This window comes from Diabrotica virgifera, chromosome 4, assembly GCF_917563875.1.
Source record: "Diabrotica virgifera virgifera chromosome 4, PGI_DIABVI_V3a".
In the NCBI taxonomy this organism is placed as follows: domain Eukaryota; kingdom Metazoa; phylum Arthropoda; class Insecta; order Coleoptera; family Chrysomelidae; genus Diabrotica; species Diabrotica virgifera.
Window position 1 is genome coordinate 98,408,097 of NC_065446.1, and position 288,358 is coordinate 98,696,454.

Sequence of the window (288,358 nt, forward strand, 5' to 3'; positions counted from 1 at the left end):
TATATTTTTTAATTGTAAGAAGTACACACATCAGTCGGACATTCTTACAAAAAATTCAAGAAGTTTAAACGTTTACGGTCCCTATAATGTTATGTATCTTTTGGCACTGAGTGATAAACGTATTTTTGATTTTATTTTGATTTTCCTATATGACTGTAAAATTAAGTTATAGAATGACTAGATTAGGCTTGTAACCTTAAATGTCTTTCCTTTTGATTGCCTACATGCCTGCCTTACCGTGTGGGGTGGGTATATAGGTAATCAATAATTATTAAGAAAAAAGAAAAACCCTTGAATGAGAAAAGTGTGACCCTTGTCCTTATCCCATAATTTTTATTAAGATTAATTTAGCAAAAATTCACTTTGAAAATAAAATGTTTATTATATATATTCTTAACAAAAAGGTCGGTCAGACTTAGATAACCTTAACTTAGATTAGTAATTAGATAGTTTAGATAAGATATATATTATGTTTATGTATGTACTATTTACTTTGTTTCTGGCCGCATGGTCTAATCCTAAAGCCAATAAAAAAAAAGTTGGATATAGTGTCAAAAATTAAAAAAAAATCGTCAACGACACTCATCCATGTTTAATTGCACGCACACAGTAATAGGTAAGTAACCATTGTAACCATTCCAAAAAGTGGTGACAAGGCCTACTAATATCCACAGCATGATCAACAGAACTTCCACGCCTTCGCCTTTCAAAATTTTCAGACACGAGCCGTTTCCGACCGACCGACCGATAGCCGATGGACCATCATAGTGTGGTGCACATTTAAAAGTGGTAACAACGTAACCTGCAACCGAGTCGCATAAATTCGCCAATATTTTCGTGCGTCTAGTTGATTTTTTAGTGAATTACTATTAATACTCATATTTCTATTGGAAAAAAAAATAAAATGGAATTATTTCACAGTAGTCATAAAATATTTATTTGCAAGATTTTTAACTGTTACCAACGGTAACAGTGGTTACATGGAAGCTTCGCCAGTGAATATTATGAGTAGGTACTTACTTAGAACTATCATTGATTTTGATCGTACATCCTCTGATTTAAAGGTTGACACCAGACACGTATAATTTCCTGAAAGCTCGGAAGTGGGATTAAGAATAAAAAGAGCTCTGTGGTGTTTATTTGGATCCGCAGAGTCAGCCTTGTAGTTGAGATTTAAACGTCTCTTCAGAATACCTAAAACAAATTCATTCTGAGATTCTTTGTGAGAAAATATCAGGCAAGAAAATAAAACAACTTTCTCTCTCTCTCTCTCTCTTTCTCTCTCTCTCTCTCTCTCTCTCTCTTTCTCTGTCTCTCTCTCTCTCTCTTCTCTCTCTCTCTCTCTCTCTCTCTCTCTCTATCTGTTTTGAAGATACCTATCTTCATAGATTCATCACAGACGCAGTCAAGTGACATTCTTGTGCAGTCAAGGTTTTGTTTGGGTGGCTCTAATGGGCACATAATGGTAGGATGTTATCGAGATGAGAGACGAAATAAACTTGGCTGTTGGACGTCACACAGCAAGACATCCAAGTAGTATGGCATGGGGTAGTACTAATGTTTGGAAAGTAGATCACCTCTAGTTCTTATTAACGTCACTTTGACGGATGGACGATATATTGGTGACGGATACTGCAACCGGTTTTACGTCCCTACCTACAAACCATTCCAAATGCGATCTTTCAACAGGAAAACGCAAGGCTTCATATTTGCCCGTGAAACCATGGAGTTCATGAATCTGGTATAGACACTTTGGACCGGCCATCAAGATCATCTGATTTCTCACTCATCGAACATGTGTGGGATATGGTAGGTCATAACCTAAATCAATTGCCACGTCCTCCAGAAAACTTAGAAGACCTGTTGCATGCCTTGAGATGAATCTGGATAAGTATTTCATAATAGGATATAGACCAGCGGTTCACAATCTTTGTGAGTCATGTATCACCAAATATTTTTTTATTATTTTTGGTACCACTTAACTGAAATGCCTATCTAGCAAGGTGATCTAATCAACTATATTATTTGTGCTGATTTTGGCTATTTTTGCTTTTTGTGTACCACCTCAAATAATGATATGTACCACCAGAGCTATCCATTATTTGATATCTCTTCAAGATTCGAAGATTTGCCGCCCCTGGGCTATCCACAATTTGCCGCCCTGGGATATATACAGCCCATTCAGCCCATATGTAAATCCAGCCCTATGTACCACAGATCGAGAACCGCTGATAAAGAGCACTTAATTAGATCAATGCCCGCCCCACAGAGTAACTGAGTCTATAGGAAATCAAAGAGGAGCTCCTCATTATTAATTTTTTGACGTATACAGGGTGTTTGGTAAAGAATGGGCCATAGCTTAACCTTATATTCCTGAGGTAAAAATAGGTCGATATAAGCTAACTTACCTTAGTACGAAAAATGATAATAACCGAAATACAGGGTGTCAAAGTTAAACTTTTATTTTATTTATTCTTGAATATTTCCCAACAGGCATGGGATAATAACACGAAATTTGGTAATCGAGGGTTTTTTGGACGAGAAATCTAAATTCGCCACCAAAAATGATGTATTACCCATACGCCTTTCAGCGCTCATTTAATATGTTCAATTTTCTTTATTACCCACTCTACATACTTTTTGAATCATAACTTTTATTCTCTTAATATTTTTACTTAAAAAAGGTATACTACATTCATCTCACTAAACGTTTTCGAGATAAACGCATTTTAACCCGGCGAGGCAACATAATTTTTTGCATAATATCATTGTAGTGACACCCGAAAAATAACTTAAAACCATAAAAATTTACAAAAATGTATCTCGAATTTTAAACGAGCGGCACACCCCCAAAAAACGCTTATTTCTCGAGATACTCACCACGAAGAGGTGAATGGCCAATTTTAGTCACACTGTATGTTTTTGATGGTGCTGAAAACGAAAATGAGGTTTATTTTAAATTCTATGTAGGGGAACATTGTCAAAATCGCAATTTTAGCCTAAAAATAAAAAAAGAATAAAATCACGTTTTTTTTCTTTTACCTAGCTACAAGTCAGTTCAATTTTAATATTTTTTGCTGAAATTTTTACAGTAAATAGTTCTAATATTTCTGAAGACAACGGTACCTGCTTTAAGCTTTCAGTCTTATTCTGATAAAGGTTATGATTTTTTTTAAAGTAAAAGGTGCAGTCTTGTGCATTGCAAAGTTTAATAGCAAAAGTTGAGTTAGGAAATTTGAAGTTTAGCTTTTAAATCACGTTTATGTTAAAAATATAGAGTACAAAGAAGTTTTCTGGTAAGTTTTAGATCAACATGTTTTATAGAAAAATAATAGTGCAACTTATAATATCGATACTAGGAATCCCCAAAATAACCCTTATTTTTCGAGATACGGACCATGGGTGGTAAATGGCTAATTTTGGTCTTACATTATGTTTTTGACGGTGTTGAAAATGAAAATGAAATTTATTTTAAATTTTAGGTGGGGTAATATTGTCAAAATTGCAATTTTACCTTAAAAATAAAAAAAATGAAATCACGTTTTTGCGTTTAACTCACTACAACTCTGGTCCATTTTAATATATTTTTTCTAAAGTTTGTACAGTATATAGACAACGATACCCGTTTCAAGCTTTTTGTCTTATTCTAGTAAAAGTTATGAATTTTTTAAAGTACAAGGTGCAGATTCGTGAATTGCAAAGTTTAGTCGCAAAAGTTGAGTGACGTAATTTGAAATTTATCTTATTAATCACGTTTATGTTAAAAAATAGAGTACAAAGAAGTTTTAATTTTAGATTTTAGACAATTTTAGATTTAGTATTAATTTTAAATTTTAGACAATTTTAGATACCGTAGGAAAAATGAAAGAATACCCATGAACAAACATATCAAACACGCTGTATTTTCCTGTCACCGTGTCATACAAAAAATTGGCCAGCGCAAGTACATGTAATAATTATTATTACATGTACTTGCGCTGGGAAATTTTCTTTGTGACACGGTGACAGGAAAATACAGCGTGTTTTATATGTTCGTTCATGGGTATTCTTTAATTTTTCCGACTGTGCAAATGTTTTATAGAAAAAAAAAATAGTGGAACTTTTAACATCGACGTATAAATTCCAAAATAACGCTTCTTTTTCGAGAAATTGATCATGGGTGGTTGATAAGTAATTTTCATCTTACTTTATGTTTTTGATAGTGCTTAAAAGGAAAATGAAATTTATTTTGAATTTTAGATGGGGGAACATTGTCAACATCGTAATTTTACACTAAAAATAAAAAACAAATAAACCACGTTTTTCTTAAAATTAAAAATTGCACCATTTTTTTTTCAATAACACATCTAGGTCCAAAACCCCCCATAAAACTTTTATGGACTCTTCAGTTTGACATATATGTGATCAAAAAGATTCTGATAATTTTTGAATTTTGTCACTTAAGTTTTGGGTTTTAACTTTGATTTGCAATTTACGAATCTGCACCTTTTATTTTAAAAAATTCATAGCCTTTATGAGAAAATCACTGAAAGTGTACAACAGTTTTCATAGTCGTCACAAAGGTGAGAAATATATGCTGTAAAAATTTCAGAAAATATTAATATGGAACAGAGTTGTAGTGAGTTAACCGTAAAAACGTGATTTCATTTTTTTTTCATATTTAGGTAAAAATTGCGATTTTAATAATGTTTCCTCACATAAAATTCAAAATAAATCTCATTTTCATTTTCAGCACCATCCAAAACATAAAGTAAGACCAAAACCAGTGTCAAAATCAGTGTAAGACCAGTGTCTCGAAAAATGAGCGTTATTTTTAGGATGTATAACATCTATATGAAAAGTTGCACTCTTTTTTTTATAAAACATATGTATCTACAACTTTCCAGAAAACTTCTTTGTACTCTATGTTTTAACATAAACGTGATTAATAAGATAAATTTTAAATTTCGTTACTCAACTTTTGCGATTAAACGTTACAATTCACGAATCTGCACCTCGTACTTTAAAAAATTCATAACTTTTATCAGAATAAGACTAAAAGCTTGAAACAGATACTGTTTTCTTCAGAAAAGTGAGCAAAAAATATTAAAATGGACCAGAGTTGTAGCGAGTTAAACGAAAAAAACGTGATGTCATTTTTTTTATTTTCAGGGTGAAATTTCGATTTTGACAATATTCCCCCAACTAAAAGTTAAAATGAATTTGATTTTTGTTTTCAACACCATCAAAAACATAACGTAAGACCAAAATTAGCCATTCACCACCCATGTCAGTATCTCGAAAAATAAGCGTTATTTTGGGGATTTCTAATGTCGATATTAAAAGTTGCACAATTTTTTTTCTATAAAACATTTTGACCTAAAACTTTCCAGAAAACTTCTTTGTACACTATATTTTAACATAAATGTGATTAAAAAATTAAATTTCAAATTTCGTCACTCAACTTTTGCGATTAAACTTTACAATGCACAAATCTACACCTTTTACTTTAAAAAATTCATAACCTTTATTAGAATAAGACTGAAAACTTGAGATAGGTACCGTTGCCTTCAGAAATGTTAGGTATATAGGGTGAGGCAGATAAAGGGCCTATTAGAAATATCTCGAGAACTAAAGGTAACTGAATTATGAAAATTGGAATAATGGGGTTTTGAAGACTGATCTATTTAATGAAAATATTTTCATCTACTTGGTACTTCCGGTTATACCGGAAGTTGCTTATAACTTCGTTTTTTTAAATGGGACACCCTGTATATTTTGACATTTTTGGATTCTCCTCGATTTCTACTTTCTTAAAATATAATGCCTTGTAACATTATACAGGGTAGGTTAAAAGATAATTACGTTTTCTTATTAATTTCGTAGCAATATTCACACCCTGTAGGATTGTAGTAGTTTGGCATAATAAACTCTATTTATGTTCAAATGATTTTTAATAGATTCTACTATTGTTAACAATTATTAGTATAGCTAAATTTTTAATTTTAGTATACAGGGTGGGTCTAAACTCGGAATGAGTATTTTCTGAGTTTTCTTAAATGGAACACCCTATATTTTAGTATTGTAATGAAATGATATTTCATGGTACTTTTTTATTTCTTAAGCATTCCCTATACCTAACTGCTTTAATTTGTGCTTAATTGTTAATCGCACCAACAATCTTAACTTCGATGGTATTTTGACAGTTCAGCCATTATTGGCAATTTTAAGTATCAGTCTAGATTAATATATATTTATTTCCAAAAAATTATTTGTGATTGAATATTTTCACGGCCAACCTAATACAATTTCACATATTTTGTGTTGAAATTAATGTTTTGCTTGAATCACCAATACCTCACAAATTAAAGCAGTTAGGTATAGGGAGTGCTTAAGTAATTAAAATGTATAAAACAAAATTTCATTACAATACTAAAATACAGGGTGTTCCATTTAAGAAAACTCAGAAAATACTCATTCCGAGTTTCGACCAACCCTGTATACTAAAACGAAAAATTTAATTATACCAATAATTCCTAACAATAGTATACTATATTAAAAAACATTTGAACATAAATAGAGTTTATTATGTCAAACTAGTACAAGCCTACAGGGTGTGAATATTGCTACGAAATTAATAAGAAAACGTAATTATCTTTTAACCTACCCTGTATAATATTACAAAACCTTATATTTAAAGAAAGAAGAAATCGAGGACAATCCAAAAATGTAAAAATATACAGGGTGTCCCATTTAAAAAAACGAAGATACAATCAACTTCCGGTATAACCGGAAGTAGCAAAGAGACCAAAATATTTTCATTAAATAGTTCACACCTCAAAACCCCTGTATAACAATTTTCATGATTTTCTTACATTTAGTTCTCGAGATATTTCTAATAGGCCCTTTATCTGCCTCACCCTGTATACACTGTAAAAATTTCAGAAAAATAATATTAAAACAGAACAGAGTTGTAACGAGGCTAACGCAAAATAACGTGATTTCATTTTTTTTATTTTTTGGTAAAATTGCGATTTTAACAATGTTCCCCCACATAAAATTCAAAATAAACCTCATATTCGTTTTCAGCACAATCAGAAACATACAGTATGAGTAAAATTGGCCATTCACCCCTCTGTGGTCAGTACGTGGTCATTTTGGGGGTGCCTGCCGCTCGCCTATTTCTTCAAATGAAATTTGCGATGCAATGACAAATATGAGAACTGGCACAATTATTATGGTTTTAAGTTATTTTTCGGGTGTAACTACATACAATGATATCCAAAAAATTATGTTGTATCTCAGACTTAAGAGGATGGGTACGTATTTTCGGCTGCAATGCTATTCAAATGAGGATTCATTTTTTCGAATCCTGAGAAAACTAATAAGTATTTTTGAAAAATTTAAACGCAAAATGAAAGATTACGTTATTGGCGAGGGCCGAAAGTCCCTGAGAACTTCTATAATGTTTATTTTAATAAGTTACAGGGGTGAAAAACTAAGAGAAATTTAGTGTCATATTTAATTTAAAATATCTCATTCAAAATAAAATTTTTATTTATTTTAAGGGACTTTCGGCCCTCGGTAATAATACAGTATTTCATTCTGCGTTTAAATTTTTCAAAAATATTTATTGGTTTTTTCAGGATTCGAAAAAAATGAACGCAATGTCCGTGATAATATTTCCAAATCTATCTTTGTCATACAACGCACTGAGTCGAATAGAATATTGTCAGCATACTGTCAGTCAGACAGTGACAATCAGTGACAATTTTAAATATTTGACATGGCATCGGAAATATTTTGAGTTGTTGATTAAATAATATTGATATATAGTGTATTTGATAAAAATAATTTATTTAAGACGTGAACTTAATAAAAAGTGATTTATTGTGTATTATTTGTGGAAGATCCAAGCAAATAATACATCAGGATAATATATATTCTGTGATCCAAGTATTTTGTTGTAAAAGATGTTCAAAATTGTAAGCATTCCATAGTAACAATATATTATTAAAAAATCACTTTAACACTTTTTCTCTTTTCTCGATTGAGTATTAGTTGTTGTACATATAAATTATTACAATCACTGAATACATAGTTAGTGAAAAAATTATCACATTTATTAACTGAATTAATAATTTGCAATTACAAAAATAACAGTTATCCAAGAACATTCAAAAGCTATCTCTTGAAATTAATGATGACATTTTCAGGTAGAATGACATTCTAGTAATGTTTACATATCCATACCAGTGTGAATTTTACTAGACGTAATTTGCTGTGTAAAGACAGAAAAAGTAGGGATACCCGTCAAATATTTGCGAATAATGTACCGAATTATATGTACCGATGGCCTTAAAATGCGTTTATCTCGAAAACAGTTGAGTTTAGCGAGATGAATGTAATATATCTTTTTTAAGTAAAAATATTAGGAGAATAAAAGTTTTGATTCAAAAAATATGTAGAGTGGGGGATAAAAAAAATTTAACGTATTAAATGAGCGCTGAAATACGTATGTGGCGCCCTCTGGGTAATACATCATTTTTGGTGGAGAATCTAGATTTCTCGTCCCAAAAAACCCCCCTTACCAAATTTCGTGTTGTTATCCCATGCCTGTCAGGAAATATTCAAGAATAAATAAAATAAAAAGTTTAACTTTGACACCCTGTATTTCGGTTATTATCAACTTTCGTACTATGGTAAGTTAGCTTAAATCGAACTATTTTAAGCTCAGGAATCTAAGGTTAAGCTATGGCCCATTCTTTACCAAACACCCTGTATAACGTTAAAAATTTGTTTAACCAGAATCTTATAATATATACTTCAATAAATAAATATTTAAAGAAATGTTATTTTTTGTCCTTCTAGGTTATGCATTTTTTTGTCATCAGAATATATAATAGTAGATAATTCATAAATAACTTACCGATGGCCGTTGGAGGGTGTCCTGAGATCCACTGATAAACCAGATTCCCGTCGTTAAAGTACCATTTCACTACCAATGCACCATCATCAGCATCTAATGTATAATCGCAATCTAGTACTACAGGTCGATTGGCGTCTGTTACTGATGGAACTACGACATTGGTGATTTTTACGGCCGCCCCGGTATCAAAAAGACCTTAAATAAAAAATAAAGTTGTGTTTATGGTCAATGTTTATTGAACTTAATACGAGTATAGGAACCAAAGATAAAATAATAGAATAAAATTATTTATTAGATCTTTTATATTTTTTTGACTATATTTTTACCGTTTGGTATTTTCGTACCTGGGTAAAGAGATTAGTTGGATCGTGTCGACACTCGTTTCGTCATCGCGGCCGTCATCGCGGCCATCATCGCGACCGTCACCGCTTCGGTAAAATAAATCTTGTACATAATACATAGGGTGTCCCGAAAAGATTGGTCATAAATTATACCACATTCTATTGGTGAAAAATAGTTCGGTTGAACCTAACTTACCTTAGTACAAATGTGCTCGTAAAAAAATTTACAGCCCTTTGAAGTTACAAAATGAACAGATCTTTTTCAATATATCGAAAACTATTAGAGATTTTTTATTGAAAATGGACATGTATCATTCGTATGTGGCAGGAACATCTTAAAACAAAATTATAGTAAAATTTGTCCACCCCATAAAATTTAATGGGGGGTTTTGTTCCCTTAAACCCCCCCCCCCAAACTTTTGTGTACCTTCCAATTATTTCATTATTGTGGTACCATTAGTTAACCACAACGTTTTTAAAACTTGTTTGCCTCTTAGTATTTTTCGATAAGCCAGTTTTTATCGAGATGCGGCTTCTTCTTTTATAATATTTACATAAAAATTTTATGGGGGTTTTGTTCCTTTAAACCCCCCAAATGTTTGTGTACGTTTCAATTAAACTATTATTGTGGTACCATTAGTTAAACACAGTGCTTTTAAAACTTTTTGCCTCCTAGTCTTTTTTTGATAAGTCACCTTTTATCGAGATGTGGCTTCTTTTTCCAAATATACCTAAAAATGTAAGTTATAAATAAAGGACATCGCACACATCTTATGGAAAATATAATGTCACTCAAAATAATGTCACATTTTTGGAGTCCATAAAATGTTAGTTTACAATCATTATTGCTGAGTGCTATTCATAACAGCTTAAATCCCGCTGGGCCTAAGCGGATTAGTGAAACTAATCCGCTGATTTATGGAGTACCGAAAATCTGGGTATTTTAAAATATTTTTTCTCTCTCTAACTTATGTACCTACCCATTTGATTTCAGATTTATTTATATCAATTTCTGCTCTTATTTTTGAAAATAGAGAGTTGGCGCAATGATAAGATTTGATCGTTAAATTAAAACGAATCTATTGGTATAAATTTTATTGAATTTGAGTGACATTATATTTTCCATAAGATGTGTGCGATGTCCTTTCCAGATTATTAACAGGTGTCTATAATTATACATTCGACAAATATTCAAAATATCTCGATAAACACTGGCTTATCAAAAAAGTACTAAGAGGCAAAAAAGTTTTAAAAACATTGTGTTTAACTAATGGTGCCACAATAATAATTTAATTGGAACGAACACAAAAGTTTGGGGGGGGGGGTAATAAAGTAATAAAAATACTACTTTGCAGTAGTACTGAAGAAAGGGGGATGAAAGGGATAGAAGTGAAAGTATGAAGAGGCAGAGGCAACTGAATGGAGTTGGCTAGCAAGAGATGCAAGAGAACAACTTGACACTCAAGGATGGATACGGCTCATTTGCATGTCTGTCGAAGAACAGTAGCTCATAGTAGACAATGATGACTAAAAAAGGTAAATATTAAGATGAGAATAATGTTTTGAAAATGTATAAAGATGAATAAGTGCTAAAGAAGAACAAATTAAATAAACCTATCAAATCATGAGCGCCAAGAAAATGATCTTCGATCACTCTCTCATGTATCTTACACTGCTGTCAAATATTAAATATATTAAATCAGTAACATGAACATAAAGGAATAATAAAAATAAATTATATACAAAATAAATAAATATTTATTAAAAATAACTACCTAGATTTTTGACAATTTTAGACTCAATTTTAGATTTTAGACTCAAAAACTTTGAGTTACACAAATTGAATACTGTAACTCTAAAATGACAAAAGTTATACAAAGGTTATATCTAAGATAACAACAATAGAGTTACCTGTTACAAAATTATATAAGTACATCTTACTTACATATAGGGTACAACTCACATGAGTCCTCTTTACCAAATGGTTATAGTACGCTTGCTACGTACAACTAAATTAAAACCCGAAAAATATTGAAAATATATAAATAAATAGGCACAAGCCTGACGAAGAGAAAATACAATGATGAATTAAGCAAAATTAATTAATAAAAGTTATAAAAATGAAGCTAAGATAAATACCGAAACGATGACCTAAATTAACCGAACAAATGGAATAAAGCGAATAAACAAATAAATATTTGGGAAACAAGCAAGTAATATTACAAAATAAATATCAAACCAATAATAAAATATAAAACCCTAATTTTCTAGGCCTGATTACCTTGTGCACACAAGTAACTTACCATAGATACAACAGTTTGGGAACCTAATACTCTAATATACAAATATGTCAAATAAAAAACAAAGGTAACTAGATCTGAAACCAAATAATTAATAACATAATACGTCAACCAAATGTCTGAAATATAAGCACAATAATTACTCAAACCACAAACTTTAAATGTTCCCAAACGAATCCCTTCATCGAAAGACTTCAAGGTAAAGTCTGATGCTACAATCGTTAAAATTAGCACCAGAGGAGGTGCTAAACCATGTTTCATGTAGGTGCAGGTAGAAAGATGACAAAAATGGGACTGGAATGTCCCATAACTTGCTCCCAAATCGACATACTCCCAATGGTGACTTGACTGTGGCCGTGGCTGGAATCGACGCCTTCCAGGTGGTTGAAGGATCTACATGGTAGGTTTTAATATTTCTCCCAAATTAATTCTCCTTGATTTAAGCTAACTTACCTTAGTACGAAAGTTGATAATAAATAATAACCGAAATACAGGCTGTCAAAGCTAAACTTTTATTTTATTTATTTTTGAATATTCCCTAACAGACATGGGATAACAACACGAAATTTGGCAAGTGGTGCTGGTACTGTCCACCCTACTAAATTATGTTAAACAAACGTTTCTGGCTACTATCAGAGGTGTACGACGGGGAAACGTGAATGGTTGACCCCTCCCAAATTCTCTTTAGTGTAATTTTTGGATTTACCAATACTTTCTATGTAAATAACATACTGTTCATTCATAACGATAAAGCCATTAGTTTTCGAGATATTTGAAGCTAAAAACGAAGGAGCATAATACATTAATCAAAATAACTGTGCCTTTTTATTTTTAACTTCAAATATCTCGAAAACTAATAACTTTATCGTTACGAATAAAGAGTATATTATTTGCATAGAAAGTATTGGATAATCTAAAAATTGTGCTAAAATAGCAGTTCCGTCAGTGGCGTAGAATTTGGGAAGGGTCAACCATTCACTTTCCCCTGTCGTGCGCCTCTGGTATTAACTAGAAACGATTATTTAACATAATTTAGTAGTCCCTTTTTATGTATCGTTATGATTTGTCCTGTTTGCCCTTCTTTTGGCATTTTTTCTTCTTTCCAGATGTTTACTATTAGTTTGTTTATTTCCCTATGCAACGGTTCCCCTCCTAGTTTTATGAGTTCGCTGTGTATGTTATCTATCCCGGGTGCTCTTCCGTTTTTGTTATTTTTAATTATTTCGATTACTTCTTCGAGTGTTGGCTTATTAGTTCCATTATTTTCCCACTCTTCCTCCATTTCTGTAGTCTCTTCTGTTTGATTTTCTGCCAGTAACTCCTTGAAGTGTTCCATCCAGACTTCCATATTTGGTTGATCTTGTGTTACTATTTTTGCCTTTGTTTATTTTTAACTCCACTTAATTTTGGTTTGAAACCTCTATTCTGTTCTCTGATTTTTGTGTAGAATTTCTTGGTGTTCTGAGTCTTACTTTTCGCCTCAATTTCCTCCAACTGACTTTCCATGAATTTTCTCTTATGTTGTCTTATTATTTTGTTGCCATTATTGCTTTCCTTTCTTTTGTGCTCGTATAGGTCTTTATGTTCAATTTTATGAGTCCATATCCACTGATTTCGTGCTTTTACTTTTTCTTCAACTACTTCTTTACATTCTGTCACTCTTTACTTCGTGTCAATGTAGTCTCCGCCGTGTGATTAATTGATTTTTTAATATCACTCCATGTTTCTTCGACATCATCTCTTTCCTTATTCGGTGCGGCAATTCTTTTACCTATTTCATCTTCATACTTTTGTATCTCTTTTGCTTCCTTAATTTTTTCGATATTGCACCTCTTATTCCTCTCTTTCTGCCTTCTCATTACTTTTATCTTTTGTCTCAGCTTTGCTAATACATACCAGGAAATGGTCTGAATCTCCGCATGTACCTCTGTAGCTTCTCACATCCATTATAGTTGATTGTCTTCTTTTCGATATTAATATGTGGTCTATGTGTGACTGTTTTTTGGTCTGGAGAAACCCATGTGACGTTGTGTTTTCTTGGATGTTTGAACATTGTACTGCTGATAGACATATTATTTCCTGTCGCCATGTTGCATATTGTGTGCCCGTTGTCATTCGTTTTCTTATGTATTGTATGTTTGCCTGCTATTTGCTGTATATTGTGCATTAAAATCGCCCAATATTAATATCACATCCTCTTTTGGTATTTTTTCTAGCTCTTCTTCCATAGTGTCGTAGAAATGATCTTTTTCCTCCTCTTTCGCATTTTCTGTCGGTGCATAAACATTTAGTAGGGATATGCGAATTTGCGGCAAAGCTTGTATTTCCTTTTCCTCAGCGAGGCTATGGTCAAGGGTAGGTGCGTTGTAGCTGCCACTTAAAACAGAGAAGAGATTAATTCTATCTACGGGAGGTAATATGTATACTTGTACATAAAATTGGCGCTATGATATGTGCACTATTAATTTGAAGATTAAAGTATGAATATACACTCGGGTGCAAAAAAATCGATCCACTGAAAATTTGGTCGTTTTTGATGTCTCGGATTTCCTAAACCTGTTGTCCGATTTAAGTGATTTTTTACCATGTTATTCATTGCCTTATTCATTGACAATATCGCTGTAATAATATTGTTGCTAGATAGGTAAACTGTCATTGTATACCGGGTGTACGAAACAAACTGTGTTTTTTTCTCAAAGTTCGCATTACCCTGTGGACTATTCTAGCGTTTATAAAATACTGAAATTAAAAACCAACTACAGGTTTTCTTAACATTATGTTTTTAGATTCATTCGCTTATGTTGGATAATAAAAAAGTTAGGTACTTTAACAACTGGCCATGTTCCTCATCAGTAGGAGGGTGTTTCGAAATAAGTGCGGCAAACTATAAGGGGTAATTTTACACATGAAAATAATGACAGTTTGCTTTATAATCACATGTCCGCAAACGCTTCGTTTCCGAGATAGGAGATGTTGAATTTCTTTTACAAACTGACGATTTATTTTTTTTTATTTAGCTAATGCCTCGACGGCTAATGGCCGTTGGCATGGTAGGTATGGTGAATTTTTGCAGTTAGGTACCTAGTGTCATGTGTAGTGTGTGTGCTGAGTAAGTGTCTTGTTAATTTGCAAAGTCGACGTCATTGTCTTTGCAAAGAGACGCTAATTGTATCCGAGACGATTTATTTATTGCTTTAAAACCAGTTGTATTCCTTTAAAACCAGTTGAGATATGCAATTCAAATTTGGTGGTTTTTAAGACGTAGTTATTGCACATTTTTTAACAAAAAATTAAGAATTTAATATTCACCATTATCGCGCAAACGGGTATTATGACCGATCATATTACCCGTATGCACGCTAATGGTGAATATAAAATTTTTAAGATAAAGGCAGTTTTTGTTTTCATTTGATTCAGAGTTGGACCACCATCTCCATATAGCTATTTCAGCATCTATGCATCCTCAGTGGAGCTATGCAGTCACAACTCTAAAACAAAATCAACAAACCCTGCCTATTTAAGGGAATAAATCGCGATGCAATGAATCCACCTTTTGAGACGCAAAACAGCGACATCTCTCTTATAAAATTTTTAATTGTATGTCAAAAAATGTGCAATGCAATAACTACGTCTTAAAACGCACCAAATTTGATTTGCATATCTTAACTGGTTTTAAAGCAATAAATAAATCATCAGTTTGTAAAAAAAATTTAACATCCCGTATCTCGGATACGAAGCGTTTGTGGACATATGATTATAAAGCAAACTGTCATTATTTTCTCATGTAAAATTACCCTTTAAAGTTTGTCGCACTTATTTAGAAACACCCTGTACTGATGAAGAACGTGGCTAGTTGTTAAAGTACCTAACTTTTTTATTACCCAACATAAGCGAATGAATCTAAAAACAGAATGTTAAGAAAACCTGAGGATATAGTTGGTTTTTAATTTCAGTATTTTATAAACGCTAGAATAGTCCACAGGGTGATGCGAACTTTGAGAAAAAATCACAATTTGATTCGTACACCCGGTATACAATGACAGTTACCTGTCTAGCAACAATATTATTACAGCGATATTGTTAATGAATAAGGTAATTACCTATAACATGGTAAAAAAATCATTTAAATCGGAAAACAGGTTTAGGAAATTCGAGACATGACAAATGGCCAAATTTTCAGTGGATCGATTTTTTTGCACCCGAGTGTAGTTGTAGATATTAATTACTAGATTTAGTTATAATTACGTTTAATGTCTATGCAGCACAGTTACAAAAACTTGTTTTCCTCACTTTAATTACTCATTTACTTTTAATTGCCATCCGCTGCTAAATTACTTACCTTGAGTTAAAATCAACATTTCAAGCACACTTGTGATCTTTTTTGGAATTATGGTAGAATTATTTTAATTTTGAATTAAATAAACATATTCAATATAAGTTCGGTAATAATTCAGCAATAATTAAAAAATATTAAAAAAAATCAAGGAGAAATATTGAAAAATAAGCCAACGGTGGAAAAGGCTATAGCGGGATAAGATGGTTAAAAATGCCCCCGCACCGATCAGCCCCGCTACTTATGTTTTCGATAAAGGATATAAAATTATGCCCTCATGCAAATTTTTAGCTTCCCAGAGGTCCTAAAACGTCTCAAATCGAGAACAGAAGAATATTTAGGTTTTATTTTTTTGTGAGCGCACTTTTACTTTAAAAAATCTGAAAAAATTCAGGAGGTTGTATCTTTTAAATACAAAACAACCTAATTTTTGTAATGAAAAATAAGCCCAGGAAAAATTATTGAAATTTTCAAAAAAATTTTAGGTTATGATAATATGATTTGGCCAACTTTTAAATAGTATTTTTTGTGTACTTTTTGCCGTTCTTTTAAATAGCAGAGGCGAAATTTTTCATATCTGAGCGGAAAGAACGAAAAAATCGAAAAAACCGCAATTTTAAGATTTAGGATCCTGACTACAACAACTGAAAAAAAAACTAAAATCGTGAATGTTAGCATAAAATTTGGTATGTGGGGTTATAATAATATTTGGAACAACTTTTCCAAATAACTTATCGATATCTGTAACGCGAAGCAAATCGAATCGCATATCTAAAATTCACCCTGTTTGTGGATTCGCAGTAGGCCGCGTTTAAAATTTAAAGTTCAGTTGACTATTTTAAAAATTGTGAACCATCAACCTGTATGACTGTGCAAAATTTCAAATCTGTATATATTTTCATAGCCGAAACTTAGGGGTGTCTTCATCTTAAATGCGACACACTGTATCTTATCAATTCGATAATTTATTGCAACTAATATAGTCGTATTTTTTATAGATTCAAAATATACAGTGAGAATACTGACTAATTCACTAATTTTATCATAAAAAGTTCAAATTGATTGCATTGAAATATTGAACCAATTAATGCGTATTAATTTATATTATTAGAATAATTATTATATTATTTATAATAGAGTGAGTTTTATGTATAAAAACCCCTTAAGTATCTCGGAAACGACTTGCACGTTTTTTATAGGTTTTGGTGGGTAGGGGTTTTCTAATGCAGCCGATGACAGTGATAATTACATTGTTGTCAGATTTTCGGTTTTTCTGGAAATCTAATGAAATTTCTTATTTCCAATAGAACACCCTGTATATTTGTTGCGTTAAGATATACTGATTATTTTTTATGTTATATTCTCTATATCTAAATGCCATAGTTTCGGAGCTATTGCTACTTTTATAAAAAAAAATTAAAGAAATTATAAAAATCAATTTTTTCGGCCCGTGTAGACATTATTTTACGTTCTTTGGATCATTGAAAACAAAAAAAGGTCTTCAGTAATTTTTCTATAAAGTTAATCGTTTTCGAGTTATAAACAATTTAAAACTGAAAAAAAATCGAATAATGACGATTTTCAAGGTTCAAAAACAAAAATAAAAAACATTATTTTTGAAACTGCGGAGTATAGTATTTTTACTACAAAAGCGATATTACGTAGGTCAAAATTTTTGACGTAAGAGAACTATCAAAACATTAGAATGTGACTTTTCATTAACATGGCAATAAAGAAAAGTCACATTCTAATGTTTTGACAGTTCTCTTACGTCAAAAATTTTGACCTACGTAATATCGCTTTTGTAGTAAAAATACTATACCCAAAACCCTTCTTCCAGGGGCTCGCTATAAAATTTTTTGGCACGTTTTATTCTAAAACATTGCTTTTTAAATATTAATTAAGCGCATATGAGAGGACGGGCGATCGGGCTGCATTAACAACTAAAAAACAATATTTTAGAATGAAACTAGCTCAAATAATTACTTATTGGTAACTGATAAAATAAGGATTTAGCTTGAATTTCTATACTTGGCAGTTTCAAAAATAATATTTTTGATTTGTGTTTTTTACCCTTGAAAATCGCAATTATTCGATTTCTTTTCAGTTTTAAATTATTTATAACTCGAAAACGATTAACTTTATAGAAACATTACAAGAGAACTTTTTTGTTCCCAATGGTCCAAAGAACGTAAAGTAATGTCTACGCAGGCCGAAAAGATTGATTTTATAATTTGTTTAAAAAGTTTTTTTTTAAATAAATGTAGCAATAACTCCGAAATTATGGCCTTTAGGTATAGGGAATATAACATGTAAAATAATCAGTATTTCTTAAGGACTTCAAAACGCAAAAAATGTACAGGGTGTTCCATTTGAAATAAGAAAGTTAATTAGATTTTCAGTAAAACGGAAGATCTGACAACAATGTAAGTATTACTATAATATCGGCCACATTAGAAAACCCCAACCCACCACAATCCATAAAAATCGTGCAAGCCATTTCCGAGATAATTGAGGGTTTCCATACATAAAACTCACTCAGTATATTATATTATATTATATTATTACACATAATTATATAAACATTATTTTTTATTAATACACATTAATAATTGGTTCAATACTTCAATGCAATCAATTTGAATTTTTTATGATAAAATTAGTGAATTAGTTAGTACCTTGATTGTATATTTTGAATCTATAAATAATAACGACTATATTAGTTGCAATAAATTATCAAATTGATAAGATACAGTGTGTCGCATTTAATTAAGATGCACCTCTATGTTTCGGCAATAAAAATATATACAGATTTGAAATTTTGCACAGTCATACAGGGTGATGGTTCACAATTTTTAAAATAGTCAACTGAACTTTAAATTTTAAACGCGGCCTACTACAAACAGGGTGAATTTTCGATATGCGATTCGATTTGCTTCGCGTTACAGATATCGATAAAAGTTATTTGGAAAAGTTGTTCCAAATATTATTATAACCCCACATACCAAATTGTATGACAAAATTCACAATTTAGTTTTTTTTCAGTTGTTGTAGTCAGGATCCTAAATCCTAAAATAATTGGCTGTCCCGAGATGCATCTCGAGACAGCCAAAAACGGTTTTTTCAATTTTTTCGTTCTTTCCGCTCAGATATTAAAAATTCTGCCTCTGCCATTTAAAAGAACGGCAAAAAGTACATAAAAAATTCTATTTAAAAGTTGGCCAAATCATATTAGCATAACCTAAAAATTGTTTGAAAATTTCAAAAAATTTTCCTGGGCTCATTTTTTATTACATAAATCTGAAAAAAATTAGGTTGTTTTGTATTCAAAAGATACAACTTCTTTGAATTTTTTCAGATTTTTAAAGTAAAATTGCGCTCACAAAAAAATAAAACCTAAAAATTCTTCTTTTCTCGATTTGAGACGTTTTAGGACCTCTGGGAAGCTAAAAATTTGCATGAGGGCATAATTTTATATCCTTTATCGAAAAAATAAGTAGCGGAGCTGATCGGTGCGGGGGCATTTTTGACCATCTTATCCCGCTATAGCCTTTTTACAGACACCTAAAAAAAAATCAGAACTCGTCATTGGAACATGTGAAACAAAAAATTCAAAAATATTTTATTAGCTTATTTCTCGAGGTAACACTGTCGAGATTTTTTAATTTTATTGATTTTTGGGGATTTTGGTAGGTATCACCTAGAAGTGAAAATAACAAATTTCTCTGTAAAAAATGATGACAATCAATTCTTTGGAAATGTCATTAATTTCTTCCCAAAAGGAAATTTGGAAGCGATTATTATTGAATAATAACAATTTGGCGGTGTTACACACCTTGTCAACAAATCGTTGTCCTCAATTTCTTCTTTTGACAACGATTTCCGGAGTGAATAAATATTATATATATCCCGATAAATATTTTTAGGTTAAAAAATATGTAATTTTCATTACAGCCTAACTATGGCCAATCTCATATAAACATAACATTTAAAAGGGAGTAGGCGCAAAATCTTGGTCAAATGCTATTTAAATGCATTCATTTTTTTTCGAATCCTGAGAAAACTAATAAGTATTTTTGAAAAATTTAAACGCGGAATGAAAGATTACATTATTACCGGGGGTCGAAAGTACCTGAAAACTTCTATAATGTTTATTTGAATAAGTTATAGGGGTGAAAAAAGAGAAAATTAAGTGTGATTTTTAATTTTAAATATTTCATTTAAAATAAACTTTTTGTTCATTCTAAGGGATTTCGACCCGGGGTAATGTAATCTTTCATTCTGCCTTTAAATTTTTCAAAAATTTTTATTAGTTTTCTCTCAGGATTCGAAAAAATTAATGCATTTAAATAGCAATGGACCAAGATTTTACGCCTACCCCCTTAAACATGCCACAAGTCCCCATTTTTAGAACCCTATTTAGTGTTGCCCAAATGCAAGACGAGTCTTGGTCTTGGTCTTGCGCCAGTACACCTGGTCTTGGTCTTGGTCTTGGTATTCCGCTCCCGGTCTTGGTCTTGGTCTTGCAGCAAGAGTCTTGCAAGTCTCGCAGTTGCCCATTAGCCTATTGCATATCTTCTAACAACGTAACAAAGAGGTACATTTTAAGCTTGAAAATCATAGCCATAGTAAAGACTAGCCAAATTAATATATATCGAAACAACTGACACCGGGTGGGGTTTGAACCCACGATCTAACTGATCCCTGCCTATGTTCTAACTAACTAAAGTTAAAACTACCTCTTAAAACCCACAAAATTTCATTTGCATATCTTAACCGGTTTTAGAGCAATAAATAAATCGTCAGTTTGTAAGAAAAATTTCAACCCCCCTATTTGGTAAACAAAGCATTTATAACGTAAACATTTATGAAGCAAACTGTCATTACTTTTTCGTACAGAATTACCCATTAAAGTTTGCCATACTTATTTAAAAACATTCTGTATTGATGAAAACATGGCTGGTTAAAAAAGTACCTAACTTTTACATTATCCAATATAAGTGAATAAATAAAAAACATAATGTTAAGAAAATATGAGGCTATAGTTGGGCTTTAATTTCAGTATGCTATTGCATGCTAGAATAATAAGTTAGTATAATGCTACAATATTCCACAGAGTGAGAAAAAACACAGTTTCATTGGTACACCCAGTATACACTATACACTGACAATAATTGACCTGTCTAGTAACAATATCTATTATTACTGCGATATTTATAAAGAATAAGACAAGATATTAAAAAAAATCACTTAAATTGGACAATTAATAGGTTTAAAAAATTTGAGACATTAAAAATGACCGCGTTAATTTCTTGGAGAAGTGATTGTTAAAATAATATTTCGGTATTATGTTTAGACGATATCCGGCATTATCTCTATACTTTTGTCTGGTATATGATACTTACAAATAATAGCCGCGCTGTTTAGGTAGAATTTTGTTTAGCCGAGTGACCTCATAACACAGGACACATCAGTATACAATACATTATTATAGTAAGACTATTATGTGTTGTTTTTGATGACTGTGCAAACTAGTGATGTAACGAATATTCGTATTCGCATTCGCATTCGCGAATATTTGCATGTTTTTGCATATTCGCATTCGCATCCGTATTCGCGAAATTTGTGCGAATGTTTTGCGAATATGAAAACAAGAAAAAAATAATTTTAAGATAATATTAGGTTAATAAAATCAAAATCTATTCACTTCTCATCTTTTTTTATTAAGAAAAGGTAACTTAACCTCAAACATGCAGCTACTCTCAAATGAAAATATGCAGGACACAACAGCAGACAAAGAGATGGAAGGTGGAATGAAGCGATAACTCACTGGAGACCTTACGACTACAAAAGAGAAAGGGGCAGACCACAGACGAGATGATCCAATGACCTAAAAAGATACGCAAGGACCAGATCGACAGGATCAGCACTGAACCGAGAAGAGTGGAAAAATAAGGGGGAGGCCTACGTTCAACTTTGGACAAATGAAGGGCAATAGATAGATAGAACTTAACCTTGTAAAATCACATTATCTTCCTTCACATTTTTTTTATTATTTGGTACTAAATAAAAAAGCTTAAGATTCAGATTTATTTACACTAAATATCAATTAACTTTTCATTATAAATTTAGGAAACATTACAAAAATAGAAACAAAATTTAAAAAATAAAACTGACAATTCGCATTCGCATCCGCATACCGCGAATATGGGTAGTAGATATTCGCATTCGCATTCGTATTCGCGAATGTTCTAAAAATGACATTCGTTACATCACTAGTGCAAACTAGTGATGTAACGAATATTCGTATTCGCATTCGCATTCGCGAATATTCGCATGTTTTTGCATATTCGCATTCGCATCCGCATTCGCGAAATTTGTGCGAATGTTTTGCGAATATGAAAACCAGAAAAAAAAATAATTTTAAGATAATATTAGGTTAATAAAATCAAAATATATTCACTTCTCATCTTTTTTTATTAAGAAAAGGTAACTTAACCTCAAACATGCAGCTACTCTCAAATGGAAATATGCAGGACACAACAACAGACAAACAGATGGAAGATGGAATAAAGCGATAACTCACTGGAGACATTACGACCATAAAAGAGGAAAGGGCAGACCACAGATGAGCTGGTCTGATGACCTAAAAAGATACGCAGGGACCAGATGGACATTATTAGCACTGAACCGAGAAGAATGAATGGAAAAATAAGGGGGAGGCCTACATTCAACTTTGGACAAATGAAGGGCAATAGATAGATAGAACTTAACCTTGTATTAGCTTATTACATTATCAGCCTTCACTTTTTTTTATTATTTGGTATTATGTAATAAAGCTTAAGATTCAGATTGATTTACACTAAATATCAATTAAACTTTCATTATATATTTAGGAAACATTACAAAATAGAAACAAATTAAAAAAAACTGAATATTCGCATTCGCGTCCGCATTCGCGAATGTCGGTAGCAGATATTCGCATTCGCATTCGTATTCGCGAATGTTCAAAAAATGACATTCGTTACATCACTAGTGCAAACGAAACAATACATAATAGTCTTACTACAATAATGTATAGGTACTGATAAGATTTCTGGTTATATTCCTAGAAAACTAATAATGAAAAAAATTATTTATGTAAATTTATATAAGTCCTAAGGTGACATATTTTTAAAAAGTTTGGATACGATATTACTGTATAGGTCTGGATCCCGTGTATGAAAAAAAGTTGATTAATAGCAAGCTGAAGACTTGTTAATAGCGTAAGGGTGTCTAGTCGGACAAACTTTGATATATGGGAACACTGGAACAGGTTAAAAATTTGTAACGGCCAGACCACGAAAACGTCACATGTATTTTGTCCGACAGAACTTCCAATTTATTTGTTACCCTTTCATTAAAATCTCATGCAAAAATGAGACTACTATTTATCACCTGTCATAATTCCTGCCATTTGACATATTCTACGTGTTCCACTTATAATTCCCATTTGGTGATAAATAGCAGTCTGATTTTTGCATGAGAGTTTAATGAAAGGGTAACAAATCAATTGGAAGTTCTGTCGGACAAAATACATGCGACGTTTTCGTGGTGTGACCGTTCCAAATTTTTAACCTGTTCCACAATTAAAACTTCCTCTGTTCCAGTGTTCCTATATATCAAAGTTTGTCCGACTAGACACCCTTAAGCTATTAACAAATTTTCATCTTGCTATTAATCAACTTTTTTTTATACGCGGGATCCAGACGTAGTAGGCGTCGCAACGCAGGAATGTTGTGTTATATGAATATGATTAGAAGACGACTATTCTCAAAACCAGGACAATTAATTTCAGAGCAAAGAAGTCAGCTGCTGAGAAAGATTTTACTAAAAAATTTTATTTTTTACATTATAATAATGACCTCTGAGTACATGTCAAATGTGTCGAGTGTTCTTTTAATAGATATTTAGATTCGGTATGTAGGTTTATGGTATTGTTCGTAAAGTCCAATTTTCAAAATTGTTGTTACAATTTTTGTTTGTTTCTCATAGAGTATCTAAGAATATAGCCGAACTTATATACTCCCTAAAACGACCCTCAGTTCTAACTGCAAGACGCAATAGTCTCGCAGACTTAGTCTTGTTCTTGCTCAAGTCTTGCACGGTAAGTCTTGGTCTTGCTAAAATTAGGCGGTCTTGGTCTTGTTCTTGGTCTTGCGAAAATGCAAGAACAATACCAAGACTGCAAGACCAAGACCGATTTTGGGCAACACTAGTCTAAATGATGCCAGAAACGAATTTCAGAGACATCACAATTCGTTTCAGTAAAAATTTTGTTCCAAGCATCAGTTTTTCTATTTATTATTTCGTAATACAGTGGAACCTCGATTATCCGTCAGGGCACCGGACCAAGGGTATGACGGATAATCGAAAAGACGGTTAACAGAACATTAACAAAACTTAATTGATCAAACGACTAAGTGACACACACAATCAATGTTCGAATTTGAATCAAATTTAATTATGGTGATACACAGATATTGACTGTAATAATTATTGTGCTGTGCATTTTTATTTTCGTCTTGCGATTCTAAAAATAGAACTCTAAAAGCACGGTATCATTTTTCACCTATTTAAATTGAAATTTAACCCAGAGCCCTGGATAAGAACAAAAATTATTTACATAAAAAAATCTGCACGTGTACATTTCAATTTCGTTTGGCTTATCGCAATGCTCAAAAAAAAATGAATTGATGACTAAATTTTTACTTATGTAGTCAATATAACTTATGTAGGTATGGACTCTGACGGTTAACAGAGGTGACGGTTAATAGAGAGACGGATAATCGAGGTTCCACTGCATGTACATACTTTCGATTTCGGATTTCGTAGACATTCTTCGTTTCTATATAATTCAATTAATTGAAGTGTCTTTTCATTCGTCCATTTCACATTTAAAAATTATTTACACATACAAGTTTTCACAACTACACAACAAATAACTCTCTCAAACTAATTTGTAAAGAAAAATCAGCACTTCCCAACGAATTCGTTCGCTACGTTTTATCCTCTATTCACACTGAAAACAAATTTCCTTTGTAGTATGATAGAATTGATCCAAAAGATGGCATAACCCAGACATCCAAAGTGAAAGTTATCCTCCTACACCAAATTGTTCTATATGGTCCACATAATGTTCAGGAAAAAGTCACACCATTTTGAGCGTCGGGTTTTGGGGGGAGAGGGGGGGAAATCGGTAAATTCGTAGTTTTTTACGTTTTTCGTCAATATTTCTAAAACTGTGCGGTTAAGCATGAATAAACTTCTATATAAAAATGTTCTACATTAAATTTGAAATAAAAAGGTCCTATACATAATCCTTCTAAAATGAACGGTTTTAAAGTTACGGAGGTAGTATAGTATAATTGGTCCAAAGAAAAGGCCTAACCCAGACATCCAAAATAAAAGTTTTCCTCCTACACCAAATTGTTCTATATGGTCCACATATGGTTCAGTAAAAAGTTACACCATTTTAGCGTCCGGTTGGGGGAGTGGTCGGTAAATTAGTAGTTTTTTACGTTTTTCGTCAATATTTCTAAAACTATGCTTTAGCGTAAACAATGTTGTATACAAAAATGTTCTACATAAAATTTAAAACAAAAAAGGTCCTATACATAATTGTTATAAAATCAACGGTTCCAGAGTTACGGAGGGTGAAAAGTGGAGGTTTTCGATACTTTTTATATTTTTTGGACAATTGATGATAATTTTGGGTGGTGAGGTTGACGTTTCTTCAAGGGCTTATCACTAACATAGCATCGGCCACTGAAATAGCAAATTTGATTTATAAAACACAATCCTGTTAAAGAAAATCAGTAGGGAATTGCCCAAAAAATATAAAAAGTATCGAAAACTTCCACTTTTCACCCTCCGTAACTCTGGAATTGTTGATTTTATAACAATTATATGTCAAACCTTTTTTGTTTTAAATTTTATGTAGAACATTTTTGTATAGAACATTGTTTACGCTAAAGCATAGTTTTAGAAATATTGACGAAAAACGTAAAAAAGCTACCAATTTACCGATTTCTCCCCCATCTCCCTACCAAACCGCACACTCAAAATGGTGTAACTTTTTACTGAACAATATGTGGACCATATAGAACAATTTGGTATTGGAGGAAAATTTTACTTTGGATTTTTAGATTAGGCCTTTTTTGGACCAATTATACTATCCATCCATCCAATGGCACTACAGCCCAAATCGAGCCTTGGCCTCCTTCAATAAGCTTCTCCAATCATTTCGATTTACCGCTGTTCTTTTCCATGAACGCGTTCCCAGGAAGTTCCTGGCATCCTCATCGACTTCGTATTATACTATACTACCTCAGTAACTTTGAAACCGTTCATTTTAGAAGGATTATGCACAGGGCCTTTTTTATTTCAAATTTATTGTAGAACATTTTTGTATTAGTCTAAGAGCTGGGAGCGGATTTTGTGCGTGATAAGTAATATGGAAAAACTATACGGGGATATGTTGAATTAGTTGTGTACATGACTTTCACCAACGGCCGGAAACCAGAGTTGGGGCCGAGGGTAGTTATAAGGGGTCAAAGTCGCGGATTTTATTATTTTTTTTATGACGCTCATGATCGAGATAGTGCACCAAAATTTGGGAATAAGTAGGTCATGACGTACCTAAGTAAAATCTCTAGGGGCTCAACGCTGCGTGGCCGACAAAGGAGTGGGGGTAGGGGTGAATATAAAAAATATAACGGGTTTTTTGCGACGTTCGCGATTGAGATAGTGCACCAAAATTTGGGTATAAGTAGACCATGACATAAATAATTAAAATCCTTAGAGCCGGAAACTAGAGTGGGGGAGGAAGGTAGTTATAAGGGGTCAAAGTTCCGTTTTTTATTATTTTTTTTGTGACGCTCATGATCGAGATAGCGCGCCAAAATTTGGGAATAAGTAGGTCATGACGTAACTAAGTAAAATCTCCAGGAGTGAAACGCTACGTGGTCGACAAAGGGGTGGGGCAGGGGTGGGGCAGGGGTGAATATAAAAAAATATAAGGGGTTTTTTGCAGCGTGCGTGATTGAGATAGTGCACCAAAATTTGGAAATAAGTAGACCATGACATAACTAAGTAATATCCCCAGAGGCGGAAACCAAAGTGGCGGACGAGGGTAGTTATAAGGGGTAAAAGTCGCGGTTTTTATTATTTTTTTTGTGGCGCTCATGATGGAGATAGTGCACCAAAATTTGGAAGCACGTGGGTTATGACGTAACTAAGTAAAATCTTCAGGGGCGGAACGCTGCTTGGGGTACAAAAGGGTGGTAGGCAGGGGTGAGTATAAAAATATATGGGGGTTTTTTTGCCGTTCGTGATCGAGATAATGCACCAAAATTTGGGAATAAGTAGATCATGACATTACTAAGTAAAATCTCAAATGTTGTGCCGGATCACAAAATAAATAATACACACTGCGACTTTGACCCCTTAAAACTACCCTCATCCCCAACTCTGGTTTCCGGCTCTGGAGATTTTACTTAGCTAAGTCATGGTCTACCTATTCCCAAATTTTGGTGCACTATCTCGATTTAGAACATCGCAAAAAACCCCTTATATTTTTTATATTCACACCTACCCCCACCCCGTTATCGGCCACGCAGCGTTCCATCCCTGTAGATTGTACTTAGTTACCTCATGACCTACTTATTCCCAAATTTTGGTGCACTATCTCGATCATGTGCGTCACAAAAAAAAAATAATAAAAACGGCGATTTTGAACCCTTATAACTACCCATATGCCCAACTCTGGTTTTCGGCTCTGAGGATTTTACTTAGTTATGTCATGGTCTACTTATTCCAAAATTTTGGTGCACTCTGTCAATCACGAACGTCGCAACAAAAACTCTTACATTTTTTGTATTCACCCCTGCCCCACCCCTTTGTCGGGCACGCAGAGTGCCACCCCTGGAGATTTTACTTAGTTACGTCATGACCTACTTATTCCCAAATTTTGGTGCACTCTCTCGATCATGAGCGTCACAAAAAAAATAATAAAAACGGCGACTTTGACCCCTTATAACTACCCTCATCCCCAACTCTGGTTTCCGGCTCTAGGGATTTTACTTAGTAATGTCATGGTCTACTTATTCCCAAATTTTGGTCCACTATCTCAATCACGAACGTCGCAAAAAACCCTTTATATTTTTTATATTCACCCCTACTCCCACCCCTTTGTCGGCCACGCAGCGTTCCGCCCCTAGAGATTTTACTTAGTTACGTCATGACCTACTTATTTCTAAATTTTCGTGCACTATCTCGATCATGAGCGTCATAAAAAAAATAATAAAATCCGCGACTTTGACCCCTTATAACTACCCTCGGCCCCAACTCTGGTTTCCGGCCGTTGGTGAAAGTCATGTACACAACTTATTCAACATATCCCCGTATAGTTTTTCCATATTACTTATCACGCACAAAATCCGCTTCTATCTCTCCGACTATATAGAAGGTTGTTTATCCTAAATCGTATAGTTTTAAAAATATTTACGGAAAACGTAAAAAACTACGAATTTGCCGATTTCTCCCCCCTCTCCCCTCCCCCAAACCCGACGCTCAAGAAGGTGTGACTTTTTTCTGAACATTATGTGGACCATATAGAACAATTTGGTGTTGGAGGATAACTTTCACTTGGGATGTGTGGGTTTGGGTCTAGTTCTGATGGTCTGATGGTTCGCTGACTTACCGACATCGATAATTTTAACGAACGAATTCGTTCGTTCGTTCTTGTTCGCTTTGATTTAAATGTACCTTAAGAAGGATCCCTACCTCTAGGGCCAGACGAGCGACAATTACAGCGCTATAAATGAAGCTCGAAAAATGGGTCCGACGGTGAGTATAGTGGATGACCAGACTGAGCTGCGAGAAATGGGTAAAGAATGCGAAATATTAAACACAATAAAAATAAGAAAGTTACAATATCTGGGACACGTAATGAGGGGACAGCGATATGAAATGCTAAGACTGATAATACAGGGAAAGATAAGAGGCGGAAGGAGTATAGGAAGAAGGAGAGTGTCATGGTTGAAGAATTTAAGGGTCTGGTTTAAATGCAGTTCTATAGAACTCTTCAGAGCAGCGGTAGATAGAGTAAAGATAGTGATGATGATATCCAACCTCCGATTAGGAGACGGCACTTAAAGAATAAGAAGACTGAGCTGTAAATATCGCTGCAGCAACATAGGGTGGGACCCATTTTTCGAGCTTCATTTACAGCGCTGTAATTGTTGCTCGTCTGGCCATAAGCTTTAGATTGAAACCTTCAAGGACAAAGAAAAAAGAATCGATGAACGAAAATGTGGAAGAGTTTTGTATAGAGAGGGACTAACAGAGAAGAGAAACAATGATAGTGGTGAAGAAGGCTTCAGAAGATCTACAGGAGTGTACACTATTTTTCAAATGTGGATAAAACAAATCGACAGGGATTAGGAACGAGAAATGCGAAATGTACAGTTTTGGCGTCATTTACTACTTGCCATTAAATAAAAAGTTTCCATTCAATATTCTACTTTTTTACATTTAACAGTTTTATGGCGGTATATATTATATAGATTAAACTGCGCACTATCATAAATATACTTACTAGAAAAAAACTTAATTAGGGCGATAAGAGAAAATAAATAGCCTTTAAACAAGTTTTAACATTGTCAACAAATTCGTTAAACAATAGTTATTTATGATATAAGTGTTAAAAGTACAATTTTAAGGCACGCATGTGAAGGTTTGCAGAATGAGCGAAGCGAATTCTGCAATTCACATGAGTGCCTTAAAAATGTACTTTTAACACGTATATCATACAATATTTTTTCTACAAACGCAAATTCTCTAATTGCGCAAATTGTACTATTAAGAGGAAACAGTAGCGATCAACAGGTAGCGAAAACGCGTTCCAAGATTGCGGCTGTAATTTTGAATATTTTTTCGAGATATTTGGCACACGTATTCGTAATATAATAAAGAATGGCGGTACAGAGCCCAATTTGAAAAATTTATTAATATGTGGAAATTACTCTGTAATTAAATGCAATAATAAAAAAACGAGCCTGTACCGCCATTAAGAAGAACAAAAAAATACACTTTCTTCAAAAAAACTTTTTTATCCGATGCCTAGATTTTGTGTCATTTTGGAACTACTAAAATTTTTTATTTCATTAGTAGTTCCAAAATGACACAAAATCTAGGCATCGGATAAAAAAGTTTAATTGAAGAAAGTGTATTTTTTTGTTCTTCTTAATGGCGGAACAGGCTCGTTTTTTAATATTGTATTTAATTACAGGGTAATTTCCACATATTAATATATTTTTCAAATTGGGCTCTTTACCGCCATTCTTTATTATATTACGAATACGTGTGCCAAATATCTCGAAAAAATATTGAAAATTACAGCCGCTTACTTGGAACGCGTTTTGGCTACCTGTTGATCGCTACTGTATCAACTTAATATTAATGTTAATAAATGAAATATAAATATTTTGACGTTCGCTTTCAAAATTTGACATTTCACTTTTAACTGCAGTGCCTTAAAAATTTTAAAGCACCCAGTGCTTTAAAGTGACATTTTTAAGAAAATTTGACATTTCACTTTTAACTGCAGTGCCTTAATAGTTATTTAACCAACAAGTGTATTAATAAGGGCTATTAACAATTGAGATATTTTAACGCGTGAGCGGGGCGAGCGCCTTAATGTTCGAGATTGTTAATCGCCATTTTAATTCACGAGTTCGTTACAAAACTTTTCCGTCGACCGTATTTTTCAGAAATAAAGATATCTCAGTTTAAATTTTTATTTACTTAACGATAAACAACAATTTGAGACATACAATGACAGATAGTACTAACAGCGGCTACTTGATTTTAAATTTTTTAGTGGGAATATAAATAGGTATATGTTTGGTTGCCTACACCACAGGTCACTGCCAATCACAGAGCGTTTAATTAATGTATGCAAGCAATATATGTTGTGTTGCCTATAATGAAATCGTTCATTAATAGAAAATCATTCATTAATAGGGATCATTAATCAATGATTTTGAGGGTGTTAAAATTGATCATAAATGGACGGTCGACGGAAAAAATTTTAAAGCACCCAGTGCTTTAAAGTGACATTTTTAAGGCTCATATGGAGTGCTAAAAATTGCATTTTTACCACGTTTGTAGAAAAACTAATATTTTAGTTGTTATCAATTATTTTCAGAAATAACAAAAACCAGACATTGCTAAGTAGTGTTTTCAATTAAGTACTGATAAAAATCAGAATAAAATACTCAACGAAGAAAATGTAGCAAATCCATGCCAAATGCCAAAAGCAAGCTTGCTGCATTCTGCGGAATTTTTGTTCTTTTACCAATACTAAAAGAAGAAATCAAGAACAAGAAAATACCACATAGAGCCGAATGAATAACGTCTTCGAAAGTATCATACCCAATACATATGCAACATAACAAACAACACAACTGAACAGAAGATCATATTTTAAACTTGATTAAACAAATTATTGATGTGATAATGCTATTATAAATTATTGTTAAATTTAAAAATGTGATAATGGAATTTAATTTTAATTTTAAATTTGATTTTTTTCAACAATCACATCTACGATACAGACTACACAAACAAACTAATACAAAAATAATACACAAAAATAGTCAGAATTTGATACCCCTGTGGCAGTAACATCATTTCAAATAATGTTTTTTCAACAACATATTGCTAGGATCCTGAAGATCGAGACCAAAAATTTCATTTGCATGGAAAGTACGCATAACCTAAAAAGGTCGGTTATGAGATATTGTTAAATTTAAAAATTTGATAATGGAATTTAATTTTAATTTTAAATTTAATTATTTTCAACAATCACATCTACGATGCAGACTACACAAACAAACTAATACAAAAATAATACACAAAAACAGTCAGAATTTAATACCCCTGGTGGCAGTAACATTCCAAACAATGTTTTTTAATCACAGGTTGTTAGTGTCCTTAAGATCGAGATCAAAATTTCATTTGCGTGGAAAGTACACATAACGTAAAAAGGTTAATAAAAAGGTTATGAGATTTTTTTCCCAGAATTTTCAAACCTAATTTTCTTTTTATTTTGTGAGAACGTTTTCCGGAGCAAACTAAAATAGTTTCGTCTTATGTGAATTGTGCTCAAAGTATCGTTTTCTTCTTTAACCCCTTTTAGACAATAAGCTTTATTTTTTATTGTTCAATAATGTACGACGAACGAAGTTAAAATGAGATATTTGTCAAATGACCGCAAGAGTTAACAAAATCATTAAAAGTAGAAACTTGTGAAAAATCATATCTTGCTTAAAATTAGTCCTAGAATGTACTACAATAGACCATTTGAAACTTATTGAATTTTATTTCTATAAGGAGCCTTCTCTTACAGCCTAAATTTCAGACGAATGCTTTTTAAATGCATTCATTTTTTTTTTCGAATCCTTAGAAAACTAATAAATATTGTGGAAAGATTGAACTGCAGAATGAAAGATTACATTCTTACCGAGGGCCTAAAGTTCCTGAAAACCTCTATAATGTTTATCTTAATAAGTTACAGGGGTGAAAAAAAAGAGAAAATTTAGTGTGATTTTTAAATTTAAATATCTTATTAAAAAAAAACTTTTTGTTTATGCTAAGGACTTTCGGTAGTCGATAATAATGTAATCTTTCATTCTGCGTTTAAATTTTCCAAAAATGTTTATTAGTTTTTTCAGGATTCGAAAAAAATGAATGTCTTTAAAAAGCATTGACCCGAAATTTTGCGCCTTCGCTCTTAAGTACACCGTTGCAATGTATGTGAAAAAATGTCCCAAAAATGGTGTGACAAATTTTGAAAAATCCTATCTCAGATACTATAAACCCTAAAGACATCAAACGTCATTATAAAGGAGAAGGATATAATGTTCTTTGCTGTGAAGTAATGCATATCTTTAAAAAAGGTATGGGGCAAAAAATCGCTGTATTTCGTGTTTTTTGCTTCGTTTTTGAATATATTTTTGCAAAAAAAAAACATTTTTGACTTGGGAAAGTATCACATCAATAGGAAATTTAATTTTGAATAAATTTTCTGTAGACTTACATGTACGAAAAGTGCATATAATTCATCCCAGTGCATATGGACTCATTTGCACACTTTCTCAAATTGCACCTCTTTAAATAGTAGTACTCCCAAAGTACTCCTAGGATTTTTCATATTTTTCGGAGCCATTCACCATGAAATAATAAAACCCCTTTAACGTTGTAGTTCCTTTTAGCCCAGTGGCGGCCAGTGAGGTAGTGCCATGGAGCCATGGCACTACCTTATTTTTATGCAGAAACATATTTTTTTTTCTTTAAACCGTTTTAATGCCCGTTCATTTTTTGTGCGTATTTCTTTTCTCTTTATAAATTATATAAAATCTGGCAACTGTGCAGTGTAGTACAACCCTCGCCACTCACAGTGGACGGGATGATCGCATCGTGCCAAAAGCTTAGAAAGATGGCTCGGCTGAAAAGAGAAAGATTTTACGGGCATTCTATGTAAGTGACAGAGATCCAAAAAGATTCTCGTATTGAACCAAGAGCTAGCAACGTCGGAAAAAGATCATTTTAAGACGGCTGATTCTTTCATATATTGTTCCCTATGCTTCCTCGAACACCGTACCGGCCATCTGGCTACTGATACAGCTTGCGTTCATTACTGCGCAGCACACTTGTACAGGTAAACATATCGAATTTAAAATTATTGTAAGACGAAAAATTTTTTTGTCATTACTTTTTAAACATTATTAGAAATATGAACTGTAATTGGCAGACATTTCTGTGGTTTAAAAAGTAATGACAAAAGAATTTTTCGTCCTAAAATAATTTAAATTTAATATACAGGGTGATTGATGAGTGTGATAAAGCTCAGTAGATCCGCTATAGTAATAAATAGCAATAAAAGTTAAGAATAAAAATTGTGGCCAACTTTCAGCTTCACATTACGAAATTAGTTAGATTGTTACAGGGTGTTCGATAACATAGTGGTAGACCAAACTTATGTTTTTTTAAATGGAACACCCTATATTTTATTTTGAATTCGAAATCCTCTAAACTTCCCCATCACAAAAATATAAAGGTTTGTTATGTTATGTAGGGCTTTTACAAAGTTATAACCAATTTTTTATGAAAATCGTAAACAAGTTCAGCTCCCTGTATAAATAAAAAAGGCACAATAGCGATGGTTTATTGGTGCCATATTTTTTGTTGATTGTGAAAATTTTTAAGAATTGTTGATATTGCTAATTTTCCTTATATCGAATACAGGGTGAGTCAAAAAGGGTACAGGAATACAGGGTATAAAAATGTTCTACATTAAATTTGAAATAAAAAGGTCAATGCATAATCCTTCTAAAATGAACGGTTCCAGAGTTCCAGAGAATGAAGTTACAGAGGTAGTATAGTGTAATTGATCCAAAAAAAGGCTTAACCCAGACATCAAAAAGTTTTCCTCAAACACCAAATTATTCTATATGGTCAACATATGGTTCAGTAAAAAGTTACACCAATTTGAGCGTCCGATTTGGGGGGGAGATGGGAGAGAACTCGGTAAATTAGTAGTTGTTTTACGTTTTTCGTCAATATTTCTAAAACTATGCTTTAGCGTGAATTATGTTCTATACAAAAATGTTCTACATAAAATTTAAAACAAAAAAGGTCTGATACATAATTTATATAAAATCAACGGTTCCAGAGATACGGAGGGTGAAAAGTGGAGGTTTTCGATACTTTTTATATTATTTTTACAATTTATGATGTTTTTGGGTGGTGAGGTTGACGTTTCTTCAAGGGCTTATCACTAACATACCATCGTCCACTAAAATAGTAAATTTTATTTACAAAAAAATTTCGTTCATCAGTAATAATATTATAAAGTGCCCAAAAATTATAAAAAGTATCGAAAATCTCCACTTTTCACCCTCCGTAACTCTAGAACCATTGATTTTATAACAATTATGTATTGGACCTTTTTGTTTTAAATTTTATGTAGAAAATTTGAGTATAGAACATAATTCACGCTAAGGCATAGTTTTAGAAATATTGACGAAAAACGTAAAACAACTACTAGTTTACCGAGTTCTCTCCCATCTCCCCCCCAAAACCGGACGCTCAAATTGGTGTAACCTTTTACTGAACAATTGGTGGACCATATAGAACAATTTTGTGTTGGAGGAAAACTTTTACTTTGGATGTCTGGGTTAGGCCTTTTTTGGACCAATTATAATATACTATCTCCGTAACTTTAGAACCGTTCATTTTAGAAGGATTATGCATAGGGCCTTTTTTATTTCAAGTTTTATGTAGAATATTTTTGTATAGAAGGTTGTTCATGCTAAACTGCATAGTTTTAGAAATATTTACGAAAAACGTAAAAACCTACAAATTTACCGATTTATCTCCCCTCTCTCCCCCAAACCCGACGCTCAAAATGGTGTGACTTTTTTCTGAATATTATGTGGACCATATAGAACAAGGGTAAAACACCCAAAGGTTGGCACTCGACTATCGATTGGCACGCTAACTTTTAAACTATATTAATAAAGACAATAAGTCAATTATCTAAAAAAATTATACATACTATTTCAAATTTGGCAACATTTCCCTTAGTAGTAAACGACTGCTCGTGCTTGTTGAAATCAGTAATCAGTGTGGCTTGTATTTTGTATGAATGTTGTGGTGACTGTATGTACCAAACAAAGTAAGATTTTAAGTTTTTCGTAAGGATAGTGCAATGTTAAACTACTTTGTAAATCAGGTTCATTTTTGTAATATACAGCACAAATTTTTACACACATTTACGGACCTTATTGGTTTGATTTTAGCATAATTTTATCTTAATAAAAATGTCGATTCGCGCCCATTTAGGGGGTGCCAACATTTGGAAAGCACAATTTAACATAATCTTTTTTTTTTTTTTTTTTTTTTTTCGTCTTTAAAGAGGGGGGTCTGGAATTTTCAAAAGACACCTCAGTCCAGAACGCCGCCTGACTGACCTTAGTGCAGGATTCATTCTTCGTAGTACCAGCGATAGTTCCCGAGGTGCTTTAAAACGCTCTCTCGTCGCCGAGGCTACGCCGAATGCCTACCTGCTAAACCAGACCCTCCTCTGTCATCCAGCGCTCCGAAAACGGAATGGCCGCTGCAAGGTCGACATCGCTTCCGAAGCACTTTACCTTCATTTATCCACAGACTGTAAGCAAGGAGGCCCTTCATTTTCCCCGTTCCCCCTTTTTTTGGTCCCAAGATTGGGTTTTTTTTTTTGAGCTTCTTTCCCACAGTCTGTCTCATACAATATATCTCACTTATTCGCCTCTCGTCAAAACTTATTCCCTCTGCCTTCTACTCGCCATATATTTCACCCCTATCGTTGGTACAGCTGTTTTTCCTCCTCTTCTTTCTTCTTGATCACTACACGGATATAGTTGTGTATGCTAGTCCAACCAGTTTTATTTTCAATCATTCTCTCAATCATTTCTCGCACTGTCAAAAAATTCACACCTGTCTCTCTTTCCATTCTATTTCTTTCTACTATCCATCTGTTGCACTCTAGCATGGTATGTGTAACAGTGTCCGGGTGTCTGCAGTATAGACATTCGTCAGTGTCAGCCTTTCCAAACCTAGAGAGGTAGGCTCTAAAACACCCGTGTCCTGTGAGCACCTGCGTCAGGAAATAGTCCAGTCGCCTGTGACCACAGTCCATCCAATCCTTTAAGTTAGGAAGCAGCATCTTTGTCCACTGTGCCACATGCTCCATGTTGTTCCATTCTTGCTGCCATCTTTTAATTGACCTTTCTCTTTCCTGTCTTCTCTCGGCCATAGTAAGCTCAAGGTCTCTTCTCTCATACAGTTCTTTTCTTTCTACTACCAACACATGCAGCGGAACACATCCAGTGATGGCCCACAAGGCTGCGGCAGACACGGTCCTGTAGGCGCATGCCACTCGCAGCAGACTTGTTCTGTCCACTCGTGTAATGAGCCCCCTGTAGGCCCGTATCCCTACCGCCTCACTCCAGACTGGGGCTGCATAGAGGACGATCGACTGAACAACACCGTGCAAGGCCCTCCTCCTTTCGGATTTGGGTCCTCCAATGTTGGGCATCACCCTCCCCAACGCAGCCGCACTGTTTGCAGCCTTCCGGGTCACCACCTGCACGTGCTCCCCCCATTTTCCATTCTGGTGCATCGTCACTCCTAGGTACTTTACGTGTTTCTTGGGTGTTAGACACGCTCCTGCACATTGTAGCTCCACACTTTGCCTGTTCCTTTTCCCCTTCAGAATGATGGCCTCGGTCTTCTCTGCCGCGAGTTTCAGTCCATGCTGTGTCATCCATTTCTTCACGACGCCGCCTGCTTTCCGTACCCGGTATTTAAGATCTGGCTCGTCCCGCGCCACTACCAGCACAGCGAGATCGTCTGCAAATGCGAAGGGAGACGTACCCTCTCCATATTCACAGTTCAGAATCCCGTCATATGCTAGATTCCATAGCGTCGGGCCCAAGACAGATCCCTGGGGAACACCTGCCGTCACATCCACGATCGTGCCTTTCTCCACCATAATTCTTCTCTCAGACAGATATTCCGCTACCACGTTCATCAGGTATCCAGGACACTCTCTCTTCTCCATTGCCTTCATTACCTCGTTCCACTGCAGCGTATTGAATGCATTCCTAACATCGAACAACAACAGGGCCGCCCAACGGTGTTCATCCCCTCTATTGCGCAATGCGTCGAATACACTCACGATTGCATCAATCGTGCTTCTCCCTTTACAGAAACCAAACTGCCTCGGGGACAAGCCTCCCGATCTCTCAATCATGCCATCGATACGTCCCCGCAGCATTCTTTCATACAGCTTACCGACGCACGGAAGAAGGCAGATGGGTCGATACTTTTCCCCAGCTTTGGGAAGCAGTACCAACTTCGATGTCTTCCAAGGCTCAGGAAAGGTCTGTGCTTCCAGCAGTGCATTCATGTGCTCCAGAAGCCACGCGGGCTCCGCCCGTCCTAGACACCTCACCGCCTCAGGTGATATCTGATCCAAACCGGGGGACCTGCGCGTCTTAAGTGCGCCCAATGCCTCGACAAGTTCATCCATGGTAAAGGGTACAGCCCGCTCAGCTTCCTCGTCTCTCCGTACACCATGCCACCTGCCCGCGGGAAAGAGCTCTCGTGTTACCTCGAGCTTCTTATCCATAGGCATTTCATACGAGGGGTACGCATGGAACTTTTTCATGGCGATCCTGTATCCTTGACCCCAGACGTCCTCATCCAGTTTTTCACACAGTTCTCTCCAGTGCCTTCTCTTTTCTGCACGAATTTCCCTGTAGAGTTCCCTCTTCCGTAGGCGGTACTCCTCCTCGATCTCCTCGATGACATCAGGATCGACTCCTGCTCTGCCCCTTGCTCTCGTTAGCCTTCTTCTCATGACTATACATTCATTTCTTTGTGTCTCGATGTCTGCGTTCCACCAGTAGGGCATCTTGTTTATATCTCGGCGACCCCTCCTGCTTCCCTCCATCGCTTCTTTAATTACCCTCTCCAGGTTTTCGACTGTCGGTAATTGACCCTGCATCATGCTAACTCTCCATTTGATCAGCTCCTCGTATACTTTCCAGTCATTTCCATCGCCGCATCCGCCTCCCGACGTACCAGACGCGCGGACTGCGTTAGTAGTTCCCGTCCCGACTATCGAGAATCCGATGTACTGATGCTCCGTTCCGGTGTAGTCTGGTAAAACCTTCCAGCCTCTTGCTTTCGCCGCTATTCCTTGTGTCGCCATAGTCACGTCGATGTACGTACCTGTACCTCTCCTAACAAACGTAGGCGCCAGACCTGTGTTCAGTACTACTAGATCCAGAGTACCCACCCAGTCGGTCAGTATCCTGCCGCGAGTGTCGGTGATAGGAGATCCCCACTCCGCTGCTTTTGCATTAAAGTCTCCCAGCACTACGCATTCTCCTCCTGTGTTCCCCACTTCCTGCATGATCTCGTCCATCTTCCTCTCATACTCACCCACTGTTATGTTCGGAGAAACATAACAGCAGACCAGCTGCATCTTCTCCATCCGGACGATCACGTATCCTTCCTTCGGTTTAATTTCATACACTCGCAGCTTTCTGTTGTAGATTCGTACAGCGGCCCTTCCAGTCGTATCCACAAACCATCCTCTTTTCTTAGCCGCTGTTGGGTTTGGCTCCGCCGTCACCAGCACGTCGATATTCTTTTCTACGGCGGCAGCCTCGGCGAGATCATGTGCTAATCTCGCCGTTCCCACGTTCGTTTGTAGTACTCTCAGCTCTCGGATCTTATTTCCTGTGTTCGCCATTTCGTAGACTCGGACTTCTTTCACGCTCTCTTTCATACTGTTTCCACTCGCGCGCTCTTCCTGGGACTAGTCCTTAGTGGTCCCTACTTTCAACCAGTCGGTTGAACTTTGGACATCTTCTTGAATTCGCCACATGCCCGGTCACATCGCAGTTGAGACATCTGATTGTTTCTGTCTTGCATTCCGACGCTATGTGACCCTCTTTGCCGCATCGGAAGCAACATCCTCTTCTGTTCTGCCCTTTACAGTTCCATTGCTTGTGTCCAAAGGCTAGGCATCTCAAGCATCTTGGTATTTCTGTCCTTGCTTCTATGACCCGACAGGAGGTATACTCTACCCTAATTCTTCTCATTCTTAGGATCTTTTCGGCCGCGTCTTCGTCGACATCCATCATTGCACTCATCATCCCTCTTTCTCCACCCCGTGTCTCGGTCCAGGTTTTTACTATGTCACATGCCCGCTCTTTACCTGCTGCTTCCTCTGTGGCCTTTTGGATCACATCCTCCGTTGTGTTGGGTGGGATTTCTTGCATCAAGATTCTTCTCTTTACGACGCCCCCTTTTGCCACTGCTCTCGACACACATGTGCTACCAGAGAGGAGTTTCTTCACTTCCTCCGCCATTTCCCTTCCTCCTCCCAGTTCCAGTGATATTCCTTGATTTCTGAATTTAACATAATCTAATTATTGGCATAGGTGCCGATATATAGAATTGGGAGTTATTTTTGTTATTCCTAATATTGGCACTCCAACGGTAAACGTTAATTACCGCCTCTTTTGAATTCGAGATTGATAATAAATGTGCGTGAAAAAAATAATAAATCATTCACTAGTCAAAAAATAATTTTTTTCTTTTACTATTCTAGACGCCAAAAGTAAAGAAACATGCAAAATATACAAAATCATACACCGAGAAATTGCTTCAGAAAGCATTAACTGATGTGAGGAATGGTGAACAGAAGAAGACCGTCGCTATGAAGTATGGCATTCCAAGGCAAACATTTCCATATCGTTTGGGTCCTAAATTTTCAAAACCAGAACTTGGAAAAAATACGTATCTAACAAGAGATGAAGAAAACAAACTGGTCGAATGGATTTTAGATAGCCATAAAAAGGCTTCCCACGAAGAAAGGTTGATATTCAGGCCTCTGTAAAAAGATTTCTGGATGTAGATAATAGAACCACTCCATTTAAAAACAACATTCCAGGTGAACACTGCTATAACCTATTTTTAAAGAGGCATCCAATACCCACGGAACGGACACCTGAAGGAGTAACTGCGGCTTCAGCAAATGTGTCTGAGGAAAATATAGGAGGTTGGTTTTCCGAAATAGAAAGTTATCTTAAAGAAAAAAAAACCTCTTTTCTGTTTTGAATGTCCCAAGTAGAATATACAACGGCGATGAAACGTGTTTCCAGTTTTGTCCAAAACTGGATAAAGTTATTGCACCAAAAGGTTCCCGCAATGTATACGAAGTTGACCAAAGAGAAGCGAAAAAAATGTGACAGTAATGTTTACGTTTTCGGCCGAAGGCGATACCACTCCACCTTTAATAATTTACCCAAACAAGCGTCTGTCAAAAACAGTTGTTAATAGTGTTCCAGACACATGGGGAATCGGATTAAGCAATAACGGCTGGATGAAAACAGAAATTTTTATAGATTATATACAAAATATATTTCATCCATATTTAGAAAAGAAAAATGTTGAATTTTATGTCATTCTTATTGTGGACGGCCATGCAACTCATCTTAGCTATCAACTTAGTACTCTTTGTGCAAAGCTTGGTATTGTTCTCATACCTCTTTACCCTAACTCTACCAGGATATTACAGCCTGCAGGTGTCTCGAACTTTAGACCACTTAGGGCAATGTGGAAAAATTGCTGTTAGATTGGCGTCGTAAAAATCCATTTTGTAAATTTTCCAAAGAACATTTTGCACAAATCCTTAAAGAAGCTGCATATTCTTTAAAGCCTGAAGTTGCCTCTAGCGGATTTAAAGCTTGTGGATTATATCCGTGGAATTCAAATTCAATCGACTATGACAAATGTTTAGGCAAAAACTACCCAAAAATATCCGGTTCCAATGTTGCAAACACTGAGAAGCGTAAGATTGTTAATAATTGGGTTTTAACTTATCAAAAGTTTATTGAAATAGTTGGAATAAATAAGTCATTAGAACTTGATGATTTTGGCACCTTCTTTACTGTATGTGATGAAAGCTGTAAAAATTTTATATTATTACAAAAATTGAAAACCTATTTTATATCTGAAACGGAATCTGACACAGATAACCATACAATAGAGATACAAATAGAAGATCTAAATGATAGCGTAGTACATTACAACCATGAAATATTTTTAAACGAAGACAATATAGAAGATATACCTATTGTTTTTTGCGATAAACAACCCGCTGATGAGGGCAGTATTAGTACAAAAAAAATTGTCGTACTGCAAAATACAATTCTGACAGAGGCTTCTATTTCGTCAGTTGGTTTTTACCAAAATTTAAATTGTGTTTTAAAGAATACAGCATTTTGATTTTTAGTTTGGTAATTTAAAAATTTTCTATATTTTGTAACTAACTGAATTAAAATATATTTTTTTTATTTTGATGTTTTGTTTTAATTGTGTAGGTGATCGTTTAAAATTACCTAGGTAGGTACCTATCTATGTATCTTCCACAAAATAATTGGTGCCAATAATTGGAAAATATATGGTGCCAATGAATAGCATACGAGTGCCAATAATTATAAAACTTCGATTTTCAATAAAATTAAATAAAATTTAACTATAGCAATCAAAATATGATTACAAAATATTCAAATAAGTGGCCCGAAAGTGATAAATATTCATAAAGAATACATATCGATCATATGGAAAGCACTTGATTATTTTAGAGGTACTTTTATTAATACGATCTCCTTAGAGTGCCAATCATTGGGTGGTTTACCCAATTTGGTGTTGGAGGATAACTTTCACTTTGGATGTCTGGGTTTGGGTCTAGTTATACCATACTACATTAGGATTTTTGACTAGATTAGAAAACTTTTTATCTTTTTTCAGTACATTTTGATAGCATCCGTTTTCTACTTTTATTTGGCATACGTAGAATTGCCCTATCGTCATTATTTTCTGTCTTATGTACAATAAAGGTCTCTAGGATAAACAATTAGAATAACTCTTAAACTGATTAATGGATCGGTCTCAAATTTTGAGCGTTTGTTAAGTACCCCAATACCCAACTTAGGTGAAACGCTAAAGTTCTAAGGTAGTTTAGTTTTAGTAAAAGTTATTAACAAATAACGATTTCCACTTATTTTGCAGTTTGCGTAGCAACAAATTAACTTTTTAACTTTAAAAAATGGGCATTTTGAAGGTTTTTTTAATGTTCTAAAAGTTAAATTTTGTAATTTTATGTCACCTTTTTAGCTTTTGAATAGGGTACAAAAAAATCGAAAATTTTGCGATTTTTGCACTAAATTGTTAATAATTAAAAAACGGACCCTAACTCTAGGCAGTAAACAGGTAGGTTTTCTTCCTAAAGGTCTACAATAAATAAAACAGTAGTCAGCTACCTGGATCTTTGAGTGTCCAGAACATGGTTTATTTCTAGCTATACCCTGGAGTAAGAGGCTAACAAAAAACAAAGAAAATATTAACACCGTAAAGAACAGGATATTGTCTTACTTCGACCACATTATGCGTAGTAATAAATATCGATTTTTACAGGTAAGATTGAAGGCAAAAGAGACCCTGGACGTAGACGTATAACCTGGCTGGCCAATCTTAGAAAGTGGACTGATAAATTAATATATTGCAAGCTGCTGTGAATAGAATAAGATGGGTCAATGTGGTCGCCAACATCTCTAGAAGATAGGCACATTTAGAAGAAGAAGATTAATGCGGGTACATTTTTGTAAAAATAAAAAAATAAATTTTTAAAATACCTACAAAGAAGTAATTTATATAACCAACAGTGTTATGATACCAAAACATATCGTATCATTTTTTTTCAAGTAAATCATTATACACTCACCGGCACAAAATTCCGCCACCCAAAATTTTTGATTAAGTTTGACAATCTATAACTTTATTATTTGTACTCCGATTTTCAATATTCTTGCTTCTGTTTGTAGGTACATGTATTGACGTCTGTTTTCATTATTCCGGTAACAAAAATTTTTTGCTTAGATGGCATTATACGGGGGTGAATGGATTGCGTTGTATTTTCTCTTAACTTTAAAAAATTCTGTGGAAAAAGTTTGAGAGCTGATTTTGTTTCATACTCCTTTTGTATTATCCTGGAAGTATCACTAAGGTTTTGTTTTTTGAATTATCCAAATATCTCTTTTCTTGTAAGAGCTGTAAATAAAAACACTGCTTTGAAGGTTTTTTTTAATTAAAAATATCAAACTCACTAAAATTAACAAACCAAAACAAAATTAACAACAAAACCAAACAATTCAATAGCGGGTATGTCCACCTCTTGCACCAACGACTGCTCGCAATCTGTTTGGCATCGAATAAATATGTGTTATCCTTGCCTCGGGAATAGCCCGATATTCCTCTACCAGGGCCATAACTGTACCAAATTTTCTGGAGGCCTTGGATGACGGCGTATACCTTTTTTTAATTCATCCCATAAATACTCAATAGGATTGACATCTGGGTGTACAAATCATGCCTCTACTCTCTATGCACTAGAGCAAAGAAAGAGAGGTTGTTGCGAGTGGAACGGAGAATCTTGCGTAGATGCAACTGCGAGCACTGGAGATATCCCTCAAACGAAATCCATAACCTCTCAAACATACCCACAATTATCGAGAGAATAAACTCTCTGAACAGGAACTTCACAACCAAAGTAATCAACGATCCCCCCCCTCCGACACACAAGAATCTCTCAAATGTTCCTGTTCATCTTCTGGCCACGTATTCTACCGCGCAAAGCCCAAACGCAAAAAGATTCATCCACCGTCTGCTCTAATGCAAACATGCATTGACGAACTCCCAGTAGAATACGAAAACATCCTCGAGGCTACCCCGTTAGCCTACCGCACCCACCTATAACACATCCTCTTCCCTACCCCGAACAGGGAGAAGTTGGTTTTTTGCGGTTTCCCAATTTCATTGCACAATTATACCTGTTCGTCCCAAGAAAATAGCCGCAACTATTTTCACCACTCGAACGCTCACTGTACACGCTGCGCTCAAAACCACCTCTTGACCGCCGACGAGGGCCGCTGGTTCTACCAGTTGGCGTACAATGGTTTCTAGAGGGGTGGTCGAGGGCAAAGCACGGACAGTACACGTAAATGTCAATGGAACCAACATCAACTCCATCTAACTTTCTTCTCTGTTGTCTTTTGGCCTTCTGGACACCACCGTCCGGCATAACTCAGGAACACCAGGATACGACACATGCCCCAGTGTGTTTTTCGGACTGTTTGCTTTTGCGGCCACTTTTTCGTTGTTCAACTCAATACATTCACTACAAACCCTGAAGAGGACAAAATCCTAAACGGGGACACTCATTGATAGCATTTCCACATAGCATTTAATCTATACACGCAAATCAAACAATGAGATGATGATGACATCTGGGCTGCATGCGGGCCATTCTAATCTTATCAATCCAAACTCTATTTTATGAGTCAATCAGTGTTTTTATTAAAAAAAAAAAATGGTACAGCTCTTACAAGAAAAGAGATATTCGGATAATTCAAAAAACAAAATTTTAGTGATGCCTCCGGGATAATATGACAGGACGATGAAACAGAGCCAGCCCTTCCGTTTTTCCACAGAATGTTTTAAAGTTAGGAGGAAATACAACACTTCCATTCGCCCCCGTATAATGCAATGCAAGCAAAAATTTTGTTTTACCGGAATAATACCAAACGATATCAATACATATACCTACAAACAGGTGCAAGAATCTTGAAAATCGGAGTAAAAATAATAAAGTTATAAATTATCAAATTTAGTCAAAAATTTTGGGTGGCGCAATTTTGTGCCGGTGAGTGTATTTTCAATATATTTTTACGTAGCAATAAATAAAAAATATTGTTGACACTTACCACTGATTAAAACAATTACAAACACAACAAAACCCAAGATATTCGTTATCATTCTGTATTGTAATTTTTAAAACTCACGCACCAAACTCCGCAGAACTTTTAAACTAATTCCCGTTTCTGAAGTATAATCGGTTCTTGATTGGCGAGAAGAGTTAGTCGATCAGAACACCCCGCCGATACTGAAGTTTTCATAAGGGTACATGTTTATTTTATCTCTTTGGAGGCATTATGATGCGCAATCTCCAAGGTAATGTTATCAAAGGTCCTGGCTTTGATAAATTTTTGACCTTTTTGACACTAGCAGATTCTACAAGCTGGACGGTCTATAACATAAAAAACAGATATAAATTTTTAAATTGTTTGAAATATCAGTACAGAACTATGGATTGGAACCACGAAAGAGAAATATTTAACCCAAAACCATCTCAACTATAGTATTTTTACTAGAAAAGCGATATTACGTAGGTCAAAATTTTTGACGTAAGAGAACTGTCAAAACATTAGAATGTGACTTTTCATTATTGCCATGTTTATTGTACAGTGAGAAGCTAGGCATCATTACTTGTCAGATATATTTTTCTCTGAAATAATATCCACAATTCTTTTAATTATAGGACTTTTCATCGATTGTCATATGTTTCGAGCTTCTGTCAAATGTCGTATAATCCGTGTATAATATTAATATACACGGATTATACAACATATGACAGAAGGTCGAAACAAATGACTGTGAATGAAAAGCCCTATTGATGTCAGTTGGATTTCTATACTTGCCGAGATATATTAATTAACAACAATATTATCATAATGTATAATCAATAAAATAGACAATTTAACTATGTGTTCACAGGTACATTGATATTTATTTTATTTATATTACTAACTTAACATAAAAAATACTAGATTTAAATATAGTTATTGAAATAAAAATATGTACTTTTTATTCGTATATTTTATATTTAATTCGTATTAAATACTACTCAAAACATCCATCTGTCATTTTTAGCCTTAAAATATATTATTAAATGATCTCTTTTATTGATTACACTTAAAATTATTATTTTTTGGGATAATGAACTTAAATAATTGGTTTAGAAAATTTATATTATTGATAATAATAAATGTTTTTGGTTATTTAATTAATATAATTCTAAAATTCGCAATGCAATCTCGATTACGTTTTTCTTATTAAAATACCATGTGGACGCTTATACAAGATCGGGCAGTTCCGTGTTGGTGTGGTATTTTAGCTGTGCTAGAGAAATTCAATTCTAGAGTTGATGTTATGGAATATCATTATGTATTTTCGTTAACATTAACAAATATTTTGGGATATGAATAATATATTTCCGCAATTGATGAAATCCGATTGACATCATTAATTAGAATAAAGAACTAGAGATATTATTTGCACAGTAAACAAAAACAAAGAAAACTATCTGACAAGTACTGACATTAACGTGGCCATGATGAAAAGTCACATTCTAATGTTTTGACAGTGCTTTTACGTCAAAAATTGTGACCTACGTAATATCGCTTTTGTAGTAAAAATACTATATCAATCTGCCTCCATGATTATATACGTTTTCTGTTTTTTCATTGATATATCTACATCAATCTTCATCTTAGTTTCTTCTAAACATTCCTTTAATTTGTCTATTTTTTGACGTAACAACAGTAGCACAAGATGCGACATATCACAACTGTAATTGTACAAATTGGTGTATGGATGCTTTTGTCGATTACCATAAATGTACAAGGCTACTAGGAAAAGGGAAATTTGTTTTTTTTTGTTCATAATTATTTGCCTAAAAGTATTTTTTTATATAATTAAATAATTCTTATCATTAATAAGGCATAGCAAGTTTATTTTAGTTGAACTATTATATTGATAGTAGAAACAATAATGCCTGGTTGCACCAACAAACCTTAAGCTCCAGCTTAGCCCAGCTCAGCTTACAGATAGGGCCGCTTTAAGTTTAACTTACTTTGCACCATAATTTTCGATTCTTATCGATCCAATCCACAAGTCAATCTATTGTGACAAGCTGAAAATTGATGTAAGACTCAATGGTGTAATGCGTGTGTTTCGTAAGCTGAGCACGTCTTAACTTAAGATTTGTTGGTGAAACCAGGCATTAGAACTCTTTTTTTAATAAATGTCTCTTGCGAACAGTTTAGTAAAATCTACCGAACAATCTGTCTTAACGATTGGGTGAAAAGATGGGAAGATCAGATAGAGAATGGTACGTTTCCATGTGATCTACCACCCAAAGATCGCAAGAAGAAATAAATTGAAATAAAATTGGAAAGAAATGCCTGTGATGGTCACATGGCAAACAAGATAATGCCCTAAGGTAAAGTATACAGGTTTCCCAACACGTGGAATCCAAATTGAGTTGCCATTAAGTCATTGAAATGTGATCAACTCAGTTTGGATCCCACGTGTTGGGAAACCTGTATACTTTACCTTAGGGCATTATCCTGTTTGCCATGTGACCATCACAGGCCTTTTTATTGAAGTATGCACTTTTAAGGCATCTATATTTTATGTAAAGGGTTTTTACCCAGATATTTTTCTTTTGTGGCTCAGCTAGCATCCAGTTTATCGAACACTGATGATGATTTTTTATAAAAATCGAAAACGTTTTGTTGTGATGTAGCCCTTTTAAGGGATTTTTAATAAAAAAATGTTATACCTTCTACAAAGGATTTCTTTCCAATTTTGTGATTGATGGTATACAGCTAACTACAGGAAAACTTTTTCTTTTCCTTGTGGATTTTGTAAATTGAAATAATTATCATGTACTTTTTTTGACAATCTGTGAATAAATTATGTACGCAGTAAACTGGAAGAATCTTTATTAATGTAGCGTTATACATTATACCATTAAAATATGAGAGTTGGAATTTTTGGGTATGCTGTGGACCCAAAACGATCTCAACTCGCAATCTTTCTTCATAATGATATAAATTTTCTGTTTTTTCATTGATATATCTACATCAATTTTCATCTTAGTTTATTTTAAACATTCCTTTAATTTGTCTATTTTTTTTTTCTAAAAATCCTTGTGTTCTTGAATAGTATTGTGGAATACCTAGTTTTTAGAAATTGTGACTGCTAGACCACATTACCTAACAATTATTGTTAGGTATATAAGAGAAACCGGGGCTAGTTGTCACAGGGGTAAGTTGTTACAATGCCGATTTCTACCTTATTTGTGAAGTTAACACGCTGTAAGCTTCGTAAGGAGGTGTCGGGCTTCGTATGACCGGTGCGATATAGCGTTTTTGGCTTCCTAAAGTCGGAATCCATATATATATATATATATATATATATATATATATATATATATATATATATATATATATATATATACCCCACCATGTTTCACCTCTTCCATTCATTGACATTTTTCATATGTTAGGTCGTCCGACCGACATAGCTCCACAGTATATGGAGGAGCGAAAGAAATCAATGTAAATCGATTTAATTTATCATATTTCACCTTTCTACAACTTTTTAGAGGGACGACTTATTATGGTTTTTTTAACATTTTGTATAATTTAGTTTGAGACATGACCGAGAGTTGCGGCGGCGCCACCGCTATACGTATATTGACTGCAGTATACGAAATGTAGGTATTTCCGATGGTAGGTCTTCCGCTGAATATATGTTTATATTTTTACATAGTATAGGTATTCCACAAATCGGGCAACACTGCATGCAATTAAATCTATTTTAGGAATATTCGACTGTTGGTCTCTCGCGGCGTTTATCGCCTAATATCTTGAAGTATTAGCACCGTTTATTTATGACTACCTATATAGTGGTTTCATAAATAAATGCGTGTATAATTTTTCAGTGTTTTTTTATTTTTGATGTTTTTTGTTTCTGTTTTTTTTTTGGTTTTGTTATTTTTCCATTGTTTATTAAACTATGTTTATTTGTGTGTTCATTCTAGTTTTTCAGTGGATTTAGTAGTTATTTTTTATATTTGTTTTATTTTGTTTAATCTTACATTTGATTTAGATGTGTGTACATATAATTCTATAATATAGATCAAAACATACATTTCGCTATTCTTGCTATTGTATTAATTAAAATTAATATAGTGAGTTTTAGTCCACGACAAACGCATGGGCATTTTAATTCCAATTATATTTATGTAATGTATTATCGTTTATTAGTAAATATACCTGTATTTTAACAATTAATACATACATACATAATCGATTGCCTCTTATACCCATAGGTTATATGCTGCTCTCTGCAAATTTCCGCCACTTCTTCCTATCTGCTGCTAAAACTTTTGCTTCTTTCCACGATGTTCCTCTTTTCTCCAGTATTTCGTTTACATTAGTGTTCCAGCTTTTGCTTGGTGTACCCCTCGTGCTTTTATCCACTGCTTTGGTCTCCCATGCCATTTTCACTTCTATGTAACCAGTCATTCTTATCATGTGTCCAGCCCATTTAACGTCTTTTCTTTAATTTTTTCGTTGAACGATTTTACCTGTAGTTCATGTCTTATATCTTCGTTTCTTCTTTTGTCTAATCTTCTTGCTCCCACCACTATTCTAAACTATCTCATTTTTGTAGCTTGTAATCTTTTTCTTTGTCTGTCGTTCAGTACCAAGTTTTCTGCCCCGTATATTTTAATTGTCTGTATAATTAATAATATTAAATATATCGTGTATATTTATGTATCAACGGTATTATTTATATTATTTTAAAGTGCGCATGCTCCACTTGTCGTGGACTAGTCCTTGACTGTCTCCGCGAACACACTTAATAGTACGGGATCCGAATAGCAGGTCGAAATGTACCCATCTGCTTGCCGGATGAAACATTTTTTTTATTAAATTTCATACATAGACAAATATCTATAGCATGGGTTGCCTATCAAAATCGTGTCATAGCTATCCTTAAGGGGGGCCGTAGGGGTTGAAATCAACATTTTAAGCACATTTTTTTGAATTTTTTTTTTGAAAGAATGAGAGAATAATTTTATTTTTAAATTAAATAAGCATATTAAGTATAATTCGAAAACTATTTAAAAAAAAATTCAAGAAAAAATATTGAAAAATGAGCCAACGATGGACATCAGAATTTATCATTGGATCATGGTAGACAAAAAATTCAAAAAGATTTTATTAGCTTATGACTTCTCGAGGTAACGCTGTCAAGTTTCTTTTACTTTTAATGATCTTTGACTTTTTAGTATCACTCAGAAGACAAAACAATGAAATTTTTTACAGAAAAAAGGGTGAAAATCAACATATTCATTATTGTTAAACAAAATATAAGCATAAAACAAAGTGTATTACGATATCTCGACAGTGTTACCTAAAGGAATGTCTAACGAAAATATGTACAAAATTCCAGGTGAGTTGGTCAAGTGGTTTTTGAGTTACAATGTCTAAAGTCTTTGAAAATAGCAGTTTTGAGAAAAACGCTTTTAAAGTATTGTCAACTTTTATTTTCATTTTTTTGTCTGTCAAAACATATAGTGATGCAAACCGGAATGTTTTTGAATCGCGGGGTAATTTACAAAAGAAAATGAGAACAGCTGTTGACCGTTTCTCACTAAGCTCAAGCGCGCTGGCACGAAGATACTGCAAACCGAGTCGAAGGTAGGAAGATAGTGTTGAATATCCCTATCTTCGGCTCGCTTTGCAGCAGGTTCGCGTTAGCACGCTTGAACGTAAGAACAACGGTCAGCAGCTGTTCTCATTTTCTTTTGTACTCCGCGATTCAAAAAGATATTCCGGTGTACATCATTTGACGATTTGACAGACAAAAAAGAAATTGAAAATAAAAGTTGACAATACTTTAAACGCCTTTTCCTCAAAACTGCTTTTTTCAAAGGCTGTAGACATTGCAACTCAAGAACTACTTGACCGACCCACCTGGAATTGTGTATTCGCGGTGTGCAAGGACTTGGAAAGGGAAACGAGAAACGACCGTGCGCGAGTCGCGGAGAAATATTGCAACTATCTTAAATAATTCATATTGTCAATTGAAATTGTCAAATTGACGTATATTTCATACCTTCTGTCATTGAGGCAGAAAAATTATATATTGCTCCACAATATTGATATGATATGCAATTATTATATAAAGGTAAATTTAATTAATTGTATTTTGCTTGCAGTACTGCATTTTAATAACTGATTTTATTTACTACATACAATTGTTTACGTTTGCTAAACATAACTTGCATCTTATTTTTTCTTCTTATTATTTTTTTGGACTATGGTCTTGACAATTATCCAGCAACCAGGACTAATATAATTGGCCAATATAATTAAAAGTGCGAATAAAAGTACAGAGCGTAGAAATAGAGGTCGCTTTGCCGAACTTGCACGGTCCCAATATATTTTCTTTAGACATTCCTTGAGGTAACGCTGTCGACATATTTTTTGCTTTATGCTTATTATTTAACAATAATAAATATGTTGATTTTCGCCCTTTTTGTGCAAAAAACTACGCCCTCCCCCTTAGGGATTGCTATGACACGATTTTGATAGACAACTCATGCTGGTCGAGTTTGTCTATATATGAAATTTAATAAAAAAAAATGTTTCATCCGGCAAGCAGATGGGTACATTTCTACCTCCTATTCGGATCTTAGACTATATGTCTGTATAACAAATTTAATCAAAAATGGCAAATAAATATTACATATTAACGTCAAATATTTTAAATGTGTATATGTTTAATGCCAAATTGTGGAGTCATGCACGGAGCGAATAGTTAATTTAATGTATATTTTTTTTCGGCGAGTACCTACTCAAATCTAAGCGTTCAAGCTTAAATACCGAGAAAACGGTGCATTTTATAACATACACTTACTTAACACTTGTCAAAGTACTTTGAAATACCTATTAACTGAGCTACAGAAGAAGTTGATAGCATCCAAATTTATGCTCCAAACATTTTTCCAAGCAAATGTTATTGTTTTTTTCATAACTCCGTTAATTTTTATTATATCAGGTTGATCCAAAAACCATTTGAAAGGCAATTTTAATAGCTATAAAATTTTATTAAATTTAAATACATTTTTTAAAAGGATTAATTAAAGGGCCCCGGTTACATGGTTTTCGCAGTAAAATTTAGGCTTCAAGTGTTTCTGTCTCGGTTATTTTGTATCTCCTTCAAAAATAAAAAAAAGACAAGTAAAATCTTTGCTAACAAAGAAACATAAATTTCGTTCTGTGTCAAAAAAAACTCTATAAACAGGTCAAAATTTATGATGTCATTACTTATGCCAAAAATAAAAAAGTCGCATAGGGATTACTAAATATTTTAATTTTTGTGGAAATGGCGTCTGTTTTATCTTTCACTTTTTCCTAAAAAATCGAAAGGTTCTTCTATTAAAAGTTTTTTCAAGTAAGGAATTTATTAGATGTTTAATAATTAATTTTATTCATTTTAAGTTCAATTCTCTCTTAAGGCTGAAAGATGAGTAGGTTTTCTTGAGAGGGGGTTGTAGCTCAATAATCAAAATGCGCGAATTTTAAGAGTTTAATCTTATACTTTATATGCTATACGAATTATATTTGCGGTACGATAAATATTTTAATCTTTCCCAACGTTTTTCTCTTTGCTGAATCAATTAAAGGGTTGTTTGGGAGGTTAAGACAACGATGACAAGACTACGATGATATCTGTTACATGACAAGAAAGCTAATAGAGGAATATAGGAAATGGAGACTAGAGATCAAAGAGACAAATATATGAATATCGATGGAACGCAGCAGGACTTGCTACTAGACGGAGGAGAAACAATTAGTAACTGTAACGATTATAAATACCTGGAGATAAAACCACGAAAATCACGAACACTGGACGGAGCCATAAAAAACGGAATATTCAGGGCAGGAAAGCAATTACGCTTTTAAGCTCAGTACTCTGGGACAAGCAGATAAACAATCAAAACAAGAAATAGTTCTATAATGCCGTAGTATAAAGCATTATAACGTACAGCTGCACAGTATGGCATATGAAGGAAAAATCAAAACAGATGTTAGAGGTCACCGAAATGGATTTCTGGAAGATCAAGAAGAGAACATGTCACCAATGAACGGATACGAGAAATAATGAAGGTCACACATACAATAAATGAGGAAATCAACTAAATATAACTAAGATGGTTTGGTCACGTACAAAGAATGGATGAGGATAGAATCCCAAAACAAGTACAAAACTCTCATATATAGCTCGTAATTTATCGCAGTTGTTTTTTAATTTGTGCAAAGTGGGGGGACCAGCCCAATAGGGGTATGACAAATACCTACCACAAGAATAAAGAGAACTTATGAATAAAAAACTGATGATGTTTTCTAATAGAATCTTGCGAGCTTCCAGGATCTGATTATAATACACATATTTATAAATAGAATAGATGCCTACATTCTTTATAAGTATGGATTTTTCTAGTTGAAGAATCAATGTTTTATCAATAACTTTAAGATTCCAAACTCGTTTTAGGGCAAATGCTGAAGTAAAACATAATTTACTAAAATATCTTTGTTATGTTGATTCAAATTTACGGAATCCGAGTTAAATAACAAAAGAATAAACAAAATTTACACCTTACAGACATTAATATTATTTTAGAAATCGACTTTTTCATTAACGAAAGTAGGTACATAACGCAATTAAACTAAAACAAAATATACCTATAACATTTTAAAAACAGGGATAATAATATATTTATAATAATTATTATCAGATTCACCACAAGTATTCATTTCATTTAAATGTTAAAAACCACAAAACAAAACCAAATTAAAGCAAAGGTATAACATCAAAAATAAAACTTAAACAAACGCATCACTATGAACAAACAGGTGATTTCATGACGTCACAGTTCCTTTAAAATTTTGCCATGGCGAGACAAACGTCTAAATCTGGCAACACAGGTTGGTTAATCTATTAAATGCATTTTGTAACAAAAATATACTCAGGAAGACCGAAACCTGTTAGAAATGGATAATGTAATTATACACGTGGAAGATTCAAACATTGCACAAAGTAAGGAGGAGAGAAAAATAGTAGATTAAAAAAATAACAAAAAAAAAATGATTTATATTTTTCCACACTGCATATCATAAAGGTGTTTCAAGCGATATACTCAAATCGAAAAGTACATATACTCACTCCTGCTGGAAGACGACTTATATCTGCTTTCCGAAAGGAGGAGTTAAACATACTGGGGTGTATATATATATATATATATATATATATATATATATATATATATATATTGCATAATACATACATATATTGAATAGTTTCATCATATATGACGAAACAAGCTACAAAATTCCATTTCTGCAGACGAATCAGAGCTGTGAACTGCCACAGTTCGTCCTTATCTTGTATAGTGTGATAGTCCCAATTCGTCGTGCTGTGGTCGAAATCTTTTGGCTTGCATGTAATATATTATGGAATATTTCGGGTGGCAGGCGGTACATTCTTTTGCCACTCTTCTGCCGTTCTTCTGCCAATAATTATCGAGTATTTTGAAATTTCTTTTAATTAGAATTCTTGCAGAGCCGAGAAGGTTGGGGAACATCCATAAACTACGTCTTTGAAAAGGGGGAGGGGGGACTTTGCTTATTACGACGGTATTCTACGACAGGGGGGAGGGGGCCATAAGTGCAAATCCGACGTCGTTTGAAGTTCACGAATATAAAAAATAGATCCTATTTAGAATTAAAAAAAATTAGTATATTATTTTTATCGCATACTTTTCATTTTGTTTTTATCACTCACAGCCTTAATAATATTGCTAGCAGTTTTATATAGAATAACAAACAATAAAACATTGTTCTATGTCTTTACACAAACGCTTCCTTTCAGAACAACGTCTGGAAGCAATAAATATTAAACTGTTCACTTATTTACTGAATACTTTGTGTGAAACAATTCTACAAGAATGAATAGAAATAAAATATTCTATTCTATTTAGTTAGTACATTGTATCTATTTATACTTAATAAAAGAAATGGCATTGGAATCAAAACAAAATAAATATTAAGATTTTTAATGATGCAGTTAAGAAAGCATAGGAACTCCTATAAAAGTGTTGTCTTTTGTCCCAATAAAGCTAGGTATTACTTGTACAGTGAATTGAGAGAAAAAGTACGCGGATATTAATGAGCTACATAGTAATACTGATTTGGATACATTCGTAAATAAACTTGGAGATCTAACTTTAAAAAATCCAGAAATAACATTGAATTTTAAACAAATCTCTAAAAAGGGGGTCATGCGTTGCAATTGCGACGTTGGTATAAGGGGGGCAACTGTAAACGACGCTTTACGACGGTAGGAGGGGGGAGGGTATTAAAAACTCCACAATTTTTACGACGTAGTTTATGGATGTTCCCTTGTTTCTTGAGCGATACGTATTTATTTATGTCTTTGCTAGTGATACCAACATGTATGATGATCATTGAATCGGCTTTAATTTTTCTCTAATGGACTTAAGAGCCAACAGTAGCGATCAACAGGTAGCAACAAAATATAACTTCGGAAAATAGTATCATAAACTTTGGCAACAGTGGTAATCTTTGACATTATCTAATATTAATATTTTGACAATATCATAGTCGCGCTAAATGGAAGTAATAGAAAACGATTTTATTATTAGTAAATAAATATTTATAAAAATAAACCAAAATGGATGAAAATTTTATGTTAAGATAGGTATTTGCATGAAATATCTAATAGTAAAACAATAATAAATAATCATTTTTCGTTGCGAAGGGAAACAAATTTAGATTTTCGCATGGTTTTTTTAGCACGGTTTTTAATGGACTTTTTCTTGGACGGTTTCACTTTATTTTTCGTTTGATTTACTTTTCCCATTTTGTTAAACTATTGATAATATTTTTAGAATAAAAAATCCTCCTAAAACTTTATATACTCGCATTAGAATTCGAAATATGTTTACCTACGTAAAATATCCTTACCTATCTACATATAACTAAAACTCACAATTAACAATAATCTATTTTATCTACTCTATGTCATATTATGTATAAGTTTTTTTCTACGACCGTTTAATAATATACTCATTATTCGCTATTTTTAAATAGATAATAACACCCATTACTTTACCCGTGAGTAATAAGTCATTACTCACGGGCTGAAGTTACTCGCGGGTCATTACTCACGGGTTGAAGTTAGATTCAAGTGATGCATGGCACTTTTAATATACCTATTAGCAAATAAAATTACTTAAACTTGTTTATTTAATAAAATATTCATTGTAATTTATATGAACAATTAAATTTGAGAAATGTTTAAAGGATTTTTAACTTTAACAATGGGTTAATATATTTTTCACGTTTAAATTTCAACATTTGATATTTTAAGATTGACGTTATAAAAAGGTAAACAATAAACAATCGGTATTGATTTCGTAAAAGGACTTACGGATATGAAATTCATATCAATGAATTCTGTTTTACTTACTGTTCATTGTACAATATATTTTAATTGAGAGCACACGTTCTTTTTCATGTAATTGCCTTAAAATATGTCTTATTTTTAAAAGCCACCGCCATTCCATGACATAATGACAACTGTTTATTGTTTCATAAGCTCAACGAGTGTAATTCTAACAGTGTTGCCATAGTTATATAAAATATATTTTCTTATGAAAAATAAAATATTTCGTTTTAAATAATGTTAGTAGTTGATAATTATATTTTTCTACTAATCCAAATAAAAAAGGTCGTCGAAAAAGTATAGTATTCTACTTACATGTAATGGCTATTACTCACTCTGATGAATTACGACACTCGCCAACGGCTCGTGTCGCAAACTTCATCATCGTGAGTAATAGCCATCATTACATGCTCGTTGAATAATATACTATTAGTTTGTGAAAACTGTCATTATAGATAGCAGTGCGTGAAGGATTTAAAGTGTGCGTGAAGTAACAATGTATTTTAAATGGGATATACTTTTTCGCACTGTTTGTAACTTTCGAGTTGTCATGGTGACAATCTTTAACTTTCGCGTTGTCATGGTGATGACAATATGAGCAATGAATTACAACAAAAGTTTTGACAGTTTTGTGGTTTGAAAGTAGTTAGAATTTTTAAATGTCAAAGTTCTAAAAATTGTAGAATAGAAATGAATTCCAGTGCCAAAGAGTTACAGCTTTTTTTATTTGTTTATCGTAGATAAAATATTGTATGAAACTGTGCGTGAAGTACTTTTTGCGAACTTACGCGATTTTTTATAGCACTCGCTCCGTTTTCGCTCGTGCTCTAAAAATCGCGTGCGTTCGCAAAAAGCATACTTCACGAAATGTTTCATAAATAACCATTTTCAAATAGGCCAACAACTTAGTTCTATTACACAAAAATATAATAAATTAACTATAAAACACTACTTTCCTATGCACCAACAATGCCGAATTCTTAAAATTCACTACTGCACTGAACACATATCGATAAAGATAACAGACCAGGTAAGAGAAAATCGGTTTCACCCCTATTCAGCGGTCCCCATAAGCGCGGTCCCCGATTGAGCGGTCTCAATACAGCGGTCCCCGTTTCAGCGGCACCCCGATTCAGCGGTGCCCGATTCAGCGGTCCCCATAAACGCGGTCCCCAATAGAGCGGTCTCAATAAGGAAATAATATGACAATGACAAGTAATTAGTTTTATTGTAGGATATTATTTTAACCTATTGTTGTTTGAAAATATACAGGTAATATCTAAGTATCTGGTATATACCCCAGTTAATAGGGAAAAATCATCGATTTCACGTAAAAATGTTCTACAGGGTTTTCAAAGTTTTAAACGGTAGATGAGGGATAACTGATGATAATTCCGTGAAGACGTACAACTGATTTTGCTTTTTTTTTTAAACAATTGTAAAGAATGAAAAAAGCAGTTTTTTGACTATAAAACGTTTCTTGTACATTTCAGCCAAGCCGCACACCAAAGAAACATGAAACGAAAAACATGAAACATGAAACGAAAAACATGTTTCATGAAACTAAAACACTCCTAAACAAATCTCAAAGTTCGCCTACCAATGAAACGAGTGTGATTCATGCTCATGGCACATTTTTATTTTCGGAGAGTTTCATAAATGGCCGGACGTATATTTGTTTAGTAGTGGTTTATTTCCATGAAACGTAATTTACGTTTCATGTTTCTTTGATGTTCGGTCGGGCTTAGAGAAAAATGTTTCAAATAAATGTAAATCTTAAAAAGTTCTTTAATTTGGTGGTAAGCATATTGTAATATATAAACAATTGACCGAGATAATTGCAATTGCAAAGCTATATATAGGGTGATTTTGGGACAATTTATTGTTTATTTTATAAAATTCATTTTTTATTGTTAAAACTACTGTCCCCAAGAGGGTCCTGCTTTTACTCATTTTCCTGAACGATGCCTCTCAAACGGCATGCTGCAGAACCAAACGCCGCTGAAACGGGTCGGTGGAATCGAGAACCGCCGAAACGGGGACTGCTGAAATGGGTACCGCTGAACCGGGGACTGCTGAAAAGGGTCGGTGGAATCGAGAACCGCTGAAACGGGGACTGTTAAAATGGGGTCTTACCGAGAAAATCTGACGCAGGTTTGTCAAAATTACAGTGACAATTTCTCTATGTTGCCAAATTAGTTATTAGTTATAATATGTTCGATTTCTTGTTAGAAATAAAAAATTTTAGTAGGTCCAAAATGACACAAAATCTAGGCATGCATGGGATGAAAAAGTTTATTTGAAGAAAGTGTATTTTTTTGTTCTCCTTAATGGCGATACAGGCGCCTTTTTTTAATATTGTATTTAATTACAGAGTAATTTCCACATTCTAATATATTCCTCAAATTGGCCTCTGTACCGCCATTCTTTATTATATTACGAATATGTGTGCCAAATATCTCGACAAAATATTCAAAATTACAGCCGCAATCTTGGACCGCGCTTGTTGCTACCTGTTGATCGCTACTGTTTCCTCTTTTAAGAGAATCTTTTACATAATCAGGTATGTTAATTTGTTTCATGGATATCGTTTCCTTTTATCAATTTATTATCCACAAGATTCTGGATAAGTAATTTGTAGTTGAGAACTTCGCTCTACTCTAAGTCTGAGACTAAATTTCTAGAAAAATATATTCAGAGATGACATGTAAATCATTTCATATAAATACTGTCAAATTTTGTCAAACTTTAGTTTCATTATATAATTTTAAAATACACTTTTAAATTTTTGTTCAAATCACACGATGGATTCAAATTCCGAATTGAAAACAGTAGCACAAGATGCGAGATATCACAACTGTAATTGTACAAATTGGTGTATGGATGCTTTTGTCGATTACCATAAATGTACAAGGCTACTAGGAAAAGGGTAAATTTGTTTATTTTGTTCATAATTATTTGTCTAAAAGTATTTTTATATATAATTAAGTACATAATTATTATCATTAATTAGGCATAGTAAGTTTATTTTAGTTGAACATTGATAGTAGGTACAATAATGCATGCTTGGTACCAACAAATCTTAAGCTCCAGCTTAGGCCAGCTCAGCTTACAGACAGGGCCGCTTTAAATTTAACTTACTTTGCACCATAATTTTCGATTCTTATAGATCCAATCCACAAGGTAATCTATTGCGACAAGCTTAAAATTGACCTAAGACTCAATGATGTAATGCGTGTGTTTCGTAAGCTGAGCACGTCTTAAATTAAGATTTGTTGGTGCAACCAGGCATTAGATAAAACTCTTTTTTTTAGAAATGTCTCTTGCGAACAGTTTAGTAAAATCTACCGAACAATCTGTCCTAACGATTGGGTGAAAAGATGGGAAGATCAGATAGAGAATGGTACGTTTCCATGCGATCTGCCACCCAAAGATCGCAAGAAGAAATAAACTGAAATAATTATCATGTACTTTTTTTGACAATCTGTGAATAAATTATGTACGCACAAAACTGGAAGAATCTTTATTAATGTAGCGTATACATTATACCATTAAAACATGGGAGTCGGAATTTTTGGGCATGTTATGGACATAACAACTACATGAACTGCATTAGTGGATAATACTTCTTCTTCTTACTCTTTTTATTGGCTTGCATACTCGTGCATCTGCATTTTATTGTATTGTACATTTGATTGTATTGTAGCTTGTCGTGCTCTAAGTAATGCTGCAACTCTATTACCCTAATAGCAGAAGGACGTCCAATGAACGTCCATGGGACGTCCTTCACGGACTTTGAGGACGTCCGTTTTAGTCCGAGGAACGTCCTGTAGACGTCCTATTTTGGTCCAAATGTTGCGCTACCGTACGTCCAACGGACGTCCCCCTAACCTCCGAGGGGACGTTCGATGGACATCAATTGGACGTCCAATGAACGTCCATGGGACTTCCTTTACGGACTTTGAGGACGACCGTTTTAATTCCGAGGAACGTCCTTTATTGCTTTATACGTCCTATTTTGGTCCAAATGTCGCGCTACCGTACGTCCACCTAAGGTACGAGGGGACGTTCGGTGGACGTCAATTGAACCTTCAACGGACGTCATAGTTTGGCCCAAATGTCGCTCTGTCAAAGGTCCAACGGACGTCCTGAGAGGACGTCCCATATTTGGACGTTCATCGGACGTCCAAAAAATACCTTCGGTGGACTTCAATGAAGAATGTATTTTGAATTTTATGAAATAAAAAAAATTTAAAGGAACTTTTATTACAAATTACATTATAATATATTAATTTATTGATATTTATTTATTAATAACAATCGGTACAACAAACTTTCAAAATTATACCTACATGAATGCAGCATTAACAGAGCCGGATTTAAGGCAGTGGGGGCCCCTGGGCAAAATTGGTGTGGGAGCCCTACCGTTAAAAAAATGTTGATCTACTTTTATAAATATATTCTTAAATAATATAAAGTACAAGAGCTGTAACTTGTTACAGTAAAATATTAAAAATAATAATAAGATGTATGGTTAAAGTCCGGGAAGTTTTCGAGGTATTTTAATTAAAAATTTCTTGATTATGTGGGACATATCTAGTTGCATTAATACATCGTGGCTAATGCTCATTATAGAGAGATGATTCAAACACTCTTGGCCCATCATCGACGAAAGTATATTTTTAGTTAACTTAAATTTTGAGAATGATCTCTATCCACTGCAGTTAGTTAACATCAGAACTAAATATAAACAATGTGTCACCTCAACATTTTTAAAAGCATCATTCATATTCTTTTCTTTTAGCAGTTCGTACATTTGAAGTTCTTTGCTTACATTTGATGAGCTGATTTCCTCTTTAAATGCATTGAAGAATCTTACAAACTGTACCAGATGGACACGTAAGTTTTCATCTAAATGATTGCTATAAATGTTGGCAAGCTTTATCGAGTGAGCTTCAATTTCATTGAGAGTTAAATTTTCAATTTTCCAAAATTATGTAAAAATCCAAAATTGGAATGAATGGTTTCATATGTAGACGCCTCTGAGTTAAAGAGGTAATGAAGTGATCTATTATAGCGATGAAATTTTGAGTTCTAAACTTCTCTGATGTTCTCATATTTTTCGAAATTGTCACGGCTTGACTGTATAATTTATTTAAGTGATCTAAGTACTGCCACTCCTGAATTAAGGTCAATATTTGGATCTTGAAGAATACGACTTGTGCTGTTTGTCTTCCCTAATATCCTCTCTGTTTCCAGTAAACACATTCGATTATAGGTACAAACCATTTGCAATGCTTCGAGTTTTAAATTATTCGTCTTCCGAAATTTTGGATAATGCTCCTTTAATCTGATTATAACCTTTAACTAGTTCTTTTGCGGCATCACCTCCATAACCATCAAGTAGTATTTGCTCTTTTAGGAACAATAATATTTTTGTCACTGTTTGCGTTGCTGACGCTTAAAGACGCAGCTTTTAAACATTCTGTTAACAAGTTGTATACATATATATATGTAGAGGAAGTAAAAAATACATATAGTTAGTTCTTCTAAGAAATTAAAGAATGCTGTGCTATGCTAATACATGATAACACTCAGTTGCAGCTTTTGAAAATAAATTTAGAGAGTGGGCGACACAAGGAATCCACAACTCCAAGATATTAAGGTACGTATCCAAACGTGGGTGCTCCGTGCTCGGTGTAGCAGCTCCACATAGTGGATACGTTGGTGCTCCAACACCATTGTATTTTCCACTGATAACTGACGCATTAACGTAGGACGGTCTCCTACAGTTTTTCAAATTGATATCATGTTCTTGCAAAAATGTCATTAGAGAATTAAATATATCTTCTGCTTTATGACCGCGATTTGGCAAAAATATGGTAAACCTTTTAACAGGAGTGAAACCTTCTATGTAACGAAATATCACAGTTAATTGATTGATTGGTATGAACTGAATAATATTTTGACTTCTTAATCCTTAAAACTATTTCATTTAATACGTTTTGACCCATCGGATATACACTTTCCTCACATTATGGTTGATGAAAGATAGTTGACATGTCCGCTTCAAGAATTTGAATATTTATTAACATGTTGCTTCAAAAATTGATCATATTCAGCTAATAACTAGAATATTTCCAAATAATTTTCATGTTGTAACTCGACAACTCATTTTCGCTGCGAAATGCTAAATCTCGTTCACAAATAAACTTTATAACACTAAAATTAGTCTTTTGAGCATTTTCCAATAATGCTTTATTTCTTCGGCCTGTTTTGCTATTTCAGTATCAATACGCCCAATTCTTTCGTGTGCTTTAGACATTTCGTGATCCAGAAGCCTACTATCTGCATGTTTCCAATCACAAAATTCTCTGTGGCTAAAATGTGTACGAACACTAGATAAGAATTTACAAACGAAGCAATACACTCACCCGGTGGAAGGTGAAAAACATGAACAATGTATTATATTATCACTCCTACTCTCCTTCATTTTATACTTGACATACATTGTCGATGTCGAGTTCCTGTATCTCCTGCCAATATCTGTTAAATGAACCTCTTATGTTTGAGGCTTTGTGGTGGCCCCCAAAATGTGGGGGCCCCGGGCAGCTGCCCAGCCTGCCCCCCTTAAATACGGCCCTGAGCATTAAAGGTATACGTAATATACAATGATTACCTTTTAAATAATGTAACCTACATTATTCCTAATTTATTATACCACCGAGTTACAGAAATATGACGACCCACAAATTTCTATACCTACATTAAAATAACAGTTACTACCGCATGCGTTTGTATTGTATGAACGATGGTTTAGGATTGACCCAGTGTTAGCAATGGCTGAGCATGGAAAGATGCACCTCCATGTCAAAAATTATGCGATTTTCTCCAAAATTATGCGCTCTGTCGTAAAACGTAAAAACTATTTTAAAATTTACTGCGCATGCGCAAAAATTCAAAAGTCTTGACGTGTCGTAGCATTTTTGTCTTTGTCAATCAACCACCATAGACCACATAGACATAGACAATCTTTTATTTTGACAAATGACATTAAATATTTTTGTAAATAAATATTTACAAAAATAACGTATCAATTTTTTTTGGTAGATGTAATAAGATCTTAGACCTAGATAAAAATTAAAATCATTGAAAAGGGTAAAAAGTTGAATTTAATTATTTTGTCATTTAAACAATACCATAATCCATAATACTCATCTTATAATTATGAAAATGCAATTATTAGAAATACTACTTATTTTAGGAGTTGTTAAAATACCTTTGCATATTATGGGTATAAAATAGGGAATTTATGGACAATGTATTATTAGGGAATAGTGGACCAGTCCTCAACTACCTAAACTGACACCATTACAGAATTTTCAGACAGCAGTTGAAGTGCTGTATAATCAATCACAAATTGCAAATTGCTTCAAGAATTGTTATTGAAAGAACATTTGGTATTTTGAAGAGATTTCTCATTTTAACGTGTGTAATAAGAAGCAAGTTATCATTTTTTCAAAGAATAATATCAGCTTGTTGAGTTTTACATAATATTGCATTAGCTAATAGAGGAAACATTGAAATACTGGCAAATGAGGGTGCTGTTGATATTGATATAGAACATTTTCAACCAGAAGCAAATCTCCACTAAAATCACAATACATATGCACTAGAAATAAACAAACCAAGGCACGTTGAATGTTACGAGGAGCACTCCCAAATCATAATTTACAATTTATAAATTTTGTAAATCATGATTTGGGATTTACAATGTATTCACATTGTAAATTATGAGTTGGGAGTGCTCCTCGTAACATTCAACGTGTCTTGGTTTGTATTGTATTAGTGATGTAACAAATGTCATTTTTTTTAACATTCGTGAATACAATTGCGAATATCTGCTAACGACATTCGTGAATGCGGATGCGAATGCAAATGTTCAGTTTTTTTTAAATTTGTTTCTATTTTTGTAGTGGTTTATAAATTTATAATGAAAAATTAATTGATATTTAGTGAAAATCAAAGTGAATCTTAAAGCTTTATTGCATAATAGCAAATAATAAAATAAAGCGAAGACTGATAATATGATTATACGAGGTTAAGTTACCTTCTCTGAATAAATAAAGATGAAAAGTGAATAGATTTTGAAAAATATGAGAATATTCGCGAATGCAAATACGAATATTCGTTACATCACTAGTTTGTTTATATCTAGTGCATCTTTATTGTGATTGTAGTATAGTGCAACTAAATTTTGTGTGTTTGTTTTAAAATATTATTCACCATTCAAGACAAGCTTAATGTTGTAATTTTATTTTTATTGGACTGCAGTTTGTTAATAAATTTATAAATAAATATATTATATTATAGTGGCTGATTTTAAGTATTTTATTATTATTAGCAGTTTATAAATAATTGTTATTGGTGTTTGATTTTACGTATCGTTTAAAATATATTACATCTCTTTTGAAAAAGTAATACTTTGATTAAAAACTTTACATATTCTACTTTATAAAGGATTAAAATTTCAAAAATAAATACTTAAACATTATTTGTTTTATTGTGTTACCTGTTTATATTATTAATACCACTTAATATAACTGTTAAATTGAACTCTGTAATTCTGTTGTAATACCTGTTGAAGTAATTTTGAATCCAGAATTTTAACAAATCCTAAACTTTTCCACAATGCCAGAAGCATGATATTTGTGTAAAAATATTTATTTCTATACAAAAATGTCAAATATATTGAGTTTAATAAATAAGTTATAAAGATATTATGTCTGATCATTGTAATTATTAAGCACTTTAAAATCATTTAAAAATTCCTTTTTGCAAACTTTTTAATAACTCCAGCTTCAATAAAATGTTCTTTTTATATTTGTTTTAGTCAAAACATTAATAATATACATATATCAGAGAATCAACTTTAATTTATGAGTTATTTTTAATAAACAAAACTAAAACAGAACATCATAAAACTATGATCAAAGATAATCATAATTCATAATCCCTAATCCCACCCATAATAATTAAAAATGTGATAAATAATATAAGTGAAGTTAGACATATTCATATTAGACACATTTGACAAATTTGTCTTTACGTTTTACAAGAAAAAAGAAGACGAGGATTCTTCTTATAAACTGACGCTTGTCATTGGTTTTTCTTTTGCTTTGCTGGATTGTGCGAAATTATGCGATTTTATGCAGGATGCGAATATTATGCGCCGGCCGTTAAATTATGCGCAAATCGCATAATTATGCGCCGATTGGCAACACTGGATTGACCATCAGAACAGAAATACCGAGAAATGTTTGAATTTTGCTCTTGAAGAAAATAACGCCGCTTTAGTCAGGTAAAAAGATTTACAAGATTTTAGTGACAAATAAGTGAGAAAATAGGAAAAACACATTGTGAGATGTATAATAATATCGAACTAAATTAAAAATTCAACGAAACTGCCTAGAAGATCGTAAATTATGCAAAAAATTATAAATTTGCATAGAAAATATACATGAGGTATGAAAAAGTATCAAGTAATCGAAAAATGTGCTAAAATGCAAATAATATTATGTATTTATGTTTATGATAAAATCGTAAAGAAATTTTTGTTTATTGAAATAAGGTTTCGACAACACAACAAAAAAGTTAAAAATCTCACTGTTTAAAATGTTTGGATGTCATCTCCTCGGCGTTTGTCCTCTTCTAGGCCATCGAGAATCCATAGGCTATGATCAGACGGTGGTAGCAGAGTCTGAATGCTTCCACTTCGGCGTTCAGTTACCAGAAAGTGACTGGCTACCACGGGAAACTCCATGAGCTGTATAGGGTTGATGACTTCGAAAACTCCTCATCCGGTCGAGGAGTGCTTCGGCACTTCAGAAAAACTCCAGGAACAGGAATCTTCAGCGTAGTTAATTAAAATGTTAAGCGCCTATGTCATAGGGGCACATTATAATCCATTGGATGGACCTATGCATTGATGCTTTAAATAGCCCGATGAGGCTGCCGGATGCTGTGTTATACTGTGAAACAGCGTATTCATTTCTTACTACTACACAGCGTACTACATAATAATATGTAGTATAATATGTATAATATTGTATAATTCGTATAAATATAATATATAATTTCTTAAATTATGAAAATGAGTGGTTGATGAATAAAACACTAGGCTGGAGCCCTAACGACGACAACGACTGAGAGATCAACTCTCGAACTTCGAACTGATATCGGTGAATAAAAAATCTATCGCCTATCGTTATAGTTTTTTAACAGAGAAACCAGGTAATGGGGGCGATTTTCGAATCGTTAGACCAATGACTAATTTTTAATTAAACATTTTTTAACTTTTTCCATTTAAACTATTTTATTAACGTAAATAAGCTAATATTTTATTGAATTTGATCTCGTAATTGCTATTTGTCCAATATCGGACGTCTAGAAAACGTCCGTCTTTCGTCCCAAAGGACGTTTGAGCACGGACGTCCAAAGTACGTTCATATTTATTCCACCCGAAGTACCTCCAACGTCGGACGTCCGAGGGACATCCATTTATAGTTCATCGGATTTAGGACTAAAACTAAACCTATTTTGGGTACGTATGTTTTACTTCAAAAATATGCTCTCAAGATTCATCTGTAGTACGGATTTATTTTATTAACGTAAATAAGCTAATATTTTATTGAATTTGATCCCGTAATTGGTATTTGTCCAATATCGGACGTCTAGAAAACGTCCGTCTTTCGTCCCAAAGGACGTTTGAGCACGGACGTCCAAAGTACGTTCATATTTATTCCACCCGAAGTACCTCCAACGTCGGACGTCCGAGGGACATCCATTTATAGTCCATCGGATTTAGGACTAAAACTAAACCTATTTTGGGTACGTATGTTTTACTTCAAAAATATGCTCTCAAGATTCATCTGTAGTACGGATTTATTTTATTAACGTAAATAAGCTAATATTTTATTGAATTTGATCCCGTAATTGGTATTTGTCCAATATCGGACGTCCAGAAAACGTCCGTCTTTCGTCCGAGCACGGACGTCCAAAGAAAGTTCGAGCACGGGCGTCCAAAGTACGTTCGAGCACTGACGTCCAAAGAACGTTCACATTTATTCCATCCGAAGTACCTCCAACGTCGGACGTCCGAGGGACATCCATTTATAGTCCATCGGCATTAGGACTAAAACTGAACCTATTTTGGGTACGTATGTTTAACTTCAAAAATATGCTCTCAAGATTCATCTGTAGTACGGATACATTGATAAAAATTGTATTTTTGCTTATTAGAATTAATTAGAAAACTTATATTATATTGGTAACTAGAATAATAGAGCATTGTAACGAGTAATTTACAAATAAGATTTTAACACTTTACATAAAAACAAAACATATTTTGGATATTAAACTATACAATTTTGAATTAAATATGATTTAATTTTTTCGATTTAAACTATTTTGTCACCCGATTTGGGCGTCGAAACGTTAATAAAATTATTTTTTCAATTTAATTGTGGCTTATTTCCCATATAAATAGTTAATCATAAAAATGCCACAAGGAAATAGCTTCAGAACGACATTAAGCTAATATTTTATTGAATTATTCTGCTATTTGATCCCGTAATTGGTATAATATGTCCAATATGGAAGTTCAGAAAACGTCCGTATTTCATCCAGTACGGACGTCCATATTTATTCCACCCGAAGTACCTACGTCCATCGTCGGACGTCCGAGGGACATTTATTCCACCTGAAGTACGTCCAACGTCTAACGTCCGAAGGACGTACGTTTATAGTCCATGGAGGTTAGGACCAAAAATGGACCTATTTTGGACGTCCAGATGACGTCGTGTGCTATTAGGGTAGTGGATAATATTAATCATGTCATTAGCTCAATATCTTCTTTTTATTTTTGTGTAGACTTGACTCTGTTTTTCAATGTGCCTCCAGAAGTTGTCGTTCCATCATTTTCGTGGTGTTCTCACTGATTATATTCCTATTGGGGAACCATCTCTCGCCGTCTTTACTAATTTATTTGTCGTCATATGGGTTATACGATAGTTCCATTCTATTTTTCTATCTCTTACCCGGTCCTTGATGTTCTCCATCTTGCATCTCCGTCATATGTGTGTACTTCTAGCTCTGTCCCATAATCTCTTATCATCGACTAAGGGTTTTCATTTCTGCTGTTTCTAGCATTCTTTTTGTCCTCTGTGTCAGGTCGTGTTTCTGTCGCGTGTATCATTATTGGTTTGATGACTGTTTTGTAAACTCTATATTTAATTTTTTTCAGATATTTTTATTTCTTCACATTGAGGCATCTTGCGTCTCTGTGTGCTCTATTCACTTGATCTTCCACTTCTGTTTGGAGCTTTCAGTAGCTAGATAGTGTGATGCCTAAATATTTAGGCTTTATTACTTGTTCTAGTATCTGACCATAATATATGTACATAATAATATGGTCTATTATTATCTCCAGTTCTAATTAACATCTAGTAGATTTGATGTTATAACCATGCATTTTGTATTTTATTGGAGAAATTAACATGTTAAATTTTCTGGCCGTTATTGCGTCGCCTTCCTAGCATATTATTTTAAGTTGTTTCTTCCTATTCGTACCTTTTTAGTTCAAGTTGAACAATAATGGACTTGGGAACCCAAACAGCACAAGTACATCCCTGGGACGTACCTGGGATGTACACTTCGCGTCAAAAAAAACTGGTACAACTCTTATAACCGAAAATCGTGTTTTTCAAGTTGTGTAAGTTGATCTTGTCACAAGTGTCATTCTAATTTCTAGGGCAACGTTGCCAGTTCAACGAAAATATGATATCAAACTAGGTAAAAACGGGGCTGTGCGACAGACCGCATTTTTTAATATACTAAAAACTAAAACAATTGTAATTTTCCGTCATCTCATTAAGTATTCATACATTGATTCGTGTTTTATTATAATTTATGAAAATATTTCAATTCAAAAATAATGATAGATAATAAATCTTGACATGACTTTAAATTATTATGTTAATGTCAAATCGAGAGGTGTGATTGATTTCTCGTAAATTGTAGGACAAAACTGCATTAAGTTGTGTAGAATAAATAAAACACACTGAAAAAATTAAAAATAAATTTGAAATTAATACCAAATGAATAACTTTTACAGTGATAACTGAACAAGTGTGGAATTTAAATATATGTATTACAATTCGAAATATACATTTTAAACGTTATTTTTTGTATTTAGATTTAGTGCAATTCCGTTATCTGTGATGGCAACAACGAAGTGATTCACGAACAATAATTGTCAGTCTGAGCACAGGTTTACATTGGGAAAAAAAAGTGTACCAGTTTTATATGACGCGAAGTGTACCACTAGGATATTCGTACGTCCTGAGGACGTACGCTTCAGGTTCTGGGACATCCTCGGGACGTACCGAGGACGTCCGATGTTACAAAATCATCCGTGCCCAGGACGTCCGACTAAAACCTCCTTGAGACGATCGTCCAAAACCTCCTTGGAACCTCCGACGAAACCTTTTTAGGGCATTATGTAAAATGTTTTCAGAAATTTTAAACATGGCGTTTAATTACTATTAAACAATGTTGAAATAATTTTTAAAGATGAAATCTGCATTTAAAATGAAAAAACACATATTACCTATATAATATCAAACAAATTTTTATTAAAATTTAACAAACAATAAGACGTCTTTTTATTTTCTTCTTTGCTTGCTACTCCAAATTTTGATAAATCTTTTACCTACAATCGTAGATAAAAGAATATATAAGTTCCTACCTTATATAAAAACACTTATGCCATGGCTTATCGGGTTCTTGCTGAAGTATAATTGTATCTAGCTGTATCTTCCTCTGTTTGCATAGAAAGTTAATCTTTTGTGCTAACGCTAACATTCCTTCTATAACGGTTAATCTACCCCCTATCCTATGATTGGCCAGACAGGGTTCTACGCTTGACATAATATGACACCGTTGCCGTATCCTCAATTTTTTCAAAAACATAACCACATCACATAAAGTTACATTTAAAAATAGCTGCTTCAATAGTTTTGAAGCACCAAAAAATAAAGTTTGGAAAAGTAAATAGTACAATAGCAGTGTAAATACTGGATAGAAAAAACTTAAAAGAGGTATTTTAAATCAAAGCTAATTAAAATTGTTACAAAAAAGATAAATAAAGATCAACTGTGTAAATGTTTTTAAATCAAAAGATAATTTAAATTCTTTTTATTAATGATTAATATTAAAACATTAATTGAAATTTAAATTATTCACTAGATTATCTTATTCAAAGTTAACTAACACTGTTATAAAAAGGAAGATCAACTGATAAATGAAGATAAACTATATAAATTTTGTTTAGACTATAAATCTATCTCTATATATTAAACTTTCTTATACAATCTTACTATTCTTGTATATTATACCATTGATTGGAATTATACAAGAATCAAACAAATAAAGTATGGCAACACTGCAAATGCCAAATAACTGAAGGTTATTAGATCCATTCCTGAACTGGTCTGGATTCGTAATTCCTAGGGACGTCCGTATTCGTACTTCCTGGGGACGTCTGGATTTGTAATTCCTGGGAACATCCAATTGAGGTCCCCGTACATTCGGACTTAATTGGGACCTGAAACGGACGTCCTCGGGATGTCATGTGTTATCTGGGAATCCCCCTGTGTTATCCCATTGCCAGCTTCAATAATAATTATCAGTTAGTAATTCGTTTAGCTGGTCTTACTTTTACTTTTATTGTGTTATTTTGGTAGATATTTTCGATCGGTTTAATTGTGAGTATCTCTTGCGTAAAATAAATGGATAACGTCCTTTAATTTAACTCTGTCAAATACCTTAAGGTCCGCAAAACATAAATAGGCCGGTTTGTATTCTACTGATTTTTAGCCAAATTTAACCATTTAATATCGCCAAAGCTTTTCAACCGAGCTCTAGAAGACGTCTTCAAAACTACAAATTGGTCAACCTATGGCATTAACGTTAATGGCAACAAGTTAAACCACCGCAGTTTCGCTGACGACATTGTGATTATCTCGAGCAGATTCGAGGAATTGCAAATTATGATGGAGGAACCCACAGGCAGCTCCCAATACGTCGGTTTAAAAATGAATATGAGAAAAACAAAAATAAGGACAGACACAAATGACCCCAGACGTATAACTATAAAAGACAGTGAGATCGAACAGGTCCAGGTATATGTCTACCTACACCTAGGCCAAATCCTGAAACTTGACAAAGAGAACCAAAACGCGAAAATTACTAGAAGAGTAAGACTAGCTAGGGCAGGATTTGAAAAGCTTAGTTACGCCAGTCAATGGGAACAAGAATAGGATATTACTTCCGAATTCTATCCTACTGCATGAATTTTAATGAAAGTTTGGGCCTAGCCTCTACTTATCTCCTAATTCAAAGTCCACCCTATGTCGATGTGCGCTTTTATCTTGGAGGTGGTTCCCCTTCTAAGGGGTGGAAAATTTTTTTGGTTAAAATTACCACGGAATTCGCTAGATAACCTAATTCTGAGCAAAAACTGTTCAATATTTTTTTTTGAAAACTGGAAGTTAACAGTTTTAAAGTTATAAGCGATTTAAAATCCAAAAATGCGTTTTTTTGGCATTTTTCGGATTTTAAATCGCTTATAACTTTAAAACTATTAATTTTTGAGAAACATGTCAAGAAACTTATTTTATTTAGAATATTCCAAAGAATCTAGAAAAATATTTTTCGGAGGAAATAGGAGATTTTTGAAATAGAGCTCGCCGCACCGATAAAAAAGCGGATAAACACGCATATTTAACAATTAAAAACCAACGGTATAAATTAAGGTTAGACGCAACCACTCTTCAGAATCTTGAAGCTGAATGTTTAATCTTCAATTTAACCTCATTGCAACCTCAAAAATACTAATTTAAATATGAGTTTTTAGGCCTCGAAAATGCGCATTTTCGCATTTTTCACATTTTAAATCGCCTATAACTCGAAAACTATCAATTTTTAACAAAAATTACAAGATATCTTTCTTGTCTAAAATAACCCAAGAAACCTAAAAATATATGCTCTAGAGCAAAAAAACGTAATATTGTGTATTTGTTTAAAAAAATTGTAAACAATTTCTGCCCAAAAATTCCGCAACGGCACCCTTCAGATTTGTTTAAAGGGGACATTTTTGAATAGGAATCCACAAAGAAACCGAATCAGAAATTTTTTCAGACGGGAGCGGTCTCACCACATGGACTAAGTAGTTTATGAGTAATTTAAATATGTATTTCCATTTTATGACAACTTATTAGATTGATATTCTATACTAATTGGAAAATGAACTTGTGTTTGTCGTAAATTGTAATATAATTGATTTATATATCTCTCGGTAATTTTGCATTCAAAGAAAATATGGTTCAAATCTCCAATCGAAACATTATCACAAAAACAGACTGATGAATTAACTATTCCTAATTTGTGCAGATGTGCCTCATATTTTCCGTGTCGAGTTTTTAATCTGACCATAGTAGAAATATCTTGCTTTGGCAGGTTATACTTAAATATGTATTCAGGTGGCGGAGGAAGTTCTTGATGTAAAGAAAAATATAAATTTTTTGATATGCTTGAAATATTTTTCCATTGTTTTTTCCATATTTTATTTATACTAGCTTTGACGTCATTTATTGCATCTGCTGATAAGATCTGAGTTAGGATCTCACCATTTTTTATTGCATCTTTGGCCAACTCATCCACTTTCTCATTACCCAGTATACCGGCATGCCCTTTTGCCCATATAAATACTATTACTTCCACTTTAGACAAATTATTTTTTATATTACATAAAATTTTTAATTTGTATGAACTAAAATCAGTGTTTTCAATTGCATATACTGCAGATCAAGCGCAACATCAAGTGCAAGACCAAGCGCACATCCGCATAGGGTAGAATTTGTTTCTTGAGCTATTCCATACTTACTCTGAAAATATCAAGTAGATCGATTTAGTAGCATGGAATTCGGAGCCAAATACCCTCATTGACTGCCCTAAGTTGGATAATTAAATAGGTCTGCATCCCGCGTATGAAAAAAAGGTTGATTAATAGCAAGCTGAAAATTTGTTAATAGCTTAAGGGTGTCTAATCTGATAAACTTTGATATATGGGAACACTGGAACAGGGGCAGTTTTATTTGTGGAACAGGTTAAAAATTTGGAACGGTCACACCACGAAAACGGCACATTTATTTTGTCCGACAGAACAGACTTAAACTCTCCGAACGGAGATTAAACTCTCATGCAAAAATCAGACTGCTATCTATCACATATCATCATTCCTGGCATTTGACATATTCTACATGTTCCACTCATTAAAACGCTTATTTGGTGATAAATAGCAGTCTGATTTTTGCATGAGAGTTTAACCTCTGTTCGAAGAGTTTAAGTCTGTTCTGTCGGACAAAATACATGTGCCGTTTTCTTGGTCTTACCGTTCCAAATTTTTAACCTGTTCCACAATTAAAACTTCCCCTGTTCCAGTGTTCCCATATATCAAAGTTTGTCCGAGTAGACACCCTTAAACTATTAACAAATTTTCAGCTTGCTATTAATTAACTATTTTTTCATACGCGGGATCCAGACCTAAAGGTAAGAAGGTAATAATTATGTCTGCATATCTAAACATATTTTTGAGTCATGAAAACATAAAATTACGCACAATTCCAACTAAAATAAAAAAAATTGAATTTCAAAAATTAATCACTGATTATATTCAGTATCACTCACACTCACTGAGTAATTTCATTGGCTTTTAAGATAACTATTTTTTCAACTATTTTTTCAGTTCCAGCATTTCTTCGAGGGCTATTAATTAATATAGCAAAAGAGAATAGGCATTCCACATGCGCAGAACAAGGCAAGCATGTATTATAATTATTTCATTTTCAGTTGATTGAGACTAATGAGATTGGTTTCGTGTGTCTTGTTTAGGTGGATACTCTGGTTCATTGAAATCGAAAAATCCGTCTGGAGTAGTATGTATCATTTAAATCGCCTAGTGTCTAGTTCTTCGCAATAATCAAGAGAAGTTAGTTTTTTAGTAGAGTTAATCACTATCTTTTTCAAAGCGTCCATAGAAAATTCTGCATTTTTAAGACTTTATACCAACGCAATTTAAACTTCCGATAATGGCCTCTTCCGATGGCAAGTCAAGTATTTCAGAGAATCTTTTCTCCAAGCTCTGCATACATATTTTTATAAAAAAATTCACCGCCAGAACTCAGTGTTTGAAGCTTTAATTTCTCCCATTTACTCCTCAAAGATAGCAAACTTGAAAGTACCCATAGCAGACACATTATTCTCCTTGAAGAACATCGAGGTAGCGAGAAGTTTCAAGACCATTACTCCTCTAAGTACAGCAACTCGATTTCTTTAAAAAAATTTTATATCAAACCTTTGAAAAAAAAAAGACGGTAGCTTTTCTTTTTCACTTAAAATTTGCAAAACCGAGTCATAATAAGAGTTCCAGGTTGTTACAGCTGGATAAGAGTATGTTCCAAGACATCTTCATTAATCTCAGCAGTTTTGGGTCTCCCAGCTTTATTTAGTTTGCTATCTCACGTGAAGCGACAAGTTTAGACTTGCAAAAAGTACTCGGAAAATGTACTTGTATAATAAACGCGGGTACCGGGTATTTTAGACCAATTGCTACGGGTACTAGTACGGATTACTTTATTGAAAATGTACTCGGGTACTGAGTACTGAGTACCCAAAATGTACTTAGAGTACAAAATTCGGGTACTTTTACCCGGGTATTGCCCAGCTCTTCATTTAGGAACATCAATCTGAAGTATTCGCGATTGAAACGGAATATAGAGGGTAGGTCAAATGCAGGAAAATGGCCGATATAAATGGTATAAACAAACATTCAATTGAGGAATAGAACAATACCGATTTGATTTAAAATATTTTAATGTACTCATAATAGTGAAAATTACCAAAAATTTCTTAATAGTGACCAAATTCCATTCAAATCAACAATTTTTTGGTTTGTTTATACCACTTATAGTAGTTTAAATTTATTCCACCAGAGGTCAGATACTTTGTTTTTCATCGCGAATAACTACGGAATGTTCAATTATAGTCCGTCCGCTATAACTTTTCCCATGCGGTACGATTTATTTGCAATCAATAGTCCATTATTTCACGGTTTTTGCTCTAAATTTTAAAGAACCGCTTCTTCTTCTTCTTCTTCAGTTTATTGGCCTCCACCTACTTGGGTATTTGGCCAGCTCATCGTCTCGGAACAAGGGAAAAATCCCTTATTCACTTACAATTTGGAGTTAGTACATTGTACAATTTGTTTCTTCTATTTGTATGTACAAATTTGTATGTACAATTTGTTTCTAAAGAACCGCTTTGATTGACATGAAATTTGGCATACGTATAGCTTAAATGTCAAAGAAAAAAAGTGATATTGTGCCGATGTGTGCTTTTGCCCTGGGGGTGACTTTCACCCCCTCTTTGGGGTGAAAAAATATATGTCCAAAATAAGTCCGGAAATGGGTAAACTTACTAATTTTAAGTAACTTTTGTTCTATAGAGCTTTTTCGCCAAGTCAACACTTTTCGAGTTATTTTCGAGTGAATATGTTCATTTTTCAACAAAATAACCACATTTTTAGACGGTTTTTCGCAAGTAACTCAAAAAGTAAGTATTTTGTCGAAAAAAATGTTCTTAGCAAAAATATAGCCTATAAAAAAGCAAAAAAAATGGTGTACGCGTTAGGTCTCTGGATCTCGTAGAACCAGAGTTATAGTCAATCAAAAATAGCTTCATATTCACCCAAATAGAATATTTCGACGAGAAATATCCAAAAAATTAAGCACTTTTTGGGGAAAACCCATTATAACTTTTTTAAACCGTTTTAAAAAAGCTTTATTTCTGTTTTTACAAAAAGTTTCTAACATTAAATTTAAGCAAGTTACGCTCAAAATAAAGTTGGCCCCTTTTGTTTTTGCAAAAAAAAAAACGGAAAGACCACCCCATAATTAGCAACTTAAATGAAATTAATCGTTACCGCTCCACAAATTATTTTACTTATGTTGTGTTTATATGATCTGTAAGTTTCATCGATTCCAAGTGCTTATTTTTGAAAAAAATTGGTTTCAAATTAAAATTTTTAAAAATTTAAATTTTTAAAAATATGCTTTTTTTCAAAATAACTTAAAAATTGTTAGATATACCAAAAATCTCGAAAAACAAAAATAGTCAGATTTGCTTTTCTGAATATCATGTATTTTTTTTGTTTTTCTGTTAGACAAAAATGGACAAAAATTGTGAAGTCGTAACGATTAAGGTTATTTAAGATACTAATTAGGGGGTGATTTTCTCGATTTTTTTACCAAAACCAAAAGGGACTAACTTTATTTTGAGCGTAACTTGTTTAGTTTTGATGCTAGAATTTTTTTTTATGAAACAAAAATGAAGCTTTTTTAAACACTTTAAATAAGTTGTAATGAGTTTTCCCCGAAATGTGCTTCATTTTTGGTTATTTCACGTTAAAGTATTCCATTTGGAATTTGACGAATATGAACCTATTTTTCATTAGCTATAACTCTGCTTCTACTAGGTGTAGAGACGTGATATATACACCATTTTTTAAATTTTTTAGAGGCTATATTTTTACTAAGAATGTTTTTTCGACAAAATACTTACTATTTGAGTTATTTGCGAAAAACCGTCTAAAAGCGTGGTTATTTTGTTGAAAAAATGAACATATTCACTGCCAAATAACTCGAAAAGTATTGAATTAGTGAAAAAACTCTATAGAACAAAAGTTACTTAAAATTAGCCAGTTTCTCCATTTCCTGACTTTCTTTGGACGAATATTTTTTCACCCCCAAGAGGGAGCGAAAATCACCCCCAGGGCAAAAGCACATATCGGCACAATATCACTTTTTTTCTTTGACTTGTTAGCTATGTGTATGCCAAATTTCATGTCAATCCAAGCGGTTCTTTAAAATTTAGAGGTTTTGCAATATTTTACCGTTAAAGAACGGACTACAAGTAGTAGTATATCAGGTAGTATATAGTATACAGTATACAAAATGTATATACACATCGACGTTCGTTTCAATTTGTGTTTTGACTTAATTTGATTGAAAATTAATCGTACCGCATGGGAAAAGTTATAGCGGACGGACTATAAGTGTGAATAAGACAGAGTAAACCATAAACTGGAAATTTTTGACTCTGCCTACGTCAATCTAATTTGAGGCATTAAAAAATCAAATTTTATAAAAATAAATTTATTTTTCTTATTCGTAAACTTCTAGAACATTGTAACAACGGATACAAATAAAATATTCGAAATAAATAAATAAAATATATAGCATAATATAATAATAAAAATCACGTGTTAGTTTGCAGCTTTTGTTTAACTCTTTTTATTTTGGCTTTCAGTCCGTTCTCTCTCTCTTTTATTTTTTTTACTTCCGATATTCTTTCTTGTTCTTTTCGTCGAATTTCTTGAATTCTGGAAAATAAAAAATGAACTCGAATTACTAAACAAGAACACAGTACACAGAACACAGATACGGTAAACAATAATAAAGAAAAATATATCTGACAAGTAATGATGTCTAACTTCTCACTATACGGGGAGCATGGCCATGATGAAAAGTCCTATTCTAATGTTTTGACAACGTTCTGCGGTCTTGTTTTCGAATTCAATTGAATCTTTTTGTATACGAGCTAACTCGAATGAAAAATATATTCAAAATATATTCGAGAGTGTGCAAGTGCTCTCGCTATTTTATCACTTTTAATTGTGTCGAAGGCTTTCTGGAAATCTACAAATATCATTACTAGCGGTCGACAGTTTTTTCTATCAATACCTTCAGTGATAGTAGGTGATCGTTTGTCCCAAACCCTGAGCGAAAGCCAGCCTGTTCTACTGGTTGATAAACGTCCAATTTGCTCTCAAGTCGGTTAGTGATCAGCCTCATAAAATCACATTTGTGACAGGAGACTAATGGGTGGGTAGTTTTAGATATTTGTGGGGTCCCCTTTTTTATACATGATCACCATAAGGGCATTGTTCCATTCAATGGGAATTATGTTATGAAAAAGGCATAAATTAAATAGGCCTTGAATATTTTCTAGGCAATTTTCACAGAGCTTGCAAAAGCATCTGACGAGGTTGGTTTGAAAATTAATAAAGACAACACCAAAGTGATGAGTAACTTGGTGTTAGGAGGATCAATAACACTCGAAGACAATATCATAGAAGAAATAAGTCAATATCGATATCTCGGACACGACATCAAAATTTCTAGAGACAATCAGACCCAAGAGATAGATAGAAGGATTGGTATAGGCTGGGCAGCATATGGCAGATTGAAAGACATATTCAGCAGAGAAATAAGCCTTAAAAGAAAAGTATACAATCAATGTGTTCTTCCAGTCATTACGTACAGAGCTGAAACACTAAGATTAACCAAAGCAAGGATGTCAAAGCTTAGAATAGCACAGCGGAAAATGGAAAGATCCATACTAGAAATTAGACTTGAAGATCGAGTGAGAAATTTAGAAATAAGACAAAGAACGGATGTGCAAGATATCATAGAAAGAATTACCAGATTAAAGTGGAGTTTTTCCGGATATATAGCGAGACTACAGGATGACAGGTGGACAAAAATACTGTTAGAATGGAGACCTCGCATGGACAAGAGAAACAGAGGCAGACCACCAACAGGCTGAGAGATGACATAAAAAGAATAGATAAGATGGATGCAATTAGTACAAGATCTAACTTCCTTGAGACGTGCTGAGGAGGCTTGTGTCCTGCAGTGGACAAGAGAAGAAGCTAGATGATGATGATGATAAACATATTTCTGAAATTGGGCTCTGTACTGACATTCTTTACTACAGTGGGTGCTCAAATTATTAGAGCCACCTAGTAAAATTTAATTTTTTACCAAAAGGATTTATAATTGAGCTGTACAATACATTAATGCGTTAGTTTCCATTTGATTATCTTGTAAAACTTTATGAAAGTGCAATAAATAGTCTGGCAATAGTGGCAACACAGAGGGCGTGGCAATGCGTGGCTTAGATGCCATTGTTTGTCAGTGCTATCCAGCCTAGCTTGCAACTCGTGTGCATTTTATTTTGTATTCTTGGTGTGTAGATTTATAATAAACTTTGAGAGTTTAAATTGCTCTCTAGTGATATTCTGACAGTCCTATTCTATTTTTTGTGAATTTAGCAAACATTGCATGTTCGTTACAACTGTGGTACCAGAACATCATGGGAAAAGCCAAAGACATCTTACCAAGGAAAATAGCAGAAATGATAACTTTATTATTTGACACTAAACACTCCAACACAAAAATAGCACCAATTTCTGAAGTTCTAAAGGCAACTGTGGACCGTATACCATATAAAGAAAAAAACTTAAATACAATTAATAAACAAAAAATAAAGTATTCTGAGGTGGCTTTAATAATTTGATCACCCACTGTATATTACGAATAAGTGTACCAAATAACTCGACAAAATATTCAAAATTAAAGCTGTAATCTTGGAAAAGACATAATTATGGGCAAACCTGATACTAAACCAGAACCTTTGTATTTCTAACCTCAGCATCGAGGAAAAATCGTTAAACTAGTCATTAGGAAATGTTGGTTTTCCATCTAAAGCAAAATGCAAAAGCAAGAAACCTGTTAAGAAGGTTGATGGAAAAACATGGTATGGTAGGAAGGTATTCCTATCAAATATCTTGAAATGTGAAGAAGATGAATGTGGATCAAAAAGGTCTTTAAAAATAATAAAAATTCTAATGCTGTATATACTTACTTCTCTTTTTCTAATCGCATCAACTCCTTTTTATATATATTTTTAAAATCATCACAGAAAGGCAACCAGAGTTCAAAGAACATGTTGGGAGCAAATGTCTCTAAACTTCCGGATTTCGGTTTAAATAAATAAAATTTCATGGTAGCTATAAATTGTTTATGACAATCTTCCAGCGTGTCCCATTCTGCAGCCAACTGTTTCTTCGAATGGTCCAGGAAAACAGTCATCTTATCTTTAAATGGCTGGAGGTTTTCTGGTGAAGATGTCTCTATTATTCTTTGTGTCTTCTGTTCACAAACTAAAAATAAAAACAAAAATTAAAAAAAATAAAATATTATTTTTAAAGTGCCGACATCAATCTATAAGCATTCTTGAGAACAATTTACTCTAATGGGTGGATTTTGTCTAAACAACAATAGAAAAGCACTTGGAATACCAAATAGAGACACCATGGTGTGTGATTAACATACACATGGTGTGTGATTTAACACACACATGGTGTGTTATTTATGGATGTTAAAAAGGCGTACGATAGTGATTTACATTAATGTTGTGAAGTAGGGATGACGGTTTTTGACAAAACACCGGTTTTCGGTTATACCGTTTTTTTTTGCTTACGGTTTAACCTGGCGGTTATAACCGGCTAAAAAATCCGGTTTTTTCAAAAACCGGCTTTCGTTTTTTTAATTCAATATAGGTTACAATGTTACATTTACAATGCACTTTAGTTTGCGATACTCCACTCGACTCTATACTCGATATCAGTATGATCAAAATTATTACTATCGAAAGAACATCAATATCAATATAAATAAAACACAATTTTTAATAAAACCATTTTATTCTATTAATTATTATATTTATTTATTATATTTTATTATTATTATATATTCATTGATTATTATTAAATATAATATAGCGTATGCAATATAATACATATTGCAATAATATACAATTTAACCCATTTCATTTCAACCTATAAAAACTTTCCCAGACTCTTTCAAATTGGATTTAAAAAAATAATATCAACGTAAATATTTTACTTAAAAATAAATTGGATCATGCAATTTATCTTTTATTTTTACTACCATCAAAAAAATATCATGTATTTCTTTTAACACGTTTGCATATTTGTATCATAGGTACATTTTAACTCATTTAATACTTCCTGTATGGGTGTATCGTTTTGAAAACGTAGGAAAATCCTTGGAGATTCGTATTCGTATTCGTAATCGGTCATTCGATATTCACAGTCAGAACATTATTTTTGGTGATCAGAAAAAGTCATTCACCCACTTTCAATGTCAAGAGTCAAGTGTGAAAAATAGATGATGTTTGCGTCTACTTCAACCAGATCACTTCTTATGTAAATATTATGATTACAAATACTTTTTCAACGAAATATTATAATAAAACTTAATTATTTCTGGCTGATATGAGTTTGCACTTTCACTTTGCTTCTGTATTTATAAAATAAAATTTGAATTATGGTTTTGTTTAGAATAATTACTTGAGAATAATAATATTGGGATCCAAAATAATACCTAACCTAATCCTAATCACCGTAAAAACCTATTAACCGGTTTTTACTTTAAAAAGAAAAAACCGGTTATAACCGGAAAAAAAAAACAACCGGTAAAACCGGTTATTGCGAAGTAAAAAACCGGTTTTACCTTAAAACCGGTAGGTTTTTCCCATCCCTATTGTGAAGGAGTTGTACGACGATATGACGAGTTCAATATATATTGGACAAAAAGAGATAAGAAAGATAAATGTCACCAAAGAACTTTGCCAAGGCTGCTTCTGCTGCTTTTTTTTAGAGTAGGGAGGGCGAGTCAAGTCGCACATCACTTATAGTCCAAGTAATGAAGCTTAAGATAAGACAAAACCTCGCAATTTTTACAGAATGGATCGATTTGCTTGAAAATTTGAGAATAAGTAGTGGATAGTCCAAGGATAAAAATCTATATGATGGCGAAATGCGCTTTTACCATGGGGGTGGTTGCCACCCCATGTCGGGGGTGGAAATTTCTTATCACAAAAGTTGGTAAAAACATTCATTCTAAGCAAAAAACGTTCTATATATTTTTTTGATGAAATTAATAGTTTTCGATTTATTCGCTATCGAAAGTGAAAGTATAGTTTTATATCGAAAAAATCAATGTTTTTAACAAGTTTTCTGCTAATAACTCCAAAAGTTTTCGTTTTATCAAAACTACTTTACTTAACAAAAATGTATCTTTAGAAAAAATAAACAAAATCGTTTTTTTCTTTATTTTCTTTAAGACCAATAGTAATCGAGCTATAATTTATTATATGTTAGGTCTTCTTCGTCAAATGCTAAATATTGTAGTTTCAAATTCAAAAGACGGGAAAACTATGCATTCTTCGAGGATAACTTGTTCAAACTAATTTAAAGTATTTAAAAATATCTATCTCCAGAAATAGAAAAAAAGTCTCTAGCTTAAAAATTAAGTGTTTATAATGAAGAGAATGTCGGTCCCTATTTTTTTTTAGCGAAAAAGTGATCGGGAGCAACCGCCCTAATCACCACCTTAATTTAAATTAGTCATTGACCTTATTTGGTCTTCTTTATTTATGTATTATTAATAGGTTCTAGAAGTTTGACCGGCCTAGAATGATTGGTTTTAAAAAAAAATGGAGTTAAAAACGAATAACGAATTTTTGTAGTTTGGAGAAAATGGCTTTTTCTTCAGAATAGAAAGATTAGCATCAGAGATACGAAAAAATGTTTAATAATAAAATTGTAGCTTATTTAATTCCCAAGAGCCTGGTTTGTAAAAATTCTACAGCACAAATTCAGTGAACTATTGACAATTAAAACTTGTAATAACATGCAAAAACCATCTTTACCAACCCTTTCAGTCACCTCTTTTTGCGACTGAGGACTTTTAAAAGATTTAATAATAATACCCTTATAGATCTTGTAAAAAACAACAAAATTATTTTTGACCAAGCTTTCTATGTTAAAAATAAAAAAGTTACAGTTAAAAAATCAATATATTTTTTTGAAAAAAAAGGAGAAATCCAATTTGTCCTGTCGCCAGTGGGGGTACAACGGCCTCCTTAATTCAGATGGACTTACCCAAGTTTTTTTATGTATTTTGACCCGTAGAACACGAATTTTTTGGGTAACAGTCGATCCGGATGTCGATAAGATTGTTATAAACAAAGAACTTGAGGAATCACATAACAGCGATTTTTCGCAAAACAAAACATTTTTTTGTATTCTTTGGGTCATTCTAAACAAAAAATGTTTTTACAAGTCTTTTCGTAGGATGCATAGTTTTCGACATAAACGCTGTTGAACTTTCAAAAAATCAAAAAATTGCAACGTTTGAACCCGAATATCTTTTGATTGAAAAATAAAGTAGCATTTACCGCATTTGAAAGTTCAAGTCAAATTCTATCGGTTTTAATTACTTTCATTGCTAAAAATTAATTTTTTTATTGTTAAACAAAGCTATAAACACATAGTGATTGAATGATGTTTTCAATGCATTTCTCATTTGAAATCGAACGAGTAGGTGCGCATACAGACTATTTCTACGTAGATTACGTACATTAAAACGCATGCGTTGGGCACTGGAAATACTATGTGTTTATGGCTTTGTTTAACAAGTAAAAACTTAATTTTTAGCAATGCAAATAATCAACACCGATAGAATTTGACAATTTTCAAATGCAGTCAGCAGAATTGCTATTTTATTTTTTAGTCAAAAGTTATTCGGGTTCAAAAATAGCACTTTTTCGATTTTTTGAAAGTTCAACCGCGTTTATCTCAAAAACTATGCATCCTACGAAAAAACTTGTAAGACCATTTTTTACTGAGAATTTTTTCGATATAAAACTAACACTTTTGATAGCGAGTAAATCGAAAACTATTAATTTTATCAAGAAATGTATAAAACATTTTTTGCTTCGAATGAACGTTTTTATCAAGTTTTGTAGCCAAAATATAATACAAAATTTCCACCCCGAGATGGGGTGGCAACCACCCCAATGGTAAAAGCGCCTCTCGGCATCATATAGATTTTGATCCTTGGACTATCCACTACTTCTTCTAAAATTATCAAGCAAATCGATTTATTCTGTAAAAATTGAGAGGTGAAAAGCTTCGGTTCCTGGGCTATTAGGCCACAATTGACCCATTGCGCATGGGAACGATAACCCTCCCAGAGGGTTATCTTTCTTAGCTCATTGCCCATCCTGCCATTTCCAGGAAGGTAGACAAGTCACCAGGGGACATCTTCCCTATGGCGGCAGGTGTAGAAGGCTAAGTAGAAAAATAAGAAGTCGGAAGACATGTTAAGTAAGGCAAGTATAGGCATTAGAATTAATGGCATGATCATAAATAACCTGAGATAGGCTGATGATACAGTCCTTTCAGCCGAGTCACATGAAGACTGAATAATAAAGTGACCGCAATAAGTGAAGAATACGGACTATCGCTCAACAAAAGCAAGACGAAATATATTATGATAATAACAAAAATAACTCAGGATATTCGTGAGATATATGTACAAAATCAGCCTATTGAAAGAGTAAGAGAATTCAAATACCGGGGTACAACCATTAATGAAAACAATGACCGCTCTCAAGAAATACGAATCAGAATCCAGCAGGCCAGAAGCACATTTACAAGAATGAAGAGGCTTCTCTGGTGTCGGGGCTTAAACGTCGAGTTAAAAATACGACAGCTGAGGTGGTATGTTCTATCCGTATTATACTAGGAGATGAAAGCGTGGATACTGAAAAAAATTGACGTGAGGACTATGGATGCAATCGAGAAGTGGATGTACCGAAGAGTACTGAAGATCTCATGGATATATAGAATAACCAACGTAGAGATAATGAGACGTATGCATAAGGAAAGAGAAGTACTTCTAACAATTAAGAAAAGAAAACTGAGATATATGGGACATGCGATGAGAGGAGATAAATATCTAATACTCCAGGTCATTATGTAAGGAAAAATCCAGGGAAAAAGATCCAAAGGAAGGAAACGTAACTTATGGCTGAAGAACCTTAGGGAATGGTTTGGATGTAGTAACAACGAATTATTTGGAGCCGAAGTCTCACAAGTAAAAATCGCTCTGATGATTAACAACCTTCGAAGCGGAGACGACACCTAGACAAGCAGATGTTGCCAAATCACTATACTAAATTTACAATCAAGATGCAGTAGAAATAAACAAACCAAGACATGTTAAATGCTACTATTAGGCTACGGCTCCACGGGCGAGAAATTGACGCTAGCAGTAGCCGTAAAACGAACTTAAGTTTCCGCGGAACGGAATAGGAATAGCCGAACTGCACAGAATACAGGACTTGTGCGTAGTCGGTTCAGTTCGGCTATTCCTATTCCGTTCCGTGGAACCTTAAGTTCGTTTTACGGCTACTGCTAGCGTCAATTTCTCGCCCGTGGAGCCGTTCGCTTAGGAGTACTCCCGAATCATAATTTACAATTTACATATATGTTACCGTCCAAACCCGATTTCAGGCCAAACTAGTTTGTCCTAGGCCAAACTAGTATATCCTGATATAAATACACACACTTTAGGCCAAACTAGTTTATCCTGATATAATAAAGACTCATATTTCAGGATAAACTAGTACGGCCTAGTCTAAACAAATTTAGCCAAGTCGAAAGTAATTTAGCGAACATGTAAGGACTTTTAATTACATGCGGGGAATTCCCAAATCACGTACCAACAGGGATGGCAAAAAAAATTATACATCGATATATTGTATCATAATATGATAGATACATCGAATGAAGATATTGATATGCTATAAATCAATATATTCTTGTATAATTAAATAATATTATAAAAAATAATAAATAAAAGGATGAGGTTTTCTCCAAAGATTAAAAGAAAAATACACTTACGAATAAAATCGAGTACGAAATAATATTGTTTTCACCAAGCTTGAAAAAATGTGAAAACATTGAATTATTCACGTCCGTCTGTCCGTCCGTCTGTCTGTCTGTCCGTGAACTCAACTCCTCCGTCATTATACCAGGTAGAATGATAAATGAGGTGTCAAATGAAAGCTTATAATCCAAATTATTGTTTGTTTGTTACGAATAATTATAATTTAAAAAAATGATTATTTTTCCAAGAACAAAGTATTTTATTCAATTTATTATTTATATTAAGCCGTACTAGTTCGTTGAATTACTTTCTTCTTCTTGGCTTTTTCCCATTATGAGTTTGCCGTTTTCGTCTTCCATATCACTCTATTCTCCCAGTCTGAGGTATCTATCTATCATAACATTTCCTATGCGAGTTTTATATCTCACAGCAGGTCTTCCTCTCCATCTTCCTCCCCGCGGGTCCCAGTCCAGTAATCTTTTCGGCCACCTGTGCTCCGGCATTCTTTTTACATGCCCGTACCAGTTCACCATTTCAGGGCTCTACTTTTACTACCACAACTTTTTTGTAATTAAGCATTCTACTTCTATTTTTTTCATATTTCCTCTGTTCTTATTCTATCCTACCTGGTAATTTGTAGAAACCTTCTTATAAACTTCAATTCAACTGTTCGTATTTTATTTCGTATTATTGTTGTCACTGACCATTCTTCCGATCTTGCAGGGTAATATTCAGCACTATGCCCTGAAAAATCCTTTTTTGTTTTTTTTAGTTAGTGTTCTTCCACATCACTTCATGGAGTGTTTTCGTGGCTCGTTTTCCCCGTACTATTTTCATTTCTTTATCTTTCATACAAGTGCCATCTCGGTTTATCATTTACCCTAAATACTTAAGTCTTACAACTCTTAATAGTGTCTTCTAAACTTACGTTTAAATCAGCAACCAATCTGTAATAAATTATGTACTTTCGACTAGATTAAATTGGTTTAGACTAGGCTAAACTAGTCTATCCTGCTATAAAAACATACACTTCAGGATAAACTAGTTTGGCCTGAAATGTGCGTCTTTATAACAGGATAAACTAGTTTGGCCTAGGACCAACTAGTTTGGCCTACGCGCGATAGGACAAACTAGTTTGTCCTAGGCCAAACCAGTTTGTCCTGAAATCTGGTTTGGCCGGTAACATATATACACTGTAAATCCGAAATAATGATTTCCAAAGTTTTTACATTGTAAACTATGATTTGGAAATGCTCCTAGCAGCATTTAACGTGTCTTGGTTTGTTTATTTCTACTGCATCTTGATTGTAAATTTAGTATAGAAGAGATAGAGTAAGGAATACTTAAATCAGAGACCGTGAATCAGAGTGCGAAATTTAACTCTAAATTAAAACTTTAAAATACTGACTCTATAGATAAATGGCTTACCTTCTAATTGTTTTTGTAACTTCTTCAGATCCAACCTCACATCATCGAAGTTAACAGCAGCTGCTCTTCTAATATCACCAGGTTCAGGTACAGGTAGAGGCAGATTGGCTTCGAAGGGGTTTTTAATTTTTTTCATATAAACTTTGACGACATAGTGAAGAAGTGTAATTTTTGAATCGTTCGATTTTACGTCTTTAAGTTTGGACAAAATTTCTAGACCGAACCCATCGGCTTGTCCTCTGGCCATGTTGCCACCGTTCATGTAATTTCCTAAGGTTAATATGATCGCCATTATTTCTTTTAGTTCGGGGTTGTTCATTAAAAACTAAAAAACAAAATATTTATTATTATCAGACAAATTTGGTAAATATTATAAGTATAACACGTGGTGACAGATATTATGAACTCCTAAAATTAATTATGCAGGGAAAGATTCAAGGAAGGCGCAGCATAGGTAGAAGAAAAATGTCCTGGCTGAGAAATCTCAGAGAATGGTTTGGATGCAGCTCAACTGAATTCTTTCGGGCTGTAGTATCAAAAGTGAGAATAGCAATGATGATTGCCAACCTTCGTCGCGGAGATGACACGTAAAGAAGATAAGTCTATAAATATATTTCTAAAATTGTAAGAAAATAAAAATAATATTAACAGGAAGGAAGGTAAACAGGAAGAAAGTGAATCATCAAAGAATTTCCCTGTTGAGCTCTATGTTCTTATCCAGATTTAGTCATACGGCTCACACTCCCTCTAAGGGAAAAATTGACTCATCCCAGATACCTAGGGTATCAAAAGGATTGAGCTCTGGTAAGACTTTTTCCATGTTATCGAGCCCTAGGTGACTTGGTATGCAGGTGTATCTCCCAAAAATTTTCGTACACTTCTGGCCGTCGCGAGTAGTATAGCTTTCTGCATGGTCTTGTAAAGATGTTCATTTAGACCCAGCTTTTGAGGTTTTCTATGAGGTTGTTCGGAATGACTCCAGTAGTAGAAAGAATAATAGGTATTTTCTGGGTACTTTCCATTCTCCATTGTCTCCTTATTTGTATTTCGAGATCTCTATACTTGGCGATTTTTTCGTTGTGCTTACCAAGCAGATTATTGTTGTTAGGTGTCGCCACATCTATGAATGTTGTTTGCCTAGTAAGTTTATTAACTAGTATGAGATCCGGTCTACTATGTGCCACTCGTTGTTCTGTGAGTACAGTCCGATCCCAGTATAGCTTGTAGTTGTCGTTTTCAAGTATTCTATCAGGGACGTATTGATAATAAGAGAGATGGTCGGTCTGGAGAAGTCCAAGTTTGCTAGCTAGTTCCTGGTGAAGAATCTTTCCTACTGAGTCATGGCGTTGTTTATACTCAGTTACGACAAACGCCTGGCAACCCTCGGTAAGATGTTCGATGGATTCTTGGGCTTGACATCCATATCGGCATTTGTCGTTTTTGACTTGAGGATATTTGAAAATATACTTCAGGTAATTTCTAGTTGGAATAACCTGATCCTGAATGGCAAGTATGAAACCTTCCGTCTCGGGAAACATTTTTCCTGACGTCAACTAATAGTTCGACGCTGAATTGTCGACATGTTATTGGTTAACCTCATTCAGATGCCGCCCATGCAGAGGCTTACCCATCCAGGTGCGCATTTTTTCTTGCTTAGATTGGTGGTTTATGCGCAGTTCTTGTTACCTCAGTTTAAGCGGTGTTGTGTCATCTACTGCGCATATTGCGCGATGTAAAGTAGATCTCTCAGTATCTCAGTCTGCGCCTGAAAATAGGTTTTTAGATTAGTAACTGGTTTATCCAGTTGCTCACCTATGTCCATGAGTCCTCTTCCCCCTAGATATCTCGGTAATGTTGTTCTCTCTACTGCACTGCGTAGATGATGTTTTTGTGTGTTTGTTAGAAGTGTTCTTGCTTTTCGCTGAAGACTCTTAATATCCATTTTTGACCACTTTATAATACCAAATGAATAGCTAAGCGCGGAAAAGGCGTACGTATTCAATGCCTTAAACAAATTTTCACTATTAAAATATGACCGATTTAGCTGTCTCACTCTACGTACGAACTCGGAAGTTAGTTCGGTTTTCATTTGTTTATGATCAATTTTCCGCGCTTGCTTTACTCCGAGATATTTATACATGTCATTTTCACCTATGACCTCGATGTTTTGGCCATCTTGGATATCGAAACCTCTGGGCTGAGGTTCATGAGCTTCATGAGCTTCAACTGTGATTTTAGTAAGTCGATAGACTTCATGAACTTTTCTCCTGACTATATTTAGAATACGGCACTTGCTTAATCCAAACTGCATACTGATGTCATTTGAAAAAGTTTCTACAGTTTTAAGTATCTAATCTATGTGGTTTCGACCACCTGTTTATTGTTATTCCCAAATAAACATTAATTATTATTATTCTTTTAATACTCCACTGTAGAAATGGTCATATTGTCATAAATTTTCAGAGTCGGTTCTCTTCTTTTTTGTTTCAATAATAATTGCTGTATATATTTTGAGTTATGTTAATTCATGTAAGACTTCATTTCATGTTTTTTTAATAGATTTTAATCGCTGCATGTACCGCAAACTACTGTACGTTTTCAAAGCTTATGGCGTCTGTGTTGTTATATCCTATTCAGAGGCGTATAATTGTGTCTTTTAGTATTCTTTCTTTTAACAAAATCAACATAGACAGTTTCGTTTCGATTCAATTCGAGTCTCTTACCATCCTCTGACACGTGTTTATAGGTCTACCCGTCATCAGAGAGGCTCTTAAGAAGACTGAATTGAATCAAAACGCACCGATTGGTTGGTAGATATAATAAAATATACCAATGCATGCCTTTAGCGACCTCTAATGAGGAAAGATTAAGTGAAACATTTTTTCTTTTGATGTACAGCTGGTTCCTAAAAAACTGATACGACTCTTAGTAAGATTTGATCATTTTGAGCAGTGTATTTGATTGGGGTTTGACATTATATTATATTTATTATGACAGACAAATAATAAAATAAACAAACACACAACAAATAACTGATTACATTATGTTAATTCATAAACTGTAATAATTAACAAGGTCTAAATTTTGATATTATTTTGAATTTTTGCAGTTTTCACATTTTCAAAACCATTCTCTTCTAATCTCTCCAAAGGCGTAGGTACGATCTTCATGAGCGGTAGATATTTTTGGTCTTCCAGTACCTTACTTTCTTTCGAGAGTTTCTTTTTCCCCCATCTTTTATTAATACAGTCGAACCCGCTTATTGTAACAGCCTTCGTGCCAGGCAAAAATATTCCTATAACCAGGATATTCCAATAACCGAGCATTAGTGCTCGGTAGAAATGTTTTCGATCATCAAAATTTCTATTCGTTAAACCGGTATATTCCTATACCCGGTATTCTAATAAGCGGGTTCCACTGTATTAAAAACTGTTGTTGTGCTTACGTTAAAATGGTTCTTTACGGCAGATAGTGATCTTTATTTGGGTAAAAGGGCATGCCGGAATCAAAGAAAATGAGATAGTGGATGAAATGGCAAAGAATTTAGCAACTTTAAATGAAATAGTAGATTTAATAATCTCCAGTGATTACATTCCAGAATTGCATAAAAAATTAAAAAAGAAATGGGAAACTATTTGGCTCTAGTTTGTACAAACTTCGAGGAATCCATACACTTACATATTCCCACAACTTCCGCAAAATATCCCACATAAATTTGATTATCAAGTTACTCGATTTTATTTCACATCCCTAAGTCGCTTAAGATTAAACCATGGCAATTTTCCTGCACATTTAGCTAAAATAGGAATGTGTATCAACCCTCTCTGTTCATATGATAACTACTCTACTGCAGATTTAAATCATATAATCTTTAATTGTGAACTTAATAAATACCATACGAAAGCACTAATTGCTACACTTCAGGAGCAGAATGTAAGTTTACCGCTGAATATTTCACACCTACTAAGCTTCAAAACCTACTAAGCTTCAACACCAACAAAACTATTAAAGATATTATCATACAATTTCTTAAAGATTCTAAAATAAAAATTTAATATGACATCTTCAATCTTCAACTTTCAAATATATGTGGCAAAAAGTTTATCTAATGCCACCCCCTCGTTGTGAACACACACACAGATAGTGACCAACCATCTTCAAATTTCGTTATAATTCTTGCTTTTAGTTCTTTGCTAGCATGTGCAGCCATTTTTTGAGGTTGAACAGAATACGTTATCTGAAAAATTTTAAGATTTAGCAGTGACAGTGACAGTATGTAAATAATAAGTATTTATTCTTCAAAATACACTGCTCACTTTTCTACAAAACACGCTTAAAGAGTCGTATCAGTTTTTTTAGGAACCAGCTGTAAGTACTGGAGAGTTAGCTCAATGTCTTAACCTTTAAGCTGGAGGTCCAGCTTAAAGGGGCATACGAATACCTAAAAAAGACAAGAAGTGAGTATAAACCTCAAACAAGTCTATGTAAAGATAAAAGTGGGCAAATAATCAGTGACCAACAGAAAGTCACAGAAACCTGGAAGCATTATTTTCAGACCCTATTGGAACACAAGTAGATATGCAAGATGAAATGGGTATGAACTACGTAGAAGAGAATGAAGTAGATGATGATGTAGAAGCTCCAACTATAGAGGAAGTTCTCGAAGCTATTAAGGCCCAGAAAATTATGGTATATTTGGAACTCATTTACATCGAATCAACATTAAAACACATACTGTGAGTGTGGAGAGGAAGAAGATCTAGACCACATTTTTCTTCATTGTCCAATTAATAAAGTAAATTTATGGGATATACATAAAGAGCTACAAGCTGCAGGAGCATCTGACACTTCTAATATCAAAGTCATATTACAAAATATTAACAAAAAACAAATAGAAGTTTTAAATAAATTTTTAAGCATCAACAAGATGAACATATAAATAAAAGAAGAACTAAAAGAAGCTAACCCAAACTTATAACTTTTCTGTTAAATTGCTGTCTAAACTCCTTTGTTGTGTTATAGTTATTGTGTTATCTGTGTTTTACTGACATTCACCAATACCATTAAATTCATAGAAACAGTATTGCATATTGCCATGAGCAAGATCAAATGCAATGCTAAGTAATGTGCTGGAAAATGCACTAGTATGCACGCCAAAAGTGAAGAAAGAAGAAGAAGAAGGCCCAGAAAAACAATAAAGCTTCGGGAGACGACGAAATACCAGCAGAACTGTATAAAGTAGGTGGCGACCACCTAGCAAGTCACATCCACGCGCTCATTAAAGACATATGGCAAGAAGAGAAAATACCCAACGACTGGAAGAAAAGTATAGTATGCCCGATCTATAAAAAGGAGACAAACTCCAGTGCAAAAACTACCGTGGAATTTCTCTACTATGTACAGCATATAAAGTCCTCACGTATATTATAAACCAGCGGCTTCAAACACTAGCAGAAAATATTATTGGAAAGTATCAGACGGGTTTCCGACGGGGAAGATCGACACTGGATACACAAATATTTACAGTCAAACAGATCTTAAGCAAATCATGAAAACACGATATTGATGTTCACAACGTGTTTGTAGACTTCAAACGGGCATACGACTCAGTCAAAAGGAACAAACTATACCATATATTGGCTGAATTGGCAATACCACACAAGCTAATAAGACTCATTAAAGCCACAATGAATGAAACTCAGGCATGTATACGAATACAAAACCACCAGCCAGACTTTTTCAAAATTTCGCAGGGACTAAAGCAGGGAGATGAGCTGGCCCCAACATTGTTTAACCTGGCACTGGAGTATGCGGTTAGGCAAATGCAAACTGGACGAGGAAACCTACTGACCAACCGAATGGTTCAACTGGCCGCTTATGCCGATGATATTAATATTATGAGTAGAACATCAACAGGAGTACAGGAAACATACGCAGAGTTAAAAACACAAACAAAATTGCTAGGTCTGGAAATTAAGAGGCTACAGTAGCGATCAACAGATAGCAACAAACGCGTTCCAAGATTGCGGCTCTAATTTTGAATATTTTGTCGAGATATTTGGCACACATATTCGTAATATAATAAAGAATGGCGGTACAGAGTCCAATTTCAGAAATATGTTAGTACTCTATAACTAAATAAACTATTGAAAAGAGAGCCTGTACCGCCATTAAGAAGAAAAAAAACTTTCTTCAAATAAACTTTTTTATTCCATGCCTAGATTTTGTGTAATCTTGGAACTACTAAAATTTTTTATTTCTAACAAGATATCGAATATATTATAACTAAATAACTAATTAGGCAACATAGAGAAATTATCAGTAGTAATTGCACAAGAGCTCTGAAATTCTATATTAATTTCAGAGGTCGAGTGCAATTTGTTGCGATTATTTCATGAATAAAACTGTTCAAAACCAAAATTTTAGTGTAATTTATTTATGTAAGTACCATTAAAGACACAGTTTTTATAAATATTTGACGATTGAAAGTCATCACTTTTATAATTTTTAAAACATTAATTGTCATTAATGTCACTGAATGTATTTTTTCGTAGCAACGAAGGGCATCTGACGTAATATACTTAACGACGGGAGATTATCAAAAATTATCGATTTAATTCAGATTTCTGTAGCTTTCTATTGGTCAGAATCTCTTATGAATGAAATAATCACTGTCATTTTGACAAACCTGCGTCGGATTTTCTCTAATCAGCTAGTGGATTACGAACACTTGATACGAATCGTATCCGCCATGTTTTCCCATAGCGCCTTACGGGAAAACATGGCGGACACGATTCGTATCGAGTGTTCGTAATCTCACCCCTGTTCTGTCATCTTTATCGATATCTGTTCAGTGCAGTAGTGTGTTAATTTAAGAATTCGTTTTTGTTGTTTCATAGGAGAGTAGTGTTTATTGATAGTTAATTTATTATATATTTGTTGTTGTTGTATAAGTTGTTGGCCTCTTTGAAAGAATATATTGTTGTTAATTGTGAGTTTTAGTTATATGTAGGTACATAGGTAAGTATATTTTACGTAAAAATATTTCGAATTCTAATGCGAGTATATAAAGTTTATTGAGGATTTTTTAATCTAAAAATATTATCAATAGTTTAACAAAATGGAAAAAGTAAATCAAACGAAAAATGAAGTGAAACCTTCCAAGAAAAAGTCCATTAAAAACCGTGCCAAAATTATGCGAAAATCGAGATTTTTTTCGCTTCACAACAAAAAATGATTATTTATTATTTTTTTAATATTAGATATTTCATGCAAATACCTATCTTAACATAAAATGTTTACCCATTTTGGTTTATTTTTATAAATATCTATTTATAAATATTTTTTTTAAACGTTTATTCAGCAATCCGTTAGTTATAAAAAATTCTAACAATAAGTGTCTTTGGGGTTTGAAGTAAAAAAAAATTGACGTTAGAGAGGTCAGTCCAATGACTGGACCTCCAGTATGGAACAAACATGACATTCCGATAATATGCTACATACAAACATACATTTTACACTTACAAACAATACATATATCTAAAATATATACACAATTACGGTGAGGTATAAAACTTATTTATAAATAAGGTCCAGTGGATTTTTACGTTTTAGTCTGTGAGTTTGTTGACTATTATCAAGCAAGTTTTAGTGCCAGGGCATTTGGATGGCTTTCTAGGCGTTTTATGTACCGAACACTGCACTGAACTATCACTTCACTGATCGTAGGTACTTCTAGATCACAATAAATGTCTTTGTTTGACACGAACCATGGGGCGTCTGTTATAGAGTGTAACACTTTGGATTGTAATCTTTCCATTATGGATATGTTGGATTTTGCTGTTGTACCCCATAGCTGGATCCCATAGGTCCAGACCGGTTTGAGTATTGTATACCAACAGTTTGTTATGTATAGACAACTTCGATGTTCTGATTTATTAATAATAAAATCGTTTTCTATTACTTCCATTTAGCGCGACTATGATATTGTCAAAATATTAATCTTAGATAATGTCAAAGATTACCACTGTTGCCAAAGTGTATGATACTATCTCCCGAAGTTATATATTGTTGCTACCTGTTGATCGCTACTGTTTACTCTTAACATAGAAAAAACAAAAATAATGACTCAATAATAATGAAAGTTGACATACATGGGAGTAGAAATATATGCCGACGGATCAGAAGATGGAGAAATACAGAAGAGAATAACGCAGGCAAACAGAGCTTATTTTACCCTCTCCCATATATTTCGGTCTAAAAGTGTCCACCGAAATACAAAGATGAGAATCTATAAAACTTTAATTCGACCAATAACATGTTATGACTGTGAAGCATGGGTCCTGAAAGAAACATCCAAAAACAAACTCGACACATTCGAAAGGAAAGTACTGAGCAGAATACTAGGACCTGTGAGGGAAAACGGAATCTTCAGAAGTCGATACAACAACGAACTTTATTAACTTTATAAGGAAGCACCCCTGTCATACTTCATTAGAATACAAATATTGCAATGGGCCGGACATGTGATAAGAATGGGAGAGGATAGGCTACCAAAAAGAGCACTGAATGATGCTTGAATGCAGGGAAAGAGACCGGTTGAAAGGCCAAGAAAGCGCTGGGAAGACACAGTAAACAGCGACACACAAGCCCTTTTAGGAGTCAGTGTATGGAGAAGAGTAGCGACAGACAAGCAAGGGTGAAGGCAAAAAATAAAGGAGGCCAAGGCTCAATTTGGGCTGTAGTGCTGTAGAAGAAGAAGAAGATGGAGGGCCAGGGGTTTGGGTATGGAGTATGGAGTCTCCTAGTATTAGATGGATTTCGCTTCGCCTGGAGACATGCCCTCTAAGGGTTACAGACACCCCGGGGGGCGGAAAAAATAGACTTAAATATCATACTTACATCACAGGTTGTCTTTATGTTGGTTAAAGTATGACTGATTGTATTTATTGAGTCGTCTAGTTCCACCTGAAACATCAGACAGGATATTCTCTCTGCAAAATTTGATATTTCGGATAACTCATACAAAAACTGCTCCGGTTTGTCTAGTGGAATATTAGGCGATGTTTCCAAATGTGCCTTAATCATTTCCAGTTCCTCGGAATTTGCTCTCTAAAAAAGAAATTATTTATAATATTGTGTCCATCAGTGGTGTAACAAACTCCGTCGCCCCCCCCGCATAATTGAAGATGGGGACCACCATAAAATATTACTTAATGCGACATGTGTAACAAATACCTATATGTGTTACAGCCCAGTAAATGAACGTAAAATAGTATGGCGATACCGTGTAATTTCCAGTGTCACCACCGAAGTGGTCAACGTCAACTCAAGACTTTTCGAGTTATTTGTGAGTAAAAATGTTTATTGTTCAACAAAAAAAAAACACATTTTTAGTCAATTTTTCGCAAATAGTTCAAAGAGTAAGTATTTGATCAAAAGAACATTGTTAGCAAAAATGTAGCTTACAAAAAAATGAAACAAAAATGTCTATCGACCCAGTAAAATGAAAGCTGTAGCTCATAAAAAGTTTTTCTTATTCGTCAAATTCCAAATCGAATATTTCTACGTGAATTAACCAAAAAATGAAATACTTTCGGGGAAAACATATTAGAAATTTTTTAAAGTGTTTAAAAAAAGATTTATTTTTTTATTTTTGCAAAAATTTCTAGCGTCAAAATTAAACCAGTTACGCTCAAAATACAGGTAATCCCATTTTTTGGTAAAAAATGTGAAAATCTCCCCCTATTTAACACCCGAAATGAAACTAATCATTATCGCTTTACAAATTACTTAACTTTTTTATATGACTTGTAAGTTTCACCGGTTCAAAGTGCTTATTTTTGAAAGGGTTTTAGTTGAAATGGCTTGAACGAGTCACTCCTTACGAGTATATGCAAATTTTAAACAGCCATAACCAATTTTTGTCTTACAGAAAAACAAAATATAGCCAAAATATTTATAAAATCAAAACCTACATTTCTTTGCTCTTTGAAATTTTTCGTATCACTAATACCTTTTAAGTTATTTTGAAGAAAGGCATTTTTCCAAAATAAAAAACTTTTTTTACTATGAAACCAATTTTTTTCAAAAATAAGAACTTCGAACCGGTCAAACTTACAGATCATATAAACAATTAATATTTAAAATACATGGTGAAGCGCTAAAGATAAATTTTATTTGGAGTGCGAAATAGGGGGAGATTTCTACGATTTTTTTACCAAAAAAGGAATCAACTTTATTTTGAGCCTAACTCTTATAGTTCTGGTGTTAGAAACTTTTATAAAAAATAAAGCTTTCTTTTTGAAACATTTAAAAAAGTTTTAATGAGCTTTTCCTGAAAAGTGCTTCGTTTTTTGGTTATTTCAGGTTGAAATATTCGATTTGGAATTAGACGATAAGAATAATTTTTCATGAGCTTTAACTGTGCTTTTAGTGAGTCGATAGACTTCATGAATAAGTACACCATTTTCTTGTATCTTATAAGCTAAATTTTTGCTACAAATATTTTTTCGATATCTTATATTTAATTTGATAAAATACTTACTTTAGAGTTATTTTCGTAAAACCCGTCTGAAAACCCGTTTTTTTTTGTTCAAAAATAAACATTTTCACTTGCAAATGACTTGAAAAGTATTAACATAGATAAAGAAAATACATAGAAAAATAAGTTGCTTATAATTAGTCAATTTATATATTTCCTGACTTATTTTAAACGTATGTTTTTAGCCCCCTGGAGTAAAAAGCAACCAACGGCATAAGTTCAACTTTAAAGTGGAGTAAAACCTAAATCCAAATTGTCAAGAAAATACGTCCGTCCTGACGTTGAGAATTTCACTCCAAAACTGTCATTTACTGAGCTATTGGTGTATGCATGCATTGTTTATGACGACTTACATTTTTTTTACTTATTGGTATATAATAAAATAGAACAAAAATTACTAAATGATTACGTTAGTATATAGTATTATTCTATGAAAGGAACAACTTTCTTCGTGCACTACTATCAGCGAATATATCTACAATTTTATTAATTCGGACGGGCAACTTCATTTTCAATACTGCACTGCTTAAAAAACGTATGCATGCGAATAATATAACAACACATTCTTACATATATTACACGAAAAGATGGGGCCCCTGACAATTGGGGCCCCCGTAAACTTCATGCTATGGGGGCTCTGTTACACCTCTAGATAATTGTATCGAAATACTAATCGTAGGTAAAGATGAAAGAGAAAAACCATTTGTAGATTTAGAAATATTGTTCTAAAATTCGGCAAATTGCAATTCTCAAATCTTTCAATATTCACGTACAAAGCACTATAGTTTATTGTTGTCAGCATAAAAGTTCGAGAGACCGGAAAGGATTAAGTTTCTAGATATGAGATGATTCACTGACCGAATACGCCTATTTAGAAATTTACGTTTTTAAATTTAAACACACAACGTAAAACAATGTATAACAGATTTTTACATAATATCAGATGACAAGATGGGGCCCCTAATCGATTGGGGCTTCCCGCAAGCTTCATGCTGCGGGGGCGTCTGGTGTTCTTGTGTCCATATTATTTGAAAAGTGAAGCATTTGTTATAAAATAATTTCCCCACCCCGCATGAACCCTGACAAACGGTTGATCGAAAGGCCTTTCAAACGAATACAAAACTTACAAAACTTTACAAGTTACAAATTATGGGAAGTCCTGGAAAAATTCAGTAATAATATAATTTTAATAAAAGCAGTACAAAAATTCTACAACAACAAACATAAAAAACAACAACAGATTATCCGATAGCTTCATGGTGAATAAGGGACTACGACAGAGATGCAGCTTATCGCCAACACTGTTTAAAATCTATATAAATGAGGTCTTGAATAAATGGCAGAAATCATGTTTTGGCATGGAGATACAGCTGAACGACGACTCAGCAATATACAAACTACATTTTGCTGACGATCAGGTGGTGATTGCCCAGGATAAGTGATGATCTAATATTTATGACAAACCGGTTATTTCGAGAATACAAAAAAATGGGGCCTATACGTCAAGAGAGAAAACCAAATACCTATATGTGTATAGGAGGAGAGAAAAATGAGTTACAACTAGAGGATGATAATGGTTATCGAACCAAGCTGTGATTATGTATTTGGAACGAAATCCAAAAAAGTGGAAGGACATAATTGGAAATAGAGGAAAGAATTATGAAATGAAAGAAAGTAATAGGAGCTTTGAACTCACTACTTTGATCAAAAACCATATCAAAAGAAAAGAAAACACAGCTACATAATAGCGTCTTTAAAAGCGTGATAGTGTATGGATGTGAAACCTGGAAACTCAATAAGCAAACAGAACGGAAGTTGCTCGCACTGGAAATGGACTTCTGGCGAAAATCGGCCTGCATCTCTAGAGTCTCACACATAACGAATGAATGAGTACGAGATATTATGAATAAGAACACAAACGTCTTCTTCTTCTTCAGTGCCTTATCCCGTCCGGATGTTGGCGATCATCAAGGCTATCCTTGTTTTGTTGACTGCTCTGCGAAAAAGCTCCGCGGAGGTTATCCCAAACCTTTGTCTGAGGTTTTTCAACCACGAGATACGACGGCGTCCCGGTCCTCTCCTGCCAAATACTTTGCCCTGCATGACGAGTTGAAGAACTCGATATATTTTTTCTTTCCGCATCACGTGGCCAAGGTACTCAAGCTTACGTTGTTTTACTAAATTAAGCACTTCTTTTTCTTTTATCATGCGCTGTAGGACCTCCATGTTGGTGACATGGTCTACATAAGATATTTTTAGTATCCTCCTGCAGATCCACATCTCGAAGGCCTCAATCCGCTTTTCAGTGGCTTGCGTCAGTGTTCAGGCTTCAACTGGAATACAGTAGCACTGGAAGAACGTAGAACCTCACTATCCGCATCTTGGTTCCCAAACTGAGATCACTGCAGCACAGCAAGGGTCTCAGCTTGATAAATGTAGACCATGCCATTTCAATTCTGGATCTAATCTCTTGAGCGTGGTCCCATTGTGAGTTAAGGGTAGTTCCGAGGTAAGTGAATCTGTCAACTCTCTGGATCTCTTCGCTATCTGCCATTAGTGCCCCGGGATCTAAATTTACACGGCTGACAACCATGAATTTAGTTTTCTTAATATTAAGGTTCAGTCCGTATGTTACGCTCATAGTTCTCACACGGTCTAGTAAGGCCTGTAGATCATTTAGGCTGTTTGCTAGAGTAATACAGTGTCATCAGCGTAGCGGATATTATTGATGTATTCACCGTTCACTCGGATCCCCATCTCTAGGTTTGTGAGGGCTTCAGTAAAAATTTCCTCAGAGTATATATTGAAAAGAGTCGGCGCGAGCACATGGCCCTGCCTTACTCCTCGCATGATCTTTACTTGGTCGGTCAACTGGTCTTCGACCTTGACTTGAGTAACACAAACATAATAAAAGAAATCCAAGAAATACAGCAATACAGCAAATACTTCAATTAATTATACCAGGGAAAATCCAGGACAAGAGAAGTGTAGGAAGGAGAAGAATCTCGTGGTTGCGTAACTTGAGGGAATGGTACGGATGCACATTAACCGAACTATTCATTCAGAGCAGCAGCATCTAAGATCAGAATAGCAATGACGATTGCCAACGAGATGGTACGTGAAGAAGAAGAACAAAAACAACTTTGTTGATATGACCATCTACAAAGAATGCAGGAACATCGACTCCCAAAGCTGATAATGGAATAGCAACCCCCGGAAAGATAGAAAATGGGCAGACCGAAAACTCGGTCAAAACGGCAAACAGGTGTATGTTCTCAAAAAACTTTTGATAGTGTGTAAAAAAAATTTTTTTTTTTTTATTATCAGCTAAGTACTTTCAATACATAATGTGCCATCATCAGAGCTTCGTCCTGTTATAAAACCTTCATAGAATAGCAATTGCTAAACGACACAATAAAAAACATACTGGGCAAAAGCCACAGGTATCGGTTATAACAACCCCTTAAAATGAATACTAAAATGAATGAAAAACTACCTGGATAAGTGGAATCCAGAAAGCAATGTCTGAGAAAGATCTACGACCAGGAGATTGGACAGATCGACGCGGCTAGAAAATAGTAATATTAATATACTATACATACCACTTCATAAATCTGATGCAAAGCTTCTAAACCTATAACCGATGTATCAAAATTGTAGATTGCGTTTTCTATTTCCTGAATATCCGTCTTTAAACTTTGTGCCAGTATTCCCACATTCTGCGACCTCTTACTGTCCAGCAACTTAACAGCAGCTGCCTTGGGTTTACTTTCTTGTTTCTTTATAGTCGGTTTCTTGGTTACTACTTGTCTAGAAAACAAATCGGTAAAATCTGGAATATCATTTATGGGAATTTCGTTGATTTCCTTCCAAAGAGCGCTAGATCTTTCAGGGCTGTCGGGTTCGTCAGAAGCAGCTATGATTCTGGTCCAGTAGAGGGGTTTCATTGGTACTTTGGGGGAGAGAGCTGGTTTTCTGAGTGCTAAAGTAAAAAAAGAACTTTTGATCGTTTTGTAAAAAATGTATTTATTTATGAATGCAATAAGCAAGAAGGCAATAAGCAATAGAAAAATAGGTAATAATTCAAATGGTACCCGGGCCCAAATCATGTAATAGATATTTACAACATCCATGTTATTTTAAACAATTTTAGTCAATGTTTCCATGACTGTATAGTTTTAAAGGGTCTTTACCCATGTATTTTTAATTTTGGTGGCTTAGCATGTGAGCATCCTGTTCAGCACTGACGATGATCTGTAATCAGATCCAAAACGTTCTCCATATGTGATATAGCCGTTTTTAGGGAATTTTAATAAATTAAATACCTTTTAAAAAGGAAATAAGCCACAATTTTACCTAAAAATGATTTTATTAACGTTTCGACGCCCAAGTCGGGTGTCGTTGTCAAAATACAAAATAATATTAAATAAACAAAAATGTTGTTGCTTAGTAAAAAATTCTTCTAATAATTTATTTAATCTGACTCATTTATATCGGCAATTCAGACACGTATTATACATTTTAAAGTAGACGACTTTAAAAATGATATTGCCAATATTGATGAGTTGCGTTCCTGGGACGACTTTACTAAAAGATAGTTCATTCGATTACATGAAATCAATCCCAACTCAAGAATAGCCGCCACAAAAAATCATAGCATGTGATCTGTCTTTAAAAAGACAACCAAATGCAACGGTGGTACTGAAATTCTCGCGTTAGAGATTCCATAGTAAATTACGAGGGAAAACCAGGAAAAACCTCGTGATACTCTCCCGACATCGCAAGTATTTGGGTTTACATTTAGTTTACTCTCAAAACTAATACCAAATTCTGACTTGATATTTTAAATTTTAAATAATACTAAAATACTAAATATGTACTAACTCGATATGTTACTGATTTACTAATTGTGGTATTTTCTTTCTATTGACTTCCTCCTTTAGTATGGGTAACCACATCCTACTGCATTCTACCGAGGAATTTGCGACACAATTGGTTTCATTTAGCATAATTAGAGCCGCTTCTTTGATTTTTCTCTTTTTACTATCTGCTTCTTTTAGGACTATACTTGAATCTCTCCACTGAACTCTATGTTCATTATGAACAAGAAAGAACAAAGAATTGTATTTATAAAATACCTTGTGAATGCGAACAATTTTATATAGGTGAAACGTCAAGACCATTAGACGTTAGAGTAAATGAACATCAGTCTTATATAAAAAATAGAGAATTTGATAGATCTCAAATATGTCAACACGCATGGGATAATGAACATAGAGTTCAGTGGAGAGATTCAAGTATAGTCCTAAAAGATGCAGATAGTAAAAAGAGAAAAATCAAAGAAGCGGCTCTAATTATGCTAAATGAAACCAATTGTGTCGCAAATTCCTCGGTAGAATGCAGTAGGATGTGGTTACCCATATTAAAGGAGGAAGTCAATAGAAAGAAAATACCACAATTAGTAAATCAGTAACATATCGAGTTAGTACATATTTAGTATTTTAGTATTATTTAAAATTTAAAATATCAAGTCAGAATTTGGTATTAGTTTTGAGAGTAAACTAAATGTAAACCCAAATACTTGCGATGTCGGGATAGTATCACGAGGTTTTTCCTGGTTTTCCCTCGTGATTTACTATGGAATCTCTAACGCGAGAATTTCAGTACCACCGTTGCATTTGGTTGTCTTTTTAAAGACAGATCACATGCTATGATTTTTTGTGGCGGCTATTCTTGAGTTGGGATTGATTTCATGTAATCGAATGAACTATCTTTTAGTAAAGTCGTCCCAGGAACGCAACTCATCAATATTGGCAATATCATTTTTAAAGTCGTCTACTTTAAAATGTATAATACGTGTCTGAATTGCCGATATAAATGAGTCAGATTAAATAAATTATTAGAAGAATTTTTTACTAAGCAACAACATTTTTGTTTATTTAATATTATTTTGAATTTTGACAACGACACCCGACTTGGGCGTCGAAACGTTAATAAAATCATTTTTAGGTAAAATTGTGGCTTATTTCCCATTTGAATATACTTGATTATAAAAATGCCACAAGAAAATAGCTTCAGAACAACATTTTAAAAAGGATTTTACTTAAATTTTTTGCAATAGAAAAAGATTATTTATGTTTGGTATCAAATATACCAGGGTGCATTTGCTACGATTTTTAGAGTTTTTGATTTGTATGTCGACAGAATTTTGATGTTTGGTAGTTTCGTACATCAACATAATTATTATTGTATATTGCTCCCCGTATTATTTTGTATATTGCCAGTTTGTTTTCAATGTATATTTTGATCTTCCACCAAGAAGCCTTGTCTGCTTTTTAATTGAATCTGTTGTTCTTTAGCTTTAATAGCTTTTCATATTAGTTTCTGATCGAGATGAATGTCTAGAATACCTGAATTCCTGAATAAAAAGTTTTATTTCCAAAGAAATAAAACTTTTATTGAGACCAAGTTTCTGGTTCCGCCTTCGTGGTTTGTATTACTTTCAAACCAAGCGAATGTTGAATTAAAGAAGTCGCGGGGAGGTCTATCATTTGCTCCTCCAAAGTTAAATCGAAGATTTAAGAGGAGTGTAATTCTCTATTCCACATAATACAGTCTATCATAGATCTTTCTCCTTTTGTCTTTTCAAAAGTGTATTTTTGTATTGTTTTTTATCAAAGACAAAGGTGTTATTAATGCATAAGACAGTGTATTGTATTATATGTATATGAGTAATTGTAATGTATTTTTTTTTTAATTCTGAACCTACAACCTTCCATATTACATGCATATTAGATAACATGGTACTACCACCAATATATAAAAATCTTAAACTACCGTCACCTTAAGGCTACCATAACCAATTATTTTCTTTATGGTTGTATTAGTCACCAAATTGACCAAATACACGGGACTCGAAAAGTTTTAAAGGGAAAAGATGATCATACACGCAGATTTGCGCCTTGAAATTGAAATTGTGTCATTTAATTTTCCATCTCTATCAACCATATCACTCGCTGGCGCGTGAACGGCACCCTGACTGAATTTTGTCTAAATCCTGACCCACTACTTTGTGCCCTGTAATTTGGGTTGCCTATATGAAATTGAATCGGCAAAATGGGCATATAAATAATAAAGTTTTGCTCTAATAATAAAGTAAACCCCTTTAAAAATTCACATTGTAAGGCATGAATGAATCAAATATGTACTTAGTACCTTTTTGTAGATGTATTTAAAAATGAAACTGAAAAGAGTTATACCTAACTAAATCAAAAATTTTATTAAATTTGGGAAAGTTTTTGGGTAATTTTTTTCTTAATCATCCACTCTTTTTGCACATTTTATATTTTTAACTTAGTAGCAGAGCTGATGGGCAGTATTTCAAAACTTAAATACTTTTTGTAAGTACATATGTACCTATTTAAAACTTTGGACTTGAGAGTTTGGAGTAAGTATTTAAATGCCAAGTATTTAAATACTCTATAATTATAAATAAGTACTTGGTATTTAAATGCTCTAAAGTCTAAAGTAAAGTATTTAAATACCTACAAATAAGTATTTAAATTTTGAAATACGGCTCATTAGCTCCGATACCAAGTTAAAAATATGAAATGTATAAAAAGCGTGAATGATTAAGATAAAAATTTATCCAAAAACTTTGGTACATTTTTACTATTTAAATACTTGGTATTTAAATACGTTTCAACATCGGTATTTGTATTTATGACACTTTCCCAAATTTACTAAAATTTGTGATTTTTTATATCTAATTGTTTTATTTAAGTCAAACATAGCCACAACAGTTATAGGTACCTACCTACCTACAGCATTAATAACTTTTCAGTTGCATTTTTAAATACATCTACAAAAAAGGTACTACATATTTGATTCATTCATGCCTTACAAATGTGAATTTTTAAAGTGGTTAATACAGCAAAACTATTATTTATATGCCCATTTCGCCGAATCAAGTTCATATAGGCAACCCAATTTACACGGCACAAAGTAGTGGGTCAGGATTTAGAATCAAGTACCTGACTGTAGTAAACGTATAACGCGCTAGCGCGTGATCGGCAGCAAATGGGTTAAGAAGAAGAAGTATCATACTATTTTCTTCTATCTTTGCTAATAACGGAGATATTATGTATGATATATCCGTTAACTAATATAAAAGATATCTAAATATATCCCTTTGCAAAACCTAAACAAACACAGTATTTGGTTGATCCAGAAAGCAGCAAAAGCAATAATTAAAAGAAAAACTGTAATGGTGCCTTACCTAAACCGAACGGAGCTGGGGGGTTCTCTATTTAAACATAAAGGGTATAGAGATGCATTCTGAATACTACAACTTAGAGAATATAAAAAAACAACATAAATGAAACAGTGATGATGGTATTCATGCTATAAAACTACTAGAAAAGTGAATTTTTATAATTTTTTCTGTTGATATATCATAGTTTACTGAACATTCTGTAGATAAATAATTATAGACTTAGGTATGTCCGGTTCACAATATTCCAGTTCAGAATTCCATTCGAATGTCGAATGCTGGAATGTCACTGGAATAATGCGAATCTGCACTGGAATGTGCCAGTGCAGGTACCAATGATCCGGTGACCAATCTAGTCTAGTTGACTCAAATGATGGTCTATTTTTCATTCGAGCTCACCCATTCCAGCGCCTTTGGAATAGTGTGAATGCCCAGTCCAGTGTTTGATTATTGCAATAAAGTATTGCCACTATTGTGTTACCGATCTTGCAGCTTTTGAATGACTGGAACAATGTGGACGATATGATTCAGTCCAGCACTGTGTTGGATTACTGGTCTAGAATTGTTAACTGGGCATCAGAGAAAAGATATTCCATTTTGTTTTTGGTTTTTATCTCTGTTTGTTTTTACTTTTAATATTTTGATGTAAGTTGTTCTTCTTTTTCTGCAGGTTCCTTCCCCTATCGGAGGTTGGAAATCATCATCGCTATTTTAATTTTATTGGCCGCATTTCTGAATAATTCTAATGAGCTGAAACTGAACCACTCTCTCAAATTTCTTAGCCAGGATATTTTGCATCGTTCTGGGTTTCTCTTCCCTTGTATCTTCCCTAGTTGTTCTACATTGTTACAAATTTGGAAAAGCTTTCAGATAACCGTTGATACAAAAATCAGACTCGTAGTTTCCCTAATTTTTCTGTATGTTATCTTCGAACATGGTTAAGTCAAGTTAAATTAGAACATATTGTTTAGTTAATCACTATAAATTAGAGAACTCTTGTGAAATATTTTCTGTCATCACAACGCTTAAGATCATAGTCTGATAACCATTTCTGTATTTATGTTCGTTAGGTTTTCACTTCTCAAAACCAATGTGGTGCTTTCATCATATATTATAATATCTCATTTTTTTGTATTTTTTTCTACAGCTGTTTTATCTCCATCGTCTTTAATCATCATGACTCCGAGATATTCGTGTTTTTTTATGCTTTGTGCCACCGATTTTGGATTAGATTTTTCTCCTCTGTCTTTTACATCCTTTGTTTTTACATCCTTTCATTATGTCTCTTATATGTTTATCTGTAGCCACTTTCACTTACTACTTCCCCATAAAGCATTGTACACAGAAGTTAATACGCAAGAATATCACAAGTATTCAAGTGTAAGAAATAATATGTACCTATTTTGTAACCACTACGAACTGGTTAGTACTTAAAGATCTACATAATATTAGTTACCTACTTGTTTATTAATTTGTTAAAAACAACAATGAAGGCCATTTACGATAATTCCAAGCTTAACACGCAACATTAATGTTTTATAGATGATTAATATTGTATCTTAAATGAGGACAGTTTAAAAATTCTATATTATTTTATTTTAGTAGTATAGTATATTTCAGCGTTATTGGTGTGTATCTATTAGTTGAGGATTCGATATAAGGTCAATTTGCACATATCTGTTTAATTTTAATGGATAAAAAATATTGGATATGTAATTTAGCATGTTAACAATTACAAAAAACAAGGGTTTCCCGATCTAATCTTGTTCTAACCATAATTAATTAATAATTAAAAAATTACATTTTTTTATGAATTAAAAGAAAATCGACCCGGGCAGACATTATTTCACATTTTTCGGATCATTCTAAACAAAAAAGGTATTTTGTAATTTTTCTTTGAAGTTGATGGTTTTCGAGTTATAAAGAATTTAAAACTGAAAAAAAAACGAAAGAAGACAATTTTCCAAGGCTCAAAAACACAAGTAAAAAATATCATTTTTGTAATCATCAAGTACATAAATTCAAGTTCAAACCTTTTTATATCAGGTCTAGATAAGAATTTTATCCACGTTATACTCTAAAACATATTTTTTTAATTGTTAATGATGAAGGTTTCTTATGGGGAGACGGGCATTAAAAACTAAAAAACAGTGTTTCAGAATGAACTTTTTTGTTCAGAATGATTGTTTGTTTAGAATGATCCAAAAAATCTGAAATAGTATCTGCCCGGGTCGAATTTTTTTTTTATAAAAAAAAAATAGCAATTTTTTAATTAATAATTAATTATAGTTGGAACAAGATTAGATCGGGCAAACCTTGTTTGTTGTAATTGTTGACATGCAACATTCAATAATTTTTAATCATTAAACATATCGGTGCAAATCGACCTTATATCGTATTTTAGACTATAAGTATAGTAACGACTGCTTTTAGATGATCATCACACTCCATTAAAAGCACATAGTCCATTAAAAAGTTACATTTACAGTTGCAGTTTTCAGAAGACGCCATTTTATATTTTTGATGTGTATGGGATCAGTATAAGCTTAATATTGATCTTAAGCTTATACTTAAGCTTGAGCTTGTGGGGCCTTATACTTACTTCTCCATCTCGCCCTACAAATCAAAAATGTAAAATTGCGTCCTGTGAAAAATAGGACCCTAAATGGAACTTTTCAATGGACTAACGTATATTTACCAAATACATATTATATGACTATGGCATTCAAGAACGCTGAAACAGACTATGTATATATATATGTCCATAAACAATGATATATGTATCTTTATAGCTAAATAGTTTTAAATAGCATATAGACCAGGGCGCATCTGTAAAAATATTAGTACATTTGGATGTTGAGAGGTGACTCATATTTTTTGCAGAAATTGTTTGGAAATAACTCGTATAATAATAATTGAGTAATCCTACCACTCAAAAAGGTCCGGAACAATGTTTAAATAATCAAAATGTCAAAAAATGAAGGAAAAATTTGATTTTTTTCTTCGTTTTTTGATTATAACTTTAAAAGTATTCATTTCCGAGAAAAGTTGCACTAATATAAAAGTTGCGTAACTAAATTTCCTACAATACAGGGTTAGTTAAAAATTTTAAAAATTGTCACCATTGTTGCAACATAGCAATAATTGCGAAAAAACCATAAAAAAAACAAGTTTTTGCATTTTACATTTTTAAACCATTTATGCTACACTTACGATCTTTAAAAATTTTATCCAAAAAAACATGATATACTAAGACAATACTGTAAATTTCATTAAGATCGGTTAGCTTTCGTCGGATCAGCTTTCGCAAAAAAATTCGTTTTTTTTTCAAAATGTTGCGTGACTGAAAATAAAGCAAACAGCAAGTTGAAATTTTCTTATATATAGAAGAATACTGTACCTTTCATTATCAATATGCAAAATTAAAATCGGTTAACTACCGCCGCGCCAGAAATTTTATTAAATAAACATTAATTTTTGGTGCTACGCGCAGGACAGCGGATACGTTTGCTCTGATTGGGCATTCCAATGGGCTTTGGGCATTCCAATGATTGATACATTTTAATTTTTAGTACATTTTGATATAAATAACTAAATTTGTTTATTGCTAAATAAAAACATATACTCTGTCCTTTGAAATAATACTTTTTTTAGCAAAAAATTTCTGTGTTCATATATATTAACTAAGAGAATAAAAGTTTATTATTTTTAAGCATATTCAATTGTTTAAACAATATTTCACAAACAATAATCAAGTTAGTTTGATTTTTGTGGAATTAAAATATTAAAATATAACAAAATATAGAGCAAGAAAATAATATATTAGATAAAGATTTGAAGAAATTTTGGTAAAAGTCATCTTGTGTGAATCGAACATAGCTGTCGAAAATTAATGTTTATTTAAAAAAATTCCTGACGCCGTGGTTGTTAACCGATTTTAATTTTGCAAATTGCAAATGAAAGGTACAGTATTCTTCTATATGTAAAAAAACTTGCTGTCTGCTTTATTTTCAGCCTGCGACATTTTGACAAAATGAATTTTTTTTGCGGAAGCTGGATTGCAAAATTTATTTTGCAAAATCTATTCAACCGATCTTATAGTCCAGGAACCAAAGGTTTTCACCTCGCAATTTTTACGAAATGGATCAATTTGCTTGGAAATTTGAGAATATGTAGTGAATAGTCCATGGATCAAAATCAATATGATGCCGACAGGCGCTTTTACCATGGGGATGGCTGCCACCCCATCTCGTGGGTGGAAATTTTTTATTATATTTTGACCACAAAAGTTCATAAATACATTCATTCTAAGCAAAAAATGTTCTATACATTTTTTTGATAAAATTAATAGTTTTTGATTTATTCGCTATTGAGAGTGTTAGTTTTATATCTAAAAAATCAATGTTTTTCGATGGTATTATTTTTTTACGATTCATTCAATTTTTGCCGTAGAACAAATTTTATCAAACCAAGTTCTTGGGAATTAAATTACCTACAATTTCATATTTAAATATGTTTTCGTATCTCTGATGCTAATTTTTCTAATCTGAAGAAAATGCATTTTCGATAGCGAATAAATCGAAAACTATTATTAATTTGATCAAAAAAAGTATAGAACGTTTTTTTGCTTATAATGAATGTTTTTACCAACTTAAGCGGTCAAAATATAATAACAATTTCCACCCCTTAGATGGGGTGGCAACCACCCCCATGGTAAAAGCGCCTTTTGGCATGATATAGATTTTGATCCTTAAACTATCCACTACTTATTCTCAAATTTTCAAGCAAATTGGTCCATTCTGTAAAAATTGTGAGGTTTTGTCCTATTTTAAGCTTCATTACATGGACTATTAATGAAATTTACAGTATTGATTTACTATATCATAAAGTTTTTCCGTGTAAAATATGAAGGTCCTAAGTGTAGCATAAATGGTTAAAAAACGTAAAATGCGAATACTTGTTTTTTATGATTTTTTCGCAATTATTGCTATTTTGTAACAAGGGTGACAATTTTTAAAATACTTAACCAATCCCATATTGTAGGAAATTTAAATGCGCAACTTTTCTGCCACTACAACTTTTCTCGGAAGTAAATACTTTTAAAGATATAATCAAAAAACGAAGAAAAAAATCGAATTTTTCCTTAATTTTTTGACATTTTGATTATTTAAACAATGTTCCGGACCTTTTTGAGTGGGAGGATAACTAAATTATTATTATATGAGTTATTTTCAAGCAATTTCTGCAAAAAAGTATTGGTCACCTCTCAACGTCCATCTCAAAACAGATGCGCCCTGAACTAATATAGGAAAGCAGTTATCCTTAACAAAGTTGATTGGATACATACGTTTTGCGCTTTATAGTACGAGTGACGTATAAGTTAGTAATGGTAAATATGGCTTAAAAAGGATGTGAGTTTTTAAATAGAACTGTTTTAAGCTCTCCAAAACTGTCACTCCTGAATGAGGTTTATGTTATAAAAATACACAAACATCTTCATTTAGTTGCAAAACGAAATCAAAGCCGTCCTATATTTCAGTTCGTTCAGAGAGCGCTACAAGCACTCAACCGGTTTCCAAACTTTTTAGTTTATCATCAGAGGATGCATGGTCCTCTGAACCAACTAAAATAATTCAAGCTCACTAGACCCGGATTGCAACTAACGAAATGGCAGGGGTGTCTAAGCGACATCTACTAGAAACTAGTCAAAATTATAAAGTCTTCAATCCAATAAGATATAAAATAATATTAAATTGAAAGCCTTATTTGGACCATTTTCTGGTTACACCTCCGTGGCTTCTAAAAATGCAAGCCAAACGGATGCTGGAGCATGAAGATGAGGGAATTCTACAATTTACAATTCACAACTCATCTGTCCAGATGGATTGATAGAGTTGATAGATGATAAGTTAAAGATAAGAATTATAATACTTTAATATTTCCTTAGCTTATCGATATCCAAAAATAATTGCAAATCATTAGGCAACTATTTTTTGATAAGACGCAAATTTTTTATAATCAGAAATATCGTATGTATCCAATAATAAGTGAAAATTTCTACTGCTAGTGATAGTATGATGATACACCTCGCACATGTATAGTAATCGGTTGAAAATATAAGAAATTATGTGCAGTTGAATTCAAATCAAGTGGCGAAGAATTTCTGGAACAGGTTTTATTATTTTGTTTGATCAGTGACGTCCGATAAACGAGCAAATTTATTATGTATTGGAGTTATAGAAAATCCTAGTCAATAGTTTATAGTCACCCAGAAAGTTCGGGCTTTTCATAATTTCAATATGTTAAATGTCAATTTCGATACAAAAATTCCAAATATTTGAACAAATATTTAAACAAATAAAAATCGGTTGCTAACGGCTGCTTCCAAGCCATATTTTCTCTCACACACGCACACATACCTCGAGGTCCAGAAAAATCTAGGCACTAATGTAGCGAGTAATGTAGAAAGAATTTGTTTAACTGGCTCATAGGATGGTGCAAGTAAAAATATTCTTTCACCCACCTCTACCGAAAGTATACTTTTCCTGACCTGATTGTAGGGAGCAAAGTCGTACTTTTCCTCCCTAGGGAGGGAAAGTACTTTTCCTCCCTTGGGAGGAAAGTAAAAGTGACGTCATGGTATGTCATTGATGAAATAACTTATTGACGCCCTATACAATATTCTATTATCTATTACGTAAGTATCTATACATTTTAACGTTTATTTATAGAACACCCTGTATTTTGCAGAATGGTAAAAACAGTAAATTGTTATTTTGATTTAACAATGTTTACAATAATAATTTGACTTATATTTGACAGTTGACAGTTATACTGTACCTACTTGTTAATATTAGTGCTCTAATAAATTTTGTCAGTTACTTAAATAAATTATTTAAAAATGAAAAAATTACTTGATATTTGAGGAAGGTGGAAAAATCATATGTATAACATGGGAGAAAAGTACCTTTTCCTCCCTCGAATGATTACTGCCCTCCGCTACGCATCGGGCAGTAAACTTCATTCTCGGGAGGAAAAGTAGCACTTTCCTCCCTTGTTATACAAATAGCCATTGCTCTATTAAACAACTGTACCAAATCTTAGATGGAGTATTACTTCTTTCCATTGATTTTGCAATGTTATTAAATGGGAAATGAACTAGGTATAAGACAAGGGGGCCAATTATTTTTTAACAAAAGGGGTCCTCGATTTGAGAAATTTTTGGAAACACTCTTCTACGCTATAAACTAGGTAGTTCTCAGAATTTTCCGCCACTCGATATTTAAATTTAACTGTACTTAACATTTTTTATACGACTCGATTTCAATAGCACACTTTAAAATTTATCTTTATCGTAGGTACTATCAGGTGTAATAATAAAACTTACAAAGAAAAATTTTAAGTAGTGAAGTGCGTATGATAGAATTTGATCTATCAATAATCATTTTTAGATTCGAACAATTACTTTATTCATGTATGACAATATCGTCATATGACGATATCGTTAATATCTTTGTGCATTTGGTAATAAATTTTAAAAATTAGACGTAGATTTATTATAGTTTTTGACGAAATGAAACATGCTACTTTATTGCTAGTAGAAACTTAGCTAAATATGATGGTTAGGAAAACATAAATACATATACCCTGAGAGAATATCTGTATATATTACTAAAAAAGTTTTGAATTTTTAGATTTATAATGTGTGTAAAACAAGATGGTATTTATTTTGGCAATAATTTAGTTAAATTAAATACTAACTAGTTGATTATAAGTAGGCATAACAACCAACACGGCAATGCAATACACCACAATATCGTTAAGACAGTTTCGTAAGATTTATTCCATATAGAAAAAGTTCTGTTACAGCCTTAATGACATCGACGAAACATATTTCTTTCTAAATACTGCTCTTTCCCGACAGGCATATTTTTGTTTTAAATACGTCTCTGTACTATATATCTTTGCAATGTTTACTTATCCACAAAAAATTAGAATTTTGTTAAATGTCTTATTAGTAAATTTTATTACCTCATATATCAGCAAAACGTATCACATTAAAGAAAAGGATTGTTTACATTGTATCCAACTTTTCGCACCTGCACATATATGTTTTATAGATATATATATATATATATATATATATATATATATATATATATATATATATATATATATATATATATATATATATATATATATATATACATATATTGGGGATATATATGTGAATTGTTCGTAAGGGGATTTTTCCGCACTCTCTATTTCATTTGTTTGTTTTCGTACGAGTGGTCGTCCAAACCAGTACCTGTGGATCTTTTGATCACTGAGTGTGTTTCAAAGATCTACATCTTTTGTTTTTTTATATACATATATATACAGTGAGCACGTAAAGGTTGGAATAAATTCATTTTCTCAAGAGCGGACGATTTTGGAAAAAAATCCCGAAACAGGTCAATTTTTATTTTTAAATTACGACTTTTTGGCATATATATCATACTAGTGGCGTCACCCGTCTGGGCGTGATGACGTCATCGATGATTTTTTTAAATGAGAATAGGGGTGGTATGATAGCTCATTTGAAAGGTAATTCAATTTTTTTATTCAGTAATATAAACATTAACATAATTATTTATACAGGGTGCCTAAAAAAATTTTTTTGAATTAAATTTATTGACATAAAAAGAAGAATGTTTGTAATTTATTTAATTCAAAATACATTTTACTGCTATCAGAAAACAGAAAAAAATGTTTTTTGGCAAATAAATGTTGTTTTTTGCTTAAATTCAATATTAAAGCAGCCACCCACCAGCCTCGTGACAATTTGAACATTTAATTTAAGCCAATATCAATGATTATTTTTCAAATATTCATTTTTTTCTGTTTTCTGAGAGCAGTAAAATGTATTTTGAATTAAATAAATTACATATATTCTTCTTTTATGTCAATAAATTTAATCAAAAAAAAATTTTTTTGGACACCCTGTATAAATAATTATGTTAATGTTTATATTACTGAATAGAGAATTGAATTACCTTTCAAATGAGCTATCACACGACCACTATTCTCATTTAAAAAATCATCGATGACGTCATCACGCCCAGATGGGTGACGTCACTAGTATGATATATATGCCAAAAAGTCGTAATTTAAAAATAAAAATTGACCTGTTTCGGGATTTTTTTCCAAAATCGTCCATTCTCGAGAACCTTTAGGTGCTCACTGTATATATACAGTGCTAGTCAAAAGTCCGTACCCCCCCTCGTATCTTTTGAACGGTTATACATATAATAGTGAAATTTGGAGGGAGGAAATAAACGGACATAAGCTTCTTAACTAGTCATGACAGGTGACGTAATAGTGACAGATGGCTTTACAGCGCCACTGTGACAGATAATTTTAAATGGGACCTTATGGCAAGTCACACCTCATTTGAAAGGTATTGAAAATATCTATTCAATCGTACTAATTTTTTTGGGTTTAAGTTAATTTTGATTTTGGTGAATAAATGAAATAAATATAACTTTGTAATTTCGCATTTAATTATTAAAAATTCAAATGTCCGCCCATGGTTATTTTGTCAAAAAAGTTCACATTTTTCAGCTCTCTAGTAGTTTTTACGTCATCGTCCACGGTTCTTAGACTATACGGTAGCCTAAATCGACTAACCAATGAACATTAAGGGCGCGATTACGTCACGAGAGTTTAGTAATTTGAATCATAATATGATTAATCGGTATTTTTTGTATGGAAAATAGTAAAGATAGTTATGAAATAAAGATATTTAGTGGATTATAATACCTAATTATGAAAAACTTTTGATTTTTGTGTGGTCTGGTACCCCTACCACAGTGGGATAGAAATCTTGAGCTTCCCTGGCCCCTTTCGCTTGGAGGTGCTGTGCTAGGTGCTAGTAGTCACAAACACGAAACACATCAACAAGTCACGTTCGTAAGAGTTCGTTGCGCATGATTCATTTTCCGTCATTTTGTTTATGATTTTGTCCTGTTTTGTTTTTTTTTTTTTTTTAAATAGAGGTAATTTTATGACCAGTGATATGGCTGAGACAGATAGACTATTATTGAAATGGAACAACATACAATAATATGTAGAACATGTTGTGTTGGTGGTTGTACCTTCTCCACATCGATTACGTTTTCCAGAGATGAAATGGACATGTTCTTGGAAGGGTTGAAACTTATTCAAAGTAATAAATTAAGTAAGTATACACCACTTTATCTTTACAACAGTTTTCGTGTTTGTTCTAGGCATTTTAAAGAAGATTTTAGGATACATGAGAGTTCGAACAAGAGGAATTACCAAAGCTCATTTTTACCACCACTAGGTAAGAACCACATAGGACAAATAATTCAATTTTAATAGAGCTAAAAGTTAGCCAACGCCTATCGAGTAAAGTACATATCCAACAATTAAAATACTTTGGATCAATCAAATTACAGGAATATGCAAAAGACCTATGCATGAGTTAAAAGAAATGACCAGAGACAGAGATCTTTTTAGACAGACAATATATGATATCACGTCGACCACTACACTCCCTCCTGGGGGTCAGGATTGAAGAGAGAGGTAAGAACTGTACCTCTTAGCAAATATTTTCTGAGACTCAACTGTCTACACTACAATCACAATAAAGATACACTAGAAATAAACAAGCACGAGGAGCACTCCCAAATTATGATTTGGGAGTGCTCCTTGAACATTCAACGTGTCTTGTTTTGTTTATTTTTATACAGTAGAACCCCGATTATCCAGGTGCGGAATATCCGTGCTGCCGATATCCATGCTATGATTTTCTATTACTCAAATTGCATTTTTGAGGTTTTATCAAAATATCTTCATCGTAAATTACTCAACGGAAACTCTATATGCCGAAAGAGAGACTCATAATGATTTATTTTACCTGTTATATTTTTATGATTGGTACATATGCATGTGTATACATACATATCTGTATGTCGGAGGTAAAGGGCACTATGTCCATTTTTGTCAATATTGGGATTATACTGCAGTTATAATGAACTTTTAATTCTCCACACAGAGGTACTTTATAAAATAACAAAGGTAAGCACTTTATAAAAGGTATCATGTCACATTTTATTTAGAGGCAGAGGGCACCATGTGGACATGTAAGCTTATACCTTTGTGCATGATACTATGCCTTTGTGTACATTGCTTTACAAATCCAGTATTAAACAAGCAGGGTAATGTTACACTTTACCCTGTAATGTTTGTCATGAAGGAGAAACAAATTAAAGTTTAACATTGTATAATGCATTTTTAGTAAACATCTAGTACCATGACCCAATAGATCTTGAAGAGGTAAATAGCACTATGTCCACTATATTGTGTTTCAATTTTTTTTATTAAAAATAAATCAGGTTTAGTATCACAATATGTGTTTTAAATAATACAATTTTGAAAGATAATAATCTTAAAAATAAATTAGACAAGGGGTTGTGACATAATGTGTATTAGCATAAGTACATCCTGTAAAATTACGCTTCTCCTGTAAAATTACAAATTTGTGACATAATGCCCTTTACCTCTGGCATACAGATATGTATTATACATAGGAAATACATGTTTGGATTATCCGTGCCACCTCTGGCCTGAGGAGCACGGATAATTGGGGTTCTACTGTATAGTACATTTTTATTGTAATTGTAATGTAGATAGTTGTGTCTCAGATTAGCGAATCGACGTTTTAAAATCATCAAATCTCTTACTTGACTTTTAGTAATTGTGTTCCTAAAATCTGCCTTAGTAATTATATTCCTAAAATCTGTCTTATTTTTAATACAACTATTTTGAAGATATATATACACCGTTCTTACCGTATATACACCGTTCATAGGCGTCAACGCCCTTCGGTAGGGATCTATGGAGGAGTATCACCAAGCCGCAAGCCCTTATCCCTTGCCGTACCGCTTCTCCATAGGCCGATCAGATGCCAGTTTATTCCAGACAAGGCCGTAGACTCTATCGAGTTTTATACTACGGCGTCGGCCTTTTAATAATTTCTTGACCTGGCTGAGGCTTGAACCATCGATCGCAAACCACTATACTTGTCAATCGACTGAGCCTTTGCCAACTGGACCGTCTAGACTTACATTTTGAAGATAATTATTGTAATACTACTATTCCATTATTAGAAATTTTGTTGGGATTTCTCCGCAATATATTACTTATTTGAGTTCATTTCTGATAATAATAAAGGTCCAGATATTTATGTTTTACTCAAATAGATTTATTTATTTGTCATGTTTTATAATTATTGTATTTAAATTTCAGATTATCAGGATGAAAAGGCTACTGAAGAATCTCAATTTATTGACATGCATGGTAATATGTTATAAAGTACTTCCACTCTAACTTTTCCCATGCACGAAATTATTGACGAACTACTATTCATACAAGGTCTCTTTTTAACTCACAGACACTCTGAGAGTAGTACATATCAATGCCACACATCAATGTATGTTTCGCTTTATTTTTTGATATCAACGCATGTGAAAAGTCAGAGTGGAAGAACTATAAAAATATACCTTACCTACATTCTAAATTGTAATAATTTTGCTTTTCATTCACAGTCATTTATTTCGAGCTTCTGTCATATGTCCTATAATCCATGTATATTAATATTTTACAGAGATTATATTAGTATTATATGAGATTCCTATGACGGAAGCTTAGTTTCGAGCATCCATCATAGGAATCTCATATAATATTAATATAATCTGTGTATAATATTAATATACATGAATTATAGGACATATGACAGAAGCTCGAAATAAATGACTGTGAATGAAAAGCCCTATTATTACAATTGAGAATGTAGGTGAGGTATATTTTTATAGTTCTTATAATATTATAATATGTATTATGCTCATATAATGATATTATCCACTGTACTGAAAGGTAAAAATTTTAACCCACAAATCAACTTTTTTCAGGAAGTAGAGAAAACGTTCCACTTAAGTAATTTGGTGAGGAATTAACCTCATCAAAAAAAACGTATATATCAATAATTGAACTATAAAGTAATGAAAACAATTATTAGGTTAATTCCTCACCAAATTACAAACGTCTTTTCTACTTCATGAAAAAAGTTGATTTGTGATAAATACAGTAAATCCTCTGTTAACTGAAACATTGCTTAACCGAAATGGGTCAATAGTTACAGTTTCAATAATTACGTCAATAAAAGGTAAATTTTTATATCAAAACAGTAATAATTTAATGTTAATTTGTCAACATTGCTTTCATACAACTAAAATATGCAATTTATTTATTTATTTATACAGGGTGCCTGCTTAACTTGGAACCATATGGGAAACTTTTTTAATATCAATTTTACGAAAAAAAGTCATTCTTTATAAAGTGCTCTGCATAGTCTAAAACCTACGATGCAATAATCAGAAATCAAATTGTATCAATAATATACGAGGTATGTCAAAAAATATTAATATCGCTCAAGAGCAAACTACCTTTATATTTCAAAATATCAAAAAATTTTATTATGGAAAGTTATTTGTAATTAAAAACCATATTCAAATATGCAATAACAGCCTTCTACATGAAAAAAAAATTCTGAGATTTTCCTAAATTACTGATTCCAAACATCATTTTTATTTATTAGACCTGTAATAACTCTTTTATTGATAATTTTAGGAAAAAAAGTTATTCTTCATAAAAATCTGTGCATGGTCTAAACCTCAAGATGCAACCATCAGTTATCCAAGTTTGTTAATTTTATACGAGGTGTGTCAAATAATATGACTTTAGAAAGAATTCTTTCTATATTCTTTCTAAATTCATAGTATTTGACACACCTCGTATAAAACTAACAAACTTGGAAAACTGATGGTTTTATCTTGAGGTTTAGACCATGCAGAGATTTTTATGAAGAATAAGTTTTTTCCTAAAATTTTTAATAAAAGAGTTATTACATGTCTAATAAATAAAAATGATGTTCGGAATCGGTAATTTAAGAAAATCTCAGAATTTTTTTTTCACGTAGAAGGCTGTTATTGCATATTTGAATATGGTTTTTAATTATAAATAACTTTTCATAATAAAATTTTTTGATATTTTGAAATATAAAGGTAGTTTGCTCTTGAGCGAAATTAATATTTTTTGACATACCTGATGATTGCATCTTTACACTATGCAGAGCACTTTATAAAGAATGACTTTTTTCGTAAAATTGATATTAAAAAAGTTTCCCATATGGTTCCAAGTTACGCAGACACCCTGTATACGGGATTACCCCCATTACAAAACATACAGTATAAAATCAATATATGTAATATCTACTAAACTAGAGTAAAAAAAATCTTAATTACACATTAAACAAAAACGAAATATTAATAGTTATCCATTACACATATTACATCTATTACAAAAATCAGTCAAAATAAACAAAAAAGTACTATTCTGTAGTACTTAGTAAAGTATTATCCTGAATTTACATAGTAAAGAAAATATTACAAAATCACCTCATAGTATTTTTTAATGTCAACTGTGACCAAGAATACTATGTAATTTGATATAAGAAGAATACAAAAACACTTATTTTTAACCGAAATTCTTGTTATCTGAAACAGCCCCCCCCTAATTATTTCGGTTAACAGAGGTTTTACTCTATGCAAATGCATATCAAATGTATTTAAAAATAAAACAAAACATTAAATATAACATTTTTGTTTAATACATTTTTTCTTTACATAAAAACAAATGAAATGACACAAAAACTTATAGATATTGTAATTAAGAATCTAAAACATTATAGTATGAATTTATATTAAATTCTTTCATTAAACATTAGGAGGTCCTAAAGAACAAAAGCGGGATTGTCCACAATTTGAAGATTTTTTGTACTTTTATGATTTTCTGTTTTTCTGTATACAGTGAGGACGTTTGAGTTGGAATAAATTAATTTTCTCGAGAATGGCTGACTATGGAGATAAATCCGGAAACCTTTTCGAATTATTTCGATGGCCGATTTTTATTTTTAAATTGTAATTTTTTATCATTTATCATAATCCCCGTGACGTCATCCGTCTGGGCGTGATGACGTAATTGACTATTTTTTTTTAAATGAGAATAGGGGTCGTGTGATAGTTCATTCGAAAGGTTCTCCAATGCTCTATTCACTAATATAAACATTAATATAATTATTTATAATGTCAAACAAATTTTTTTTGAATTAAATTAATTGAGATAAAAAGAAGAATGTTTACAATTTATTTAATTCGAAATAGGTACATTTTACTATTTCCAAAAACAGGAAAAAATGTTTATTTGATAAATAAATATTGTTTATCGCTTAAATTAAATATTAAAGTGCCAACCACCTGCCTTTTGGTAGTTTGAACGTTTAATTTAAGCGAAAAACAATATTTATTTATCAAATAAACATATTTTCTCTGCTTTAGGGCAACAGTAAAATGTATTTTGAATTAAATAAATTGTAAACATTCTTCATTTTGTCTCAATTAATTTATGTAATTAAAAAAAATTTGGGCACACTGTATAAACAATTATGTTAATGTTTATATTAGTGAATATAGAATTGATTAGCCTTTCGAATGAGTTATCACGCGACCCCTATTTCCATTTAAAAAATTCAATGATTACGTTATTATGCTCAGATGGATGGCGTTAGAAATTTCCCACCGAGAAAATTAATTTATTCCAACTCAAATGTCCTCACTGTATAAGTAAAATCGAATTTATAGCATAAAATTTTATGCTTATCATATTTTTTGCCTACATTTTTTACAAAAAGTGTGTCTGCATTTTTTAAATAATTTCAATTTACAGCTAATATTTTCATTTTGTTTTTAGCAAATAAAATTGTATTTTTCATTTAGTGGACTCGTATGAATCTCAATCATTATTTTTATTGTTTTACATATTTCCTTCTTTGCCAACCATTTTCCATCAACTCCCAAATTTAGGTCTCTCACAATTGCTTCATCCTTTTTTATCTTGCGCCATTCTGATCCACTGTTTGCCTGCCACTGTTCTTATGCCATCTACCCATCTCTTTTGAGTCTTCCCATGCTTATTTCGTCTTGCTTGGTCTCTATTCTACAATTCTCTCTATCCACCTGCTATCATTATAATTGACTGTGTGACCAGCCCAACATCATTTCATTTTTTAAATTTCTTCCATGATATCCCTGATACAGTCTCCAATTCGTATGTACAAACTGGTAGTATGCATGTGTTATACAGCCATGTTTATAGAAATGGGGGTGTTGTTTAAAATACATTCTAGTTCACCAAAAGCGGCCCATCCCAGTTGTGTTTTTCTAATTTCAGCATCTGGATTTGGTTTTCACAGTCTGATGACGTGGCCTGTGTATACATAATGTTCAACATTCAGTTAGTTCTTGGACATGTTTCTAATAAAAATATGTTTTCAAATGGTTTAATTGTGATCCGTTGATGTTTATGCACCTTTTCCATTTTAATTTCTTAAAAATATCTTCTAGTTGTAGAGTAAGGGGAATAGTTTGGGAGAAATGGTGCCTCCTTATCTCACTCTCTGTTGTAGATAGTTACATAGTTCACTTTTATTATGCATGCTTATATATTTTACTTTTCTCTTTATTATTTAAGTTGATGATTTTATACACATGATGACATTATAATATAGATGAAAAATAAAGCTCATAACATTCACCCTTTCAGTCACCATGTTCGTTTAAATGAACATCAACTTTTAAGCCCCAATACGATAGCTAATTCCCGTTTTTTACATTGAATCACCGTAATCGTCTCTGTACGTTGTACTAGGCTAGGCATAATAATGTTTATGGGTAAAATTTTTTGTTTATAAATCTTTAAAAACATCATATATTTCAACCTCAAAGTTTTAAATGTTTATCTTTGCAAACAAAAACTCATAACTGAAAGGGTTAAGGCGCGCGCGCGAACACCCCCCTCCCCCACACACACACACACACACACACACACACACACACACACACACACACACACACACACACACACACACACACACACACACACACACACACACACACACACACACACACACACACACCACACACACACATTTGGGTAATTTGCGCCTAACAAATCGATGATACATCAGTTAAGTGGAGCTGGACTAAAGTGCCTCACACGGTTCAGCAATATTCGGTAAATATTTCATATGAGGGTTCTTTATCCCTGCACTCTCACATGGCAATCATTTTGACGATTCTATAGCGCATCAGCGTGCTGTGGGAGGGGTGGAGGAAAGCCTGGGGAGCATTGGAGCTCGAAGGAGTGGTCCCTGATTTACTCAGGCCAATCCTTCTCACCCCAATGAATTGTATGCCTGAATGGCCATATGGGCATGCAAGTCTCTGCAGGTGTGTTTACTTTTTGCTTGCTTGCTCGTGAGTAATTCCATTTATCATTTAGTAGGTCAGAGTCAATAGATGCCTAGGCTCAAAATGGGACCCATTTCCATTGAGTATAACGTGGATCCCTGCACAAGGATATACGTGAAGACCAGAATGGTAGCAGTCACGTATAAAATATATCTATGATATGATACTTCTGTAATTCCATACAAATTTTGATTGCTCAAGTAATTTTATAAAGTAATTTACAGAAATAAATAACTTTTTAAGAATATCTGTTTTATTTTTCTGTTTTCAAAAGGACAAAAGTGTTTTAATGTAGTGGAAGACAGATACAGCCATAAAAATAAAAACTTATCCTGTACCAAAACGTATGAGTCTCTCGTCTCTCTAATGATACATTTTTATTTATAATATATAAATGTAAATGTTTTCGGCTGTAAATTAAAAAGTATGTTTTGAATGTGAATGAAAAATAAATGTAGTCGTAAAATAACAAGTAAAAACTTATTTTAGGCCAAAAAATATAAAATATTCTCTCTGACCAAAAATATAGAATAATACACTTATGCATTTTTATATTATAAAAATGCAAAATGTTCTTTATATTGTGTATACTATATTTTTGGCCAAAGAATATATTTTTTGGTATAGAATAAGTTTTATTTGTTAAATTTACGACTATATTTTTCATTCACATTCAAAACATACTTTTTGAATTTACTGCCGAAAATTCAGATACTAATTTTTGAATTTGGCTTCCATACTGGCCCACTCAGTTGGCTATATACCAGCCCATTCACCAGGGGCGCTCTAAACTAAAATTCAGAACATAATTTTTTTATAATGCATAAGTGCATATATTTTTGGTCAGAGAATATATTTTTTGGCATAGAATGTTTTTATTTGTTATTTTACAACTATATTTTTCATTCACATTCAAAACATACTTTTTGAATTTACTGCCAAAAATTCAGATCCTAATTTTTGAATTTGGCGCTCATACTGGCCCACTCAGTTGGCTGTATACCAGCCCACTCACCAGGGGGCGCTCTTAACTAAAATTCAAAACAATTTTTGAATTTGCTGCCTAAATTCTTTTTGATTAAAATGAATAGCCAACGTTCGCAGAAGAAGAAATTTATTGAATTTCCCGCCGGCTGGGTCCATCCACCAGATGGCGCCCGAAACTCTCCCCCAGATGTTAACACGGTGCTTGCACTACTAGAGGTCTGTTCCAACACGACTGAGAACCGTACATGTAACCCATGTAACGATCACCGTCCTGCACAGTAGCATGGAACGTATTATTTCGATCCCATGGAACGATAATTATCTATTAACGAAACGTCAATGTGACGGTTCTTGGTCGTGTTGGAACAAACCTTAGGTAGTATTCAGTCAGACATGTAGACGATGATACAATACTCTTTGCGGACAGCAGAGAAGGGCTGCAAAGTTTGGTTTATCGCACTGCACAATACTGTGAGAAGTATGAAATGGCTCTGAACAAAAAAAAAACAAAACTCGTGATTGTCAGTAAGCACAAGAATGAAGACAAAACAATCTACGTTAAAGGAAAAGCTTTAGAGAACGTATGGTTCTTTTCATGAGCATTTTTCAGTGCGTCACAGTTTTTCGATTTCTCTCTAACGCATTAAATTGTATGTGACAGAAAAAACGCACGTCGTTGATTACATTTCGTCGGTGACATAACATTTAATCTAGTTGTCAATAGATGGCGCTAATAATATAATATTAAATAATTATACGCTGTGGGCTCGTACGTAGAGGGGATATTTATAAATTCGCGAGCGCCAGTAGTGACAAGTCTGTAAACGTTTACCGGAAAGACATAAATGTCAAAGTGATTAATTTAAAATTAAAATTAAAAACATTAATTATAAAAAATATTAGTTGGTCAAAGCTGTGGTATATATTTTTACCTTAATATATTTACGTTTTAAATACTGAATTTACGTTTTTTTAATGTTCCGTAATATGTAATTATAAATTAATCTATATTAATCTTAGCGCCATCTTAGCCTTACTGCCATCTTCACGATAATTGTGAAAGTATCCGAAGTAAGAAAGAACGTCAAAATGATTAGTAAAATAAAAAAAATCTATTACAATTTAATTACTTTTTAGCGTTGTAAATAGGATTGTTCCGTTGTACACGTCATATTACCGTTTCGTTACTAGATAATTAACGTCCAATGGGTTCCATGGGAACGAAATAATACGTTCCATGGTACTGCCCAGGACGGTGATCGTTACATGTACGGTTCTCAGTCGTGTTGGAACAGACCTATTAAGCGATAACAATTAAATAATAAATTTAAAAATTACCGGTGAAAGTTGAATTAGTAATCCGCTAGGAGCGACACCAGCCAAGCTCAGAGCGTATATAAAAAAAAATCAATCTGTACAATTTATAAGACTATACAAATCAAAGAAAATACCATTTTATAAATGCAATAAACACAATTGATTTGTTTTTATACCAAATTGCAAATAAAATGTGACAACTGTCAGATTTAACTAAAATGTCATGTTAGAATAAATGTCATAAATGTGTATTTATCACGGACTAACCTTTTTTCTATCATTTGTGACGCACTGAAGAATGCTCATGAAAAGAACCATACACAGATGCAATTAGCAATTACTTGGTATGTGAGCTAAATGAACAATGGGCCGCAGCCTTAAAATAAAACGACGCATTGAGATGGCCAGAAGCGCTTTCAATAAGATGAAAATAGTATTATGCAATGGACAACTGGGAATAGAAATTAGAACTAGACTATATTGAGATGTTAAGTATTCTCTGTTCTTTTATATGGAGGTGAAGCCTAGACACGTTCGGACGCAAGTGTAAAAATGGTGTTTTAGAGGAATATGTAAAATATCATGGACACAACATGTTATAAACACGGAACATTAAGAAAGATGAAAAAAAAAAGAAGGAATTACTCAACACTATTAAAGAAAGAGCTACTTTGATGACATACTAAGAAATGAAAAATATGAGTTGATGCGATTGGTTATACAAGGGAAAGTGGAAGGAAAAAGAGGACCGGGAAGACGATGACGCAAATCCCAGTCCTACTCCTTTCGGCCGATCTCGTGAACAGTTGACGCCCGTATCTTCAGTCAATCGTTGCATATACATGCACTAAGTGAGATCCAATTATTGAAAATTGCAAGAATTATTCTAATTTTTCTGCCTCAAAAATTAAAACGTTCGTATGCCTTATTCAGTTGGTATGAACTTATTGTTGATTCAATCAAGAGTTTTTTTCCCTTCCCTACCCCTGATTGTTCGATTGGATTCGTAATGGTCTTGGTGTATGGTAGGTTTGGTTAGGCTTTGATTTTAAGAAGTGTTGCTGGCTAGATGGAAGCAGTTCGCAAAGGCCTTAAAAGAATAAAAAAAATCATGAGTTTTCCGTACATTTTGATGCATGTGTTGGTTTATATGGTTCAGTAGTTTTCCGTTTGTGATGCCGTTTGCTGTTTCAGGCATAAAGGGGTGCCAAGCTATAGTGCGCACGATTCCCCCACAAACAATGAATTGGTAAATACATATTTACATTACCATTTTTAGCCGTTTTCTGCACGAGTGCTGCACGAAATTATATTGCTCTATGTTGATCTATCCTCGTAAAAGAATGTCTCATACACTTGTGAAAAATAGACTTCTTGATGCTATATACATATTATGTAGCAAAAATGGATGGATGAATACAGATTTTTTTGTGGGAGGCTGTACCATGTTGTAAGACATGCAAAGCAACTGATCCCATTCTTTCTTTTAATGCTGGATAACCACTCCAGCCATATGTCTATTGGTGCATATAATTTTTGCAAAAAAAAACATTCAAATGGTGTCACTATCACCACACACCTCAGATCTTCAGAATCATTATCTTTGAACTTGACTTTCTTAAGTCCTTTAAAGAATGCACTTTATAGAGAATATGATTATCTGTTTAACATTATCTGTCTAACAATATTATCTGTCTAACAGGCAATCAAAAAATAGGTCAAAACAGCAAACAGGTGTATGTTCTCAAAAAACTTTTGATAGTGTGTAAAAAATATTTTATTATCAGCTAACTACTTTCAACACATAACGTGCCAGTCTTCCTCAGCTGATCTGCTGTTCACGTGGGCTCAAAATGGTTTGACTCAGCCATGTTGTCTTTTTAATTTATAAAAGAATTTAGATGTGATTTTATTCACTTTAAAGGGTTGTTATACCCGATATCTCTGGCTTTTGCCCAGTATCCATGTTTTTTATTGTGTCGTTTAGCAATTGCTCTTCTATGAAGGTTTTATAAGAGGACGAAGCTCTGATGATGGCACGTTATGTGTTGAAAGTACTTAGCTGATAATACAATATTTTTACACACTATCAAAAGTTTTTTGAGAACATACACCTGTTTGCCGTTTTGACCCATTTAGAAGTGTGTACAAGTCTTACAGTCTTTTCCAAATCAAAAAATAACCGAAAGTGACGTCGCTGAGCTAGTAAATAATGCATTTATGAGCGTAGCCATTATGGAGAAGGCAGTGTCAGGTTTTAGTGCATCTGGAATATATGTCCGTTAAATCCCGATAAATTTAATGAGTATGATTTTGCTCCTGTCAATCCAGCAAAGGAAATTATAGATAGTAAAAGTCGCTTCTCTACCAGAGGCTTCTACAACTTATTTTAAGTATTCAAAGTAGAATAATAATCCGTTTTACTTTTACCGTGACCTGAAGATGCTGTGAATATTGTAGACGGCGAAACCGGTCTTCAGTTGTAAAATAAATTGTTTGTGAGAACGTCTCTCTTTTCTTTACTACAATAGTATGGACTCACACATGCAACCCATTCATTATTAGAATAATAATTATTTTTTAAATATAGAGCTTTTAACGTAATGACCGTTATGATACACTGACCGGCACAAAAAACGGCTACCCCACAAAATGGGTCATTTTGATGTCTCGAATTTCCTAAACCAGTTGTTCGATTTGATTTTTTTAATATGTTATAGCCCTATTCTTGAACAATATCGCTAAAATAATATTGTTGCCAGATAGGTAAATTATCATTGTATACCAGGTGTACTAATCAAACAGTGTTTTTTTCTCAAAGCTCGCCACACCTTGTGGAATATTCTAACATTTATAAAAGACTGAAATTAAAACCCAACTTAACATTCTCTTTTTGATTCGTTCGCTTATGTTAGATAATAAAACAGTTAGGTACTTTAAGATCTAGCCATGTTCTTCATCCATACAAGGTGTTTCGAAATAAGCGCGACACATTTTAAGGGGTAATTCTGCATGAAAAAATAATGACCGTTTGCTTTCTAAACATATGTCCGCAAATGCTTCGTTTCCGAGATACGGGATATTGAATTTTTTCTTACAAACTGACGATTTATGTATTGCTCTAAAACCGGTTGAGATATGCAAATGAAATTTGGCATTACCCGTATGCACTCTAATGAAGAATATAAAATTCTTAATTGCATATCAAAAAATGTGCAATAACTGTCTCTTAAAACCTACCAAATTTCATTTGCATATCTCAACCGGTTTTAGAGCAATAAATAAATCATCAGTTTGTAAGAAAAAATTCAACATTCCCTATCTCGGAAACGAAGCATTTGCGGACATAGGTTTATAAATCAAACGGTCATTATTTTTTCATGCAGAATTAACATACATGCAGAATTAATTAACGTTTGTCGCACTTATTTGGAAACATCCTGTATTGATGAAGAGCATGCTTAGTTGTTAAAGTACCTAACTTTTTTACTATCCATCATAAGCGAATGAATCAACAAAAGGAATGTTAAGAAAACCTGAAGCTATAGTTATGTTTTAATTTCAGTATTTTATAATTGCTAGAATATTCCACAGGGTGTGGTGAACTTTGAGAAAAAAAACACAGTTTATAAACACATATTATTACAGCAATATTATTAAAGAAGAAGACTATAACATATTATATAAGAAAATCACTTAAATCGGACAAGTTTAGGAAATTCGAGACATCAAAAATGATCCATTTTATGGGGTGGTCGTTTTTTGTGCCGGTCACTGCAGATCTAAAAATTTACACCAGAAGCGATTACTGCTTAAGCGCGCACCATTCCCCCGCTTTCTTTTACATAATTATTTTTTTCATTTTTTTAATATTTTTCCGTGATTGATCATTCTCTTTGATTGATTGATCTTTTTTTCTTTTGCCACTGGTAACCTGACGTTTGAAGCACTTATTAAAATACTTAATCCGCACGAAAATCCTTTGTCTACAGTATGTTTTTACTAGACAAAGAAGTATATCCGAACAATGATGGAAAATATACTCTGTAGTTCGATGTATAATTTTTTTACCCCGATTTAGGTTTTCACCATGAAAATTTTGGAAATATTTTTCCATTGTTAATACTTGGTCTACCCATTCTGATGAAGGATTTGTGAGTCCACCAAATGATAAATGTTGTACCCAGGTTGGTACAGAATAATTATGAAGATTTATATTTTGTTCTTCATATGTACGTCTTCCTAAATTTGAGAATTTATTTTTAAATTTAAATGCTATGAAACCAGCAATATATATCAACCCATCTGTTTCGGTTTCTTTAGTAATATTATCTGGAACTGACAAGTCTGAACTACTGCTACTTTGATTTTGCAGATCCATGAACACAGTATCTATATTATTTGTAGGTGCTTCAGGTGGCAACATATTTATCTTTGCTTGTTGAAGAGCTTTTGCAACGATATATTCTTCATTTTCTTGGCCACCGTAATGAGAAACGTTGGTAGTTCTTTGCACCATACCTGGATTCTTTCCTAGTATGATCATTCTCACTCTGTAAAGGGTATTTAGAGGTGACGGATGGTCATGTAATCCACCCCTTGTTCTCAACTAAAAATATAAAATAATTAAATATAAATATGCTTAAAATAGATAACAAATTATTTCTTAGCTGTGAGAAAAAGTTTTCCAGACAATCTTGATTTAATCTGTGTGTTAAGAAATAAGAAATTTTATATTTCTCTTTTAGGTCAGTAAATAACGCCTGGATAGATCTGGATGATATTATAATCCCCCTTTGGAAAATTTGCATGGATTTTTTTCCAATACACACCATTTTAGTAACAGTATTAATTACTAGATCCAGTAACCTATTTTGCTCTTCCAAAATATACAATCCATAAGGTCGTTTCGTGGTAGATGTAACAGGTGTAAAGGAATTCATTAAATCAAACCAACTATTAATAAGCTCTATGAACTCCCCAAGTTTTTGTGCTGCGATTTTTTTATCTCTGGCTGCATTTTTAAAATAATGTTTTAAGGCTGTTGCAGTTGTGTGAGATAATAATTCTGCAGCAAGTGCAACATTTTGTCTTCGCATTTTCTTTACCTCTAAATGATCTAAAGTCAGCTTATACAGGGAACTTATTTCTGTTTTTGCAGCTTCAATTAGTTCTTTTAATAGATCTTTTTTTAATACACTTCCATCTTCAAGTTCAAATCCTGTGTCGATTAACCAGTTTCTTGTTAATTTTAGAAGATGGGGAGCATCAGCAAACATGTAAATATGTGCTTTTGTGACTGGATGTGTAAAATAGGTGGTATCAACAGAAATATTCAATTTTTTCCAAAGTCCTTGATTCCCTCCCCTACAATCCGATACGCATGCAACTACATTATAGTTTACATTATGCAACTCAGTAATTATTGAATGTAAAATATTGTCAGTCATACTTGTATCAAAGCCAATGTACACTGGTTGCTTCCATTTATCAAAAAGTCCTCTGGCCATCACTACTTGCATGTACCTATGAGGGCCAACAACTTCATCCTCTTTTTGGTCATATTCATACTGGGCACAGACTTTTATTTCATCATAGGACAAGACGGTTACTCTTTGTAGCTCAGTTTTAGATTTTCCAGCAACATACATCACCTGAAGTACATCTTGTAGGAGACCAGATCTAAGATTAATGTGTGCAGCCCAATTTTGTAATGTTGATATTCCAGGTAATGGGTATTTAAGGGTATTTCTTAGATAAAGGTAACACGCTTCTACTAAAATACCTTATTGTGAAAGCTTTTGAAATTTCTTCCGTCGTCCAACATGCCCTCGTTTTCTTTTTCAAAATAATTTCAATTTCGTTTTTACTAAACATGTGACCCAAGCGTTTCAAAATATTTTTTTCACTATCAATATCTTTTTCTTTGATTCTTTTATTTAGTTCTACAATCCTCGTTCTGGTAGTATACAAATCTTGTTCATTTTCTTCTAATTTCTCTTTCAGTTTTTTGTTCTCTTTAAGCAACTCCTCATATTTTCGTTTTAAAATATCTTCGTCCGATTCATTGCTTGTACTGGGCACATCAGACACATCAATGATTCTTTCATGTGAGTATACCTCTAATAGTTCTTCAACGATAGCTTTTTGTGTTTTCATTTCTATCATTTTATCACTTATTGCTGTTGTTTGTTTTGAAACATCGCCCAGATATTTTAAGTTTTCACTTGGAATTGCTACAAAATAGTGATGGTAAGAAACAGAATATAGTCTGTTCGCTAAACTCAGACGCAACTTTCTAGATGTTTTAGTCGGTAATACAAAATAATTACTAAATAGTTAATAATCACTAAATAGTTAGTAATTTTACCAATTTTTCCAAAATTGGCAAAAAACAAAAAAATTATCGACTAAAATATCTAGCCAGTTGCGTCTGAGTTTAGCGAACCGACTATAACATTAGAAAACAATACTTACCTCCATTCTTTAATTTTAATTTTAATTTAGGTCTAGTTCCCATTATTCGAGCATACATACTCTAGCAGTTTTTGTTTTTATTTCATCTTTTCCGTAACAGCGCTCAATCCATATTTTTTCTAGTTTTTTATCTTTGGGAAACGTGAAAAATGCTATTTGTTGATCAGCATCATCAGCAGACTTCTTGTTTTTATAAAAATTATTTCTACAAACGGCCACACTGCAGTTTGTACCTGGCATTCTAAAATTTCATCAACATTATTATTACGTTAAATACCTTAATTTTAACGATTTAACTCACCTTATATATAAATATTCTTAATATTTAGGCTCCTACAATAGGTACGATGTACAACAACTATAATAAATAACTTTTCATAAACAGTTCAAAATACCTATAGTATTTACGGGAAACAACAGCACAATTTCAAATACAAAAATATAAAGTAAACTAGGATATTATAAGATAAAATTTATCTTAATATATGTTATTTAATAACAATACAAATAATACACAATACTATACAAAGTATATTGTACACATTCAAAGATCAAAAAAGATTACCGCAAAAAATTTAAAAATGGGATTCTGTCAGATTCTAAACTCTTGTGACGTAACGTCAAAAATTGAAGTCTCCCCACCACCGCCGGAAAAGGCCACCGTAGTATAGTCTAAGAACCGTGGTCATCGTCAACCTTTTTGACAAGTAACCATAGGCGGAGGTTTGAATTTTTATTAATTAAATGCGAAACTACAATTTTTTATTATTTCATTTATTCATCCAAATGAGCTTAAACTCAAACAAAATTAGTATAGCTGAATGGGTATTTTCAATACCTATCAAACGAGGTATCGCTTACCATGGAGTACCATTTAAAATTATCTGTCACAGTGGCGCTGTTAAGTCATCTGTCACTTTTACGTCACCTGTCATGACTAGTTAAGAAGCCTACGTCCGTTCATTTCCTTCCTCCAAATTTCACTATTATAAGTATAACCGGTCAAAAGTTACGAGGGGGGGTACGGACTTTTGACTAGCACTGTATATTATATATGTTACAGTTCAAGTTGATTATCCAGTTGGAGTTGACTTTTACTAGTTCGAGTCAACTCTAACGGCTGGTTTCAGTAAAAGTTGATTATAAATATAAAATGAAGATTTATATTCAACATTTACTAGTAAAAGTAGACTCCAACTAGTTAAAGTATACTCTTCCCAATGCCATTTAGTAAAAGTTGATTCTGATTCACACAAACAGCCGATTCTAGAAATTAAATGTTACTGAATATGTTCAAATTAGTCTAGGCTGTATCGTCGCCCCCGTTAGGTAAATTACTCTGATTCGAATTTTTTGCACAAACTTACTCAAAAAGAGGTCCTTATAACAAATCTACTGGGTGCCAGGCAGTACCTTGATCGATAAATTGTTTAAACAATTTTTTTAGACAAATTCACAAAAATAATTTTTTCACTTCGAACAATTTTTTTAGATCATTTGGGTTATTCTGAGCAAAAAAAGGTATTTTGTGATTTTTTTATAAAATTGATTGTTGTACTGTAAAGCGTTATACGCGATTTAAAAATGCGAAAATAGCCATTTTCAAGGCTTAATAACTCGGTTAAAATCCATTATTATGAAAGTCAGAAAGTGACCAAATCAAAGTTTATAGCCCCCTCTACAAGATACAGCAGAAATTTTTGTCACTATTTTATTACTAAGCTTTATCTTTAATTATTAACAATAAGTGCGTATTAGGCGGCCGTCAATGGTGAGTGCTAAAGAGATGCACCATTCCGGCCGTCCAATGGTGAATCTCACTCGCTTTCACATTGACGGCCGCCTCAATACACGCTTAGCGCTCATTGTTGATGATTAAAAATATAATCTTATTAATGAAATAATGACAAAAATTTCTTCAGGATCTTATAGAGGTAGCTTTAATCTTTGATTTTTTTTAGTTTCTGACTTTCATAATATTAATATCGTATGGCATTTTTGCCTTTCGGATAGTTCCGGCGCCAATTACACCTTTAACCCTGTTTCAAGTAACTAGTGTCGATGTACACTAGCCCAGGGGGACCGACGGCTTAACGTGCTCTCCGAGACACGGTGAGACGGCTCGTGTCATTATTGGAAATGAAAATGGTTTGTCTTTGGCAGGGCTCGAACTCACGTGCACTGGCGTATGAGGCCAGCGATTATGCCGTTACTCCACGGCCGCTCGCTCCACTTTCACAATAATTATCTTTAACCGAGTTATTAAACCTTGAAAATGGTTATTTTGGCGTTTTTCAAATTTTAAGTCGCTAATAACTCGACAACAGTCAATTTTAGAGAAAAAAAAAAGGCCCAAAGGATCTAAAAAATATTTGTACGAAGTGAAAAAATTATTTTTGCCAATTTGTTTAAAATCATTGTTTATCGCCAAACGTCACTAAAATCATTCATTATTGTACTCATTTGACCTTATTTTCGGCAGTAAAGTAACACTTTGTTGTATTGAAAGAAGAATGTTACTTTACCTGCCGCGATTATTAATCAAATTAACCGAGATTGAATGTAAGTGGTCAATGGCAGCAATCGATTATTTATTTGAGTGAAATTAAAATTTATTTACTTTAATTATTAAAAATATTGTACAAAATTTATCTTTATCTTATTATTAATAAAATTTGTCAAAAAGTAAAATTCTGTAGTGTTTCGCAATTATATTCATACAAAATAAATCAAAACTTTACAGATTTAGTAATTAGGTAGGTATACAATATTGATAACTATCGATTAAACATCAAAACCGGCCATCATGCAAAAGTCATCTGTCATTACTGTCATACGAATTTTTTATTTCGTCTAAAATTAAAAAAATTTCCTCAAAGTTGTAAGTAAGTGTTAATGTTTTTTGTGATTGACGATACAATTTTGTACGCACCACCTCAATACTCTTTATCGAACGCGTCTGTTGCTCGCTTCGCTTCCTCTGCTCGTAATATCAGACTCGTTCGATAAAGAGCCACTTTACGGACTTGGTACATAAATAACTATTAAACAATTTTTCGACCACGGTACTGCCTGGTACCATCTGTCCGACAGCGATTATAACTCCTCGTTAATTTTAACAGGTAGAATGACAAATGAGGTGTCAAATGAAAGATTAATATCCAAGGATGGTACTAAAGGTGACAAAAACCTAGGCTGTCTGTCCGTCCGTCCGCGAATATAACTCCTCCGTCATTATAACAGGTAGATTGACAAATCTTCTTCTTTTTGTATAGACATTACTTTGTCTGCTTTTTCAATGTGCCTCTAGTAAGTTGTCGTTTCATCGTTTTCGTGGTCTTCCCACTGAACGTCTTCCTATTGGGGAACCGTCTCTCGCTGTCCTGACTACCCTATTTGTTGTCATTCGACTTATGTGGTCATTCTATTCTATTCTTCTGTTTATTACCTAGTTATTAATGTTATCCACCTTGCATCTCCGTCGTATATATGTACTTCTAGCTCTGTCCCATATAGTCTTACTATCGATTTTTCGAAGGGCTCGACTGTTTCGAGCAATCTTTTTGTCCTCTTTGTGTCGGGTTGTGTTTCTGCCGCGTATGTCATTATTGGCCTGATGACTGATTTGTAAGTTCTGCCTTTCATTTCTTTTCCGATATGACAAATGAGGTGTCAAATGAAAGCTTATAGTCCAAGGATGGTAATATTCATTTTCTTCTTTCATCCATTAAATCCAATATTTCCTCTGTCATCCATCTTTGCTTCCGTGGTCGCTGTTTTGTGAGCATTTCAGTTGCCGTTGCAAGGGCGTGTCTGATTTCCTCCCGAAGGCGAAAGTTAAGGATGTTTAATTATATGAAAGTGTGCGAAAAAGTAAAACCCATTTAAAATACATTGTTACTTCAGACACACTTTAAACCCTTCATGCACTGCTATCTATATTTACAATTTTCACACAATAAAACCTTTACATTACATAATATGAGATAGAGTAGATAAAAATTATTTTTGTGAATTTGGTTAAAAAAATTGGTTAAACAATTTTTCGACCGCGGTACCGCGTGACACCCTGTGTATTTGTTATAAGGATTGTTATACGGATGTACATATTTCTTTGAGTAAGTTTGTGCAAAAAATCCAATCAGAATAATTTTCCTAACGGGGGCGATGTTACAGACTATACTAATAAGTAGTTGAAACGGTCAAAACAAAGAAACGCACACTCATCAAAAATGCACTTGAGATTCTCGTATAATCAACATTTTTACTGAATCGATCCAGGAAGAGTCAACTCCAACTAGTAAAAGTTGATTTAAATTTTTAAAATCAACTTTTACTGCTCGTTTCAGTTGGAGTTGACTCCAACTAGTTGGAGTCAACTCTAACTGAGAATCAACTTGAACTGTAGCATATAATATATGGTTCAAGAATGAAACTCAAACTATATATTATATAGTTTGAGTTTCATTCTTGAACCTTAATATATTTTTTTACCAAAGTTTCTTGGGCTTAGGTTCATAAAAAAGATTGTTTATGATATTATGACATTTTTATTGATATATTATCCGACACTTCAGCAGGAAATCCATGCTTTTTTCAAGGATTGACTAAAACATTATTTATTGAAAGCTACAATACAATTTAAAAGAAAATCGACTTACCAAGCCATCGTAAATTTAGTTTTGAAACAAGTACACAAATATATGTCACAATTAAAACAATGTTAAAATGTTAAAGCATAGGAACAGACCCACTAAGTCATTGCGTTAGGAGAGTAATGAACTGTGTCAAAAATTATTATGGTGTTTATTGTGTTTGATTTTATGTTAAAACAAATTAGTTGTCTTCGCCTCATAGGCGTGCTGCAATATTATATAGTTAATTTTAGATTAAATTGAAATATATCCTATTAAGGTTTTTGACATGCCGTTTATCATTGACAGCGTTGTTATTTTTTTTAATTTCTATGGATTCTAGAAGTTCCCTCTTCTTTTTTGTTGGGTTCACTTTTTAGGATTTTATTTTTTTCGAAATCAAATTTGTGTTTCTTTTCGTGTTCATGTTTTGTGAGAGCTGTAGTGTTATTTTTGTCATATTTGTGAGACCTAATTCTGGAGTTTAGTAGCTGGCTAGTTTGTCCGATATATACCCCGTCGCAATTTGAGCAAGGAATTTCATATACGTGCTAATTTATGCATAAATAATCTAGGTTAAAATTCCTTTTATGATTATGAAAAAACAATTGGAGCCATACACAATACATTTTTCGTCATTCTATTTTTTCAAAAGGTTTTAATAGTCATTAATAAAAACGTTTTGTTACATTTGAAGACCATAAGAAGACCGTTACTTTTCTTCCTTGCTTAAGAACCCTATATTATATAGCCGGTCCTTGGTAGAAACATTTATTATCTAGTCCTTAATCAGGAGAATATCATGCGCTTTCTACGTAGAGTCTCTCATGTCCGAGGTCGGACGAATATCTCGATACTTTATAACCTCTCACGACCTCTGGACATGCACATCTTGTGCTACATATATAAGAATTATTTCGCATTCTTAAAGAAAACACTCTAGTTCTTAGGACAATATCAGAACGGGATGAAGTGATACTAGACCGATCACTAACAAAAATAATTCCACTGTCAGAGCACAAGACAAAAGGTTTCTTCGAGAAACAACCTTCTCCGGAGAAATGTAGGGAGTAAGTGGGGTGCAAACCCCAGGTCTTAAAGTCAACAGCTGAGGCCTTATGTATCTCAACAGTGGAATATGCTCCTCCCGTCTGGGGTAAATCTAGACACTCCCAACAAGTCACTACGGCGTTAAATGAAACATGTAGAATAACTACCGGTTATATGATGCCTGCCCCTCTACCCCTACTGTACCGGGCAGCTGGATCCGCATCACCAGACGACCGTAGATGCAGCCTCACAATATGTGGAGAAGTTCAGACAAACTTTCGATGAAAGGCGCCAGTAATACGGGTCTGACGAAGCGCCAGGAACCAGTCGACTTAAATCAAGGAAAAGCTTTATGAGAAATGCCAGCGTCGAACCACCCGAACTGTTCCCCCTACAACCAGATCTACCTAATGAAATGAACCTGGACTAGAGGACCTGGCGGACACTCAATCGCATACGCACAGGTGTTGCCCCTGTAAAACAGAACCTCATTCAATGGGGCATCCAGACAGATAACGACGCACTTTGTGAATGTGGGAAAATACAGAACGTGGAGCACCTGAGAGAATGCAGACTTTGCCCATCACAGTGCACCCTCGATGATTTATGGCTCACAAATGCAAAAGGTGTAGACGTAGCTCGATATTGGGCAGAAAACTGTAGTCGGATCCAGACACGAAAAAGTAAAAAGTAAGAATGGGATGAATTTTTCAGCCATAATAATATTTTTCTGGGAAAGTATAGTCAAGTAATCTTAGGTTGCTTTATTGTCCGCAGTATTAATGTCGGTTAAACTACAATTTGGTTGTCGCTTTCCAAGAAGAGATTTGATATTGCCACTGCCGCCCACTGCCATTCTATAACATCTAGTAGCAAAGTCGAACAGGGGGTCGAGGAACCACAACTCTTCTTGTCAATAGCTTCTGGTGGTAAATGTAGAGTTGACTTTAATATTTCCCTTTTAACAGCATTGCAGATTGAAAACAGCAAACAATATTATAACACTTGTTAACAATTCGAACTGAATGACAGAACTATTAAAATACTTCATTATTGCTACCGCTTGAATTGTCAACCTCCTTCATATATATTTTCTGATATTCCAGACCTTACGAGATATTTCGAGAATTTCGATGACATCTAGAACATTCTAGATTTTAATTTCTCCTTCTTTTTTGTCAAGGCACTTTTTCTACATGGAATAAATCTTATGAAACTGTCCTAACAGAATATTAGGTCCATAGTTCCCAAAGCCTATTGTTTGAACGGTTCACTAGTTCACTATATGGTTCATTAAGAAACCATCCTAATATAAAAGTAATAAACTACAAGTATTCTCTCAGTGGTTGTTCTGTATACGTTTAAATTGAAAAGACTGTAAGACTTGTACACACTTCTAAGTAGGTCAAACAAGTAAACAGGTGTATGTTCTCAAAAAAGTTGATAGTGTGTAAAAAAAATTTTTATCTGTTTGCTGGTTTGATCTGTATACGTTTAGACAAATAATTTTTTTGCTCATATTCTAATTCTTGCTAATCTGTAGAGATAATGAAATTTTACCAAAATTACCTGCTTTTTGAGAGCTCCACCCGCCTACTGGAGGAGCTGGTAACGGCGTCGGTCCAGACATTCCCGGTGCAGGAGGAGGCGGTGGCACACCAGGCATCGGTGGTGGTGCTGGCATACCTGGCATGGGCGGAGGAGGTGGCATTCCCGGCATCGGTGGCGGAGGTGGCATTCCCGGCATAGGTGGCAGAGGTGACATTCCTACCATAGGTGGTGGAGGAGGAATTCCTGACATTCCTGGCATAGGTGGTGGAGGAGGCGCTCCTGATGGTGACTGCATAGCTGGCATAGGTGGTGGTGGGGGTGGTGGTATTCCTGCCATCGGTAAGGGCGGTGGGGGAGGAGGAGGGGGTGGTATATTGGCTGTTGGTAACGATGATGTTGTTACACTTTGCGACTGAGGTGAACCCGATTGAATTGAGCTATCTGATGATACGGGAGCTGGCATGGGAGGAGGGGGTGGTATAGACGAACTTTCAGTGAGCAAATGTGGTTTGTTGCATTGTGACTGTATTGAAATTTGTGTCAAATTGTTTGTAAATGACTCATCACAAGAAGTTGATCTTGACACGGTGCTAGGTTTCTTTAAATCATCTATTTCTTCTGTCTGAACTGAAATGTCCTTTTTAATAACTTCCTTATTAAGTTTCACAAATTTTTCGGAAAACTTTTCTTCTATACTCGGCGATTCTACAGGAGAAGAAAAATCTATTACAGCATTCTTTGTAAGCGTTTGAATTTCCACTAACGTCTTATATTTTTCGATTTCTTGCTTGAGTCGTTTGATTTCATCTTCCAAAGTTAATATTTCTACGTCTCGTGCTGAGTTTTTTAGTTCTGGTCTAGGTTTTAGGATTTCGTCTATGATCGAAGGGGCTGATATTGGTTCGTTTTCGTAAGGCGACATGAGTGTTTCTGATGGAGACATCGGTGGCCAGGATATCATGCTCAGCCTGCCGGGTGTTTGAGGAACAGCCGCTGGGGCTTCAGTGTGCGTCCAGAAGTATATTAAGTCAGGCTGAAATTGTACAAAAATAATAAATTAGAAGTCATTATGCATAATTTTTGTATAGCATGAATTAAGTAAAGTCGAAATTCCAGAAAAGGCTTGACAACAAGAAATAACATCACTCATCAATAGTACGTAAAATAAGGAAAGACAGCTTTAGATTAAATTATATTAGGGACCACCACCATTGGCTGACCAAGGTTGTAACATTTTTTTAAATTATAGGATTAGTAAATAATTAATATACCTGTTGGATTAAATTTTAAACCCACTAGTACCCATTACGGGTACGCCTATGGCCGTTTCAGTAAATAACTATCCTTGACTAAATTTATTATCATAACGGTACTGGCACATTTCGTTGTCGGTATGACAAACGCAAATAACTGAGTTTATTATTATAAACGGGACCATTTTTTATTGCAGCTTTACCGAAACACAATGTTTTGAAAATAAACCCAAAGTCTCTTATTTTATATAGCTCCTGTTATTGTAATCTGTTAGTAAGAAAGGTACCGTTAAGAAACCTCCCAAAAAGTTACTGCTAGAGTTCTGTTAGGTATTACACTTTATTCAAAGCGGCATGGTATTGCTATGTTTTATGGTCACTTTCCCGTTTCAGTAATATTTCAAAGGAATAACTTTCCCTTCTGAAAACCACCGTTAGGTCCCTTGACTTAATCTTTCGGCATTTTTATAAAAGACCGCTACTTTACCTAAAAACTAAACTAGGTCGGTTCTTTTTTGGAGTTCCATTTTTTGAGTAGGGATATATCCCCACTTTTTTAGAGGGAGAGATCGCAAAGATTGCGAAGAGAAGGTTGGTTGCTGAATAGCTTGAAGTGCAGACGTGTGTCTCTGGTACCTCATATCTTATCTACCATATACCTTATCTGCAATATATCTTGGGAGTGAGAAGTCACTCTATGATCTTATGATCTTATCTGAGTGGTATTCACTCGCTTATCGTATCTGTATTTGGATCTAACACCCGATTAGATTCAAATTACCATATAACTTCAGTGCTTGCTTACTAGTTAAAGTAAATATAGAATCAGTGCAATTTAAGAGGCAGAGTAACTGTAAGTGTCTTAATTATACTACCTACAACTATTTCCAAAAATAGAGCAATTTATGGGCTAAAATATCTTCATCTGTAGTTAAGGCTAACCTCCGGTGTAATCTCATCAGCGATTTCATTAATAGAATTTTTTATTCATTACATAAGAACTTTTCATTGTCAAACCTTAAGTACAAACATTCACTAATTCATTAATAGCTGTGCGATTGGCTTTTTGTTTATAAAACCAAGTGCGGGGTGGTTTTTGATCTTTGAACCGTACACGTTTGTTAACTTGGTATGCTTTGCATTTAATTTTATTATATCTTTGTACTTTATATTTTCTATTAATCATTAAATTTATCATATCAGTTATCTCGAGATAAGCCCAAAAACAATAAAGAGAGATTTTTCATGATAGATGCTTGATTTGTTTTTTTTAATTCATAACCAGGCTCTCTTTACTGTGTTTTTAATTGTGCATGTTTTTGTCATAATATGATACTTGTATTTATTCTATCATAATCATTGTTTATTTCTAACTGTACACAACAACACATTAATTGTTGGTGCAGTTTTTATTGGTGTATACTGTTTTCTCTTTATTTCTTGTGTTTTTTGGAACTCACCCTTCTGGTGAAGCATTTATACGATATTATATTGTTTTTGTTTATTTCACGTGTTTGGTTTGTCTACTAATAATAAGTTCCCTGATAAGAGATTACCTCTAAATATTTACTAATTAACTGTCTCTATCTTTTCTTGTATTTGGTCTCAGAACCTCATTATCTTTCCTTACCTACCTGTTTTCGTTTCTAAGGTTTCTTAATTTTCCCCTTGCAACCCCAAAAAGTTAAGTGGCGCCCTGTATCTCTTCCCTTATCTTAGGTAATTTGACCTATCTATCTTTTTATCTGTTTCTCTCTCTCTCTCTCTAATCTATCTTCTTTTGCCTTATCTTTACCTATTTCTTCTATTGACTTCCTTCCACGTTCCAAAAGCTAGTCTCGAACCCACGACTCGCTTTCCACCTACCATCTGGCTGCCGTCGCAGTGTCTCCATTGGTGACCTTTCTAGCACCATCCAAAAAAAGGTTTCCGAGGTTACAAGGTTTCTGCTTGGAGCGCTGCCTGTGGTGTATCCCGAAAACAACTGAATCCAGCTGTCGAACTATGTATATTAATAAAATACTAAATGCATACGACCGTGCTAGCGACATCTCTCTAGATAGTCGGAGTGTATTTTACAAATTTTTAAAGACATGCCGATAAAATAGCGGACATGGGAAAGCCTACAATATACACTCATCACCTGTCTGCTTATCTAGAAAAAAATTCCAACAGAATTCTGCATCCTTAGTAGTCCAGGAACCAAAACTTTTCACCTCGCAATTTTTACAGAATGAGTCAATTTGCTTGAAATTTTGAGAATAAGTAGTGGATAGATAGTCCATGGATCAAAATATATATGATGCCAACCGCATATTTTGACCGCAAAAGGTAATAAAAACATTAATTCTAAGCAAAAAATGTTCTATACATTTTTTTGATAAAATTAATAGTTTTTGATTTATTCGCTATCGAAAGTGTTAGTTTTATATCTAAAAAATCAATGTTTTTCGATGGTATACTCATTTACGATTCACTCAATTTTTGCAGTAGAACAAATTTTATAAAAACAAGTTCTTGGGAATTAAATTACCTACAATTTCATATTTGAACATTTTTTCGTATCTCTGATGGTAATTTTTCTATTCTGAAGAAAATGGCACTTTTTACCAAATTGCAAACATTCGTTATTCGCTTTAAACTTCAGTTTTTTAAAAACTAATCATTTTTAGCTACTCAAACTTCTAGAATCTATTAATAATACATAAATAAAAAAGAATAAATAAGGCCAATTACTAAAAACGCCGCTAACTTACAATAATATATGTATAAATAATAATATAATATATAATAAAAAAATATATTGATTTTTTAACCGTTACTTTTTTATTTTTTATCTTAGAAAGTTCGTTAAAAAATAATTTTGTAGGTTTTTACAAGATCTATAAGGCTATTAATATTAAATCCTTTTCAAATTCTCAGACACAAAAAGAAGTGGCATTGAAAGGGTTGGTAAAGGTGGTTTTTGCATGATATTACAAGTTTTAATTGTCAATAGCTCACTCAATTTTTGCCGTAAAAAAATTTTTGCAAAACAATTTCTTGGAAATTATATAGGCTACAATTTCATATTTAAATAATTTTTCGTATATCTGATGTTAATCTTCCTATTCTGAAGAAAACAACATTTTTTACAAAACTACAAAAACTCGTTATTCGCTTTTAACTCCATTTTTTTTTAAACTAATCACTCTAAGCCGATCAAACTTCTAGAACCTATAACAATACATAAATCAAGAAAACCAAATCAGGTCAATGACAAATTTTAATTAGGGTGGTAATTAGGGGGTTGTTTACGATCACTTTTTTGCTGAAAAAATGATATTCTGACATTATTTTCATTATAAGTCACTAAATTTTTTGAACTAGAGTTTTTTTATTTCTGGTGATACATATTTTTAAATACTTTAATTCGGTTTTAATAAGTTATCCTCGAAAAATGAATAGTTTTCCGTCCTTTGACTTTGAAACTACAATATTTAGCATTTGACGAAGAAGAGCCAAAATATAATAAAGTATAGCTCGATTACTATTGGTCTTAAAGAAAATAAAAAAAACGGTTGTGTTTATTTTTTCAAAAGGTACATTTTTGTTAAGTAAAGTTGTTTTGATAAAACGAAAATTTTTTGAGTTATTAGCAGAAAACTGATTAAAAACATTGATTTTTTCGATATAAAACTAACACTTTCAATAGCGAATAAATTGAAAACTATTAATTTTATCAAAAAAATGTATAGAACGTTTTTTGTTTATAATGAATGTTTTTACCAACTCTTGTGGTCAAAATATAATAAATATTTCCACCCTCGAGATGGGGTGGCAACCACCCCCATAGTAAAAGCGCCTTTCGGCATCATATAGATTTTGATCCTTGGACTATTCACTACTTATTCTCAAATTTTCAAGCAAATCGATCCATTCTGTAAAAATTTCGAGGTTTTGTCCTATTTTAAGCTTCATTACTTGGACTAGTACTCAAATATAAGCAAAATGAGATAAGTAAAGACAGCGTAAAATATTGAATTGGGTATTGCTAAAAAGATGATGCTAAGGAAATAGTTGGCAAATACCAATGTGACTTCTGTCCTGGAAGATCGACAATTGATCAAATATTTACTATTAGACAAATGCTTGAAAAGCATTGAAAATACAATGAAGATCATCATCATTCTCTTTGCCTTATCCCTATGCAGGGTCGGCTTCCCTAATTGCATTTCTCCATACAATTATATCTTGGGTCCTATCAGTATTAATCCCCTTTAGCAACATGTCCTGCCTAATCGTCTCCCCACACGTTTTCTTTGGTCTTCCTCTCCTACTCCTTCCAGGAATCTGCACTTCAGCAATTCTTTGTATTGGGTTATTAGCGTCTCGACGTTGAACATGAGCAAACCGTCTCAACCTATGCTCTCTCATTTTGGCATTAATTGGTGGCACACCTAGACTTCCCCTAATATACTCCTTTTTAATTTTATTCTTTTTTGTCACTCCACTCATCCATCTAAGCATTCTCATTTCCGCCACATGCATTCGTTGCTCCTCTTTCTTTTTCACTGCCCAACATTCAGTTCCGTACATCATAGCTAGTTTTATGGCTGTTTTATAGAATTTTCCCTTAAACTTCATTGGAATTTTCTTGTCACACAGCACACCACTCGCTTCCTTCCACTTCATCCATCCAGCCCTAATTCTACTGCATGCATCTCTATCAATTTCTCCATTACTCTGTAATACCGATCCCAGGTACTTAAAACGATTGCTTTTTACAATCAGTTCACCATCCAAAGACACCATTTTATTTGTAGTAAAGTAACTTCATCTTTAAATGAACATTAAAAATACTCTGTTTTTGTCCTACTAAGTTTTAAACTTTTTCCTCCAGAGCTGGTCTCCACTGTTCTAGTTTTTGTTCTCTTTCACTATTTCCTACTAAGACGACATCATCAGCATACATTAAGCACCATGGAATGTTACCCTGTAGTTTCGCTGTTATCTGGTCCAAAACTAGTGAGAATAAATACGGACTAAGCACCGAGCCTTGGCGCAATTATACTTTCACATGAAATTTATCAGTTTCTCCCACACCTGTCCTAACACCAGTCGTTACTCCCTTATACATAACCCTCACAATCTTTACATATTCACCAGGGACTCCTTTCTTATTGAGTGCCCACCACAGAATCTCTCGAGGAACTCTATCATATGGTTTCTCAAGATGAAGATATACAACAGATTTTTATAGATTTCAAACAGAATTTTTATCATGATCGCGAATACCATCAATAAATGTTTGAACAGCCAACTTTTCCATTAAGTCTTCGGGAGCTGTTGAATAAGTATATCGTACTAACCTGACAATATCTACCCCATACTCTTGAAAAGCCCAGTATATTTTTATCTTCGACTTTAAATTGCAACTGACAGACACGCTCCAAGTGTTCATGGTCATAATATGGCATATTTAGTCTCGTTTTAAGCTGTTCGAAATTATCTCTATCCTCGACAGATTTGGTCTGAATCATATTTAAGGAAACCCCTCGAAGAACAATAGTTAGGTTTACCGCTATTTCGTTTTTATATCATCCATTCGCTCTTGTAGCTGATTCGAACCGTTTTATGTAGTTTTTCCATGACGATTTTTTTTCCAAGTCAGAATACCAGACATGGCTGCTCAGGAAGTAAAGATCTTTCTCGCCTTTAACGATGACATAGATGCAGTAGCACAATCAGCTATCAAGAGTTTCTTAGTGTAAATAATACATATTAAAGTTCATCCTGCACTTACCTTAAATATATTATACATCGGGACTTCTTTATCAGGTAACTGCTTCAGAACTCCTGCTGCCAATAGGTGAGTACAGAATTGTATGACAAGTATTTTTAATTCTTGGAAATTTATTTCTTTGCTTATTGAGTTTTTTTCGTTAATCTCGGACAAACACCAATTAACTAACATGTGACCTAAAACAACAAAAATCTTATTAATAATACTTTATTAAGATTAATACCTGCTGATAATACTTTGGGTATTATACATGATATAGAATTGATTTTACTTCTTCATTCTAATAAAAACAATGACATAACAAACCGAAAAGATTTTATGAAAATATTGGGAATTAATTACTGTTATTTCAACAGTTTAGCGTAATTTTCTGCATTTAGATCATTATGATAATCTCCGGACTTGATGTAAAAATCAGAAGAACATTCGGTATAAAACACAAACGTCTATGACCTTCAATTGACAACTTCTTCTTGTTACAATGTTCTATGTTCGGCATGTACATTAGGGTGGAACGAAAAAAATGTTTTTATAATTTTAAAGTGTAATAGTGATAGAAAGTTGCGTATAGCCATTGTTAAGCCACAAATAAAATATTTTTCAAAACAAAATATTTTTAGAGGTGCCGCAAAAGGGTTGAAAATTAGAATTTTTAGTTAAATTTTGCGAATTTTGATGATTTTATTTTGGTCAAAAATAGCTATTGTAATGTCCTAATTCCTATTTTAAATGAGAAATACACACTCTAAAACTACTCTTTAAAGATAATTTTAGTTTTAACTTACAATAATCCAATATTTATTTTTACTAAAACTGACAAAGTTTGAACTAGAATTCCACATTTAAAGAAATATTTAGTAGTCAATATTTATTTCATTTTTTAATATAATTTAACATTCTTAGTAGCAGATGAAAGCCAAGACGTAAGAAAAATGTGTATTGATAGAGTTGACAAGATAGTTTCAAAGGTTCTGGCAACGAGGGAGGAAAGGAGGCAAAAACTAGTACAGCAGCATTTGAATTACAGACAATCAGTAGCTGATGGTAACACAGCTGTGAATATTACATTACTGATGAACACGATCAAAGTTACCTGCAAGAATTTATTTATAAGTCCAAAAAGCCCTCAAGTTCTTTAAGTATAACTAAACAAATGTGAGTAGAACTGCCAACAGTAGCTTCTATCTGTGACAGGACTGGTGTCTCAGACAGAATAGCAGCAGCAATCACCAGTGCTGTACAAGATGTTGGCATTATTATGAAAGATAATAAAAGTAAGGTAATTACACAGGATGAAAATACATCGAGCATGGTTGAAAAATCGTTCAAATGGCACAGAAATTAGCTTCACTCAAAAAAAGAAAAGACAAAACAATTAATCAAGAAAAACTAGGGCACAAATTTTACTAAAAGACTTATACTATAAGAGCACATTTCAATAGTAGAGGAACCTGGATCAACCTTCCTGTGGCATATAACTTCTGCTTCCGGAACAGGTGAAGCTATAAAAGAAAGCATATTAGAGAATTTTCAAGGAGGCAATCCTTTGAATATTTTCAATATAACAGCTATCGGATGTGATGGAACTGCCACTATCACCGGTGTTAACAATGGTGTAATTGCTTTAAAAGAAAAAAACCTAAATAAGCCGCTGCAGTGGCTGATTTGTTTGTTCCATGCCAATGAATTGCTTTTGCGTCATTTGTCATGGAAAAACTAAAAACCCTAATGAATTTGAAGATGTTTTAAGCAAAGAACTTGAAATCTGTAACCAGCTTCCTGTGGTTAATTTCGCTCCCATACAAAACAACCTCCCTATTCTAGAGATTAAAGATGATCTAAGCACAGATCTACAATATTTACTTGATATGTGCAAAACAATCCCCAGTAGTGTATGTCCTTCTGATCTTTCATTAAAAACCCCTGGGAAATTAGCTCATTCACGATGGCTTACGTTGGCCAATCACATTCTTCGGTTATGTGTTGCAACAGAGAATCCTTCAGATAATCTGAAAACTTTAACTATGAATGTGATGAAGGTGTATGCCCCAGTCTTGTCTCATATCAAACTAAAACCATCTTGTGTAAATGGATCAAAATTTATATGGGGACTCATCAAATTTTCACGTTATCTTTGTGAGGAACATCTCCAAATAACTGATCCAGTAATTCAAAGGAATGATTACTTCTCTCACCCAAAAAATATGCTTCTCTCCATGTTATGTGACAAGAGAAAACACATAAGAGAGAAAACACATAAGAGAGAAAACACATATGTTGTCTACGACGACTTTTGAAGGCAAGATCGGAACTCATAAATTGTGCAAGGAACTTTGTTGTCCCAAAGCTTAACTTTAATGCCAATGACTAAATTGATGTAATTAACTGGACGGAAGAAGTAATTACTGAACCTCATATGATAAAACATATAACTGACGAGGACTTAAAGTATATAAGTGAAGCAATATACCCTAGTTGTTGCAGTGTGTGGATTTTCAGTGTTTTCCGTGTCATACAAAGGCAGTGGAAAGAGTCACAAAGCTCGTGACTGAGTCATCTCTTAGTGTCTGTGATCTAGAAGCAAGAAATGGCTTTGCTAGGGCAAATATTGCTTCCCACAAGATTATTCTTAAGTTTGAAATAAATAACAATGTTTTGAGTATCAAGCGGAATATTGTAACTAAAGAAATCTTATAGCAATGTGTACATATAGCAATGATAGCAATGTTAACTGTTATTATAAACAATATTTGACTAAAAAATGTTAGCTATGGCACCAGGTTAAATATATAAAATATTTGAAAATGTCTGTATTTTTTTGTTAAAAACCTATATTTTCAATGCTCTTGCGGCACCTCAAGGTATAAACCTAGAACAACAATATTTTGTAGTTTTATTGTAGACATGAAAAGGCAACTTTCGAGTGCTATTAGAAAGTTCTTTGAAACAAAAATTTTTTTTTCCTATCCTTTCGTTCCACCCTAATGTACATAGGTTACATCTGGTTTACCTTCACTTCTGTATTATTTAATAGTTTGATTAATAATCATCGATTTTCTTTTCTTTCTTTTATATCCCAAATTTTATGCAATGCCTCTTGGTATAAAAGTAAGAATGCTGCGATACTACGTCTTCTCTATCCTGTTTTGAGATGTTAAAACCTGGACCTTGAACGAAGATATGTACAGAATACTTAAAATCCCGTGAACTGACCGGGTCACAAATGAGGAAGTCCTCAGAAGAATGAAGAAGAACCGAGAGTTACTGACCACTATGAAATCTAGAAAGTTACAGTATTTCGGACATATTATGCGAAATGAATCCAGACATGCTCTCCTTCAAGCCATCCTGCAAGGAAAAATATTTGGAAAGCGGGACCCAGGAAGAAGAAGAACATCCTTGTTGAAAAACCTCACAAACTGGTTCAATACAACATCTGTATAGCTTTTTAGGACAATCTAACCTATTGGTGAGGAAACTATGTCAACCAAAATAAAAAATGTGCTGTAAATAATGTAAACTTTACAATCCCAATAAATGACATGTGATTTTCTCGGTGAGAAAAAAGATTATGATCTTGTTTATTAGCGAAAACTTGTATACGAGCCATATAAAATACATCACGACTTATAAATAAACTTTAAAGAACTAAATTTAACTACAGATAATGTTGTAATGATAATGAGGAGATAATAAAAATTATCATTGTCTCTAATTATGATAAGCACGTTTTTTCTTAAATCAATGCAAAATTAAATAGGTTATCTAAACTTTATCAAATAGTTTAGATTATAATTATAAGATAAATATTGCACAAAAACGTGACACATTCTGCATTCACACATTCTGTTGTCATATATCCGCTGGGAGCATTAACTATGATTATAGGTCACGTGGTACACTCTGACGTCGCGAGGGACGATCTTATGGGTATACTTTATGTGAGATTTACAAAAACAAGGGATTATTAAAAAAACTTTACTATTAATTTTGTACTAATATATCAATGCATTAACAAAAATTTGCTATAAATACTCCATGTGGTAGAAAATGTCCGATTTAATATATAAGTATAATTTAAATATAGAGAAATACGAAGGCATTTTAAGACTGACAGCCGAAAAGTGACGTTGCGACTGTCATATTGTTATTTGTAAATAAAGGTTGAGCCAGGATTTGCTCAATCTCAAGCCTTTTTAATTCATACAAATAGCCCAATAAATGACCGTTTTGGAGTGTAATTTTCAGGGGCAACTCCGAATTGCCTGAAAATTTGGATTTAGGTTCTACTTACCCTCTGCTGCAAAGTTGAGTTTGTGCCGTTGTTTGCTTTTACTTGAGGGATGACAGTCACCCCTTCTCGGGGGGAAAAACCGCGAGTTTAAAATAAGCCCGGAAATGGATAAATTGACTGATTATAAGCAACTTTCGTTCTATGGAGTTTTTTATGTAAGTCAATACTTTCCGAGTTATTTGCGATTCAAAATGTTTATTTTTCGCCAAAAAAACTACGTTTTCAGACGGTTTTTCGCAAATAACTCAAAAAGTAAAAAATATTTTATCAAAAACAATATTGTTAGTAAAATTGTAGCTTATAAAAAAACTAAAAAAATGGTGTATCTGTAAAGTATATGTACCGAGTAAAAGCAAAGTTGTAGCTCATGAAAAATACGTTCTTATTCGCCTAATTCCAAATCGAATATTCCAACGTGAAATCACGGAAAAATTGAGAAATTATAGGGAAAAACTTATTAATATTTTTTAAAGTGTTTAAAGAAAGCTTTATTTTTATTTTTTACAATAGTTTTCAGCATCAAAAATAAACGAGTTTGGCTACAAAAAAGGATCTCCCCTTTTTTTTTGGCAAAAATATCGTGAAAATGTCCCTCTATTTAGCACCCTAAATAAAATTAATCGTTGCCGCTATACCATTTACTTTAAATGTATGTAAATTGTTTATATGATCTGTAAGTTTGACCGGTTTAAAGTGATTATTTTTGAAAAAATTTGGTTTATAGTAAAAAACAATTTTCTAAAAATGTTGGAAAAATGTCCATTTTTCAAAATAACTTAAAAAGTATTAGTGATACGAAAAATCTCAAAAAGTAAAAAAATGTAGGTTTTGCTGTAATAAGTATGCTAGATTCATTTTGTTTTTCTGTAAGACCAAAGTTTGTTAAGATATGTCTGTTCAAAATTTGCATACACTAGTGTTTAGTGACTCGTTCAAGCCTTTTCAACTATAAACATTTCAAAAATAAGCACTTTAAACCGGTGAAACTGACAGTTCACATAAAAGTCGATAAGCAAAGTGTGTGTGTTTATGTTTTATTGGCACTGGTTTAAGCAACCAACTGGCCAGTCAATGATAAGCAAAGTAAATTGTTTGTAAAGCGGTAACGGTTAATTTCATTTGGGGAGCTAAACAAGGGGAGACACTCATGATTTTTTTACCAAAAAAAAAAAAAAAGGGGGCCAACTTTATTTTGAGCGTAAGTCTCTTATTTATAATGCTGGAAACTTTTCTAAAAAATTAAAATAAAGATTTTTTAAACACTTTAAAAAAGTTTAAATGGGTTTTTCCCGAAAATTGTTTCATTTTTTGGTTATTTAACGACGAAATATTCAATTTGGAATTGGACGAAAAAAACGTATGTTTCATGAGCTACAAATTTGATTTTGCTTGATCTATAGACTTTACAAATACACAGCTCTTTTTGTTCTTTTCTAAGCTACATTTTTGCTAAAAATATTTTTTTTTATAAAATATTTACTTTTTGAGTTATTTGTGAAAAACCGCCTAAAAACGTACTGTTTTTGTCGAAAAATAAATATTTTTAAACGTAAATAACTCGAAAAGTATTGACTTACATAAAAAAACTCTATAGAACAAAAGTTGCTTACAATCAGTCAGTTTATTCATTTCCGGGCTTATTTGGGACGTATGTTTTTTCACCCCCGAGAAGGGGTGATTGTCACCCCCCAAGTAAAAGCAACCAACGGCACAAATTCAACTTTGAAGTGGAGGGTAAGTAGAACCTAAATCCAAATTTTCATGCAATTCGGAGTTGCCCCTGAAAATTACACGGTATCGCCGTATTTACCGTTCATTTGCTGGGCTAAAAGTTGAAATTTTGCTTTCTCTACTGTTGTTCTGCTTCAGTATAGTGTTTTTAAGATGACTGCACTATAATTCGGCCCTAAATTTGTATGAAATATAGTTTTCTAGTGATATTCACCAAACAAAGGTTAAGAACTTTTGAAAACCATTGTATTTTGTATAATAAAAATTTTAAAAATTTTTAAAAAATAATAAAAATGGTAATAGTGCTTTGCTCCAGATTGTAAACAGTATAGTGAAAGAGGAATAGATAGATCCTTTATGTTTCCAAATTATCTGGTTAAAGAGAAGAGGTGGATTGTATTGGTAAGGTAAGAAAAAATTGCGAAGAAAAAGAACTGAATTTATCGCCCGTGGTGGACGGCTCACAAATTATGCCTCCATGAAAAGTACTGTCGACAAGTCATTCCACTCCATGTCAACCCTCCTAGCGGATAATATCTTTAAACTGTATAGTGTCTTACTAATAGACCGATGGGTTTCCGAGTCTGACGAAGTTTAACCATGATTTTATACCTTTTATGCCTTCGAAAGTACTAAAAGATGAAATCAAGGAGAGTAAAATATGTAAAAACTGTGTGGCGATCTAGGAAACTTTCCTAGAAACATTGAATTTTATTTTTTGTAAAGAAAATCGCATGTGTTACGACGATTCTTTTGCCATTTTACGAATCGATAGAGAAATATTGAGCAAATATCTTCGTACAAATACCTTGGAGCATGGATCACAGAAGATACTGATCAGACAAAAGAAATAAGATGCCGCATTGAAATTGCACGATCCATTTTTAACAGAATGAGAAAACTTTTCTGAAATCGCAATATCAATATAACACTCCGGATAAGAATGCTTCGTTGTTATATTTTCTCCACCCTTTTGTATGGGGTTGAGGCATGGACACTAAAACAATCCAACATTACAAACCTGGAAGCATTCGAAATGTGGTGTTATAGACGTATTCTGAAAATATCATGGACATATCGTAAAACAAACGCACAAGTGCTCGAACAACTAGGAAAACAATGCGAAGTTTTAAATTCCATAAAAATCAGGAAGTTGGAATACTTGGGGCACATCATGAGAGGTGAAAAATACGAACTATTAAGGAATATAATGCAGGGCAAAATCAAAGGCAGAAGAAGCGTAGGAAGACGTAAAATCTCGTGGCTACGCAATATCCGTGAATGGTTTGGATGCAGCTCAATTGAACTATTCCGGCGCGTAACCAACAAAATTATAATTGCCAGAATGATTTCCAATCTCCGACAGGAGCGGAACTTTAAGAAGAAGAAGAGAAGTATTGATTCTATTTTTTTAAAGTTTGGCAAGGTGCCCTAAGTGTATTAATTATGACCTAAATATGTAATATTAATTGGTCAGTGTCTGTGATTTTCCCCTTCATGCCATTTGAAAGTTTGTTAGTTTTCACGATAAACAACCTACAAAAAAATTCCTTAGGAAAAATACGGTAAATAAGAAAAATTCGATTTTAAAGAAAATGCTCCGTGATCCAGCTCTAAATTTCCTCTTTTTTGCTTATTTAGAATTTTATAAATGTAAATATATAGATGGCTATTAACAAATAGGGGTTAGTGATGGAAGAGTAAATATTAAGTGTTGTATGTATCTTTTTATTAATCATCATATAAAATTAGGGGTAGACATTTTTGTCTAAAAAATAAAAACAAATATCAGAGGGGCATCCCCCCTATAACTTATTGGTATGAAAAATAGATTAAAACCTACTCTCAGTCCTATAAGATATATGTACGTGTAAAATTTCATAAAAATCGGCTACGCCGTTTCGGAGTAGTATGGTAACTAACACTGTTACAGGAGAATTTTATGTATATAGAAGTACCTGTGAATTAAATAATGCAAGTGGCTAACTTTGACCCTAATTAACCTATGCAAAAATTTGAAAATTCGTGTAAAAATACCAGCTTTTGAAATTCCAAAGTAGATTACTCTACAGCAGCGTTTCTCAACGTTTTACCATTTGCGCCCCAATTTTCCATAATTATTTTCACCGCCGCCCCCCCTCGTTCAATAACAATATATCTATGCAATAATAATATATCTTGAGCAGCATGAAACCTAATAAACTAAAAAGACATTGGGAAACGCTTCATGATTCATAGTGAATAGGTGAATACATTAACAATCCTCGAGAATTCTTCGAGTTAAAATTAAAATGGCGTGAAAAGCAAAAATTAGTTTTAATAAAAACTTTGACTGTGAATGAAATAGTTTTACTTGCCTCTTATAAAGTCTGATATTAAATAGCCAGATCTAAAAAGCCTAACACTATTGGTGAAGATCTTATATTACCAACTGCAATCAAAATTGTAGAAACTGTGTTTGGATCCACTGTTGCTAAAAAATTGGAGTTTATACCTCTATCAAATGATACTGTTGCCCGCCGAATTGGTGGTATAGCTGAATATGTACAGGATCAGGTAATCAGGAAGTTGCGTGAAAAGCTGTTTTCGATTCAGCTTGATGAGGCAACAGTAGCAATAAATATGCTCATTTTATTGCCTGCGTTCGATTTTGTGATGGCAGAATAGTATTAGAACTACTTTTCTGCAAACCAATAGAATTGATAGCAAAGTCGCTTGCATTATTTGCTATGTTAAATGATTATATAAATGAAGCAAAAATAGAGACACTGTATGATCAACAGAAAAGCTCTGGCTTGAATATTGTGCTAACTACGGTTGTAACAATAGTTAATTATCTACATAAAAATGAGACCTTTGAAAACTAGAATCTATTCTGTACTTTGCAAAGACATGGATGCGGTACATTCAGCATTATTATTTTATTGTGAGGCAAGATGGTTATTACGTGGGAAATTTTTACAACGTGTTTTGAAATATGACATGAAATCGCCATTTTTCTAGAAGAAGAAAAGAGGCCGCAAGCCAAGATGTTTCACGATGGTTTATTTTTGATGAAATTGAGTTACTTGGTTGATATATTCGAGAAACTAAATATTTTGAACTTACAACTTCAAGGGACCAATACACATATATTTGATACTAATGATAAAGTTAACGCTTTCTGTAGAAAATTGAAATTGTGGAGCAGAAATTTAAAGCAAAGAACCTAAAAATATTTGAAAATGTGGATGAATGTTTTAAAAGTTACCAGGTTGAAGAACAACACGTGAAAGTTGTTTTTGTAACCATTGAAAATTATTTAGCAATGCTGACAAAAATTTTTAAAAGATACTTTTTTGTCGACGACCAATTAATATGTACGTAATAGTTATATGGGTCGGGAATCCGTTTCAAATTACACCCGAAGAGCTCTCTACTGCAGAAGAAGAAACCTTTATAGACTTCACAGCAAATGCCGAAATCAAAAAACAGTTTAATATTAGATCCCTCTTTGAATTTTGGGCAGGGGTAAATGATGAGTTTTCTACACTAAAAACCAGAGCGTTCCGTATACTCTTACCGTTTTCACCATCCTACCTATGCGAAACAGGATTTTCCGCGATGGCTGCTTTAAAGACCAAATATAGATCGTAGCTAAATATAGAGAAAGAACTGAGAGCGTCTATTTCTAATATTACACCCTGTTTCGATAAGCTTTGCTCTGCAAAACAGGTCCAAGGAAGTCACTAATTTACATTAAACTTGTTGATTTAGTATTCAGTGCTCATAACTATGTATAGCTCCTTGTTCATGGGTATTTTATTTTTTTGTTTGTCAGAATTTTGTTTTGGTTTGATTTTAGTAAATTAGTCAATGTTTTAGGTGTTTTTTTTTATATTTTCACGCCCCCCCCCCATTGTTAAAAGCGCGCCCCCCTAGGGGGGCGCGCCCCACAGGTTGAGAATCACTGCTCTACAGTCATTATTAACAAAGCTATTCAAATTGTTTATAAGCCAAAAATGACTCTACTTTAGTAAAATAATTTCGGAGTGATACAAACGACTTCTGAATGATTTTTTGCAATTCTTTGAAAATATAACTATTCTTCTTTCATGTGGTTTCCACAGAATTTCTTTAGAGTCTTTATTATTTTCTGAACATTAACATTGCGAGAAAAAAAGCTCTTTGGGATAAACAAATCGAATAAAATGTAAACTAATTAACGAATCGTCCTAAAAATTTTTGTGCACTATACGGACTGTTTGACTCAACTTTTAGTGCAATATGAAAGTCTTAAGGTCATTTTCGCAAAAGTTATAGCAAATTTTTTATTTTCGAAATTTTAGTTTTATTTTACAATTTCCGAAGCAACAAATCATCGGACCGAAATTCAAAAAGTGCCGTTTTAAACCTTGGCTCATATACTAAAAGAAGTATATTATAAATAAGTTATTTAATTGCCCCATTTTTACCTGTATCGACTTAAACGAAAAAACTGCCATTTTTGACCCTTATTTGTTAATAACTAAATTACTCGTCCGAACTGTGACGGGCATTTTTGTATTTATAATGTATCGGGCATATAGGGTGAGGCAGATAACTGGCCTATTAGAAATATTTAGAGAACTAAAGGCAACAGGATCATGAAAATTGGAAGGAAGGGGTTTTGAAGGGTGATCTATTTAATGAAAATATTTTCATCAATTTGCCACTTCCGGTTATACCGGAAGTGGCTTAAAACTTCGTTTTTTAAATAGGACACCCTGTATATTTTTACATTTTTAGATTTTACTCGATGTTTTCTTTCTTAAAATATGCGGTTTTGTAATGTTATACAGGGTAGTTTAAAAGCTAATTACGTTGTTTTTATTAATTTCGTAGCAACTTTCACACCCTGTAGAATTGTAGTAGTTGGATATCAAAAACTCTATTTATGTTAAAATGATTTTTAATATAGTCTACTATTATTAAAAATTATTAGCATAGCTAAATGTTAAATTTTAGTATACAGGGTTGGTCGAAACTCGGAATGAGGATTTTCTGAATATTCTTAGATGGAACACCCTGTATTTTAGTATTGCAATGAAAAGACATTTTATGGTACTTTTTTATTTCTTAAGCACTCCCTATACCTAAATGCTTTAATTTGTGCTTAATTGTTAATCGCGCCAAGAATGTTAACTACGTAGGTATTTTGATAGCTCAACCATTATTGGCAATTTTAAAGATCAGTCAAGATTAATATGTATTTATTTCCGAAAAATTATTTGTGATTAAATATTTTCACTGCCAACCTAATCAAATTTCACGTATTTTTTGTTGAAATTAATGTTTGGCTTGAATCACCAATAACTCACAAATTAAAGCAGTTAGGTATAAGAAACGCTTAAGAAATAAAAAAGTAGCATAAAATATCCTTTGGGGTGTTTTCAATATAGGGTGTTCCATTTAAGAAAACTCAGAAAATACTCTTTCCGAGTTTCGACCAACCCTGTATAGTCCAATTCAACATTTAGCTATACTAACAATTTTTAACAATAGTAGACTATATTAAAAATCATTTGAACATAAATATAGTTTTTGATGTCAAACTACTACAATTCTACAGGGTGTGAATATTGCTAGGAAATTAAGAAAAAAAACGTAATTATCTTTTAAACTACCCTGTATAACATTACAAAACCTCATATTTTAAGAAAGAAGACATCCAGGAGAATCCAAAAATGTAAAAATATACAGGATGTTCCATTTAAAAATACGAAGTTATAAGCCACTTCCGGTATAACCGGAAGTAGCAAATCCATGAAAATATTTTCATTAAAGAGATCACTCTTCAAAACCCCTTCATGATTCTGGTTCACCCCAATTTTCATGATTCTGGTTCCTTTAGTTCTCGAGATATTTCTAATAGGACTTTTATCTGCCTCACCCTGTATAGTACCCAAAAAACCCATTTGCCACCTGGCTGCTCAAGTGTCCCGACAAAAACCTTATTTCTCTGGACTAAAAGAATAAGCTACTTACGCTTTCTAGAAGGCTTCAATAAATATTTTGTAACCATTTGAATTATTTTTACATTTTGCTCGAAATAAAAAGCATTATTATTATATCTATAAAGAACTAGACTCGTATTATATTTATCACAAATCGTTTCCTCCATTTTTGCACGAAATTCGTTAGTTAATTTTACCGAAGCTGCCAAAATACTGAGAAATTTATTAAAAAAAGCAGATTTGAGACTGAATATGCTATTAAATCAGATAAGATTAGATATACAGACTTAGAATATATGGTAATATTCTACAGGGAAATTTCGAATGAATACCTATATCTTTATTATGAATTACACTGGGGAACAATTTGGAACTTAATTTCTGTTGAGTTAGATTTTTTAGCTGTTTTCTATAGAATTAGGCATGCTGATTTCAAAACTGTTTTTAGTTTTCTTCTATCACGTCACGTTCTTTTTCTATGGGGGTGGGGCGCCTGGTGGGAGAAATGACGCTCTGATAACTGCAATTTTTCTAGACTTGCCTGTTAAATTCAGTTATGTCTGTTATACTGTGGTGAAACGTTGTGTGTCGGTTAGCAGTACTTAGTATTTTGTTACTGAAGTGTATAGAACTGCTTAGTGTGTTTGAACTGAAACGTTTCCTCATGGTTACCTCTGCTCCTATACGTCGTAAGTTCGAAAACAACCCCGATTCGTTTTGTTATATATGTGGCAGTTTTACCATTCCCAGTCAAAGGACAAACATTAGTACATTTGTCAGATAGGCATATTTTGCCTATTTTAAAGTAAAACTTGGTGATCAAGGTAAAGCATGGGCAGCTCATAAAGTGCATTTCCGGGTTTACGGATGTGGACCAAGGGAGAACGTGCTAAACTTCCATTTATTATACCTATGATTTGGCGTGAGCCCAAAGATCATTCTAGTGATTGTTACTTTTGTATAGTGAAATCAGGATATAACAAGAAAAACAAATGTAAAATAGAGTATCCTAGTTTACTGTCAGCTATACGCCCAGTGCCGTATTCAACCGAAAACTCCGTGCCAGTTTTCAATGAATTTCCCTCTTTGAAAGAAGAGGAATACGGATATAGTGCAGATGAAAGCGACTCCAACGATGAAGATTTCGAAATTGAAGATGACTCCGTACGCAAGGGATTCAAACAACAAGAGCTAAATGATTTGGTACGAGATTTGGGACTATCCAAAACAGCTTCAGAGTTCTTAGCATCACGACTCAATGAGAAAAACTTGCTTGAAAAGGGAGCTAAGGTATCCTATTTTCGAACACGAGAAACGGCATTTCTGCAATATTTTTAAAGTGAAGGTGGATTTGTGTTTTGCCATAACGTAAGTGGTTTAATGAAAGAATTGGGAATTTCAAACCATAACGCATCTGACTCGAGACTGTTTATAGATAACTCAAAGCGGAGCTTAAAATGTGTTCTCCTCCATAATGGAAATTTATTTGGTTCTGTTGCATCATGGAAGCACGGTACTAAGGTAGATGGGATGTACATTTGATGGCTGACTATTTTTGGAGCATCAAGCGCGAATGTACACAAACTGAACACATCAGAAAAAGCCATAAACGCAAATTTTTTTCTTAATTTTCTTATTTTTGTAAGAACTCGATTTAACTTAATTAAATGATTTGTAAACTGTATTGTAAACTGATTTTTATTTTATGTTCCTTTATATGCATGATTTTTGAGGATATCCTGTAGTTTAAAAAGTTGACGTGATAGAGAAAATCTGAGGTTATTCTCAGATACAGACGCCAAAAATTAGTGAAAAACAAGTGTCACATCTAACTCAACAAAAAATGTGTTACCCAGTGTTATAAACGAATAAATAATTATGAGTTTATACTAGGAACTTCTTTTCTAAACAAATATTAAAGTCGAAAGTGAAGATCATCAGTAGATATCTACTTGGGCATCAGACAGATCCACTGCTCTTTAATGTAGTAAATGGGTCGCAAATGTTGATAGATTGCCTCCTCGTGATGTACCATGGGCAACTATGCAAATAAACATTGGGGGAATAATTAGTAGATCAAAATGGAAATTTTTTTAAAACTAATAATCGAAAATAATGTTGACGTCAAAGACATTCAAGAAACTCACGCTCCATCAGAAACCAATGCTTCTTAGGAGGGGTAAAATTCCGGGATGTAGCATGACTGGAGCTAAAATACCTAACAACAATGTGTATGGCACTACGATTGAGGTGCTCAGAGCAACATTGGCCTAACCCCAAAAACGAAGTTTTGGGATAAATGCAATTTTTGCATGCGTATTTCCATTATGCTTATGGAATGGCGCTCCAAATTATGTAGCGCCATTTAATCAAATATAGAGGTAGGTTGTGTAGATCCTTGTTACTCCGAAGATTTAATGTTGCTGCTTTTATTGATATATTAATCTAAAAATGCTCAATTTGTGAGTTAGGCCACTGTTGCTCTGAGTACCTCAACTTTCATTCTGCAATATGCATTATACAATATGCCAAAATGACGGACTGGAGCTGTGAAAATTATGTGTCCATAATCTCTACGAATGGTATAACCATCAAAAAATCTACAAACCACCAGTAACTAAATGGCCAATAAATAGAATTAAAACTCTGTACAAACAACTTACAGTTTATATTGGAGACTTGTAAGAGTTACCATAAAAAATGGGGATATGAAAACAATGATGAAGACGAGGTAAAACTTCGAATAGAACAATATCTTATCCATAGTGTGAAAAATAAAACCACCTGGTTTTCCAGAAGATTGCGAATGAAATGGATATATTTATAATGGATTTATAATGGAAACAACCATAACGTAGACAAAAAAATTATCAAATCCATATATGATAGAGACCGAAGCACCTGATTCAATCAAAATGAATTTCAGGAAGACAAAACCCATTGTCAATTATAAACAAGCATTTTCACAAGATTGAGGAACAGAAGCAACAAAACTCTATATAGGGCAGTCAAGGAGGGTATTTGGCTCCGAATTCCATCCTACTACATCGATTTACTTGATATTTTCACAGTAAGTAAGGAATAGCTCAAGAAACAAAGTCTACCCTATGTCGATGTGCGCTGTTATCTTCGGGGTGGATCCCACCCCTTCTCAAGGGTGGAAAATGTTTTGGTTAAAATAGCCACGGAAGAGGCTAGAGAACCTAATTTTAAGCAAAAACTGTTCTATAATTATTTTTTGAAAACTCAATACTTTTTGAGTTATTCGTGGTTTTAAAATTGGCCATTTTCATTAAAATATGACACCATTTCGGACGGATTTTTGTGAATACCTTAAAAACTATGCATCTAACAAAAAACTATCTAAATTATTTCTGTAAATTATAAAAAAAACAAAGAGATACGTTCCTTCATAAATCTTCTACTTAAAATACAAAGAGGGATATGGTAGGTAAGAAGAGTTTGTTTTTTGCTGCATGCTCAAATCGGTGTATTAAACTTGAAATAACAGAGAAACTGTCGAGTTTAGGTGTATAATGATACTTATAACTTTTGTAGTGCTTGAAAAGACCTTGAAAATACCTAAGCAATACTGAAAGTCGATTACTTTCAAAGTAAGCGAGATATTCTGCAAAAACATTGATGACTAATGTATTTTAAGAAGAAATGAGAAGTATATTTAATCACTCATCCATCAGAATTTAAATACATCGTTTTACTTCTACAATACTTTTTATTATAGTGTTTTCTCTATGTCCAAAAAGTTGGACTGGATTAAAATAAATGGTTTTGATAAAAATAAGATAAAATTATAGAGCGCATTTTTAAATTTTCTTAAAAATCTTCCTTTTCCTCCATGTAACTCGAAAAAGATAAGAGATACGAAAAAAAGATACCACACAAAAATGTAAGGCTTTTTCAGATACAAATTTCGACTCTTTCAAATACAAATTTGAAAGAGTTCGGTGCCGACCACCGGACTAGTAACACGCGTGCGAGCGGAGCGGAGCAGCAGCAGCGAAGGGAGCCAACGAGAAGTGGGGATAGCTTGGCTGTGGACTTTTTAGTCCAAACTTGAATGTAAGCAAGATAGCAGTTGAGCGTTTTCACTCTCTCTGAGGTGAGAAGACGACGAGGAGCCAACGGTGGAAGAAGTTATACGATTAGCAGAAATTTTCATTCAATCACGAATGTAAGCGTGATAGCGAAGTCGTACACTTCTAAGTCTTAGGCAAGAAGGAGAGGCAAAGGCCGGTCGACTGGATGTGGTGAAACTTAGGGAATTTGATTTTATTGGATTCTCTGAGACGCCACAGCTAGAGATCGGTTAGCAGAAAAAGCAAAGCGGCTCGACGGGAGCCCGCTACGGGATTTTTACTGTGCCTCCGTAAGGGTAGACCCTGCAAGGTGTAGTTCTATGGAATCTACATCGGGCAGCCCCGGCCCCTAGGTCAGTAAAAACGAGAACATCAAGAGGATCCCGTACCCAGTTCTGTCTGGGTACGTGAACAACCGCGATAGGGGTAGGGAAACCAACCCTGAAGCCGAGCTGGCGTCGGGGCAGTCGGCGGAAAAAAAGGTTCGCCAAGATTAGGGATTCTCCCCCCCAGACGATTGATCGAGCTAAGTCTCGATCACCCCTCCCTATGGCCACTCCGCCAACACATGAAGATCCACGCAAAGTGGATCTTAGCCTTTTACAGGAACAACAAACCGATGAAAGCGAAGAGGAAACCGAAGAAGATACCGAGATTAAATCCGAGGAAGACTCAGAAGAGGACACGCAAAGACAAATTGAGAAGAAAAGAAGCGTGATAGACAAACTTATCCTACAGGCAACCGAGATGAAACTAGAAAGCGAAAAGTATCTGGCAAATCAACTAAGGGAAGAATTGAGAAGGACGAAAGACCAGCCCACGGAGCAATTGAAGGAAAAGGACGAAGAAATAGCCCGACAAAAGACCGAAAGAGCGGAACTACAAGAATCGATGAGAAGGACGAAAGACCAGCTTGCGAAGCAATTGAAGGAAAAGGACGAAGAAATAGCCCGACAAAAGACCGAAAGAGCGGAACTACAAGAATCGATGATGAAGATGAAGAGCCAGATGAACGAACTGACCAAAGAGCTTCGAGAAGCCCAAAAAAACCTGAAGCTAGAACGCCAACAACAGGCAAAGCCCATACCGAAGCCAGAAAACAACCCAGCGACCGATAAGCCACCACCGATTAAAAAACCGAGGGCAAAAGAAGACTTCCCACCACTGTCACGAGGACCAAAAAACACAGATGATGAGACGCCTGCCTTGGGGCGATCTGACGATTCAGAGACAGAGGACATGGTAACAAACGAAGAAACCACCGTGCTGCCCGAACAACAGGCAACACCTCACAGACAACCGCCTGTAATTAAATTACAGAGCGTGAATGAGACAGGGGCTATCCTCACCATAGCCCAAAGACTAAAAGTCTATACGATTAACAAAATCTCCAGGAGCGGTAAAGAAACACTCATCCAGGCGAAAAACCTAGAAACAAGAAAATGGTGAGGGTAATAGAAGAATACGCAAAGGCACACAAGGACAAAAGGCTACAATGGGTAGCCTTCCCAGTAGACGAGGATAAAAAACCCAAAGTGGTTTTAAGAGGATTGCCCTCAAATACCACCGAGGAGGAAATCCAAGAAGAGATGGAAGCAAGACACCAAATAGTCTACCAAGCAGCCAAGAATATGACCACAAGAGTCGGCCCCAAAAGGCAATTACCGATGTTCGTACTGACTCTGAATCGTGAGGACGTAGAAAAGGCTAAGCTGATCACCAATCTGTGCCACATGAAGATAGAGGTAGAAGACCTAAGAAAAGCGACAGAGCCAACGCAGTGCTTCAACTGCCAAGGCTTCCACCATGCACAGAACGCGTGCCACAAACAGCCCAAATGTGTGAAATGCGGAGAAGACCACCACACGAACACGTGTAAAAGACCCAGAGAAACAAAGGCAACCTGCGTTAACTGCAAAGGAAGTCACCCCGCAAGCTACAGAGGATGCCCGAGAAGTCCAACCTGGAACAAACCACCACAACAGAGGCCACAACAACAGACCAACAGACGACAACAGGCAAACGGAGTCTCCTATGCCAAAGTCACACAGGGCAAAAACCAACAAGCCACCACAGCGATCCTCCCAGATGAAGAATACCTGGTCAAGCTAGTCACCAACATAGTGACCAAGGTAAGTAAAAGGGCTATACGGGAACGGGCTATTTGGTGGAGGCGCCCCATGTTATTTCTTATGGGAAAACGAATAAAATCGCTAAGGTTCATTCTGGTCATTTTTGACGCTTTTTGTTGTGGAGGCGCGACGGCTCGTAGGATCGTGAAGTGTGAGGGGTCGTTGAAAAGTATAGGGGGTAACGAATACGTTAACACAAAAAACAAACGCAAAGATATTATCAAAAGGGCATTACTACATATCTCCGTTATTATTGGTCTGATTTTAATGATTAAAACGTTAAATGAAAGAGGAGGGTATACCGAATACGTTAGGACAAAAAACAACCACACATAGACATTGCCAAAACGGCATTACAGCATATCTTTTTTGCTAATGATCCGATTTTGACGTATGGGGTGTCAAATGAAAGCGGTGGCGACATAGAAGCCAACTGTCAATTCGTCTTCTGTCAACGTTCAACATTAACTGTCAATTCTTCTTCTTCTTTTCCGTATAGTGCCTAACAGAAAGTGACGTGAATGGCGTGACGCGAATGACGTGACGTGAATAACGTGACGTGAATAACGTGACGCGAATGACGTGACGTGACGTGAATAACGTGACATTTGAACGTGAATGATGTGACATTTACGTGACATTGATCAACAATGACCAGAGGGTTGTAAGAACTCATCGCTTATCTCAAGATCTCTTCTTCTTTTCAGTAAAAAAGTACAGGGTGGTCGCCCGGCCTAGCCTAGCCTGGCCTCTTTTACCACCAATTGAGTTTCAAGAATACAGACAACTACACATACACATAGGATCCTGGACACCCATATAAAAAGCATGGAAAACGGAAAGTTTACCATGGACAGTAAAGTCCTTTGTGAACATTTAAGTCAAACTTGGACAAAAATTCAATACAAATTAAATGGGGTCAATTCTTTGTTACACATTATGCAGTCTAGGTTGGACTGGACTATTCTAAATAAAATTTCTAAAGGCTAAATTTCTTTGACGTGAAACGACGCAGAACGTGGAGAGCATCACAAATTCTCTCAGGCGCTGTGGCGATAAACGGAAAGAAGAAGAAGAATTGACAGTTGACTTCTTTGTCGCCACCGCTTTCATTTGGCACCTCATACGTCAAAATCGGATCATTAGCAAAGAAGATATGCTGTAATGCCGTTTTGGCAATGTCTATGTGTATGTGTAGTTGTCTGTATTCTTGAAACTCAATTGGTGGTAAAAGAGGCCAGGCTAGGCTAGGCCGGGCGACCACCCTGTACTTTTTTACTGAAAAGAAGAAGAGATCTAGCGATAAGCGACCACTTTTGCACTCAGCGTACAGAGTCCTCTTTCGGGAAAGAAGAAGAAAAACTACCACTTCTTACAAGCCTCTGGTCATTGTTGTTGTTGATCACTTCTTCATGCAATTATTGCGTCATACAGGTATACAGGTGACACACACAGGTATCCAGGTGACACACAGGTGACAATAGGTTTGCGTCATACAGGTATACAGGTGACACACAGGTGACACACAGGTAAAAGCAGGTGACAACGTTCTTACACCCTCTGGTCATTGTTGATCACTTCTTCGGGAACGAAGAAGAAGAGATCTTGAGATAAGCGATGAGTTCTTACAACCCTCTGGTCATTGTTGATCAATGTCACGTAAATGTCACATCATTCACGTTCAAATGTCACGTTATTCACGTCACGTCACGTCATTCGCGTCACGTTATTCGCGTCACGTTATTCACGTCACGTCATTCGCGTCACGCCATTCACGTCACTTTCTGTTAGGCACTATACGGAAAAGAAGAAGAAGAATTGACAGTTAATGTTGAACGTTGACAGAAGAAGAATTGACAGTTGGCTTCTGTGTCGCCACCGCTTTCATTTGACATCCCATACGTCAAAATCGGATCATTAGCAAAGAAGATATGCTGTAATGCCGTTTTGGCAATGTCTATGTGTGGTTGTTTTTTGTCCTAACGTATTCGGTATACCCTCCTCTTTCATTTAACGTTTTAATCATTAAAATCAGACCACTAACAACGGAGATATGTAGTAATGCCCTTTTGATAATATCTTTGCGTTTGTTTTTTGTGTTCACGTATTCGTTACCCCCTATACTTTTCAACGACCCCTCACACTTCACGATCCTACGAGCCGTCGCGCCTCCACCCCAAAAAGCGTCAAAAACGAGCAGAATGAACCTTAGCGATTTTATTCGTTTTCCCATAAGAAATAACATAAGGCGCCTCCACCAAATAGCTAGAACCCGTATAAGCCCTTTTACTAAGGTAGTCCAGGAAGCCATCCAAGATACCAGACAGACGATCAGGTAAAACCACCATACAACTAAAAAAATCATAAAAAAAAGGCGTAAGCCACCAAAAAAATCACACAAAATAAAAAAAAATCAACATAAAATTAGAGCGTCAAGCCATTGGACGGAGCCCACTGGGGCTCGGTACAATGGCTTGGAGCCCAAGCAAGGAATTTTAGTTCCCGCGGATAAGTAATTAAGAGGATAAAAGGCTTAGAGCGCTTAACGCTGGCCTAGTTTTGCATTCGATTAGGGTACCACATTGGAATCCTATTACCCAGGGTTCCATTGTGAAGAGCATTTGGCTGATAGTTGTGCCCCTATCGCGCATCAGCGTGCTATAGGGGGGAAAGGGATGGCCTGGGGCATTGGAGCGAGGTGGGGTGATCCCTGTATTTATACTCGGCCCAAAACACCTCGCCCCAATGAATTGTTACACCCGAATGTCTCTTTTTCGAAAGGGTGAACATCTCCCACAGGTCGGGTTGAATCAAATTGCTTGCTTGCTTGCTTGGTAGACTTTGAATTAGGAGATAAGTAGAGGCTATTCCCAAAATTTCATTAAAATCCATGCCGTAGGATATAATTCAGAGGTAATATCCTATTCTTGCTACCATTGAACCTTCTCGAAGCCGGACTACAGGTCGCAAAGAAAACAAGTACTAAAGAAGACAAAGTAAGCAACGAAACTAAACAACTAATGACGGAAAGACGACAACTACTAACGCAAAACAAACGCCATACTCAAGAATACATAGAACTTAATAAAACAATTAGAAAAGAACTAAAACGCGACTTACAAAAATGGAACGAGAACATAATAGAGCGAGTCATTGAAAACAACAGAGGCTTAAAATGTCTAAGACCCGCATTGGGTGTTCAAAAAATAATTAAAATTAAAGACGCCAATAGTAAGGAAGAGAAGGACAAATATAAAATAACAAAAATAGTCGAAGACTTCTACAAAAGCTTGTACAGCTCGCAAAGCCAGCCTAATGAATCAACAAAGGAGAACGTCAAAAGAAAAATAAAAAACGTGGGATCAGAAGTACTACCAAATATAAAGGGATTCGAAATAGAAAGAGCTTTAAAAGAACTAAAAAATAATAAAGCTCCAGGACAGGACGGTATAATTGCCGAGCTCTTGAAAACAAGCAAGACAGTAACAATCCCTATACTAACAGAGCTATTTAATAAATGTCTCCATAATAGCAAGATCCCTAAAGACTGGAACGAAAGTCTAGTAATACTTTTACACAAAAAAGGGGACAAATGTGACCTACAGAATTATAGACCGATATCGTTGCTCAGTCAAGTATACAAACTATTCATGAGAATTATTAACAACCGGTTGACCTACAAAATGGACAATTACCAACCAGTGGAACAGGCTGGCTTCCGCAAAGGATATAGTACATCAGACCATCTGCTGACAATGAGAACATTGATAGAGAAGGCAAATGAATACCAACTACCCGTATTTCTTGCCTTCGTAGACTATGAAAAGGCGTTTGATAGTATCGAGATGTGGGCCATAGAACAAGCTATTAATAATTGTAGAATAGATTCGAGATATAGACAACTAATACATAATATATATGAAAATGCAACTATGATAGTACAACTAGACGAAAATACAAATCCCATCCCTATTAAGAGAGGCGTGAGACAAGGAGACGTAATATCGCCGAAGCTTTTCAACCTAGCACTAGAAGACGTCTTCAAAACGACAAATTGGTCAACCTATGGCATTAACGTTAATGGCAAGAAGCTAAATCACCTCAGATTCGCTGACGACATTGTGATTATAGCGAGCTCATTCGAGGAACTGCAAATTATGATAGAGGAACTCGCAGGCAGCTCCCAATACGTCGGTCTAAAAATGAACATGAAGAAAACAAAAATAATGACAAACACAGATGACCCCAGACGCATAACTATAAATGGCAGTGAAATAGAAAAAGTCCAGGAATATATCTACCTAGGCCAAATCCTGAAACTTGACAAAGAAAACCAAAGTGCGGAAATTAATAGGAGAGCAAGACTAGCATGGGCAGGATTTGGAAAACTTGGTTGGATACTTAAGAACCGCAAAATACCTCAATATTTGAGGACCAAAGTGTTCAACCAGTGCATCCTTCCTATCATGACATATGGGTGTCAAACCTGGACTCTAACCAAGGCAAATATGAATAAACTAGCTACAACAGAAAGAGCTATGGAAAGAGCAATGTTAGGTATACGACTGTCAGATAAAAAGAGGAGCGACTGGGTAAGATCAAAAACAAAAGTCGAGGACATAACAACAAAAGTTGCCAAACTTAAATGGAGCTTTGCAGGCCACACTGTTAGACAAAAAGACCAACGTTGGAATGCCACGATACAACATTGGAGACCTTACCAAAGTAAACGACCGAGAGGAAGACCACAGATGAGATGGGTTGATGATATTAAAAGAGTAGCCGGAACGAATTGGAAATATGTTGCTCAGGATAGAGACCGATGGAAGGAGTTGGGAGAGGTCTATGTCCAAACGTGGACGATAGAAGGCTAAGAAGAAGAAGAGAAGCTACCATTGACTGGCGTAATAAGCTTTCCAGAGATAGTCCATAGATGGTCTGTATCAAAACAGAGAAAAGTCTCTCATCCGTTTTAACAACGAAAAATCTGTATTATATCCATCAGCAGAATGTAGCAGGCTTTGGTTGTAACTACTAAAAGAAGATGTCAACAACAAGAATATACCAACAGTAAAGTTAAGGTGAAGCTACAAAATACATACACAATACACAAACACAAATCTTTTACAAAGATTTTTGAGGTTATATTCAATACAAATTATTCCACCTCCCGTTGGGTTAGGTTCAACCCCCGAGGGTAAGAGAACACTTCGGCATGGGGTAGATTTTGCATGTTAAGGCATTCCCCTCCTTCTTCTTCTTCTTCCTCTACTTCCTCTTCCTCTTCCTATTCCTCTTCCTCTTCCTCTTCCTCTTCCTCTTCCTCTTCCTCTTCCTCTTCCTCTTCCTCTTCCTCTTCCTCTTCCTCTTCCTCTTCCTCTTCCTCTCCCTCTTCCTCTTACTCTTCCTCTTCCTCTTTCTCTTCCTCTTCCTCTTCCGCTTCTTCTTCCTCTTCCTCCTCTTCTTCTTCTTCTTCTTCTTCTTCCTTTTTTTCTTCTTGATTAGTCATGCCTTCCTATGTCCTGTATTCCGCCGTTTTGTCTGATATTTTCACTTCTTATTTTTTCACGTAGAGTTTTGACTTTGCTTTTAGTATTTAAATATTTGTTCTCCATACGATTTCCTTCAGGTACCCCGAGATTCTAGCTGCTTTCATTGTTTGTTCTCTGGCCTATTTTGAGAGATTTCCATAGCTTGTTCTTTCCGCTCCAAGATATTTGAAGTGTTTCACCTGTTCCAGTTTTGGAGTCAATTTCCAATTTGCATCTTATCGGTTCTTTGGAGATTACTAGGCACTTGAGTCTTCTCGTTGTTGATGAGCCTATTTAGTCCTTTAGCTTTAGTATTAAATGTATGCAGTAGCCTTTAGAGATTATCTTCAGAATCGGCGATAAAGACAGCATCGTCACCTTAGCTTCTTCTTCTTGCAGTACCGTCTCCTATCGGAGGTTGGCTACCATCACAGCAATCTTAACTTTGTTGGCTGCAGCTCTGAACAACTGTATTGAACTGCACCCATACCACCCATACCATATACTCTTAAATTTCGCAACCAGGAAATCCTCCTACGTCCCACATTTCTCTTTCTCGAGATTTTTCCTTGGATGATGAGTCTTAGCAGAGAGTACTTTTCTCCTCTCATTATGTGGCCTAGATATTCCAGTTTTTTCGTTTGTATGGTTTTTATGACTTCGCATTCCTTCCCCATCTTCAGCAGAACATCTTGATTTGTTACTTTTTCTGTCCATGGTATTTTCCACATTCTCCTGTAACACCACATCTCGAATGCCTCAATGTTTTTGATGTTTATCTTTTTCAGCGTCCAAGCTTCCATGCCATACAGCAGAACGGAGAAAACATAGCACCTCAACATTCTTGTTCTTAAGTTTATATTTATGTCCCGGCTGCATAGGAACTTTTTCATTTTGACAAACGATTGTCTCGCTATCTCTATTCGCCTTTTGATTTCTCTTGTCTGGTCATTAGCATTAGTAAAGTCAACCCCTAAATATTTGTAGGACGTAACTCTTTCAACTGGCTGATTATTTATTGTTAAATTCACATTGGTGTATAGTTTCTTCGTTACAATCATGAATTTAGTCATTTTGATGTTCAGTTTTAGACCATATTTATTGGTATGAGTGTTTATGTTTTTCATCAAATACTGTAAATTTGCTAGGTTATCTGTTACTATTAGCGTGTCGTCAGCGTATCGTATATTGTTAATTAACTCTCCGTTAATGTTCATACCAATATTTTGCTCTAGGAGTGCTTCCTGACATATTGTTTCGCTATATATATTGAATAGTAGTGGAGAAAGCACACAACCCTGACGCACACCTCGACGAATCTCAATTTCTTCGGTTAATTCATTATCAACCTTGATTTTTGCTGTTTGTCCCCAATACAACCTGGATATAATATTAATGTCGCGACTGTCGATGTTTTTGCTTCTTAGGATTTCATACAGCTTTTGGTGTCTGATTTTATCGAAGGCCTTCTCAAAATCTATAAAACCTACGTAGAGGTCTTGGTTTACATCCAAACATCTTTGCATTAACACACTCAGACCAAACAAATGGATACATAGGCCTGGTTCCCGTGTTCCCAGTCCACTTCTGAATCCAAACTGTGTGGCGCTTATGTCCTCTTCTAGTTTATTAAATATTCTTTTGTGAATTATTTTTAAAAATACTTTCAGTGTGTGGCTCATCAATACTATAGTTCTGTGGTCTGAGCTTAGCAAACGACTCTAAAGAATGTATTACCTCTCTTAAATCCAGCTGTTCTGGGAAGGTTTTCTGTTATTTTGTCCATTATTAAATTAAATATGAAAGGGCTCAGTGAATGGCCTTGATGGATTCCTGTGTTTATAACTATGTTTTCTGTTGTCAAACGTCCCTTTTTTATCTTGTTTTGCATTGTTTGTTAATATCGTGTAATAGGTTAATTAGCCTGTAATTTACAATGAACTGTCTATACGGATGGAATGGCCCTGTCCCATTCAAATAGTGAAGCGAGATTGCCACCAACATACAAGAGAGAGGTCCTAGAGAGAGACAGAGAAGGTGCTGGAAAATTTGACAGGCTGTAATTTCAGTTGCCCATATCAACTTAAATCGGGGAAATAAACCTCATATTTTTTAAACTTGGTATCAGGGCTGATAGGCAGTATTTAAAAATTAAGTTAAGTTAATAACATTAAAAAAATATTAGGTCTATTTCCCCGATTTAAGTTGATATAGGCCACTGAAATTACACAGCCTGTCAAATTTTCCAGCACCTTCTCTGTCTCTCTCTAGGGCCTCTCTCTTGTATCGTGGCCGCATTAATTTTCTTCGTGTCTATTCCATCCGTATCTGTCTGATAACAAATATTGCATCATTGGTAGATCTATTTTTCCGGAAACCTTGTTGCTCTTCCCGTATGGTTATAGTTTTGGCATTCCCCACTTTTTGTTAAAATTTTAAGAAAATCGAGCATCTTGATGGCATTTGGAGTGAAAATCGTTCGTACACTGGACTATTAGGTATATAAATTCCTCAATAAATTCGCTCTTACAACACAATTAAAACTCATTAAAGCAAACGTTTACATACCCGTGACGTAAATGGATTACCTTTAATAGCAATTTTAATAAAGCCTATAAAAATGTTTGCACCTGTAAGCACCGATACATAGGCCTGGATCCCGCGTACCAAAAAAAAGTTTATAGCTAAAAATTTGTTAAAACTTAACGGTGTATAATCGAACAAACTTTGATGTACGGGAACAGTGGAACAGGGGAAGTTTTAATTGTGGAACTGGTTACAGGTTTAGAACGCCAGGCTACGAGAAAATCCTATTTATTTTGTCGGGCAGAACTTCCAATTTATTTGTTACCCTTTCATTAAACTCTCATGCATAAATCAGACTTTTATTTACCACCAATACAATTCTTGTTATTTGACATGTTCTACGTGTCGGACTTATTAAAATGTCCAATCTATTTGTAGGACAAACATTTCTTCATATATTATATAAAGTTTGCTTTTGAATAAACTTAAAAATAACCTGCTAGTTTTCACAATCACAAACTTGTCACGATGACATGTTCTACAATTAAAATCACGTTCAACAATTAAAACTTCCCTGTTCCAGTGTTCCCATACATAATAGTTTGTCCGACTAGACACCGTTAAGCTATTAACAAATTTTCAGCTTGCTAATAATAAACTTTTTTTTTGGTACGCGGGATTCAGGCCTAATACCAATATTGGTTATAAATATTATAGATCTCTAATAATAAATAACTTATAGTTATTAAGGTAGAGGATTTATCAATTTTTGCAGCGTGGAGAGGTTAATAAAGTTCGACAGAAGGTATAATTTATGATATTAAGTTAATTAAATATAGAGGGTCGAAGGACAATCGATTTCCTATATAAAAGCGAATTAAAATGTACAACGGAAACTTATAAACTGATAAAAATGCGACGCAAAAATCAGTAGTTCGAAGTATAAAACTTATAACTTGGAAGAAGTAGATAAAAAATAAAATACAGTGTGATCCATGACTCAGTTATTAAGTTTATTATAATAGACCACGGCGGATCTGTGAAAAAAGGTCTATTTTTGGATGTAAGCATTGGAGCATTCGGGTTTTTGCAAATATAGTTAGGTGACAACTTCAATAATAATAATTGACTTATGCTCATTCTCAAATATGCCCGGAAAATTAATAAAAAAAAATTAAATTATTTAAAAATTTCTAAAAACATCGATTTTTTCGACTTTCTTTGCTTAAAACTTTAAAACTATTCATTTTGGAACAAAGTCGTAGGGAAATAAAATAAAGATAATTGAATTTGTATGATAAGCGACTGGTTAAAAATGTCTTAAATCATTACCCTTTCTGCAAAATAGCAATAAATACAAAATAAGGGGGCAAAATAAGCCTGTTATTAATCAATGTTTTTCAACCACTTTGGTTGCATTTAGAACTTTCATAATTCGCTTAGAAAATTCTTACAACATACTTTAATCGTTCACCAAATTTCAAAAAATCGACCTGATAGATTTTGCAGAATAATTTTGCAATCCATTTTTTTAAGTTCAAATTTTTTAAAAATTTTCTCAAGAAAAAGTAGAAAATTTAGAAGTTTGCTATTTTTTTACATAGGTATAAAGAAGTTCTCTACCTATCTAATACACTTTACAGAATTAGAATCGGATTATTTAAGCTACCTTAGCACTGTTTTAAAGTTATAAACAATTTTTTGGCTTATAAACAAATACAGTGAGGACGTTTGAGTTGGCATAAATTCATTTTCTCGAGAATAGGCGTCTCTGGAGATAAATCCCGAAACAAGTCGATTTTTATTTTTAAATTCTAATTTTTTGATATATATATATATATATATATATATATATATATATATATATATATATATAGCAGTTAGGTAATATTTATATATATATATTTATATATATATATATATACATCCCGCTATCATTATGTCATCTTTTCATGTTGCAGTCATTTGGCATCACCAAGAAATACTATCATTTTCGAATTTTAATTCGTGTATGTTTGTTGAGCGCATTTTTTAACGCCCTGTATCGTTCTCAGTTTTCTAAAATTTTAATTTTAAAAATTTAAATTATATACAAAAATTTTTACACTTCATAACCATTTTGACTTCCACCACATAAAAATGTGTATTTCCCATCATTTTGCCGCTTTTCGACGTTGCCACGAGTTAAAAATACCGATCTTTTGAGGACAGGTAGAAAAGGTCTATTGTAAACTTAGAGGATGGAATATTTTGGTAAAATATTCCATCCTCTCAGATTATAAACTACATAAAAGGTAGGTTCTTTACCTGTTCAGCTGGATTACCAAGCAAGGGTCTAAATATTTTACGAGTTGAATTGTGTTTATTTGATTTCATCTGTTAAATTAAAATTTCTCATACCGACTTAAAATATTTGTTTGAAAAATTCATTTTATATTTTCGTTTAATTTACTTAGGGTTTTTGGTCAGAATTTTGAAGAAACGCTTGGTTTGACATAAAATTTGGGACACGTACCTATAGCTAATATGTTAAAGAAAAAAAGTGATATTGTGCCGATATGTGCTTTTGATCTGGAGGTGAGTTTCGTCGGTTATAGGGTATGAAAACAAATACGTTCAAATAAGTCCGGAATTGGATAAACTGACTAATTCTAAGCAACTTCTATTTTATAGCGTTTTTCACTAAGTCAATACTTTTAGAGATATTTGCGAGTGAATATGTTCATTTTTCAACAAAAAAAAAAAACGTTTTTATACGGTTTTTCGCAAATAACTCAAAAAGTAGGTACTTTATTGAAAAAAAATTAGCAAATAGTAAATATAGCTTATAAAAAAGTGAAAAAATTGTATATGTGTCAGGTCTGTAGACCCAGTAGAAGCAGAGTTATTGCTAAGCTTTGTTTTAAAACCAAGAGGAGTAGGTAAACTAAATGGCAGATTCACACCCAAGAAAGTCACTAGAAATATCATCAGATAAATCTTCTTTTTTGGTTGATCATATCGGCCTTTGACGGTAATCTTGACTAAAAATCTAAAAATAAAAGGAAGAACGCAGAAAATACAAAAATTGCTGATAAAATAAATAAACTAACCTATGAAATGCCAATAGTGTCAAAATTTGATATGAGTAAAATTGCCTGAGGTTGTACCAATTACAAACAAGGTGTACGGCGCGGAAAATTTGAATGACTCCTCTTGTTTAAAAACAGACTATAGTGAAAAATAAGCTCTTATATCTCAAATTCCAAATCGAATATTTTAACGTGAAATAAAAAAAATGAAACACTTTTCTGGGAAAACTTATTACAACTTTCTTAAAGTGTTTAAGAAAACGTTTATTTTTATTTTTTTTTAAGTTTCCAGCAGCAAGAGTAAGCAGGTTACGCTCAAAATACAGTTGTTCCTTTTTTTTGGTTAAAAATATTCTAAAAACTCCCTCTAATTAACAGCCCAAATGGAATTAATCGTTACCACTTCACAAGTAACTTTATGTATTGTTTGTGTTTGTAAGTTTCATCAGTTCAAAGTGCTTATTTGTGGAAAAATTTGGTTTTAAAGTAAATTTTTTTAAATCTTTAATTTTGAAAAAAAGACTTTTGTCAAAATAACTTAAAAATTATTAGTGATACCAAATATCTTAAAGAGTAAAAAATGTAGGTGTTGCTTTTTTAAATATTTGGAATTTTTTGATTTTCTGGAAGACAAAAATTGGTTAAGATATGGCTGTTCAAAATTTGCATATACATACTCGTGACTAGTGATTCGTTCGAGGCCTTTCAACAAAACCCCTTTCAAAAATAAGCATTTTGAACCAATGCAACTTACAGATCATATACAGGGTTTCCCCGAAAATAGTGCGTTCCTTAAAGGTATAGATAGAAAGCACAATGTAGAGCAAAAAAGTCTTATAACATTTTATTCTAAATTCAGCCGTTTGACCAAAAAACAAAAATACATTTTGATATGCAAATTGATACTCAATTAGTAAATAAACAAGGGGTCCCATTAGATTAAATTTCACAGTCACAGGTTCTTCTACGCCATGTTGCCAGGTCATATAAATTTATGAAAATAAAAATTTACTCTTATGGAGAACAACGTAATTTTTGTTGAAACGGTTAACTTTAGGAAAAAATGTTACAACACCTTTTTGTTCTAAATTGTGTATTATATCCACACCTTAAAGGAACGCACTATTTTCGGAGACACCCTGTATAAACAATACATTTATCTAAAGTAACGTGTGAAGCGGTAACAATTAATTTTCATGACTTTCTTTTGCCAAAAAAAAAGGGAACGATTTTATTTTCAGCGTAACTTGCTTACTTTTCACGCTAGAAACTGTTTTAAAAACACCAAAAAAAATTTTTTTTAAACACTTTAAAAGAGTTATGATGAGTGTTTCCCGAAAAGTGCTTTATTTTTTTGGTTATTTTACGTTGAAATATTCGATTTGGTATTTGACGAATAAGAACCTATTTTTCATTAGCTGCAACCCTGCTTCTACTGGGTCTACAGACCTTATACTGACACCTCTTTTTCATAAGCTATATTATTGCTAGGAATATTTTCTTCGATAAAATATGTACATACTTACTTTTTGAGTTATTTGCAAAAATCCGTCCAAAACGTGTTTTTCTATGAAAAATAAACATATTCACTCGCACATACCTCGAAAAGTATTGACCTAAAACTTTTATAGAACAAAATTTGCTTAGAATTAGAATTAGTCAGTTTATCCACTTCCGGACTTATTTTGCACGTATGTTTTTTCACCTCCAAGAAGGGGTGAAAGTCACATCCAGGACAAGAGAACATATCGGCATAATCTCACTTTTTTCTTTGGCATTTTAGCTACGTGTGTGCCAAATTTTATGTCAATCCAAGCGGTTCTTTAAAATCTGGAGGTTTTGCGATATTTTATCGTGAGTGAATGGAATAATAATTATTACAACGGCAATTATTGCCGTTGTCACTTTTAGATAAGAAGTCATTATCACAATGATATAGTCAGGTTAACTGAATTGTATAATTATTGTTTTTATCATTAAATGTGAAAACCTAGAATTATCCATGTCTGTCCGTCAATAAACAAAACTCGTCTATTAGTAGGACAGAAAGAATGACAAATAAGGTGTCAAATGAAAGCCTATAACCAAAATATGATATTACATGTGAGAAGTTTGACCTCGGACTGCCTGTTCCAGAGTTGCAACCGAAAGTACTGTTTTAAATTCGTCGAAATAGTACAAACTATTGGTCAACACGACTAAGAAAGACCAGAACAAATACATACTTCCGGTTTCATGCCTGTCTGTTCGTCCATATCTGTAGGTGAACAAAATTCATCCGTCATATCAGCTGACAAAAAGTTACACGAAGGGTTCAAATATCGACTGCCGGTTCAACTTCCGGTCACTTTTTGTGAAAAATTAGAACTTACGATGTCCAATTGCTTGTTACAATTTTTTTTATAAGTGTTCTACTCTATCTGTTCTGACTTTTCATTAACTTACTTAGATCACATATAATTTAATACAGTTTTGATGTCAGGGTCTTCAAAATTTATGTGGTGAGTTCCGGTATGTGATGAATGAAAAACGACTCCATAAGCAGAAGAAAAAAGTGTTCTCAAGACCTAAGACAATACATCGACTCACAAGAGCGTTGTGACAGTAGCAAAAATTCGAGTTGGGGTTCTAATTACTTTCTCATGCGGCTTACTCTCCTGACTTGGCCCCCTCCGATTATTAAGTGTTCCCAAATCTGAAGAAATGATGGGCGAGTCACAAAGATTCACAAAAAAGCGAATATTTCGCGAAATGAACGTCAGATCGAAAAACTAAAAAATGCGTGTTCAATATTTTTCAAAAGTCTATCGAATGATACCAAAAACGAACCCCCACGGAAAGGGGTGAGGAGTAAATTAAAAATTTTAAATACGAACCCTGCGATATTTCGCGAAATGAACATCAGAGTGCCAGTGTGTGCTTTTTTTCTGGGGATGAGTACCACCCCCTTCTCGAGTGTGAAAAAATATAGGTCCAAATAAGTCCGTAAGTGGATAAACTAATTAAATTCCTTGTAACTTTTGTTTTTAGATGGTTTTTCGCAAATAAATCAAAAAGTAAGTATTTGATCGAAAAACTATTCCTAGCAAATATAAAGCTTATAAAACAGTAAAAAAAATGATGTATGTATGAAGTCTGGACACACAATAAAAACAGAGTTGGAGCTAATCAAAAGTTGGTTCTTATTCGTCAAATTCCAAATCGACTAGTTCAACGTAAAATGTCCAAAAAATAACGCACTTTTCGGGGAAAACCCGCCACAAATTTTTTAAAGAGTTTAAAAAAAGTTTTATTTTTGTTATATAAAAAGTATCTATTCTATCACCATCAGCATCAAAAGTAGACCGGGCAGTATCGTCGCCCCCGCTAGCGAAATTATTCCGATTCGATTTTTTTGCACACACTTACTCAAAAAGAGGTCCTTATAACATATCCAAAGGGTGGCGGGCGGTGCATTGGTCGAAAAATTGTTTAAAAAATTTTTTTGAAACAAATTCACAAAAACAATTTTTTCATTTCGAACAATTTTTTTTAGATAACTTGTGTCATTCTGGGCAAAAAAGGTGTCTTGCCATTTTTGTTTAAAATTGATTGTTGTCGAGTTATATGCGATTAAAAATTTGAAAAATGCGAAAATGGCCATTTTTAAGTCTTAATAACTCGATTAAAAGTTATTATTATGAAATTAAAAAGTGAGCAGATCAAGTTTCAAACCCTTGCTTCAAGGTCCTTAAGAGATTTTTGTCATTATTTTATTACAAAGCTGTTATTTTTAATTATTAATAATTAGCGCTATAGTCCCGGATTTATCGTCGCCCCTGTTAGTGAAATTATTCCGATTCGATTTTTTTGCACAAACTTACTCAAAAAGAGGTCCTTATAACATATTCACAAGGTGCCGTGGTCGAAAAATTGTTTAAACAATTTTTTAAACAAATCCACAAAAATAATTTTTTCACTTTGAACAATTTTTTTTAGATAATTTTGGACATTCTGAACAAAAAAGGTCTCTTGTCAATTTTCTCTAAAATTGATTGTTGTCGAGTTATACGCGATTTAAAACCTGAAAAATGCGAAAATGGCCATATAACTCGACAAAAATCAATTTTAGAGAAAAATCTCAAGATGCCTTTTTTGCTCAGAATAACCCAACTTATCTAAAAAATCGTTCGTAATGAAAAAAATATTTTTGTGAATTTGTTTAAAAAATTGTTTAATGTGATACAGTAGCGATCAACAGGTAGCCAAAACGCGTTCCAAGATTGCGGCTGTAATTTTGAATATTTTTTCAAGATATTTGGCACACGTATCCGTAATATAATAAAGAATGGCGGTACAGAGCCCAATTTGAAAAATATATTAGGTAATATTTGAAAATTATTCTGTAATTAAATACAATATTAAAAAAACGAGCCTGTACCGCCATTAAGAAGAACAAAAAAATACACTTTCTTCAAATAAACTTTTTTATCCGATGCCTAGATTTTGTGTCATTTTGGAACTACTAAAATGTTTTATTTCATTAGTCCAAAACAAAATTTAAATTTTTTAATTCGACAAAATATTTCCACGCACAGGCTGTGGTCTGTATTAATTCGAGAACCAAGAGAGACAGCTCATTAACCGCCTTTCATTTTTTCTTAGAAAATAAACGATCTCTACACAAAGTACTTATAGGATAATACGCCGCCGTTATGAAATGATTGTAGGATGTTAAAATGACGAAGGATGTTTTACCCGGAAATCCGAATTTTATATACTTTTGTTATATTTAATACCCTAATAGCACACGACGTCCTTTGGACGTCCAAAATAGGTCAATTTTTGGTCCTAACGTCCATGGACCATAAACGGACGTCCTTTGGACGTCCGACGCTGGACGTACTTCGGGTGTACTAAATATGTACGTCCTTTGGACGTCCGGCGTTGGACGTCCTTCAGGTGGACTAAATATGTACGTCCTTTGGACGTCCGGCGTTGGACGTCCTTCGGGTGGACTAAATATGTACGTACTTCGGACGTCCGGTGTTGGACGTCCTTCGGGTGGAATAAATATGAACGTCCTTTGGACGTCCGTACTCGGACGAAATACGGACCTTTTCCAATCGTCCATATTGGACATATTCTACCAATAAGGGGATTAAACAGCAAAATTATTTAATAAAATATTAACTTAATTATGTTAATAAAATAGTTTAAATGGAAAAGATTATAAATCATATTTAATTCAAAACTGTATATGTAGTTTAATATCTAATACATGTTTTTGTTTTTATGTAAAGTGTGAAAATCTGATCGGTAAATTATTCGTTATGTCCACTCTACATCAACAATAAATTGAACAAGAAATTGACTAAGTTATTCAAGGCCAAATTTGACGAGTACAAAATGTATGATTTGTAAAAGAAAATGAAGGAATTTGATGAAATAGAACAATTGGATATGTTTTATTTTGTCAAATTTCTTTATTTTCTGTTTATTCACGGCAAAATTGGAAGTAGAATTGTGTTTTGTATAAGCCAAATTTGACCTTGAATAACTTGTCGTCAATTTCTTGTTCAATTATTGTTGATGTAAAGTGGACTTTATAATGTTTTATTATTCCCGTTACCAAGATGATAGAAGTTTGGTGGTTAATTCTAATAAGCAAAAATATAATTTTTATCAATGTATCCTCACTACAGATGAATATTGAGAGCATCTTTTTGAAGTTGAGCGTACGTGTGCACAAAATAGGTCCAGTTTTAGTCCTAATGCGGATGGACTATAAATGAACGTCCTTCGGACGTCCGACGTTGGACGTACTTACGTGTTGAATAAATATGAACGTCCTTTGGACGTCCATTGGACGTCCGTGCTCGGACGTCCGTTGGACATTGACATCGATCCGTGAGCGTCATCTGCAAAGAAGAAAATCACAAGCCAGGACAACCAATCCAAATAGTGAGTGTTTCAAACTTTTGTGTTGTGTTGTCAAAAGTTTATTTAATTATTTATGTTTTTCCTTACATACTTACATATTTTTTCAAGCTTTTTGGTATATTTTTCATATTTTTTACTATATTTCGATAAAAAAATTCTTCGCAGTTTTATCCTAATCAACATCATCATCATTCTATCCAAAAAGGCAAATCGCCAAAATCGCAATTTTATCATAATATGATATGTATATTTGCATTTTACCACATTTTTTCGATGTTTTGAAACATTTTTGTATATCTTTTGTGTATCTATCTATATTTTGTATATCACCCCTCCTCGGGGTGAAACTCACCCCCCAAATTCACATACTAATTTGTAAGTACACATACTTTGTAAGTATGGAATAAAGGTTGCTTAATATTAATCAGTTTATCGAAGTCCGGACTTATTTTGAACGTTTTTCACCCCAGAGAAAGAGTGAAACTCACCCCAGGGCAATAGCACACATTGGCACAATATCACTTTTTTTCTTTGGCATGTTAGCTATGCGTATGCCAAATTTCATGTCAATCCTTTAAAATTTACAGCAAAAACCATCAAAGAATGTAGTAATACTTGTTTTCATGAAGTCGGTGATAGAGTTTGACAAATCTTTATGGTTCTTAAATATCTTTTAATTTGTGTATTCGATTTTTAAAGGTAGGTACTATATACGTCCATTTGGCACAATAAAAAATAACCTTCGACCGGTACATATTGCTTGTATCGATGCTCGGTGCATTGTTCAGTCATAAATTTTACCTGTCCCTATAGCGTCGGCCGTCGGGTCCTATTGTAAATTATTATAATAATAGTCCGTCTCGGTATTTTATTATTTCCGTCATAAGTATCTCTATGGAAATGCAAATGCTGCTTGTAACATCCCAAAAACCAGCTCTACTATTAATTGTACTCGTATAAATAAGTGTATAATATGTACCTACCTACTTATTTATTGTATTCATTTATAGACCTGGATCCCGCGTAATAAAAAAAGTTGATTAACAGCAAGCTGAAAATTTGTTAATAGCTTCACGGTGTCTAGTTGGACAAACTTTGATGTACGGGAATACTGGAACCAGGGAAGTTTTAATTGTGGAACAGGTTAAAAACTTGGAACATCAGACTACCGAAAACGTTCCATGTATTTTGTCGGACAGAACTTCCAATTGATTTGTTACCATTTCATTAAACTCTTATGCAAAAATCAGACTGCGTACCAGTCTACTTTTATTCTCTTAATATTTTTACTTAAAAAAAGTGTACTACAATCATCTCGCTAAACTTAATATAACTGTTTTCGAGATAAACCCATTTTAAATCTGCGATATAACATAATTTTTTGCATAATATTGTAGTTAAATCCGAAAAATCAACTTAAAACCATAATAATAATTGTGCCAATTCTCATTTATGTCATTTATATTTTTGGAGATTTTTATGGTTTATAAGTTATTTTTCGAGTTTAGCGAGACGAATGTAGTATATATTTTTTAAGTAATAATATTAAGAGAATAAAAGTTTTGATTCGAAAAGTATATGTAATGTAGAGTTCCCTCAGCGATGTGATATAATATTATTACAGTATAGCTCCCCGTGCATGACAAGCTTATGGAGGTAGCCCATATAGCCTAGGCTATAATATTATTAAAAAAATCACTTAGATGGGACAATGGCTTTAGGAAATTCGAGACATCAAAAATGGCCCATTTTTAAGGTGGTGCGTTAATTTCTTGGAGGAATGTAATTATAATTTAATGTAAATAATCTAATATCCAATAATTGTAAATTAATATAAGATGTAATATAAGTTCCTTAAAAAATATATTTTTTATTTCCCACAATACATTCTCCACAGGTATAAATATCGTCTCTAGACGTCCACCGAACGTCCTCCCAGGACGTTAGATGGATGATCGGCAGCAATACATTGGACCAAACTGGGACGTCCTATGAAGGCCCAATTGACGTCCACCGAACGTCCCTTCGGACGTTAGGTGGACCTCCATTGGGCGTTTGGCAACGTGGAATTTGGACCAAAATTGGACGTCCTGTTAAGGTCCAATTCACGTCCCCTAAGACGTCCGATTAAGATCCAATTTACTCCGATTAAGGTCCAATTTACGTCCAATTAAGGTCCCATTTACGTCCGATTAAGGTCCAATTTACGTCCGATTAAAGTCCAATTTACGTCCGATTAAGGTTCAATTTACGTCCGATTAAGGTCCAATTTACGTCCGATTTAGGTTCAATTTACGTCCGATTAAGGTCCAATTTACGTCCGATTAGGGTCCAATTTACGTCCCCTAGGACGTCCGATTAAGGTCCAATTTACGTCCGATTAAGATCCAATATATGTCCCCTCGGACATTAGATGGACGTCCAATGGACGTTCGGTAGCGCGACATTTGGACCAAAATAGGACGTATAAAGGACGTTCCTCGGACGAAAACGGACGTCCAATGGACGTCCCTAAAGTCCGTGAAGGACGTCCATTGGACGTCCTTGTGCTATTAGGGTAGGTACCTACCTATAATTCTGGTGATTTTTTAAATCCTATATTGTTAAGAGAATTTACATCTTTAGCCAAAGTTTTACGATTTTCTAACGGAAATTAACAAGTTATTTTAAATACGCACCAATTATCGATGTTGAAAGGAGTTTTTCAAGTTATAAAAATATTTTGTCTGATCAAAGAATATGTTTCCTCGTAAAGAATTTGGAAAAACACATTGTAGTGAATTATAATCGAAGATATATTTATAGTGATATTGTTGTTTTATTTTAAATAGGTAACTATTGGTAGCAGTTTTTGTAAAAACTGTGAATAAATTGCATATATAAAAAATGATTTTATTTGAAAAATAATAAATAAGATTACTAAATAAGACAGAAAATTTGTGGTTTCCCGAAATGCGCATTTTTTGAATTTTTGTGCATATCTTGCGCATATTTCGTAATTTTTTACCGCATATATATGCGAATATTTCATCAAAATTGATCGCATATAAATCCGCTCCCTAGTCATTGTATTCTGTTGGCTGATTCCAATGATTTGAGCCGCCGTACGACACGTTGGGACCAATGGGAGTGAAGATACGTAACTAATACCTATCAAGAGGTTTACTCAAACTTCTTTTCTGTACTTATACCTACCACTCGGTATAAGTACAAAAAAGAAGTTTGTGTAAACCTTTGCACAACTGTGTAAATACTAAAGAAAAATCTAAAATATTAAAAAAAAATAGTGGAATCCGTTAATCTGTTCTCGAAAAAATTAGCTATGAAAATGAGCATAATTTTCTATATCCCTAACTTTTGACGAGCAGTTTAGCTTAAATGGGGAAAAGCGGTAAGCTTAGACCAAACACCAGTAGGAGGCATTCAATTAATTGAGGAAAAAAATTAAATGGATAACAATATTCATTTCAGTTATAGAAAAGGCATTGCCCCGCTAGAATGGTTGAAATCACAAGTAACAATTAATAGTCCTACAAAAAAGACAGGCGCTTGAAAGTGAAAAGACCATTGAACAATAAGCCTGCGAACTGCCTTTTAAACACATTCTTAAAAATAATCCATAACACAATTAAAAAAAGGTTTTTAAGAAATTCTTTTATAGACTTCAGAAATTCAACAACTTCTCCTGATTATGTTTAAAAAACGTACGGAATGCACTAAATGAAAAAAAGAAGAAAAATATTTATCATACCGTTATACTCTAATATATTCTTACGTTGAATATTTGATGCTTCCCTGTAGAGTATAAAACGGACAGTTGTGTTTTTCCCGTGAACTGCCTTGTTTAGTCTTCTTTGTCGTTCTATTCGTTAAATCCTATCCTCTCAAGTCACAGCGTCAGAAAGCAGTGGGTATATGCAGTGAACGGGAGGCCTATGTCGAGCAGTGAACGTTGGGGCCCTTTCGCGTTTATCATATGTAGAGAAGTCGCTTGTCAAAAACTGGACGTATGTAATCGTATTCTATTTGTTAAATACTCTCACCTAATATGTCATACCATGTGTGTTAATCCATTTTATTTCTACAATTTTAAAGTGTTATTACATGCCGTCATTTTCATTTGTCTACACCATCTTATTCTGCCAGTTAAATCCCATCATTTCAGACGCTGTACGTCACGATTGAACCAATAGAACCGTAGATACAAGACTAAGGCCCTTTTGACATGATGCTGTAATTGATTTTCATACGTCATTGTATTATATTAGTCAAATCCAGTTATTTTAGGTGCTGTACGCCACGATTGGACCAATAGGAGCGAAGATACGTAAATAAGGCCCTTTTGACATATTGCTGTATTTGATTTTTCTGTGTCATTGTATTCTGTTCATTAAACCCTACCATTTGAGCTGCTGTACGTCACAATTGGACCAATAGGACTAGATATACATAACTAGGGCCCTTTTGACTTGTTGCTGTATTTGATTTTTCTGTGTCATTGTATTTTATTTGTCAAGTCCTATTATTTGAGATCCCGTACGTCACGATTGGTCTTATAGGACCGAAGATACGCGACTAAGGCCCTTTTGACATGAGGTTGTATTTGATTTTTCTCTCATTGTATTCTGTTTGTCAAATCCTATCATTTGAGGTGCTATACATCAAGATTGGACCAACAGGACCGAAGATACATAACTAAGGCCCTTTTGACATATTGCTTGTTTGATTTTTCTGTGTCATTGTCTTCTATGATGTCTAAGGCATATCTCTAATATGCCCTATTTTTAAATTGGACTTCGTAAGTCCTAGGTTTTCACCCACAAGCTTTTATTTGACACCTCATTTGTCATTCTACCCGGTATAATGGCGGAGGAGTTATATTGGCGGTCGTACGGACCGACAGAAAGAGTACCCAGCTCAAATATCTCACCTTTAGTACCATCCTTGGATTATAAGCTTTCATTTGACACCTCATTTATTATTATAGCTGGTATAATGATAGAGGAGTTACATTCGCGGTCGGACGGACCCACCGACAGACCGCCTAGGTCAAATATCTCACCTTTAGTACCATCCTTGTATTACCAGCTTACATTTGACACCTTATTTGTCATTCTACCTGGTATAATGACGGAGAAGTTATATTCGCGGTCGTACGGATCGACAGAAAGATTGTCTAGGCCAAATATCTCACTTTTAGTACCATCCTTGGATTATAAGCTTTCATTTGACACCTTATTTATCATTCTACTTGGTATAAAGACGCAGAAGTTATAGTCGCGGTCGTACGGACCGGCGGAAAGACAGCTTAGGTCAAATCGCTCACCTGTAGTACCATCATTGGATTATCAGCTTTCATTTGACACCTCATTTGTCATTCGACTTGGTATAAAGACGCAGAAGTTATAGTCGCGGTCGTACGGACCGGCGGAAAGACAGCCTAGGTCAAATCGCTCACCTGAAGTACTATCATTGGATTATCAGCTTTCATTTGACACCTCATTTGTCATTCTACCTGGTATAACGACGGAGGGGTTATATGCGCGGTCGTACGGACCGACGGAAAGACAGCCTGGGTCAAATATCTCACCTTTAGTATCATCCTTGGAATATAAGCTTTCATTTGACACCTCATTTGTCATTCTACCTGGTATAATGACGGAGAAGTTATATTCGCGGTCGTACGGACCGACAGAAAGATTGCCTAGGCCAAATATCTCACCTTTATTACCATCCTTGGAATATCAGCCTTCATTTGACACCTCATTTCTCATTCTACATGGTATAATGACGGAGGAGTTATATTCCCGGTCGTACGGACCGTCGGAAAGACAGCCTAGGTCAAATATCTCACCTTTATTACCATCCTTGGAATATAAGCTTTCATTTGACACCTCATTTGTCATTCTACCTGGTATAATGATGGAGGAGTTATATTGGCGGTCGGAGGGACCGGCGCACAGATCGCCTAAGTTAAATATCTCACCTTTAGTACCATCCTTGTATTATAAGCTTTCTTTTGACACCTCATTTGTCATTCTACCTGGTATAATGACGGAGGAGTTATATTCGCGGTCGGAGGGACCGACGGAAAGACAGCCTAGGTCAAATATCTCACCTTTAGTACCATCCTAGGATTATCAGCTTTCATTTGACACCTCATTTGTCATTCTACCTGGTATAATGACGGATAAGTTATATTCGCGGTCGGAGGGACCGAGTCACAGACCGCCTAAGTCAAATATCTCACCTTTAGTACCATCCTTGTATTATAAGCTTTCTTTTGACACCTCATTTGTCATTCTACCTGGTATAATGACGGAGGAGTTATATTTGCGGTCGGAGGGACCGACGGAAAGACAGCCTAGGTCAAATATCTCACCGTTAGTACCATCCTTGGATTATATGCTTTCATTTGACACCTCATTTGTCATTCTACCTGGTATAATGATGGAGGAGTTATATTCGCGGTCGTAAAGACCGACGGACAGACCGCCAAGGTCAAATATCTCACCTTTAGTACCATCCTTGGATTATCAGCTTTCATTTGATACCTCATTTGTCATTCTAGCTGGTATATTGACGGAGGAGTTGTGGTTACAGACAGACGGACAGACGGACGTGGATAATACAAAGTTTTCACATTTTTTCAAAATTGGGTGAAAACAATAAAACATGATGCCAGACTGATTTCTTTATGAAAATAATATATACATTCTCAAATTGTCTATTTTTCGTTGTGAATAATATTGTATTCAACAGTGATGCCAAATTTCTGATGCCAAAATGATTGATAATGAGAGTGGGATATACGTTTTCATGTATATAACGGCAGCGACAAAACGGTAAAACACTGAACTAAATGTATATAATATTTTCACTGTACGATCATTTTGGACTCAAACATTTTATGGAATAAACTTATATAACTTAGTAAGAGGTAAACAAGGAAAGCTGATATATTAAAGTAACATCAAGGAATCAAATCTCTAACTACCGAGCTGATTAGACTTCTGGTAGCAAGTACAGGAATAAAGTTATTAAGGTAGTGTAAAGTGGCATCGATATACAGATGCCACTTTGCAAGACGATGCCAAATCGATGGTAAATGCATAATGTATCGATGCCAAATTGATATTAGGATGTATATATATATATATATATATATATATATATATATATATATATATATATATATATATCGTACTAGTGACGTCATCCATCTGGGCGTGATGACGTAATCGATAATTTTTTTTAATGAGAATAGGTGCCGTGTGATAGCTCAATCGAAAGGCTATTCAATTTTGTGTTCACTAATATAAACATTAACATAATTATTTATACAGGGTTTCAATTAAAAATTTTCTTTAGTTACATTAATTCCAATATTTAGATTACGTCATCACACCCAGGTGGGTGACGTCACTAGTATGATATTTACGCCAAAAAATTATAATTTAAAAATAAAAATCGATCTGTTTCGGGATTTATCTCCAGAGTCTCCCATTCTCAAGAAAATAAATTTATTCCAACTCAAACGTCCTAACTGTATTTGTTTATAAGCCAAAATATTGTTTATAACTTTAAAACAGTACTGAGGCCGCTTAAATAATCCGATTTTAATTCTGTAAAGTGTATTAGGTAGGTAGAGAACCTCTTTATATGTAAAAAGTAGCAATCTTCTAAATGGTCTACGTTTTGTTCAGAAACATTTAAAAAAATTTGAACTTTAAAAAAAAATTGATATTGCAAGATTATTATGCAAAATCTATTAGGTCGATTTTAATGAAATTTGGTGGACTGTTTAAGTATGATGTATGAATTTTCTAAGTAAATTTTGAAGGTTCTAAGTGCAACCAAAGTGGTTAAAAAACATTGAATAAAAACAGTCTTTTTTGCCCCTTTATTCTCTATTTATTGCTATTTTGCAGAAAGGGTAATAATTTAAGACATTTTAAACAAGTCGTTTATTATACAAAATTCGATTATCTTTATTTTGTTTCTCTACGACATTGTTCCAAAATGAATCGTTTTAAAGTTATATGCAATGAAATTAGAAAAAAATCGATATTTTTTTTCGAAGTTTTTAAATATTTAAATTTTTTTATTAACGTTCCGGGCATATATAAGAAGGAGCATAAGTCATTTATAATAATTGAAGTTGTCCCTAACTTTATCTGCAAAAATCCGAATGCCATCTCTCACATACACCTCAAAACAGATCCGCCCTGGTCTATAAGTAGATTCAGAGTCGTTATTGTAGTCTTAAGAGTCTGAATTACAGAAGATCTAAATCCTAAATTAGAAATTCGATCAAGAATAGAGCAATCAAGAGCAGCCTTTTTGAAGATGAGTAAATTTTTGAGTATCCAAAGAATCAATCTTCAAATCCTATATCGCATGGTAAAATGTTATGTCCACTCTATTCTTCTTTATGGTGTCGAAGCTTTAACTGTTAATGTTGACCTAATGAGAAAACAAGAAGCTTTTGGGATGTGGTTTTTCAGGAGAATTTTGAAAATGCTGTGGACCGATCATATTACGAACGAAATGGTGTTACACAGAATGGTAAGAGACAGAGAACTTTTGAACATCATTGAAAAGAGAAAAACAATATATTTTGGCACATACTTAGAAACGACAGGTATGAGTTATTACAGCTGATAATGAAGGGTAACATCGAAGGAAAACGGGGTTCTGGTAGACGACAACTCTCCAGGCTGAGAAACATTCGCGACTAGACCGGGTAAAACACACAAACGCGTAAAACACACAAACGCTTTTCAGAAAAGCAGAAGATAGAGACGAATTTGCAATGGTTATAAGCAACCTTCATTAGTGGAGTCGGCACTATAAGAATGTAATGATATGATACCTGCAGCTCGTCGTTCGATAGATAAACAGCAGGAGATCGAACGCGTTTCCGTATTCGCGCCACCCCCTATGTACCATATCTCCAGCGAAACCTAGGAGGGATGGCTACCGAGAGTGTATTTAAGACGAGCAAGGAGAATCGTGAAGCAGTTCGTCGCGGTGTGAGTGAATCGCGAGTGAACCGGGAAAAACTGAATCGGCAGAAATGCAATGGAATGAATTGGAACCTACCGAGGTGGACGCGCTCTGTAATGAGGAGGCTTTCCGCCTGAACCGTAAATGCAGCGAGCGGTAGCTGGCACCTCGCCCAAAGCTGGCTAATGTGTCGATGGGTCGATGTTTGACTGGGGACGACGAGTCTGAGTGTGTAATTATGTAGAAAGATTGATTCCGTATAGCGAGATTGCCATTGTATATACTGTGTTGTTATTATATTTGAGATAATAGTTATAAATATAGATTTATTTCTTTTGCAGCCCGCTCCGGAACGGCATGAATGTAGAATTATATTTTATTTTGTTATTTTTAATTTTGAACTATATATAAATATTCTGAATATATTTATTTTATTTTTAACCTGTGTTTTACTGAATCTGTTGTCCTGAAAGAACTGCCAGTTGCAAAATAAAGAAGTCGTTATTAGAAGTTATAGAATAGAGTTGGAAACATAAGGATGAGGTCATCAAATCTTGGAAGTCTAAAATCTAAAGCAAAGAGATAGTATCAAAAAACTCGATGTAGAAATGACAAAGTTCAAAAAAATATAAACAGTAAAAATTGTCGTATGTAACTACATATTTTACAAGGCGAAAAGAGCCAATGTAGCAATACTCCGGTCAACTTACACATCCGAGGTTACAAAAATTACCATCAAGGTGAAAATTGGCATGATTGTTCAAAATACCATCATAAATGATATCTAAAAAGTTGTCATAAATCCGACCCGAGCTAAAAAATTTACGCGGGGTCAAAAGTCACCAAATATAGTTTTTAGCGATTTTCAGCGAAACGGTAAGTTTTTCATAAAATTAGTTCCAATAAAAAATGTAGACTAGATAATTATCTATAAAAAATATCTTATTACTTTTTTTCCTAAGAGCCACCGTTTTTGAGATACAACGATTCAAAAAGTTGTTATGGTCATAATATGCGCACACGTTTCCACACCACATTTGAGGTAGTACTTAGCGCGTTGTTTTAACGGGGTTTCCCCTGTTTAATTTGAAGCTATTGAATAATTGATATTGGCAAGGGTTAAAAATGATAAAAGTTATAAAAAGCTGTATAAATTAAAAAAAGGGAAATTTATCCAACTGGTTCATAATTTTCTAGTACTTCTGCTTCCTCTTCTCCTTGTTCTTCTTCATCTTCTTCACCTTCTAGTTGTTCTTCTTCTTGTTCATTCTGGGTGCAAGTAAATTGCCCCAATAATAACACATCGCATGGCCCTTCGATGGAATCAAAGGAATCCTCAATTGATGGTGATTCGACATTGGAGCACGACCGGTTGTGACAATTAGTGCATGCTACCGAACGAAACAGTCCAATTTTTTTGCAGCCACATTTAGCGCTACATCCCTTTTTACAGTTGCAAAATATTGTGTTCAGTTTTTCCGGCGCAGGTGGGAGTAAAGTTTGAATTGGTTCTAATGAACTGTCGACTAATTTCCATCCCCAGTCTTTTGGATCTAGCTGATAACCAAGCAACCCTTGAACATGGTAATATATCCGACAAAAATGTTGATGAGCAGCCGCTGAGGAGGAAGACAAGATAATTGCACTTGTTTTTTATTTCGAGTATTTTTAAAGAAACATGCATATCGAAATTTATCTAAGCACGTAAATTTTTTAGGCGCTCCATACATTGAGAGAAGAAAGCTAATTCCGTTGGAAATAACTTCTTCTTCTTCTTCTTCTTCTTCTTCTTTTATATAGGCAGTACTGCCTGTTTTTCTTCAACGGTGCCTTTCATTCTGCCCCTAAGTTGTCATTCCATCTTTTCCTTGGGCGTCCTATACTTCTCCTGCCTAACGGTGACTTGTCCCTGGCTATTCTTACTATCCTTGATTCAGACATCCTGCTTATGTGTTCATTTCACTCTTCTTTTCTGTTCTTTACCCAGGTATTTACATTGTCTACTCCACATATGCGTCTGATTTCCTCACTTCTTACCCTATCCTGTAGTCCTTTTCCAGCAATCCTTTTTAAGATCTTCATTTCGTTGGTTGCCAGATGTCTTCGTGTTTTGCTTGTATCTGGTCTTGTTTCGGCCGTGTAAGTCATAACTGGCCTAATAACTGACTTATATATTCGGGCCTTTGTTTCCAATCTTAGGTGTTTGTTTTTCCAAATTGTGTCGTTTAGGCATCCGGCCGTTCTACTGGCTTTAATTATTTGGTCTTTTACCTCTTCTTCGATATTGTTGTCGGCTGATAGATTAATTCCCAGATATTTGAAAGTCATTACTTGTTGTATAATTTGATTGTCTAACTCCAATTTGCATCTTATTGGTTCTTTGGCAATTACTAAGCTTTTTGTTTTTTGGACTGATATTTTCATATTCATTTCTTTTGCGTTAATGTTGAACTCGTGCAATAATCTTTGTAGGTCGTCTTCGCACTCTGCAACTAACACGGTGTCATCAGCGTAACAGAGTATTTTTATCTCTCTATTGCCCATTTTGTACCCTCTTTTTTTCTTCACTTGTTTTATTATTGCATCCAATATTATGTTAAACAGTAGAGGGCTTAGTGAATCTCCTTGCCGGATTCCTGTGTTTGTTTCTATGGGTTCTGTTATTATTCCATTGACTTTCATCTCTATTTTATTTCTTACATATATGTTTTCTATCAGTTTTATGATATCCAGTGGTAAATTTTTCTCATATAGAAGGTGTATTACATCTTTTAATTGGATTCTATCAAACGCTTTCTCTAGGTCTATGAAACAGAAAAAGGCTGGTTTGTTATATTCTAATGATTTCTCCGCTATTTGCCTTATCACAAAAACTGCATCGTTACATGATCTTCCACTTCTAAATCCTTGTTGTTCATCCGATATATTTATGCACGCCATTATTTTCTCCATAAGTATTTTTGTTGTGAGTTTCAGTATAGTGCTCAGTAAATTTATCCCTATATAGTCACTGGGGTCTTCTTGTGGATATATAATGTGGAATAACTTCTTGTGGAGTTGAATTAGTTTATTAGTTTATTGGTACTTAGCAATAAACATTTTACCTAGAAAGTTGGCTTTCATTATTATGTTCAAACCCTTCTGAGAAAAGAATAGGTAGGGTGATTAGATTAGCCCACGTACCGATAGAACGTGTTTATTCCGACAAAATCCAGCTTTACAAATTGAATAGGAAGCATAAATGACACCCAATTGTGACTGGCTAAATGACACCCAATTCTATGCCATAAAAAAAAATATATTAAATTTTTATTTTAGAATCTTTAAGAAATTGTATGATAATATCATTAATAGTTTTGGTGTTGAAGCTTAGTAGGTGTGAAATATTCAGCAGTAAATTTACATTCTGCTCCTGAAGTCTAGCAATTAGTGCTTTCGTATGGTATTTATTAAGTTCACAATTAAAGATTATATGATTTAAATCTACAGTAGAGTAGTTATCACATGAACAGAGAGAGTTGATACGCATTCCTATTTTAGCTAAATGTTCAGGAAAATTGCCATGGTTTAATCTTAAGCGACTTAGGGATGTGGAATAAAATCGAGTAACTTGATAATCAAATATATGTGGGATATTTTGCGGAAGTTGTGGGTATATGTAAGTGTATGGATTCCTCGAAGTTTGTACAAACTTAAGCCAAATAGTTTCCCATTTCTTTCTTAATTTTTTATGCAATTCTGGAATGTAATCTCTGAAGATTGTTAAAACTACTATTTCATTTAAAGTTGCTGAATTCTTTGCCATGTCATCCACATCTCATTTTCTTTGATTCCGGCATGCCCTTTTACCCAGATAAAGACCAAGTCACTGCTATTATTTTTAAATCGAGCGATTGTCTTTTTAATATGGCATAACAGCTCATTGTTTTGTTTTTTGGTTATTGGTTGTGATATTGCCTCAAGAGCAGATAAAGAATCTGATAGTATAACCGTGTCTCCAAAGTTCTGTTCAACCGCGTAAGTTAGAGCTCTTTCAATAGCATAAAGTTCGGCAGTAAAGATAGATGTAAATGTAGGTAGTCTAAAAGAATTACCACTTTTTATATTAGAATCATAATAAGCGCTACCTACACTATTACATGTTTTTGACCCATCTGTATAGATGTATTTATAATTAGAAAATTCAGACAAAATTATAGTGCGGTCACTGAAGGTGGATATGAGCTATTACCTCCGATTTCGTTGAACCTCCATCGATTTGCATGAAAATTGGTGAGTGGTTAGAGGATATCTCAAGGAACAAAGGTGATATGGTGCCAACTTGCGCTTTAACCCTGGGGGTGGATGCCACCCCTCCTCGAGGGTGAAAATTATTTTATTAAAAATAACCCAACAATTCGATAGAGGGACACATTATAAGCAAGATTTGTTATATAAATTTATTAAAATAAACCAAAACTTTTTGAGTTATTAAAGAGCAAAGATTTTAATTTTTCGTGAGAAATATGTATGTTTTTAACCGATTTTTCATAAATAACTCAAAAACTATAAGTTTTTGCAAAAAAATTATTATTATCAAAATTGTGGCTAATAAAGAATCAAATAAACTCCTTACTAGACAAACCTTCCAATGTTAACGAAAAGTGAGTTATAGGTATTTGAATGTATATTTCTTTCGTCGAGTACCCAAATCTAAGTATTCAAGCTTAGATACTGGGAAAATGGTGCAATTTATAACATAAACTTATTAAACATTTGTCAAAGTTCATAGAAATATCTATCAAATAAGCTCTCGAACAAGTTAATAGCATTAAAATTTATGCACCAAAAATGTTTCAAAATGTATCTTTTAAAAAATTTTCCAAAAATGTTATTGTTTTTTTTTGTAAATAACTCCGTTAATTTTTAAGATATAAGGTTCACCTAAAAACTAGTTAAAAGTTGATTCCAAGAGTTATTAAAATGCGTCAAAGTTAGTCTTTTAGACATCTTACTTTTTTAAAAATAAAGGGTTAAAAGGCTCCGATTACATGGTTCTCGCAACAAAATTGAAATATTAAACGTCTCTATATCGGTTATTCTTTACTCTAAGGAAATAGTAAAATGGATAAAGTATTTGGAACAGAAAAAACTAAAATTTAGTTATAAATAACTTTTTACGTATATTAAGTATTTTTGGAGTTATTATCAAAAGAAAATGAGAAGTACGATAATTTTAAAAATTCTGATTTTCTTAAATTATATCTTTTTTTTTTCAAAAATATGCATTCTAAACCGGTCAAAATTGTTGAAATCATTAACTATGTTAACCTAAAGAAATTCTTGTGAGGTTTACTACAAATTTTAATTTTTTGGAAATGGCGCATGTTTTATTTTTGACTTTTTCCTAAAAAAATCGAAAGGGTTCTCTTATTTTCATCATAACTTGCTTAATTTTGATGCTATTAACTTCTACTGGAGCTCATTTGATAGGTATTCCGAAGTACTTTGACAAGTGCTCAACAAGTATATTATATAAAATGCATCGTTTCCCGTTATGTAAGCTTGAATATTTAGATTTGAGTACTCGTCGAAAAAAATGTACATTCAATTACCCATAACTCATTTTCAAATAACATTAGTTTAGTTCTTTAAGTGGGGAGTATATTAAATTTTTTATTATCTTTAATTTTGGCAATAATAGCTTTTTTACAAAAGGTTATAGTTTTTGAGTAATACGTGAAAAACAGCTTTAAAACATGGATTTTTTTTAAGAAAAAATAAAATCTTTGATATTTAATAACTCAAAAAGTATTGATTTATGTTAATAACTTTAAATAACAAATTTTGCTTAGAAGTGCTTTTATTTTTAATAAAAAAAATTTTGAGTTTTACTTCATGTTAATTTTATTTAACTAGATGGTATACAGCCAACCTTCGGGTATTATCGCGTTTTATTTTTATTTTTTTAATAAACAATTACTTTCAAAATGCAATTCCATTCTTAATTTGATAATTATCTCAAATGTTTTTGTAATACATGATATTAATGAAATGGGTCTGTAAGAGTCAGGTAGACTTACGTATAAAGCCATGCTATGAAAAGCATGGCTTAAAACATACTTCCCTCTCCTACTATAAAATAAATTTACTAAAACACAAAATGGTAACCAACTTACCTTCAAATTTTTCATACAGTTGAAAATCTAGTTTTTCGGGAACAAATTTTGGTTTAGTAATTCTCGCTTCTAGATCTGTTCTACTTAAAGTAAAGGATGCTACTTTTTTTAACTTAACTTGTTCATCAGGTTCAGGCATGTCCAGAGGAACGGACATATTTCTTTTGTATTCTGGAATAGCTGAAACGAAAAATGGGGAATGAGAATGAGAAGTCACATAAATGATATTAATTTAATACAGGGTATGTTTGTGAAACAAGTAATTTTGTGAGTACGGTCCTGACAGTAATAATATACATCACGTTGTAAACCGCTGCGAAATTTATCAGTTTTTAAATGATAAAAACACAATTTAAAATTATTTTGTTAGTTCCTCCACATTGTTATAGTGGAAACACTATGTAAACCTCGCAAACCTGACGTGAGTACCAAAAACCACATCATATTATATTTATATTAATAATAATATAACCTATAAAATATCCAAAAAATATAAATAGGACCAGTTTTGGGCCAAGATCCACACCGGTTTTTGAACCGGCGACAGGGCCGGCCTTGCAACGTCTCCAAAATTAATCAAACATGACTTCGAATAACACCATGAACACTACTCAAACTTTATCTCACATCTCATATTCCAATGTTGCTAACACGTTTAAACAGCCAACAAAAGACGAAGCCATAGTTCTTTCTAGTATTGAAGGAACCAAAGTTCAAGAGTACATCATAGCCGTCGGTTCAATAGTTGGTCCACGTAACGTATCTTTCGCTTCCAGAATAGCCAACAATAGAATATGTATATATCTTTCCTCTAAAAATATGGTTGATTCATTGCTACATTCCCACAAATACGTCAATATAAAAGAAACTCAAGTCGAAATAAGAAGACTTATCACTCCAGCTCAAAGACTGATAATATCAAACGCTGGTCCTTCTGTTCCAACCACGTTAATTGAACAAGAACTACGTAAAATGGGTATAAACACCGTCTCTAAAATGACTTTTCTTAGGGTAGGAATGCCTGAAAGCGAATATAGCCATGTCTTGAGTTTTAGAAGGCAAACATTTATCACACCTTTAGAAAATATGTCCATTCCCGATTCTTTCATGATCTCTCATGATAATACCACTTACAGACTATACCTTTCTATAGAAGGCTTCAACTGTTCAAAATGCAAGACTATTGGTCACCAGGAAACAGAATGTCCTGACAACGCCAATACAATCACTTCTAATGCTACCACTTCTAATACAACCAATCTTGACTCAACCAATTCTAATCCACCCACTTCTAATACAACAAATCCTGACCCAAACAATTCTAACCCAACCTCTTCTAAAGCTCTTCCAGAAACCTCCCAAAACACACAATATATAACAAATCTACCTTATAACCAAACAGAACAAAAACTTTCTGACAAAGCCTTAATATCCACCTCTAACGATCACCCAGCATCTTCCCAAAACATATTAGATCAGATCCCATACGTACAGGTCTCTAATAACCAATTAGAATCTACCATAGAAACTGACGACATGTCAAGAGCTACAAATAATACAAATGAAAAAACACTTTAAAATCTCAACATCATCAACTTCCAACAAGATCAGCAATCTTACTCCATTAGAAATAACACAACCTAAAATTATTCCAAACGTCACAAAACATCTAAAAAGACTCATCTCATCGTCTCCAGAAATCAATGAAAATACCACACAGTCCGATTCCCATATCTTTACTTCTCCAGTAACAAGGAAATCAAAGAAAAAAACAAAAACGTCTAAAAGAAATTCTCGAGATGAACTTTTACTTTCCCAAGAGACAATTAAAGACAAAATCGCAAACAGATCACCACCATTTGTCCTTAACTTCGACGAAATATGTGACTTTCTCGAAAACACATTAAACGCAAAACATCCCGAAATAACCTCAAAAAACTATTCGAACGAAACAGCCGAATTAATTCAGATCCTTAATTTTGTTCACGTCTATACCCACAATTCAAAATTAAAAAATAATATAACTCGATTAAGAGAGAAACTAAGCCCCAATAATTTCTCTTCCACAGAAGAGACCGATGAAACACATTCTCAGTCAGAACTCGAAAATGTCTAACCCCTATATACTACAGTGGAATATCAATGGGTTCTATACCCATTTAGAACAATTAGAACTTCTAATAAATGAAACATGCCCTAAGATCTTATGTCTTCAAGAAACTCATTTTAAGCAATCCAATATTAATCTTCAAAACTACCAATGTTTTCCAAAAAACAGAATAGCACAACAGGCAAGTGGCGGAGTAGCCATCTTTGTAAGAACAGACCTAGAAGCTAAGCCAAAGAAGATCCTATAGAATCACAGACGATGAGCTCAAGACAATCCTCACCAAAAAAGTTTTATCAGTGTTAACATATTTAAAAGACATCAAATTGTATAACTCTATTTAATGTAATACTTTGTATTGTTATATCCACTAATAACCCTGCGCGGTTGATGTGGTTTTGTGTTTAAATAAAAAGAAATAAAAAAAAGGTAATTTTGTACGACGTGGAATACGAATTCCACATCATACATATTCATATTATATTCTGTACAAATATGGAAGTAAATACAGGGCATGTTCGTGAAATAAATAATTTCTGTATAATGTACGGCTTAAAATGCTATTACTACTATCGGTTTACAGCGTTCTTCGACGCCTTCCGACTCCTAACCGCCATTCTTCTCTATTTAACCATAGACCTGGAGGGATTTCTCTTTCCTCTAGTTCTTTTTCAATTCCCTCCCTCCAGCTTCTTCTCGGCCTTCCTCTTTCCTTCTCCCTTGTGGTGTCCAAGCCAAAATCTGTTTAGGGATCCTGTCATCTGGCATTCTCAGTACAAGGACGTACCATATTAGTTGTTTTGTTTTTATGTCATCAATTATTGTATGTGTGACTCACATCATTTCTCGTATTCTCTCATTTGGTATCCGATGTCTTCTTGAATTGCCTGCTGCTCCTCTCCAGAAGTCCATTTCTGTTACTAGTAACATTTTCTCTGTTCTTTATTTCAGTGGACAAACTTCACTGCCATAAGTGATTACACTTTAAAGTATGGTTATTGTTCGTATGTATGAGCTGTTTGTTCGCTTTACATATTATTTGGTCCCACAGAATGCCGTTCATCATGGATATGGCTTTTCTACCCTTTATGTTTCTGTCTTTTATAGCAGCATCGAGTGTTCCATCTTGAGTTATCTTCATGCCCAGGTACTTGTACTCATCACAGTGTTTAATTTCTACCCCATCGTCTAATGTAATAGACTGCTTTGTCTCTTCAATACACATGGCTTCAGTTTTCTTAATGTTGACTTCGAGACGTCTTTTATGATATCCTTCTATTAGCTTCCGCATCATGTAACTCAAGTCGTCATGATCCTGAGCAATCGGAATTTGGTCATCAGCGAAACATGAAAGTGTATAGTGTTGTCTCGTCATTGTGAGGGATTCCCATGCCATAACATTTTTTTTTCCACACATTTTCTTTTTTTTTGTACGGCTTGAAACATTTCATAAAAGCACCCATAAGAGTGACGCTACAAATTTTTGCATATATCACATAATTACAAATATTAATAATAGCAATGTGGTTTCAAGTGTTTAAGATCTTTTAATACCTGATCATTCAGGTATATTTGCTTATATTACAAATTTAAAAAAGGGGACTACATTTATAGACCAGGAAGGATCTGTTTTTAGGTGGATGTGAGAGGTAGCATCCGGATTTTTGCGGATAAAGTTAAGTGATAACTTCGCAAATAATAATTGACTTATGCTCCTTCTCAAATATGCCCGGAACATTAATAAAAAAAAATAAAATATTTAAAAATTTCAAAAAATTTCGTTTTTTTTTTTTCTATTTTCTTTGCTTACAACTTTAAAACGATTCATTTTGGAACGAAGTCGTATAAGAATAAAACAAAGACAATTAAATTTTATATCAGATACAATTAGTTAAAAATGTCTTAATTTAACACCCTTGCTGCAAAATAGGAATAAATATAAAATAAGGGGGCAAAACAAGCCTGTCCTTATTCAATGTTTTTCCATCACTTAGGTTACACTTGGAACCTTCCTAATTCGCATAGAAAATTTGTGTAATGTGCTAAAACCGTCCACCAAATTTCATTAAAATTGACTTACTAGATTTTGCATAATAATTTTGCAATCTAAACTTTTTTTAAAAAATTAAAATTTTTAAAATCTTGCACAACAAAAACTACAACATACAAAGATTTGTCAATTTTTACATATAAAGAAGCACTCCACCTATCTAATGCACTTTACAGAATTTAAATCGGATTATTTAAGCAGCCTCAGCAATGTTTTAAAGTTATAAACAATTTTTTGGCTTATAAACAAATTAGTGCTGTGTCCAGGAGGGGGTGCTACGGGCTCCTTTATTTAGATGGACTTACCCAAGTTTTTTATGTATTTTGACCCGTAGAACACGAATTTTTTGGGTAACAGTTGATACGGATGTCGATAAGATTGTTATAAACAAAGAACTTGAGGAATTACATAACATCGATTTTTCGCAAAATAAAACATTTTTTTGTATTTCTCGGGTAATTCTAAGTAAAAAATGTTCTTACAAGTTTTTTCGTAGGATGCATAGTATTCGAGATAAACGCGGTGGAACATTCAAAAAATCGAAAAATTGCAATTTTTGAACGAGAATAACATTTGACTAAAAAATAAAATAGCAATTCTGCTGACAGCATTTGAAAGTTTAAGTCAAATTATACCGGTTTTAATTATTTGCATTGCTAAAAATAAATTTTTTTATTATTAAACAAAGCTATTTGTTTATAAGTCAAAAAATTGTTTATAATTTTAAAACATTGCTGAGGCCCCTTAAATAATCCGATTTTAATTCTGTAAAGTGTATTAGATAGGTAGAGCACCTCTTTATATGTAAAAAAATTAGCCAACTTCTAAATGGTCTACTTTTTGTTCAGAAAGATTTTAAAAAATTTGAACTTTTTTAAAAACATTTATATTGCAAATTTATTATTCAAAATCTATTAGGTTGATTTTAATGAAATTTGGTAGATCATTTAAGTAAGCTATATGAATTTTCTAAGCGAATTACTAAGGTTCTCAGTGCCACCAAAGTGGTTAAGAAACATTGAATAACAACAGGCGTATTTTGCCCCCTTATTTTGTATTTATTGCTATATTGCAGAAGAGTTTCCTCTCCGACTTTCTCTACGATTTTATTTATCTACGACTTTGTTCCAAAACGAACCGTTTTAAAGTTATAAGCAAAGAAAGCAGAAAAAATCCAATCTAATTCAACCAACTTAACAGAATTGTTGAGATATTATCATCATTATTAGCGATTTTGAGTCCACTGCTGCACATAGGCCTCACGTAAATAATTCCATTGCCACCGATTTTCAGCACGCTGAATCCAGTTTTACCAAACTCGCTTGATCATTTACCAACTGATCAAATACGATTTGACCAGCAAATGATGGCAGACTTGAGCAAGTTGATCAAGTTGTTTACTTTGGATATCACTTAAATTGTAAAGCAGATTGTCACGGTGAAATTAGATCCAGAATTGAGCAGGTCAGAGCAGGGCCCCCGAGAGGGATGAGCGGGCCCCGGTAAAAAGAGGAGGGCGGGCCCCCGGCAAAAAGTGAAGAGCGAAAAAAATGTTTAATTTTTACAGAAATAAAATTGTTAATAATAAATAATAAGAAACATTTCAAATATAAATTTTATTAAATTTTGGTTATATTTATAATAGAGAAATTATTTATAATACAGGTAGTCCTGTCGCCAGGGGGGGTACAACGGCCTCGTTAATTCAGATGGACTTACCCAAATTTTTTTTATGTATTTTGACCCGTAGAACACGAATTTTTTGGGTAACAGTTGATCCGGATGTCGATAAGATTGTTATAGACCAAGAACTTGAGGAATCAAATAACAGCGATTTTTGGCAAAACAAAACAATATTTTGTATTTTTTGGGTCATTTTAAGCAAAAAATATTTCTACAAGTTTTTTAGTAGGATGCACAGTTTTCGAGATAAACGCGGTTGAACTTTCAAAAAATCGAAAAACTGCAATTTTTAAACCCGAATAACTTTTGATTAAAAAATAAAATAGCAATTCTGCTTAGCGCCTTTGAAAGTTCAAGTCAAATTATGTCGGTTTTGATTATTTGCATTGCTAAAAATTTATTGTGTTATTGCTAAACAAAGCTACAAACAACTAGTGCGTGAGTGATGTTTCTATGATTTCTCATTTAAAATCGAACGAGTAGGTAGAATAGGTACTAGTGCAATCAAGACTATTTCTACGTTACATGCGTTAAAACGCATGTAAAAGCACGGGAAACCCTACGTGTTTATAGCTTTGTTAAACAATAAAAAAATAAATTTTTACCAATGCAAATAATCAAAACCGATATAATTTGACTTAAACTTTCAAATGCGGTAAGCAGACTTGCTATTTTATTTTTTAATCAAAAGTTATTCGGGTTCAAAAATTGCAATTTTTCGATTTTTTTAAAGTTCAACCGCGTTTATCTCGAAAACTGTGCATCCTACGAAAAAACTTGTAGAAATATTTTTTACTTAAAATGGCCCAAAAAATACAAAATATTGTTTTGTTTTGCCAAAAATCGCTGTTATTTGATTCCTCAAGTTCTTGGTCTATAACAATCTTATCGACATCCGGATCAACTGTTACCCAAAAAATTCGTGTTCTACGGGTCAAAATACATAAAAAAAACTTGAGTAAGTCCATCTGAATTAACGAGGCCGTTGTACCCCCCCTGGCGACAGGACTAAGGTGCTTTTCGAGTTTTCTGATTGCCAAAAATGTCTCTAATTTTCGAAAAATCGCATGATTTTGCCAAATCATTCTCAATTCACAAAGTTGATAGGCATCTAACCGATCTTGTTTCATCATTACCTCATAGTATTTTTTATGCGAAAAAGAAAACTAAAGGATCTTTCTGCTTCTGCGACTGTCACTGGTAATGTGCAAAATATTATTAACGCAATAACGATTCAAATTTGAGATGTTTAATTTTATTAAGCAAATCTATTGGAGAAAGTTGAGATTGACCAATATTATCCTTGTATATCGCTTTCAAATGAAAAATTTCATCTATAAATTCTTTACTGATGTCTTCTTTATAAAACTCGCGCTCTCGCGCAATACATCTCGCGCAATATCAATTTTTTTCTTAATATTGTCATCGTCATCTCGGAATATCCATAAAATGTTAAATAGCGAATGAATTTTATTTTCCGCATTAAATATTCTGGTTAAATTGCTTATTATATGACAATATTAAATATTTCCCAGCTAAATATTGAGTCGGGCTCAAAACTGTCAGTCGCATCACTACTAGGCCCAGGCAAATCATCAAAAAATCTCGCAGGCTTTTTGCGCCGTTTTTCTTTATTTGATGTAAATTCTGGATTTGTTCCATAATTGCTGGTAACTAATTTAGAATCTTCAACATAGATTCTTCTGATTTTTTGTAAATCTTCTAGAAGCCCTGATATATTTTTAGTCACCATATCCCTACCATAGTTTTATCTTACTGCACTGTAGTATTTGACTCCTGTGATTTATTGTTGTTAAAATTTTAAACCAAATCGATTAAAGGTCATAATATTAAATATAGCCGAGTATTAATTAAACGCATTATGGACATAAAGTGAAGAGCAAAAAAACGGGAAAAATTATGTCTTTGGTCTGGTCGACGCCGAGCCCCTTACATAGCCGGGCCCCGGTAAAATGTACTGGCTGTACCCCCACTCTCGGCGGCCCTGGCGTAAGAGTCCCCTTTATAAAAATGTTCAAGGTGTTATGTAACAGAGACCTAAAATAGGCATTGTGGATCCGCCTACTTCGCTGCTATGTGTTCGTCTTACTTTGTGATGTTGAGTCTTGTGAATAAAAGTGATCTACTAACTTGCCTTGAGGCTTTCGAAATGTGGTGCTATTAAAGAATTTTAAAAGTTTCTTGGGCGGAGAAGACTCGACACTCCACATAATAATAGCATGTCTCAGGAAGGCTACTGAGATTATAAAAAAAATCAAGAAGAGAAAGCTGGAGTAGGTACTTCGGACATGTAATGACAGGTCCCAAATATAGGTTGCTATAAAATATTATGCAAGGGAAAATAGCAGGCGAACGCAGTCCAGGGCGAATAAGACCTTCATGGTTGAAGAACTTACGAGATTGGTATGGTATTGATGTACCATGTACTATGTACTATGTAGAGTGGCAGTGAATAAAATTAAGATACCTATCTATGATGTTAACAAACGTTCTGAAAGCACAAATGGTACATGAAGAAGAATAATGTTAATTTCAATGTAGAGGTTTAGCAAATACTTTTACCTGTGCTGAGTAACGGTTGAATACCATATTCCTAACACTTAAAACAATATGATGTAGGGGGGCCGAGCCCCTTACATCGCCGGGACCCGGTAAAATGTACTGGCTGTACCCCCACTCTCGGCGGCCCTGGCGTAAGAGTCCCCTTTATAAAAATGTTCAAGGTGTTATGTAACAGAGACCTAAAATAGGCATTGTGGATCCGCCTACTTCGCTGCTATGTGTTCGTCTTACTTTGTGATGTTGAGTCTTGTGAATAAAAGTGATCTACTAACTTGCCTTGAGGCTTTCGAAATGTGGTGCTATTAAAGAATTTTAAAAGTTTCTTGGGCGGAGAAGTCTCGACACTCCACATAATAATAGCATGTCTCAGGAAGGCTACTGAGATTATAAAAAAAATCAAGAAGAGAAAGCTGGAGTAGGTACTTCGGACATGTAATGACAGGTCCCAAATATAGGTTGCTATAAAATATTATGCAAGGGAAAATAGCAGGCGAACGCAGTCCAGGGCGAATAAGACCTTCATGGTTGAAGAACTTACGAGATTGGTATGGTATTGATGTACCATGTACTATGTACTATGTAGAGTGGCAGTGAATAAAATTAAGATACCTATCTATGATGTTAACAAACGTTCTGAAAGCACAAATGGTACATGAAGAAGAATAATGTTAATTTCAATGTAGAGGTTTAGCAAATACTTTTACCTGTGCTGAGTAACGGTTGAATACCATATTCCTAACACTTAAAACAATATGATGTAGGGGGGCCGAGCCCCTTACATCGCCGGGACCCGGTAAAATGTACTGGCTGTACCCCCACTCTCGGCGGCCCTGGCGTAAGAGTCCCCTTTATAAAAATGTTCAAGGTGTTATGTAACAGAGACCTAAAATAGGCATTGTGGATCCGCCTACTTCGCTGCTATGTGTTCGTCTTACTTTGTGATGTTGAGTCTTGTGAATAAAAGTGATCTACTAACTTGCCTTGAGGCTTTCGAAATGTGGTGCTATTAAAGAATTTTAAAAGTTTCTTGGGCGGAGAAGACTCGACACTCCACATAATAATAGCATGTCTCAGGAAGGCTACTGAGATTATAAAAAAAATCAAGAAGAGAAAGCTGGAGTAGGTACTTCGGACATGTAATGACAGGTCCCAAATATAGGTTGCTATAAAATATTATGCAAGGGAAAATAGCAGGCGAACGCAGTCCAGGGCGAATAAGACCTTCATGGTTGAAGAACTTACGAGATTGGTATGGTATTGATGTACCATGTACTATGTACTATGTAGAGTGGCAGTGAATAAAATTAAGATACCTATCTATGATGTTAACAAACGTTCTGAAAGCACAAATGGTACATGAAGAAGAATAATGTTAATTTCAATGTAGAGGTTTAGCAAATACTTTTACCTGTGCTGAGTAACGGTTGAATACCATATTCCTAACACTTAAAACAATATGATGTAGGGGGGCCGAGCCCCTTACATCGCCGGGACCCGGTAAAATGTACTGGCTGTACCCCCACTCTCGGCGGCCCTGGCGTAAGAGTCCCCTTTATAAAAATGTTCAAGGTGTTATGTAACAGAGACCTAAAATAGGCATTGTGGATCCGCCTACTTCGCTGCTATGTGTTCGTCTTACTTTGTGATGTTGAGTCTTGTGAATAAAAGTGATCTACTAACTTGCCTTGAGGCTTTCGAAATGTGGTGCTATTAAAGAATTTTAAAAGTTTCTTGGGCGGAGAAGACTCGACACTCCACATAATAATAGCATGTCTCAGGAAGGCTACTGAGATTATAAAAAAAAATCAAGAAGAGAAAGCTGGAGTAGGTACTTCGGACATGTAATGACAGGTCCCAAATATAGGTTGCTATAAAATATTATGCAAGGGAAAATAGCAGGCGAACGCAGTCCAGGGCGAATAAGACCTTCATGGTTGAAGAACTTACGAGGTTGGTATGGTATTGATGTACCATGTACTATGTACTATGTAGAGTGGCAGTGAATAAAATTAAGATACCTATCTATGATGTTAACAAACGTTCTGAAAGCACAAATGGTACATGAAGAAGAATAATGTTAATTTCAATGTAGAGGTTTAGCAAATACTTTTACCTGTGCTGAGTAACGGTTGAATACCATATTCCTAACACTTAAAACAATATGATGTAGGGGGGCCGAGCCCCTTACATCGCCGGGACCCGGTAAAATGTACTGGCTGTACCCCCACTCTCGGCGGCCCTGGCGTAAGAGTCCCCTTTATAAAAATGTTCAAGGTGTTATGTAACAGAGACCTAAAATAGGCATTGTGGATCCGCCTACTTCGCTGCTATGTGTTCGTCTTACTTTGTGATGTTGAGTCTTGTGAATAAAAGTGATCTACTAACTTGCCTTGAGGCTTTCGAAATGTGGTGCTATTGAAGAATTTTAAAAGTTTCTTGGGAGGAGAAGACTCGACACTCCACATAATAATAGCATGTCTCAGGAAGGCTACTGAGATTATAAAAAAAAATCAAGAAGAGAAAGCTAGAGTAGGTACTTCGGACATGTAATGACATGTCCCAAATATAGGTTGCTTTAAAATATTATGCAAGGGAAAATAGCAGGCGAACGCATTCCAGGGCGAATAAGACCTTCATGGTTGAAGAACTTACGAGATTGGTATGGTATTGATACAAGCATGCTATGTAGAGTGGCAGTGAATAAAATTAAGATACCTATCTATGATGTTAACAAACGTTCTGAAAGCACAAATGGTACATGAAGAAGAATAATCTTAATTTCAATGTAGAGGTTTAGCAAATACTTTTACCTGTGCTGAGTAACGGTTGAATACCATATTCCTAACACTTAAAACAATAATCAACATAACGATTGAAAAAACCTTTTATATATTATGTATTTTTGATCAAATTTCACCAGACACCACTAGAATAGATTGAAAAACAACAAATATAACTATTTTATGGTTAGTTTGTAACCAGTGTGCAACGCAATGACTATTTTTAGTGTAATAATTATTTAGGAAACCGGAATATTGTTGATGACTGTAATTCAATCTACCAAAGTGCATTAATTACAAATGCTAATTAACTTAGTTTATAGAGTGTTTTGTTTTACACATCACGTTTATGACGATGATTTTTAAGGTCAATCTATTATAGATAATCAATGTAAAGTATATTTGGACAGTTTCACATCGTCCTCACTTTTTATATTTTTTCGGCTTTATTGAACAGAGATCCACAAATTTGAAACTGTATCCACCTTTATCCACTTAGGAATAACAATAGGGAAAACCGGAAAAGAGAGAACAGAGAAAAAAATTCTGAAAGGCAAAAAACATATGGAATAAATAGAGATCTGCTGAGAAGTAAGACTCTAATGCCCCGTTGCACCAACAGATCTTAAGCTTAAGTCGAGAATATCATAAGAATTAATATAATATAATTATAATATATTACAATAATGCCTGGTTGCACCAACAGATCTTAAGCTCCAGCTTAGCTAAGCTCTACTTATATATAGGGCCTCTTTGAGTATCACTTACGTTGCACCATAATTTTAGATTCTTACCTTATTATCAATTATATCTATTATTATATTATGGTATTCTTATTGTAATATATTTTAGTTATATTATATCAATTCTTATGATATTCTCGACTTAAGCTTAAGATCTGTTGGTGCAACCGGGCATAAGAATAACATAATATAATAATAGATATAATTGATAATAAGGTAAAAATCTAAAATTATGGTGCAACATAAGTGATACTCAAGGAGGCCCTATCTATAAGTAGAGCTTAGCTAAGCTGGAGCTTAAGATCTGTTGGTGCAACCAGGCATTAGTAAAAGAACAACATATATTTAAGAAGGGCTTTCATTAATCTAAGAAGAACAAAGATAAACTTACATAATACCTTAACCCGGGAGCAGTCGCGAGTTAGATTTTATCTCACAATACGAATTTAAATACGAATTTAAAACAAATTTATATTTTATAATATTTGTATTTACTTGTTATGGTAAAAATATCTATTTATAACAATTTTAATGCTAATTGGTTCTCACCAAAGCCATAAATTCCACAAAACGAATAAGAAGAAAAAAAAAATAAAAAAAAAATCTACACATTACTACAATCTTCCTCGAGGCACTTACGGGTGGAAAGATATCTTGCAAAATTTTTCTTCAAGCTATCGCGAAAAAGGATAAAATGTTAGATTTTTTCTAACGGCGTGATTGCTCCCGGGTTAATATAATAAGACCCGTTGTTACATACGGGATGGAAACAAGGACGATTAACAAGAAAGAGCAAGATAGCCTTCTGAAATTTAAAAGAAAACTAATAAGAACGATACTGGGTCACAACGTAACAAGAGAGGGAGAAATAAGAATGAAAATAAATTCTAGAATTAAAGAAGAATTAAAGGGAGAAAATACAGGCAGATACCTACATAAAAACTCTTCGCTTAGAATGGATAGGATAGATACAGAGATGTCCACACTCCGATATGTTGAGAAGTATAACCAACTGGACACCACTATAGCCCAGGTATAGAAGAAGATGGCTGGATGATATAGAAGATATAAGAACGATGAATGTTAAAGGCTGGAAAGTTTAGTACAAGAACAGGAAGAAATGGAAAAGAGGAAGAAATAGAAAAAACTTCCACTTCGGAAATCTGTATCAAAATATACAGGTAGTTACATAGTTAATAACAGGTAAAGGTTGATTCAGTGGAATGGTACGATTTCACAACGCTGCTGACGATAAAGTAGAGGAGCTGCGGGCTTGCAACGTACACGCTGAGAATCTAGAGAGTGGGAAATTTAGCTATCATTGATGCGTGGTGTTGTAAACAACGCGCATTTGCTGTGAAAGCTTGTTACAAAAATGGTGAAAGTTTTGTGCGTATACAACGAGCATTTCATTTACACTACCATTTGCCGCCCCGTTCACAAGACCAAGTTACAAGACTTGCGTTAGGAACTTTAACCCTGCTTTCCCGTTCGAGTCAAGTACACAAATGTACTGTTCGAGTCAATATGACCCAACCATGGTGTACGCTCCTTAATCGAAATAAAATAAGCTATAATGGTGATAAATAAAACTTTATTAACAAGAAATTATGGTTAATTAAACAAAAATTATGTTGTTAATGTAAATTAAACCTTATTAACAAAAATAAAAGGCATTTTTTCTTTCAAAAAAGCCTAGTAACAAATATCTACAAAAATTTAATTTAGTTTACAACTGGGACAGTAATAAAAAGGATGGATTTTCCAAATATGTTTGTAATATATACAACATAAAATTAGTCTTGTTATCGATTTTAGGCCAAGTTTACAGCGTGTTTGTTTAGCAGGTGGAGTTAGATTGTTCATAGAAGGTTCATTAGGATTTCCATCTTGTCTACTTTTTCCTGCTCGTGTCCTTTTTACCAGTTCGTGAGAGCCTTTAGTTATTGATATATATTTTCTGGAAATGATGACTGGTTTCATTAGTTTTTCCCAATTCCTCAAGAAAAAATCCGCCGTTTTCCCAATTTATTGGCATTCCATTGGATATTTATTGATACCCATAACACGAACCCGTTGTAGGCAGAAATGTCCAGCAGAGCAGAAAAAACAATCATTGGCCAGCGATTTATCTCTTCTCACATGTATACATGCCAATAAGCTAATCTAGAGTATACACTGCTCCCTTATTGGAATTGTAATCTAAAATAATTTGGGGCTTTTTCATTTGATGAAAGTGATGCATGATGCATCGATTCATGGTGCAAAGTACTGATAAAAACAACATTTCTATTATTTTTAGGAATATTGTCAACAACAGTGGTATCTTGCATGAAGCAAAAAAGACGAGCTATGAACTTCTTTATTCGCGATTTTTGCTAAAAGCTCCGGTTTATTTTACTTATAATCCCCGGCATTGTATCTACTTTGTTTTAGAAGAAATTGTCCTAAATTTTACGATGTCAAAAAGGTATTACACGTAATATTGTGGCCTTCCAAATCACTACTCAAGTCACACATCATACGCATTGCTGTATAGATCTGCAATTTTAGAGCATAATAAGTTTTTCTGTTCATAATTACAAAAAAATCCAAACTTTTGTGCCATGTTTCGCTGGCTTGCTTGGAATATACCATTTGAAGGGAGAGCGGCCTCTAAAGTCAACTAGTTGCTTATCGACGGTAACATTTTCATCAGAGTAAAAAATTTTGGTACATTTTCTACCTGTTTCATAAATTTCACATATTGCAGCAAGTTTATCAAAACGTCTCCTATCCTGATCCTGTCTAGTAGTTTTGTTATCAAAACGTATTACTTGCAAACTTTTTGTAAATATATCAAGTGACATTGTTGATTGAAATATACTACGATCTTCATTCCACAAACTTTTATTTGATTCACCATGGGACTTATAAACTCGAGCTAAAAATAAAACACCAATGTATGCTTGGAAACCAACAACTTTACTCATGTCTTTTCTGTTGGTTCCAAAGACATGCTGTTTGTCCATGTTGGTCATATTTATAATTTGGTTTGTAACTTCGTCCAGCTATACTACAGTTTATTTTACAAGTTTTAGCTTGCAGAAACCTGTTTTTGTTTACAGACGTATGCGGCTGACAAACACACAGGTACTGCCAATATAGAATACTGCCAACTAAACACACATACACAGGTAATTTTTAACGGTTTAAATACGCGGGTCACATTAACCCGAACGTACCCTAGGTAACAATTTCATTTTTATCAAAAAAATCAGGAAGTTGATTGTTTATCTCATATGCAATTAAAGACCTCATATTAGATAATAAAGTCACGAAACACCAAATCGTTACGCCGAGTAATAATTTGTAAAATAAGATATAAAGTATTTTTTGGGTCAAATAGACCCGAACAGGACACCAGGGTTAAAAGTAGTAAAAATTCCACAAGGAAAAAGTTTTCCTGTAGTTGGCTGTATACCATGTATGTAATACAAAAAACAGTAAATCCTTTATAAAAGGTATATTTAAAATCCCTAAAAAGGGCTACATCACAATCAGAACTAGTTTTCGACTGATTTACCAGTCATCATCAGTGCTTACGTGAAGTTTACATGCTAACCACCAAGATAGAATTTTACAAAAATATGTGGGTCAAAGCCCTGTATAAGTGGTCCGTTAAGGAAACATCGGTTAAAGATGCCAATTAAAACATGGATGTTAGAAATATTTTACCATTATGCCCTAGGTAACATCAAGTCACACTACAGCTCAGATGTTACCTAGGGCATAATGGTAAAATATTTCTAACATCCATGTTTTAATTGGCATCTTTAACCGATGTTTCCTTAACGGACCACGTATATAGGGCTTTGACCCACATATTTTTGTAAAATTCTATCTTGGTGGTTAGCATGTAAACTTCACGTAAGCACTGATGATGACTGGTAAACCAGTCGAAAACTAGTTCTGATTGTGATGTAGCCCTTTTTAGGGATTTTAAATATACCTTTTATAAAGGATTTACTGTTTTTTTAAAGTAGTGGTTCAACATCGCAAAAAGAGGTGGCAGTATGAGAACTGCTCGCACACCACAGAATATTAAAGCGGTGTCAAATTCATTACACGCGAGTGCTCTAATTTCCCTGCGACGACTCGCATGTAATGAATCTGGCACCGCTTCAATATTCTGTGGTCTGCGAGCAGTTCTGACACTGCCACCTCTTTTCTGTGATATTGAACCACTACTATTAGAGTTCCTAACCCAAGTCTTGATAGCCATGTTAGAAGATACTTCAACGCGGGACGACTGAATGGTAATGCAAAACTAATTGCTCGTTGTACACTCAAAAAACTTTCACTATTTTTGTAACAAGCTTTCACAATAAATGATAACTAAACTTCCCAGTCTCTAGATTCACAGCGTGTACGTCGCAAGCTCGCGGCTCCTCTACTTTATCGTCAGCAGCGTTGTCCAATCGTACCGTTTCACTGAATCACCCTTTATATATATTTTTTTGTATTTTAAAATTTTAGTTTTTTTAAATTTATTAAGGCGCAGAGACTGATAACGTGTTGACGTATACAAAGAATACAAGAAGACGCACTGATTAGTAAGATAACGAACTAGAAACCAGCAATAAACATACCAAGAAGAAGACCAAAAATAAGATGGAAACACCAAATAGTGGTCGTTATATCAAACATGGAGATTTCAAAATCTAGAGAAAACATTCAGGACCGGATAGAGGGGAAAAAGATAGTGAACAAGCAAAAAAATATAATAGTCTTTGAAAAATAGCCTAAAGGCTATATTAGGACTAATCCACAGTGTTAAATGGATTAAAAGAGCTCAAGAATATTAAGCCACTTGGGGCCGGGATCCAAAAGGACTGTTAAACCAAAGATGATGATGGAGTGAAAAGAGATTGCAAATATTATCTCTTTCTCTTATGGCGCTACAGTCTAAGTCGGGTCCTGGCCTCCCCCATCATCTGCCTCTAAGTATCTCTGTCCATGGCTGCTATCATCCAGTTATCCACCCTCAATATCTCTTGAGGATCGGTTCTCACTTTGCCTGTCCACCTCTTCCTTGGTCATTCTACTGACCGACATCCCACTATTGTTCCGCTAAGCGTTATACTAGGTGTTCTGTCACTATCCATTCTTGTAAGGTGACCTGCCCAGCGTAATCTTTGTGTTTTTGCATAAATATCAGTTCATATGAATTCAAACTGTATTGATTCGCAAGGAGAGTATTTTCAAGAAAAATAAATATGTCTAAGATAATCAATATTATTTTTTTCTAAATCACATCACTAAAATAATATTATTAAAATCACAATGAAGATGCACTAGAAATAAACAAAACAAAACACGTTGAATATTATAAGGAGCACTTCCAAATCATGATTTACAATGTATATACATTGTAAATCCCAAATCACAATTTACAAATTATATACATTTTAAAGATTTTAATTTAAATTTAAATTTTCAAGATTTTAATGATTCGGGAGTGCTTCTCGTAATATTCAACGTGTCTTGTAGTGCAGCCGATATTTGAAACAATTGTGCATTTAATGATAGAAGTATATAATTTGGACCACATATACTACACATACAAAGATACAAATTTAGATATGAGGCCATCTCAGATTTTGCCTTTTACAAAAATGGCGGGCATTAAAAATGGCGATTATACATATGTGACTAATAGCACAATAACTTTTAATCGAGACATCAGATTTTAACCAAATTTGGTACATAGGTTACTTTTTTTATGTATAAGATCGAGGTCTTAAACCGAAAGAATCGGTTTACCAAAAGTTGTGTTTTTTCTGATTTTTATGTAAAAATATGTTATTTTCTTTCAATTCTTTCACCCTGTATGTATTAATTTTTTAAAAAGTTAACACCGCCATTGAAAAGAGCATAAAAATATTTTTTAATAAATATTTTGGACTTTTTAGTTTTGTTAATTACTTTACCATTTAATAAATGCATAAAATATCTTCACATGTACCTACATATGTGCGGCAGATTCGCGCAAATATTATAAGAATTATTGTTCATTGAATGGTAGAAGCATATAATTTGGACCACATATACTATACATATAAAGGTTTAAATTTAGATATGAGGCCATCTCAGTTTTTGTTCCTTTTACAAAAATGGCGGGCATTCAAAATGGCGACTATACATATGTGACTAATAGCACGATAACTTTTGAACGAGACGTCAGATTTCAACCAAATTTGGTACGTAGGTTCCTTTTTTGATGTATAAGGTCGAGGTCTTGAACCGGAAGAATCGGTTTACCAAACGTTGTATTTTTACTGTTTTTTGGTGTAAAAATATATTGTTTCTTTTTCAATTCTTTCACCCCGCATATATAAAATATTCAAAAAGGTAATACCGCCATTAAAAAGAATGTAAAAATTTTTTTAGGAAACGTTTTGAACTTTTTAGTTATTTTAATAACTGCATAACGTATGTTCACATGTACCTATGGGCGGCAGATTCATTTTGAATGCCCGCCATTTTTGTAAAAGACAAAATCTGAGATGGCCTCATATCTAAATTTAAATCTTTGTATGTGAAGTATGTGTGGTCCAAATTATATGCTTCTACCATTAAATGCACAACAATTCTTATATTATTATTTGCACGAATCTGCCGTACATAGGTACCTACATGTGAAGATACGTTATGCATTTATTAAAGGATAATTAAAATAACTAAAGGGTTCAAAGTATTTTCTAAAAAATATTTTTACGCTCGTTTCAACGCCAGTATTACCTTTTTGAAAAATGAATATATACAGGGTGAAAGAATTGAAAAAATAAACAACATATTTTTACAAAAGAATCAGCAAAAACACACTTCTGGTAAACCGATTCTTCCGGTCCAAAAGATCGATCTTATAAATCAAAAAAAGAACCTATATACCAGATTTGGTTGAAATCGGACTTTTCGTTCAAAAGTTATCGTGCTATTAGTCACATATGTATAGTCGCCACTTTGAATGCCCACCGTTTTTGTAAAAGGCAAAATCTGAGATGGCCTCTTATCTAAATTTGTACCTTTGTATGTGCAGTAAATGTGGTCCAAATTATATGCTTCTACCATTAAATGAATAATAATTCTTATAATATTTGCACGAATCTGCCGCACTATTGGTTTGTTTATTTGCAGTGCATCGTTATTGTGATTTCAGTATAGTTGCTTGTATTAAAACTGAAATAGCAACCTTAGATATCTATAATATCCCTCAGAGTACCATGCTTTTTTGCGGCGTTTTACAAACTGGGGCCCCAAAAGGACTTTTTGGGACACCAAAAGGGTTTATTAATTTTTTTGTTTTATATTTTTATTTTGTTATTTTGAGACCTAAATAACATGTGCAAAATTCAGTATTGAAAGTTTTTATTTTCTTAGAAAAAAAGATTTCACTAACAATAAACATAATAATAGTTTGCCGTTTTCTACCGCGGCTTTGGGATTATAGCATGCTGCCGTGCTAAGCCCAAAGGCGGTAACTTATTTTTTATCGAAAATGAGATTTTTGTATTTCTAGGTAGAACAGGGTATTTAGTACATATTTACAAGCTCTTTTGAGTTGTAGAAGCAATATATTTTAAATAAAATTGCAATTTTGTTAGCGGTATCTACACTTTTCAATTAAAATACTTAGCCATTTGGCGGCAAATGTTAAATACTATGGCGTTTTGACGGTATCTGCTACAGTTGCCATCCATATACCTTAGCATATTGCACTTGCCGCTAATATACTTTCAAGAATGCTACGCCTACATTTAGAAACCGCCAAATCGCCTTAGTATTACAAAGTAAATTCGGCCTAACTTTACATGGTTAGATTATTGTGTAAGTTAAAAGAATTGTGTTAGTAAAAGAAATAATTAGCGAGGATGGAGAACTTTTCGAGATTATTGTATCTATTGAAATTTATTTTCATTTTTGTTTATAGTATTTCAAGAACTAACCAATTATGTTGTCCTAAACAATATGACTCTGCGCCAAGTGGATGATTTATATCTTGAATTAGGCGGTAAGAGATTTTCATATTTCTCCTTTTTTTTTTAATTAGGCTTTAAAAACTTAATAATATATCCACACGCTGTCCACAAACATTTTTAGAAAAAGTGACTTGAAATATTTTATGTTTGTTTAGAAAATCGAGTAGGAGTAAGAGTTGTGAAACACGAGGTGAAACCACTGAAGACAATATTATCGAAAGATAACAATTTATTGTAAAGCAATTACAAGAGGTGGAAAAAAATTATGTTCAGCCTGTACAGGCGCAAAGTTTGTTTCATACTTAAAGGTTTCTGTAATTAACCCTTTGTTGGTTGTACACGGGATTAGCAGTCCCATTGATTGCATTTTTTTTTGTTTAAATACAAGCTATTATCATTGTTTAACTAGACAATGTCTAGTTATACAATGCTATTATAGATACGGGATTGTAGATTTGGGATATTTTTACTTAATCTTTTGAGTTTGAGAATCCTTTACCTAAGTTTTATACAAAAATGCTGGTTTTATTTCTTTATAAAATTTCCAAGAATGCGTCAGGTACCTGGATAATGATACAAAAATTTGTTTGAATATTTAAAAAATCTTATATATCCCATAATTAGGTACTCTTTCGGTATAATAGACAATGTGATCATATTTTAATCATTACATATAACTAGTTTGTACAATACAACTAATAAAATATTAAAATTTGCCCTAATTACAGTAAGTAATGGTATTTTACCGAATATAATATTGTGAAATGACCAATAATATAACAATGGATAATAATATTGGAGTCAGTGTCGGCGATCATAAAAATCTTAAAGTTCTATAATAAATTTGTCGCTAAAAATATAATAGCTGAGAAAGTGAAAAGTATGGTTTAAATTCACAGTTGAAGAATTCTTTAAAACGCTTAACAGCAGCAGATGTTTAAAAACATCTGATAACAATCTGAACAGGTTCTGTTTTTTTCGTAGTATACGCTCTGAGCTTCGCTGGTGTCGCTCCAAGCGGTTACTAATTCAACTTTCACGGTAATTTTTAAATTTATTATTTAATTGTTATCGTTTAATATTTACAACGCTAAAAAGTAATTAAATTGTAATAGATTTTTTTAAGATTTTGCTAATCATTTTGACGTTCTATTGATGAAATATTAATTTCTTACTTCGGATACTTTCACAATTATCATGTAGATGGCGCCAAGATTAATTTATAATTACATATTACAGAACATTAAAAAACGCAAATTCAGTATTTAAAACGTAAGTATATTTAAGGTAAAAATATATACCACAGCTTTGGTCAATTAATATTTTTATAATTAATGTTTTTAATTTTAAATTAATCATTTTGACATTTATGTCAAATTTCCGGTAAACGTTTACAGACTTGTCACTACTGGCGCTCACGAATTTATAAATATCCTCTCTACGTACGAGCTCACAGCGGATAAGTACAGTTTCTGGCCAAATTATTAGACGCGCTATAAAAGATTTTATAAAAAAATGTTAATTATGAGGTAATACCATTGTAATACTAAATAGGTTTTTTGTATGTACCAGACACAAGGTATGTTGTTTGGTTGTATATTTATTTGTCTATATTGAATTACAAATAGAACATCATTATTAATGAACCAATATGTATTTATTGACTCTTAAAAGAAAACAGAGATAACGACAACTAAATATTGTCAATTTGTGGTTGTCATATTGAAGCTCAACAAAATAATAACATTTAATAGTACTTTAATTCTTTCAATTTAATAAATTTTAATACACAGAAAAGCTTTTTATTTCATATCAATCACAACTGTAAACCACATACCGCTAATAGGCTTAGTTTTATAGTAATTTTTGATAAAACGTTTTAGCGGTATCTACCTTTTTTATGTAAAGCTTTGTTTTAAAATATAATTAATAGTTCCCTTAATAAACTGGGGCATATATCCATGCATAAAAACTATTAGCTAGTCCATAAATCCCTAACGGGCCAAAATTTTAGCATTCAATTTTGAAATCGATTTTGCCACCAGTTTGTGAAATGTTAGTTACCGCCTTTGGGCCTAGCACGGCAGCATGGTAGTCTGCTATATCTAGGGCCTACGGTATACAAGGAAGATAACAGGGGCAGTGCTACGCTTCAACCGCCTATTATTATCCCTGATTTCACCCAGGTACTCATTTTTATTCAGGCTGAGTCGACCTGGGGCCTATAGACATTTTAAAAAGGTCTAGATGTTCTCGTCGGCGGCGCTGCGTTTCGAACCCCGACCTACCTGGGTGGAAGTCAGACAGGCTACCGCCTGACCTATCCGGGCCCACTAAAAATAATCATGTGTGCTTTAAAGTTTTGTTATTATTTATTTTATCTATTAGTCCCAAACTTCATTATTCCATATAAATATGTGTTGCCATATCGTCAATTATTTCTTAAAGACAAAAGATTTGAAGTCGATAGCGATAGAGCATATTATTTGATTGAATAAATAAATATAAAACAAATATTTTTGAAAAGTGTTATATAATTACCATTTAAAAAGGTTAAAATAACACATATATTACAAAAGACTTCCTTAAAAAAATGTGTGAGAAGTTATTTAGAAAAAACACTTGCTGGGGTCTCTTTGGGACCCCGCTTGGTGCTCTAAGGGATATGCCAACTACAACTACAAGTAAAAAGTTATTACCTGAGCAAAATAATACACAATTGCCACATTTTGGATATTGAAATTTTATATTAAAAACTGTTTATATACTTCACATGAAACGTACTACAAGATTTATTCTGACGGAATAATATTTTCAAAGATTAAACAAAATTTTATTGACCGATTTCATTATCCAATCATTCTCTGTGAAAGTGATATCAATAAAATGTTAATTTAGTCAAACTTAAAATAATTTTAGCAAATACTACAAACTGGATATCGGTTTATTTAACGAAAAAAGGAGTAATGGAAGTGGACTGATATGATAGTATCAAATTGTTATTGTAGTTTGTTGACGTAAAGTTAATTCATCATAATTTATATTTATAATTTGACAGTATGTATTTGATAAAGCGGCGTCTTTTGAATCATCGTCGTTATTTGTTTCATATTTTGCTGTTAGTGCAGTCACTGAAGGTGGATATGAGCTATTACCTCCGATTTCGTTGAACCTCCATCGATTTGCATGGAAATTGGCGAGTGGTTGGAGGATATTTCAAGGAATAAAGGTGACATGGTGCTAACTTGCGCTTTTAACCTGGGGGTGGATGCACCCCTTCTCGCGGGTGAAAATTATTTTATTAAAAATAACCCTATAATTAGATAGAGGGACAAATGATAAGCAAAATTTGTTATATAAAGTTTTAACATAAATCAAAACTTTTTGAGCTATTAAAGATCAAAAATTTTAATTTTTCCTGAGAAAAATGTATGGTTTCAACCGATTTTTCATAAATAACTCAAAAACTATAAGTTTTTACAAAAAAGTTATAATTACCAAAATTGAAGCTAATAAAAAATTTTAGAAAAATCTTTTAGTCTTAAACAAAAGTAAGTTATAGGTACTTGAATGTATATTTCTTTCGGCAAGTACCCAAATCTAAGTATTCAAGCTTAAATAACGGAAAAATGATGCATTAAATAACATAAACTTATTAAACATTTGTCAAAGTACTAAGAAATATCTATCAAATGAGCCCCCGGACAAGTTGATAGCATTAAAAGTTATGCGCCAAAATTTTTTCAAAATTTATGTTTTAAAATTTTTTCCAAAAATTGTCATTGTTTTTTTTAATAACTCCCTTAATTTTTAAGATATCAGGTTTAACTAAAAACCATTTGAAAGTTAGTTCTAAGGGCTATTAAACCACGTTTTAAATTGAATTATCTGAAATGAATACTCGCCATTTTTGTAAGAGGCAAAATCTGAGATGGCCTCATATCTGAATTTGAACTTTTGTATGTGTAGTATATGTGGTCCAAATTATATGCTTCTACCGTTAAATTCACAATTATTATTATAATATTTGCACGAATCTGCTACACAAAGGTACATGTGAAGATAAGTTATGCATTTATTAAATGGTAATAATTAACATAACAAAAAAGTTCAAAATATTTTCTAAAACATATTCTTACGCTCTTTTCAATGGTGGTATTACCATTATGAAAAATTAATATATACAGGGTAAAAAAATTGGAAATAAATTATTTACATAATATAAAATAGTTTTACATGAAAAACCAGGAAAAACACAACTTCTGGTAAACCGAATCTTCCAGTTCACGACATAGACCTTGTAAATCACAAAGGAGTCTATGTACCAAATTTGGTTGAAATCGGACTTTTCAGTCAAAAGTTATCGTGCTATTAGTCACATATGTATAGTCGCCATTTTTGTAAAAGGTAAAATCTGAGATGGCCTCATATCTAAATTTGAACCTTTATATGTGTAGTATATGTGGTCCAAATTATATGCTTGTATCGTTAAATGTGCAATTGTATCACATATCGGCCGCACTAGTAGCAAAATTTAAGCTTTAAACGTTTCTATCTTCGTTATTTTTTACCCTATAGAAATAGTAAAACAGGTAAAATATTTGATACAGAAAAAACCAAAATTTGGTTAAATATCATTTTTTACGTATATTGAGTATTTTTGGAGTTATTATCAAAAGAACATGAAAATTAATTTTAAAAATTCTGATTTTTTTTTAAATTATATCGTTTTTTCAAAAATATGCATTTTAAAGCGGTCACAATTCTTGAAATCATTACTTATGCTAATAAAAAGAAATTATTTTAAGGACTATTATAAATTTTAATTTTTGTGGAAAAGGCCTATGTTTTATTTTTCACTTTTTCCTAAAAAATTCGAAAGGGTTCTTTTATTTTCATCATAACTTGCTTAATTTTGGTGCTATTAACTTCTTCTGGGGCTCAGTTGATAGGTATTTTGAATTACTTTGACAAGTGTTTAGCAGGTATATTTTGTAAAATACATCGTTTTCCCGTTATTTAAGTAAAGCTTGAATAGTTAGATTTGAATACTCGTCGAAAAAAATATACATTCAATTACTCATAACTCACTTTGAATTAACATTAGTTTAGTTCTTTAATGGTAAATCTTCTGATTTGCCTTTTTTTTGCCTCCGAGTTTCACTTTCGATTTAATTTTGCGTTTTGTGAACTTTTAATTTGTTAATTAGATCTACGCCTTATATAACTGTGATCTCATAATTTAAATAAAATTAATGGGGGAAATCCCTGTGCAGAATCTCTTGTTCTTCAGGGAATTTCTTTCGTGTTTATTTTTACTTAAAATGTTACAGTGTACTAATAATACATTTGTATTTCTTTTTTGTATTGAACTGTTAAGTGGGCCACTTAAATTTTTTTGGTGAGGTTTATTGCGGTAATTTTTGTTAATTTAAATGAAACGTAATAAGATATTACATAATAAGTTAATAAACATAATAAGATAAAATATAACATGATAAGATATACAGGGTGTTTGGTAGAGAATGGGCCATAGCTTAACCTCAGATTCCTGAGCTAAAATAGGTCAATTTAAGCTAACTTACCTTAGTACGAAAGTTGATAATAACCGAAATACAGGGTGTCAAAGTTAAACTTTTATTTTATTTATTCCTTAATATTTCTTGACAGGCATGGGATAACAATACGAAATTTGGTAAGCGGCGCGGCGGTTTTTTGTGACGAGAAATCTAAATTCGCCACCAAAAATGATGTATGTATTACCCAGAGGACGGCATATACGTCTTTCAGCGCACATTTAATACATTCAATTTTTTTATTCCACACTCTACATACTTTTTGAATCAAAATTTTTATTTTCTTAACATTTTTACTTAAAAAACGTATACTACATTCATCTAGATAAACTCAACTCTTTTCGAGATAAACGCATTTTAAATCTGCGATACAACAAATTTTTCTGCATAATATCATTGTAGTTAGACCCGAAAAATAAACTTGAAACCATAATAATGGTGAAAGTTCTCTTATTTTTATGTCATTGCATCGCAAAGTCAATTTGAAGAAATTTGCTGTACATTTTTGTAAATTTTTATGGTTTTAAGTTATTTTCCGGATGTAACTACAATTATACAGGGTGTTTCATTAATAATTGTCCATATAGTAAATGGATAAACCTTAGCACAAAATACGAAGATTTAACCTAAAACACTTAAATAAAATGTGGTTCCTTACTGAGTTACAGGGTGTTTTATCTAAAAATTTAAATATTATTTTTGCCCAGCATTTTAAAACTATTCGACGTATCCTTTTCATACTTGGCAGAAAGTGCGACTACTATACACCCTACTAAATTATGGTAAACAAACGTTTCTAGCTACTACCAGAGGCGTACGGCAGGGGAGAGTAAATGTTTGACCCTTCTCAAATTCTACGCCACTGAAGGAATTACTATTTTAGTGCCATTTTTAGATTTTCCAATACTTTCTACGTAAATAATATACTCCTCATTGGTAACGATAAAGTCATTAGTTTTCGAGATATTTGAAGTTAAATATGAAACGGCACACTTATTTTGATTAATTCATGGTATGATTCATATGATTTATGTTTAAAAATTATTTGTATCCAGTACTTTAAAACTATTTGGTGTATCCTTATCATACTTGGCAGAAAGTGTAGGTACTGTACACCCTACTAAATTAAGATAAATAAACGTTTCTAGCTACTACCAGAGGCGTACGACAGGGGATAGTGGTAGGTTGACCCTTCCCAAATTCTACGCCACTGACGAAATTGCTATTTTGGTGTAATTTTTTATTTTTCAATACTTTTTATGTAAATATTATACTCTTCATTCGTAACGATAAAATAATTAGTTGTCGAGATATTTGAAATTAAAAATGAAGCTACACAATACATTAATCAAAATAACCGTGTCGTTTCATTTTTAACTTCAAAGATCTCGAAAACTAATGACTTTATCGTTACGAATGAAGAGTATATTATTTTCATAGAAAGTATTGGAGAATCCAAAAATTGAACTAACATAGCAATTTCGCCAGTGGCGTAGAATTTGGAAAGGGTCAACCATTCACTTTCCCCCGTCGTACGCCTCTGGTAATTTACAGAAACGTCTGTTTAACATAATTTAGTAGTTTGTACAGTACCTATACTTTCTGTCAAGTATGAAAAGGATACGTCGAATAGTTTTAAAATGCTGAGCAAAAATAATTTTTAAATTTCTAGATAAAACACCCTGTAACTCAGTAAGGAAACACATTTTATTTAAGTGTTTTAGGTTAAATCTTCGTAGTTTGTGCTAAGGTTTCTCCAGTTACTATATGGACGATTATTAATGAAACACCCTGTATTATGAACAAAATTATTTTGCCGCGCAGATTTAAAATGCGTATATTTTGAAAATTATTGAGTTTAGCGAGATGAATGTAGTATACCTTTTTTAAGTAAAAATATTAAGAGAATAAAAGTTTTTATTCAAAAAGTGTAATAATAAATTGAAATAAAATTGTAAGGGTAACAAAAAAATTGAACCTATTTAATGATCGCTGAAAGGCGTATGTGGCGCCCTCTAGATAATACATCATTTTTGGTGGTGAATTTAGATTTCTCGTCCCAAAAACCCCCGCTTACCAAATTTCGTGTTATTATTTCATGCCTGTTAGGAAATATTAAAGAATAGATAAAATAAAAGTTCAACTTTGACACCCTGTATTTCGGTTATTATCAACTTTCGTACTAAGGTAAGTTAGCATAAATCGACCTATTTTTACCTCAGTAATCTGATGTTAAACTATGGCCCATTCTTTACCAAACACAATGTATAGTTCAAATATCATAGGTGCACCCCATAATAACAAAAACAATTCTTTAATTTAATTATAGCCCTTTTCCTGCGCTTATAGCCGATTTATAATCAGTTTTACTGCACATTTAGAAATAAAGAGGAAAAGAGGTTATGAAACAGATCAAAAACATATTTTAATATATTATTCAGCATGAAATACAACATAATATATGAAAATTATTATGTATTCGTTATGTCAAGTCACAATGATGACCTATGGTGGATTTCGGCTGACCTAGCTTCAAGAGGCTTTTCAATGCCAAACGCTGAGCGCACGTGCATTTGATTCAAGTAGGTAATATTCATTATTTATTTTTAAATGTTTTAAATTAATTATTGGGTAATAAAAAATCATTAAGATAGAATCTTGTAAAACATGTAAAAATAAATACTAAATATTACCTACTTGTTTCAAATTCATGTGCGCTCAGCGTTTGACATTAAAAACCTCCTTGAAGCTAGTTCAGCTGAAATCCACGAGAGGTCGTTATTGTGACTTAACATCACGAATAGAGCTGTCAAAAACATATCACGGCTGCAGAATTTAAATGATTTAATGAAAATATCGGATACCTTTCAGGACTAATTGATAAATCAAATAGACCGCCAATAGATTAGTAATTGTCTAGGGAAAAGTCGTAATATATAAAAATGTTAATACAATTATGGCTTCTAAAGTCATTTTATGAGTTGCAAAAGACCATGTCCTACTATTTTAAAATAAAAATATGTATTTTTATGATGTATAATATATATGAGATCACTTACCATTTTTAACACCAACATCTGACATTTTCCTAACTACTTGTGGCACGTCCTCGATTTCATCACCAGAAGACAAACTCCTCAACTTTCCATCCTCTCCATTTTCCAAGAAAGGATCTCCAAAACCACTATCTTCATGAATTTGACTGACAACTTCGACATTGTCAGATACAAAACACTCATTTGGATCACTATCTAAACTAATTTGACTCGTCTTAGAAACACCTAACTTACTAAGTTTTTTAGTCTTTTCTTCCTCATGTCTGGCTCGGTACTCGTTGAGCTTGAAACTGTTCAGAGTGAGATTGTGCAGAAAAGTTTCGGTACCGTTGTGTAGGTCTATATCTAGCTTGGTAGGTTTTTCGATGTTGTTAATAACACCGACTGGCGTTTGTGGGTTGGTGAAATACGACTCAGAACTGGATTGAGGTGTGGTTGGTCTATTTTGGTCGCTAGTATCATTAACTCTTTTTGTGGCACATAAATTTTGACCAGTGTCGTCGATTAGTTGATTATTACCTCGTATAGTTGATACTTCTTTCTCGGGAATGGTCGTGAAGGTTGTTGCAATATTATTTGATACATCCTCATGCTCTTCCGGTACTACAGCAGTAAAATTATCTTCTAATTTACCTTTTTTCTTACCTCCGAGTTTTACTTTCGATTTTATTTTGCCTTTCGTGGACTTCGGCTCTCCCGTTTGTAAATTTCCCATGTTTAACTTGGCGTAGAACTATCTAAACATCAACAATTTAAGAATTATTTAAAGCTGTGTCTTATGCGTAAGGAAACCGTATACAACTAACTGAAATACACTTTCTCACATATTTTTTCTGCGCTTCACAGCGTTTGGTTTTCATTTTACATCTTCGTAAATAGAGAAACTCGATGCGGAATTGTGCAAGACATTGCGCAAGCCCTAATGGAGTGATCGATAGTTCCTTTAGTTCTTTTAATCTTCGGACCTGAAAATAATCAACTATTTTTATTTTGTTGTAAACTGAAGTCATTGTACATTATTTGGCACAATATACAGGGTGTTATTATATTATCAATGAATACACTTCAAAAATGTTGTTTTAAAATACACTCGCGATCATAAAAAGCGGGTCACTCGATGAGTTATTCAAGTTAGATGTCTTGAATTTTCTAAACCTGTTGTCCGATTTGAGTGATTTTTTTAGTATGTTATAGCCTTATTCTTTAGCAATATGGCTATAGTAATATTGTTGTCAGGCCGGTAAATTGTCATTGTATACCGGGTGTAACAATCATACTGTGTTTATTCCTAAAAGTTCGGAACACCCTGTGGCATGTTTTTGCATAGATAAAATATTGAAATTAAAACTCAATTGTAGCCTTAGGCTCTCTTAACATTTTCTTTTTTGATTTATTTGTTTATGTTGGATAATAAAAAAGTTAAGCACGTTAATAAGTAGCCATGTTCTTCATCAATACAGGGTGTTTCTAAATAAGTGCGACAAACTTTAAGGGGTAATTCTGTATGAAAAATAATGACAGTTTGCTTTATAAACATATGTCCGCAAATGCTTCGTTTCCGAGATAAGGGATGTTGAAATTTTTCTTACAAACTAACGATTTATTTATTAAAAAGTCCGTTAAATTTGGTTAAAAAGTTTCAACTTTTTACTGAACAATATGTGGACCATATAGAACAATTTGGTGTTGAAGGAAAACTTTTACTTTGGATGTCTGGGTTAGGCCTTTTTTGGACCAATTATACTATACTACCTCCGTAACTTTGGAACCGTTCATTTTAGAAGGGTTATGCATTGGGCCTTTTTTATTTCAAATTTAATGTAGAACAATTTTGTGTAGAAGGTTGTTCATGCTATACCGCTTAGTTTTAGAAATATTGATAAATAACGTAAAAAACTAGGAATTTGCAGATTTCTTCCCCCTCCCCCCCAAACCCGACGTTCAAAATACAAAATACGTTGGAAGATAACTTTCACTTTGAATGTCTGGGTTTGGGTCTAACTATACCATACTATTGGGACGACCGAGAAAAAGATGATCAGACGCCAATTGAGGCTAAAAACCGAAGTAAAACAGGCATGTGCCTATTTATAAAGTAAGAAGAAGAAGTACAAAACCAAACAATTTATTTATTTCTATTTTGAGAATTATTTCTGAAATAGAAGTCGAAAATAGAATGGTAGGGGAGCAAAGTATGCCAAATGTGCAGTCACTCGAGCGCTTTGGGGACCTATTGGGTTGTGATTATTAGGTCCTAAAACCAAAAAAAGTTAAGTAAAATTTTCCATTTTAGCGGGCGCTTGCCATTTTTTAATTTAATTTTCCATTTCCATTAATCGTTTTTTCCGAATATAGCGCCATCTATCCATAATTCGAAAAAATGTTTCGAATAAAAGTTGCTTATTTTTATGCAGAGAATTCAAATCTGCAATAACAAATGGGGGCTCCCATTTAAGATTTTAAAGTAACCGCCCACCCCACCTCCGTGGGGGGTCGCGTGTGGTACCATTCGATATATTTTTCAAAAATATTAAATAAGTGTATTGTGCAGTTTTTCGATCTGATGTTTATTTTACTAAATATCGCGGGATTTGTATTTAAAATTTAAAATTTACCCCCCACCCCTCTCTGCGAGGTGTCGTGTTTGGTATCTATCGATAGATTTTTGAAAAATATTGAACGTGTAGTTTTTAGTTTTTCAATCTGACTTTCATTTCGCGAAATATTCGCCTTTTTCTTGTGAAACTTTGTGACTCACCAATTCCCTTACGCCCCGCTCAAATCGTCAGATTTTTTAAATATACACTGTTTTGCATGTACTTAACTTACCTTATCTTAATCTGACAATTTCGAGTATTTTTAAGGATAGATTTTTTTTTTCGGTCCCCCCTAAACGAACTCCCCTGTGTTAAGAGCCAATATATGGCAGAGGTACATCTGCAGGGTACCACGTTCCTCCCCATATGATAATCTGACGCGCTCGAGTAACTGCAAAAATCCCCGCTTGGGCTCCCCTACTACCGCAACAAAATATTTTCAAAATTAGATAGAGTAGACGGAAATATTTGTGCTTATCATAGTGTAAAATTTCTATCTTCTGATAGAGATACTGTCAAATAAAAAATCACGATATTAAATTATAACCAACTGGTTTTTACAAAATAACAATAGAGTTTTACATTGAGCTTTCTCCATAGACATAGCCATAGAAAATGTAAGAGCTTCACAGACAAATACAATAATTATAATACCAATTTAAAAAAATTTGGCGGCTTTCTGGACACTATGCAGGTGGGATCATGTACTAACACTACTATTATTATTATTATCGTAACATAGGTATAATTTTGTAAAAATCACTAACCTTTCTATTCCTTGGATATGTCGGGAAGTAATAACTAATTCTGACACAATATCACCAACTACAAATATATTTTGATATTGACAACCTCAAAAATGTACATAATCAGTATCACTGACGGTTGGCATTAGAATGATATAGTTATTCGAGATGTATGAATAATAATTTTGTCCTAATTCTGTTTGTAATACATAAATATAAACAATCAGTATTTGTGTGATAAAATATCCGGAATCTATTATTAGAGTGGGTGTAGAGTCATGCTGTTTCCTGCCAATTTTTATTTGGTTACTAATAATAATAAAAATATTTTTATGTTTACGCAGCGATTATTTAAAATTTATTGAAATAAAAGGCAGATATCGAGTACCTAGTTTATTAAATCTTGCCTAAGTTTACTTTCGTTCCTAGAGAATCATCAGGGGCATCTGAAATAAGCCAAAAAAAGATTGTAATAGTAATTTACGTAACAAGTTCCGAAAGTGATATTTTACGAGACGAGTAGGAAGTTTCCAGGGCGGGTCGTAGGCGAGTCCTGGAATCCTGCGAGTCTCGTAAAATCACTTTTGGATCGTGTTACGTACAATATTTTTTCTGCAGCCGTGTTGTATGTTAAGAAGGATATATGGATAAACTTTACTTATGAACTTTTATTAAACACTTTAAAGTTACTCTCGAGAATTCAACATTAGAAAAATCTACATATGAATATTAATTACACAATCATAACAATTATTTACATTGATATTGTTAGGAATATTAACAGAAGTGGCAGTATTGAAATTAGTGTTAGACGTGTCAGTACTTTTACTATTTTTTGAGATATTAATTTGGTTGCGGCCCTTTTCAATTTGTGAAGCTATGTGAATTTTATTTCTTCAAGAATTTTCTACGTATCCCTCTGCTACATTAGTTGATTTCCATCCTTCGTGTCTTTTCAAGTTGGTTATAGTACCACCACTATCAGCGAGTAAAGTGGCTGAGCTCCTTCGTAGACAGTGCCCGGTGTATTCTTTGGGATGCGGTAATTTAAGAAATTTAGCAAGAGTGCACGATTTTAAAATGACACACGAATCTTAGATGACAAGCGTTGTCATAATAAAATACAAAGTTGATGTTATTGTCAAAGCCGTTACCTAGCTACCCAAAATCGTCCCGAAAGTAAAAAAAACGTCCCGAAAGTTAGGAAATTAGTTCCGAAAGTAGCTACTTTCGGTACCTTCGAATTGTGTAAAATGGTACTTTCGATTTAATAAATCATAGCGAAAATTTTGTTTTCGGGACGGCTGCAGAAAAAAAAAGAAAAGTTGGAAAAATTTGACAAAAAATCAAAGTTGATGTGTAATAAAAATATAATAAAGTAGACTTACTTCTTCAAATCAGGAAGGTATCCTATTAGAATGTGACATTTGTTTGATGGGAGTGATGGCAAATTTAACAAATAACATTAGAGATTAGTGGTTTACGTATCAGATTAGATTAAAGTTATTGTTCTTCAATTTGGTATTTATTTTTCGTTGTTCATCATCATAAGTGGCTCGACAATCCGTTGTGGGTCTTGGTCTGCTCGCAAGGAAGTCGCTACTCCTGTCGATTCCTGGCAACTTCTCTCCATCCTCTGACACCTAGAATCTTTGGGTCTTTTTCCAAATCATCAATCCGTCTGCTTAGTTTTCGTCCTCTACTTCTTGTGCCCTCTGGTCTTGAACCTTACCAAATTCTACGCCACTGACGGAACTGCTATTTTAGCATAATTGCTAGATTCTCCAACACTTTCTATGTAAATAATAATATTATTTACGAAGACTATATTTATGAAGACTATATTATCGTCTTCATTAGGAACGATAAAATTATTAGGTTTAGTTATATTTGAAGATAAAAACGAAGGGACATAATACATTAATCAAAATAACGGTGCGTTTCATTTGTAACTTTATATACAGTCGGAAAAATGAAAGATTACCCATGAACGATCACATCAATCACTTATTTTGTATTTGTTGTCTTTTTCTATAACAAACGTTTGTTATTTACAGAAAAAGACAGCAAATACAAAATAAGTGATTGATGTGATCGTTCATAAGTAACCTTTCATTTTTCCGACTGTATATATTTTCTCTTGTAAGGCTTGTAACTTTGAATATCTCGAAAACTAATAACTTTATCGTTACGAATAAAGAGGATATTATTCACATAGAAAGTATTGTAGAATTTTTTTCCTCCTCATCAGTAGTCCCGTATCCCATAAATCGTAGAGAAGAGAATATGAGACTACTGATGAGGAGGAAAAACCTCCGAAACCGGTATAGACTCTTCCTGTACTCTCCGATTTAACTAGAGTATTATGCAGCTGCTGCATTTTCGTGTTGCAAAGAAATTGAAAATGTTTACACATTTTAATTCATTTACTCTTTTGCTTAATACTAAGGAATCTTTCTTGTTGGAACTGTTACCATGCTGAGCAGATGGGTTGTGAATTATTTAAAATTCTCTCATCTTAATTTCCTGGAGGTTGTAACCAAAGAAAGTATTCCACCTATTGTCAATCTTTTGGTATGGGAACGATATTTATTGTCGTTTTCTGTGCTACTTCGATTGATAACTTAGTTTGTTTTTCGGTAGATGGCTCTAGTACATCCGTGACATTTCGTTCTTTGCAATTCGGAAGGGCCCAAAGTATGATGCCTGGGGAAATCGGAGAGAAGGGGATATGGGACTACTGATAAGGAAGAAAAACCTCCGAAACCGGTATAGTCTCTTCCTGCACTCTCCGATTTAACCAGAGTATTATGCAGCTGCTGCATTTCGTGTTGCAAAGAAATTGAAAATGTTTATACATGTTAATGGTACAGTTAAAAGATAAGAAGTTATAATTTACCCGGAGTCTTCGGCTTCAGTGGAATTGGCATCATCGTAGGATACAGAAACATTTGACTGTGTGAATTAAATCCCGTGAAGTTAATAAGATTTTATGTAAAATGTATCTTGCCGAGCCGATGCCTTGCCCATGCCGAGCACTTGCCTTGCATGATAGTGAGAATTAGCCTTACTTCTGGCATTTTGAAAAAACTATGGTTGTTTTTGCCAATGTATTGTTTTTTTTTCTTTTAGATTTTGCTAATTTTCAACATGAATGGCGTCGTCCATTTCCATTTTGGGATGGTGTTGAAGGTATTCAAGGGGGATTATTATAGTCCACCGTAAAGTTTTTATAAAACTATGAGGAAATTAATTACATTAATACAGAAATGCTAATTATAGCATCTGATAGAGCAGTAGTACGCCGACAACTACTATTGTAATTATTTGAGATTTTTATTAACAAATGTATTTAGAAAATCAGATGTAATGCAATGTTGTGGATACTTTTTACCCACCGTTGACAGTATGTACATACCAAATCTTAGTTTGTCTTATTATTCATGGAAACTAACGGTAAATTTTAGAAATAGCGTAGGTTAATTTTGTTTATAATCGAAACAACCTCAGACAATATGTACCTACTAACTAGGCATAATTTGTTAATGTGGTTTAAAAAAATTAAAAAGAAAAACAATAATATATAAAAAACATATAATAAAATAATCGTAACAAAAAAAATAAATAAATACAAAAAATTGAAACAAAAGTAAAAAAGAAAAGAGAAATAAAAAAAGAAGTAAAAAAGTGTTTAGCACAAATTAAAATATATAATAAAAAACACAGTAAAATAATTAACAAAAAAAGCAACACAATGTACCTATGTATCTATAAAAATAATATTGTAGTATGTACCTACTTACATAATATGTTATGAAATACGAAATTTATTACTATGAATCTGCAATCAATCACAAACAAGTCTGGCTAATTGCGTATGCCTAAGCCATTTTTCAGAAGAAAAAACCTCAGACAATTGAGGACCTTGCTGCAGAAGGGGACAGCTCCACTTTTGGTCAAATTTAGGTTAAAGATGCATATTATGATAAAAAATTAGTTGAATCGATTCTCGCAGTGCATTTTACGAAAGTTGACCACGTGTGTTTCTATACAACTGTGTATTTATTTTTTAAGTGTTTTTTATTATTTATTTGTATCATGAGTGGTAGAGAATCTCATTTGGATAATGTTAGTATGTTTAGTAGAGGTTCGTCTGATCTGTATAATCCATCCGAATCGGAAAAAAGCTCTGATCCCGATGAAGCAGGGACTTCAGTGAAAAGAAGGCGTGTAAAAAATACAAGCTTCCAGTCAATACAGTTCAAAACGAGGTTCAGAGTGTTTCGTTTGCGAAGAATAGAAAAAGTGTTGATCCAGCTAAGTGGAAACGGAACATTAAGAAAAAGTGTATTGCAGAAGAAAAAAGTTATGTTAACTGGAAAGGTAGTAGTGTGAGACCTAGGCAAACTGGATCTAATTGAGAATGTAAGTTTAACTGTTTTGAAAAGGTGAACGGAGAACAGAGGCAAGCAGTTTTAGTAAACTTTAATGAAATAGGAGACAAACAGATTCAAACTATCTACTTGGATGGTATAATAATAACAAGCAGTAACAACATTACACCCCCGAACAGCAAACAAGGTAAACATAAAAATAGAAAAAACCGCATTTCAAAAGATTTACTGCAGAAGGTAGATATTCACATAAAAAGTTTTCCACGACATGAGTCACTACAGCCGAGTGAAAACGTCCGGTTTTTATTTGTCTCCTGGTCTCAAAGTTAAAAAGATGCACGCACGTTATTTGCAAGTGAATGAACCGGGAAGTGTTGTTGATAAAAGCTATAAACCTAAAGTAACCTACGATTTTTATTTTAGGTATTTTAAAGCAAATTTTAATTATAGTTTTGGGGCGCCTCGTTCAAACACCTGCAAAATATATGACATATTACACAATAGCCTTCAAGATCCAGCTCTTGACGATACTGAAAAGGAAAATCTGCGACTTGAAAAGAAAGTACATGAGGTTAAAGCAAGTCGTTTTTTTACAGACTTAAAAGAAAAGACAAAACTGAGCCAACAAAATAACGACATAGAAATTTTAACGTTTGATTTTCAACAGAATGTTCCTCTGCCGAAAATTTCGGCCGGCGAAGCCTTCTACAAACGTCAACTATGGGTCTACAATTTTTGCATACATTCGGGCAAAACCGGCAAAGCTCATTTTTACATTTACGATGAAACAACCGCTAAAAATCACCGAATGAAGTTTTTTCTTTTCTTTATCACTACATAAAAAATATCCTTCCAAAAAAGCAGTTTCTGCATCTTCTTGTAAGAACCACGTCTTTGGAGAATATTCAACATCGTTTTCCTGAACCAGGGCACGGTTTCCTACCGTGTGACCGTTGCGTCGTTGTTTTGGTGTGATAGAAAAGTTTTTACGAAAAAAAGATTATATTTTCTCTCCTACACAATACTGTCAGTTTATTCAACAGACATCCAAATATTTCATACCCATTATGGTTCATCAAGATATGATCTTCAACTTTAGCAGTCATTTTGAGAACCATTTTAAAAAAGTTATAATGAATTCTCAGAAACAGAGGTTTAAGATTTCTCAAAACCGGATTTTTAATACAGAAAGGACCACATAGATACAGTTAATGTGTCTGTTACAACTGGTATTCCTATACTACATTTTGAGGGACAATAAAGATAATCTTTCAGTTGAAACTAACTTGATGGTGTACAAGTCATCAATACCCGTAAAAAAGGCCAAGTACAAAGACGTTATGCAGTTAGCTACCAACTACGTTCCAGCCAACGAAATGGAGTTTTACCAATTCCTTAAATGTGATGACGTTGGTAATGATAACCATGCTTCCCAGATTTCAGGCACGGATGACGACGACCAAGCAGATGAATAGACTGATTTTCTGTTTGAATATAAAGGGGCAGCTCCAATTTTTTTGCATTTTTTCTGCAAACAGAAGCTGATATAAATAAAGGAACAAGTTAGCAGGTGTACCAATATGATTATCTTTTAACTAAACTGCTTTATTTTAATTAATATATGAGTAAATTTTTATAAAACATTTTTTCTCTTTTCCCAAAAGTTACTATAAATGGAGCTGCCTCCTTCTTGCAGCAAGGTCCTCAATTATAGCGTGCTGTCACACTCATTGACATATACATATAAAAAAGTGAACATGATTGTACTTTTCACGTGTTTTAAATAATAGTTTAATTATTTAATCTCTTTTTGTACAACCTTTTAAGGTAGTTTTTTTTCCTTTGGAGTTGTATAACTACAAACAAAACAATTTCGTTTTATAAAATATTTCAGGTCTTTTTTAAAATATATCTTAATATTTAATCTATATTTTAATCTATGGGAAGAATATTTATTATAGATTATTTTTTGATTTTTTAAAATTATTTTTGCAGTTAACCCGGGAGCAGTAGCTTTCACTTTTGTCGCATAAGCAGTCGCGCGTAGAGAAAAATCCCACAATACAAATTTAAATACGAATTTAAAACTAATTTCCATTTTGTAATATTTGTATTTACTTGTTATGTTAAAAATATCTATTTCTAACAATTTGAAAGCTAATTGGTTCTTACCAAAGCCATAAATTCCACAAAAAAATAAAAAAAATTAAAAAATTTCCACGCATTACTACAATCTTCCTCGAGGCACTTATGAGTGGAAAGTTATGTTGCAAAATTTTTCAAGTTATCACGGAAAAGTGTTAGAATTTTTCTAACGGCGCAACTGCTCTCGGGTTAAATAAGCATATACCTTTGGTAAAAGATTATGCCCAAAAATTTTTCTCTGACCATCGAACGGAAGAGATCGAGCTTCTAACGTTAAATTTAATATAAAAATGTATACCATTTTTATTCAGTTGCAATGCGAAGGCAAAACAATCTTACTTTTCAATTAGAATACGGAGTGCAGTCCAGTCCCTTGAATCGCGATTTTCGGCTCTTATTGGAGCCTTCATCGGAAGGAACGTAGGCACTGTTCTCCATATTTTAACTGATTCGCATCGAGAGGTTTTCCCACCCATTGCAACTGAAGTGATGATAGTAGGTGGCTAGCGCCATCTGGCATTGAAAGACGAAGTAGTTTTCAATACTAATAGTAAATTATTGATATTGAAAATATTAAAAATATTACTAAAAGATTTTTAAATTGAAAACTTATTGGTACACTTTCCTGGTGACACCTCCAAGACTTCTACAATTTGCAAGTCAAATGGATGCTGCAGTGAAGACGAGAGGGAAATAATTCTACACTATGCAATTCACATCCCCCGTCTGCAACTGGTAAAGTTCCAACGGAAAAATGCACCTAGTTACTCTACGGAGTAATACGACTATAAAATAAAAATGTATACCATTTTTATTCAGTTGCAATGCGAAGGCAAAACAATCTTACTTTTCAATTAGAATACGGAGTGCAGTCCAGTCCCTTGAATCGCGATTTTCGGCTCTTATTGGAGCCTTCATCGGAAGGAACGTAGGCACTGTTCTCCATATTTTAACTGATTCGCATCGAGAGGTTTTCCCACCCATTGCAACTGAAGTGATGATAGTAGGTGGCTAGCGCCATCTGGCATTGAAAGACGAAGTAGTTTTCAATCCTAATAGTAAATTATTAATATTGAAAATATTAAAAATATTACTAAAAATTTTTTAAATTGAAAACTTATTGGTACACTTTCCTGGTGACACCTCCAAGACTTCTACAATTTGCAAGTCAAATGGGTGGGAAAACCTCTCGATGCGAATCAGTTAAAATATGGAGAACAGTGCCTACGTTCCTTCCGATGAAGGCTCCAATAAGAGCCGAAAATCGCGATTCAAGGGACTGGACTGCACTCCGTATTCTAATTAAAAAGTAAGATTGTTTTGCCTTCGCATTGCAACTGAATAAAAATGGTATACATTTTTATTTTATAGTCGTATTACTCCGTAGAGTAACTAGGTGCATTTTTCCGTTGGAACTTTACCAGCTGCAGACGGGGGATGTGAATTGCATAGTGTAGAATTCCTTCCCTCTCGTCTTCACTGCAGCATCCATTTGACTTGCAAATTGTAGAAGTCTTGGAGGTGTCACCAGGAAAGTGTACCAATAAGTTTTCAATTTAAAAATCTTTTAGTAATATTTTTAATATTTTCAATATTAATAATTTACTATTAGGATTGAAAACTACTTCGTCTTGCAATGCCAGATGGCGCTAGCCACCTACTATCATCACTTCAGTTGCAATGGGTGGGAAAACCTCTCGATGCGAATCAGTTAAAATATGGAGAACAGTGCCTACGTTCCTTCCGATGAAGGCTCCAATAAGAGCCGAAAATCGCGATTCAAGGGACTGGACTGCACTCCGTATTCTAATTGAAAAGTAAGATTGTTTTGCCTTCGCACTGCAACTGAATAAAAATGGTATACATTTTTATTTTATAGTCGTATTACTCCGTAGAGTAACTAGGTGCATTTTTCCGTTGGAACTTTACCAGCTGCAGACGGGGGATGTGAATTGCATAGTGTAGAATTCCTTCCCTCTCGTCTTCACTGCAGCATCCATTTGACTTGCAAATTGTAGAAGTCTTGGAGGTGTCACCAGGAAAGTGTACCAATAAGTTTTAAATTTAAAAATCTTTTAGTAATATGTTTAATATTTTCAATATTAATAATTTACTATTAGGATTGAAAACTACTTCGTCGTTAAATTTAATATTTGTATTTAGAGTTATTACCAATTTTAATTTAAAGTACGTTTATCTCGACGTTTCCTGGCATCTTGTTTTGGGTGGAATGCATTTAAAAGTATGTCAACCACTTTTACTGATCCTGCGGAATGCTTATACAACTCATGTATTAGGAACATCAGGTACTATAACTTCTTTTAATATAAGCATTAAATGAGGATATTTGACTTTGTTGAATGCCTTGCGATGAAGTGTATGAAGAAGATGTGTAACGGGACACTAAATTATCTTGATTTCTCAATTATTTGTCTTATATTCAAAAGGTGCTTTCGTGTACCCATACCTTTGGCAAACACGGCCTGTTCTTCTGGTGTTTCTCTTTGAAAAAAAATTTCCAGCCTCTATGATGATTTGTAGCATCACCTTGCTGGCATGTGAGATAAGAGAAATAGATCTGTAATTATCGTCTTTACAAAAGCTACCTTTTTTGTGTATTGCTGTGATTATTAGTACAGTCATTGAAGCGTAAAATAGATTTTTACCTCCGAAATTTTTTACTATGAACCGATTTACATGAAATTTTGGAATTAGGCTTATCTGACCCTTAACTTTAAAAGATATATTGACCCGTACTCTGTTTTTTATTTTTAAGGGGTGAAAACAACCCCTTAATGGAAAAATTGACATTGAGCCATTTTATCGCCAGAAAGCGAGTTTAATATGAAAGAGTAACATTGTGAAGTGTTTTCTAACACAATACCCTCATGTTAAACTCATTTTCATCCCCTTGAAAACCGTACAACCCTTGCAAACAACCCCTAAATCGAAAAATTTTACAAAAATTTTTTTATTTAGTATGGCATAAAAAGATTTAAATATAGAGTAAATGATATTTTACGTTCACTATCTTAATTATCATATTGTTCACCCCCTTTCAGCCCTTATAAACAGCCCCTAAATAGACAAAATTTACAAAAAATACTTGGGTTTGACAAGAAGACTTAAATATAGAGTAAATACTATTTTACGTTCTCTATCTCTTAATTATTTAATTGTTAACCCCTTTCAACCCTTAAAATCAACCCCTCGATTAAAAATTGTATATTATTCCTTTGCAGACGGAAATATACTGGTCAAATTATATTATAGATTTAATAGAATACATATTTAAGAAATTCGTAACGGAAAAATGGAGCACGCACAGTAGACCACCAACAATACACCTACATACTTTCCTTCCAAAAATTCACGCTCCGAAATGTTTAGTTTACTAAGTAGAAAAAAATACGATTAGTTTTTTGGCCATAACTACTTCAATTTTGAAGCTATCACAACTTTAAAAAAACCATTTTGAAGATAATTAAAAGAGCTACAACTTTTTTCAGTATAATATGTAGTGAAAAACCTTTTATTTTGAAACGGTGAAGGGTCAAAGGGCTTGAGAGAGACTGTGGTTGCGCTACCGTGAGCTCTTTAATCAACCATATCTTCGTCAATTTTTATGTGATAAGAAAAACAAACAAACCAAAATTTTTGTCAAAAAAAAACCTATTTTTTTTTACTATTACATTTTTTTACCCATCTTTCATTATTTTTGAGGTATTATGAAAAAAGTGGTTTTTTGAAAAATTCGAAATTTTATTTTTCTTAAAATCGTCATTTTTTCAAAAAATATGTGTTCCAAAGCAGCGAAACTGCTAGAATCCATCAAGCTCTTTATATTAAAGTTGATTCTAGACGGAATACAATTAATTTTAATTTTGGTGGAAATGGTACTTATGAAATCCATTGAATTAAAAAATCCATTAGATGTTCCTCTTTTTTTCATTACAGCTCACTCATTTAACGTACAAATGACTTTTAACGCTCATTTTAAAGCTTATTGTAAGCACTATATAATCCTTTGTAATTAGCATGTATAAAATTTATTCGCTCTCCACTAGATGGCATTGAATACATCGATTAAATTTCACACAAAATAAAAAACGTCTTTGATCTTCAATATCTCGCTTAATATTGCACGTAGAACACTCTTTAAAAACCAATTTCTTCATTTTTTTACCTGCTACAACTTTGTTCAGTATAATATTATTTTTAGAATGCATATTTTTGGAGATATTTGCAAAAAACTGTTGAAAATCGTGAGAAAATTCCGAATTTTCAATTGTCAATAACTTGAAAAGTTTTGGGTTTTTGAAAAAACTTTGTACAACATTTTTTGCTTAAAATTAGGTCTTCTATCGATATCTGAGGTTATTTTGAAAAAAAAATTCACCAGAGAAAAGGGGTGGCAACCACCCCCAGGGTGAGAACGGAGTTCGGGTCAATATCACTTTTAAAGTTAAGGGTAGGATAAGGCTAATTCCAAATTTTCATGTAAATCGGTTCATAGTAAAAAATTTCTGAGCTAAAAAGATTCAATGACTGCACTATATAGAGTGCATCCAATCAATGTGTAATTACCTGAAATGCCATATTTAATTGCAGAGATGGGAACCAATTGTATTTCGATTTATTCTGTGTCCTTGAGTATTTCTGCTGTTATCATATCATAAACTGAGGGCAATGAATATTTATATGTAGATATATGGAAGTAAATATATATTGACATTGAAAGCTAGACGTCGAAGCAAGAACCTATAAATAAGCTACAGTCCTTTGAAATGTGATGTTACAGGAGGATGGTTAGATTAGCATGGGCATAGAAGAAAACCAACACGGAAGTATTTCGAAAAATTGGCAAAGAATCTTCTTCTTTAGGTATCGTCTCCTCTAAGGAGGGTCGTAATTATCACAGCTATTTTCACTTTTGAAATTGCAGCTTTGAACAAGTCGATGCAACTGCAATTATACCACTTTCTCAGATTGTTCAGCCAGAAGATGCGTTTTCTTCCAATAGTTCGTTTTCCCTGTATTTTCCCTGCATTATGGTTTATAGCAACACATATTTTTATCTTATCTCATAACGTGGCCGAGATATTGTAACTTTCTTATATTAATCGTATTCATGATTTCCTTTTCCATCTTTCTGACGACCCATTTGTTATTCTGTCTACCAAACTTATTTTTAATAATTTTCGGTAGGTCCACATCTCGAATGCTTCAAATCGATCACTTATTTCTTTCTTTAAGGTCCAGGCCTCCACCCGATTTAGCAGCACCGAAAACACTCATCAACGTAATATTCTTATTTTGAGTTGCAAGCTAAGGTCTTCACTGCATAACATTTTTCTCATCTTGTTAAATGTTGCTCTAGCTTGACCAATTCTCATTGTTGTTTCTTCTGTAATCGTACCAAAATATCTGTATTTTTTAACCTTTTCTATTGGCAACCCTTCTTATGTTTAAATTGTCTTGTTGTTGTGTATTGGAAATTGTCATAAATTTTGTTTTATTAGCGTTAAGCGTTAAGAGTCAAAGGCAAAGGCAAGTGGCAAAGAATACGAAATAATAAACACAATAAAAATAAGAAAGTTACAATATCTGGTAATGGACACGTAATGAGGGAATAGCAATATGAATTGCTAAGACTGATAATACAGAGAAACATAATAGTGAGAAGAAGGAGAGTGTCCCGGTTGCATATTTACAGATGCTAGCGTGTGTAGACACCAGGGTGTTGAAATCAGTTAGGGTTTGGAAAAACAGTACATTTTCAGATGCTAACGTACGTGTGTAGATACCACGGTGTTGAAATCAGTTAGGGTTTGGAAAAACAGTACATTTGCAGATGCTAGCGTGTGTTTACACCAGAGGGTGTTGAAATCAGTTAGGGTTTGGAAAAACAGTACATTTACAGATGCTAGCGTGTATTGACACCAGAGGGTGTTGAAATCAGTTAGGGTTTGGAAAAACAGTACATTTACAAATACTAACAGATTTGGACACCAGAGTGTTGAAACGAGCTAGATTTTTTAGTGGCTATACATGCATGGATGCTAACGTCTATTGACATTGATTTTATACAGTATGATGCAAATGTCTGGAATAAATTCATTATTTCGGAAGCCAGCAACTTTAAGGAAAAATCCTGAAACAGGTCGATTTTTAATTTTAAATTATGACTTTTTGACATATATCATCTTCAGTCCCAATATTGCAGAATGTGTTATTTAATGATAATTTATTATTTTAAGGAGTGTTTTAGGTCTAAGTAAGACTATGATTGTCTTAACAAAGCTCTTATTGATAACAGTCCTTGTTATCAATTTGTACACAAATATGCACTCTAGTATTGTACTTAGAATATTCTCTCAACTAATTTGTACACATATGTGTATACAGGGACTAAACAGTACATGAAATTTATAAAAACAAATTAATATATTTTTTTATTTTGAACGATGAAAGTCTTTAAAACAATTTCTATCTTTAAGAATACACAAATATACATTACATTTGGTGAACTTTATTCTAGATCGACCCTTACAACCTTCTTTTCGGCATCTCTGGGCAGTTGTCAGATCTTCTGCTACAGGTAAATGTTTAGCTTCATTACATCGCATTTGTTGAAGAGGAATAGCAACGAATCCAGGTCTACCACGGCATTTCTCTTTTGCAGTAGGCCTATCTTCATCCTCATCAGATAAAGTTCTTTTAGCCTTATTATTTAAAATCGGTTCTTGTGCGAATTCTGTTTTAAAATCCAATAAGTCCATAACTTATCGAGGAGAAACCTGATGATTTCTGCAGTCATTTTTGTAATTTATCCAGGAGTTCACTACACTCATATCCATGAAGTGTTCCAAGAGCCGGACTGTCCATTTCTTTGTCCTGTGATAGGAACGATAGGTTGATATTGACACACCTCCCATATTGCTATTGTAGTTTTTAACAATATTGGGTCTTTGAACGTAAATGTAAGCTTTATCGTCTTTAAAATACCTTTTCGCCCCATCCAAAGGTCGATCACTATCTATTGTTGACGCCAGTAGTACAGATCGGTTATCCATCCATTTAACAATGCATAATATTTTGCTGTCCTCTCTAGTTCTTGAATCTATACACCCTCTTCTCATCTTTTTCATTTCGGCATCTCATTTTAATCCAATTTTTGGAAATCGATTTGTCATTATTGTTCCTGTTGCAGAAATTTCTTTTTCGTGAAGAATGTCTAAGAGTGCAACTCAAGTAAAATACTTGTCAAAGTAAATATTTGTACCTGCTGGGCATGTTTCTATTAATTTAAGACAGCCCGACCTCCTGTATCTAATTTCGAATTAGGATCTAGTTGGGAACTAGTGTACACATATGTAGCCATAATAATTAATAGTAGAAACAGTGTTGGGTACTCGATTACACAAATGTGTACAAATTTCTTTATGTCTCCAAATTTCTGATACTGCAAATTTTGTAGACATTTGGGAACTTAAACAACACAGAGTAATACTAATAGAAGACCAAATACTATTTACAGCTTAAAATGATTATTTAAGTCACGGTATGGAAGCGAGATTTCAGTTTCTCCAGGACTTGTGTTATGGAAGAATTTGGACCAATCACGAGTCACAGATTTTCGATTTGACACTTGACAGTTCGATCAACTTTTGAAAATATATCCATTTACCAGTTTACTACCACAATAAAAACAAATTTGTTTCTAATACTGTGTGTTTACCTCTTTCATTCTGTTATTTTTATCCATTTCTATTTTGTTCTGTAGTATTCTGTCCTTTCATTCATCATTGTAGCCTGTAGGGAATTAGATTTATAGAAGTATAATTGGATTTACATTTATCAAAATGTAGTGAACTGGAAAAATGAATTCAAATTCAGAAGATGTAAGTGTAATGATATTATGTAGATAATTAATGACAATAATTTTAATTCTATGAAAATGTAAAATAAATACACCTTAAATATAAACACAAGTGTTTTAATTTATTACCAAAACAAATTTTAAATAGTAATAGTAAATTTAAATAGTACACTTTTGTTTGATCCAAACCCCCAAAAATAGACAAGTTACAATCAAAGAAATAAAATGATTGGGATTTTTTAATTTCCTAATATGTAGGTATGTATTTTATCTTTCATTATCAGACTTTTTCTATGCTTGGAGTCACACAAAATAATAAGATAAATACTTGTGGATTTTCTATATTTTTTTTATAGAAAAACAACCAATATCATCTTGTTCTTATGGTATTCCCTACAGTGCATAGTACATCTACTTATACAATACTTTTGCTTCTATGCTTATATAAATAAAACTATAATGTAACCAAAAGTGCGTTTATACTTTTAAATACATACCTATACAATTTTCCTTTAAGTATATAATCATACACATTACCCATTAAATTGTTAAAATGTGCACACAGTTAAAAAATGGACAGGAAAAAACCTAAAATGAAATAAACACAATATAAGTACCTATCATTCTAAAATTCTTTACCAAAATCCAAATTATTTATTAAGCTGGATTTATAGATTGACGGACTGTAGACATAGACACTCTGAAAAAAGATCAACATAAGTTTGTGTACTCTTGTTTATAAAGCTTGCCACGCATGGGGAGCTATACTATAATATATTATATCAAATCGCTCACTATAACGATTCCTAACTAGAAACCTAATTAGTTAGGAACTAATGGTCCCATGCGTGCAGATTCACTCATCATTACTATAGTATCATATCACTCACTACAGCGATTCCTAACTAGGAACGAATGGTTAGTGCTTGCAGGCTCATTCGTTTACTATAGTGAGCGATATGATATATTATAGTATAGCTCCCCGTGCGTGACAAGCTTTATAATCAAGAGTACACAAATTTCTATGTTGATCTTTTTCCAGTGCGTCTTCCTCTACAGTCCGTCAAACTATAAATCCAGCTTAATAATTAATTTGGATTTGGGTAAAGAATTTAGAATGGTACTTATGTGTTTATTTCATTTTAGGCTTTTTCTGGCTATTTTTTAAATGTGTGTACATTTAATGGGTAATGTGTGTGATTATATATTTAACATAAAATTGTATATTATGTATTTAAAAGTATCAAGGCACTTTTGATTACGTTATAGTTTTATATATTTTAATTATATAAGCAAAAGTATTGTATAAGTTATAAGTAGATGTACTATGTACTGTAGTGAATACCATAAGAACAAGAGGACATTGGTTGTTTTTGTATAAAGAAATTATAGAACATTCAGAAGTATTTACCTTATTATTTTGTGTGACTCCAGCATACAAAAAGTCTTATAATGAAAGGTAAAATACATACATACTATTTTTTTTTATAGAAAATTAAAAAATCCCAATCATTTTATTTCTTTGATTGTAACTTGTCTAATTTTTATGTGTTTGGATCTATAATAACCAAAATACCTCATTTACTATTTAAAATTTGTTTTGGTAATAAATTAAAACACTTGTATTTATATTTAAGGTGTATTTTATTTTACATTTTCATAGTATTAAAATTATTATCATTATTTATCTACATATAATTACACTTACATCTTCTGAATTTGAATTCATTTTTAGAGTGCACTTTGATAAATATACAAGTATGTAAATCCAATTATACTTCTATAAATCATCCAATTAACCTACAAAGATCAACAAAAGTACAGAATACTACAGAACAAGATAAAAATAACAAAATGAATGAGGTAAACACACAATCACAATATTAAAAACAAATTTGTTTTTAGTTTTTTTTATTGTGGTAAATGGATCTATTTTCTATTTTCATTTTCGAAAGTTGACAACCGAACTGTCAAGTGTCAAAAAATCGAAAATCTGTGACTCGTGATTGGTCCAAATTCTCCCATAACACAAGTCCTGGAGAAACTGAAATCTCGCGGTATAGAACCATTTTTCTATAATTCTCCATGATGTTACTACTACTGCCATCTATGAGTGATTTACCGAAAATTACTCTAGAACGGTAGAGGGTAGTGTCCTGTAGTAGATACATTACCAAATACAGGTTTCTTTTTCATTATTTCCACGATATAAATTTAACTGAATTAGTACACACATGTGTACGAAAGGAGTGAAGAGGATATATCAAACTAGTGATGTCATCCATCTGGGAGTGATGACGTAGCGTGCTAGCCCATTTGACAGGTTTTTCAGTTCTCTATTCAGTAATATAAATATTAACATAATTATTTATATAGGGTGTCCAAGAAAATTTTTTTTGAATTAAATTAATTGACACAAAAAGAAGAATGTATGTAATTTATTTAATTCAAAATACACTCTACTGTCAGAAAACAGAAAAAAAGTTTTTTGATAAATAAACATTGCTTTTCGCTTAATTTTAATGTTCAAGCTGCAACCCGTCGGTCTCTTGGCAGTTTGAACATTTTAATTTAAGCAAAAAGCAATGTTTATTTATAAAATAAACATTTTTTTTTCTCTTTTCTGACAGCAATAGAATGTATTTTGAATTAAATAAATTACATATTATATTATTCTTCTTTTTGTGTAAATTAATTTAATTCAAAATATTTTTTCTAGTACACTCTGTATAAATAATTATGTCAATGTTTATATTACTACATAGAGAATTGAATAACCTTTCAAATGAGCTAGCACACGACCCCTATTCTCATTTAAAAAAATCATCGATTGCGTCATCACTTCCAGATGGATGACCTCACTAGTATGATATATATGTCAAAAAGTCATAATTTAAAATTAAAAATGGACCTGTTTCAGGATTTTTCCTTAAAAGTTGGTGGCTTCCGAAATAATGAATTTATCCAGACATTGCACTGTACCGTATAAAATCAATGTCAATAGCCGTTAACACCTATGCATGTATAACCACTAAAAAAGCTAGCTGGTTTCAACACTATGGTGTCCAAATCTGTTTGTATTTGTAAATGTACTGTTTTTCCAAACCCTAACTGATTTAAACACCCTGGTGTCAACACACGCTAGCATCTGTAAATGTATTGTTTTTCCAAACCCTAACCGATTTCAACACCCTGGTGTCTACACACGCTAGTATTTGTAAATGTACTGTTTTTTCAAATCCTAACTGATTTCAACACCCTGGTGTCTACACACGCTAGCATCTGTAAACATGCGTCCCGCATGAAGAATTTAAGGGACTGCTTTAAATACAGTTCTATAGAACTCTTTAAAGCACTTGAAGATAGAGTAAATATAGTGATGGTGATAGTGATGATATCCAATCTCCGCTCCGATTGGAAGACGGCTCCTAAAAAAGAAGAAGAAGAAGGAAAAAGATATACACAACTATTTTTTTAAATACATTTATTTATTTGACATTAACATATATATTTTATTTTAATTAATAAATCAATATTAAACAAAAAATCCACTGTCTTTAGACAATATCAATTATGAATCATTAAACTCTCTTCCCCGCTAGGGGTTATCTTTCTTTTTTATTTTATTCGTAGTGAGATCATCAGTATATTAGGCACTTATGCACTCACACTGTATATAACTTAATGTGTTCATCGCTTTTTAAAATGGTTCAAGTAGTATATGAGATAACTTTGTATCACATCTTAAAACTACAAGCAAAATACATTTGGCAATCAGTTTTAGTCCGTGTAGTGAGGTAGTGAGTAGCTTCCGTATGAAAAAATAAATTTGATTTTTTAAACTTTAAACAAATCAGAAGAATGCAGGGCGAAATGTTTAAACGATTTTTTTTAACAAATTCAAAAGATCAACTTTATTGCCCCGGAATTTTTTTTAGGTTTTCTGATCCATTCTAAACAAAACCACGTCTCGTGTTATTTTTCTCAAAAATTGATAGTTTTCTAGTTATAAACAATTTAAAATCTAAAAATGCGAAGATACGCACGAATTATCGAGGTTTGAAAACTTAATATGTAAATTATTATTTTTGAGATTGCCAAGTACCTAATTTGAAGCTGAAACATTCAGTTTCAAAATTCTAGCGAGTAATAAAGCTTATTTCAATTGAGACCGTTGTTTTTTTAAATTTTCATTATGCCCGTCTACTCGACTTTTAAGCCGCCGCGCATCGCACTATATGGTGCGTTTCTGTCGCACTATATGATTGACGTATTTAATGAGCACATTGTCAATAATTATTTGTTAAATAAATAACTATGTTTAAATAAATTATAAAATTTTAATAAAAATGTCAAGTATTTATTTGTTGGTAATTCTTCGCATAAGTAAGTATAATACGAGTATGTATAAGTGCGACATAGACACACTGTATAGTTCAAAATACCTAAAAAGTATTTTATTTATTTATTAAGCTCAACAAGCCTTGTAGGCCTAGGGCTAAAATGTTTACATTTCTGATTATATTTTATTTAAGTCTTAGAAATTTTACTTAATTACACATCAGTCTTTTTATACCCTCATTCACCACCTCGGCAGCTCCCTCCATCTCCTTCTGTCCTATGTTAGTTCTTTCCATCTCTCAATGATACCTTTCTTCAGATCTTTGTACACACTGTCCTTCCATCTTTTCATTGGCCTGTATTTCCTTCTCTTTTCTATTGGTCTTCATGAGAGTACCATTTTTGGCATTCTTTTATTTCCCATTCTCTCGATGAGACCAAAATAACTTATTCTATGTGCTTCGATGTCGTCGTGGTGATATAAATTCTGATTTTTGTTTTTCCTGATACGTATTTGGATTTGAATGTTATGTGCGTAATGCTCCATATTTTTTATTTCCTTTAGCTATTCTTGCCTTTCTCCCCCCTTCCTCATGACCAATTTCATGTATTTTGGCTCCCAGGTAATTAATCTCTTCGGCTCTTTTGAACGAGTATATTTTTCAACATTTATTTGTAGGTACTATGATGTTATTTTCTTTTTCTTTTTGTATTTCTCCCATTATTATCATATACTTTGTCTTTTCTTCATTTATTTTAAGTCCCAATTTTTTGACTTCTGTTATTATGTTTTTTATTAACTTTTGTAGTTCTTTTTTGTTTTTTGTTAATAGTGTCAGCACACTGCCAATAATTAATTGTTAAATAATAAATAAATTATTTAAAACACTATGTTAATAATAAATTATAAAATTTTAATAAATGTTAAGTATTAGTTAAGAATTTTTCGCAAAAGTAATTATAATATGTATAAGTGCGACAGAGATGTCAATAATACCATGTAGTGCAAAATGCCCAAAAAATATTTGAAAAGTGATCTTTGGATTTGACTAAGAAAATTTTAACTATTTATAATGGGAAATAAGCCACAATATTATTAAAAAATGATTTTTATTAACGTTTCGACGCCCAAATCGGGTGCCGTTGTCAAAATACAAAATACTACTAACATAAACAAAAATGTTGTTGCTTAGTAAAAAAATTCTTCTAATAATTTATTTGATTTGACTCATTTATATCGGCAATTCAGATACATATGATGCATTTTAAAGTAGAAGACTTTAAAATGATATTGCCAATATTTATGAGTTGCGTTCCTGGGACGACTTTACTGAAAGATGGTTCATTCGATTACATGAAATCAACCCCAACTCAAGAATATCCGTCACAAAAAAATCATAGCATGTGATCTGTCTTTAAAAAGACAACCACATGCAACGGTGACATTAAAATTCTCGCGTTAGAGATCCCATAGTAAATCACGAGGGAAAACCAGGAAAAACCTCGTGATACTATCATTATGGATACCCATACTGAAAGAGGAAGTCAATAGAAAGAAAATACCACAATTAGTAAGTCAATAGTCGAGTTAGTACATATTTTATATTTTAGTATTACTTATATATCCCTGTATTATTGATATTATTTATAACTTAAACAAAATTATAGTAAAGTCAGAATTTGATATTAATTTTAAGAGTAAATTATATTTAAGACCAAATAGTTACGATGTCGGGATAGTATCACGAGGTTTTTCCTGGTTTTCCCTCGTGATTTACTATGAGATCTCTAACGCGAGAATTTTAATGTCACCGTTCCATGTGGTTGTCTTTTTAAAGACAGATCACATGCTATGATTTTTTTGTGACGGATATTCTTGAGTTGGGGTTGATTTCATCGGTAATCGAATGAACTATCTTTCAGTAAAGTCGTCCCAGGAACGCAACTCATAAATATTGGCAATATCATTTTAAAGTCTTCTACTTTAAAATGTATCATATGTATCTGAATTGCCGATATAAATGAGTCAAATAAAATAAATTATTAGAAGAATTTTTTTACTAAGCAACAACATTTTTGTTTATGTTAGTAGTATTTTGTATTTTGACAACGGCACCCGATTTGGGCGTCGAAACGTTAATAAAAATCATTTTTAATAATATTGTGGCTTATTTCCCATTATAAATAGTTAAAATTGTAAAAATTCCACAAGAAAATAGCTTCAGAACAAGATTAAGAAAATTGTTTAAACAATAATTTCTGTCCAAAAATTTCGCCAGGCATCCTTCTGATCTGTTTAAAGGAGACATTTTTGAACAGGAAGCCGCAAAGAAACCGAATCAGAAATTTTTTGATACAGAAGTGACCTTACAGCATGGACTAATTTGGCAATCGGACTAATTACGAAAGGAAACTAATGAATATATTACTCATTCTGATAAATCTTTGCTCTAATTAACATGCTGTGGTATTCAACAAATGAAATTTATTTAGAATTTACGTAATGTTTATAGAAATTAAAAGTCTATACAAATTATGTAAAGATAATTATAAAAAAATAAAAACAATAATTGCTTTTGTTTTAGAAATTAAATAATATACAAAATATAGTCCGTAATACGCACTGATAATTATTATTAACACGAGTCAACCAATTTAAATATTTAAAAATTTATTTAAAATAAAATTGTTGAAAACTGAACTAATTATAAGCTAACTATGCTGATTGATGATTATGTCTTGAAGCGCTACTACCTATACTGCGAGTTTTCAGTTTCTCCAGGACTTGTGTTATGGGAAAATTTGGATCAATCACGGGTCATAGATTTTCGATTTGACACTTGACAGTTCGATTGTCAACTTTCGAAAGTAAACCTTATAGACCTGTTTACCACAGTACAGTATGCACAGTAAATTTCTTTGTAATACTCTGTGTTTACCTCTTTCATTTTGTTAATTTTATCCATTTTTATTTTGTTCTGTAGTATTCTATACTTTCATTGATCTTGTAGGTTAATTGGATATATAGAAGTATAATTGGATTTACATTTATCAAAATACAGTGAACTATGAAAATTAATTCAAATTTAGAAGGTGTAAGTGTAATATGTATGTAATAATGATAATAATCTTAACGTTAATACTATCTATGAAAATGTAAAATAAATACACCTTAAAATTAAATAAAAGTGTTTTAATTTATTATCAAACCAAATTTTAAATAATAAATGATAACACAATCAAAGAACTAAAATAATTAGGATTAATTTCCTAGTATGTATTTCACCTTTCTTCTTCTTCTTCTTCTTCTTCATCTTATACTTGTTGTAGATCTGTCGATCTGTTAATTCCAACGTTGAAGTATTTCTTGAGAGGTAGACTGCCAGCTATCTCTCCATATTTTTGGTGGTCTCCCCCGTGGACGCTTGCCTGCTGGTTTTCCTTCTAGAGCAATTCTTGATAGTCTGTGCTCCTCCATTCTTTTTACATGACTGAACCATTCTCTTCGTCTTTGCCTGCCCCATCTGACTACATCTTGCACACCACATTGTTCCCTGATGATGTTGTTTCGTATTCTATCTCTTCTTGTCTTCCCTGATATTGCTCTTAGTGTCTTCATTTCGGCTGTTCGTAGCATGCTTTTGGTTTTATTTGTGTCTTCTCTTGATTCAATGCCATAGATAGGTCATAACAGGTCTGACGCAAGTTTTATAAATTCTAACTTTGCTGTACATTCTCATATATGGGTTATTCCAGACCACATCTCTCAAACATCCGGACAAGACAGCGGCCTTTTGAATTTGTCCTCTTAGGTCTCTGGCTGGGTCATGATAACTTGATAACTCTACGCCTAGATATTTGAACTGGTTTAGCTGTTCTATGGGTTTCCCCTCTACCACTAGCTTGCATCTAATTGGGTCTTTCGTAATGGTAATGCATTCTGTTTTCTGCGTGGATATGTTCATGTTGAGTCGTCGAAATGCAAGATAGAATCGATAAAGTTGTCGTTGTAGGTCATCCTCGTCCTCTGCAATCAGGGCTGCGTCATCCGCATAGCACACTATACTGATTCTACTGTGGCCGAGTCTGTATCCTAGTTGTAGCGATTCCACATCTTCTATTATTTCATCCATTAGCATATTAAATAGAAATGAACTGAGGCTGTCTCCCTGCCTGATTCCTCCTGGTGTTGGTATGTTGGCCGTAGTGGTGTCGTTTGTCTTAATTTTTGTCGTGTTGTTATTGTTCATTTGTTTTATGACTTCAACAATGTTTGCCGGTATCCTTTTTTGCTTAATTTTCTTTATTATATTGCTAAGTCTGACTCTATCAAATGCTTTCGTTAGGTCTACGAAGCAAATATATGCAGGTTTGTTATATTCTATCGACTTCTCTTTCTTCTATCGACTTCTCTTTCACCTTTCATTATAAGAAATTGTTCTTATTATGGTATTCCCTACAGTACATAGCTTAAATATTTAAAACTTTAAATGAATCCTTAATTGCCTTAAGTTTCAAAACAAAATTGAGGGGATTAGATTAGATGCAAAATTGTCCTCCTGTCGGCCAAGAATAAAAGGAAATTGATACAGAAGAAATAGACGAATTTGGAAGTTGAAGTCAAATTCAGGGTGAGTCATGAGGAACTGTACATACTCCTACCTCGTATAGAGGCCCCTATGGGGAATAATAAATGACCATTAAAAAGTGTCTGCTCCCATTGCTTAATAACATACAGGGCGAGTTTCGCATTTTGACAGAAATTTATATTCGTCATAATTTTTGAACGGTCAGATCGATGTGTCTCTTATTTTGGTCAATCGTTACACTATTACCACCTAATCAACTGATTTATTCAAACTAGAAAAAAATCAGGTCCGGCTTTAAAAAATTAGTTCGTTTGTGTCTTAGAAAAAATTTCACCCTGTATACGCTTTTATTTTATTAGAAAACTCTAATATTAATTTTACAAATTAGACCAATAGGCAAATAAAGTGACATATTTATTTTTTCCCCACACGATTACTTAATTTTTTATAAAAAAAATAGTTTTTCTTAAAATTAAAAGTTTAATCATTTTTTTTTCTATAACACGTCTAGATCTGAAACTCCCCATAGCACTTCTCTTTGGACTCCATAGTTTAACATAGACGTGATCAAATAGATAAATTTTAAATTTTTTCACTTAATTTTTGCGATTTAACTTTGCAATTCACGAAGCTGCTCCTTTTATTTTAAAAATTCATAACTTTTACGAGAAGAAGACTGAAAGTCTACAACAATTGTCATAGTCTTCACAATGGTAAGAGACATGTGCTGTAAAAATTTCAAAAAAAAATTAAAATGGAACGTTGTAGCGAGTTAAACCGTGATTTCATCTTTTTTTTTTGTTCATTTTTAGGTTAAAATTCCGATTTTGACAAATTTGATTTTTTTAATAAAAAATTCAGTAATCGTGTGGGGAAAAAAATAAATATGCCATTTTATTTGCCTATTTGTCTAATTTGTAAAATTCATATTAGAGTTTTCAAAAAGCGTATACAGGGTGAAATTGTTTCTAAGACCCAAACGAACTAATTTTTTAAAGCCGGACCTGATTTTTTTCTAGTTTGAATAAATCAGTTAATTAGGTGGTAATAGTGTAACGATTGACAAAAATAAGAGACACATCGATCTGACCGTTCAAAAATTATGACGAATATAAATTTCTGTCAAAATGCGAAACTCGCCCTGTATATTATTAAACAAGGGGAGCAGACACTTTTTAATGGTCATTTGTTATTACTGTTATTACCCATAGGAGCCTCTGTACGAGGTGAGAGTATGTACGGTTTCTCATGACTCACCCTGTATACTTTAAAAATCATATGAAGTTTATACTTACTTCATGTACAATAAATATTTTTCATTATCATCAAAATGTTAAGATAAAGTTTAATTTTCCTCAAACGTATATTTTTATGGGATACAAATTTTATAAATATATCATTATATCATAGGCAACAATTAATTTTTATTTTCTTAACGAATTCCATTACTTCAAGCTTTCAAAAAGATTTTTCTCCTTATTTTTATGATAAGGGGTAGTTTTTAGGGGTTGATTCAAATTAAAAATTTGTATGTATCAGGTTTTTTATATTTAAATATTATATCTTTTTTCTATTTAAGATCGAAAATAAAATGATTTCATAATCTTAGCCATTTTTTGAATTACTGTATGAGGGGTAGTTTTTAAGGGTAGTTACACATAAAAATATCGAACTATTAGTTATATTGTAAAAAACCAATAAAAATTTAACATGTTTAAACACATTCATTCTATAACTGCTTCCATTTATTGAGTTTCAATTTTTTCCTAAGTTCCATTCCTAGGTGCGCTTTTTGGTGGTTGCATTATTAAAAAATTAAGTGTCAGATTTCGTGTACTTGAAGGAAAAGAATTCTCCTATTACGATCCAAAATAAAAAAAAATTCATGTTTCTTGACCATATTTTTTAAATAATCTTTGTATGAGGGTTTGTTGTTAAGGGTTGTTGAGCTGTAAAATATCAAAATATTAAAGTCATGATTCAAAACAATCAACATTCTTCTTCTTCTTTAGGTGCCGTGTCTGTATTCAGACGTTGGCCGCCATCATGTTTACAATTTCCTGAAATCTCTCTCTATCGGCTGCTGCGCGAAATAATTCTTCTACTGTGCAGCCACACCATTGTCTAATATTACGCAGCCATGAAAGTTTCTTTCGACCAATCCATCTCTTTCCCTCCACTTTTCCTTTTATTATAAGGCGAAGCAGATGGTATGTAGGTCCTCTAATTATATGGCTGAAGTATTCTGTTTTTCTCCTCTTTATGATGCTTATGAGCAGACGTTCCGAATTCATCATTTGAAGAACATCCTCATTGGAAGTGTGCGAAACCCACGATATCTTTAGGATTCGTCGATAGCACCACAATTCGAATGCTTCTATTTTGTTTAGCATTGTGGTTTTTAACGTCCATGTCTCACAACCATACAATAGGATAGACCACATATAACATTTCACCACCTTCTTTCGAATATTCATCGACAGGTTTCTATTACATAAAACTGGTTTCCAGGTCATAAAAGCCTTCCGTGATATTTCGATCCTAGTTATTATCTCTTCATTAGAATCACAATTTACATTTAACCAGCTGCCAAGGTACTTGAAATGATTTACCCGTTCTAACTCCTCTCCATCAAGAGAAAGCTGACCTTGATCTATATTAATCTTTCCAACTGCCATCCACTTTGTTTTTGAAATGTTGATTTTAAGGCCTCTCCGATAGCTTGCTTCACTGACTAGATTTAGTAGTGTCTGAAGATCTTGTAAATTTTCAGCAAGAATGGCTGTATCGTCAGCGTATCTAATATTGTTGATTACTTCTCCGCCTAGCCTTACTCCCTCTTGTCTGTCATCCAAAGCCTCCCTAAAGATTTCTTCAGAGTACAGATTAAAAAGGGTGGGTGATAAAACACAACCTTGTCGTACTCCACGTTTTATCGGCAGTTTTTCAGTACGACTGTCTCCAATTTGGATAGAGGCTACTTGATTGTAATATAAGTATTTCAGCAGTCTTATATCGTAGTGGTCAAGTCCTGCTGCCTGCAGGCAATCGAAAAATGTATCATCTTCTACTCGGTCGAATGCCTTCTCTATGTCGATGAAACAAACATAAACGTTCTTTCGGAATTCACAACTTTTTTGTAATAGAACGCGCATACAAAATAGTGCTTCTCTAGTTCCTAGACCATTTCTAAATCCAAATTGCTTATTACCCATTCTTGTTTCGCGCAGAAGGAATACTCGGTTTTGTATAATACGTAAAAGTATCTTAAGTGTGTGACTCATCAAACTGATTAGTCTAAAATCGCTGCATTTGGTGGGCCTGCTTTTCTTTGGTAATGTTATAAACAGTGACTCCAACCAATCATCTGGTATTTTTCCTTCGTTGTAAATTTTGTTAAAGAAAGTAGTCAAGTAGGTAAGGTTTTCCTCATCCAAAAGTTTAAGTAGCTCAACAGGGTAGCTCAACAGGGCATCTACATAATAAGTAGCTTAAGTAGATCAACATTTAACATATTTAAACATAATTATGGCCTATTACCGCTTTAATTCATTAGTTTTCAATTTATTAGAGTAAGGGGTAGTTTTCACCACTTAAAAATAAAAATCATACTTTGCGACCAAGTCAGGTTTGAAGAGGAGGGTAAAGTGAACTTAATTCCAAATTTTGAAGAAGATCGATGAAGGCAATTAGAATTGCAAGGTTTGCATCCATTTTAAACTTGAATACTTGTACTAATGAGCAGCAGCTGTTCCAAGTGTCAAATCGAAAATCTGTGACTCTTTTTCCAAATACAAGTCCTGGAGAAACTGATATCTCGCATCCATACTCTAGCTCTAGGGAAATTTAAGGGGGTTGAGGGGGATCAGTAACCACGTATTCGATGATTTTTTTAGTGAATGTATATTTATTTACAGCTTTTTAGAGCAGCTGTAAACAGAATACAAATATGCAGTTATGATGATCGTCAATCTTCGAAAGAAGACAGCACCTTAAGTAGAAAATGGTAGCTTTTTAATGATAAGCTAAAATTATAAAAAATTGCAGTCTCTGCACTAAATTGTTCATAATGAAACAACTACTAAAAGAACTATTTGTTAAAATGGGTATATTTATATTTCAGTGAAATCTTACAACATCGACCTCATGTTGCTTTTAATTTTATTTCATTTTTGCGAACAGGAAGAGGACAGACAAAGTACGGACTGAAACAATCAAACAAAACCTAAAACTAGAACCAATCAATAAAAAAATAAAAAAGGGACAACTTAGATGGTTCGAGCACGTGTGTAGAATGTCGAACGAGATCAAAACGAGTGTTTGAAACGAGAGTACAAGGGAAAAGCAAAAGAGGAAAACTAAGAGTTATGTGGTTAAATGAAATCAAAAAAGAAGTTGAGAAGAAAGGATTGACATTGGAAAGTGCAAAAAACCTAACAGAAGATCGGAAAGCATGGAGATAACAATGCAAAACTCAACTCCACCAGCCCTACATCTGAAGGTTGAAAGACTTAGGACTAACTAAGTAAGTAATTAATATGTAATCTAAAGGTTACTACACCTGTTTAAATGGCTAATTTCAATGTTTTCTTTGATAATTGTCTGATAAGATTGAGAACTTTCTGAAATTTTAATCCGTTTAGAAGATTTTAGTTTCTTTAGAAAAATATTTAAATATTCGCTGTAAGTTTCCTTTATTTAACAAATGTTCCAAATTTCGTTTCAGATATCCCCACCATCGGTTTACGTACATTTCATCCTTTTTGACTCCTCAGAACAGGCCCTGATATCCTCTGAATCGAAACCAAGTCTAACTGTCATATAAACAAATAAATAAGAGATAATTTGCAAAAGGACTCAATAGTAACATCTATTAAAAGCAACGAGAAATCTAAAGAACCGGAGAACTAAAAATTTCTTATCCTGGAAAACATAATTTTGGTTACACCTGAATCCGATCCTTCTATATTTACAAGGCACTTCTTCTTCTTTAAGTTCCCTCTCCTATCGGAGGTTGGATATCATAATGGCTATGGTCACTTCGTTGGCTGCTGCCCTGAGTAGTTGTAATGAACCACAGTTAAACCATTCTCTAAGGTTCCTCATCCAGGATATGCGTCTTCTTCCTATGCTTCTTCTTCCTTGGATCCTTCCTTGGATAGTAATTCTGAGCAACTCATATTTTTCTCCTCTTGTAATGTGACCCAAATATTCCAGTTTTCTAGTTTTTATACTTTTCATAATTTCTAACTCCTTATTTAAACGTCGTAGCACTTCAACATTGGTAATCCTTTGAACCCACTGAATTTTCAATATTCTTCTGTAACACCACATTTCAAACGCTTCTATTCTTCTTATGTGTTGTCTCTTCAATGTTCAAGCTTCCATTCCGTATAGCAATATAGAAAATATGTAGCATCTTAGAGCCCTCACTCTGAGAGGCAACTGAAGGTCTTTGTTTGTAAGCAGTGTCTTCATTTTTATAAATTCTTGCTTTGCAGTTTCAATTCGGACTTTAATTTCTTTGCTTTAATCATTTTTGTCATCAACCCAGATTCCCAGATATTTGTATGTCTTAACTTTTTCTATTTGGGTTTGCTCTATCATTACCCTTTCATTTCCATGTTCTGTTTTTGAGACAATCATAAATTTAGTTTTTTCTTGTTTATTTTTAGTCCGTATCGACTGCAATAATCGTTAATTCTATTTAGCAATTATTCTTGTAGCGATTCCAGGGTGTCTACCAATATAACGGTGTCATCAGCGAATCTTATGTTATTTACTGTTCTTTCGTTTATAGAGATTCCATCACTTAGCTCCGCTATCGCTTCCTGAAATATGGCTTCACTGTACAGGGTAAACAGTAGCGGCGACAGAACACATCCCTGTCGTACTCCTCTCTTTATATCAATATTCTCGGATTCTTTTTCTTCTATATTTATATTGGCCTTTTGATTCCAATACAGATTGATGATAATTCATAAATCTAATCTGTCTATATCTCTGTTTTTCAATAATTCTATTAGTTTTTCATGTCGGACCCTGTCGAACGCTTTTTCGAAGTCGATGAAACAGCAATAAATATCCAGGTTCATATCTAAGCATCTTTGAGAGAGGACATTAAACGCAATCAATGCCTCTCTTGTTCCAATTCCTTTGCGGAACCCAAATTGGGTATCATCCATATCATATTCTAGTTTTCTGTATAATCTTCCATGAATCACTTTTAGAAATATTTTGAGGGTATGGCTCGCTTATTAGTGATATTGTCCTATAGTCCGAACAATCTTTGGCATATATTGTTTTTGGTATTGTTACAAAGGTGGACACCAACCATTCCTGAGAGATTTTTCCGGTTTTATATACTTCAATAAACAGATCCAGTAGTACCGGTAGAGTTTCATCGTCTAGACACTTCAGTAATTCCGCAGGTATTTTGTCTGAACCTACAGTTTTTCCGTTTTTTGCGTTTCGTATTGCTTGTTCGATTTCCTCCATTATGATCTCTGGTCCCGTTTCGCTGTCGATTTCTTCCGGTTCTTGTCTATTATCCTCATACAGATCTGTTATGTATGTCTTCCACTTTTTTAATTTCTCTTTGACTTCTATAATAATTTTTCCAGTTATGTCTTTAAGAAGGCAATCTTTCTTTTTTCGCTGTGTATTTGTGATTTCCTTTATTTTCTTGTGCATATTAAAGCTATCATACTTTTTTAGAATAATCTTCTATTTCACTACATTGATTTGCCAGCCAGGTGGATTTGGCCTCTTTTATTTTCTTTCCTATTAATCTCTGGATTTCCTTGTATTGTACCTTACTCCTGCCTTTATGTTTCCTTCTTTCCTTCATTAGCTCTAGGATTTCTGAAGTCATCCATCTCTGTTTTTTATTATTTTTGTGGGTAATATCTTCTGTCCTGCCTCTACTCACGTTTCTTGTATCATGCTCCATTTGTCATTAACATCTGTTGTTTTTATCATGTCTTGTTTGATTTTCTTGAAGTTATCATTTATTTATTCTTTTAGCCTCTGACATACAGGTTCTTCTTCTATATTTGAGACATCAAATCGTGGTATATTTGTTTGTTTTTGGATCTTTTTCAGTTTTATTTTTTTATTACGCCTACTAATGGATTATGATCTGAATTTATGTCAGCTCCGGGTTATGTTTTCACAGACTTTATAGTGTTTTTATATCTGGATTTGACTAAAATGTAATTTATCTGATTTCTTACAATGTGATCTTAATTGGATAGGTATGGGGAATCTACAGTAAGCATTCCACAATACGTCAATTTATCTTAATTTTTATGTCTTCCACTGCTGTTTCTTTTTGATCTCGTTTCTCACTAAATGTTAATTTTAAGCAAGTACCTTAAACAGCCAAGTTGTCTTCCATCTATGAATTGTGTTTGATTTAATATTCAGGTCTGTCCAAATGATTTCATTCCTTAATTTGTCTCTTCGTCACACCTATTTTATTAGATATTGCATTTGAACCGCTTCTAACCCATTCTTTTTTCTATTGTATTAGCACCCATGCTTCACAGCCATATGTCAGCATCGGCCTATATATTGCAATAAAAACGGACAGTTTTATCTTCTGAGTTATTTCTTTTATTGATGAATATTTAGTAGTGGGCAAAAGCACGAGGGGTAGACCAAGGAAAAGGTGGAATACTAGTGTAAATGAAATACTTAAGAAAAGAGGAACATCGTGGCAAGAAGCAAAAGTTTTAGCAGCAGATAGGAAGAAGTGGCGTAAATTTGCAGAGAGTATCATATAAAGCAGGAATTCTTGACACCTATGATGGTACAAGAGGCAATCGATTATGTATGTATGTATTTAGTTCATTCCATAATGTTCAGGGTATTTTCTTTACGCCGTTTGTACTTTTTAGCATCGATTAATTGAAAGTCTTAGTCTGATTCATTCTGTTTTCTATGAGATATATTTGTCTTCAGTTATTTTGACATATGTCAATTTAAGTTGTAAACTTAGTACACAATAATATTTAAAGATAGCGCGCAACGCCACTGATTTGACAAAATGACTGCTTAACAACCATAGACATAATCAGAATAGACAAGGCATACTAAGCATAATAGTGTAACTTGCAGGCAGTCGATTGGTGGTATATCTACCTCTTTTACCGAGAAATCCTACGCATGTGACAAAGATGGCTAGACTGCTTAAAGTGAATGTTGGCCAATGACGTTCTTGATATTGGCGTTACACCTCAATTCACAGAGCGGCCCATATACCTTACCTAGTCAATTATTATTATGTCTATGTTAGCAACTCACATTCGCCATCAAATATTCTCAACCTGGTCAAACCATTGGCGTTGTGCGCTATCTTTCTTTCACTTTATGTCTGATACCTTTCGTTTTTAACAGCTGCCAACCCTAATTTGAGGCCATTTTTCACAGACAACCTTATATCATCGTACTAGAAAAAAATTAGATTTAACTTGATATAAAAAACATGCATCTACGTCACGAACAATTTTTTTTTCAAAAATGAATTATTAATTTAATTAAAACATTTGCGGCTAATTTTTGACTGACAACCTGTTATCAATCTTGTTTCCTATTCTTAAATTTATATAATAATGTTATTTTAATTAACTACACTAAAATCACAATAAAGATGCACTAGATATAAACAAACAAAGACAGGTTGGATGTTACGAGGAGCACTGCCGAATCCTGAATTACAATGTATAAACTTTATAAATCATGATTTGGGATTTACCCTGTATATACATTGTAAATCATGATTTGGGAGTGCTCCTCCGTAGCATTCAACGTGTTTTGATTTGTTTATTTCTAGTGCATCTTTATTGTGATTTTAGTATAACTTATGGACGTAGTGATTCTGCAGTGCGAGCTTAGACTATATTGGTTAGGTGCCTAATGTATGTATATCTTTAATAAATACTAAAAAACTTTTCATACAGAGCTTTGAATTTCTATCAATGCCACCTCTGTCCTCTACTTCACAAGAAGCCGATGTAGCTCTGATACCTAATCGTATAATATTCAATGAGAAAACTTTGTATTCTTTTAGGAAAAAGTTTTATATATAAAAATAACTGCAGAATTTTAGCATGTATAATAAATCCCAAATATTCTTAAATGTATTAATTTAAAGTCTCCGAAAAATTAATTTAAACATAAGTATACTTTTGAGAGTTTAAAAAACGTTTACCAGTTGTAGGCAACCAATATTACACTTGATGCAAAATATTGTCTAAAGGCAGTGGTAAAATATAGCTTTTGCTTTATCACAATAGAAGAGAATATAATTTTTTCAAAATACAATATTTGAAATACATATAACTTTAAAATTCAAATCTAACGATTTTACAAAACAGTACAATTGACATCGACTGTACCTATTTATTTTATAATCTCGGTTAAATATTGGTCCACAGATAAAGGACTGGTTTTAAATCTACACTAGGCCATATACCCTATTTTATCCAATATGTAAGACGAACATCGAAATAAAAATATCGACGAATTACAATAAATTACGACTATGTAGAGCTCCCGGAGTGAAACCATTGCTGGTGAGAGAAATCCTGTCTGCGTTAAGTTTAGGTGGTGTACGACGGACAACAGTGTTTATCATCGGCCATGGTTCTCTCTGGGAGCTGTGTATTATTGTTTTGTACATGAGTTGAGCTTTTAAAACTACCTACATATTTGAGAAATCTGATGAACTAAAACATAATATTCTGGGAATGTTTGTAATGATCCCTGTGATGCCCCAATTTGCGTATCTATACCTCTTCTTCACTTTATAAGCAATTCTGCTTATTCATTGGTGAATAAATATCTCTATGGAAGGTTGCAACTTCATCTTTTGTGTGGTCGTTCGATACTTCTTCTGCCGATAGGTGATTTATATCCATCTTGATCATACGAGTCTCCCCCGTTCTACTTATGTGATTATTCCATTCTCTTTTTTTTTGTATTAAGTGCCCATTCATTCATACACTCTACGTAACATTTTATTCTTATGTTTTAACCCGACTTTCGATCTCTCAGCGTACTTTCTGTAAGCTTTCTCAGTACTCTCGTCTCTGCTGTCTCCAGTAATCTTTTTGTTATGGCTGTGTCATGTCTTGTTTCTGATGCATGTGTCATTATTGGTCTTACAGTGGCTTTATATATTCTTAACTTTAGCTCAGATATGTCGGTTTCACCATATAGTGTTAGGCAGGTATTAAGGCATCTTGCCAGTCTGTTTGGTTTTCATACCTGATCTCTCAATTATTTGTCCAGGTTTTCATAGCTGGACAGTGTAATTCTAAGGTATTTTATTTTCATTAAGTATTCAATGCTGATGCCATCAATTTCTGTTCTATATCTGATTGGTTCTTTGCTAATTACTATTGTTTTGGTTTTCTGAGTTGAGATTGTCCTATTAAATTCTTTTGGCCTTATGTTGAATCTGTGGACTAGTCCTTGCAGACTACCTTCAACTTGAGCTGTCAATATTGTGTCATCTGCGTAACAAAGTAATTTATCTTGTGTGTTTCCCACTTTATATACTCTTCTTTTGTTGACACTTTTGATAATTTCATTCATGATTAAATTGAAAAGCATATGGCTCAATGAGTCACCCTGTCTTATTCCGCTGCCTTCGTCTACAGTTTCTGTAAGTTGTCCACCTATTCTGACTTCGATTTTGTTGTTTTGGTAGATGTTTTTAACAGTTTTTTTGATACTTAGAGAAGCATCTCTATTATACAGAAGATGAATTACATCTTTGAGTCTTACTTTGTCCAAGTTAATCAGACACATAAATAAATGCTGGTCCATATTACTCTACTGCTAGTGGTTTCTCAGTAATTTGCTTTATGACGAATTGCATCAGTACATGATCCTCTAGTACGAAAAATGTGTCGTTCATCTGCTAAAATAATACTCTGATTCATTAATTCTTGTAAAATTTTAGTTGTAAGTTTTGAGGGTATAGAAGTTTGTACCTCTGTAGTTTTCTTGCTGTTTTTTTATATCCATTTTGGAATAGTACAATTAGTTCGCTAGTTCTCCATTTTTCTGGTATTTTATTGTGTTACATAACTTTGTTAATTACTGTTGTTAATTTTTTTTTCATTGCTGTTCCACAATATTTCAGAAATTTGTTTGGTATTCTACTTTTACCTACAGTTTCTCTGTTCTTCAGCTTCTGGAGTGTTTTTGGAACTTTATGTGTACTTACATGTATTAACTTCTTCATTTGTGGTACTTTCTGGTGTTTCCGCTTTTAGCATCATTTGTTCTTTCTCTGCATAGAACTTTTTTAGATAGTCTATGTATCCATTCCTTTCTATGTGTTTTGGTTCTATTAGTTCCTTCACCTCCGTTCTTTGACCTCTTATAAAGCGCAACATTTTCTTTTACAGACCATAAAATCATGATCCATTTCTTTCAAAAAACGTTCCCAGTGATCATTTTTTATTCTTCTTACAAGTGACAGTTGACAAATTGAAGTATATAAATCATAATAAAACAATAATTCAAACCCTATGTAAATATAATAGACCCAAGGCTTCTATGTTTTTTAATACCAGTAACAGCAAAATTAATGACCAATGGCAATATTTTTATTAATAATAAAACATTTTTCATTCGCCAAAGGTGAGCAATGAATAATTAAACAGTGTAAAAGTTCAACTCATACAATAACATACGCTTTTTGTTCGAAATATTTACAATTTCATCCAAAATATTGAATGGGAATGTTTATGGCATAATTCGAAATATTGAACTGTAGGTATAATAAATTTGGATAAACTTTGATAACTTAATTAAACTCAGTAATATACATTATTAATTGAATATTCGCTTTTCAGGCATCATGAAATATTAATTTGCCAATTTATTTTGATAGAAGGGTTTAATAAAATAAATAATTTGAAATCAAAACAGGTATTAATGATAAATTAAAGACTATACGAAGATATAGGCTTATCTCAAACCGATGGAAGGAAGCCTAACTATGTAATTATGTTACCGAATCCACTAAAGACACATATTTCCGCAAAATTACAGGCCGATTAGCTTGTTTCCAGAATTCTGCAAGATAGTAGAGCGGTTTATCCAAACTAGACTTCAATCAAAGACAGGCAGGCTGGAAGTAATCCCAGAAACAATTCGTATTCAGAACAAACATTTCAGCAAACTACAAGTACTCAGATTTCCAGAGTGCATAGCAGCTGGATCCAATGACAAAAAATATACATGAGCAGCCTTCCTGGATGTAAACAAAGCCTTTAACAGAGAACCGCGTGAAGGATTGACACACAAAATGTGAGATTATGGATACACCTTGGCCATGACGCGCCATGAGGACCTAAAGAGGTTTGGAATTTGATGATATCGACAAGCCAATGAAAGAAGAATTAAGAGATGTCGTGAGGTAGTTCGAGACATTTTAAGAGCTGTAGGTTCACGTTGTTAAGCAAGTTATTGAGAGAAAACAGCCGTCAATAAAGAAGTTCACCTGGTGTACGTAGACTTACAAAAATCATTTAGCAGTGTGCCCCTCAGCAAACTATGGTCAACTTTATAGCAAACCAACATTAAATATGGTCTTATCAAAGCAATCCAAAGTCTTTATAATGGAACTAATGCAAAAATTTAAAACTAGATTAAGGATGTCTGAGGGATCTAAGGTCACGAAAGGACTGAAGCAGGGTTGTTGTATTTCGTCTACTCTTTTTAAAATTTATTTGGTACAAGCACTCAAGCTGTGGAAAAGAGAATGTACTGGTATGGAAATCCCTCTCAATGACGAGACAACACTAGACACTTTATGTTTCGCTGAGGACCAAATTCTGATTGCTCGAGATCATGACGACTTGAGTTACATGATACGGAAGTTAATAGAAGAATGTAACAAATGGGGTCTTGAAGTCAAAATTAATAAAACTGAAGCCATGTGTATTGAAAGACCAAAGCAGTTCATTACATTAGACAATGGGGTAAAAATTAAACACTGTAATGAATACAAGTATACGAGGATAACTCGTGGATGATGGAAGTAAGATGCTATTAAAAAAGACAGAAACATACAGAGTAGAAAAGGTGTATCCATGATGAACAGCATTCTGTGCGACCAAACAATATCTAAAGTGAACAAACAGCTCATATACAATACCATATACAGGGTGTTTCATTGGGAAACGGAAATACTTTAATAGTGAATAGAGGTCACCGAGCCGGTTCTAGAGATAGTACATTTCTTGCCCTACCGACTTTTATAACCGAGTTACAGGGTGTTTTATCGATTTTGCCCATTTCTTTCCTAAGCCATAACTTTAGAACCACCCTGTATATTTTTTTGATATTTGATACACATATGTCTCATTCAAAACCCAAACGACCGACATACTAACCATAAGAAAAATCCAGGTCCGGATTAACAAAAAATGATAAAGTAATTGTGACCTTAAAACAACACCCTGTATATTGAAATTTTGAAAATCTGTTTGCATATTTGAAAAGAGCACAAAAAAGTAAGTTTAATGGTTTGCTTCAATTTTTGGGCCAGACAATTTTATGACTTTAATTTTGAAATTATATTGAATTTTTTAAGAACTTTGACATTAAAAAGCAGATATTATTAACTTTTAGTTATAATGAATAAATACTCATTTTAAAAATAATCAATACTTATTTACCATATTGGAACGACCCAATTACTAATGACAAGAAAAATCCAGGTACGGATTAAGAAAAAAATATAAATTAATTGTGACCTTGAAACAACACCCTGTATATTGAAATTTTGAAAATTTGTTTGTGTATTTTAAAAGAGCATAAAAACTGCGTTAAGAGGTGCAGGTCAAATTTTTGCGCAGATAATTTAATTACGGCAATATTGAAATCATATTGATTAATTCTGTCAAGGTCACAAGAAGCTACAAGAAAAATGAAGAACAATCCCAGTGTACTTAGAAAATCGATTCGGAATATTTTAAAACGAGCAAGGAAATGCATCGAACAAAATGGCGGACATTTCGAGCAACTGTTATAGTTCAAATATTTTTAATTTATGTTAAATTGTTGAATTGTAACGAAACTTTGTTTTATTAAATATAGCAGTTTTTTTAATTCTTTACTAAATCATTAAAATATCACAATTCTCGCAATTCTAATTTTTAATGATGTGCATATAGCTACAAATACAGAGAATATATGAAGCCAGCGTAGTAAATAAGTATTAAGTATTTTTAAAATAAGTATTGATTCATTAACATTAAATTATTATTAAAAGTTAACAATACCTGGTTTTTAATCTCAGAGTTCTTTAAAATTTCAATATAACTTCAAATTGATGTAATTAAATCAACGGCGAAAAAATTAAAATAAGCCTTTAATCACAGTTTTTCATGCTCTTTTAAAATACGCAGACAAATTTTTAAAATTTCAATATACAGGGTGTTGGTTCAAGGTCACAATTACTTTGTATTTTTGTCTTAATCCGGACCTGGATTTTTCTTGTCATTAGTAATTGTGTCGTTCCAATGTGTTAAATATGTATTGATTATTTTTAAAATGAGTATTTATTCATTAACTTTAATAGTTTATAACTAAAAATTAATATCTGCTTTTTAATGTCAAAGTTCTTAAAAAATTCAATATAATTTCAAAATTTAAGTCATAAAATTGTCTGGCCGAAAAATTGAAGCGAACCATTAAACTTACTTTTTTGTGCTCTTTTCAAATATGCAAAGAGATTTTCAAAATTTGAATATACAGGGTGTTGTTTTAAGATCACAATTACTTTATATTTTTTTGTTAATCCGGACCTGGATTTTTCTTATGGTTAGTATGTCGGTCGTTTGGGTTTTGAATGAGACATATGTGTACCCAATATCAAAAAAATATACAGGATGGTTCTAAAGTTATGGCTTAGGAAAGAAATGGGCAAAATCGATAAAACACCCTGTAACTTGGTTATAAAAGTCGCTAGGCCAAAAAATGTACTATATCTAGAACCGGCTCGGTGACCTCTATTCACCATTAAAGTATTTCCGTTTCCCAATGAAACACCCTGTATAAAAGTGTAATCACATAAATATTATGGTAGTGAAGTTAAAATGTTACTAAGAACTGAAATGGGCCTCTAGAGAAGACCAGTAGGCAAATTAAGAAGAGATCGGATACCAAATGAGAGAATACGAGAAATAATGAGAGTCACGCATACAATAATTGATGACATAAAAACAAAACAACTAATATGGTACGGCCATGTACAGAAAATGCCAAATAATAGGATCCCTAAACAGATTTTGACGTGGATACCGCAAAGAAGAAGAAAAGAAAAAGGCCGAAAGAAGCTGGAGGGATGGAATTGAAAAAGAACTAGAGGAAAGAGAAATCTCTCCAGGTCTATGTATAAACAGAGAAGAATGGAGGCTTGGAGTCGCAAGGAGTTGGAGAATGCTGTAAACCAATAGGAGTGGTAGCTTCACAGTGCAATGTATACAGAGACGGTATTCGGTATACAGAGAAATTTTTCAATGAGTAGTTTTTAGAATCTTTAGAATCTAGGCAACAAAATATAAATAAATAGTGTAAATAAATCGAACTGTGAGTTTAATTTTTGTTACAGTCCTTATTGGTTGCTATTAATTGGTATCTCACGATTTTTATATTTTATGAAACAGTGACGAAAAAGTGACGATTCTCAATTATGTACAACTTTTCTTTGTGAACAACAAGCAAAAAGGACTCGTTTAATAATTTAAGTATAGAGATCGCATTTTTATTATAAGTAAATACTAAGTATACTATCTTTTATTACTTGTTATACAGTGATGAGTGCGCTAATAACCGCAAAATAACGCAAAACATGGAAAACATTATACGCTGTGAAATAAAAACAGATGAAACTAGTAGAGGTGGGAAAATTTCGGTAGAAACCTTTAATTATTTTAAATAACATTACCACTATCGAGAGTTTTTCACCTTTAGATGAGATCTTAGCTTAATAGCTAGTAGCTAGTTGACTTCAGTCATAAATTATATGTATGACTTTCTTCCTTGTTGTCCTTCGTACAGTCGGAAAAATGAAAGAATACCCATGAACGATCACTTCAATCACTTATTTTGTATTTGCTGTCTTTTTCATAAATAACAAACGTCTGTTATAGAAAAAGATAGCAAATACAAAATAAGTGATTGATGTGATCGTTCATGAGTATTCTTTAATTTTTCCGACTGTAGCTTAGTTTTATTATGTTATGTATGTCTTCTTCTTCTTCGGATTATTGGCCACCACCTACTTGGGTACTTGGTCAGCTCATCGTCTCGAAAATAAAGAAAAAATATCTTTTTCACCTAAAATTTCGAGTTAATATAGGATAAATACAACAAAGGTAAAAACTTTTCTCGCTCAGGAATAACTGTCGACCATTACACAATCTGCTTTAATAAGCTATAATTTTAGTTTGAAATTAAATTTATTTGACGTTTCCATTTCGATTTGACGTTTATTGTGTCAGCCGAAACGAATAACATGGGACATTAAAATAAAATGTTTTTCGACGCCGAATGTGTAATTATTGTGACTAAAGTCAACTAGCCACGTATAATAAATAACTTTATCTCGTACTATCACACAACGTTCTATATTATGTTTTTCATCTTTTGCGTTATTTTGCCGTATATTATAATCCTGTCGTCAAAGCGTTACAACGGCCTCCTTTATTCAGATGGACTTACCTAAGTTTTTTTTTATATATTTTGACCCGTAAACAGTTGATCCGGATGTCGATAAGATTGTTATAAACAAAGAACTTGGGGAATTACATAACAGCGATTTTTCGTAAAACAAAACGTTATTTTGTATTTTTTGGGTCATTCTAAGCAAAATGTTCTTACAAGTTTTTTCGTAGGATGTATAGTTCTCGAGATAAACGTGGGTAAACTTTCAAAAAATCGAAAAATTGCAATTTTTGAACCCGAATAACTTTTAAATAAAAAATAAAATAGCAATTCTGCTTACCGCATTTGAAAGCTCAAGTCAAATTATATCGGGTTAGATTTTTTTGCAGTGCTAAAAATTAATTTTTTTATTGTCAAACAAAGCTATAAACAAATAGTGTTTCCCGTGCCCAATGCATGCGTTTTAAAGCATGCTGCGTAGAAATCGCTGTTTGTAGGCACGCCTACTTGTTCGATTTTAAATGAGAGATGCATTGAAAACATCACTCAAAAGATATGTTTTTATAGCTTTGTTTGACAGTAAAAAAATTAATTTTTAGCAATACAAATAATCAAAACGGATAGAATTTGACTGGAACTTTCAAATGCGGTAAGCTGAATTACTATTTTATTTTTTAATCAAAAGTTATTCGGGTTCAAAAATTGCAATTTTTTGTTTTGCGAAAAATCGCTGTTATGTAATTCCTCAAGTTCTTTGTTTATAACAATCTTATCGACATCCAGATCAACTGTTACTCAAAAAATTCGTGTTCTACGGGTCAAAATACATAAAAAACTTAGGTAAGTCCATCTGAATAAAGGAGGCCGTTGTACCCCCGTTGGCGACAGGACTATAATAAACGGCAAAATAACGCAAAAGATGGAAAACATGTAATAAGTTGTGAGATATTAGTACGTAGTCCAGAAAGCCACTGCGCATCCGCTAGGAAAAATATTTCGATTCGGATTTTTTGCACGATCTTACTCAAAAAGGACCCCTTTTAACAAATTTGCATGTTGCCAGGACCAAAAGTGGGCCAAAAATTTTTTAAACGTTTTTTTTTGTTTTTTTCCTAAAATTATTTTTTTTTGCATGGAACAAAGCTTTTTTTAGGTTTTTTGGATCATTCCAAACAGAAAAGGTCTTTAGTGACATTTCTCTAAAGTTGATAGTTTTTGAGATATAAGCGATTAAAAATTGAAAAATTGCGAAATCGGCCATTTTTAACCCTCAAAAACTATGTGAAAAACTGAAAATTTGAATGTGGCCAAGGTAGGTAGATATTCTCTAAACATCTATTGATGAAATTCCGGAGAGTTTTTTGCAATACAGTGTTCAAAACCCCTTTGTTTTTTAATTGCTATTCAAGCGTGCGCGACACTATTTTATACCCACAGTATAGTGCAAATGAAAGGAAGAAATTCGTTATTTCGTAAACCGGCGATTTTAAGGAAAAATACCGAAACAGTTCGATTTTTATTTTTAAGTTATGGTATTGTGGCATATATCGTATACTAGTGACCTAATCTATCTGGGAGTGATGACGTAATCGATGATTTTTTTAAATGAGAATAGGGGTCGTGTGCTAGCTCATTTGAAAGGTTCTTCAATTCTCTATTCAGTAATATAAACATTTACATAATTATTTATACAGGGTGTCCTTCTACTTCTTTTTTGATCAAATAATTTAATTTAATAAAAAATTTTTGGACACCCTGTATAAATAATTATGTTAATGTTTATATTACTGAATAGAGAATTGAAGAGCCTTTCAAATGAGCTAGCAGACGATCCCTATTCTCATTTAAAAAATCATCGATTACGTCATCACGCCCAGATGGATGACGTCACTAGTATACCATATATGACACAATATCATAACTTAAAAACAAAAATCGACCTGTTTCGGTATTTTTCCTTATAGTCGCCGGTTTACGAAATAACGAATTTATTCCTTTCATTTGCACCATACTGTATACACATGTAACGGTGGAAAATAGTGTCGCGCACGCTTGATTAGCAATTAAAAAACAAAGGAATTTTGAATATTGTATTGCAAAATACTCTTCGGGATTTCATCAATCGATGTTTAAAGAATATCTACCTACCTTGCCAACATTCAAATTTTCAGTTTTTCACATAGTTTTTGAAGGTTAATAAAGGCCGATTTCGCAATTTTTCAATTTTTAATCGCTTATATCTCAAAAACTATCAACTTTAGAGAAAAGTCACTAAAGACCTTTTCTGTTTGGAATGATCCAAAAAACCTAAAAAAACTTTGTTCCATGCAAGAAAAATAATTTTAAGAAAAAAACAAAAAAAAAACGTTTAAAAAATTTTTGACCCACTTTTGGTCCTGGCAACATGCAAATTTGTTAAAAGGGGTCCTTTTTGAGTAAGATTGTTCAAAAAATTCGAATCGGAAGATTTTTCCTAGCGGATGCGCAGTGGCTTTCTGGACTAACGAGATAAAGTTATTTCTTATACGTGGCTAGTTGAGTTTAGTCACAATAATTACACGTACGACGTCGAAAAGCATTTTATTTTAATGTTCCATGTAATTCGATTAGGCTGACACAAATAAACGTCAAATCGAAACTTCAAATAAATTTAATTTCAAACTAAAATTGTAGCTAAAATAGTATAAATACATAAAAAGACTTGGGTAAGTACATCTGAATAAAGGAGGCCGTTGTACCCCCCTGGCGACAGGACTATTAGGGAACTCAGCACTGTAGGTATAAATTATAATATTATAGTACAATTTCCTGAGGTAATTGTATTACATAATATAATAAAATTGTCTGAACAAAAATATATATTATTCAATGGCGTAAGAAAATAAAAAAGGCTATAAAAAAATTATCATTTTATATTACAAACCTATAGTAAAGACTGGACAGTATTTTCACATAAATATATTATTTTTATTATCGCCATTTTAGGTATTATGTTATCAATATATTGGCACACATATCTAGTCTATTTAAATTCATAGAACTTTTTACAACAGAGTCTCAGTAGAATAAATCCATATTTTTGTACTTTGTTGCATTTAAATGACTATATTTGTTTCTTTTAAGTAGTTGATGAGTAATTTAATTATTTTCAGTTCATGACAACTTAGTTAATAAAAATATACATTCAGGTGGCGAAGTTCTTGATGTAAAGAAAAATATGAATTTTTGGACATGGTTGAAATATTGTTCCATTGGTTTTTCCATATTTTATTTATTCTGCTTTGACGTCATTTATTGCATCTGTCCATAAGATCTGAGTTAAGATCTCACCTTTTGTTATTGAATCTTTGGCCAACCAGTCCACTTTCACCTTACCCAGTATACCGGCATGTCCTTTTGTCCATACAAATACCCCTTTTTACAATTTTTTTTGTGTTTCAGTTTTTTAGTGTATAATTTACACTATTAAGATTGTTATTATTTATGTTCCTTGCTACGATGATTTATACACGAGCGGGACACCCTTAAAAAAGCGCTTAGTTTTCGAGATACTGACCACGGAGGGGTGAATGGCTAATTTTATTCAAACTTTATATTCTCGAGGGTGCTGAAACCGAAAATGAAGTTTATTCTGAATTTTATGTGGGGGAACATTGTCAAAATCACAATTTTAACCTAAAAATAAAGAAAAATAAATCACATTTTTTTGCTTTTACCTCGCTATAACTCTGTTCCATTTTAATATTTTTTTCTGAAATTTTTACAGTATATAGCTCTAACATTTCTGAAGACAAAGGTTATGAATTTTTCAAAGGAAAAGGTGCGGATTTGTGCATTGCAAAGTTTAATCGCAAAAGTTGTGTGACGAAGTTTAAAATTTAGCTTCCTAATCACGTTTATGTTAAAGTAGAGAGTACAAAAAAGTTTTCTGATAGGTTTTAGATCAAAATGCTTTATAGAAAAAAAAATAGTGCAACTTTTAATATCGACATTAGAAATCCACAATATAACGCTTATTTTTCGAGATACTGACCATGGGTGGTGAATGGCTAATTTTGGTCTTAGATTATGTTTTTGACCGTGACAAAAACGAAATTGAAATTTATTTTAAATTTTATTTGGGGGAATATTGTCAAAATTGCAATTGTACCCTAAAAATAAAAAAAATAAAAAATCACGTTTTTTTGCGTTTAGCTCGCTACAGCTCTGGTCCGTTTTAATATTTTTTTCTAAAGTTTGTACACTACATGTCGCTCACATTTTTGAAGACAATGGTTTCTGCTTTAAGCTTTTAGTCTTATTCTAGTAAAGTTATGAATCTTTTAAAGTACAAGGTGCAGATTCGTGAATTACAAAGTTTAATCCCAAAATTTGACTGACAAAATTTGAAATATAGATTTTAAATTAAATTCAAAAATAAAACATGAGAACAAAGAAGTTTTTTGGAAAGTTTTGGAACAAAATGTTTTATAGAAAACAAATGGTGCAACGTTTAACATCTACGTTATAAATTCTCAAAATAACGCTAATTTTTCGAGATACTGATGATTGGTGGTGAATGGCTAATTTTGGTCTTACTTTATGTTTTTGATGGAGCTGAAAACAAAAGTCAAGTTTATTTTGAATTTAAGGTGGGAGAACATTGTCAAAATCGCAATATTGCCCTACAAATAAAAAAAGTTAAACCATGTTTTTCTTAAAATGAAAAGTTGCACCATATTTTTTCTATAACACATCTAGACCTAAAGCTCCCCATAAAACTTCTTTTAACTCTATGGTTTAACATAAACGAAATCAAATAGATACATTTTAAATTTTGTCACTTAATTTTTGCGATTTAACTCTGCAATTCACGAATCTGCACCTTTTATTTTTAAAAATTCATAACTTTTATAAAAAAAAAAGACTGAAAGACTTTTACTTTCATAGTCTTCACAAAGGTGAGAAATATATGCTGTAGAAATTTTAGAAAAAAATATTAAAATGGAACAGAGTTGTAGTGAGTTAAACGTAAAAATTCGTGACTTCACTTTTTTTTTCATTTCTAGGTTAAAATTGCGATTTTGATAATGTTCCCTCACATAAAATTCAAAATAAACCACTTTTTCATCGTCAGCACCATCGAAAATATAAAATAAGACCAAAATTAGCCATTCACCTCCCATGGTCAGTATCTCGAAAAATAGATGTTATTTCAGGGATGTATAACGTCTATATTAAAGTTGCGCCTTTTTTTTTTCTATTAAACATTTGTACCTAAAACTTTTCAGAAAGCTTCCTTGTACTCTATGTTTTAACATAAATGTGATTAATTAGGTAAATTTTAAATTTTGCCTCTCAACTTTTGCGATTAAACTTTGCAAGTCACGAATCTGCACTTGGTACTTTAAAAAATTCATAACTTTTACTAGAATAAGACTAAAATTTTAAAACAGATATCGTTGTCTTCAAAAAAGTGAGCAACATATAGTGTATAAACCTTAGAAAAAAATATTAAAATCTACCAGAGTTGTAGCGAGTTAAACGCAAAAAAAACGTGATTTCACTTTTTTTATTCTTATGGTAAAATTACGATTTTGACAATATTCTCCCAAATAAAATTTAAAATAAATTTCATTTTCGTTTTCAGCACCGTCAGAAACATAATCTAAGACCAAAATTAGCCTTTCACCACCCATGGTCAATATCTCGAAAAATAACCGTTATATTGGGGATTTCTGATGTCGATAATAAAAGTTGCAACATTTTTTTTTCTAACATTTTGATCTAAAGCTTTCCAAAAAACTTCTTTGTACTCTATACTTTAAAATAAATTTCATTTTCGTTTTCAGCACCGTCAGAAACATAATCTAAGACCAAAATTAGCCTTTCACCACCCATGGTCAATATCTCGAAAAATAACCGTTATATTGGGGATTTCTGATGTCGATAATAAAAGTTGCAACATTTTTTTTTCTAACATTTTGATCTAAAGCTTTCCAAAAAACTTCTTTGTACTCTATACTTTAACATACACGTGAATAAAAAGCTAAATTTCAAACTTCGTCGCTTAACTTTTGCGATTGAACTTTGCAATTCAGAAATCTGCACCTTTCACTTTAAAAAATTCATAACTTTTATTAAAATAAGACTGAAAGCTTGAAATATGTACCGTTCTCTTAAGAAGGGTGAGAAATATATACTGTAAAAATTTCAGCAAAAAATATTAAAAGGGAACTGAGTTGTAACGAGGTAAACGCAGCAAAACGTGATTTCTTTTTTTTTTCATTTTTACGTTAAAATTGCGATTTTGACAATGTTCCCCCACATAAAATTCAAAATAAACCTCATTTTCGTTTTCAGCACCTTCAAATATATAAAGTATGATTAAAATTAGCCATTCACCTCTCCGTGGTCAGTACCTGGTCATTTTAGGGGTATCTCCCGCTCGCCTATTAGCAATGTCTCAATATATTATTTGTTATTACTGAGAATGTTCTATACAAAGTTTCCTAATAGTAATAAGTAATTAATCAATGTTTCTTACGTCTCGCGTCGGAGGTTTCATTTCCTTGTATTTTCTGAGTAATCTGTTATTTTTCTGTTTGTAACATCTTTCTATCTATCACCAAGACGGCTTTTCATTTCAGCTTGAAAGTGAGTGTTGTCGTTTTATTTCTTTAATACAAAAAACATCCTACAACAGGAGTATATTCTCATTTGACTAGTAAATACATTAATAAACTTACAAAGTGTCAAGATTTGCTGCAAAAATGTTGAACATTTGAAATATTTTTTTTAAGAGGAAACAGTAGCGATCAACAGGTAGCGAAAACGCGTTCCAAGATTGCGGCTGTAATTTTGAATATTTTTTCGAGATATTTGACACACGTATTCGTAATATAATAAAGAATGGCGGTACGGAGCCCAATTTGAAAAATATATTAATATGTGGAAATTACTCTGTAATTAAATACAATATTAAAAAACGAGCCTGTACCGCCATTAAGAAGAACAAAAAAATACACTTTCTTCATATAAACTTTTTTATCCGAGGCCTAGATTTTGTGTCATTTTGGAACTACTAAAATTTTTTATTTCATTAGTAGTTCCCAAATGACACAAAATCTAGGCATCGGATAAAAAAGTTTATTTGAAGAAAGTGTATTTTTTTGTTCTTCTTAATGGCGGTACAGGCTCGTTTTTTTAATATTGTATTTAATTACAGAGTAATTTCCACATATTAATATATTTTTCAAATTAGGCTCTGTACCGCCATTCTTTATTATATTACGAATACGTGTACCAAATATCTCGAAAAATATTCAAAATTACAGCCGCAATCTTGGAACGCGTTTTGGCTACCTGTTGATCGCTACTGTATCACCTTAAGTATTATTCTTATTAAATAAATTTACCTATAAACTCACAATAACAAGTTCTTTAAAATATACAAGGTATCCCATTTAAATTAAATAAGTTAAGGGTGAAACCGGAAATAAAGAAGTAGTAACAAAAATATGGCATTACATGCGTTATAATATAATTTGTACTTGCATAGAAATAGTTTCATGAATATAGTACACTGCGCGTAAGAGAAAACGGGCAGCCCACAAAATTAGTCGTTTTCGATGTCTCGAATTGCCTAAACTTGTTGTCCGCTTTAAGTTATTTTTTAAATATGTAATAGCATTATTTTTTAATAATATCGCTGTAATAATATTGTTGCTAAACAGGTAAATTTTCATTGTATACTGGGTGGACCAATCAAACTGTTTTTTATCTCAAAGTTTGCACAAACACCCTGTGGAATATTCTAGCATTTATAAAATACTGAAATTAAAACCGAACTATAGCCTCAGGTTTCTTAAAATTCTGTTTTTGATTCATTCGCTTATGTTGGATAATAAAAGAGTTAGGTACTTTAACAACTGGCCATGTTAGTCATCAGTACAGGGTGTTTCGAAATAAGTGCTACAAACTTTAAGGGGTAATTCTGCATAAAAACTAATGACCGTTTGCTTTATAAACATAATCTGTCCGCAAAGGCTTCGTTTCCGAGATTCAGGATGTTGAATTTTTTTTTACAAACTGACGATTTATTTATTGCTCTAAAACCTGTTGAGATATGCAAATGAAATTTGGCAGGTTTTAAGAGGTAATTACTGCGCATTTTTTGACATGCAATTAAGAATTTTATATTCTTCAGTGGCGCGCATACGGGTCATATGACCTGTAAATCAAAATAAAAATGACCAATTTTGTGGACTGCCCGTTTTCTCTGACGCGCAGTGTAGCTTTCGTTTCAAAGGTATTTACTTTAAGTTTATTACAATTGTTTTAACAGAATATACAGAGTTGGGATAAAGTATGGAAACAAGCAAATACCTTTGAACGAAAAGAATAATATTTATGAAACTTTGCATGCAAGTACAGTGACGCAAAAGGCAGCTGAAGCCATATTTTTTGTTACTACTCCACTTCCGGTTTCACCGGAAATACCCTTAACTTATTTACTTTAAATGGGACACCCTGTATATTTTTGCAGATTTTAAAAGAACTTGTTATTTTTAATTCATGCATACCAAGTTTGGAAAGAAAAAACTATTAAAACAAGAAATAAATCTCTTTACAGTTAAAAAATATTAAAATATTAATATTAAATATTAAAATATAATTAAAAAGTTAATTTATTTACGTTAGACCAATGATATTAAAAATAAAAAAATAATTTCAAATGTTTCCTGTTCACCTCCTGACAACGTGCAAGCCTATAAATAAATTCGTGAGTCACTTTTTACAAGATTTCTCCACGTATTAGTTCACATTCATCAATTATTATTCTTTGTCTCAAATCCTGCAAGCATGTTGGTCGCCTAACGTAAACATGTAATTTTAGATAACCCAAAGAAAAAAATCTAACGGGTTGAGGTCCGGAGAACGAGCTGGCCACTCTATGAATCCTCTACGTCCAATCCATGGATTTGGAAAATTCACTTCCAAAAAATGAAAATTCACCATGACCTATTATCATTAATATTTCAATACGATCTTTTCCACTTAAATGAACCATTTTTAATACAACTTATTTCTGTCAATTAGTTCAGTAACAGTTTTACCTACTATACTAAATTCAAATAAGTCATGCAGTGCATGTAAACAACAATTTTAGTCTACAGTATGGATGGTACTCGTTTATTTCCTATTACGTTGTATTAATACAAAAAATTATCTACAGACACGTTTTAACAATTTTTCTCTACCAAATTTGGTATGTATGAATTAAAAATAACAAGTTCTTTTAAAATCCGCAAAAATATATAGGGTATCCCATTTAAATTAAATAAGTTAGGGGTATTTCCGGTGAAACCGGAAGTGTCATAGTAACAAAAAATATGGCAACATATGCCTTTTGCGTCACTGTACTTGCATGCAAAGTTTCATAAATATTGTTCTTTTCGTTTCAAAGATATTTGCTTGGTTCCATACTTTATCCCAACCCAGTATATATATTTAAAACAATTTCTATGCCTGTACTATCTGAGACTTATAAAAAATATGGATTTATTATGACATCAAAAAAAAACTGTTTGGTTCCTACCGTTTTACACCCTATGCACACCTACTACATTTTTGTGCGTTTTTTATGTAAGTGCAATATGGCTTACTATTACTTTATTTAATTATTACTGGTCCAAATGTGAATGTCCTGTAAATTACCAAAAATGTGTTTTTTGTCAAATTTGTCACACTATATTCTTTTGTGAGAAAGAGGTTCCAGCTACAACGATATGGAAAACGAAGGTGCAGGTGAAAAGAAGTAGAGGAAGACCGAGAGAGACGTGGAACGAAGTCATGGTAAGGATTCTTGGCAAAAAAGGAGTATCATGGAACGAAGCTAAGGCTATGGCACAGGACAGGAAGCAATGGAAGAGATTTGTGCACTGTTATCAGAGCACACGTCATAACAGATGGTAGAAGGGTCTAAAGATTCACAGATCAAATGCTGTGTCATTCGCCTTGACAAGTACCCCTTCAGTTTTTCGAGCAGGGAAGTACTACTTTTACTACGGGAAGTACTGATTTCAAGTAGTAATAGTAAAACTCATTAACATCAACATTGTGTCGCATTTCAAAAGTATATTTTAATAACTATCTATGTAATTTAAAAGACTATAAATATATCAACTAGTGGGCTAGTTCCAATTACTACACAGAATGTCACTGAAGATGATCCGCTAGATCGAAAACATTCTGATGTTTTTCTATAATCCATTTGGATGTATTTTTTTAAAGTTTTTAATAAATTTTATACCATTATACAAATTGAAGTTTATTACCTTCTATGGTACTTCTACGTAAGTTTTTTAATTATGGTATACAGCAATCACTGGGACTTTCCCTTTAATTTGTATTGTTGATACAGTTCTTTCAATTGGACCAGTAATAATCATTTGTACTGATATTCTATACACATTTTCTATTGCTAAAATCTACACAATTAGTGGTACGATTGAGCATGTTTTAGGAATATATAATGGTACAAATATATTACGCAGTCTGTAGTAAATCTCCAACTGGATTTGAGAAATAAAGTGGAAAATATAAAAAAAATCCTTTTTGTCCAGACCATTTTAAGATTGCAGTAACAAAATCTTCTTATATGTGGAGCCTAAAATCGATCACAAAATATGGTTAATAAATATTATCTATAGATTGTAATAGTGAGTAAAAATTGTAGATGTCCTCTAGTGATGTGAGTGAAATGTAATAATAATAGGTACTCTAAGTGAACCAGTTCGTGAAGTATGATTTTTGCGCACGCACGCGATGTTTAGAGCACGAGCGGGGCGAGTGCTATACATCGCGTAAGTGCGCAAAAATACTTCACGCATAGTTTCATATAATATTTTATCTAACATAAACAAATAAACATACTGCAACTCCTCGTCACTGGAATACATTTCTATTATTCAATTTTTAGAGCTTTGACATTTAAATTTTAAACTTCTTTCAAACCACAAAAACTGTCAAAACTTTTGTTGTAATTTATTGCTCACATGCCATCACCATGACAACGCGAAAGTTAAGGATATTTGATTACATGAAAGTGTGCCAAAAAACAATGCGAAAAAGTAAATCCCATTTAAAATACATTTTTACTTCACGCACACTTTAAACCCTTCACGTACTGCTATCTATAATGACAATTTTCACAAACTAAAAACTTATGCATAATATGAGATAGAGTAGATAAATACTTTTATTAAATACTAAAAGTTCTAAAAATTGTAGAATAGAAATGTATTCCAGTGACGAAGATTTGCAGTTTTTTATTTCTTTATCGTAGATAAAATATTGGATGAAACTGTGCGTGAAGTACTTTTTGCGCACTTACGCGATATATAGCATTCGCTACGCTCGTGCTCTAAACATCGCGTGCATGTGCAAAAAGCATACTTCACGAACTGTTTCATAAATAACTATTCTACGATCCTAGTGGATAATAGTTCTACTTCGGAGGAGCGACCATATACACGCGATCCATGCAGAGATATGTCAACAATAGATCAGGTTAGGGATATGCCACTTAATGCATCGGGGTGTAACGCCAATATAAAGAACAGTGGTCTAGCTATCTTTATTTGTCGTGCGAGTGTGAGCGTATCTACCAAGAGGTGGGAGTAATGGAACGGCAGTGACACAGAGGCGGCAGCCATCATATGCTAGAGAGAGAAAGCTAAGCGCTGGTTAAGAGAGATAGATAGACCACCAACCCGAACTGGTGCGGGAGCACGCCTAATAGAATTCTATTTTAGTGACGTCACGTTGCCTAGCAACCGTCGATTCTCCCATTATGAAATTCTATTTTGTGACGTCAGCAAAATAGAATTTTATTTGACGTGCTCTGGGCCCCTATTTTTCGGACCTGGCCTAATCTATTGTGTTATTATATCTATGGATCTATGCGTTGCTCTCAATTCCTTACTGAGAGAAACCATTTCTTTTATGTTTCCAAAATCTTGTTAACTACCTATTTCCTATCACTCTCCGACGTAGGGTAGCAACGACATGTGGTTGTAGAAATGTTAAAGACAGCGTCCGAAAGCAAGCAAATAAAGCCAGTTACGTGTCAGGATGTCTGAAGAATGTCATCTGGAGAAATAAAGATATGAGGCTGCAAGGGAAAGTACGTATATACAAATCATATGTAAGAGTGTAAGACCGATCATTACGTACGCGATACAAACAAGATGTGACAGAGCAGAAAGCAAGAGGATACTGAGAACTTTGAAATCAATAACAAGGAAAACACTAAGAGACGGAATACCGAACGACAGAATAAAATATCTCTGTAACATACAAGACATTGTACGGTGGGGAAGACAGAGAAGACGAAAGTGGAATCAGCATGTGCCGAGAATAGACAGCGAGAGAATAGCCCATATAGCCGGAGTTTCAAAGACCAATAAAAGGTGGCGAGACAGCTGGCAGTCAACATCCCAGCTACGAATACAAGCTCAAAATCGGTTAAGAACAGGTCAAGACGCCTAATATAAAAAGAAGAAAATCTTCTCTTGTAACTTATACTTCTTAAACTGTCACTTATTCAAATAGTGATCACTATCTATGTTTCTTCTTCTTCACGTGCCATATCAGAATTATCCGACGTTGGCGATCACCATTGCGAAGGCTTCTCGATCTTCTGCAATATGGAATAATTGTCCTGCATTTGATATCTGAGTCCATTCATGAATGTTTTTTAACCAAGAAACTTGTTTTCTTCCTACACATCTACGGCCCTCTATTTTGCCTTTGAGGATCAGTTGTAATATTTTATATCGACTTCCCCTCACTATACGTCCCAGATAAGACATTATTCGATGTTTAACAGTCTTTACCAGTTCTCTCATAGGCGTAACCAGGGGGGTTTGGGAGTTATAAGCCCCCCCATTGGGATGTACTTTGAGCCCTATACGCTTAACACCATACCCCTCGGAGACCTTCCAGTAGTTGTAACCCGCCCCTTTCCAGTAGTTGTAACCCCCCCTTAGGATTATCCTGGTTACGCCTATGAGTTCTCTATCTTTGTTGACCTTCCTTAGTACTTCCTCATTAGTTTTTCTTGCTCTCCAGGGTATCTTCAGCATCCGTCTATGAATCCACATTTCCAATGCTTCAATTTTGTTCATGATCGATACTTTTAGCGTCCACACTTCTGCACCATACAAAAGTACGGACCAAACATAGCACTTCCATTCTTTCTCTTAGTTCTAAACTGAGATGATTATTGCAAAGAAATGACTTCATTTTCATAAAAGTAGTTTTAGTCATTGCTATTCTACGTTTTATTTCTATGTCTGGATCTAGCTGGTCCGTTATCACAGTTCCCAAATATGTCATTTTGTGAACTTTCTCAACTTGGACTCCGTTTAATTGAAGCTTTGCATCGGGATGTGAGTCACGACTAAACACTAAAAATTTGGTTTTGTTTGAGTTTATTTTAATGCCCATTTCCTCTCCTACCTCGTGAATACGATCAAGCAGAATTTGGAGACCTTCAATATTATCGGACAGAATTACTGTATCGTCTGCATATCTTATCACATTAAGTAGTTCTCCGTTGATTTTTATTCCATATGGCTGTCTCTCAAGTGCCTTTTTAAATAACTGGTCCGAGTAAACATTAAACAATGTTAGTGACAAAATGCAACCTTGTCTGACTCCTCGTTGTATGGAGATTTCATCGGTGTAGTTATCTCCAATTTTGACTGTAGCAGTTTGATTCCGGTCCAATTTTTTATTGACACGAATGTCTTTGTCATCTATTCCGAAATTTCACTCCGGTATTATATTCTGTGCTCAGTGCGTAAAGAGAGTTAAGTCCTAAAACACTGTTTTGAGATAAACGCGTTTAAAGATTGAAATAATATGTTCGAGCTATACATTTACAGTTTTTAAAAGATTGTATCCCTCAAAACTATTTTAAATACTTTGGATCAATTAAATATTTATTTCTCTCAATAACATAATCAATAAATAATATAAACAAACAATATAAGTGATATAAAAAAAAATAATAAACTTTTTCTTACATGGACTTAACACAATTTGCACAAATATCATGAACTTAACACGCTTAACGCATAACACAAACTATAACAAAAAGCATAAAAAATAATATTTAATAATAATAATGGGGATTTTTAAGACCAAAGTAGCAGGTTTTAATAAATAATTATAGAAGAACATTTAGCAAGACAAAAACTTATGTTTTATTGTTTATTCATCATAAACCAAGTAAGTAATAATACAAATTAAGTAAAAATAATACAAAAAATAAACAAAAACTGATATGGAAAACAAATCAATATTTTCTAAGTTTTATTATTTAATACTTATATTTTCCCTTCTTCCTGGCAGTTTGTTTCGTTGATTTATTTTCTTCATTTTAAATATATATTTTCATATTTATTTATACTTTAACTGTCATTTTTTTCGTGGTTTTCACATTTACTTTCTTTTTTTTTTTTCAACTGTGTAGTTGCACTATCTCTTCATTTGCTTCATCAGGAATGTTATCAGTGTAGGTATTATCTGCTTCATTTGAGGTTATTCTTTATAGAATTAGTGAAATACTGGTGAAATGTATGGAAGCATGTTGAGGAGGTCTTTTTTTTTCTACTTGGGTATAGAATTTTGTCCTGGGTAACGTAAACCAGGGTCCATTTTGCTAATGGTTTCTTTGCCTCTTCTTTTGAAACTAATGCATTGAAACGGTTGATTAAGGTCTAAGATACTCTTATAGTAAATTATTCAAGGCTCGTTTTTAACAAAATTCACCCACTATACATTTCATACTGTTTTAACAAAATTCAAAGGGCGTTTCTTACCCGTGCTTTGTATAAGTTTGGCCCAATCATGAGGATGGTGGAACGTCCAGCAAAAGCTGTTTTATTTTTTTTTTTCAATAAGGACGTGTGATGTATCACACTCAATGTGCGTGTGGCGAGGTACTAAACAATTTATGATTAATCGCTTCCAAGTTAGGAGAATTTTTCAGAGCTACCATACACATAGCTGGTACATGAGTATTCTTGTTTTGATCACCACATGTATCTGAGTACCTATATGATCAAATTTCTCACAACAGGCTTGAAAGCTTTAGAAATAAATTTGTATACACATGAGCCAACTTCATTAGCATCTCTCCCAGCTACACCTTCATGCCAAAGGTAACAGTAAATTGGGCGATCACTGCAGTCGTAGACTGTTAGATTAAAAGTCCAAAGTTGGCGTTTGTAGAAGGCTACAGAACTATGCACGAGTAGAGTGGGAAGGTATTGCTTCATGTAAAGTGTCACAATTTTGGTTGAATCGTTAACTTTTAAATTTTCTTTGTCTAACTTTTTAGACTCATAAGCATACCCCGCGTTATCAAGGTGGTCATTTTTTTGTTTTAAAAACTCCTGGTTTTCGCTCTCAGAACATATTTTAAGTTGCATGTCTAGCCTAGTACATTTTGAACAGGTATCTAATTTAGGCTTTTTAATTTTTAAATTTAAGTTGTGGAACTCCTCACAAAACTTACTATAGCTTACAGGTTTTAAACTTTTTTCAGATAGGGTACGCTTGTATTCTTCATATTATAATGTCACTATCGTCACAGGTGGAGAAACAAATCTTTCACACAATCTTGTCTTGAGTAGTGGCTTTCATAAGCTGTGATTCCAATTAAAAATTGATTTATGTATTCCTGTCTTCTTCAGTTATAAATTTTTTTCTAAAATTTCCTCTTTCATCCGGTTGGATTGTGCCCCAAGAAGATGATCTTTTTTTTTTGAATAATAGTTTATAGATATCTCCGACTTTCTCCAAATAATTTTAGTAAAAAAAACAAATCAGCTTTAAAGGCGCGCGGCGTACAGAGAGTCAACGTAATAAGTAATAACTTATAAGTGTACAGTGTGTTAAGTCGCAAAGATTGTGGGACTTAACACACTGAGTCTTCCTGTTTCTTAAATAATGTTTAGTGTAAAGAGTGATATGTCTAAGTTCGGGACTTAACACGCTTTACACAGTTAGTATTGATTGTTTTTCATTTGTGTAAAATGAATATCTCAGTTTAGGAATGGAATTAGACTTGACAAATTATACACACATGTAGATATTCAATTCTAACATATAGATAGTGCATTTGCCAATTTCGACCATTTTTGGACTTTACTCACTTTACGCACAGAGCACATACATATTGAATTAAAAAGTAAGTCTTTAAAAATCTATGTTTGCTCCTCTAAAATATGTAACATCTAAGAGGTTGGAACAATGTCCTGCATCAATGAGTATGATCTATTTGGTTGATAATTTTATCATCAGGAGATTTACAAGTTTCCTTAAGTATGTCTTTGTGGAGAAATCGTGTCCCACCTCTTACCATATTCTTGATCGTACCAAAGTTTATCATTTGTCTGTTGTCATTTAATTCTGCGTGCAGGCTCTGTTTACAGTTGGTGGGAGAAAACTTATTCTTTCTTCTGACTTTGATTTAAGCTCTCCTGCTAAATTTTGATATTTAATAGCTACTCACAATAAATCCGGTACCAAATTCGTGACACGTAGGGTGTCTGCTGTAGTATGTAAATATTGTAGTTCTTTTTTTTTTTCAAGATTCCTGAGCCAATTCATCTTGATCTCCTTTATAAAAATTAAGTATGCTTTGGCTTCATGCATTTCCTGTATGAGTAGGGTAGGGGTCCAGATTGATAAAGCCTTCTTATAGTGCGGCCGATATGTGAAACAATTGCACATTTGATGATACAAGCATATAGTTTGCACCACATATACTACACATATAAAGGTTCAAATTTAGATATGAGGCCATCTCAGATTTTGTCTTTTACAAAAATGGCGGGCGTTCAAAATGGCGGCTATACTTATGTGTTTAATAGTACCATAACTTTTGAACGAAAAGTCCGATTTCAACCAAATTTGGTATATAGGTTTTCTTTTGATTTACAAGAGGGATATGGTGAACCGGAAGAATCGGTTTACCAGAAGTTGTGTTTTTACTGGTTGTTTATGTAAAAATATGTTTTTTTTTCAATTTTTTCCCTCTGTATATATTAATTTTTCAAAAAGGTAATACCGCAATTGAAAAGAGCGTAAAAATATTTTGTAGAAAATATTTTGAACTTTTTAGTTATGTTAATTATCATTTAATAAATGCATAACGTATCATCACAAGCACCTATGTGTGGCAAATTCGTGCAAACATTATAAGAATTATTGTGCATTTAATGGTAGAAGCATATAATTTGGACCACAGATACTACACACATCAAGGTTCAAATTTAGATATAAGGCCATCTCAGATTTTACCTTTTACAAAAATGGCGGGCATGTAAAATGGCGACTATACATATGTGACTTATAGCACGATAACTTTTGAACGAAAAGTCCGATTTCAACCAAATTTGTTATATAGATTTTTATTTTGATGTAGATCAAGGTCTTGAACCGGAAGAATCGATTTACCAGAAGTTGTGTTTTTCCTGATTTTTATGTAAAAACATGTTGTTTTTTTCCCAATTCTTTCACCCTGTACATATTCATTTTTCAAAACGTTAATACCGTCGTTGAAAAGAGCGTAAAAATATTTTCTAGAAAATATTTTAAACTCTTTAGTTATATTAATTACCGATTAATAAATGCATAACGTATCTTAACATGTACCTATGAACCTATGTGCTGCGCATTCGTGCAAATAATATAAGAATTATTGTACATTTAATGGTAAAAGCATATAATTTGGACCACACACACTACACATACAAAGATTCAAATTTAGATATGAGGCCATCTCAGATTTCGTCTTTTGCAAAAATGGCAGGCATTCAAAATGAATCTACCGCACATAGATACATGTGAAGATACGTTATGCATTTATTAAATGGTAATTAACATAACTAAAAAGTTCAAAATCTTTCCTAAAAATATTTTTACACTATTTTCAATGGCGGTATTACCTTTTTGAAAAATTAATATATACAGGGTGAAAGAATTGAAAAAACAACAACATATTTTTACATAAAAAACAGTAAAAACACAACTTCTGGTAAACCGATTCTTCCGGTTCAAGACCTCGATCTTATTCATCAAAAAAAAACTTGATAGGTACCAAATTTGGCTAAAATCGGACTTTTCGTTCAAAAGTTATCGTGCTATTAGTCACATATGTATAGCCGCCATTTTGAATGCTCGCCATTTTTGTAAAAGGCAAAATCTGAGATGGCCTCATATCTAAATTTAAACTTTTGTATGTGTAGTATATGTTGTCCAAAGTATACGACTCTACCATTAAAGGTACAATAATTCTTATAATATTTGCACGAATCTGCCACATATAGGTACATGTGAAGATACGTTATGCATTTATTAAATGGTAATTATAATTAACATAACTACAAAGTTCAAAATATTTCCTAAAACATATTCTTACGCTCTTTTCAATAGTGTTATTACCATTTTGAAAAATTAATATATACAGGGTGAAAAAATTGAAAAGAAGTTATTTACATAATATAAAATAGTT

At 33.4% G+C, this 288,358-nt stretch overlaps 2 protein-coding genes and 1 long non-coding RNA gene across 9 annotated transcripts; 2 read left to right on the forward strand and 1 right to left on the reverse strand.

The window, feature by feature from the left end:
• Positions 1-59,546: 59,546 nt before the first annotated feature.
• LOC114326308 (uncharacterized) lies at positions 59,547-60,349 on the forward strand. The gene is made up of 2 exons (XM_028274625.2): positions 59,547-59,767; positions 60,153-60,349. The coding sequence occupies exons 1-2, from the start codon at positions 59,643-59,645 to the stop codon at positions 60,286-60,288; spliced, it is 261 nt and encodes an 86-aa protein (XP_028130426.1). The 5' UTR covers positions 59,547-59,642; the 3' UTR covers positions 60,289-60,349.
• Positions 60,350-78,154: 17,805 nt separating this feature from the next.
• Positions 78,155-229,891, reverse strand: LOC114326309 (formin-2). 5 transcript variants are annotated; one of them, XM_028274626.2, is made up of 11 exons: positions 229,760-229,891; positions 226,399-227,360; positions 197,797-197,976; positions 147,351-147,526; positions 140,331-141,345; positions 106,874-106,900; positions 102,198-102,577; positions 96,954-97,163; positions 88,053-88,377; positions 80,725-81,022; positions 78,155-78,397 (listed from the first exon to the last, which is right to left on the reverse strand). In XM_028274626.2, the coding sequence occupies exons 2-11, from the start codon at positions 227,108-227,110 to the stop codon at positions 78,274-78,276; spliced, it is 3,447 nt and encodes a 1,148-aa protein (XP_028130427.1). In that variant the 5' UTR covers positions 227,111-227,360; positions 229,760-229,891; the 3' UTR covers positions 78,155-78,273. The 5 variants fall into 5 exon arrangements, with proteins under 5 accessions (XP_028130427.1, XP_028130428.1, XP_028130429.1 ...); XM_028274627.2 differs by lacking the exon at positions 106,874-106,900; XM_028274628.2 differs by lacking the exons at positions 226,399-227,360; positions 229,760-229,891 and adding an exon at positions 220,463-220,606.
• On the forward strand, positions 116,424-124,541 carry LOC126883866 (uncharacterized). 3 transcript variants are annotated; one of them, XR_007697726.1, is made up of 4 exons: positions 116,424-117,074; positions 117,136-117,212; positions 117,328-117,454; positions 119,180-124,541. It is a non-coding gene; the product is annotated as an uncharacterized LOC126883866 (long non-coding RNA). The 3 variants fall into 3 exon arrangements; XR_007697725.1 differs by having other exon boundaries at positions 117,118-117,454; XR_007697724.1 differs by having other exon boundaries at positions 117,136-117,454.
• Positions 229,892-288,358: the final 58,467 nt, after the last annotated feature.

What these genes read in the sequence shown, in the direction of transcription:
- LOC114326308 (XM_028274625.2), top strand. Translation starts at nt 59,643, where the DNA reads ATGGATTCAAATTCCGAATTGAAAACAGTAGCACAAGATGCGAGATAT. An exon ending in ACAAGGCTACTAGGAAAAGG is followed by an intron (nt 59,768 to 60,152) that starts GTAAATTTGTTT and finishes TCTTTTTTTTAG; the next exon opens with AAATGTCTCTTGCGAACAGT.
- LOC114326309 (XM_028274626.2), bottom strand. Translation starts at nt 227,110, where the DNA reads ATGGGAAATTTACAAACGGGAGAGCCGAAGTCCACGAAAGGCAAAATA. An exon ending in TGCATCAGATTTATGAAGTG is followed by an intron (nt 97,164 to 102,197) that starts GTATGTATAGTA and finishes TTTCTTTTTTAG; the next exon opens with AGAGCAAATTCCGAGGAACT. An exon ending in GTTACAAAAACAATTAGAAG is followed by an intron (nt 81,023 to 88,052) that starts GTAAGCCATTTA and finishes TTTTATTTTTAG; the next exon opens with TTTGTGAACAGAAGACACAA.